The sequence below is a fragment of the Oncorhynchus tshawytscha genome, linkage group LG05, assembly GCF_018296145.1.
Source record: "Oncorhynchus tshawytscha isolate Ot180627B linkage group LG05, Otsh_v2.0, whole genome shotgun sequence".
NCBI classification, from domain to species: domain Eukaryota; kingdom Metazoa; phylum Chordata; class Actinopteri; order Salmoniformes; family Salmonidae; genus Oncorhynchus; species Oncorhynchus tshawytscha.
In genome coordinates this window covers 21,971,918-22,228,983 of record NC_056433.1, presented here as the reverse complement: position 1 = coordinate 22,228,983, position 257,066 = coordinate 21,971,918, and the positions used below count along the sequence as shown (strand labels likewise).

At 44.1% G+C, this 257,066-nt stretch overlaps 5 protein-coding genes and 1 non-coding gene across 7 annotated transcripts; 2 read left to right on the top strand and 4 right to left on the bottom strand.

Moving 5' to 3' along the window:
• Nucleotides 1-1,376: 1,376 nt before the first annotated feature.
• On the bottom strand, nucleotides 1,377-24,325 carry LOC112250159 (plasminogen). 2 transcript variants are annotated; one of them, XM_024420062.2, is made up of 19 exons: nucleotides 24,205-24,320; nucleotides 23,373-23,508; nucleotides 23,171-23,277; nucleotides 22,593-22,707; nucleotides 14,298-14,437; nucleotides 13,944-14,064; nucleotides 12,807-12,925; nucleotides 12,404-12,566; nucleotides 12,125-12,249; nucleotides 11,748-11,907; nucleotides 11,210-11,403; nucleotides 9,031-9,179; nucleotides 8,810-8,903; nucleotides 6,429-6,543; nucleotides 6,232-6,306; nucleotides 4,053-4,193; nucleotides 3,835-3,941; nucleotides 3,528-3,673; nucleotides 1,377-1,791 (listed from the first exon to the last, which is right to left on the bottom strand). In XM_024420062.2, exons 1-19 carry the CDS (start codon nucleotides 24,251-24,253, stop codon nucleotides 1,627-1,629), a joined length of 2,421 nt encoding a protein of 806 aa, XP_024275830.1. In that variant the 5' UTR covers nucleotides 24,254-24,320; the 3' UTR covers nucleotides 1,377-1,626. The 2 variants fall into 2 exon arrangements, with proteins under 2 accessions (XP_024275830.1, XP_024275831.1); XM_024420063.2 differs by lacking the exon at nucleotides 1,377-1,791 and adding an exon at nucleotides 2,995-3,193 and having other exon boundaries at nucleotides 24,205-24,325.
• A 7,039-nt stretch (nucleotides 24,326-31,364) lies between these two features.
• LOC112250158 (12-(S)-hydroxy-5,8,10,14-eicosatetraenoic acid receptor) lies at nucleotides 31,365-34,168 on the bottom strand. Its single transcript, XM_024420061.2, has one exon. It carries the CDS (start codon nucleotides 33,832-33,834, stop codon nucleotides 32,809-32,811), a length of 1,026 nt encoding a protein of 341 aa, XP_024275829.1. The 5' UTR covers nucleotides 33,835-34,168; the 3' UTR covers nucleotides 31,365-32,808.
• Nucleotides 34,169-51,777: 17,609 nt separating this feature from the next.
• Nucleotides 51,778-53,997, bottom strand: LOC112251711 (12-(S)-hydroxy-5,8,10,14-eicosatetraenoic acid receptor). The gene has a single exon (XM_024422666.2). The coding sequence runs from the start codon at nucleotides 53,809-53,811 to the stop codon at nucleotides 52,798-52,800; it is 1,014 nt and encodes a 337-aa protein (XP_024278434.1). The 5' UTR covers nucleotides 53,812-53,997; the 3' UTR covers nucleotides 51,778-52,797.
• Nucleotides 53,998-96,865: 42,868 nt separating this feature from the next.
• LOC112251710 (protein unc-93 homolog A-like) lies at nucleotides 96,866-102,762 on the bottom strand. Its single transcript, XM_024422665.1, has 8 exons — nucleotides 102,560-102,762; nucleotides 102,255-102,436; nucleotides 101,647-101,876; nucleotides 101,296-101,418; nucleotides 98,054-98,265; nucleotides 97,799-97,934; nucleotides 97,571-97,702; nucleotides 96,866-97,475 (listed from the first exon to the last, which is right to left on the bottom strand). The coding sequence occupies exons 1-8, from the start codon at nucleotides 102,647-102,649 to the stop codon at nucleotides 97,165-97,167; spliced, it is 1,416 nt and encodes a 471-aa protein (XP_024278433.1). The 5' UTR covers nucleotides 102,650-102,762; the 3' UTR covers nucleotides 96,866-97,164.
• Nucleotides 102,763-126,436: 23,674 nt separating this feature from the next.
• On the top strand, nucleotides 126,437-249,354 carry LOC112250157 (afadin-like). Its single transcript, XM_042321682.1, is given in 36 exon segments — nucleotides 126,437-126,769; nucleotides 191,233-191,428; nucleotides 192,015-192,124; nucleotides 194,053-194,207; nucleotides 194,383-194,543; nucleotides 196,126-196,283; nucleotides 199,086-199,173; nucleotides 201,538-201,696; nucleotides 203,949-203,993; nucleotides 204,796-204,890; nucleotides 205,022-205,275; nucleotides 207,958-208,027; nucleotides 208,219-208,310; nucleotides 208,790-208,851; nucleotides 210,369-210,574; nucleotides 211,815-211,835; nucleotides 212,999-213,144; nucleotides 214,637-214,731; nucleotides 216,134-216,399; nucleotides 216,667-216,810; nucleotides 217,208-217,406; nucleotides 217,710-217,813; nucleotides 219,401-219,481; nucleotides 234,982-235,047; nucleotides 235,346-235,419; nucleotides 236,250-236,368; nucleotides 236,822-237,022; nucleotides 237,350-237,441; nucleotides 238,056-238,244; nucleotides 238,441-238,764; nucleotides 238,766-238,988; nucleotides 239,096-239,604; nucleotides 242,396-242,530; nucleotides 244,642-244,951; nucleotides 248,486-248,570; nucleotides 248,746-249,354. Coding segments are annotated over 36 exon segments (5,496 nt in total). The 5' UTR covers nucleotides 126,437-126,667; the 3' UTR covers nucleotides 248,906-249,354.
• Nucleotides 249,355-255,778: 6,424 nt separating this feature from the next.
• On the top strand, nucleotides 255,779-255,861 carry trnal-cag. Its single transcript has one exon. It is a non-coding gene; the product is annotated as a tRNA-Leu (tRNA).
• Nucleotides 255,862-257,066: the final 1,205 nt, after the last annotated feature.

The following is a 257,066-nucleotide window of genomic DNA, read 5'->3' as shown; positions in this document are numbered from 1 at the left end:
AGCCTATATGGAGCAGCTAGTGCCGCCAGTCTGCCCAGCGCCGCCAGTGCCCCCAGTCTGCCCAGCGTCGCCAGTCTGCCCAGCGCCGCCAGTCTGCCCAGCGTCGCCAGTCTGCCCAGCGTCGCCAGTCTGCCCAGCGTCGCCAGTCTGCCCAGCGCCGCCAGGCTACCCAGCGTCGCCAGTCTGCCCAGCGCCGCCAGGCTGCCCAGCGCCGCCAGGCTGCCCAGCGCCGCCAGATCTGCCAGTCAGCCAGACTCTTCCAGATCCGCCAGTCAGCCAGACCCTTCCAGATCTGCTAGTCAACCAGACTCTTCCAGATCTGCCAGTCAACCAGACTCTTCCAGATCTGCCAGTCAACCAGATCTGCCAGTCAACCAGACTCTTCCAGATCTGCCAGTCAGCCAGGATCTGCCAGTCAGCCAGGATCTGCTGAAACCACCAGCCAGCCAGGAGCTGGTAGATCTATCTACCTGCCTGAGCTTCCTCTCACTCCTGAGCTTCCTCTCACTCCTGAGCTTCCTCTCACTCCTGAGCTTCCTCTCACTCCCGAGCTTCCTCTCACTCCCGAGCTTCCCCTCAGTCCCGAGCTTCCCCTCAGTCCCGAGCTGTCCTTCAGTCCCGATCTGCTCCTCAGTCCAGTGGGGTTCTGGGTGAGGACTACTAGGCCATGGTCGGCGGCGAGGGTGGACTATCCAGGGATGAAGGGAGAGGGGACTAAGACATTAAATGAGTGGGGTCCACGTCCCGCGCCGGAGCCGCCACCATGGACAGACGCCCACCCGGACCCTCCCTATTGTTTTGAGGTGCGTTCGGGAGTCCGCACCTTAGGGGGGGGGTTCTGTCACGCCCTGGTCAAAGTATTTTGTGTTTATCTTTATGTATTTGGTCAGGCCAGGGTGTGGCATGGGGTTTTTGTAATTGTGGTGTGTTTGTCTTGGGGTTTTGGTGGTGGTATTGGGATTGTAGCTTAGTGGGTTGTCTAGCAAAGTCTATGGCTGTCTGGAGTGGTTCTCAATCAGAGGCAGGTGCTTATCGTTGTCTCTGATTGGGAACCATATTTAGGCAGCCATATTCTTTGAGTTTGTCGTGGGTGATTGTCCTTAGTGTCCTATGTGTACTCTCTGTTAGTTTGCACCAGATAGGCTGTTTCGGTTTCGTTTATTGTTTTTGTAAGTTCGTGTTTCTTTGTTGTATTAAACATGGATCGCAATCGACACGCTGCAGTTTGGTCCGACTCTCCTTCATCACCACTAGAAAACCGTTACAATACCCCAGTCATGTTAAATATTATATACATTTATTTTTGACTGACCTGACCGAAATTAATAAAAAGGTTTCCCAGCAAAGAACCTAATGACACAAGCTCTTACAAAATGTCAGCCTTTGTTCCCTTTTATTAACATGTGGTCAAACACCATGGTTGTGTACCAGGCTAGAACATAATTGGATTGCTTATCAATAGAATTATTTTATTTTATAAACAAAAACAATGAACCTTGCAATTTCGGGAAGAAATCACTGACGACAGGTATTTAATTTGTACGTTCAAGTCTTACACGTCTTAATAAAACTACATTTAGGGCTCAAATGATCCATTCCTTGAGATTATGGATGTATAGTAGAGGGTTAAGAATTCATCTTTATCTGACTGTTAATCCAATCCGTAAACTTCGATACTCTGACGTACACTCCTGGCTTCATGGCGTTAGCACAGCCCAGACCCCAAGATGTCACTCCCTGGAGAACAAAGGTGTTCTGAGCATGGCACACCAAAGGGCCACCACTGTCACCCTGGAAGAAGTCAAAAACATCATCACCAACATTGTCATCATCACTCCAATGCAGTCAACTTAAACTCATTGTGGAAACTGCAGTATACAACCAATCACACAGTCCTTACTGAAATCGAATGATTACTAGTTGTTGCTGAGCATGTACACTATAGGTAAAAATAACACTTTTTTTAAGCAGTTTAAGTCCAGTGAATAACCTGAAATGGTACAAAAAGTAAGCTGTAAACTGCCAGAGGTTAAAAATAAAAGTTTCAGTTACAAAAAACTGAAAAAGAATGTACATTTCAGAATTTAAAAAAAAGGCATTTCTCAGGGAACAAGTAATGGGTTAACAACTTACAGCTGTTCTGCAGCAATGGAAGTAATTTCAGCCTTGAAAGTTGATGCTAACAATTCCTACAGGTGTCACAACTTTTGTTGATTAATTACAATCCTTCTGTCTGTATAAAAGCAGTGTTGGAACAGACTGTTACTACACCCTCTTAAGCATTATTTGGACAGTATTGTACTGCAGGAAGTAGTACAGTGGGGCAAAAAAAAGTATTTAGTCAGCCACCAATTGTGCGAGTTCTCCCACTTAAAAAGATGAGAGAGGCCTGTAATTTTCATCATAGGTAGTACACTTCAACTATGACAGACAAAACAAGATTTTTTTTCTCCAGAAAATCACATTGTGAGAGCCAGAAATCTTGCTTGTTTGTAGGTGACCAAATACTTATTTTCCACCATAATTTGCAAATAAATTTTTTAAAAATCCTACAATGTGATTTTCTGGATTTTTTTTCTCATTTTGTCTGTCATAGTTGAAGTGTACCTATGATGAAAATCAGTGAGTACAGTTTCCTACACCATCAAAAGGCACTTGGAAACTGACAGGAAGAGGTCTGGCAGACAAAGCCACAACAGAATCAGAAGACAAGTTTCTGAGAGAAAAGCTTGCATGTGAGGCGGCTCACAAGACAACAGCTTCAAGCACAGCTTAACACTGGTCGAAGCAAGTCTTAGTTTCAACTGTGAAGCGAAGACTTCGAGCTGCAGGTTTGACAGGTCGAGTGGCAGTAAGAAAGCCATTGCTAAGATGGCAAAATAAGAAAAAGAAGCTTGCCTGGGCCATGAAGCATTGCCAGTGGACTACTGAAGACTGGAAGAAGGTCTTATTGTAACTATCATGTTTTAAGGTATGACCCAGGTGCAGACAGTGTTGAAGAAACAAAAGTTTATTCCTCAATCAGGGGCAGGCAAACGACAGGTCAAAGCAAGCAGGGGTCAATAATCCAGAGAGGGTGTAAGGTACAGGACAGCAGGCAGGCTCAGGGTCAGGTCAGGCAGAGGTCGGTAATCCAGAGTAGTGGGACGAAGGTACAGGACAACAGGCAGGTAGAACGGTCAGAACCGGGAAACTAGAAAACAGGAGCAAGGAACAGGCGGGAGCAGGGAAACAAAATGCTGGTAGGTTCTACGAACAAAACGAACTGGCAACAGACAAACAGAAAACACAGGTATAAATACACAGGGGATAATGGGGAAGATGGGCGACACCTGTAGGGGGGGTGGAGACAAAAGACAGGTGAAACACAAAGACAGGTGAAACCGATCAGGGCGTAACAGTAAAGGCCTTGAGACGACAGACGCTGGGAATTGGGAAGCAAGTACAGGGTGAGGGTTTAATAAAAATAAACATGAAACTAAACAAAAACAGCATCTGGACAAGAGAAACACAACATCAATGCATACCTGGCAACTGTCTGCTCCCCCTTCAATGTTCCCAGCACACATCTCATGGTCCTTGATTCTGTTGTTCAGGTAGGCTGGACGATTACACACTTTATTTTCTATAACAGGGAAACCCGTCTCCTTGAGGAGCCCTTCTCCACCAGTTCCTACAAACACAAAGATCAATGTTTCATGTCGGAAAATATAAAAACATTATTGGTATATTTGCATCAACAAAGTCATGGAGTCCTGGACAGAAGAATAACTTAATTTTGTATCATGTTATGAGAGCAACCATGAGGGGAAAAAACATGCATGACTCTTGAACCTTGTGTCTCTCCCCATCCTGTCACATAGCACTCTGTTCCAGGTGGTACCACATAATCCTTCTCAGGTAAGCATGCTGGTAAAACCTTGTCATTTATGATTGCAGGGCTGCAAATCAATCACACAAGTCTTTTTACAGCTTCGGACCTCCAAACAGCAAGAAACATATAAAACATTCTATTGTGGGTTTTTTAAAGACAATGAAATGGCCTCACTCACCTCTCTAGCTTCAGAAGTGCAATGTCTGTTTCACCAGGTCCCAGGATCAGTTTCTCCAGTTTACGCTCCTGCTTGGACGGTTCATTTGCTCCCTCTGTATGCGTTCCCAATACCACCATGTAGGCAGATGGCCTCTTTGAGCTGATACACACACACACACACACACACACACACACACACACACACACACACACACACACACACACACACACACACACACACACACACACACACACACACACACACACACACACACACACACACACACACACACACACACACACACACACACACACACACACACACACACACACACACACACACACACACACACACACACACACACACACACACACACACACACACACACACAGATGTACTTGTATGTAATCCATAATTAGGCCTTGCAGTAAACATGACTAAACAGTAATGCTGTTTTTCTTCTGTGTAGGAGGCTAACACTCACGCAATATTGGCCACTTTCAATGTAACATACCGAAACAAAATGAACTATGCAAACAAACTGTGTAATATATTTTATGTAGGCAAAGCACATTGGCATAGGATTTTATTGCACTGAAATGCACGACTCAGAGCCAATTTATTCTTGATCCGACAATGTGGTCGGAGGCTCCATATGGATGGTGTGACGCAATAGCGGAGCCTCCTGAGGCACGCAGATGCCAAATGTATTTTTATTTATTTAACCTTTATTTAACTAGGCAAGTCTGTTAGGACAAATTCGTATTTACAATGGCGGCCTACCCCGGAAAAACCCTAACCCGGACGATGCTGGGCCCATTGTGCGCATCCCTATGGGACTCCCAATTACGTCCGGTTGTGATATAGCCTGGAATCAAACCAGGGTATGTAGTGACGCCTCTAGCACTGAGATGCAGTGCCTTAGACCGCTGCGCCACTCGGGAGCCCTTGATCTCTGTACCACATTGCAGTGGGGCTCCATATAGCTCCACATTGACATTATTGGTTGACGGTACTGTAGGTGAGGGTGGGAGGTCCTGCATAAACACAAACTCACTTCCTTGACAACTTCTTTCACAACAGCTCTGGACTGCTCGGCAAAGTGCAAGAAGTATAAATGACCTGACTTCTGCTGAGGCAATATCACCGTAAATACTGTATGGCCAATGCAGACATCGGATTGACCATGCAACACCTGTCAGACCCATACTATAGTCTACACAGACCGGTACACTATAACCAATCAGAGATGCAGGAGGCCTTTATGCAGGAGGCCTTTATGCAAATAGCCATGGCCATATATGGATCGGTGCCATTCCCTTTGAATTGGACAGCATGAGCTGTCATGAGCTGTCACTTGTTCTGAGATCAAGCGAGAGCTATATGTAGCCACCTGTACCCATTTGTTCATACTATTTGCTAGTTAGTGAGTTATTACGCCGGATAAAGCAAATTTCTTGTCAACAATGGGGGATCGGTTGCTTCCTACAAGAGCACAAAACGTGTGCATTTCTAGACATCTTTGAAAAGCAAGTCAGGTAAAGAGATTGTTTTATGTCTTAAAGGGGCAGTGTTGTATTTTCAGACAGACTTGAATAAGATAAGTAGCCAGGAGGCAGAGTGTGGCATCATTTGTCTGATTCTCTGTAATAATGGTATGGGAATAATACAAATTTAAACAATTGTAAAGTGGTTTCTTGCATCAAACAACACAACATTTTCAGTCACCTTCTTGTCTGAATGACAAGTGAATACGTTAATGTCAAGCCCTTCATGTTTTTGTTCTCCCAAAAGTCTGATGGAATGTAGGCCTACATTGAACACCACACATAGGCTGCTACTGTAGGCTGAACGATAGAACAACTATTTCCATCTTAAAACGTTATGTGATGCATTTTTCGCCATTGTTTTTGATGGTAGGCTACTCTGGTAGGTCTACATTATATTCAAATAGCCACAGTAGCCTACTTGGCCACAGTTAAAACTGTAACTTAAAGCAGTTACAGCGTCAGTGTCAGCACAGGATTTTCACAATGTTCATGTTTGCACTCAGCAGACATGAAATTTGCTTAGAGCCAAAAATAATTTGAGGAAACATTGGGCACTACTACACAGTATGTATAACTGCCCTTCTGGTTGGTATAGGTTTAGTGAGTAGTAAGCCTCATACGGGCACTGATGAGGGCTGCTCTCTCACCTCTCCAGGCAGTGGACAGCAGTGAGGACCCACTGAGGGGCAATCAGAGTTCCTCCACAGAAATGGACGCCAGTGCTGCAGAGGGACAGACAGAAGGGTAAGTGAGTAAGTTCTCTGTGAGATATTGTTTTGTCTTATTGTATGTAATTATCAATATGTTAATGAGATTCAAGGGAATGGGATGCTATCCTCCATACTTAGTCCTGAGGCTGATCTGCCAGGGCCATGAGTGGGGTTTGGATACACAACCTCCAACGATGCGACCGAAACACCTCCTGGGCTTTGTAACAGGCTGCCCACATGTCAAGCCAGCTGGAGACCAAAAATACACTTTTATTTGTGAATTCTACAAATGTAGACCAGATAGAATGCAGGCAGATATACATACAGTGACCACATACAGTACATCTGGTTAAAGCAACTGTGTTAAAACAACAGCCATTTGTATAATTATTAACAGAAACTGTCACTCACAATCAGAGTGCGAATTACACCGTTGTCACGTTCTGACCATCGTTCGTATGTGTTTTCCTTGTTTTAGTGTTGGTCAGGACGTGAGCTGGGTGGGCATTCTATGTTGTGTGTCTGGTTTGTCTATTTCTATGTTTGGCCTGATATGGTTCTCAATCAGAGGCAGGTGTTAGTCATTGTCTCTGATTGGGAACCATATTTAGGTAGCCTGTTTTGTGTTGGGTTTTGTGGGTGATTGTTCCTGTCTCTGTGTTTGCACCAGATAGGACTGTTTAGGTTTTCACTTTTCTTGTTTTGTTTAGTCTGTTCATGTATAGTCGTCTTTCTAAATTAAACATGAATAACCACCACGCCGCATTTTGGTCCGCCTCTCTTTCACCACAGGAAAACCTTTACAACCGTGACATTCGGGGTGGGGGGTAGGGGGGTTATTAGGTGCACAATATTTTTTTATGGCTCTATAATAAAGAAGTAATTTAAGGTAAAAAATGTATTAGCTTTTAATGTGGCATGAACACAACCATTAATGATGCTTTAATCTGATTGTCAAACAAATCACTTCAAAAAGATGGCTACCTGTGCATGTTCCTCCACTCCAAAATAATAGAAACACAAACATCTGTTTACAAAACACCAAAAGTTGTGCCTAATGACATTCAGTGATTGCCATTGAGTAGGCCTACATTAATTGAACGGCTTGCTGGCAAATGCACTTTTTTGGTAGCCTGAAAAGTCGGGACTCCTGAAATGGGGCTGAAACTGTCCCAGGAAAAACTGGATGGTCACCCTAACACACAGGGTCAATTTACTAGAGGCTACAATGTGTAGGCCTAGTACTATGCACTTCAAATAGGCCTTTCTGTAGCCAGTGATGTAGTGGTAAAAAAAATACTTGGTGGGTAAACTCTGATTTCCAGTCACGTGAAAAAAATAACGCTCCCTATACTTTCACTGCATTTTTCTGAAAAAGGTGGTTAAACTGCATTTAGCTGCATATACATTCCACTAGGCCTACACCACTGCTGGCAGCCTGCCCTCTCAGCCGAGGCAATTTTACACACATGAACACGAGTTAAATCAAAACATGATTACGTCTTAGTTCATGAGCTGGTCATAATTCACGAGTTGAATGCTTGGAGTCTTCATAGACCGTGTGACATAAAACACTACATTTCTTTCCTTTCATGAATGACATTTATGACAGTGTTATTTGTAACTATTAAGCATTTAACAATTGAATTAGAACATTGAACTTAAATCCAGTACGATTCCTGGATCTTGGAGATCTCAGAAAATGCACTGTAAGTATAACTATGCCTACGTAAAATGTAATTATGTTTTGCCATGAAAACCGTTCTCATGGGCACACAAATCCAAAATAATGCAGGCCTATGCCATTGCAAAATGTAATGCTTCTAACCAAAAGAATCAACTATAGGTCTACTGTCATTAATGTTGGTTGGGTTGGATGCAGATTGGTGTCTAGCTGTAGGCTAGTTGTCCAGTAATATTGGCAACCATCATCAGCTGATCCAGGAAAGAAAACAAATATTGATAGAAAAGAATAAAGCTAAATAAATGGTCTACTTCTTCTGGCCAGGACGGCTCAGAGAACACCGCAATGAGTGCTCTAAACAGCTGACTGACAAAACCAAACGATAAATCAATGGATAAATCTAATGCATTGGAATAAAGGCATATGCTCTTTTTTATCAAGGGCGCATGGCAAACAAATGGCGAAAATGAGCAAGTGCAAAGGAAAATCTATGCTTTTAAAAGGAGCTCAGCAATGGCCACAATTCAGCACTACTGAGTGAACAGTGCTGTAGACAGGGAGGTTTGTGCAGCCAAGTAGAAATAAATGGTTTAAACCATGACAGAGAGGTGGGGGTGTTTGTTTCATTTGAAAGCTTTTATTTTCATATTTACCACTGTAAAACATATTTACCACTGCATTTAAAAAAGGAGAATGGTTAAATTAGCCTTATTTAGACACCCCCCAAATGTTGACTTTTGTTGTATTTAGTAGAGCTAATGTCTCAATCAGGGGAGCTGAGCCCCCCTGGCCCCCCCACAATTTGCACCCTGGTCACAGTAGTCCACATACCGCAATCTGGGATTTGGCAGTAGTCCCATTTCTGGTTTCTGTCTGTGGTGTAGCACCATGGTCCATTCACATCATTGTCAGGGTTTCTACAATTCTAAAAATGAAAAGGGGCGCTGAATAAATGTAAGTACATCTTCCCAAATGTCTGTCATATGCAATCCTTTTGCAGTATCATCTGACATGATTTAAACATGTCTTATAAGAAGACTCCTTGAACTTACATTGGACTCCATGCCTTTGTCAGGGTGGGATTCAGGGGTGAAGCTGGCGTGCTGATGGGGGCTCTGGGCGCTCCAACTCTGACAGGTGACACCCAACATGGTCATGGAAGTAGGACCCCTGTATGTCCCCCCGTTGCCCACCTTGCAATCTGAAAGCCAGTCAACAGAAAACATTTCTTCCCTCAACATTGACAATGTAGGGTGAATGAATGAATGTTGAACTGAATTCTATTCTAGGTAGTGTTTTCAGTAATTAATTACTATATTTTTATGTAGAGGTGTAGCTAACTACTGGAACTACACACACGTATTTTTTGTCTAAAATAAAATGTGGCTAATGTAAGCAATACTTTCCTTTCTTTTTCGGCATCAGCCCTGCCTAATTCTCACTTGAAACATAGTTTTTGTGTTAAATAAGCTAAATTACACATTCTGGTAGCAAATGAACCTAAAGTGAATTGTAGTCTATGGCATTTCAGATTTGCAATGCCTTCATAAAGTATTCCACAATTTGTTGTGTTACAGCCTGTATTCAAAATGAATATGTTTTTAGACATTGAAAATACGTTTTTAGACATTTTAGACATTTTTGCAAATGTATTGAAAATTAAATACAGAAATATCTCATCTCCATAAGTATTCACACACCTGAGTCAATACATGTTAGAATCACCTTTGCCAGCAATTACAGCTGTGAGTCTTTCGGGGTAAATTTCTAAGAGCTTTGTACCCCTGGGTTGTGCAATATTTGCTCATTATTATTTTCAAAATTATCTGTCAAATTGGTTGTTGATCATTGCTAGACAACCATTTTCAAGTCTTACCATAGATTTTCAAGCAGCTTTAAGTCTAAACTGTAACTTGGCCACTCAGGAACATTTACTGTCTTTTTGGTTACCAACTCCAGTGTAGATTTGTCCTCCTGTTTTAGGTTATTGTCCTGCTGAAAGGTTAATTCATCTCCCAGTGTCTGGTAAAAAGCAGACTGAACCAAGTTTTCCACTAGGATTTTGCCTGTGCTTAGCTCCATTCTGTATTTTTTTTTATCCCCAGTCCCCAAGTATAGTGTAAATAATCATTGTACCATCTAAACTGCTGTGAAATATATTTTCCAAAAGCAAACACATTATATTGTTCAGCTGTTTGAAGCTGGTGTACAAAACCGAAAGTAAAAGAAGCAAAAACGAAATGTAAGAACGGGAAGCATAGAAATAGCGCACATAGAACATATATACATACCGCTTCTTAGACTTGCTTTCAATGACAATGACAGATCTATAACTCATATTTGTTTTGAATTTGTTTGGATCGCCCAAAAAGTGACATATTGCAGCTTTAAGCACATTGTTACTTCTGAACTGATTTAGGATTGCCATAACAAAGGGGTTGAATACTTATTGACTCAAGACGTTTCAACTTTTTCTTGTTAATTAATTAATGTGGATGCTACTATGATTATGGATAATGCTGAATGAATCGTGAATAATGATGAGTGAGAAGGTTACAGAGGTATAAATATCATACCCCCCCCCCAAAAAAATGCTTACCTCTTCTGTTATCGTAATGGTGAGAGGTTAGCATGTCTTGGTGGCATGATTCTTGTCTAACTTTCTCGCTCATCATTATTCATGATTCATTCAGGATTATCTTTTATAATGGTAGCATCCACATTAATGTAGAAGTGTTTAGAAATATATTCTATTCATATTTACAATAAAAGTGACTTCAAAATGACACAATATATTTTTTACCATTAATTAATATTGGGCACAAAATAATCGTAAACACAACCAAAATAAACAGCAAATGCATCTAACAAGTTTGTATAGTCACAAGCTTAATGTAGTCATTGCATGCTAGGAATACGGGACCAAATACTTGACATTGTACTACTTTAATACACACATAAGTGAATACTTTTGGTCCCCAAAAATGGGGGGACGATGTACAAAAAGTGCTGTAATTTCTAAACGGTTCACCAGATATGGATGAAAATGCTCTCAAAATAAAGCTGACAGTCTGCACTTTAACCTCGTAATCGTTGTATCATTTCAAATCCAAATTGCTGGAGTACAGAGGCAAAACAACAAAATATGTGTCACCGACGCAATACTTTTGGAGATCACTGTATATTTTCAAAATAGCTTCCCAAGCACTGATGAAAGGATGGATAGATTACCTCTGCTGTCTTCTGATGGTGCCTGGGAGGGTTTTGGTTCGGGCTGGTCATGTTTGTCAGGTTTAGGAGTAGGCTTGGGAGCAGTTGGGCATCTATTCACACTGCAGAACTCCCAACGAACAGAGGGGTCAGTGGTGTAGCACCATGGTGCACGGTCGCCATCAGGGTTCCTACACAGGTTTCTTCTCAAATCGCTGTGAAGCACATAAAAAAGACACAATGTCCTCAGACACTGAAGATGACATATTACATTGTTTGGCTTTTAATGATTAGATAGTAGAAGACAGAGATAAAGCTAGAGATATACATTACCCACTTGACACAGACATCAGTTCAACATCTAGTTTTGATTTACATTTGATTTACACAAGTTCTAAATGCCCTGACGTTGATGACTTTTTGCAAATCTAATCAGTTTTCCACATTGATTCAGTGTCATCACATAGATTTTGTAGTTTGAAATTACGTGGAAACAACGTAGATTCAACCAGTTTTTGCCCAGTGGTTAGAGATTATTTGACTATGCTCTAGACCTCACGCTTTAGGGAAGACCTGCGGTGTCTTATTGTGACTGTGAGGTGTCATCGAGCTCCAGGACTGGCATCTCTTCCCACTGATGGTCTCTGTCACCATACCACGATAGTCTGTCCCGTCGCCCACATAGCAGTCTTCCTCAGCTGGAGGGGGAGCTGCGTAATCTGAGGTTTAAAAACAATATGAGCCACATCAACCAAATTAAATATGAATTTTGGTGAAAAATGTAGGCTGTATGGATTGCTAGTGGATGACATGAGTTTCGCTATGTAGTTAGTATATAGCGATTTTAGCATTTGGGAAATCTATATAAATCCAATGCATTAACATCATCAATGTAATCTTCATTATCATCATCATCATGATGCAGTGTCAAGTGACCTGGTCCTGGAACATCTCCACAGCTAGGCACCTTGCAGTACTCCCAGCGCGTCTCTGGGTCTGTAGTAAAGCACCAGGGCATCTTCTCATGGTCTGGGTTCCTGCAGTAGTTCAGTTCCAGGCCTCTGACAGGAACACAAACAACCACACATATTGGTTAAATCACAGTCAGCCTGTATCTATAAGACATTAAAACACTGATCTACTACACTGACAAACGCAAAGTTTGGTTCTTGCTTGAGTAAAAACAAGTTGCCCAATCTTGTGGGTCTATCTTACTTGCATGGGTAGTTGTCTGGAGTTCTGTTGTGCTGTTGGGGCGTCTGAGTTGCCCAGACCTGACAGGCTTTCCCAGATGCTGTCACTCCGATGGTTCCCCTGTAGGCACTGCCGTCGCCTGTGGCACAGGTGAGCTCCTCCACCACCCTGGGAGGCTCAGAGGCTAGGGGAGAGGGAACGAGTGAGGAAAACTCCCTGGGAGTTAGTAAACTCATGTTTTAATTAAATTGTTTATATTTATGTGAAAGAGCAGGGGAAACAGGGGTCATGGGAGACAAAAGAGATACAAGATGAAAATAATAAATGGGGTGACAGAGTCACTAGTAGGGAGTAGAAAGGGTCCAGGTTACAAAAGCCATAGACAATATACTAGTAATAGTGTTGTATATCTATGATAGCTCACTGCAGCGAGGGATAGAGCAGAAGTCCCAGCGTTTGGAGGGGCTGGTGGTGAAACACCAGGGTCTGGGGTCTCCGTCTGGGTTCCTACAGTAATTTTCCTCCAGGTACTTCTCAAGAAGACTGGAGAGACAGGGAGAGTGGGGGGTGGGGGAGAGAACGAGATGAAGGAGCACATGGTTAGACATATACAGTGAGCCCAAAAGTATTGGGACAGTGACACATTTTTAGTTTTTTGTACTCCGGCACTTTGGATTTGAAATTATGAGGTTCAAGTGCAGATTATAAACTTAAATTTGAGGGTATTTTCATCCTTAACGGGTGTAATTAAAGCAGTTTAGAAATTAAATCAGTTTTTGTACATTTTTATTTAACTAGGCAAGTCAGTTAAGAACAAATTCTTATTTTCAATGACGGCCTAGGAGAAAGTTACACCCGCACAAATATCATACCCCCAAGACATGCTAATATTTATGCATCTGTAACTTTGCTCACTTATCATTATTCACAATTAATTCAAGATTATCCATAATTATAATAGCATCCACATGAATGAATAAGTGTTTAGAAACATTCTATTCTTATTTACAATACAAGTGACTCCAAAATGACACAATACATTATTTAGTAATAATGATTTCATTATTATTTTATTTTCAATTGGACACAAAATAATCTGAAACACAACCAAAACAAACGGCAAATGCATCCAACAAATTTGTAAAGTCACAAGATTGATTTAGTCATTGCATGGTATGAATATAGGACCAAAGACTTTTGACTACTTTAATACACAATACTTTTGGTCCCCTAAAATGGGGGACTAAGTACAAAAAGTGCTGTAATTTCTAAACGGTTCACCCGATATGGATGGAAATACCCTCAAATTAAACGTTAACCTCATAGTCGTTGTATAATTTCAAAATCGATAGAGCTGGAGTACAAAACAATACAAAATGTGTCACTGTCCCAATACGTTTGGAGCTCACAGTCAGAGTTATTACACAGATATTACTGAGAGAGAGAGAGAGAGAGAGAGAGAGAGAGAGAGAGAGAGAGAGAGAGAGAGAGAGAGAGAGAGAGAGAGAGAGAGAGAGAGAGAGAGAGAGAGAGAGAGAGAGAGAGAGAGAAAGCCTATTACGCGCTGGGAATGTAGCCATGGTTGTGAGGTTTCTGGGCGTTCCAGTGCTGGCAGGTGTAGCCATTCTCAGTGGTGGAGATCTTTCCCCTGTAGTTCTTACCACTGCAGTGCATGCATTCCTCTATGGACCAAACCACAGCACTTTAGAAATAAAACACGTCCAAATTACATTACCAAATTACCCACTGCATTTTTAAAATTGAACTGTCATGATGAGCGAGTGACTAAAAAAAGTAGTCAACTCTTTGTTAAATATAGATAGTAATTTAGTGGTTTTGAAATCTTAACTTTTGTGCCAACATGACAACAGCTGTTTCATTAGCTTATTGGGACATAACAAGATATTGAGGGTACCGCTGCAGTTCTGGACATTGCAGGTCTCCCATCTGGTGTCAGGGTCTGTTGTGTAGCACCATGGACCTTTGCTGTCCCCATCAGGGTTTCTGCAGAAGTTGGACTCCAGGTCGGCTTTGGGGTGTGTTGATGGAGTCATGCTGTAAGAGACATTCACAAAGATAACGTGGATTTAATTTAGGTGTTAAGAAATCTAGCCTCACAAGTTACTTAAGAGATTGAACAGGATCTTAAGCACTTACAAATTCATAACATATTGTATGAATTAGATTTTTTTGTTGTTGCAGGATGTGGGTGATTTTATTTGGCACTGCAAGTTTTCTGAGCAAAATATTTTTTTCTATTGTTGGACATAACAGACTAAAAACACCAGCAAATCAGCTCCAAGTGATTTTAATTTTGGAAATCTGTTCTACAGTATTCTCGTGGATAGTAGAGCGATATATGTAGGCTTGCAAGGCTATCGGTAATTTACCAAAGTTAACTGGAATCTTCAGTCGTTTTGGTATTAACAGAAAATAAAAGGCAAACTATCATAACTTTGGTAATTTATACTTGAGTAACTTCAAAAATGTGTATTTATATAGAGTATTCATTTTTTACATCTGTGTATATCTGTCTACGAGTTTCTAGTAGATAGCCCATATGGTTCAAGAGAAAATAGCATAATTAAATGGAACAAAGCATCTAATCAACAATGGCATTATTTTCAATTTTCAATTACCTCTTCCATCTATTTACTTTTTTCACAACTGCCACCAGTTTGACCTCAAAACATTGACAACAAATACATATTGACATAGTAAAATAAATCAAAGTGTGTTAAGGGTATTTAATGCTGAAACACTCATATTAAACACAAATTATATTCACTAAGTTGATGGTTTATATGTAAGATAATGTTTTACAGCTTTGTCATTCTATATACAATAAAAGTTTGGACACAGCTACTAATTGAAGGGTTTTTCTTCATTTTTACTTCAAAGTAACCACCCTTGCCTTGATGAAAGCTTTGCACACTCTTGGCATTCTCTCAACCAGCTTCACCTGGAATGCTTTTTCAACAGTCTTCAAGGAGTTCCCACATATGCTGAGCACTTGTTGGCTGCATTTCCTTCACTTTGCGGTCCAACTCATCCCAAACCATCTCAATTGGGTTGAGGTTGAGTTATTGTGGAGGCCAGGTCATCTGAAGCAGCACTCCATCACTCTCTGTCTTGGTCAAATAGCCCTTACACAGCCTGGGGGTGTGTTGGGTCATTGTCCTGTTGAAAAACAAATGATTGTCCCAAACCAGATGGGAAGGCGTATCGCTGCAGAATGCTGTGGTAGCCATGCTCGTTAAGTGTGCCTTTAATTCTAAATAAATCACTGACACTTTCACCAGCAAAGCACCCCCACACCATCACACCTCCTCCTTCATCCTTCACGGTGGAAACCACACATGTGGAGATCATCCATTCACCTATTCTGCATCTCATAAAGACACTTCAGTTGGAACCAAAAATCGCAAATTTGGAATCATCAGACCAAAGGACAGACTTCAACCAGTCTAATGTACATTGCTCGTGTTTCTTTGCCCAAGTAAGTCTCTTCTTATTATTGGTCTCCTTTAGTAGTGGTTTCTTTGCAGCAATTTGACCATGAAGGCCTTATTCATGCAGTCTCCTCTGAATAGTTGATGTTGAGATGTGTATATTACTTGAACTCTGTGAAGCATTTATTTGGGCTGCAATTTCTTAGGCTGGTAACTATAATGAACTTATCCTCTGCAGCAGAGGTAACTCTGGGTCCTCCTTTCTTGTGGCAGTCCTCATGAGAGCCAGTTTCATCATAACTCTTGATGGTTTTTGAGACTGCACTTGATGAAACATTCAAAGTTCTTGTAATATTCAGGATTGACTGACCTTTATGTCTTCAAGTAACGTTGTACTGTTGTTTCTCTTTGCTTATTTGAGCTGTTCTTGCAATAATATGGATTTGGTATTTTACCAAATAGGGATATCTTCTGTATACCACCCCTACCTTGTCACAACATAACTGATTGGCTCAAACGCATTAAGAAGGAAAGAAATTCCACAAATTAACTTTTAACAAGGCACACCTGTTAATTGAAATGCATTCCAGGTGACTACCTCATGAAGCTGGTTGAGAGAATGCCAAGAGTGTGTAAAGCTGCCATCAAGGCAAAGGTGGCAACATTGAAGAATCTCAAATCTCAAATATATTTTGATTTGTTTAACACTTTTTTGGCTAGTACATGATTCCATAAATGTTATTTGATAGTGTTGATGTCTTCACTATTATTCTACAATGTAGGAAATAGTAAAAATAAAGAAAAACCCTTGAATGAGTAGGTATGTCCAAACTTTTGACTGGTACTGTATATATATTTTTTGTATGTTATTTAATTATTTCATATATTTTTCATGTGATAAGGCCACAAGATGTCTTGTGACAGATTACACAAAATCCTTGAAAGACATGAAAATTATGGTAGTTTACTGGTAAACTCGAAGTTTCCAGTAATATATCCTCCCTTCCCAACCCTAGATACAGTGCCTTCGGAAAGTATTCAGACCCCTTTACTTTTTCCAAATATTGTTACGTAACAGTCTTATTCTAAAATGGATTCAATAAATAAAACATCCTCAGCAATCTACGCACAATACTACCCAATAATGACAAAGTGAAAACAGTTTTTTTTTGTGTGTGCAAATGTATTAAAAATAAAAACAGAAATACCTTATTTACATAAGTATTCACACCCTTTGATATGAGACTCGAAATTGAGCTCAGGTGCATCCTGTTTCCATTGATCATCCTTGAGATGTTTCAACAACTTGATTGGATCAACCTGTGAAAGATTCAAATGATTGGACATGATTTGGAAAGTCACACACCCGTCTGTATAAGGTCCTACAGTTGACAGTACATGTCAGAGCAAAAACCAAGCCATGAGGTCAAAGGAATTGTCCGTAGAGCTCTCAGACAGGATTGTGTCGAGGCTAATATCTGGGGAAGGGTACCAAAACATTTCTTCAGCACTGAAGGTCCCCAAGAACAGGGTGGCCTCCATCATTCTTAAATGGAAGAAGTTTGGAACCACCAAGACTCTTCCTAGAACTGCCCCCCAACTGAGCAATTAGGGAGAAGGGTCTTGGTCAGGCTGGTGACCAAGAACCCGATGGTCACTCTGACAGAGCTCTAGAGTTCCTTTTTGGAGATGGGATAATCTTACAGAAGGACAACCATCTCTGCAGCACTCCAACAATCAGGCCTTTTTAGCGGCAGTGACTGAGATACTAGTCAGAATCGAGGCAAAGATGAACGGAGAAAAGTACAGATAGATCCTTGATGAAAACCTGCTCCAGAGCGCTCAGGACCTCAGACTGGGGCGAAGGTTCACTTTCCAACGACCCTAAGCACACAGCCAAGACAATGCAGGATTGGTTTCAGGATAGGTCTCTGAGTGTCCTTGAGTGGCCCAGCCAGAGCCCAGACTTAAACCCGATCTCTGAAGAGACCTGAAAATAGCTGTGCAGTAATTCTCCCCATCCAACCGGACAGAGCTTGAGGGGATCTGCAGAGAAGAATGGGGGAAGCTCACCAAATACAGGTGTGCCAAACTTGTAGTGTCATACCCAAGAAGACTCAAGAATGTAATCGCTGCTAAAGGTGCTTCAACAAATTACTGAGTAAAGGGTCTGAATATGTATGTAAATGTGATATTTCCGTTTTTTATAAACTTGCAAAAATGTAATTTGTTATTATGGGGTATTCTGTGTAGATTGATGAGGAATAAATACAATTTAATCAATTTTAGAATAAGGCTGTATCCTAACAAAATTTTGAAAAAGTCAAGGAGTCTGAATACTTTCCGAAGGTATACAAATGTAAGCAAGGTTTGATAGCAAGGTTTGAAATGATTTAGTTAAGTATTATATCTGTTTGGGGTTCTTGTGGCCAAGTTGAAGTCTAAAAATTATTTGTAATTATGTTCCACTACTTTCAAAACTGTAGGCAAAAAATTATACAAAACGTTTACAACTCATTTTTGTTTTAATCTTCAGGTTGTCCATATTATGGATATAAAATACTTCATAGGAATATGAGAAATATTGTACAAGTCAGGGACAGCTATTGATGGCCTGGCCCAATCTAACGTACCCCCTTGCCCGTCCAAATAAAAATATTAAATAAACATTTTGAAATATTGATCATTTATTTGACCGAAACACGCGCCAACAGGAAGACTCATCAATCTCAGTTAAAGCGAAGTATGTGTATTCATCCGATGCTGTCTGGATTATGGCAGCCCCCCGCACCTCTCTGATTCAGAGGGGTTGGGTTAAATACGGAAGACGAATGCAATTCAGTAGTACAACTGACTAGGTATCTCCCTTTCCCATTGTTAGGGTGGAGACATGATTATCTCGTCATTATATAGAGCTCTCTGGTTTCAGTATTTTGTGACTTGGAAACAGTGTTGCCATGTTCGCGGTTTTCTACCTAATTGGGCTACTTTGAAAACGATGTTGCAGGTTTTTGGGCTATTTCTAAATTGCACCGCGCCCGCCAAGGCATTTCTCTTAAATATATATATATTTCGACCGCGACCGGGAGACCCCTGAGGCTGCGCACAATTAGCCCAGCGTCGTCCGTGTAGGGGAGGGTTTGGCCGGCAGTGCTTTATGCATGCTCAGTCTTTGGTCTCGGGGGCTCCCCGATTGGAAATTTGAAATGGAAGTTATGGAACTCTCTCTCGTGGTTATTTTTTATATGAAAAATACCTCATTGAAACTGACATTAGGCCAAATGTGGAGAATTATACATTTGCCTCTGTTGCCCATCAAGTAGCCTATTAATGTATATGTCACTGTAGGCTACCATTTGATACAATATATATGTTGAAATTATGATAATCACTGGAGTCATTGCAAATCAATGTGTGCCACTTATGTAGCCTACCTGGAGCTGACAAACCAATTTATTAAATAGCCTATACCTTCAGTTTATTGTTGTTGTAGCCTTGTGTTATTATCAACGCATTAGATTGACGGTAAACCAATTCAAAAATAAACACTGGCTGTTGTTAACAAACAAATTCAGTTCATATACATATTATACATTTTTAATTCAGAAATTGAAATTATGACCCCATCCTCAGTATCCTTTTCCAGCAGGCTACTAGGGAAACAAGCACTTCTTATTGCGAAATCGTCTCGCTATTTATGTTGAATAAATTAGTCTGTTAATTTGAACTAAGCAAGCGGCTAAATTGTTCAGTTTACATCTTGTCTACATCTTGTCTAGGCTACTGAAGACTATCTGAAATTAGATATAGGTCTATCAGGGGCTATAGGCTACCTGCCTTTATTTTAGCAAACTATGGCAAAAAAAATATTCGATTTTAGTCTGTAGCTCATACCCATGGGCGCTGCCAGGGATTTTGTGCCCTATGAAAATATATCACATTAGGCCCCACCAACCCTGCAGCTACACCAATTGCTGCTGTAAGCACACACTTCCAGAACCCAATCAACCCATTCAAAGCCTTATTAAATAACTCTACCTTTGCAGGCTTGGAACTCTCTTGTAGTCCAATATTTACTGTATGATATTTACTGACAGTGAACTGTGAAAATATAACACTGTGCAGACATGCATGCAACATTCTGCATACAGTGGAATTCACTATTTGATGCAAAACTGATACCCTCTATAAGAAATGTGCTAAAGGTCATCTTTTACAGTCTAAATGTGATTTTAATGGTCAAATTCTTGAATAGAAAATTATCTTAACATTAATGAATAACTTAAAATAAATATAACTTAAATGTACCTCTTCAATTAAAATGAATTAACATTATCATCTATAGAATGATATAACAAACAATATAATAAAATCAGCAGCAGATTTTTGAACTAAGTATACGTACATACCAAATAGAAAATAAGCAGCTGTAAAAGTGGAAATGGAAAACAAAATGGAAATGGAAACGAAAAGGCCTGATAGTGGCGCTAGAGGAAAGGTCAAGGCTCTCTGGATGTTTAATTTTGCCAACAAATGTTTTTTATTTTTTTATTTAAATAAACCGTTCGTTTTATTAGTACATTGTAAATCAAATATTATATTAACGATGATAGGTTGATAATTTAATATTGATTTTTTTTTTACATACGGTGCCCCTGCCTATACCTATTGAAATGACAAGTCATTCTTGCAAATGGGCCATTTATAAGAGCCAGAAAATAGCCTAACATTTAGTTTTTTTTTATTCATCCAAGATTTTCTTGATCAGAGATAACGAGAGCCTCTGTCCAACTTTCATCACTCAAACTCTCCTGTCAGATTTATCTATAATCATGCACATGCGCAAAGGGATTTATTTACTATTATAAACCTGGTTCAAGCCCTGAATGCTGATTAGTTGAAGGCCGTGGTATATCAGACCATATACCACGTGTATGAAAATACATTACTTTTTACTGTTCTAATTACATTGGTAACCAGTTTATAATAGCAATATGTCACCCTGGGGGTTTGTGGTATATGGCCAATATATCCAGGCACTCTGTGTTGCGTCGTGTTAAGATCCGCCCTTAGCCGTGGTGTATTGGCCATACAGTATACTCCCTTCCCTTTAAATCGACATCCATTGATGGAAAATGATCTGGCGAGTTTATTAAGGGCGAATCATCTTTTCTCTTGTCACATATTAAAATTCCTAAATGAAGTCATGTCATAGCTTGCAATAATTATTATTTTGAGGAAACCGGAATTTTGCTTCTAACATTACACGTTACTATGATATTCCTTCTTAATTGTCTCGATAACGTTATGTAAAATGGGTTTATTGTGTAGATATGGCAACTACTCTCTTGCTGTAAAATGTTTTCAGGCGTTTTTAGCAAGTTATGAGTTGTCATTGTTTTAGAAATTTGAACTTGACCTGGCAACCCTGGTTGGAAACCAAAGTCGACGGGTGCACAGTGCACTGTTAGGATCCTAGGTTGCAGGGTTGCCCGAAAGTAAATGGATGTTTCGCCTAAATTATATAATTACTCATCTCTAAATAAAATAACTCAAAATACTTCACCAGGGAGCCAGAGTTTCGTTATCTTATTTAAATGGCAATAGGTCTAGGTGATTGAATTGCGGCAGTCAGTGAAAAGCGTCTAAAATATGTTTTAACATAATTTGCTTTGAGTATAATTTAAAATGTTGCATCAAGAAAAGGAGAAGGGGGTGTGGCGAAGATATGTTGCGTCTCTCTCCAGAATGCATGAATATGTAGGAGAGTGCCCATTTGACAATGTCTGATTTCTGATTGCCTTAACTCACCACATACACCACCATTTTTTTCTTCGCCTCACGCAACTCAACGAAGTCTGTTTTTTCTATACATGCATTGCATCTGATAGTTCCCCAGTATTTGAAAAATCTTTCCAACACGCCCAATCACCAAGCCTTGGTGTGAAAGAGCAAAATATATCCCATGTATCCAGAGTAAACGTCATTAAAAACATCTTTCTGTCCGGAACTCACTGGCCCAAGAAACTCCGAGGGCCCGGAATTAGGCTGGTTGATATATACAATGTTGCAAGTTCGCTAGCGAAAGCTCCGGGACGGACCAAGTGATGGTTTAATACATTGTTGCACTTCACTAGCAATAGCTCAAGACAGATAGAAAGGGAGGTAGGCAGGCAGATTAGAGAGATTAATATGATTGAAAGAACCGGAATTTTTATCAGGATATTTTCTACTGTTTTTATCTGTTGGCTTTAGGCCTATTTATTTTACTTGGTTGACGATGGAAGTTCTAGGCCTACTGCGGCATCTCTGAGTTCTATGCTCTTGTTTCTTTAGCCGCCAATGGATCACAGAGTATCAATGTGTCGAAATGGCAGAGGCTAGTGCTCTCGCCATAATTGAATTTTAACTTTTAGATGTTTATGATTTTACGTCATATTTTTATGATAACCACGTGACAATGATTTTGAGAAAGTAAAACGTTATTATTGAAATGAAACGGTTCCACGAAAATGCGCATATATACATATATACATTACTGGCACGCAGATTGGTAGAAAGATTGGTAGAAATGGTAGTTGTAAGTTTCCCCAAACTTGAAACTCACGAGTTGCCTATGGTCGTTACTATTACAGCAATTAAAAACAATTGTGAACGCGCAAGTCCCGTTTAAAAACGTGCCAGTTTATTGAAATCAAAGGCCTGTCCAACTGATTCGTTCTGGCGCCGGATCTGGTGCAAGTTGTGGCAGAGCATACTTAGGCTTGTGTGGATATTTCGATGCCCATCTCTGGCAAGTCTTCCCTGAGTTTGTTTTGGACTTTGTTCCTCTGTAGTCCATACCGATTCCATTTACACACTCCATCAAGTACTCTGTAAAGACAGAGAATAAGATGTCTCAACAGTAGTAGGTGGGTTGATTGGTTAGTAATCTTTGACTTTTTATTGAGCAAGTTCAGCAGTGTACCAAATGCCCCCCTTGGGTAATTAAAAAGCATCATCAGGCTTTTACTATCTGAGATGTTGTCATATATGGTCAGTATGGAATTTGATATACCATATGTGCCTCCCACTGAAGGACTGATTGGACTCTCTTGTTTAGATAATCTGCTTCAACTCTTAGGTTTGTTTACTGACACAGTCCAAAACTCTTTCTGGACATTCCACAAAAGTTAGCTAAATATTAACCAAAAATAATGTTGACCAATACAGTCGCATGAAACTCATTTGTATTCTAATATTTGTAATACATGAATTGACATTTTTGTATGGGTTGATACATTTTTAACATCTGTAGCTACTTATCAAGAAAAATCAGAAAAACATTAGGACTTGCCTTTCTTTTCATATAGAGAAGTGCTGGTTCTTCTCAGAACAGACTCTATTTTGCCATTTGCTGGTATTGTCAAACATTCTTGATCCTTTTCAATGTACATGAAGGACCTACCAAGAAACATTTCAGAATTCATTTTGACTATGAAATAATTTCCCCAAAATTAATTCATTATTACTATTAATGACCATAAGCATAATGATACCTGCAAGTGAAAGCTGTTTCAATGTTACACTTGATAGCACATTCTAGGACTGTGCCTACTGAATACTCCCTCTTCACCAAAGAGAGAATCCAGGCGCCCTCTGTTTTTGCATATTCGTCCAGGACAACCGCACTGACTAAAAGGACAAACAGATAACAAACACTGAGTATGACTGAAAAAATGACCGGGCCCTGTTTGCCTACACTTTCTCTGTGATGCAATGCTTAAACCCAATGGTTCCAGGTATAAACTGCTGTTACAGACCACTAACATAGAGGTTACATCATGAAGGTCTATTGACAGATGAGTCATTTCTGGAGTGGACATACACTACAGACAAAAAAACAAGTTATTTCCAAACAATATACAAGTAAGAAAAATACATAGAAGCGTTAATGTGATAAACAGTGTTACAACACTTTACATTGTTCTTATTACTGTGTACCGTGTAACAAGTATTGTAGTTACTCATTCTTCCACTGTAGGGTACATCCACTACAGCAGTAAATCTAGCCCTAAATAAAGGCTAATAGATAAGTAATTGCAATACACTGTAATACATTGTAACTAAGAACAATACATCCAATGTAATTAAACTAACTGCTTCAGTTATAAGGTTTGACAGAAGATAATCTTACAAAATGATTATGTTGAAGAACTAAGCACACGTGAAGTAACTTCGTAGACACAGGTACCTAGCAAAGAACTTAAGGGAACAGATAGAAGGACTAATTTGTGAATAAATGTTTAATTTGCAAGTATAAACACTGTGTGGGAATCCTTCAGTTCACTTCAACTTCCAACACGTAAAATGATGCCAGCTATATCTTACCTGCAGATAAAAGAGTGCCTAGCAAGAACGTTGTTTTGTACAGGTCCATGATGAGCACTGTCAAGCAGCGTATACAAACTCACCAGTTCGATAGGTTTTGTGTCTTTTTAGCCATATCAGTAAGACAAATAGATTTCACTCGTCAGTCAATCATTGGCCTAACAAGGACATGGAGCAGAGGTCAGGCTGTGTATGTCAATGGGATATTAGTACATTCACATACATAGTTCTTTCTTGATGTATTGTACAGTAGGCTACAGCTCCTCCCCACCGCACTCATCAGGTGGTAGAATTTTTCTTCCATAACTCCTTTTTATACTGTATGAGGCATTTGTATTCTAATCAATAATGTTTTGTGATGTCACATCACTCTGTATGCATAAACAGACACATCTCAAAAACCTTACTAGAAATTAAAGGCAGAGACAGAAGTGTTGAGTAACATGTTTATGCAATAAATAAAAGTAGATGAAAATGTTTCAGATTTTTTGTTTCAGTGCATTTTTATGACAAATGATCTGTGCAATGTAGCGCTGTCTAAAATCGATATTAGTGGTTAATTATCAGCTAATAGAGACACATGTCTTCTTTTGCAAACTTTACAAAACGACCTACTTTTGTTGGAGAGCAATTCACTAAATCATCTCTTTTCAGTTACTTACAATTTACTTTTGCAATAATTACAGAAATGGCTCCTTCACTCATTCATTTTGCCTCAGATATGATTGACAGGTAAGGTGTTCTGAGAGGGGAAATTACAAGATTAGGTTACCTAGTGCATGACAGATAAACTCGGCAAAAGTTTAGTTTCAGCAAACTTTACATGTGTAAACATGTGTATGAACAAAACAAGATTCAACAACTGAGACAGAAACTAAACAAGTTCCACAGACATGTGACTAACAGAAATTGAATAATGTGTCCCTGAACAAAGGGGGGGGTCAAAATCAAAAGTAACAGTCAGTATCTGGTGTGGCCACCAGCTCCATTAAGTACTGCAGTGCATCTCCTCCTCATGGACTGCACAAGATTAGCCAGTTCTTGCTGTGAGATGTTACCCCACTCTTCCACCAAGGCACCTGCAAGTTCCTGGAAATTTCTGGTGGGAATAGCCCTAGCCCTAGCCCTTACCCTCCGATCCAACAGGTCCTAGACGTACTCAATGGGATTGAGATCCGGGTTCTTCTCTGGTCATGGCAGAACACTGACATTCCTGTCTTGCAGGAAATCACGCACAGAACGAGCAGTATGGCTGGTGGCATTGTCATGCTGGAGGGTCATGTCAGGATGATCCTACAGGATGGGTAACACATGAGGGAGGAGGAAGTCTTCCCTGTAACGCACCAGCGTTGAGATTGCCTGCAATGACAACAAGCTCTGTCCGATGATGCTGTGACACACTGCCCCAGACCATGACGGACCCTCCACTTCCAAATCGATCCCGCTCCAGAGTACAGGCATCGGTGTAACGCTCATTCCTTCGACGATAAACGCGAATCCGACCATCACCCCTGGTGAGACAAAACCATGACTCGTCAGTGAAGAGCACTTTTTGCTAGCCCTGTCTGGTCCAGCGACGGTTGGTTTGTGCCCATAGGCGACGTCGTTGCCGGTGATGTCTGGTGAGGACCTGCCTTACTACAACAGGCCTACAAGCCCTCAGTCCAGCCTCTCTCAGCCTATTGCGGACAATCTGAGCACTGATGGAGTGATTATGCGTTCCTGGTGTAACTCGGGCAGTTGTTGTGGCCATCCTGTACTTGTCCCGAAGGTGTGATGTTCGGTCTCCCTGTAGCACTGTTTTAGGCGTCTCACAGTACAGACATTGCAATATATTGCAGTCCTCATGCCTCCTTGCAGCATGCCTAAGGCACGTTCATGCAGATCAAATCAAATCAAATTTGATTTGCCACATACACATGGTTAGCAGATGTTAATGCGAGTGTAGCGAAATGCTTGTGCTTCTAGTTCCGACAATGCAGTAATATCCAACGAGTAATCTAACCTAACAATTTCACAACAATTACCTTATTCACACAAGTGTAAAGGAATGACTGTACATAAAAAAATATATGAATGAGTGATGGCCAAATGGCATAGGCAAGATGCAGTAGATGGTATAGAGTACAGTGTATCCATATGAGATGAGTAATGTAGGGTATGTAAACATATAAAAGTGGCATCGTTAAAAGTGGCTAGTGATACATGTATTACATAAAGATGGCAAGATGCAGTAGATGGTATAGAGTACAGTATATACATATGAGATGAGTAATGTAGGCTATGTAAACATTATATGAAGTGGCATTGTTTAAAGTGCCAAGTGATACATTTATTACATCAATTTTTCCATTATTAAAGTGTCTGGAGTTGAGTCAGTATGTTGGCAGCAGCCACTCAATGTTATTGATGGCTGTTTAACAGTCTGATGGCCTTGAGATAGAAGCTGTTTTTCAGTCTCTCGGTCCCAGCATTGATGCACCTGTACTGACCTCGCCTTCTGGATGATAGGGGGGTGAACAGGCAGTGGCTCGGGTGGTTGTTGTCCTTGATGATCGTTTTGGCCTTCCTGTGACATCGAGTGGTGTAGGTGTCCTGGAGGGCAGGTAGTTTGCCCCCGGTGATGCGTTGTGCAGACCTTACTACCCTCTGGAGAGTCTTGCGGTTATGGGCGGAACAGTTGCCGTACCATGCGGTGATATAGCCCGACAGGATACTCTCGATTGTGCACCTGTAAAAGCTTGTGAGTGTTTATGGTGACAAGCCAAATTTCTTCCGCCTCCTGAGGTTGAAGAGGCGCCATCTTCACCATGGTGGCTGTGTGGTTGGATCATTTAAGTTTGTTCGTGATGTGTACGCAGAGGAACTTAACTTTCTACCCTCTCCACTAGTGTCCCGTTGATGTGGATAGGGTGGTGCTCCCTCTGCTGTTTCCTGAAGTCCACGATCATCTCCTTTGTATTGTTGACGTTGAGTGTGAGGTTATTTTCCTGACACCACACTCCGAGGGCCCTCACCTCCTCCCTGTAGGCCGTCTCGTTGTTGTTGGTAATCAAGCCTACCACTGTAGTGTCTGCAAACTTGATGATTGAGTTGGAGGGGTGTCACGCAATCGTGGGTGAACAGGGAGCAGGAGAGGGCTGAGAATGCACCCTTGTGGGGCCCCAGTGTTGAGGATCAGCAGGGTGGAGATGTTGTTACCTACCCTCACCACCTGGGGGCAGCCCGTCAGGAAGTCCAGGACCCAGTTGCACAGGGCGGGGTCGAGACCCAGGGTGGATGACGAGTTTGGAGGGTACTATGGTGTTAAATGCTGAGCTGTAGTCGATGAACAGCATTCTCACATAGGTATTCCTCTTGTCCAGATGGGTTAGGGCAGTGTTCAGTGTGATTGTGATTGCGTCATCTGTGGACCTATTGGGGCGGTAGACTACGCAATCGCAATCACACTGAGCAGGAACCCTGGGCATCATTCTTTTGGTGTTTTTCAGAGTCAGTAGAAAGGCCTCTTTAGTGTCCTAAGTTTTCATAACTGTGACCTTAATTGCCTACCATCTGTAAGCTGTTAGTGTCTTAACGACCGTTCCACAGGTGTATGTTCTTTAATTGTTTATGGTTCATTGAACAAGCATGGGAAACAGTGTTTAAACCCTTTACAGTGAAAATCAGTTACAGTTATTTGGATTTTTAGGAATGATCTTTGAATGACAGGGTCCTGAAACAGGAATGTTTCTTTTTTTGCTGAGTTTAGATAGACTACATCAGGGTTCCCCAACTGGCGGCATGTGAGACAAATTTGGTCCTCTGGTGATTTTATTTGCCCCCCCCTCCCACCAAGTTTTCTGAGCAAAAAAAACAACAAATATATTATATATATACTCTGAGTGAACCTGAGTGAACCTGGCACCTACTACCGTACCCCGTTCAAAGGCACTTAAAACTTTTGTTTTGCCCATTCACCCTCTGAATGGCACACATACACAATCCATGCCCCAATTGTCTGAAGGCTGAAAAATCCTTCTTTAACCTGTCTCCTCCCAGTCATCTACAGTAATTGAAGTGGATTTAACAAGTGACATCAATACATCACCTGGATTTAGTTGGTCAGTCTGTCATGGAAAGAGCAGGTGTTCTTAATATTTTGTACACTCAGTGTATATATGTGCAAATACTTTTCATTGTTGTACATAATAGACTGTAAAAACACCAGAAAATGATTGTATTTTTGGACATCTTTTCCCATTTATTCCCACGCATAATACTGTAGCCTAGGCAGCCGCTAGTGATGCACTTGATCTCCCCTATCATCTAGGCTTAATGTGCTCAGCCGATGTCCACTCCTGTCCCCGGCCGACCGATTTGTACATTTGGCATTAACACATGTCACACATCAGTTTGCAAAAAATGTTTAAAAAATATATCATTAAGTTAATAAAGCCACGTACAAACATGGTCTCTTTTTTGCTTGAGTAAGGCAGCTCCAAAATGCAGGTGTTTTAGCCTAGCCCAATGTTTTCTGTGGTGGTGGGGCATGCAGTGGAAAATACAGAGCATAGGAGTTGGAAATGTTCTCTAGTTGCGCCGTGATTGGCTCAGTGTTCTGTCACTCATGGGGACACTATGTCACTGCAAAATCTACGGGCAGAGCTTGACAATTCAAGCCCCTTGGATGCTGCCATAGAGTTACATTAGAAGTGCCCATTCAAGAAGGCTCAATGTCATTGGCCACAGATAAAATTATGTCAAATTACATTATATCTACCGTAGGTTTGATTGGAGTGATCATGTCAACATCATACTTTCAAAATCTCATCATTAATCAAGTCAACAATCTACTGGCAAATCCTTTTCAATCTTTGTCATATGAAGAGAAATTATAGATAAAACATATAGGCGCTCATCGTCCATAGGACATAAACATTTCACAACAAGTTGGAAATCGCAAATTCAACAATGAGTGGTTTGGAAAGAATCAGTGGCTAACTGCAAGCGTTGCAAAGCAATCACTAACCTGCTATTCAGTGGAGTGGGTGTGTGGTCCAAGCTTAAAAGGATAAACATTTAAATGCCATGGGCCAGAAAAGGTGGAATACATTGGCTATGCTGTCAATCCAGCATGACTTCTGCCACGTTCAAAACTTGGAAATTTCAGACTTCACTGAGTTCAAGACAACTGGGATCGCTTAAAAAACGAGCTCCAACTGGGAAAACACGTTGTGAACGGTAATCCAAATCGGAATTCCAAGTCAGGAACTCGGGCCTCTTTCTAGAGCTCCGACCTGAAGATCACTGACGTCATGATTCAATCTTGTTTTTTTCAGAGTTCTCAGTTGTCTTGAAAGCACCATAAATCCAGAGAATGCCAGACTTTGATGACAATTTGATGACAATTTTTTGCCCACAAAAAGTACCGGGCCACCTTCCAGAGTCCAAAAATGTCTTGTATGCTGCTGCATAAATTATACGATATGCCAGGGAGATATGTAAACTAAGCAAATAAAGAAACGGCCCTTTTTCAGGATCCTGTCTTTCAAAGATAATTTGAAAAATCCCAACCCAACAGATCTTCATTGTAAAGGGTTTAAACACTGTTTCCCATGCTTGTTCAATGAAAGATAAACAATTAAAGAACATGCACCTGTGGAACGGTCGTTAAGACACTAACAGCTTACAGATGGTAGGCAATTAAGGTCATAGTTATGAAAATTTAGGACACTAAAGAGGCCTTTCTACAGACTCTGAAAAACACCAAAAGAAAGAGGCCAGGGTCCCTGCTCATCTACGTGAACATGCCTTAGGCGTGCTGCAAGGAGGCATGAGGACAGGATAATAAATTGCCATGTCCGTACTGTGAGACGCCTAAGACAGGGAGACCGGATGAACAGCTGATCGTCCTCGCAGTGGCAGACCACGTGTAACAACAACTGGACCGGATTGGTACATCCGAACACCACACCTTCGGGACAGGTAGAGGATGGCCACAACAACTGCCCGAGTTACACCAGGAATGCACAATCCCTCCATCAGTGCTCAGACTGTCCGCAATAGGCTGAGAGAGGCTGGACTGAGGGCTTGTAGGCCTCTTGTAAGGCAGATCCTCACCAGACATCACCGGCAACAACGTCGCCTATGGGCACAAACCAACCGTCTCTGGACCAGACAGGACTGGCAAAAGTGCCATTCACTGGTGAGTTGCGGTTTTGTCTCACCAGGGGTGATGGTCGGATTTGCGTTTATCGTCACCAAGGCCTGTACTCTGGAGCGGGATCGATTTTGGGATGCAGGGTATGCGTCATGGTATGTCACAGCATCATCGGACTGAGCTTGATGTCATTGCAGGCAATCTCAACGCTGTGCGTTACAGGGAAGAGATCCTCCTCCCTCATGTGTTTATCATCCTTCAGGCTCATCCTGACATGACCCTCCAGCATGACAATGCCACCAGCCATACTGCTTGTTCTGTGCGTGATTTCCTGCAAGACAGGAATGTCAGTGTTCTGCCATGGCCAGCAAAGAGCCCGGATCTCAATTTCATTGAGCACGTCTGGGACCTGTTGGATCGGAGGGTGAGGGCTTGGGCCATTCCCACCAGAAATGTCCGGGAACTTGCAGGTGCCTTGGTGGAAGACTGGGGTAACATCTCACAGCAAGAACTGGCAAATCTTGTGCAGTCCATGAGGAGGAGATGCACTGCAGTACTTAATGCAGCTGGTGGCCACACCAGATACGGACTGTTACTGTTACTTTTGATTTTGGCCCCCCCTTTGTTCAGGGACACATTATTCAATTTCTGTTAGTCACATGTCTGTGGAACTTGTTCAGTTTCTGTCTCAGTTGTTGAATCTTGTTATGTTCATACAAATATTTACACATGTTAAGTTTGCTGAAAATAAACACAGTTGATAGTGATAGGACGTTTCTTTTTTACTGCAGCTAAGAAAGTAATACCAAGTGTATGTTGTGTAGTAAGCTAGGTGTATGTTGTGTAGGTCGCTCATGGAAAACCAGCCATGTCCTGGACACCAACGTCTCGCTACCCGGACAAGTTAACCACCTTCTTCTCCCGCTTTGAGGATAACCCAGTGCCACTGACACGGCCCACTCCCAAGGACTGTGGGCAAGTAGTGGTAGTAGAACTAATAACAACAATAGCAACACACTTTTTATGGATCATAAGAGTAACATTTATTTGACCCAGACAATTAGTAACAACAGAGTCATTATGAGCTTTTTAACATGAAGGATGACATCACAGGTAAAAGAAACCAGATGACTGATGATAACAGAAACAAGTAGTGAATCACAGTCTGGCTTGGCAAACTAACATGAATGTCTCATCATGAGAACAAATAGTCATAATGCAGTAATAAAACATGTCCTCTATTTGAGAAAAGCAGTCTACTATGCTACACTGTCATAGAAAACGGTACATTTCCCTTTAACATATATGTCACAGTGTGTTAAACACTTGGTAACTGTCTGTAGTACTCAATCAATAAATAACATGAAACCACTACCTTCAAGAAGATTTCCTAATAAACCCTTTTGACTCTGTCTGGTGGCCGATCTTTGTAATTACACTATCGGAGATTGGCGCTGAAAATAGTGGTTAACACGGAAGGTTTGCTCCCCCCGGAGTCCAGAAACGCCTGAGTAAATGTTCTAAAAATAATATACATTTTGGCCGTAAGTTTAGTAACTTGAAATGTTCTAGTGATATGCGACATCGGGCATTAAAAGTGATGTAAACCACACATTTTATAATGCTTTTTATATAAATGTATTGTTTTATTTATTTTTTGAAATAGTTCATTTGGGGTCTCTCGGGGCAGTCCTAATCACGGCTTAATTTTCATGCAAGGAAAACTGGGTCCGGGTATTACTGCAGCATACTGTAAATTATGGTGCATTGTTGGAAAGTGTTCTGGGCAGGGAAAGAATTGCTGTATTTCAAATGGTACTGTAATTACACCCCACAGAACACAGTACCATACCATATCTTTGGAGTGCCAAAAACCTTTTGACCACTAGTTGGTGCATGGTATTGTTGTTAAATAAAAACATTTAATTAAGAAAAACATGTTTTGAGGCTGCCTTGTAAGAGGCTATATTTGTTGCACCCGTGAGTGAGAACGCTGTATCAATTTAACTCCTATGTGGTTATGTTGCCCCATCACATTTAAAACAGATTGGAGTGGCAGCAGGCATTTTGCCATGTCCTTTTTGGTCTGTTTTGTCCTGTAGTCACTGCCAGTTTGGAAGCCTTTGTTAAGTGTAAGTGATATAAAGCACCAAATATTCATTAAAATGCTGCAATGTGTAAACAATTTTTGCCTAGCAGCCAGCCTGCTTGCACCAATCCCTTGTAAATACAGTACAATCCTGTGAAATACAAACCCATCCCCTCATTGAATTTCATGAATTAATTCTGATTACGGTAGCATTTACTTTTTTACAGTAGAATACAGTCATTTTTACGGTATTGTACTGTGTGTCATAACACAGTACTTGCTTTGATACCACATTTATATAGCATTAGGTTAACTGTATTATGAAATACAGAATTGTACTTTCCACTGAGCTTCCTCTAAGTTACTGTCAAATTCAGGGCAACCCCTTTACAGTGTACAGTGCATTGTTATTGCATTTTTTATTTGAGTTGTTTCCTGTCAAGTTAGGGCTTTCAGCTGATTCTGCATCTTTGTTCAGTAGACTGGGGCAATACGTTGTCAGGTAGAGGCTTTTGAACTTAGTGCTGCTTAAGCAGTACACAATTGGGTCCACTAAACAATCCATGTAGGACAAAACCATGAGTCCGTCATAGAGCTGAACAGCTACATTCTCAGCATCCTGTAGATCCTTGATTCTGAAAATCAACAGAACCATTCTAGCTATGGTACAAGGCAAGAAAAAGAAAGAAAAGACCAGCATTACTGAGGTGACCAGAAACACTGCTCGACGCAGCTTGGTACTATCCCCTACGGTCTTCTTTTTTAGTCTGTTAACAATGCGGGCCGTGCAGTAGACCAACACAAAGAAAGGGATGAGAATCTGGGTGAAAAACACAACCTCTCTCAGAGTGTCAGTGACGTCCTCGACTAGAGTGTCATCTTCACGCCCATAACTATTACAGCACTCAAAGGACTTGAGCATGGTGGGGATAGTCAGGGGGAGCAGCAGTAGCCAGATGAGGAAAGAGATATGAGGAGACCTTTTAAAAGCCTTGGCAAAGTTCTTTTTCCCAGGATGAACCACATTGAAATAGCGATCAACTGAAATCACAGTCAGGAAGGCGATACTGGCACCTCGGTTCAGAAACAGCATGAAGAGCATGGCTTTGCAGGTCGCTCCCTCTGTACTCCTCCGATTCCCATTAAGAAAATGATATGCCTTTACTGGCAAACATATAAGCAGAAGAATGTCAGCCAAGACGAGATTGAACAGGAAAATGTTGTTGGTTTTAGATTTCCAGAACTTCAGCTTGAAGATGAATAGATAAAGCACTGAGAGGTTGAGCGGCAGAGCTAGGGTGAATTCCATGATCATCACAGAGGCGTAAAATTTGTACAGTGGCAGATTCTCTGCTGTGCAGTTATCACTTGGATGGCCGTTCTCCATTGTTTTCATCATCGAAAGCTGTCCCCTTTACAGTCAGAAAAAGTCAGCCAGATCTTGTCAGAATCCTTAACAAGAAGTAAAAACAGTCCTCTAAAGTACTCAACTCCAAAATAGTTCCTCACTTTACAAAACAAGTGAGTCTGTTTAAGGGAAGCGAAGCAAGCTCCTAATCCGTGTCTAGACTTGGTGAAACTGAAGGACTGCACTTCAGTCTCTGGAAGTAATTCTCCCCAGCACGCAGGCAGCATACAGTACCCCTCAGTTGTAAATTGTTCAGACTTGTTGGTTGAGCAACACCTCCCAAGCCTGATTAGGCAAGTCACCACAGAACGAATGGATAAGCAGCTGGTCACACGAGAGAATGAGGACATAGTGGAAAACATTGCATTGACTCAGACAATAACAACCTTTCCCATATTTGTCAACTGTTTATGAGAAGTGACCTCTTTTCTTTGCTAAACACGTCCTTGTATCTCCTTGTGGAATTCCTATATGGAGCAAGTAAGTGCATAGTCATGCTTCCAGTTGCACAACATCCATGGGAATGAAAATGTAGTTGAGGTTGTCATAAAAAACACATTTGACTGATTTAACAGACAAAGAGCAACATTGTGAAGCAACAGGCAGTTAGTTCCTAGCTGAAAATATCTCAGATGAGCAGGAATGTTAACAATGCTACAAAATGGTTGTGATGTTTTCAAGAAGAGGAGTGTATCCTAGGGAATTGGATAGATTTACTAGCAGATTAACTTGCTTTTACCACATGGAAATTGGTGTCCTGAGGGACACCAGTTTTTAGGGGTGTATACCCAACATGATTTAAACCCATGGCAGTTAGTAGCCAGTTCAGAGAAGTCTGAGATAACGGACACATTTTTCAGGGTATTTTTTTCAAAACCATATGAAGAAGGTTAAGTGTACCTACCTATTAAGCCCACATACCCATTAAGCCCACATACCTATTAAGCCCACATACCTATTAAGACCACTTTCATCTTTGGGTTCAAATAAAAAATAAAAATATAAAACATTTCTGCTATTTTATGTTTAAACCAGTTACTGTGGTTGTTGGTATCTATACCATTTTTTATGGATACAAGCAAAACAGATGTTTTATTCATGTTATTGACAGCTTTGTGTAAATTCCTGCTAGTGGACAATTTCAAAGCTGCAAAAAAACTTTGGTGTGGAGGCGACGCTCAGATAAACACCTTTTTCAGATATTTTTTAATGCCTTGTCAGATAAGTGAACACACGTCATGTAAAATGAAGAGATTAATGTGTCTATATATGTCCATGATAGTAGGCTACATGTGTGTTAATAAATATTTTTTAATTCTAGCAGTTGTACCACATGTCACAGTCAATACAGTAACAACATACCTTGTTGCACCACAACAATTTTGTCTTATTTTACTGATAAATGAACCTTGTATTGTTATACAGTACATAGATGCCTTTTTGTAGATTTGACATTTATCTCAGGTGGGCGTAAAAGGTACAATAGCACAAAAAGCACCCGCTCTATGCAGAATGTAAATGGCAATAAATACATTTTGTTCAATATGATCACTACTAACTTTTGGCAGTCTCGACCGATTTCTCCTCGGTTGAGACTGCCCTCTCTTCCAGGCACTGTGGAGGAAGGACCTGGGGAGGCGCGCATGGGAGGTAGGAAGAAAAGGAAAAAGGATGGTGGCCTGTGCAACCCAACCCCCACCATGAGAGGTGTCCATTGGACCCGAGTCGGACCGGAGGAGGGAGACGACCCCACTCCTGCAAGCGAGCCACCATGCGAGGAAGACCTCAGGCTCCCCTTTATGGCGGTGGAGGCCTAGACGGCCCTCCCGACACGGGAATCCTCACGGGTCAGTTCGGGATGGCTCAGTTAGAACACCCCAATCTCCAGAATAATAGGGGCCAGGTGATTGTGGTGGATGGCGTACTGGAGTAAGTAATTGGCGCTACCCCCACTTCGCAACCAAGCATCATTTATTGTATCAGGTAGTAAAGCATAATGGGGAGACCAAAGACTTGTTACTCATACCCAGCCAGTATGTTAGGACTGTGTCGCAGCTTGCCCACATACACCTGCTTGTGGCACACCTGGGGAAAACCAGGGAGCGGATCGAGAACCGGTTCCACTGGTCCGGAGTCTAGCGCGCTAGACGTAGAAGGCTATACTGGAAAAGGCTATACTGGAAAACAGAAGGCTATACTGGAAAACCTAACCTCTATCAAAATAAAAAAAGATGGCGGAGCCGCAAAAGTTCTTCTGTGCAAGGGTGCTTTTTTACAAAGTGATTCCGGAACAAAACCAGCAGTACTGCCATCAAATGTATACCTTATGGGACAGCTAAAAACAATACTGCCCCATTCACAGCTCAATCCAAAATGCCTCTCCATGAACTAAAAGAGAGGCTCCTTTTGTAGGGCTAGCCCCTCCCCTCAGAACAATTAAAAGCAATTACCTCGTCAAACCTACATTTTCCATTAAGTAAACATACTAAAGGATATACATTGCAACACGTTTTTAAAACAATATCACAACATAACATTTACAAAATTACATTACTACTGACAGTGTCTTTCAATATGCACATTTACATTAATTAATGAGCCTTTTGGGACAGGCAATACAAAGTCAGCCCAATTCCCTTTGCTGGGGTCCTTATCCAGCATACAGCATACCCGGAAGCTACAGAGATGGAGAGAGAGAGGAACAGAACAAACAAACGCGCTCATCCATAACATCGATAAGTAAAGTACATATTGCTTATATTACAGTACCTTGCGAAAGTATTCGGCCCCCTTGAACTTTTGCGACCTTTTGCCACATTTCAGGCTTCAAACATAAAGATATAAAACTGTATTTTTTTGTGAAGAATCAACAACAAGTGGGACACAATCATGAAGTGGAACGACATTTATTGGATATTTCAAACTTTTTTAACAAATCAAAAACTGAAAAATTGGGCGTGCAAAATTATTCAGCCACTTTACTTTCAGTGCAGCAAACTCTCTCCAGAAGTTCAGTGAGGATCTCTGAATGATCCAATGTTGACCTAAATGACTAATGATGATAAATACAATCCACCTGTGTGTAATCAAGTCTCCGTATAAATGCACCTGCACTGTGATAGTCTCAGAGGTCCGTTAAAAGCGCAGAGAGCATCATGAAGAACAAGGAACACACCAGGCAGGTCCGAGATACTGTTGTGAAGAAGTTTAAAGCCGGATTTGGATACAAAAAGATTTCCCAAGCTTTAAACATCCCAAGGAGCACTGTGCAAGCGATAATATTGAAATGGAAGGAGTATCAGACCACTGCAAATCTACCAAGACCTGGCCGTCCCTCTAAACTTTCAGCTCATACAAGGAGAAGACTGATCAGAGATGCAGCCAAGAGGCCCATGATCACTCTGGATGAACTGCAGAGATCTACAGCTGAGGTGGGAGACTCTGTCCATAGGACAACAATCAGTCGTATATTGCACAAATCTGGCCTTTATGGAAGAGTGGCAAGAAGAAAACCATTTCTTAAAAATATCCATAAAAAGTGTTGTTTAAAGTTTGCCACAAGCCACCTGGGAGACACACCAAACATGTGGAAGAAGGTGCTCTGGCCAGATGAAACCAAAATTGAACTTTTTGGCAACAATGCAAAATGTTATGTTTGGCGTAAAAGCAACACAGCTCATCACCCTGCCCATACCATCCCCACTGTCAAACATGGTGGTGGCAGCATCATGGTTTGGGCCTGCTTTTCTTCGGCAGGGACAGGGAAGATGGTTCAAATTGATGGGAAGATGGATGGAGCCAAATACAGGACCATTCTGGAAGAAAACCTGATGGAGTCTGCAAAAGACCTGAGACTGGGACGGAGATTTGTCTTCCAACAAGACAATGATCCAAAACATAAAGCAAAATCTACAATGGAATGGTTCAAAAATAAACATATCCAGGTGTTAGAATGGCCAAGTCAAAGTCCAGACCTGAATCCAATCGAGAATCTGTGGAAAGAACTGAAAACTGCTGTTCACAAATGCTCTCCATCCAACCTCACTGAGCTCGAGCTGTTTTGCAAGGAGGAATGGGAAAAAATTTCAGTCTCTCGATGTGCAAAACTGATAGAGACATACCCCAAGCGACTTACAGCTGTAATCGCAGCAAAAGGTGGCGCTACAAAGTATTAACTTAAGGGGGCTGAATAATTTTGCACGCCAATTTTTCAGTTTTTGATTTGTTAAAAAAGTTTGAAATATCCAATAAATGTCGTTCCACTTCATGATTGTGTCCCACTTGTTGTTGATTCTTCACAAAAAAATACAGTTTTATATCTTTATGTTTGAAGCCTGAAATGTGGCAAAAGGTCGCAAAGTTCAAGGGGGCCGAATACTTTCGCAAGGCACTGTAAATATGAACATTGACACAAGTGTGAAATGTATGTACTAAGACAGAGAAGTTAACTTGTGTGTCGACCCACATTTTTACCTTATCTGATAATGGAGCAGGGAGGAGTGACGAATGTGTGCGTGCGTTAAAGAACCAAATACTGCCCGCAGCCAGCCAGCTAGACTTCTACGTCACACATGCCGTGGAGGGCTACTGCCGTAGTTGCCCGGAATGCCAGATCACAGCTCTGAGGGTGCACTATAGAAACCCTTTGGTTCCCTTGCCCATTATAGGAGTGCCATTTGAGCGGGTGGCAATGGATCTGGTGGATCCGTTGTTGAAGACCGCGAGGGGACACCAATACATCCTGGTAATCGTGGTTTAGTATCCTGAGGCAATCCCGCTACGCACGGCGGCAGCAAAAGGTATTGCATGGGAGCTCTTCATTTATTTAGCCGGGTGGTTATTCCGCAGGAAATCCTGACGGACCAGGGCACCGCGTTCATGTCTTGTGTGATGAAAGATGTCTGCAATCTGTTGCGAATAAAACAAGTGAGGACCAGTGTGTACCATCCAGAAATGGACGGGCTGGTGGAACGCTTTAATAAGACCCTAAAACAGATGCTGAAGAAGGTCATTGAGAGAGACGGGAGGAACTAGGACAAGCTGCTGCCCCATCTGATGTTTTGTGGTAAGAGAGCACATGGCCCCAGGCGTAACGTGCCCAGGAGCGTGTCTACAACCGAGGGGCCCAACCACAAGAGTTCCAACCAGGGGAGAAGGTGTTGGTGCTGATCTCTACAACAGAGAGTAAATTCCTGGCTATGTGGCATGGGCCCTATAACATTATTGAGCGGGTAGGCGACGTCAACTATAAGGTCCGCCAACTGGGGCGGAGAAAACCCCTACAGCTTTACCATGTGAACTTACTGAAGAAATGACACGCACGCGAGGCGCTGTGTGTAACGTGGACCCGGCCACAGCAGGGCCCGCCCTCGGTCCAAGTTTCAATGAGGGAAGACCTCAGCCCGACCCAACGACAAGAGCTCAGAGAGTTGGTCCAGCGGAATACGGCTGTGTTCTCCGAGGTGCCGGGGCGCACGGATCTCGTGGAACATCATATCCACAAATGTCCGGGAGAAAAAGTGCGCAAATGGCCATAGCGGGTACCAGAAGCCCGAAGGGTGGCGGTCCAGCGGGAAGTGACGACAATACTAGAAATGGGGGTACTGGAGGAGTCACACAGTGAGTGGTCTAGCCCCGTAGTACTGGTTCCGAAACTGGGCGGAACCGTGTGCTTCTGTAATGACTTCCGGGGCCTGAACGAGGTCTGTAAGTTTGATGCCTACCCCATGCCCCGGGTGGACGAACTGATCGACCGCTTGGGGATGGCAAGATACGGCAGCACCTTGGACCTGACAAAGGGGTACTGGCAGGTGCCACTGATAGCGGCCTCCCGGGAGAAGACTGCCTTCTCCACCCCGGGGGGGGCTATACCACTACCGGGTTCTGCCTTTCAGGCTCCACGGGGCACCAGCGACCTTTCAGCGGCTCATGGAGCGCGTCCTGCGGCTTCACAGTGAGTACGCAGCTGCTTATCTGGATATGACATAATTGTGGACAGTGATAGTTGGGAGTCACATCTTTGTAGGTTACAGGCAGTGGTTGATGCACTAAGGGATGCAGGTCTGACCGCGAACCCCCACAAGTGCAAGCTGGGCTACACCGAGGTGGAGTACCTGGGATATCAGATCGGGAGGGGAAATGTGAAACCCCAAGAAAAATAACGCTGCCATTAGGGGATGGCCGGTCCCCGAACCAAGAGGCAGGTGAAGTCATTCCTGGGGTTTGCAGGGTACTACAGTAGATTGTACCTAACTTTGCTGCAATAGCAGCGGGAGAACGGGGAGAGACCGACACCAAGCAAAAGTAGAGGAGAAGGACTGCGCCAAACCTAAGTGATTTTCTTTGTTATGTTTATTTTCTGTCCTAGTAAAGTTGTTTTTGCCATCTAAAACCTCCTTGTCTCTGTGTCAATCTCTGCAAACTCAACCCACCACCCCACGGTTTACCACACTGTCTACACTCTTAGTCATAAAGCTGCTAACTAGAACCTAAAAGGGTTCTTCGGCTGTCCCCATAATATAACCCGTTGAAGAACCCTTTTGAGTTCTATGTAGAACCATTTCCACAGAGGGTTCTACATGGAACCCAAAATAGTTCTACCTGGAACCAAACAGAGTTCTACCTGGACCAAAAAGGGTTCTCCTATGGGGACAGCTGAATAAATCATTTTTTTCTGAGAGTGTACGTAGCCTGTAATGTTTTTGAAAAGGGAAATGTTTTAATGTTTTTAAATAGGTAGTGAATTTAAATTCCTTTTATTTACTGTTCGGAGATATGAAGCTATCAATTAGTTGATGCTGTGATCTATTCATTCTACAATGTGTTTTTGAAGTACTCAGTTATGCAATATTATCATGTACATTTTTGTGAAACTTTTCAATGTTTGTACTTAACATTTTTGTGTGCTTGAAATGCTAAATTTATGTAGATTTGAAATGAATAACTGACTTACAGTATGTTGGGTCTGTCTTCACATGCTTCACAGCATACAGTATCCCCCTTAGTGTAAGGTTCATTTTACATTATGGCATTCAGTCACAACACAGTGCTTTTTCCGGCATGCTGGTAAGTAGCTTGCTAGCGAACAGTCACACCACAGATGAACCACAGATGAAAGGTTACCAGTATCTTTGGTCATACATTCTGCTTGAGCTAGCTACAAACTAAAACCATTCCTCTTAACTCCCAGGCGTTTTCCGGGGTCCAGATTCAGCTATGATGATATGTTTGTTCAGGACATTCAGTAGTGAATATTTTTCTAATTTATACTGAACAAAAATATAAACGCGACATGCAACAGTTTCAACGATTTTACTGAGTTACAGTTCATATTTGGAAATCAGTCAATCTATGGATTTCAAATGACTGGAAATATAGATATGCATCTGTTGTTAACAGATACTGTACCTTAACAAAAGGTAGGGCCGTGGATCATAAAGCCAGCCAGTATCTGGTGTGACCACCATTTTCTCCATGCAGCACAACACATCTTCTTTGCATACAGTTGATCAGACAGTTTATTGTGGCCTGTGGAATGTTGTCCCATTCCTGGATATTGGCGGGAACTGTAACACACTGTCGTACACGTCGATCCAGAGAATCCTAAACATGCTCAATGGGTGACATGTCTGGTGAGTATGCAGGCCATGGAAAAACAGAGCCATTTTCAACTTCCCGGAATTGTGTACAGATCCTTGTGACATGGGACCGTGCATAATCATGCTGAAACATGAGATGATGGCAGTGGATGAATGGCACGGCAATGGGCCTAAGGATCTCGTTATGATATCTCTGTGCATTCAAATTGCCATCAATATAATGCAATTGTGTTTGTTGTCCATACCTTATGCCTGCCCATACCATAACCCCACGGCCTCCATGGGGCACTCTGTTCACAATGTTGACATCAGAAAACCGCTCTCCCACACAACACCATACACGCTGTTTGCCATCTGCCCGGTACAGTTGAAACCGGGATTAATCTGTGAAGATCACACTTCTCCTGTGTCCCATTTGCCATCGAAGGTGAGTGTTTTCCCACTGAAGTCGGTTACGACACTAAACTGCAGTCAGGTCAAGACCCCAGTGAGGGCGATGAACACATAAATGACCTTTCCCTTAGACGGTTTTTGACAGTTTGTGCAGAGATTTTGAGGTTGTGTAACCCACAGTTTCATCAGCTGTCCGGGTGGCTGGTCATAGATGATACCGGAGGTGAAGAAGTAGGATGTGGAGGTCCTGGGCTGGCATGGTTACACGTGGTCTGCGGTTGTGAGGTGGTATGCAACGTCACATGAAGCCGGAAATGTAATATACCAATGGTAGCGTCTTATCATCTTAACTAATTTAAATATGCACCGCCTTAACCATCATCACCTGCTAACCCTAACCCTGAACAAAAATATTAACGTAACATGTCAAGTGTTGGCTCAGCACAGGTAGGCATCCACACTATAGCTATATAACTTAGCAATATTTAAAGACATTTTGCCAGCAAGATTCATCTGTTAGAATGTCTCATTTTAATTCGGGAAGATAGACAAGCGATACGTGGAAATGCATTATAACAAAGGCAGGTAGGCTACTTGTAGGGATTAAGGATGCAGGCAGACGATGAAGTAGGCTTACAGCAAGAAGTTAAAAAAAGTTGGGTAGGTAATCAAACTAGGCAATCATTAATGATTTTCATGATCTCAATTATCATTGTGTCACTGCATTACAATTTGTTATAGCCTACAATTTTTATTGTCTTTGAAGCCAAAAACAGGACATGTAGGAAATACATTGGCAAGAAAAAGTATGTGAACCCTTTGGAATTACCTGGATTTCTGCATAAATTGGTCATAAAATTTGATCTGATCTTCATCTAAGTCACAGCAATAGACAAACATAGTGTGCTTGAACTAATAACACACAAATTATTGTATTTTTATTGTTTATACTGAATACAGCATTTAAACGTTTACATTGTAGGTTGGAAAATGCATGTGAACCCCTAGGCTAATGCGAGTCAAGAGTCAGCTAACCTAGAGTCAAATCAATGAGACAAGATTGGAGATGTTGGTAAGAGCTGCCCTGCCCTATAAAAAACAAACACAATTTGACTATGCTATTCACAAGAAGCGTTGCCTGATGAGAACCATGCCTCAAGCAAAAGAGATCTCAGAAGAATTGTTGACTTGCATAAAGCTGGAAAGGGTTACAAAGGTATCTCTAAAAGCCTTGATGTTCATCAGTCCATGGTAAGACAAATTGTCTATAAATGGAGAAAGTTCAGCACTGTTGCTACTCTCCCTAGGAGTGGGCGTCCTGCAAAGATGACTGCAAGGGTACGAAGCAGAATGCTCAATGAGGTTAAGAAGAATCTTAGAATGTCAGCTAAAGACATACATAAATCTCTGGAACATTCTAACATCTCTGTTGACGTGTCTACGATGCGTAAAACACTAAACAAGAATGATGTTTGTGGGAGGACACCATGGAAGAAGCCACTGCTGTCCAACAAAAACATTGCTGCATATCTGATGTTCATAAAAGAGCACCTGGATGTTCCACAGCACTACTGGAAAAATATTCTGTGGACAGATTAAACTAACGTTGAGATGTTTGGAAGGAACACACAAAAATATGTGGAGAAAAGAAAACACAGCACACCAACATCAAAACCTCATCCCAATTGGAAAGTATGGTGGAGGGAGCATCATGGTTTGGGGCTGCTTTATTGCCTTAGGGCCTGGACAGCTTGCTATCATCGACAGAAAAATGAATTCCCAAGTTTATCAAGATACTTTGCAGTTGAATGTAAGGCTATCTGTCCGCCATTTGAAGCTCAACAGAAGTTGGGTGATAAAACAGGAAAACGACCCAAAACACAGAAGTAAATCAACAACAAAATGGCTTCAACAGAAGAAAATATGCCTTCTGGAGTGGCCCGGTCAAAGTCCTGACCTCAATCCGATTGAGATGCTGTGGCATGACCTCGAGAGCGGTTCACAGCAGACATCCCTAGAATATTGCTGATCTGAAAGTTTTGTAAAGAGAAATTGTCCAAAATTCCTCCTGACCATTGTGCAGGTCTGATCCGCAACTACAGAAAACATTTGGTTGAGGTTATTGCTGCCAAAGGAGGGTCAACCAGTTATTAAATCCAGGGTTCACATACTTTTTTGACCCTGAACTGTGAATGTTTACACGGTGTGTTCAATTAAGACATGAAAACTTATAATTGTTGGTGTGTTATTAGTATAAGCAGAAGTTCCCCAAGTACACAGTGGCCTTCATCATTCTTAAATGGAAGAGGTTTGGATCCACCAAGAAGCAAGATTTCGGAAGCAAGATCCACCTTCCTAGAGCTGGCTGCCTGGCCAAACTGAGCAATTGGGGAAGAAGGGCCTTGGTCAGGGAGGTGACCAAGAACCAGATGGTCACTCTGACTGAGCTCCAGAGTTCCTCTGTGGAAATTATGGAACCTTCCAGAAGAACAACCATCACTGCAGCACTTCACCAATCAGGCCTTTATGGTAGAGTAGTCAGGCGGAAGCTACTCCTCAGTAAAAGGTTCATGACAGCCTGCTTGGAGTTTGCCAAAAGGCACCTAAAGCCTCTCAGACCATGAGCAAATAAGTTATCTGGTCTGATGAACCCAAGATTGAACTCTTTGGCCTGAATGCCAAGCGCCACGTCTGGAGGAAACCTGGCACCATCCTACGGTGAAGCATGGTGGTGGCAGCATATTGGTCGGGAGCTTCATGAAATGGGTTTCCATGGCCAAGCAGCCACACACTAGCCTAAGATCACCACAAGCAATGACAAGTGGCGGCTGGAGTGGTGTAAAGCTCGCCGCCATTGGACTCTGGAGCAGTGGAAATGCATTCTCTGGATTGATGAATCACACTTCACCATCTGGCAGTCCAATGGAATAATCTGGGTTTGGCTGATGCCAGGAGAACTCTACCTGCCCGAATGCATAGTGCCAACTGTAAAGTTTGGTAGAGGAGGAATAATGGTCTTGGGCTGTTTTTCATGGTGCGGGCTATGCCCCATAGTTCCAGTGAAGGGAAATCAACATGACAATGCTCCTGTGCACAAAGCGAGGTCCATACAGAAATGGTTTGTCGAGATTGGTGTGGAAGAACATGACTGGCCTGCACAGAGCCCTGACCTCAACCCGATCGAACATCTTTGGGATGAATTGGAACACTGACTGCGAGCCAGGCCTAATCACCCAATATCAGTGCTCGACCTCACTAACGTTCTTGTGGCTGAATGGAAGCAAGTCCCCGCAGCAATGTTACAACATCTAGTGGAAAGCCTTCCCAAAAGAGGGGACAATTGACAATTGATACCGGAGCTCAGATGCAGTTTTCAAAGCACTACTGATCCGATACAACGTACCAATGCTCATTTCAAAATTGCAATATCAGTGATCAATGATGTTCGATTGATAAGGTGCTTTTTCAAACCGTGTGTTGCAAAATGAGAGATCCCACTGATTTCACCATGGTTCCGGTGCTTTCTTCGATTCCAAGTTGCTTTTAAACATCGTCCTCTACTGTACACCTTACTTAGAAATCTTAGAAATCTTTTTTTTAAATTACTGCTCTTGAATGGTAGCGCAGCAGGTAGATTTGGGAACCATGGAACTCTCATAGCTGAAAGGGTATGTGTCACGTTCTGACCATAGTTCTGTTATTTTATTCTTTGTTTTAGCATGGTCAGGGCGTGAGTTGGGGTGGGCAGTCTATGTTTGTCTTTCTATGTTGGTTTTTGTGTTCAGCCAAGTATGGTTCTCAATCAGAGGCAGGTGTCGTTAGTTGTCTCTGATTGAGAATCATACTTAGGTAGCCTGGGTTTCACTGTTGGTTTGTGGGTGTTTGTTTTCCATGTGTGTGTTTGTTGCCACACGGTACTGTTTCGGTTTTGTAAATTCACGTCATCGTTTATTGTTTTTGTTCTAGTGTTCATTTGTCTTTATTAAAATACATTATGGACACTAACCACGCTGCACCTTGGTCCGATCCTTACTCCTCTTCAGACGAAGAGGAAATCTGACGTTACAGAAACACCCACCACAAAAGAACCAAGCGGCGTGGTAACGGGCAGCAGCAGCGAACACAAGACTCCTGGACTTGGGAGGAGATTATGGACGGTAAAGGACCCTGGGCACAGCCAGGGGTATATCGCCATCCCAAGGCGTTTATTGTTTTTGTTCTAGTGTTCATTTGTCTTTATTAAAATACATTATGGACACTTACCACGCTGCGCTTTGGTCCTCCTCTCCTTCACCAGAAGAAAGCCGTTACAGTATGGGTCGAATCCAAGCTAAGGCACTCTATTCAAAATGGTTGTATGTGAAATCACACTTTTTAAGCTTCTGTCTTAAAGGTAGACTCAGAAATATGACACAAATGCAGAAAGTAAACAGCACAGTGGCTGAAGCGCGATTGCTCAACTTCTCCGCTGTTTTGGTCTCGTGTCTATCATTTCTCAGAGTCTACCTTTAAGCAACCTAAATAATGCCATAGATTTACCGTTATTTAAAAATAGTAAACTTGAAGGCAAAAACTGGAAGCATGATGTAAAATGCCATCCTGTTCTAACTGATTGTAGGCTACAGGCAGCCCGATTCGGGTCCTTTTTTTCACTGATTGGTCTTTTGACCAATCAGATCAGCTCTGGAAAAGATCTGATGTGAAAATCACTAATGTGATTATTTTGTATTATTATTGGTCAAAGACCAATTTAGTGGAAAAAAAAGAGAGGCTTTGTTTACACAGGCAGCCCAATTCTTAAGGCACACGACTAACCACTGCCACTGAGTTTGATTAATATTATGGGTAAAAAAAACATGTGAACATCAAATTCTGATATTTATTGCTGACCAGCAGATGTTACTACTCTGCATTGTGTTAAAAGCTCAGAGTAATGAACCATTTTTCAGCACAATTAGGTGAAGCCCAAAGAAAGCCTGAGTTTCCGATCACTACGTTTAACAATAAATGAGTTGCTGAATCTTCTCTTCGCTTTAATAAGGTAACGTCAGTGGCCGTTGGCCTATGGTGGTCACAGTGTTAAGCCCAGTCCGGACTATTTGTTTTTATCTCACATAGAAAAATTGGTGTAAGTAAAGCCATACAACATCCCATGAGAGATTAATCTTACATTTTGTCTCCAAAATTGGGTCTGTAAACAATATAAATGCCTACTTAGATTTTGGGTTTAATACAGTACATTCAGAAAGTATTCACACTGCTTGCCTTTTACCAGATTTTGTTGTGTTACAGCCTGATTTTAAAATGGATTCAATTGAGATTTTTGGTCACAGGCCTACACACAATACCCCATAATGTCAAAGTGGAATTATGTTTTTAGACAAGTTTACAAATTAATAAAAAATGAAAATCTGAAACAGCTTGAGTCAATAAGTATTCATCCCCTTTGTTATGGCAAGACAAAATAAGTTCAGGTGCAAAATTGTGCTTAACAAGTGACATAAGATGCATGGACTCACTCTGTTTGCAATAGTAGTGTTTAACTTGATTTTTGAATGACTACCTCATCGCTGTACCCCACACATACAACTAACTCTAAGGTCCCTCAGTCGAGTAGTGAATTTCAAATACAGATTTAACCACAAAGACCAGGGAGGTTTTCCAATGCCTCGCAAAGAAGAGCACCGATTGGTAGATCTGTAAAAAGCAGACACTGAATAATCCTTTGAGCAAGGTGAAGTTATTAATTGCACTTTGGATAGTGTATCAATATACCCAGTCACTACAAAGATACATGCGTTCTTCCTAATTCAGTTGCCAGAGAGGAAGGAAACCGCTCAGGGAGGAGTTGAATGGTTGTGATAGGAGAAAACTGAGGCTTCTGTCTGGCCCCTCTGACATAAAGGCCTGATTGGTGGAGTGCTGCAGAGCTTCTTCCATTTTAGAAGGATGGAGGCCACTGTGTTCTTGGGGACCTTCAATGCTGCAGACATTTTTTGGTACACTTCCCCAGATCTGTACCTCGACACAATCCTGTCGAGGCAGGATTGGTTTTTGCTCTGACAACTGTGTGACCATATATATGTGTGTGCCTTTCCAAATCATGTTCAATCAATTTAATTTACCACAGGTGGACTCCAATCAAGTTGTAGAAACATCTAAAGGATGATCAATGGAAACAGCTGCACCTGAGCTCAGTTCCGAGTCTCATAGCAAAGGTTCTGAAAAGTTATGTAAATAAGGTATTTCTGTGTTTTTTTATTCATACATTTGCAAAAATGTCAAATGTGTTTTTGCTTTGTCCTTATGGAGTATTGTGTGTAGATTGTTGATGATTATTTTTAAAATCCATTTCAGAATAAGGCTGTAAAGTAACAAAATGTGGAAAAAGGGAAGGGGTCTGAATACTTTCCGAATGCACTATATAGGCTATAGGCTATATGAAATGCATGCTCGGAGAAGCACAGAGCATACATTTCTAAGAAAATGTACTTCCTTCCAGAGTCTTTAGCGCTGCTGGGATGGTGTAAATAAAACTAGGCTGCATTATACACTACAATGGATATTCCAACCCTGAGCCCCACCCTGTTCTGCTCAAAACCTTTTGTGCTGCATAATCAGTGGCTTCTTCCACAAAATAATTTTAGATTGGGTCTAGTCCCAAAACAGTCTATGGTGTGCATGCGGACTAGCCTATGTGTTTTATTCAGTTTGAGAAGGAGAGCGTGAAGATGAGAAGGAGGACCAGAGGTCAACTTTCATAGCTTGCTATTACTATAATTGATTTTAAATAAAAAACAATATGTTTCTTTCCCATTATGTATTTATCAGAGTTATTGACCTCACAATAAGACAGATTATAGTAATTCACATTGTGGTGCTGAAACTTGAAGTGGCAGCACAATCACTCGGAAATGGACAGCTCATGGTGCTGAAAGCAGGCAACTTCGAGTATCCATAATTAATTTCATCTGTCTTCATTTTAATTCGACTTTACAAACAGACTTTGTGTTGGAGCCTATTTCTTAGTATTTAAGAAAAAAGAGGTAGGCCTACCTGTTTGACAGACGAACGTAGACTATAGACTGCTATCCATAGATTTGTCGGCCAATTCCTCAACCCACCAAGCACTCTAAATAAATCAAATCAAATCAAATCAAATTTTATTTGTCACATACACATGGTTAGCAGATGTTAGTGCGAGTGTAGCGAAATGCTTGTGCTTCTAGTTCCGAAATAGCCTGGCTCTGTGTCAATGAAGGGTTGTTTAGTTAAAACCAGGACTTGAATTGAAGGGGTATGAGAAGGTATGCCATAGGCCTACTCTTTATTAACAGAAAATGGCAAAAAAGCATAGGCTTACCCCTTGCTATCTTAAGATTTTTAAGAAAATAAAACGAATCTGATTACAGTGCCTTCAGAATGTATTCACACCCCTTGACTTTTTCCATATTTTGTTGTGTTACAGCCTGAATTTCAAATTGATTACATTTATATTTTTTGTCACTTGTCTACACACAATACCCCATAATGTCAAAGTGGGATTCTGTTTTTCAAATGTTTTTCAAATTAATAAAAAATTAAAAGCTGAACTGTTTAACACCTTACCATGTCATAACAGCTGACATATCTTGTCATAACCGGTCATAATACAGTCATAACACTGTCATGACCCATATATTTACACCTGTTGTCACATGTATTACATTATTTTATGGCTGGTTATGAGACCTACATAAGGGTGTCAAAACCCACAAAACCTACCACACAAGGCAAAACATTCCATTACACCATAGCCTACTTGTCAACAGTATGGTTATGTTATATAACATTTTCAGAAGTTGACCATGTTATATTATCTTTGTAATTATGCACACATTGATGTCACACATGCAGCCCCCCCAACTCCCCCGGCAGCTACTCGCCCAAGCCTCCCCAGCCTCTTCTTTACCCACATCCAGATAGCAGATGTTCTGAAAGAGCTGCAAAAGCTGGACCCGTACAAATCAGCTGGTCTTGACAATCTGGACCCTCTATTTCTGAAACTATCCGCCGCCATTGTCGCAACCCCTATTACCAGCCTGCCCTGCCTATCTAAGGTCTTCGAAAGCCTAGTCAACAAACAGATCACTTACCATCTCGAATCCCACCGTACCTTCTCCGCTGTGCAATCTGGTTTCCGAGCCGGTCACGGGTGCACCTCAGCCACGCTCAAGGTACTAAACGATATTATATCCGCCATCGATAAAAGACAGTACTGTGCAGCCGTCTTCATCGACCTGGCCAAGGCTTTCGACTCTGTCAATCACCATATTCTTATCGGCAGACTCAGTAGCCTCGGTTTTTCTAATGACTGCCTTGCCTGGTTCACCAACTACTTTGCAGACAGAGTTCAGTTTGTCAAATCGGAGGGCATGTTGTCTGGTCCTCTGACAGTCTCTATGGGGGTGCCACAGGGTTCAATTCTCGGGCCGACTCCTTTCTCTGTATATATCAATGATGTTGCTCTTGCTGCGGGCGATTCCCTGATCCACCTCTACGCAGACGACACCATTCTGTATACTTCTGGCCCGTCCTTGGACACTGTGCTATCTAACCTCCAAACGAGCTTCAATGCCATACAACACTCCTGCCGTGGCCTCCAACTGCTCTTAAACGCTAGTAAAACCAAATGCATGCTTTTCAACCGTTCGCTGCCTGCACCCGCACGCCCGACTAGCATCACCACCCTGGATGGTTCCGACCTAGAATATGTGGACATCTATAAGTACCTAGGTATCTGGCTAGACTATAAACTCTCCTTCCAGACTCATATCAAACATCTCCAATCTAAAATCAAATCTCGAGTCGGCTTTCTATTCCGCAACAAAGCCTCCTTCACTCATGCCGCCAAACTTACCCTAGTAAAACTGACTATCCTACCGATCCTCGACTTCGGCGATGTCATCTACAAAATAGCTTCCAATACTCTGCTCAGCAAACTGGATGAAGTTTATCACAGTGCCATCCGTTTTGTTACTAAAGCACCTTATACCACCCACCACTTCGACCTGTATGCTCTAGTCGGCTGGTCCTTGCTACATATTCGTCGCCAGACCCACTGGCTCCAGGTCATCTACAAGTCCATGCTAGGTAAAGCTCCGCCTTATCTCAGTTCACTGGTCACGATGGCAACACCCACCCGTAGCACACGCTCCAGCAGGTGTATCTCACTGACCATCCCTAAAGCCAACACCTCATTTGGCCGCCTTTCCTTCCAGTTCTCTGCTGCCTGTGACTGGAACAAATTGCAAAAAATTAACATGACAGATAAGGCTCTACCTGTGCCCCTTTTCCTTTTCCAGACTCCAAAGTGCCCTTTTCAGAAAGTTGTGTGTCTTGATTGTTGACCATCAGCATTGGCGAGCAAAGGTGGGCCCACATATTCAGATTAGTGACTTGTTTCAGTTCCTTCAGTTTGGCCTGGCAAAAAGTTTATCATCCATATAAAATATAATTTTGCAATCTACTGAATCATCTTTGCCAGAACATTAGGCTACCTGGCGATTTGATGATTTTCATATTTCAGATAGGTCTAGTTTGGGTGGCTACTGGCTATATGTCTAAAATAGGCAGATGTAATATTATGGGATGAAGATGTAACATATTCTGGGGAATTTATTATGATGTTTGTGAGGAAGAACAGGGCTACTTGGCTGGCAATGAGCACTCTAGAGGCCGGCTGCCCTCCAATGTGATGACGCGGTGCAGACATAACATGGTTTCCATCCGCTCCTTCAACTTCTGCTACAAGTAGGCTGTATGATTTTGCTTGCTCTGGGCAACAGAGAAGTGACATGATCAAATCAAATTTTATTTTTCACATGCACAGAATACAACAGGTGTAGACATTACTGTGAATGCTTACTTACAAGCTCTTAACCAACAATGCAGTTCAAGAAGTGGAGTTAATAAAATATTTACTAAATAAACAAACGTTTTTTTAAATCAAATCAATCAAAAGAATTACAAGAAATGTACATAACAATAACATACATAGCAAGAAATGTACATAACAATAAATGTACATAGCTATATACAGATATATCCATAGTTGATATTGGCCACTAACATGAAAGTCTTTCAGCTCCAAATGCAGGTGTAAAACGTAGTTTATTTCTGTAGCACATCTTGAGTTTTAAAAATGCATCACCGTGTGCACATGCGCATTTGCGTGAACAGAGTTTCCTGTTTTCTACCACTCTGTTTTGGAGATTGCAGGTCAAAAAGTTTGAAAACCACTTGGATACATGATAATGGCAACAAATGGATTTGGGTTGGGTATAGTAATGGTAGGCTACAGAATGTCTTACAATCTATTTTGACTGGAATTGTGTTGGTCATTGTTCATAAGTGCAGCATTTATTCCAGTATAAAATAGTTTTGCCAAATACTCATCAGATTGGTCGGTTTTCTTCTGCTCTTGTAATAATTGCTCAATGAGTCTTGTGGGTGCCCTTTTTTTTACCGTGGTAGGTTTTGTGCATTTTGACACCCTCATATAGGTTTCATAACCAGCCATAAAATAACGCAATATATGTGACAACAGGTGTAAATATATTGGTCATGACAGTGTTATGAACCTATTAGGACAGTTTATGACATGGTTAAGACTGTGCCATTACGTGTTATGACGCTGGGTGTCAAGTAAAGTGTTAACCTGAAATGTCTTGAGTCAATAAGTATTCAACCCCTGACATAATAAGATAAATGGATGAATGGCCAGAGAGACAGCTATAAAAACAACAGCAACGACACATCTTTGTTATTTGACCCAGACAATTAGTAACAACACAGTCATTATGAGCTGTTTAACATGCTGATGGTAACATAAACACGTCTGGTTTGGCAAACTAACATGAGTGTCTTACCATGAGAACAGTCATGAAGTCAGTAATAAAACAGTCATTTTCATGTCCTCTTTTTACCTACTATGCAACAATATATTGTTGTTGCGTTTTGGGCTTGAGTTGTTTCCTTTTGAGATTGTGCTCTCAGTTATTTCTGCATTTTCGCTCAGTAGACAGTGGCAATATGTTGTCAGGTAGAGGCTTTTGAACTTAGTGCTGCTTAAGCAGTACACAATTGGGTCCACTAAACAATCCATGTAGGACAAAACCATGAGACCGTCAAAGGCTTGAACAACTATAGCTTCTGCTCCGGGTAAATTCTCAACTCTCACAATCAACAGAACCATTCTAGCTATGGTACAAGGCAGGAAACAGAAAGAAAAGACCAACATTACTGAGGTGACCAGAAACACTGCTCGACGCAGCTTGGTACTATCCCCTACGGTCTTCTTTTTTAGTCTGTTAACAATGCGGACCGTGCAGTAGACCAACACAAAGAAAGGGATGAGAATCTGGGTGAAAAACACAACCTCTCTCAGAGTGTCAGTGACGTCCTTGACTAGAGTGTCATCTTCACGCCCATAACTATTACAGCACTCAAAGGACTTCAGCATGGTGGGGATAGTCAGGGGGAGCAGCAGTAGCCAGATGAGGAAAGAGATATGAGGAGACCTTTTAAAAGCCTTGGCAAAGTTCTTTTTCCCAGGATGAACCACATTGAAATAGCGATCAACTGAAATCACAGTCAGGAAGGCGATACTGGCACCTCGGTTCAGAAACAGCATGAAGAGCATGGCTTTGCAGGTCGCTCCCTCTGTACTCCTCCGATTCCCATTAAGAAAATGATATGCCTTTACTGGCAAACATATAAGCAGAAGAACGTCAGCCAAGACGAGATTGAACAGGAAAATGTTGTTGGTTTTAGATTTCCAGAACTTCAGCTTGAAGATGAATAGATAAAGCACTGAGAGGTTGAGCGGCAGACCTAGGGTGAATTCCATGATCATCACAGAGGCGTAAAATTTGTACAGTGGCAGATTCTCTGCTGTGCAGTTATCACTTGGATGGCCGTTCTCCATTGTTTTCATTATCGAAAGCTTTCCTCTATACAGTCAGACAAACAGTCCTCGAAAGTACTCAGCTCCTAAGATTTCCTTATTTTACTTGAAAAGCAGGTCTGTTTGATGGTAGTCAAGCAAGGTCCTAGTCCGTATGCAGACTTGGTGAAACTGAAGGACTGCATTTCAGTCTGGAAGTAATTCCCCCCAGCACGCAGACAGCATAGCACTCAGTTCAGACTTGTCGGTTAAGCACCTCCCATGCCTGAGTAGACGAGTCACCACGGGTCAAATAAATAAGCAGCTAAATCCCACGAGAGATTCTGTACATAGTCGAAAACATTGCATTGTGAAGAAGCTTCTCACATTCAATCTTCTTCTTGAAAAGGCAGGAGATTTCATGAAAACATTGTTTTTTATTATAATAAATAGAGCAAGTTAAACAGGCACATAATGAACGGAGTAAAAGAGGATCAAGTTAAACACGAGGAGCAAGCCAATGTGCAAACTGCTCCTAGTTACCTCTTCCTCTGATCAACTAACACTAGACTTTAAAGTAACTGTCCAGTGTTTCCAGAAGTCTATGAAATGTGACCTATAATTAAGTACTATCTGAGTGGAATAGTTTTCCTTCCAAAAAAAATGGTAATTTAGTATGTTAAAAAGCAGCTTTTCTGTGGTTTGAATGGTGTGTGTAACGTGTACGCTGGGAGTAGGGAAGCAAGTTCAGGAAGTGTACTTAATAAATAAATGAACATAGAAGAAAACAATAAACACGAGTAGCGTACAGACATGAAACAATGGAACAGAAACAATAACACCTAGGGAGAGAACTAAAGGGAGCGATATATATTGGGAAGGTAATCAGGCAGTTGATGGAGTCCAGGTGAGTTTGATGAGGCGCTGCTGCGCGTAACGATGGTGACAGGTGTGCGTAATAATGTGCAGCCTGGTGACCTCCAGCGCCGGAGAGGGACTCTACGTGACAGTGTGGGAGTACCCCAAAAACAGAATGGTGTGGGCGTATACCCGTCATTAAAAATATTAATTTAAGTAGACCACTGATTGGCCAGCTCAGGCAATGAGCCAACATGACATCATGTTCTATGATGAAATGACAAGCAATTTTGAAAAGGTCTTTTTGAGATAGTTTTGAGGTTTTTTTTTTCTCTCAAATGTATGCTTTGGCCACAAATACGAGTATGGGATGAGTCAACAACGTTATTTGGGTGTGAGTTAACAGAATATTAACTTTTAAATGTGAGATTTAGGACTTAATGAGGGGTGTGGCCTATTACCACCTACAACATCCTATTGCCTCTTCTAAACCCAAACATACATACTGTAGCTAGAAACAATTCATACATTGTAGAGATGTAGATTATGAAATAAGCTTTGGATATTGTAGGGAATATGTTATGAAAAATAAAAACAAAAATATATGTTTTACGTGAGATGTATTGGTCTGAAGTAAATAAATTCACGAGCACCATAATGCCTACTTCAACCATGTTCTACCAAGGTTTTCCAGCACACAGCTTTGTCCTACTACAGTAGCTATGTTGGTCTATTGTATTTCAAACAATGTGTATGCAGTTGCTTAGGGTTCAAACCTTCTCAAACAGCCTAATTCATACTCGTAGAGGAGGTGCTCCCACAATAATGTGATTTGTTAAAGTATTGGATCCCATGCCACTAACATTTCAAGCTTTTATAAATGATATGTAAGCAAGCTTTGCTATTATGTTTACAAGGCCATCATTCTTGATTGAGCGAGTGGTTTTGTCTTGTAGTAATGTGGTGCCCGCCCGTATTTCCTTAAACCTTAGCAATATATGTCATTGAGAAAATATATATATTTCATAGCATATTCTTTGGGGGTCAGTAGATGCCCAACATAACAACAGGTGGTGGTGTGTTGGACACAGTCACTCATATATTAAGGTCTATAGAGCCTGTCTCCATTCCTGATTTCTGGAACCATTAACTTATCTGTGTAATGTTGACATAAGCTCAGAAACACTTGTTTTGCAAACATGGTCCTGTTTTATCAATTGATGTGCTGATCAATAGGTAGTTCATTACCCCTGTCAAATGACTGTGTAGCTTAAAGTTGTGTGTATTTGTATTTAGTTTTGCAATAAAGATGGTGATGCTACAATAATACACATTTACAATAGGCCTACATTTAAAAACACATACAGCCTATATACTGTACATATACATCATTTTAAAGCATGACACTGTACAGTCCATTATTCCTCTGAAGAGTATGAATTAGGCTGTTTGAGATGTTTTGAACCCTAAGCAACCTGCATTGTTGGAAGTACAATAGACCAACATAGCTACTGTATTATCCATGGTTTTTACACCAGAAGGTGATTTTCTGTGCATTAACATTAAGGAGCATTATACAACATTTCCACATGCAAAGCCAGATTTTCTTTTAGCAACCAAGTCTGCCATTGGCAGTGCTATTGTAACCTTTAATTTGGCCTCTGCCAAAAGATCTGGGCCTCACAGGGATCCTTTGGGATTTTGGCAATGCCCTTGATCTACTTCCTCAGAGTTGCTCGACCCAGTTAGATAGAACTCTGAGATTCGGTTGAAAGGATGTTAGCCTTGTCAGAAATGTTACAGAAAGGTAGCACATCATTGGTTTTTAATGGACAGAAATGTGCATGTGACTGCAATAAATTATACATTTAATAAAAACTGTTGCATCTCCAAATTTAGTCAATCTGAAATGTTTTCATTCCAATGGTCACTTTATGGATGCTATAGTCTGATTTGAATCCGACATCTAGAATTTGAGCTAGGTAGGCGCAGAAAATACTTGGAAAACTAAATTGCTAACCAGTCTGTTTAACGTGTTCATCGACATTGGTGTCATATTGGCTTAGATTTGATGGTAGGGAGATTTGAATTTAACATTGTTTTAAGCGATGCATACTAGAGAGGCACCAACCAACTTTAGGGACCTTGAAACAAACAATGCAGTCAAACATAAAGTAATACATTTGAGAAGTGAATGTTTGAAGATCTGCATCAACACATGCATCAACTCACACATTGAAAAAACTGCCCCCTATTTGTCATCTGTGTATGAGACGTGACCTTTTTCTATGCTACATATTTCCTTGTAGCTCCCTGCAGAATTCATATAAAGGAAAAGTAAACAGGTGAGCTGGAATTTGGCATCCTAAGGGATATTTCTGTTTGTGTATACCGAATGCTTAAACTCATTCGGCAGTTCCCTTTCAGTCGGTCACTCGGTGTAACATACTATGGGGAGTTAACGACCAATCCTACTCACCTGAAACAAACTGAAATCCTGCCAAACGAGCCAATGGATGCCGAGCCCCCCCCGGAAGCCCCATTTCCTCAATTCTTCAGTCTTCAGCTCACCTGAAGTAAGAACGTGTTTCACACAATTTACAAACTTTTCAAGCACACGAAGGCTACGAGATTTGGCTCCGACTTAGATGTCTGTTAGTGGGGAGAGAGTACTCGTCCTCCTAGGTGTTGCAAGTTTTGGGTCTTGGTATCATTTTTATGTGTTTGCTAAAAACCCACTTCATCTCTGCTCTGCTTGTGTAGCCAGTGCTCCTTGTTTGAGTCAGATGGCCAGAGGTAAGAGTCAGTTCAGAACGACTAACCAGCCAAGTTTGAACCACTGACCGTCCCCTAGGCCATGTGGTTTCACAATGAAAAATATACTCATGGGTGCTGTCCTGTTGCCTCGGGTGGAAACACGTTTAGGAGGCCTTGGCTCTGACCAGTTCGTGGGACCATTGTCTCCATTGTTTCCGGCTGGGTTCAACGTCCATTGAGAGTTGTGCTGACTTTGTGGGGAGTTAATAGGGGTGTCATCCCAGCCAAGTGAGGCTCATTCTGATTTCTCTGGCAGTGTTCAGAGCAATGTTCCCTGAAAATATTTTTGCCACTGAGAAAATTTCAGGTCTGCTGAGTGCAAACTTTAATGTTTTGAAAATTCTGTGCAACTTCCAGCGCAAGTTTACTATGAACACTGAGGTTGTACCCGCTGTTAGTTACAGTTTTAACAGTGGCCAGGTAGGTTACAGTGGCTATTTGATCATAATGTAGGCCTACCAAAGTGGCCTACCATCAAAAACAATGGAGAAAACGAATCCCATAACATTTTAACATAGAAATATCTGTTCTATCATTTAGCCTACAGTAGTAGCCAATATATACCTACATTCCATCAGACTTTTGAAAAAAATATGTAGGGCTTGGCATTAACCGGTTTATCCACTTGTCCTTCAGACAAGGAGGTGACTGAAAATGTTGTTGTGTTATTTGATGCAAGAAGCCACTTTACAAAATAAAATGCATTATTATTCCCATACCATATTACAGAGAATCAGACAAATGATGTTACCCTCTTCCTATTGGCTACTTAGCTTATTCAAGACTGTCTCAAAATGCAACACTGCCCCTTTAAGACAAAAAAAAGCTCTTTACAAGACTTGCTTTTCAAAGATGTCTAGGAATGTACACATTTTGTGCTCTTGTAGGAAGCAATCACTCCCCTAAAGGGGATTACAAATGATCTATAACTGGGCTAATAACTCACTAACTAAAAGGGAAACGTTGATAGTGTTAACAGGGAAAACTCTAGAACAGTGGTCACCAACCTTTTCAAGATCACTTTTTGAGTCAAAATGCAAGCTGAGATCTATCACAGATTTTTATATAAAGTCGGTGTGTGCACCCTCTACGAGAAGGTTGTAATCATATAAGCGGCACGCATCTGAGGGTTGGTGTCAGGTTGAGGGAGTTTATCCTTTTCAGAGCTCTTTGTTGGACATTTTGATGTTTTTGCTAGAGCTTTTTTCACAGGGCCTTTCTGTTTCCACATTGAAGGTTTATATGGCAGCCATTTGGCGTGTCATGTAGGGATGGACGGCTCTACCTCAGGGTCTCTTCCTCTGGTGGTGCGGTTCCTGAAAGGCATGCGTCGGCTCGGACCAGGGTCTTGGCCTATGGCACTGACCTGGGACCTGGCATTGGTCCTGGACGCTCTGTGTGAGCCTCCATTTGAACCATTGGAGTCTGTGGAACTGAAGGTCCTTTCCTACAAGACTGCCTTGCTCATGGCCTTTCCGTCGGCCAAGCGCGTTAGATCTCCACGAGCTATCAGTAAACCCTTTCTGTTTGGAGTTCGAAGACTTGCGACTCCAAAGTGAGGTTACATCTTAATGCAGTTGCTCCCAAGGTTATGCCTATGTCTTACAGGTCTCTGGCTTTCCAGCTTTCCTTTACTCACCTCCTCTGTTTGCTTCCAGTGAACAACGGCGGTTGCATGGCCTGTGTTTGTGAGAAAGGTGTGGTTGCTTCTTTAGCATTATTCAGGGGCATGAAGATTGGTGAAATCCGTGCTGCAGTGAGTTGAGGTTCCCCACATACCTTTGTGAGGTTTTATCGCTTGGATGTAATTGCTCCCAGATTGCGCATTTATCCAAGTTACCACAGTTTCCCTGTGGGTTAGAGCCTTCGGCTGCCATGGTTCGTCGATGAGGTGGCGTGCAAAAGTGCATTATCAAGTCATTATCAATTCGATGTTAGGCAGCGTTTTGTCTGGGTTATCACAGTTCCCCTGTGGGTTTGAGCTTTGGCTACCCTGTTGGGCGGAAGTGCACAGAGTGCGCATTATCAGGGTTATCAGTTTCCTGTAGGTTTGAGCCTTGGGCTGCCGTGGCAGTGAGTGAGTACATAGTTTCCAGGTTGCTTAAGGTGAGTTTGCACCTCTGGCTGCCTTGGTTCATCAACTCTGGTAAATGCGATGCAGCGCGCCTATGAGCTTTACCATGTCATGACAGGTGTTCTGTTGTTTTGGACTTGCAGTTTCTTGTACTGTTCTGACATTTCAGGCTCGTAAGGTAAGTGTTGTTATTGGAACTGTGGGGTCTATGGATTGCAGTGGCAGCATGTCAGTGCGCATATGGGGCTCTGCTGTGTATGGGGCTCTGATCGTCGTGTGTGATAGAAGAATTGAAATCATTTGAGTCAATTGGAGGTGTACCGGTGGATGTATTCCAAGGCCTACCTTCAAACTCAGTGCCTCTTTGCTTGACATCATGGGAAATCAAAAGAAATCAGCCAAGACCTCAGAAAAAAAATGTAGACCTCCACAAGTCTGGTTCATCCTTGGGAGCAATTTCCAAACACCTGAAGGTACCACCTCATCTGTACAAAAAATAGTGCACAAGTATAAACACCATGGAACCATGCAGCCATCATACCGCTCAGGAAGGAGACGCGTTCTGTCTCCTAGAGATGAACGTACTTTGGTGCAAAAAGTGCAAATCAATCCCAGATCAACAGCAAAGGAACCTGTGAAGATGCTGGATGCAACTGGTACAAAAGTATTAATATCCATAGTAAAACTAGTCCTATATCAATATAACCTGAAAGGCCGCTCAGCAAGGAAGAAGCCACAAAAAGCCAGACTACAGTTTGCAACTGCACATGGGGACAAAGATCGTACTTTTTGGAGAAATCTCCTCTGGTCTGATGATACAAAAAGAGAACTGAAAATTACCATTTTTATGTTTGGAGGAAAAAAGGGGAGGCTTGCAAGCCGAAGAACATCATCCCAACCGTGAAGCACGTGGGTGGCAGCATCATGTTGTGGGGGTGCTTTGCTGCAGGACGGACCGGTGCACTTCACAAAATAGATGACATAAGGAGGTAGGAAAAGGATGTGGATATATTGAAGCAACATCTCAAGACATCAGTCAGGAAGTTAAAGCTTGGTCGCAAATGGGTCTTCCAAATGGACAATGACCCCAAGCATACTTCGAAAGTTGTGGCAAAAAGGCTTAAGGACAACAAAGTCAAGGTATTGGAGTGACCATCACAAAGCCCTGACCTCAATCCCATAGGGATTGTTGCGGGCAGATCTGAAAAAGCATGTGCGAGTAAGGAGGCCTACAAACCTGACTCAGGTACACCAGCTATGTCAGGAGGAATGGGCCAAAATTCACCCAACTTATTGTGGGAAGCTTGTGGAAGGCTACCCGAAACGTTTGACCCAAGTTAAACAATTTAAAGGCAATGCTACCAAATACTAATTGAGTGGATGTAAACTTCTGACCCACTGGGAATGTGATGAAAGAAATAAAAGCTGAAATAAATAATTCTGACATTTCACATTCTTAAAATAAAGTGGTGATCCTGACGGACCTAAGACAGGGAATTTTACTTTAATTTTGTGAAAAAACTGAGTTTAAATGTAGTTGGCTAAGGTGTATGTAAAACTTCCTACTTGAACTGTAGGTTTCACAAGATTATTAAAAGGAAATTTCAAACAATTTCAACCTCTTATTTATCATCTCGAACAACAACATACTGTATGTGAAAACTGCGCGTTTCTATGTTTTGTAGTAAAAAAAGATAGAGGAAGATAAATATTTCCAATGTAATCAACCAATCAGTAGACACTTAGTATGCAATGCCTACTCATAAATGGTTAAAATCACACAATGCACACCTGTGATGTAATTGGAAACATTTATCTTCCTCTATATTTTTTACTACAAAACATGGAAACACACAATTTTCACATATGTTGATGTTGCGGTGGTGCTCAAGAATATGAATATGAAGTTGAAACGTTTTGACATTTCTCTTTAAGAGTTTGAATTGCAATATCAGAAGTGTATCACGTTCTTTTCTTTTTTTTCTTTAATTTCCACTGAAATGTGAGTTTCACACAGAAAGAGAATGGACCAAATGTAGTGTGGTGACAGAGATTGGCCACCACAGCAGTCCCGGATCCCCATTTGCCCATACGGAAGACCAGGTGTTGAAGAATCAACCATTTCTTCCTAACCTAGACGTTGGTGAGGCTCAGGTAAAGTCATTATGTCAATCTGATCTTCATAGCCCTTCGTAAATATGTCCTTCAAATCTCATTAAACCTTGAGGCCTAAAACAAATTACATATTTAGCAGACACTATCCAGAGCGACTTACAGTAGTGAGTGCATACATTTTCGTACTGGTCCTCCTTGGGAATGGAATCCACAACCCTGGCTTTGCATGTGCCATGCTCTACCAACTGAGCCACACAGGACCTCTACTGTATGTCGCCCAACTGGTATTAATATGTCATACTTGGTAAGTGTGAAACAGTCAGACGTGTACCCATTTATGGATGAAATTAAATGCATCTTCTTTGCTTATTGTGAACTGATGATAACAGTTTATAGCATTACAGAAACTTCCCTACAGCTGTATAAACAAACCCCCACTCATCCCACTCAAACTGTGAACATGAGTCAAATATGCACTGTCTCACTTGGTCTCATCCTGTGTGTGTGTGTGTGTGTGTGTGTGTGTGTGTGTGTGTGTGTGTATGAAGGATCTCAGGAAGCAGATTCAAACTCTTCAGGAGCAGTTCTCTAAGAGGGAGTCCCACTTGTCCCAGGTTCATGGCCTGCTGCAGACCCAGGTGGAAGCCCTGACCAGAGAGAATGTGGAGCTTTGTGACAAGCTTGGTGCTCCTGCACAACACTACCAAATGGCAGGGAGCAGTGATTGTGTCAGAAGACACAATCACTGCATCTTACAGAGGCAGAGAGCACTGTAAGAAGACACATACTCTACCTGAGTAATAACCCAATCAAATCCAGCTTTATTTATACAGCACATTTCAGATATGGAATGCAACGCAATGTGCTTTACAGGGAAAAACTATGAAAATAAAAGCTGAACTACTTCTACACTACATACACAACGTAAAAAAAATAAGAATGACAAACTGAACGACTGAAAAGCACCCTAAGGAAAAGCAAAGCAAAAAAGAATCTTAAAATGAATTCTAAAAATCAGGCTACTAGTGCAGAGACCTTAAAACCGGTGTAATGTGTGCTCTGTCTGATCTTGGTCAATACCGGTGCTGCAGCATTCTGTATGTTTTGCAGTTGACCAATGGCTTTCTTGGGTAGACCAGACAGGAGAGCATTACAGTAGTCGAGCCTGCTCGTAATAAAGGCATGGATGAGTCTCTCTGTATCAGCCTTAGAGAGAAACAGCAGCACCTTGGCAATGTTTCTCAGGTGGTAAAAAGCTATTTTGTTTGTATTTCTAATTTGTGATTCGAAATTTTGTTCGGAATCTAAGTTAACACCTAGGTTTTTTACCTGGTGTTTAATCTGTATTGCCTGTGGATTCAAATGTGCGGCTAGATTCTCTCTCTAGAGAGAATAGAGTTGGCACAAAAAATAAAGCTGTTGAAAAACAATTTCTCAAGAAATTTGCTTAACAATGGAAGGTTGGAGATAATTGGCCAATAATTGCTAAGAGCTGAAGAATCTAGAAAACTTTTCTTCAGAAGGGGTTTCACCACAGGAGTTTTTAGTGCAGTGGGGAAAGTGCCTGTGAACAGGGAGTTATAAACAATAGCTTGCACTTCTTCAGATATGCAATTAAAAACTGTTTTGAAGAAGGTGGTAGGGATAGGATCGAGAAGGCAGATAGAAGGCTTAAGTTGTGATATCATTTTCCTGAGCATTTCCAGGGGAAATCAATCCATAGTGCCTTTGAGTGGTAGGCTAGGGCACTGTCATGACGCTAGCCCGTTCAGTGAATTGGCTAGCAGAGATGTGAACAAACCCCCCCCACCCCCCCTCCTAACAGGAGGGGGCATTTTTACAAACTTACAACCACTTCCTAAATACCACAGAGACTCCTCTCTCCATAACCATGCGGTATAGAGAGAGAGTTTCACAATAAGGCAAAAGGATTCTCCCGCCCAATTCTACTACATCCCAGAATTTGATAATTGAACAATATTCCTCTTTTGGAGAATGTGCAAACAGTCGGTGGAGAAGCCAGCTACGACCCGGTCCATTTTGTTTCATGTTTGTGACCTCATGAAAGACAATACAGCCACATTACCCCAAGTCTTCATACGTGTCCCTCAGTTATGAGGCTTGTATCTAATTCTTGTATAACATGAATGCGTAAAAATTTTACTATTTGCGAAATAATATAATGTGATATTATGATTTGTCCTCGTGTTTAAAAGGGCTGATTCTAATGTCAACCATACAGGCCAGGAAATGTGGGAGCTTGCTCTACACGTGAAATGGTCTGAACTCTGAACTATTGATCACCCAAGAAGAAGTAAGTCCTAACATACTGCAGCTGGAAAGGTAGCACTAACCGACGTGGACAAATCTCCAGAGTGAGATGAACCTCTCAGACCACGTGAACTTCTCACACGACGACCCAGAAGATTCCACAAAGGACAGGGCAACATCGACTGGGCAAACCAGAGCCTCACATCACCAGCTTCACGTAAATACAATGCATTGCTTTTCCGAATGAGCGATCGTTAGTGGCATTTGTATTTATGTGAGAATAGCTTCCCAGGTCCGATAAAAACCAATGTTCCTTAGTCTTCCTTCCAAAACCCCTTCTCTTCTCTCTGAATCTATTGTGTTATAACCAAACTGATTCTGTTTAGTCCACTAGGGACGGTATAACGTTATTATGTATTGTATATTCTGTAATTGTTCAATTAGTTAGTAAGTAAATAATTAAGCCAATTGGTGTATGGATGATTTATAGTAAAGGCCGGGTTCGTGCAGATAACCAACAATTTACAATGTTCAGATGAGACTGATGAAGGTAATAATAATTCATTAATAGAAGGCTAATTGATCAGATATTAAAAAATTATAACTTTGTACTCTGAACATTTTCCGTGGTGCCCTGACTTCCTAGTTAATTAAATTGACATGATTAGTTTAATCAGGTAATGATAATTACAGAGAATTGATTTGATAAAATAACAGTCTTCACCTTTAATGATACTAAAGACATGACAGCACCTATCATCAAACTTCTCATCAGGTCTTGCTTGACTGATAACCAACATTAGGCTGGGTATCTTTTCTCTGAAATATAATGAAAACTCATCACATTTAGATGTGGAGGAAAGTTCACAAAGGTTTGCAGGGGTAGAATTTATAAGGGCATCAATTGTCGAGAAACACACTCTTGAATTATACTGATTATTAGTGATCAAGTTAGAAACATTAGCCCGTCTAGCATTTCAAATGTCTTTGTTATATATTTGCACTCTGAGAATATTTCTCCAGTTTCGCTCTGCCTTTCTGCAATTTCTCTTTAAATGATTCATTTCCTCACTCTGTTTGGGTGTGGCCTTTTTCAACTTTACTGGCACCATGGCATCAATGGTTACCCTTCATTTACTATTAAAGTTATCAACTAAATCATCACAAGTGGAAGGCACAATTGGTGGTGGAGAATTGTTCATACACTCAATAAAATATGTTTCTTAATAATCTGTATTACCCTGTTCTATGGGAAACAAGGTAGTAAAAAATACAGTGTTGATCAGAAAAAGCAACTTCAACAATAGAGGATATGTCAGTTGAAAGCCCCAGGGTAATAACTAGGTCCAGAGTATGGCCGTGGTTATGTGGGGGCCCAGTAACATGTTGGATAAAGTCCATAGAGCACAAAATATTAATACATTCTTTGTCAACAGGAATATTAAAATCACCCAACACAATGATGTATATGTATACAGTTGAAGTCGGAAGTTTACATACACCTTAGACAAATACATTTAAACTCAGTTTTTCACAATTCCTGACATTTAATCCTAGTAAAATTCCCCGTCTTTAGTCAGTTAGGATCACCACTTTATTTTAATAATGTGAAATGTCATAAAAATACTAGAGAGAATGATTTATTTCTGCTTCTGACCCACATTCCCAGTGGGTCAGAAGTTTACATACACTCTAGTATTTGGTAGCATTGCCTTTAAATTGTTTAACTTAGGTCAAAAGTTTTGGGTAGTTTTCCACAAGCTTCCCAAAATAAGTTGGGTGAATTTTGGCCCATTCCTCCAGATAGAGCTGGTGTAACTGAGTCAGGTTTGTAGGCCTCCTTGCTCGCACATGCTTTTTCAGTTCTGCCCACAAATTTTCTATGGGATTGAGGTCAGGGCTTTGTGATGGTCACTCCAATACCTTGACTTTGTGTCCTTAATCCATTTTGCCACAACTTTGGAAATATGCTTGGGGTCATTGTCGATTTGGAAGACCCATTTGTGACCAAGCTTTAACTTCCTGACTGATGTCTTGAGCTGTTGCTTCATGATATCCACATAATTTTCCTACCTCATGATGCCATCTATTTTGTGAAGTGCACCAGTCCCTCTTGCAGCAAAGCACCCCCACAACATGATGCTGTCACTCCCGTGCTTCACGGTCGGAATGGTGTTCTTCGCCTTGCAAGCCTCCCCTTTTTTCCTCCAAACATAACGATGGTCATTATGGCCAAACAGTTCTATTTTTGTTTCATCGGACCAGAGGACATTTCTCCAAAAAGTACGGTCTTTGCCCCCATGTGCATTTGCAAACCGTAGTCTGGCTTTTTTATGGCGGTTTTGGAGCAGTGGCTTCTTCCTTGCTGAGAGGCCTTTCAGGTTATGTCGATTATAGTACTCATTATACTGTGGATATAGATACTACTGTACCTGTTTCCTCCAGCATCTTCACAAGGTCCTTTGCTGTTGTTCTGGGATTTATTTGTACTTCTCACACCAAAGTATGTTCAACTCTAGGAGATAGAACGCGTCTTCTTCCTGGGCGGTATGATGGCTGCGTGGTCCCATGGTGTTTATACTTGTGTACCATTGTTTGTACAGATGAACGTGGTTCCTTAAGGTGTTTGGAAATTGCTCCCAAGGATGACCCAGACTTGTGGAGGTCTACAATTTTTTCAGAGGTCTTGGTTGATTTCATTTGATTTTCCCATGATGTCAATCAAAGAGGCACTGAGTTTGACGGTAGACCTTGAAATACATCCACAGGTACACCTCCAAGTGACTTAAATGATGTCAATTAGACTATCAGAAGCTTCTAAAGCCATTACATCTTTTTCTGGAATTTTCCAAGCTGTTTAAAGGCACAGTCAACTTAGTGTATGTTAACTTCTGACCCACTGGAATTGTGATACAGTGAATTCTAAGTGAAATAATCTGTCTGTCAACAATTGTTGGAAAAATTACTTGTGTCATGCACAAAGTAGATGTCCTAACCAACTTGCCAAAACTATAGTTTGTTAACAAGAAATGTGTGGAGTGGTTGAGAAACAAGTTTTAATGACTCCAACCTAAGTGTATGTAAACTTCCGACTTCACCTGTATATCCGGCGGAGTGGTAGGAAGGCCAAGAAAAATGTTAAAGACTCCAACCATCCAAGCCATAGACTATTCTCTCTGCTTTCGCACGGCAAGTGGTACCAGTGCATGATGTCTGGCACCAACTGGTACCATCAGTAAGGCCGCTCCAAAATGCAGGTGTTTCAGCCTAGCTCAAAGCTTTCTGTGGTGGGGGAGGGCAGCCTGCGAAAATACAGAGCTTAGGCATTGGTAATCTTCTTTAGTTCTGTGGTGATTGGCTCAGTTCTGTCACTCATGGGGACACTAGCCTAGTGGTTGGAGTGTTGGGCCAGTAACCAAAAGGTTGCTGGATCGAATCCCTGAGCTAACAAGGTAAAAATGTGGCGTTCTCCCCTGAGCAAGGCAGTTAACTCACTGTTCCCTGGGCACCAAAGACATGGATGTTGATTAAGGCAGCCCACCGCAAGTCTCTGATTCAGAGGGGTTGGGTTAAATACAGAAGACACATTTCAGTTGTACAACTGGCCAGGTATCCCCCTTTCCTTTCCTCACCGCCAAATCTACAGCGAGAGCTAAGCAGTTCAAGACCGCTTGGGTGCTGCCATAAATTTACATTAGAAGTGGCGTCCAAGAAGGCTCAAGGTCATAGGCCACAGATAAAATGATGTCAAATCACATTATATCTACCATAGCTTTGATTGGACTGATCATGTCAACATCATACTTTCACAATCTTAGCTAGCAAGCTATACAAGCAGTCATCATCACGAATCATGATGACAATCTACTGGCAAATCCTTTTCAATCCTTGTCATATGAAGATAAATTGTAAATAAAACGTGTCGGTGCTCATCGGCAATAAACAATGAGTGGTTTGGAAGTAATCAATGGCTAACTGCAAGCATCACGAAGCAATCACTATTTTGCTTCCCCTGCGGTGGTGAGGGTGTGTGGTCCAAGTCTGGATTCTAGGATTTAAAACATCTGTCAGCAAGGATAAACAAGCTTAAAAGGATAAACATCCACACACAACACCATGGGCCAGAAAAGGTTACATACATTGGCCATGCTATCAATCCAGCCAACAAAATCTCACACTCAATTTGTGCAAACATGTTCAAAAAGTATTTAAACAGATTTTGTGCGTTTTTGTGTGGCTTAGTTTGTAGAAAAATACACACATTTTTGTGCATCTTACATTTTTGGGGGGCAAACTTCAGAACAATCTTTTGAAATGTATTGGAGCAATGCATTTTGGGTAATGGTGTTCTACACTGGCTTTTTTTATGTCCAACATTTTTTTATGTCAAAAAATGAATGTGTTAATCAACCAGGTTGTCACCGAAATAATGCTAATATAATAGTAGCCTTACGTTGTTGTTTTTTAAATTAATGCTAATACTGTTTTCTATGCTAATAATAGTAGCCTTACATTTTTTGGGAGTAAATAGCTGTATTTGTCCATTTTTTTGTGGTATCGATGAAAGTATTTGATTGGGGAATTGGAATACATTTTCATGATTGGAAATGAATTAATCAGTAACTGTGGGGAAACAGAAGACCTTCAAAAATTATGTTTGGTTTAAATGTGCAACTATAACGAGTCTGGACTAGAATCAATTAAGCCATATCAATGCAGTTAAACCAGTTAATGTAAAATAATGAATAATTTTGTCTTACACATGTCACTTCCAAGGTTGTTTCATGATGATTAATATGGTTGTGTCAATCATGTTATATACTTTGGCTATTGTCACAAGGCATATGCCAGCATTGTAGGGCTACTACGGCCTCTGCCCAATGGCAAAGGCCGTTAGAGCTCACTGTACCACGTATGATCCCTGGTTAGTGTCCCTGTTACAGCTTTCACTTTCTACCATTACATTGGATGCAGCATTGGGCCCACGTCTAGTTATGCAATCTAGTGGTGGGACGCATTCTGTTTTTCAACATTGTGTTGGGTGTAATTACATTGATATAACTAGTGAATAATGGATAAGCAACAATGGACGTGACGGATATAATTAGTCACTACAGGTGTGATCAAACCTTAGCCCCATAGGTTGTAATTAAACCCTTTTTAAGGAGATATAACTTGTATCATTATTATAGGGCTGTGAAACCCACAGCCGAATGGCTTCAGATTGATAATTTCTCACTGGAAATTGCTGCTGACATCGAACATAGCTTGGGGATAGGGTATTTAATTCATTTCAGACTCTCCTATACAACAACCTCTCCCTCAACATGAGAAAGACAAAGGAGATGATCGTGGACTGCAGGAAAAGGAGGGCCAAACACGCCCCCATTTACATCGACGGGGCTGTAGTGGAGCGGGTCGAGAGTTTTATGTTCCTTGGTGTCCACATCACAAACAAACTATCATGGGCCAAACACACCAAGAAAGTCATGAAGAGGGCACGATAATGCCTTTTCGCCCTCAGGAGACTGAAAAGATCCTCAAAAAGTTCTACAGTTGCACCATCGAGAGCATCCTGACCATCCTGACCGGCTTCCTGCCATCCAGGACCTTAACAGCTTCGACCCCCAAGCCATAAGACTGCTGAACAATTAATCAAATGGCCACCCAGACTATTTACATTGACACCCTTTGTTTTTCCACTGCTGCTACTTGCTGTTTATTATCTATGTCACTTTACCCCTACCTATATGTACAAATTACCTCACTTAGCCTGTAACCCTGCACATTGACTCAGTATCGGTACCCCCTGTATATAGCCTATATTCTTTTATTGTGTTTTTTGACTCTAATTTATTTAGTAAATATTTTCTTAACTATTTCTTTAAAACTGCATTGTTGGTTAAGGGCTTGTAAATAAGCATTTGACTGTAAGGTCTACTACACCTGTTGTATTCGGCGCATGTGACAAATACAATTTGATTTGATTTATACCACTCTTCCCAACATCTTATACCCCATAGATTGTAAATAAACAATTTTTAAACTGCTTTAACTTCTATTATTATAGGGCTGTGAAACCCTGAGCCATATGGCATCAGACGGAGCATTTCTCAACATTTATTTACGGACAGCTGTAAGGGATTTCCTCCTCTTCTTCCGAAGAGGAGAGGCGAGAAGGATCGGAGGACCAATATGCGGCGTGGTAAGTGTCCACGGTTCTTTTAATAAGAAATAGTACACATGAACAACTGAATACAAAAACAATAAACGTGGAATGAACGAAACCCAAAACAGTACCGTGTGGTGAACAGCGTGAAAAGGAGGAGCAGCGTTTAATGGGGAAATGGACCTGGAAGGAGATACTAGACGGAGCAGGACCCTGGACGCAGCCGGGGGAGTATCGCCTTTCTAAGGAGGAAATAGAGGCAGCGAAAACGGAACGGCAATACTACGAGGAGAAACACCGGAGAAGAGAGGAACGGCGACGAGATGAGGGTACACGGCTAGCACGGAAGCCCGAGAGGCAGCCCCAAGAACATTTTTTGGGGGGTCACACGAGGAGATTGCATGAGTCAGGTCAGAGACCTGAGCCAACTCCTCGTGCTTACTGTGGGGAGCGTGTTACTGGTCAGGCACCGTGTTATGCGGTGGAGCGCACGGTGACTCCAGTGCTCTATTCTAGCCCGGTGCGCTATATTCCAACTCCTCGCATTGGCCGGGCTAGAATGGGCATCCAGCCAGGAAGGAGGGTGCTGGCTCAGCGCTCCTGGTCTCCAGTATACCTTCTTGGACCAGGATATCCTGCGCTGGCTCTGCGTACTGTGTCTCCGGTGAGTCTGCACAGACCAGTGCGTCCCGTGCCAGCACCCTGCATTTGCAGGGCGAAAATAAACATCCAGCCAAGACGGGTTGTGTCAGCCCTACACTCCAGACCTCCAGTGCCCCTCCACAGTCCAGTACATCCTGTTCCTCCTCCCCGCACTCGCCCTGAGGTGCGTGTCACCAGCCCGATACCACCAGTGCCGGCACCACGCACCAGGCCTACAGTGCACCTCGGGAGTCCAGAGTGTCCCGCGATGGTCCCCAGCCCGGGGTCTCCTGCGACAGTCCCCAGCCCGGGGTCTCCAGCGACGGTCCCCAGTTCAGAACCTCCGGCAATGATCCACGCAGCAAGGGTCCCCAGCCCGGGGCCTACGACGAGGATCCGCAGTCCAGAGCCTCCGGCGATGATCTACAAGGGCGGGGGGCTCAGTGTAAAGAAGGGGGGGTGACAAGGGTGGTTTGTTCAGTTTTTGTATTGTCTATGGTTTTTTGTATGTCGAGGGTTTTTGTAGTCTAGGTGTTTATATGCCTATGGTTGCCTAGATTGAGAACCAATCAGAGGCAGCTGTTTATCGTTGTCTCTGATTGGGGACCATATTTAGGTAGCTATATTCCTTGGGTAGCTTGTGCACTAGCCATAATAGCTTCACGGTTCGTTTTGTATAGTTTTGTTCAGTGTTCGTTCTTTCATTAAATGAAGTATGTACGCTTACCACGCTGCACCTTGGTCTCCTCTATACGACGAATGTGACAAAGCCATATCTCAGACTGGCCAATAAAAAGAAAAGATTAAGATGGGCAAAAGAACACAGACACTGGACAGAGGAACTCTGCCTAGAAGGCCAGCATCCCGGAGTCGCCTCTTCACTGTTGACATTGAGACTGGTGTTTTGCAGGTACTATTTAATGAAGCTGCCAGTTGAGGACTTGTGAAGCATCTGTTTCTCAAACTAGACACTCTAATGTACTTGTCCTCTTGCTCAATTGTGTACAGGGGCCTCCCACTCCTCTTTCAATTCTGGTTAGAGCCAGTTTGCACTGTTCTGTGAAGGGAGTAGTACACAGTGTTGTACCAGATCTTCAGTTTCTTGGCAATTTCTTGCATGGAATAGCCTTCCTTTGTCAGAACAAGAATAGATTGACGAGTTTCAGAAGAAAGTTATTTGTTTCTGGACATTTTGAGCCTGTAATCAAACCCACAAATGCTGAGGCTCCAGATACTCAACTAGTCTAAAGAAGGCCAGCTTAGTTGCTTCTTTAATCAGGACAACCGTTTTCAGCTGTGCTAACATAATTGCAAAAGGGTTTCCTAATGATCAATTAGCCTTTTAAAATTATAAACTTGGATTAGCTAACACAACGTGCCATTGGAACACAGAAGTGATGGTTGCTGGTAATGGGCCTCTATGCCTATGTAGATATTCTATAACAAATCTGCCGTTTCCAGCTACAATACTCATTTACAACATTAACAATGTCTACACTGTATTTCTGATCAATTTGATGGTATTTTAATGGACAAAAAATGTGCTTTTCTTTCAAAAACCAAGACATTTCCAAGTGACCCCAAACTTTTGAACGGTAGTTTTTTTTTTTTTTTTAGTAAATGAGGCTGAATGAACTGTTTGGCTGCCAGACAAGGCTCTGCTGATAACCAGGTATAGCAGTGGTAAGGTGTTGGGACTCTGCTGTTGGGAGGGCTTTATGTAGTTTGTGGGCACCGTTTGTCGCAGTTATAGTGCAATTAATGTATTTAATGTTGTGTTGTGCCTTTGCTGGCATGCATCTAAATAAAATTGGGGAATTTGCCCCACAAAGATTTACATGCTAAAATCGCCACTGCATACATTTAAACTGACTCTACACACACGCACACCCACTGACATATAAGCAGAGTAGCAGCAACTTGTCTTATATCCTGTTGCCTAGTCACCTTACTCCTATACATACAGTATCTACCACCATCACTCCAGTATCTCTGCACATTGTAAATATGGTATTGGAGCTAACCCTATATATCCTCTCTAGGCTAGATGGGACGCAACCGTCCCACCTGACCAACATCCAGGAAAGTGCAGGGCGCCAAATTCAAACTACAGAATTGTAAATATTTAACATTCTTGAAAATACACATGCAATATGTCAAAATAAAGCTTAACTTCTTGTTAATCCTGCCACTGTGTCAGACTTCAAAGGCTTTACGGCGAAAGCAAACCATGCGATTATCTAAGGACAGTACCCCATCAAAGACAGACAATCATATTTCATCCCACCAGGCGCGACACAAATCTCTGAAATAATTATAATTCATAAGATATATAAGATATAATTCATGCCATACCTTTGAAGAGCTTCTTCTGTTGGCACTCCAATATGTCCCATAAACATCACAAATGGTCCTTTTGTTTGATTCATTCCGTCGTTATATCTCCAAAATGTCAATTTATTTGGCACGTTTGATCCAGAAAAACACCGGTTCCAACTCGCGTAACACGACTACAAAATATCTAATAAGTTACCTGTAATCTTAGTCCAAACATTTCAAACAAATTTCCTAATACAACTTTAGGTCTTTTACGTAAATAATTGATAAAAATTTAAGACGGGATAAACTGCGTTCAATAAAAACAAAGTGGAGCGAGCTTTCAGGTCGGGCACCCCAACTACAACTGTACACTAGAATTTACTCTCGTTCTGAACAGGCCTACTTCTTCATTTCTCAAAGGAAAAACATCAACCAATTTCTAAAGACTGTTGACATCCAGTGGAAGCCATAGGAACTGCAAGCAAGTGCCTTAATCTAGATCCACATAGAAACCCCATTGAAAAGAGAGTGACCTCAAAATAAATAATTCCTGGATGGTTTGTCCTCGGGGTTTCGCCTGCCTATCACAGACATCATTCAAACCGTTTTAGAAACTTCAGAGTGTTTTCTATCCAAATCTATTAATAATATGCATATCCTAGCTTCTGGGCCTGAGTAGCAGGCAGTTTACTTTGGGCACACTTTTCATCCGGACGTGAAAATACCACCCCCTAGCCAAGAGAGGATACTGGATGCTTACTTACTTATGGTGGTGTTCATATTTTTTCTTCTTTCTCGTGTGTTATTGATTATTGCATTGTTGGGTTTTGAGATTGCAAGAAAAGCATTTCACTGTACTTGTGCATGTGACATAACTTGAAACTATTAGTGTCAATGATTGTATCAATCATCAGTTGTATCAAGGTGTCAGTAGCGCTCTTTATCAGCATATAATTCATAGAGCTACAAGTCAGAGGATGAGGGAGAGGATATCTTAAGGTTGATCCAGTATCAGTGGAAATCCAGCCAGAAGGAGGTCAACAGTTGACCGTTTTCCAGTTGCAAATTCAGAGGGGCCGTGAACTGTAATAATATAGCTACAGACCATATGAAAGCCTTGAGGCTCACAGTTTTCTCCTAACAGGAAATAGCTTTTTGGCTGTATTTCTAAGAGATTTAACTGTATACTTGGGTTTTATTTTTTTATTTTTTTTATTTACAGAGGGACCTAACAAAAGCTTCCATCTGTGGCCATTGATCATTTTCAGCTGGTTTACTTCCTTCTCAGCTCATCTTATGTCAGCCTTTTCTACCTTAGTCCTAACCTTTGCCATTATGAAACAACAGTGCACAACGTTCCCTGAAGTAACAACACTTATACAGTAGGTAGAAGGGCATCAACCAGAATAGTGGATGCTATAACATGTCTACAATATGGATATTTGTTCCTCAGATTCCTGAACAACAGAAGTGCCAATCCTGCATTCAACAAACCACCTGTCTGTCCAGTAAGGTGGGCACAGTCAGTATGCATCTTATATCAGTCTGGTAAACAATCAAGTAATACATTCTGTTTAAAACACCCATAGAAACCTGAAGACCATTTATTTAAGTACGGTACTATATATTCCATACTGTGATTCAGATCAACCTGACATTGTATTGTCAGCTCACTGCACCATTGACAATTTTAGAGGTCTATGTTGTATTTTATCTCAAGTTTTGTCTGAGACAGACATTTGTCTGCATGCAGTCAACTTGTTAGGCTAAATGTAATTAGTATCAAGTTATTCAAGTAAAAAAATGTGTTCTGAAGTGGTCTTTAAGCACCCCACTAATAATGCATATCGACTTACAATGGGCTGTGTCAGATTAGTGACTCTGCCCATTTTTAAGTATTTATACATGTAATGAATATAGTCATTGCCAATTCTTAGAAACTTAAGCGTTACAACCCTGATTTTACTTTTCAATAATTACTTCATAATGTATGAACACTTTTGAACCCAAGTTCAATAATGGATGGACACAATATGAAACCAGATCTAATTCAATTGAGTAATCTCATAAAGCTTAAAGGTAGAATGTTCTCTCATCTTCAGAATGGCTAGTTTTTGTATTTATTTTCGATAATACCAAAGACATTCTTTTAAAAAGTATACTCGGTTATAACAGACTTTATGTGGGCAAATGAAATTAATAAAATAAAAAGGAAAGTTTTACATCTTCCTAAGTCTGAGGGTGGTTTTAACCTTCCAGATATATAGTTAAATCACTAAAGAGGAACAATGGGTACATATTGAAGATGCACATGCTCATCCACGGAATCTTTTTAAGGTCATTTTTCTGTTTGTTGGGTAATTGGAGATGGGAGTTCCATGCAATCATGGCTCTGTATAATACTGTGCATTGCCGTGAATTTGTTTTGGACTTGGGGACTGTGAAGTGACCCCTGGTGTTTTTTTTTAACACAATGAGTTCAATAGGAACTGGGTATGACTTGTCTGCCTCCACCTTTTCACCTGATGGAAGGGTATTCCAGGTGGAATATGCCATGAAGGCAGTAGAAAACAGCAGCACAGCAATTGGGATCCGATGCAAGGATGGGGTTGTGTTCGGTGTTGAGAAATTGGTTCTCTCCAAACTTTATTTGGATAAAGCTAAGAACATTAAGAACTTCATGGTTAAGAACACTATAACAACATGGAATAAAATTAAACGTATTCTACAAGAACCAATATCACTCCCTAAAAGCACAACCTTATGGAACAATCCTTAGATAGCTTTTCAGAATTCACAGATAAATTGGTCCACATGGAAAACTAAAGGCATAGAAACCATAAATTACTTGGTATCAGGAAATACACTTATTTCCATGACAGAATTAAAAAGTAACTTTGGACTGACCAATGAACGTATATAGTTTCAAATACATAACAAAAATTACATATCATGACATTTCGTTTTGAAGTCTTTTGGACATCAGACCAAATCTGAGGGAATCTTATTTGAGTTAGAAAATGATGTTCATATGATAGAGAAGACATACAAAACCTTGCAGAGAGCATATCCAACTGACAATCTCAGTATGTCCAACCAGCCTCACGACCGCAGACCGCGTGGATGGCGCCAAGTGGGCGAGCGGTTTTCTGATGTCAACATTGTGAATAGAGTGCCCCATGGTGGTGGTGGGGTTATGTTACCTGTAGGCATAAGTTACGGACAATAAACACAATAGAATTTTGTTAATTAGAATGCACAGAGATACAGTGACGAAATCCTGAGGCCCATTGTCGTGCCATTCCTCCACCACCGTCACCTCATGTTTTGGCATGATAATGCACGGCCCCATGTGGCAAGGATCTGTTCCTGGAAGCAGAAAATGTCCCAGTTCTTCCATGGCCAGACATGTCACTCATGTTGAGCGTAAGATTGAGAGGGCAAACAGTGGATTTGTTCAAATGTATCTTATATCCTGAAAACTTGCCGTACTGAGAAATTGTGTCTAAAATGGGAGGGAGGGACTTCTCAGGGTTGGATATGTAGAGCAAGACATCATCTGCGTAGAGCGAAATCTTGTGCTGAAGACCGCCTGCAGAAACACCCATAATACTTGGATTGCTCCTTATCACCTCTGCCAAAGGCTCCGCCCCCAACAAGTAAAGCAGGGGGGACAGCGAGCATCCCTGTCTTGTGCCACGTCCCAAAGGGAATATGTCAGAATTCAGACCATTAGTAGTCACCATGGCATTTGGATGACCGTATAGGGACTTAATCCATTTAATAAAATTTGGGTCCATATTGAACTTTTCTAAGACCGAGAACAGAAAGCTCCACTCCTTCCTGTCGAACACATTCTCAGCATCCAGTGAAGCCAGCAGGACAGGGGTGTGGAACACCTTCTCAACATCCAGGGAAGCCAGCAGGACAGGGGTCTTCTGTGCATTTACTTGATCAATAATATCAAAAAGACGGCAAATGTTATCAGAAGAGTTCCTGTCTCTAATAAATCCAGTTTGGTCCGCTTTTATTATTTTGGGATGAAGAGTATTTAGTCTTTTGGCAAGCAATTTGGTAATTACTGTATTTTCAAGTCGAAATCAGCACTGGAATGCGGGCTGTGTACATACAGTCTGGGAGAGCTCAGTTTTTGCAAAAATCATCCAGCATGTGCATGAAAATAGGGCTAAACTTGGGCCAAAAAGCTTTGTGGAACTCTCTGGGAAATCCGTCTTGGCCTGGGGACTTGTTAGGTGGCATCCTCTCAGGGGTGAAGGGGGAGTTGAGATCTTCTTTGTTGGTCTCTGATAGTTTTGGTATTGAGATTCCCTCTAGGAAGGAATGGAGTTCAGCATCCCTATGTTTTCTCTCCGAAGTATGTAGTTTGCAGTAAAAACCACAAAGTGCAATTTCATGCAATTGTTTGTTTGATAACATGGAGGTGTTGCATTTCCAGCACTTTGACCATGGGATGTTTTTGCAGAGGTCAAAGCGGAGGTAGACAAAGGCGTGATCTGAAAGTGCTATGGGTCCGATTGTACACATGGCAGAATTTATTAAAATCTTTGGGATAAAAATGTAATCTATACGAGAGTAGGTGTTATGGACATTAGAGTAGTATGTCTAGTCCATAGATGAGCTATTAGTCTCTTTCCAGATATCTATCAGTCCCATCTCTTTAGTAAGATAGTTCAAAATATTTGCAGATCTAGGGTTTGTGTTAGGGACTTGAGATGATTTGTACAGGGTTGTGTTGAGGGTACAATTAAAATCTCCAGCCAGCACTCCAAAGGAAGCACAATGCTCATTGAACAGGGTTATCATTTTTAACATGAAAGCAGGAGTATCAGTGATAGGGGTGTATATATTTAAGATAGTAATTGGTTGCCTATACAGTGACCCAGTTATAGGAATAAATCTCCCCTCTGGATCGGATATGTTTTTGTCAATTATGAATGGAACATGTTTATAGATAAGTATGGATGTGCCTCTACTATTTGATTTGAAATATGAGAAACACACCTGTCCCACCCAAGCTCTGCAGAGTATATCATGTTCAGTATCACAGAGGTGTGTCTCTTGTAATAGCACAATGTCTGCTTTTTCCTTACAAGCACACAGTATCTTTTTTCGTTTTATTGCATGACCTAGACCATGGCAGTTCCATGTCAGTAGATTTAAGGTACTAGTCAATGTGAACCTGCTGCCATCTTCTGGTTGATCTGGCACTCAGAACATAATTTCACTTTGTTTTCTACGACATGATCCATTTTAGACAACCATAAGTAAGATCTGGCTAAACTTTTCATCCGGGAGGCACCCGGGTGAGCCTCATGGACCTCATCCATGACTTGTGCACAGGCAGGGGGCAGAATAACCACTCTGGACCCCCAGAGTATGCAGCCATCCTGTGCACTCAGCTCAGTTTTGCGCTTTGTATAAGGTCTCAGTCCCTCATCCTCTATGGCGGGAGGCCAGCCCTGCATGAGGAATCTTTCACTTGGGCCAGGATAGGATCCCGGTCTGTCCACTGTTTGATCTGTTTGGCATTAATAGGTGAGTTTGACAATCTTTCCATTAGGAAAATTGTCTCGGGAGGCACCACAGTTATTGCGGGCATCTCTGGTAGCGGGAGACGGCTGAGCGTGTCTGCGTTTGCATTGTCCTTCCCCGCTCTGTACACTATAGTGTACTGGTAAGCTGACAGTGTGAGAGCCAATCGCTGTATCCTTGCTGAAGCCATGGGAGGAACGCATCTTGATTCACTGAAAAGGCTCATCAGTGATTTGTGGTCAGTGCATATGGTGAAATGATGACCGTAGAGGTGCTGATGAAAGCGTTTCACAGAAAAAACTATGGCCAGACCTTCCTTGTCTAACTGTGAATAACCCTTCTCAGCCCTCGTCAGTGTGCATGATACGAATCCAATGGGTTTCTCTGACCCATCTTCCGTCTGATGACCGAGTACTGCCCCGACGCCATGGGCGAGGCGTCACATGACAGAATGATCTCTATGTCTTGGTCAAAATGAACCAGTCGTTGTGCTGATTGGAGTAGTGCTTTCACTTCCTTGAAAGCTTTCTCTTGAGCTGGCCCCCACTTCCATTTACAGTCTTTGTGGAGCAGCTGATAAAGTGGAGTCAACACTGTTGACAGCTCAGGGAGGAACTTACCATAGTAGTTGACCATGCCCAGGAACGACCTGAGCTAGGACACGTTCTTGGGATTTGGAGCATCCTTGATTGCCCTGACTTTGTCCTCCACAGCACACAGATGCTGAACTGTGATCTTGTGACCTAGGTATGTCACGCTCTGTGCTTGGAATGTGCACTTGCTACGCTTCAGGCACAGCCCTGCCTTGGAAGATCTCTCTAACACCTGATCCAGATGGTGAAGGTGCTCCTCCTCCGTCTCCCCTGTAACCAGGATGTCGTCCAGGTACACTGCTACATGAGGGATCCCCCGCAGCAGATTGGAGCTGCCCAGTGGGAGAACTGAATGGGAGTAATGATGTTTGTTTCCTGCAGCCGCTCCAACTCATCCTCAACTTTATTTTTCATGGAGTAAGGCACTGTCCTGTTCTTGAAAAAGCAAGGCTCGGCCTGAGGATCCACAAACCGCTTAACTGCAGTGCCCTGCAGTGTGCCCAGTTCATCTTTGAAAATCTCAGGGTACTTTTGAATTACATCCTCAGTCACTCGTGTGTGTTATCTCACCCTAGTTCCGTTGTATTTTGTTGAGCCAGTCATGCCCTAGTAAACTAGGCCCATTCCCTTTTACCACCAGGAGCCGTGCTCTCGCTTACCACCTCCAGAGCCTCCAGTAATAGTATGGTCTCCCCGGTGTACGTAGCAGTCTGATTCCTGTGTGAGGGTGGAGCCTGTTTTGAGCCCCACATTTGTTTTGTAGGTCTCCTCACTGACAACAGAGACAGAGGCCCCCGTGTCAACCTCCATCCTCATCTACTTTCCATCTACCTCCACTTTTGCATAGATAGGCTCTGCGCACAGCTCACTCACATTAAACATGTTGTAGGAACAATGCTCTTCCATCTCCTCTGTGCTCTCTAGGTGGTGCGCTCCTGACTGTGGCTTCGTTGCTGTGAACTTGCCCTGCCCAGTCTGCCCACCCTCTGGTTTGCTCCTAGGACACCTGCATTTTTTAAAAGCTAAATGTCCCTTTTTGTTGCATTTGTGACAGACAGTAACCTTGAACTTGAAGTTGTTTGCATTATGTGTTCCCCCACATCTGAAACATTCCACTGCTTTTCCTCTTTTTCCTGCTGCCTCTTTTGTCCCCTGACGTACTGCACAACTTACACTGTTGGCCTTTTGAATATTTTTTACATTACTAGCGGCCATCTCCATCCCTTGAGATAGATCCAATGCTCTCTTGAAAATCAGTGTGGCTTCCCCCAGCAAACGGAACTGTATGCTGTCCTCATTAATGCCACAGACTAATCTGTCACGCAGCATGTCCTCTAACATAGCCCCAAACTCACAATGTTCAGAGAGCTCAAGTAATTCAGTAGCAAAGTTAGCAACATATTGACCTGTTTTCCAAATATGGCAGTTAAATTTGAACCTCTGGACAATCACTGGAGGCTTTGGATTGTGGTGAGTCTGAAAGAGAGCAACTAGATCCACAAAATGAATTTCTCCCGGTCTCCGTGGTGTATCCAAATTCCTCATTAGCTTGTAGGCTTTAGCCTCAAACACACTCAAGGGAATAGAGCGCTGTTTAGCCTCATCTGTGATTTCATTTCCAACCTTTGCACATATTCAGTCCAGTCCTCGTTTTCTTCCACAATCTCAGTAATAGTCCCAAACATTGCCATTATAACACCAACTTGTCCTTGATCCTTGTTAGCGATTTCCACTTGCTGCTGATTGTCACCATCGGCGTTGCCCTCAGTGGCGACTGCTCTCTGTCGCTCACTATGCTAGCTAGCTAACTGACTACCTCAACTGTTTCTTAGCTAGCTAGCACATCGCCCTGTACATGCTGATCGAGGCTGTAGTCCAAACACTTAAGACACATCCTCGTCCACTTACCCTCGCCTTATGCCCTTGGGGGAATCGCTGTCGCCATCTTGGAGTGTGGTCCAAATGATTTGCCAAGCAAGGAAAGTTTGCAACTTAAGCCCCTCAGCCCTCGTTTTTAGTGGGCTTTGCAAGTGTACAATTATGTTCACTCCAGGGCCTGAAACTCCACATAATTAAATTTGCGATGATTGTACAACCTCTGACGATTGTACAACCTCTAAGAAAAGTCAGCGAAAACATATAGACAACATCAATGTAGAAGTCAACATGCAAGTGTAAGTAAAAATAATGCAAATAAGTTAGAAATTGTGCACATGACGGCACAAACACGTTTCGTAAAAAGTAAATGTTTTTGTTTCGTTATCTTTTGGAAATTGTAGAAATAAAACATGTTCCTTCTTTAGAAGTTCCAGCGAGGCAGGCTAACGTTAGTTAGCTAATTCATTTGCTAGCTATAATACAGTAGGCGTATAATAATATATTTAATATAAGTAGACATACACTCATAATTGACTGTAGCGCACATAAAGCAACCACAAGCTAACGGTGGCTGAAAACACAATCATCGCGGGATGAATGAGTGACGAATTTCCGGCCAATGGTGGTCCATTTAAAAAATAATTCCTTCCTCCCTCGCCCCTTTTTATTTTTTATTATTCATAATACAAAAATCAACTTACATTGCTACATCAAACATGTCTAGCAAACCAAACACAGGTATTAACAATGCTCAAACATACAAAAAAGAAACAATTTAAGTGCAATCCTCCCTCGCCCCTTGACCTGCAAGTGTATGCTCGTCAGACGTCATGGTACGTCATCAGATACGTCCACTTAATTTGAGGGCTGAGGGGATATGGTGTGTCTTAAGTGTTTGGACTGCATCCCAAGTTTTGTCCTCGTCGACAAAAGATGTAGCAACTTGACAAGGAATATCCACACGCTATTCAATACTACTTTCCTTTACTTTCAACCTAATAAATAAAAGGTGTACAAACAGTACAAATACAGCAAAGCGATACAGCCTACTCAACCTGTGGTAGAGTCGCATTTATTTGTATTGTTACTGTAGCTTCTTAATATACCATGTCAAATTACATGTATATATTTTCTGAATAAACATAAAATAGCTTTAAAAGTAAAAACAAATTAAAATCACGAGGATTGACTTTCAAAAGTTAAAGTTCTTAAAAGAAAATAACAAAACAAAAAAAGGATTAAAAAAACAGGGGTTACAGTTGTATAAACTTATGATAGAGTTGTAAGAATACAGTTTTTTGTGCGTTATTGACTAATTCTAGAGATTTTATTGGATTTCAAGCAAAAATATATTGCATTCAGGGACAGATTTCAAATATTTGTTTTTGTGTATAGAAAATTTACCAGAGAATGAAGAAATTAACGACTAATGCAGTGGTTTAGTTTTCATTTGAATAATATCATATTACATCTTGCATTGTAAATACATGAGTCTTATTGATGAAATTAAAAATGTAAATACTTACCTCGCTACAAAATAACTTCACAGAGTCACTCTCATTAAAATGTGTTTAATAGTTTCTCCTTCTTTATCACAGAAACGGCATGTCCTCTAAAACCATGAATTTAGACAAGTTATTGCACGGATATATTTTGTGCAAGATTTGAAAGTGAATTTCTTTTACTTTATTTGATATACAAAATTTGTGAGGGAGCAACCAAGCTTTCTTCCATTCAATTTCAGTAATATGTGCGTTCCAGAAGAATTTCCCTCAAGGAGAGATCTTGTTCTTGGAGTGAAAAAGTATTACATTTCTTATCCAGCAGGGGGAAACCTTCTAACATAAGTTGTGCATCTATCATGAAATTTTTACCAAAACACAAATGAGATTTCATTAATTGAGTCCTGGAGGTATTGCTTTGCATATAGAATGAAATTATTTATAATGTATTGGGAAGTTATATGTTTGTAAGAACTTTCTATAAGAGAGTATATGTCCTTCTTTATCAAATAAATCAAGCACAAATATATTATTTATTTCGAACCACTTAGGAAAGAGCAAAGACTTGTTTTTAACAACAATATCTTTGTTGTTCCACAGAAGTGCCTTGTGTGGGGAGAAGTTGTGGACATAACAGTTTCCAAGCTAAAAGGGCTTGTTCATGAAATGTGGACAGTTTGATGGGTAATTTTGCTGGAGAATAATTCCACTTCCACAAAAATTGAAGACCACACAATTTCATAAAAATATGACAGGGAATGAAGTACCATATAGATTCCAAGCTAAGCATACATCTTTTTATCCAGTTTACATTAAAGGTATTGTTGATACCAATGAAATCTAGTACATCAAGCCCACCATCAGTTCTTTGGTTTGATATTACAGACTTCTTTGTGTATATTTTTCCATATAAAGGCTTGGAAAGTTTTTATGATATCCTTGCTTGTTTGATCAGCTACAAATAGGAATAGAGCAGGGTAGACAACGTGACAGACCCTCTGCTTTGGACAATAAAACCCTTCCAATAATGGAGAGGTCACGTTGGAGCCAGTTATTAAAGATGGATTTTGTTTTCTTTAATCTGAGAGAAATTAGGATGTTGACAGACAATATGGTTTTTTACCATGTACAAATATTTACCATGTAAATATTCCACATTATTTTTCACTGGGATATTCTCAACAGATTGGTCATTTGAGTAATGCAGGGACAATATTTCACATTTATTTAATTAATTTTTCAGACCAGAAGCAGAAGAGAATGATTTGATAATATAAGTGCAATAAGCAAATTGATCCTTGTCTTTTAGAAACAGAGCTGTATCGTCTGCTAATTGAGATATTTAATTATTTATTTTCCAAATATTGAAATACATTTTAACTCAGGGTTGTTTAAAATGTTAATAGATAGTAATTCTACAACTAAAAGGAATAAGAAAGCTGAAATAGGGCAACCCTGGCGTACACCACGGTGAATATGAAATATTTTAGATGTGTTACGATGAATCATAATAGAAATATTAATATCTTTATAAAACATATTGTTAACAGAGACAAAGTTAGTCCCGAAACCAAAAGTGTACAACGAATGTATTAGGAAATTGTGTTCAATTGTATAAAATGCTTTATAAAAGTTGAGGAATAAAATAATAGCCTCTGAGTCAACTGAATCAGCATAATAAATCAAGTCTAAAACTAACCTAATGTTACAGCTGATGTGGCAATCTTTCATGAAACCAGTTTGGGTTTCATTAATAAGGTGATTTAGGCCCATTTTAAGTCTATTAGAATATGCTAAAGTTATCAATTTATAATTTGTATTTAATAATGTAATTGGTCTCCAATTATCAATGAAAAGAGGATCTTCATCAGGTTTTCGTACTAAGGAAATAACATGTTGTTTCATGGTAGTAATGATCTCACCCTTAGCTAGGCATTCTTGGAACATGTTAAATATTGGTCCCTCTAAATGTTCCGAAAAGTGTAAATAAAACTCCACAGAAAGAAAATCTGTTCCAGGTGCTTTTCCCTTCTTCATAGATTTAAGAGCATCTCTAATATTTACTATAGAAAACTCCTCTTCACATATGGACTTGAACTCATCAGAAATCATTGGAACATGACCATGGACATGTTTTATAAAACTTTCACATTCAATCCCATTAAAATAAGATTTATACAGATTTTAATAGAAAGAATACACAAAGTTAGAGATGATCTTTGGGTCTTTACACGAGGTATTGTCAATATTTAAGGCAGAAAGACATTTTCTCTTATAGTTCCTTTTTTCAAGAGCAAAAAAATAGTTTCTGTTTTTCTCACCCTCCTCAACCCATTTTGGTCTAGATCCAATAAAGGCCTCTTTAGCTAAATCAATGAACATGTGATCTAGTTCTATTCCAGATTAATTCTGGATCTGGCCGTCATTGCCCTATTACATTAATCGTATTAAGAAGTGCCATGTATCGATCACTGTCAGTTTACTGCAAAATTGGGTAATGATGTCACTATTCTGAGATCTTTGAGCTATTCTAGGTGGAAATCTATCTAAATAGTTATCAGGTGTTTCATTAAAGTATCCAGCTATTATAAGCCATCAATCAATCAATCAATCAAATATATTTCTAAAGCCCTTCTTACATCAGCTGATGTCACAAAGTGCTGTACAGAAACCCAGCCTAAAACCCCAAACAGCAAGCAATGCAGGTGTAGAAGAACGGTGGCTAGGAAAAACTCCCTCAAAAGGCCAGAACCTAGGAAGAAACCTAGAGAGGAACCAGGCTATGAGGGTTGACCAGTCCTCTTCTGGCTGTGCCGGGTGGAGATTATAACAGAACATGGCCAAGATGTTCATAGATGACCAGCAGGGTCAAATAATAATACTCACAGTGGTTGTAGAGGGTGCAACAGGTCAGCACCTCAGGAGTAAATGTCAGTTGGCTTTTCATAGCCGATCATTCAGAGTATCTCTACCGCTCCTGCTGTCTCTAGAGTTAAAAACAGTAGGTCTGGGACAGGTAGCATGGTGAACAGGTCAGGGTTCCAGGCAGAACAGTTGAAACTGGAGCAGCAGCACGACCAGGTGGACTGGGGACAGCAAGGAGTCATCATGCCAGGTAGTCCTGAGGCATGGTCCTAGGGCTCAGGTCCTCCGAGAGAGAGAAAGAAAGAGAGAATTAGAGAGAACATATTTCAATTCACACAGGACACCGCATAAGACAGGATAAGTACTCCAGATATAACAAACTGACCCTAGCACCCCAACACAAACTATTGCAGCATAAATACTGGAGGCTGAGACAGGAGGGGTCGGGAGACACTGTGGCCCAGTCCGACAATACCCCCCGGACACGGCCAAACAGGCAGGATATAACCCAAACCACTTTGCCAAAGCACAGCCCCCACACCACTAGAGGGATATATCCAACCACCAACTTACCTGCATTTGTATACTTGTTTTGCAGCTCAGTAAGCTTATCAGCAAGATCCAAAAATAGTCTTATTTGAGGAGTAAGAGTTGTACCAATATACATTCCATATAATAAAACAAGCATTATCTAGTTTTGAGATCAATATAACCCATCTCCCATCTTCGGACATACAAGACTCTAAAATATCACCTCTAAAAGTATGAAGCCGTTTCATTGTACCAGCTGAGTGGTTAGACCCGTGACTAAACTCCGCAAAAAAAGAAATGTCCTCTCACTGTCAACTGCTTTTATTTTCAGCAGACAACATGTGTAAATGTTTGTATGAACTTAACAAGATTCAACAACTGAGACATAAACTGAACAAGTTCCACAGACATGTGAAAAACATAAATGGAATGTGTCCCTGAACAAGGGGGGGGGGCCTGACATTTAGAGATAGTGTTTACTGCATTGAATTCAAAACGTTGCATAACTTGACAAAAATTAAATTAAGACAAATACAGTGTAGTGATATGAATAACTGGTTAACTACTTGAACTAGTAAGATAGGTAGTTAATAAGGAATCCTGAGCTTGGAGAAAGAACTGGACTACCCTAAACCGAGGTAGTTATGATGAACCCATATTCACATTTAATAACCTGGTGATATAAAACAGGGTGAATGTACAAATGTCAATCAACTTATTAACTCAAAGAGTCATTTAGTTAACTCTTAACGCTCATTTGACTTAGAAAGAATAGGACATCAATTGTCAGTTAGTGTAGCTATATACCTGAGCACAGAGTTTTCAAAACATTCAGTACTCTCATGACATTCACTTAACGTAAAGACAATCGATCTTCTTTCCATCGATAAATGCAAAAGGGCCACTGAAAGATGATCTCTTCCCTTCTTCTCTAGCCTTTTTTACCATTGGCCAACGTTTTCCCCTTGCAGCAGCATCTTCTGGAGTGAGAGCCTCTTTGTTGAGTAGTTTATTCTCCACAAGAAACCTGGAGTCTTTGGCTTCTTTCCATCCGACATCTCAGTAGATTCTCATTGTGAACCGCATGATGGTTGTCCTCGGAGATCCGTCATCCCTTCGCTTTCACAGGCGGTTGACCACGTCGACGACATCCTGGAGGTTGTCTCGAATCCTGGGTGCTACTTTCCCGAGGATGTCAATGGTAACGCTCCGTATGTTCTCCCCGTCCTCTTCTCGCACCCCATGCAGTTTCAGGTTCCATCTCCGGCTGTGACGCTGGACTTCGATGATATTCTGTCGCATTTGGCTATTCACCTGTTGCAGTTTCTGTATTTCAGCTTCCGCGGTAAAAAAAAAAAAAAAAAAAGAAGAAAAAGTTCGCTCTGGGTTGACACCTGGTTGAGAAGTTGCTGCACAGTGGCTGAGAGAGACTAATGATTTGGAGGTAGTCTCTGTTGTTTTTTCAATGATGGCCAGTTTCTCAAAGATGGCTTTGAGAATGTCAGGGTTGGTAGAACACTTTTCGACTGCTCTGTATTTGGTAGAGGGGTTCTTACTCGGCGTAGATGGCAGTGGTGAGAATAAGGAGTCTTTTTCCTCGAGTTCTGGAAAGGCTTCACGTAGGCTGCGTGCTTCTGTCTCGCTGTTAGCATCTGAGGTGATAAGCGTCTGTTCAGCCATGCCTTGCACTTTTCGGTTTCTTTTGCCCATGTAGTCGTGTGATCACCGTGTTTTCCAATTACCTTCTGTTACTTCGTATAGGTATGGGTCAGTTTACCCCCCCCCCAAAAAATATATTAATAATAATATTAATATGAAATCCTCGAGTATTGATCATAATCTACCTGGTCTTTTCAATTACAACCTCTCAAAGTGGCGCCCTCTGGTAGAGTTGCATTGAACAAGTACAACTCTGGGTGATGACATCATCAAAGGGGAAAAGTCACCGTCAAGGCCAATGCCAATAATAACCATGAACACATGAATAGTAATCATACTATACTGCAGGTAAGTACAATAACATATTAAATGTAGTTATTTATATAGTGGCCACACTATAACAACTCTGTTCCATCTGACTGTGCAATCCACTGTTTCATCAGCCCAACCAGAACAGTTATAAACTTGATCTCCACTATAATAAGCATCTAGACATTAGTTCACATTTATTTTAGACTAACATTTAGTTTTCAACAGCAGAGATTTGTATAAACCTTGCTGTCTGTCCGATATTTGGAACATTGTTTCAATATTCAAATTCGATCTCCAGCTGTCCATAGTAATGGATGTGTCGGGAGTCGGGACGAGACAGACCGGCAGCGTTTCCCAGTCAGTCTAAAATCATAAATCAGCTGGCATCATTTTTAATGATACAAAGAAATGTAAATTAAAAAATATAAATGCATAAATAAAGGTTAGTGTGGCCACGCAATGGACACTGGGGCATTTCAGGTGAATCTTAACATATGGACCATGAACATTTCCATTACTATGTGGACATTAGTGATATATTTTATGGTTTGGCAATAACCATTTATTACCATAGCATTTCTCAATATATCTAAGCACTCTGTCTAAATTACTGCTGAGCTTAGTTGTGTTGTCATAACTCGTGTTATCAGGTTTTATCATAAACCAAGAGCCTATGTTTGAACAAGCTAGGACTGTATACAGTAGGTGCAGTATGGATATTTTTTTCACAAAGCAAAGCCACATCATACATAACATATTATAACATATATTTCAGTAATAGCTTTACCATCCTGGAGATACGTTTCCAACTGTGTACACCACATTGCATCCCATAGCAGCAACAATAGTTAATTAGTACAAAATGTAGACCTATCTTTGCCAAATACGTTAACTTGAACCCATTTGCAATCCACATTGTTTCAATAGCATTCACACTGATATAGGGATTAGGCCTACTGTAAATTGCATAATGGATAATGCATAATTCGAATCAAAACAACAACTTGTTTTAAATAGACTATGTCACACTTATGGGCACCATCATTTCTCCCCGTGGGCATACAATATTAAAACAACGCAGACTATGAAGGATTTTTACGCACATCCAAACTTTGCACAATAGCTGGACAAAGATCCAATATAAATAGAAAGGGAGAATGTCCACGCACAGTTATACTGCTCCCAAATAGCCCTATATTTTATTAACATAATCGGAAATCTTTTTACAGATCAGATCGCATTCACACACCTCCAGAAGTTGCATTACAAGCGCGCTACGGACTTTGTGAATAATATATAATAATATGAATAATTCTTATGTTTGGTTAAAATACAATTTTACGAAAAGAAAGCAATCAATTGGTTTTTAAAACAATAATAAATCAATGTAAAATGTAATGATATAATAAAATCGCCAGAATAAAAAACACGTGCATTAATGTTGAACCAGCCTTCGTTATAGTAGGCCTAAGCGAAAGCTTGGGGTTTGAACATATGAAACGTAAATAAGCACTTTTTACATGTTACAGCTAACTTCTAAAAAAGAGTTTCACCTGTAACTCATCTCTCGTTTCATGATGGGCATGGACACCTAGATTACATCACGGAGGGTGTTTTACACACGTCCAAAACGGCTAAAATAATATGGGCCTGCCTACAACGCATAGATAAAAAAGGAATGTCAGCTCACTGTTTTACTCTCAAATTTGACATTTTCATAAAGTTTAAGATTTTTTCCAAGCGGTCTCGGGAGCCAAACCCTTTATTAACGGTCTTAACTACTTCGCAATTGCATTGAGCAGACAAAAAATATACTTAATTGAGAGGAGGGAAGACTATGCTTGGTTTTTAATAAAATAAAATATAATGGGGAAAAAAACATGTTTTATTATGTTTCTAAATGCAAAGTATACAGGCACCAAAAGCACGTTGGGCTCCTCTTGTTCCATGTGCATATGGGCAGTGTGCGTCGCGGCTGGGTAGGCTGCGACATTCATGCCATGACCAACTGCGTTACTGCTAAAACCAGGTTTTGGTTGATCTTAAATATCCCTATCAGCGCTCCTTGAAATTAGCACTTGTAATCATGTTTTTAACCATAAGAGGTTCTACTAAGCTATATGGACTTGTTTTTAAGGTCATACCAAGGATCCGTTTGCTATTGGATTTTGAATCTAAAGACCTTTTGAAGTATCAAGTATTAGATTAATGCGGAGGCGCAGACATCGACTTTTTACGGACACACCTCAAATGTTTACACCCAGTCCATCTGAGCCGCAAGCGAGCTGATTTACACGTTAAGCTTTGAACACACCGACTGTGATTTTGCGCAAAATAGGACGCAGCATCATCTGGCTACATATGCAACAAAAGTTCAACATTCAAGCACCAGCTTTAAGCACCAGCTGTCAGAGCAGTTTACAGATCACTGCACCTGTACTTAGCCTATCTATAAACAGCCCATCTATCCACCTACCTAATCCCCATACTGGTATTTATTTATTTATTTAGCTCCTTTGCACCCCAGTATCTCTACCTGCACATTCATCTTCTGCCGATCTACCATTCCAGTGTTTAATTGCTATATTGTAATTACTTCGCCACCATGGCCTATTTTATTTAACTTACCTCATTTGCACTCACTGTATATAGACTTTTTGTTTTATTTTGTTCTACTGTATTATTGACTGTATGTTTTGTTTATTCCATGTTTAACTGTGTTGTTGTATGTGTCGAATTGCTACGCTTTATCTTGGCCAGGTCAAATGAGAACTTGTTCTCAACTAAATAAATAAATAAAAATAAATGCGTTGACGACTTGACAGAAACTTTTGTTGCATACATATGTAACAGTATAGCTTTAGACCGTCCCCTCGCCCATACCCGGGCGCGAACCAGGGACCCTCTGCACACATCAACAACAGTCACCCACGAAGCATCGTTACCCATCGCTCCACAGAAGCCACTGCCCTTGCAGAGCAAGTGACGTCACTGATTGAAACGCTATTTAGCGCGCACCGCTAACTAAGTTAGCCGTTTCACATCCGTTACACATAGGCTGCATACTATTTTGCGAAATACACTGTCAGTGTGTTCGAAGCGTTAGGCCCGGAAAATGGCCATTTCACAAGATGAAATTGCAAACTGAAGTGCATTTGACACTAGGGCCGCTGAAGATAGAGCCCCAGAAGTCTTTCACTGAAAGGTAAATCATTTGTTTTTATTGAACATTAGTGGTTGAAGAAACACAGTGCCACCCTGAGTAAACTCATGATAAGCCCAAAACAATGATGTGATGCCAACAGCGTTTGTGTTTTGTTACACCAGAAGTACATTAATTTCCATTGGAATGCTGCGTTTGCGTTGTAGTTGCATTGCGTTCTGTGTGGTGCATATGTTGGATTTATCCAACATATGCATCAATTTGTATGCATCAAATTGTATGAGTAGACAGCTTGACCGAAATAGTAGCAGAAGGTGAATGTTGAACTTTCGTTGCACACATATCCAGATGTGGTATGATGGAGGCTTGAGGAGCAGTTTCATGATGCGTGATGACCCTGCTGTGATCCTTCTACTCCTGTTGTTGGCACAAAGACTTGGGACTGCAGAATAACTGGTCATTAAATAGTTTTAACTATGGTAGATTGAAGTTTCATCTACTTCATTAGTGACGTTCAGTGGGGTATTTCACTCTGTTACAGTTCAGCATAACATAATGTAATGTGAATTCAACATAGCAGCCATGGCATAAAAATACATTTATCACACTTAAATCTGAATTGTATAGAAATTCTGCATAAAAAGTTCAACCATAGAAAATTATTAGACATAATTGATGGTCAAGATAGTTATCCATACATTTATAGTGTCATGCATACTCCTGCTCCCTCTCTCCAGCACTAGACGTTGCCGGTCTACTAACCACCGGTCCTGGCAAACCACATTACGGCACACCTGACAACCATAATTGCGCACACCTGCTCCCCATCATTACGCACACCTGGGACTTCATCATCACCCTGATTACTCTCCCTTTATTTAGCCACTAAGTAGTATTAGTCAGTAGGTAGTATTATTTCCTTTCACGTTCAGTACGCAACTCGTTTTTTTTCATTATTATTGTTTCATTATTAAACTCACCTTCTGCACCTGCTTCCTGACTCTTGGCATATACATTACAGAATACTACCTCAACAAATGGAAGCAGCAGAAAATCCAGACATCACCCAGAGGGTTGGCGAACAGGGACACTTAATCCGCCAACACCACGACCAACTGGTGCAACTAGGTACAGCTATGGATGAGGTCCTCCACGTTCTCCAACGCGGAGGACCCTCTACAACGAATCGTCTCAGCGAGCCAGTCCCTCAGCCCATCCAGCAGTCCACCCAGGTCAGCGATGCCCGATTGTCCCTCTCATACAAATATGACAGGATCCTTACCACTAAGAGGCCAAATGTTGCCACAGTCATTTCCGTTGGAGTGGGCCACAGCCATGGAGGAGCTGAGTTCCAATGAGAGGTTCAGGGTCGGTCTTCGATCATCCACCAGATGGCAGAGAGGGAAGTGAGCGCCTACTCCAACTCCGGCAGGGTGCCCAGACCACTGCGGAGTACACCCTCACCTTCCGGACCATGGCAGTCTCCAGTGGATGGATTTAGCAGCCTCCAGACGGAGCTGGCATGTTGCAATAACAACCCCTCCTTGGACACACTCATAGCGATGACCATCCATTTGAATAACCTTCTTCAGGAGTGTTAGCACCTCTCGCCCTCCTCCTATGGCCATCCTGAGACAGAGCCTGAACCCATGGAGGTAGGGTCCACACCTCGCGGCAGAGCGACGCCGTTGGAAACAGTTGGGGCTCTGTCCCTATTGTGGTCAGAAGGGGCCCCAGCTTCAGCAGTGTCCAGTGCGTCATAACCAGGGGTCCACGAGGGCAGAGGGATAGCCCCATGATCATTTGTCTCCCGGGGTTGGGTGAGTGTTCCATCATCTCTTTCCGCCAAACACTTTCTGGTTTCAATTTCACTGGCTGGCTGTCCCTTGTGTTGTATCTACAGCTCTATTGGACAAGGCCCTTGCCTCCGCCCATACCCGCTCTCCTCTCCTTTTCCGGTCCAAGCCCTGGATAAACAACCATTGGGATCCGACACAATCACGCACATCACAGCACCCTCAACCTCATCATGGGACCCATGCACCAGCAAAGCCTTCCCTTCCTCATCACCACCGCACCAGTACACAAAGTAATCGTCGGCCTCCCGTGGCTCCAACATCACAACCCCACCATTTCCTGGTCGAGGATGAAAATCACAGCCTGGGGACCAGGATACTGGAGGACCTGCTTTCCCGTACCCTGTGGTTCCACGCTAGTTGAGAGTCCTGTAAGTGCCCACCAGCCCATCAATCGGTCCTCCCGTATCGTAGGTCCCATGTTTTGGGACTTAGATGTGGACCTTTCCCAGGCTCTGGAGAGGGAACGCGTTCCTGATACCTGCCCTCCAGAACGAATCTACGTGACCACGGGGGTAAGAGATTGGCTGTTGACCTGGGCACACACATCCCTCGCCACTGGACCCCCAGGTATCACCCACACCATCCATTCCCTCTATGAGAAGTACTGATGGCCCACCTTGGCGCAGGATGTCACCCACTATGTCAATTCATGCTCCATATTTCCCCTGCACACTCCAGCAGGGAAACTACTTCCCTTCCCGTGCCTCAGCGGTCAGGATCACATCTGTCCATAGACTTTGTAACTGATCTCCCCCTTTCCGATGGTTTTACCACTATGGTTGTTGACAGATTCTCTCAATTCTGTTTATCCCTCTCTCTGGACAACCTACCACTCTCCAGGTCACCGAGGCACTACTCAAGAAGGTCTTCCTGTAATATGGCCTTCCGTAGGGCATTGTTTCCGACCGTGGTCCCCAGTTCGCGTAGCAGGTCTGGAAAGCCTTTATGGAGATGCTGGGGGTCACGGTCAGCCTCGCATCTGGGAACCGGGCTCAGTCCAATGGGCAGGAGGAGAGGACCTACCAGGAGCTGGAGAGGTTTCTAAGGAGTCCCTGCCAGGACCAGCAGGGGGAGTGGGCTCGGTTCGTTCCCTGGGCAGTAAACGCCCAGAACTCACTTTGACACTCCCTTCCGGTGCATGCTGGGATATCAGCCGGGCCTGGCTCCGTGGACTCCGAGCCAGACCGAGGCTCCTGCAGTGGACAAGTGGTTCCGGGGGCACAGAGGTGGTATGGACCGCTACCACAGTGAGGCTCCTGTGTTCCATCCTGGTAATCGCGTCTGGCTCTCCACCAGGAAACTCCTGCCCTGACAGAAGCTGAGCTCCAGGTTTGTGGGGCCCTTCAAGGTCCTCCGGAGGGTCAATGAGTTAACCTATCGTCTCAAACTCACCACCAACTACCAGAACTTCCTCCTCAGGCCGGGGCATCCAGGTCCCTGATGCCGTCCCCCACGACACCCCTCCACCTCCCCTGGACATCAAGGGGACCCTCATCTATGCTGTTACGTCCCTCCTGGACTCCCAACGTCATGTGGGCCGACTCCAGTACCTAGTGGACTGGGAGGGGTACGGTCCTGAGGAGTGCTCTTGGGTCCCAGTGGCGGACATCATCCGAGATTTCCGTCTCAGCCGCCTGGACCGGCCCTCTCCACACCCTCAGGGCTGTCCTCCTGGCCGGCATCATCCTGCGGCTGGAGCCGCGTGACGGGGGGTATTGTCTCGCCTTATCCTGCTCCCTCCCTCCGGTGCTTGACGTCGCCAGTCTACTAACCACTGGTCCACTTCTGCACCTGTTTCCTGACTCCTGGCGTATACGTTACATATAGAGATCCACAAAACCTCTCATTTTGTCATACGAAGAAAAGTGTCCCATTGGGGTAGGCACATGACTGTGTCAGAATCATGATATCCATATTTCCTCTTACTGGATGTCATTCCCCCACATAATTAAGTGATAACGCCCAAGAAGCCTGTGTTTGGAGGATATATGGGCACGGGTGTTGTTAGGCCTGAGATGAAGTCGAAGGCCGGCAAACCGTACCAATATATCCTCCAAACACCGGCTTCAAGGGCCTTATCACTTTTATACAACAGGTTGCCAACATATTCATATAATGATTGACATACAGTACCAGTCCAAAGTTTGGACACACCTACTAATTCAAGGTAAACGTTTTTTTAAAAAACTATTTTCTACATTGTAGAATAATAGTGAAGATGACAAAACTATGAAAATAACACATAGGAATCATGTAGTAATCAAATAGCCACCATTTGCCTTGACGACAGCTTTACACACTCTTGGCATTCTCTCAACCAACTTCATGAGGTTGTCACCTGGAATGTATTTCAATTAACAGGTGTGCCTAGTTGATTTGTGGAATTACTTTCCTTCTTAATGCCTTTGGGCCAATCAGTTTTGTTGTGACAAGATAGGGGTGGTATACAGAAGATAGCCCTATTTGGTAAAAGACCATGTCCATATTATGGCAAGACCAGCTCAAATAAGCAAAGAGAAACAACAGTCCATTATTTTATGACACGAAGGTCAGTCAATCCGGAAAATGTAAAGAACTTTGAATATTTTTTTCCATTGTAGTCGCAAAAACCATCAATGGTGAAACTGGTTCTCATGAGGACCGCCAGAAATTGCAGCCAAATAAATGCTTCACAGAGTTCACAAGTAACAGACACATCTCAACAACTGCTCAGAGGAGACTGTGTGAATCAGGCCTTCATGGTTGAATTGCTGCAAAGAAACCACTACTACAGGATATCAATAAGAAGAAGAGACTTGCTTGGGCCAAGAAACATGAGCAATGGACATTAGATTGATGGAAATCTGTCCTTTGGTCTGATGAGTCCAAATTTGAGATTTTTAGTTCCAACCACAGTGTCTTTGTTAGATGCAGAGTAGGTGAACGGATGATCTCTGCATGTGTGGTTTCCACTGTGAAGCATGGAGGAGGAGGTGTGATGGTGTGGGGGTGCTTTGCTGGTGAAACTGTCTGTGATTTATTTAGAATTCACTGCACACTTAACCAGCATGTCTGCCACAGCATTCTGCAGCAATACTATATCCCATCTGGTTTGCGCTTAGTGGGACAAATCATTCGTTCTTCAACAGGACAATGACCCAACACACTTCTAGGCTGTGTAGGGGCTATTTAACCAAGAAGGAGAGTGATGGAGAGCTGCATCAGATGACCTGGCCTCCACAATCACTCAACCTCAACCCAATTGAGATGAGTTGGACTGCAGAGTGAAGGAAAAGCAGCCAGAAAGTGCTCAACATATGTGGGAACTCCTTCAAGACTGTTGGAAAAGCTGGTTAAAAGAATGCCAAGAGTGTGTAAAGCTGTCATCAAGGCAAAGGGTGGCTACTTTGAAGAATCTAAAATCTAAATATATTTGGATTTTTTAAACATTTTTTGTTACTACATGATTCCATATGTGTTATTTCATAGTTTTGATGTCTTCACTATTATTCTACAATGTAGAAAATAATAAAAAATAAAGAAAAGCCCTTGAATGAGTAGGTGTGTCCCAACTTTCGACTGGCACTGTATTTTCATGAAATGTTATTTTGATTAATTCATAGTATTTCATCCTTGCACAAGATATAGCCCCGGCACAAATCTAGGGTTGCTACCCAAGCTGGCTGGTTGTTCATTCTATCGGTTCGGTAGCCATAGACATGACCCAGTCATTCAGTCTTTTTGTTCTGTATCTATGGACGCAACACACGCGTTCGTTCTAAATGTTCCATTGCCATACTGACTGGCAACGTTCTTATCCCAAGCTTGCTAGCTAACTTAGTCACGTCAACAGTGCAGCCAGAATAACAACAGAACCTGTGTTCATTACTATGGGACAGCTGGAGATCGAATTTGGATATTGAAACAATGTTGCAAATGTCAAAGATACAGTCAGCAAGGTTTATTCAAATCTCCTCTGTTGAAAACTAAATGTTAGTCTAAAAAATGTGAGATAATGTCTAGATGCTTTTCATAGTGGAGATGAAGTTTAAATTGCCTGACTGGGCTGATGAGACAGTGGATTGCACAGTCAGATGAAACAGAGTAAAAAGGTATTTTAACGTCATAGATTTAGCTGGTGGTAACTTGTGGAATAGACACCGGCTGGAATGCGGTTTTAACCAATCAGCGTTCAGGATTAGACTCACCTGTTGCATAAGTCTACATATCAAATCCACATATTGTCTACAAGCTGGTCTGAGCAATGATGTGATGTATGTTTTTTGAGTAGTCTGTGTATTGGTCTGTGTCCTTTTTATAGTCTTTGTCATATACTCCCTCCTCCACCGGAAGTGTAGGATTGTTGTGTTCTTGGTACTCTGCCCACAAACAGGTAACCATGGAGAGGATCAGAACTCCAAGGAGGATGTAGATCTTGGTGTCTAGACAGATGAAGGTACTGTAGGCAAAAGCTATCACGAACCCCAGGGACTCCCACATACAGCAGTTAGCAAATGCTGCCTCTTTTTGTCTGGGGAAGAGAACCCCATACAGCGCTGCAAATGAAAACAACCACTGTTACCTTTGTTCTGTACAAAATGTTTGATGTACCTAGCATGTCACGGTAATACATTTCAATAACTCAACTCACAGTTGGTTTGTGCCTGCCATACCGCATCTGCCATGCCCCAGAGAGCAGGAAACACAAAGAACACCGGCAGCTGGTCTGGGTGAGGCCTCCAGAACAACAGGGCCATGATACAGGCAAAGTTGTTCGCCGCAGCTGTAAGAGCGGTGAGTAGTAAGTGATTTGATTTTAAGTGTGTCGTATAGGATACCAATGAAAATGTTAATGTCTTTATTGGAAAGCTCTTCTTACCCAAGCAAAACAGTGGGGCTCTTCCAGTGTATTCTGCCAACCTCCCAAACATAAAGGAACATAACGAATTTGTGGCTCCAAAACATATCATCGCATATCCAACGTAATGGATTCCTAATGAACAGGTCACATAGTTCTGCAAAAGAAACAACAAAAGAAGTTCACAAACAACTTTTAGCCATTCTTCCGTTGGTAAAGAATTCTTGAACGTTGGATTCCTCGAGGCAGGGTAAGAACCATGTATCGTCTCCTCACCTTTGTGTATTCACCGGAGAGGAAACTCTGCTCAAAGCCACTGTACATGGACAAAGGGATGAGAATGATGAGTCTCTTGTCTTTCAGGAGTGTAAACGTGGCCAGGAAGGTGCTCCAGAATGGTTCTCTGTTCCCTCGGAACTCCTGGGCCTGATCTCTGTCTATGTTATCCAGAAATACTGCCACTATGGTCATGGCCAGCACACCCACCCCTAGTACACAACAGAAACAAACATTAGAACATTTCAATAGCATCAACCTGCAGGGCTGGATTACCAAACGGTCATGCAGAGCTCATGCCCCAGGCCCCCGATGATGTAGTTTGTGGACACCTGCTCTTCGAGCATGTCATTCCAAAATCATGGGCATTAATATGTAGTTGGTCCCCCTTTGCTGCTATAACAGCCTCCACTCTTCTGGGAAGGCTTTCCGTCCATCATTCCTTCAATTCTGACCAGTTTCCCAGTCCCTGACGATGAAAAACATCCCCACAGCATGATGCTGCCACCACCGTGCTTCACTGTGGGGATGTTTTTCATCGGCAGGGACTGGGAAACTGGTCAGAATTGAAGGAATGATGGATGGCGCTAAATACAGGGAAATTCTTGAGGGAAACCTGTTTCAGTCTTCCAGAGATTTGAGACTGGGATGGAGGTTCACCTTCCAGCAGGACAATGACCCTAAGCATACTTCTAAAGAATACTTGAGTGGTTTAAGGGGAAATATTTAAATGTCTTGGAATGGCCTAGTCAAAGCCCAGACCTCAATCCAATTGAGAATCTGTGGTATGATTTAAAGATTGCTGTACACCAGCAAAACCCATCCAACTTGAAGGAGGTGCAGCAGTTTTGCTTTGAAGAATGGGAAAAAATCCCAGTGGGTAGATGTGCCAAGCTTATAGAGACGTTCAACTGTAAGGAAGAAAAGGGAGGGAAATATACAGGGCAGGGACTCAAAGAGGTGATGGAGTCCAGGTGAGCATCAATGTGCTGATGCGCGTAACGATGGTGACAGGTGTGCACCATAACGCGCAGCCTGGTGACCTAGAGACCGGAGAGGGAGCACACGTGACACTGCCACAGGAAAGGAAGACGCAGAGTTACCTCTGCTGCAGAGGATACATTCATTGGAGTTACCAGCCTCAGAAATTGCAGCCCAAATAAATGCCTCACAGAGTTCACATAACAGACACATTTCAAAATCAACTGTTCAGAGGAGACTGCATGAATCAGTCCTTCATGGATTAATTTCTGAAAAGAAACCACGACTAAATGACACCAATAAGAAGAAGAGACTTGCTTTGGGCCAAGAAACACGAGCAATGGACATTAGACCAGTGGAAATCTGTCCTTTGGTTTGAGTCCAAATGTGAGATTTTTGGTTCCAACCGCCTTGTCTTTGTGAGATGCAGAGTAGGTGAACGGATGATCTCCACATGTATGGTTCCCACTGTGAAGCATGGAGGAGTAGGTGTGATGGTATGGTGGTGCTTTGCTGGTGACACTGTCAGTGATTTATTTTAAAATTCAAGGCACACTGAACCAGTATTTCTACCACAGAATTCTGCAGCGATTCACCATCCCATCTGATTTGCGCTTAGAGGGACTATCATTTGTTTTTCAATAGGACAATGACCCAACACACCTCTCGGCTGTGTAAGGGCTATTTTACCAAGACGGAGAGTGATGGAGTGTTGCATCAGATGACCTGGCCTCCACAATCACCCAACCTCAATCCAATTGAGATGGTTTGGGATGAGTTGGACCGCTGAGTGAAGGAAAAGCAGCCAGCAAGTGCTCAGCATATTTGGGAACCCCTTTAAGACTGTTGGAAAAGCATTCCAGGTGAAGTTGGTTGAAAGAATGCCAAGAGTTTGCAACGCTGTCATCAAAGCAAAGGGTGGCTACACTGAAGAATCTAAAATCTAAAATATGTTTTGATTTGTTTAACACCCTTTTGGTTACTACATGATTCCATATGTGTTATTTCATAGTTTTGATGTCTTCACTATTATTCTACAATGTAGAAAATAGTAAAAATAAAGAAAAACCCTTGAATGAGTAGGCGTGTCCAAACTTTTGACTGGTACTGTATATATATATGGAGATCGGTGGGCCCCCAAGTGGTATATGATAGCAAAATGTGTAGAATTTCAGGAAATTTGCTTTAAACAGCACATTTTATTCTCTGTCCCATGGCAAAATGTGTAGAATTGCAGGGAATTAGCATTAAAATTGCAACATTTCCTCTTAGCCTTGTTGGATTCTAGCTTGAAATATACTTATTAATGTTACCATACTAGAACTTATTGATTACTTTAAATATAAGGAATGTATATGTTGGGGTCAATGAAGGGTGAATAGGAAGGTGGTGTATGGAAATTTACTGAGTGAGACAAGGGGAAGAGCAGAACGTTATTTTTCTGCTCAAACATGTTATTGTTGAATATCAACGCTACTAAGGAGGGAGGCGAAAGGAAACAGCTAGTCTCTGCTGAGGCAGGTCAGCTGCGGAACTAGGAAGGAGAGAGGAATTCGACTCCAGGTCAAGTCAACAGATGAAGTGAAAAGAAACCTTTGGGAGGGGGGCCAGAGAAGCCCATCACAACGACCCTCCTACTACAGTTCTATCTCAAACACATACATTTCCACACCCACGAAGGTTCTAGCATCAGGCAGGGCCATGACTACACCAGTGAGAGGAATCAACTAAGTTCCTGCCTAGCAACATAGATGACCCAACATAGATGGCTATCTATATGGGTAAGGAGTTGACCCCACCTAGTAGGAGGTTATAAATATATGTGCTTGTGTAATCATACCTTGTCTTTCAGCTGTATGACCCAGTGGGTGGATAAACTTGTTTTGAACTTTTCCTAGTTGTCTGTTTGTGTTTTTACTCTGTTTGTTCAGAACCTAACAGCCTCATGACAAAATGTGTAGAATAGCATTATAAAACTGTAGCATTTCAGGAAATGTGCTTTGAAACTGCAGAATTTTCTCTCAGCCTCATGGCAAAATGTGAACAAAAGCATGAGATGAGCTATAAAACACCACATATTTTTTTCTCTGCCCCATGGCAAAAAGTGTAGAGTTGAGGGAAGTTAGCTTTAAAACTGCAACATCCTCTCTCTGGACCATGTCAAAATGGTGTGTGTGTGCGGAGGGAGGGGGGGAGGGGGGTAAATGCACTATTATGTCTGTGTCAAAGTGTAACACTGACAAACAATAGTAGGTTCTTACCAATATAGCAGCCGACTAGTGTCCAGACTAATTCTTGTGCTGGTCTTTTGGTCGTGGAGTTTACATTGATATCAATGCAGACACCTGCACCACAATATTGTAGATCTTCCTCAGAGATGTCAGCTAGGAGAACATAAAGATATCATCATGACAGATGGTACCATAGAGGATGGTTGGGCAAGAACACCTCTCATAATGTACACTGCACATGATGCATCTCATTCACTTTATCCTACAGTCACCCTTTAACTTAGAAATGTTACTACTTTCACAAACAAGTTGCATTTGTTCTGTGTGTGCGTGTGTGCATACTTGTGTGTGTGTGTGTGTATGTGTGCACTTGCTACTTACGTATATCTGTATCTGAACCAAATATCAATGACGACATGAGGTTTCCCCATACAGCCGAAGACTGGAATATCAAGAAAAATATGCCAAAGTACTTATTGATAACATCCGCTGCTGCCTTGTTTTCTTTAGGGGCCTGCAGGTTGCCACAGATGGTGAGAAGGGTACACTTGGCTGACCATAGTGGAGAACCTCCCATACCCAGGATCACAGAGGTGGGGATCAGAGTGTACCTAGAAGAGGACAGATGAATATGGTTAGCATCAGACACTGCCTACAGTTTGTAAACTAACACAGCTACTGACAGGCCAGTCCAGGAAGCATGGCAGAGAGGGATAGGATTCATACCATGTGTGTAAACAACTTTGTTGATGGACACTACTTTCACATAATTAGTTTAAGTTACCCACAGAGTACTGAAATAATCCCAACTCTACTTGGTAACAACAAGTTAATATATGTGTACTATGCCAAATGTTTTACTCATTGAGGTAGGGAGGTACATGATTAGTTGTATTGTAATTTTGCTCTTAAATCCCGAAGAAGAAACACAGCTTGTTGAAAGTTGTAAACAATGAAGGTCTGAACAGGTTTTAGCCAGTTTGCTTTACCATCCTGGATAGAGGTTCCCAATTGAATAGGTCACATAGCAGCCCATGCCGACAACAATAGTCCATTTGCAGCCCAGGTTTTTGATGAGAGTGGGTGTTAGGAACATAGATGACAGGATGATGGAGGCATAGATAACACTGAGAGATGTCACCCCCATCCCATCCTCGGCATTCAGACTGCTCTGTAACACAGGAGAGGGATGGTGCCATCAATTATCAACAACCAGAAATTGCAGTGTTGAATTGTACCTTAATATTCAAACAGTCATCTATTTAATGATCGACACGACAGTATCTTGAGTTACCTGTAAACTCTGAAGTCCTCCATACGCTGTGAACAGAGATAAAAATCCAATGGATACCACCAGAACATTTTTCATATTTCGGTCTATCATTTCTGCAACGTGAATATCTATAAGAAAAGTATATTCCAGATTACAACTCCACTGGACGGTTTTCAAAGCAAAGTCTTAGGTAAAACCACTGAGCCTTTATGTAGTGAAGCTGGTTAAATTGGGGACAAAGTTCATTCCGTTCTACTGTTAGATATGTGTCCTCTGCTGAAGAGCTCTTACAGGGTTAATACTGTCATAAAAATCCTGGAAAATAAATGTCATTTTAAAATGTTTTCCAGGCCTGGAAAAGCAGTGGTGGAAAAATGACCCAATTGTCATAGTTGAGTAAAAGTAAAGATACCATAATAGAAAATAACTCAGGTAAAAGTGAAAGTCACCCAGTAAAATACAACTTGAATAAAAGTCTAAAAGTATTTGGCAAAATGTACAGACACCCCAAAAAACTACTTATGTAGTACTTTAAAGTATGTTTACTTAACTAGCCTACTTAACACCACTGTGGAAACGTTTTGGGAAATGATCCAACCTGAAAAATGTTGAAAAAGTAATGGAAATGAATCATTTCTGATAATTGAAATTATTTAGGCAAAATACAAAATATTTTATCAATCAAATCAAAATCAACATATAAACCAGGCTCAGAATGGACTTTAGTGCGTCTGTTGTGTTTGCGCACATCACTTGCATCTGTGCAAGAGGAGTGGGCCGTTGCTCAAAGAGAGGGAGAAAGTCGGACATTGCAGTGGCAGGCAGGTAGGTAGGCCTAGTCTATAACATATGATAGAGAACAGACTTATAGCTAGGTAGCCAATTCAAAACAAATATTGTACCCTATAGTTAACTGTTTAGCTATTATTACCATGATTCATGTTTTCGTCATGTCCCCAAAAAACCTCCAACGACACTCGAGAATAAGGTAATTCAAAGTTGATTACATTTTTTGAACGATTCCGATTATTCATTTAACACTTTTTTGTTGTTGACGAAATTAACAATTCACTTGGTCATTGTATTCGGGTTCAATCGCGGTGAATAGAGTTATGTGAATCAAAATAATAATTTCTTAATTGCGAACAGTAATTTTACGAAAAAATATCAGATGTATAATCGCCTTTCTTTTCAGATGCCTTTCTTTTTGGATTATGTGGCTTCAAAACTTGTTTTGTAGATACTTCCAGTTGATTTGGTTCATCCAATGTATGGGGCAATGCAACTCAATTGCTGCTAGTCAACATGCAAAGTAAACACTTCTAAGGTAGCTAATATAAATATGACTAAACTAGAAAAGGTACATTTCCCGAAGAAAATGTGTGTTCTTGTTTCTGCTGAATAGAAAGATTTGCAGCCTACCATAGCCAATAGAGCTTTGACATATTGAATGGGCAAATTATTTCAAAAGGCAGGAAACGTATTTGATGGTAATGTTGCAACGTTCTACATCAACCATCCTCCAGGAAAGCTAATGGGTGTGCAGACTTCTATTCCTAAAGGGCGTGCAGACTTTTATTCCTAATGGGTGTGCAGACTTCTATTCCTAAAGGGCGTGCAGACTTTTATTCCTAATGGGTGTGCAGACTTCTATTCCTAAAGGGCGTGCAGACTTTTATTCCTAATGGGTGTGCAGACTTCTATTCCTAAAGGGCGTGCAGACTTTTATTCCTAATGGGTGTGCAGACTTTTATTCCTAATGGGTGTGCAGACTTTTATTCCTAATGGGTGTGCAGACGACTTCTATTCATAAAGGGCGTGCAGACTTTTATTCCTAATGGGTGTGCAGACTTTTATTCCTAATGGGTGTGCAGACTTCTATTCCTAAAGGGCGTGCAGATTTTTATTCCTAATGGGTGTGCAGACTTCTATTCCTAAAGGGTGTGCAGACTTTTATTCCTAATGGGTGTGCAGACTTCTATATTCTAATGGGTGTGCAGACTTCTATTCCTAAAGGGCGTGCAGACTTCTATTCCTAAAGGGCGTGCAGACTTTTATTCCTAATGGGTGTGCAGACTTTTATTCCTAATGGGTGTGCAGACTTTTATTCCCAAAGAGCGTGCAGACTTTTATTCCTAATGGGTGTGCAGACTTTTATTCCTAATGGGTGTGCAGACTTCTATTCCTAATGGGTGTGCAGACTTCTATTCCTAATGGGTGTGCAGACTTATATTCCTAATGGGTGTGCAGACTTCTATTCCTAATGGGTGTGCAGACTTCTATTCTAATGGGTGTGCAGACCTAATGGGTGTGCAGACTTCTATTCCTAATGGGTGTGCAGACTTCTATTCCTAATGGTGTGCAGACTTCTATTCCTAATGGGTGTGCAGACTTCTATTCCTAATGGGTGTGCAGACTTTTATTCCTAATGGGTGTGCAGACTTCTATTCCTAATGGGTGTGCAGACTTCTATTCCTAATGGGTGTGCAGACTTCTATTCCTAATGGGTGTGCAGACTTCTATTCCTAAAGGGCGTGCAGACTTCTATTCCTTATGGGTGTGCAGACTTCTATTCCTAATGGGTGTGCAGACTTCTATTCCTAATGGATGTGCAGACTTCTATTCCTAATGGGCGTGCAGACTTTTATTCCTAATGGGTGTGCAGACTTTTATTCCTAATGGGTGTGCAGACTTCTATTCCTAATGGGTGTGCAGACTTCTATTCCTAATGGGTGTGCAGACTTCTATTCCTAATGGGTGTGCAGACTTCTATTCCTAAAGGGCGTGCAGACTTCTATTCCTAATGGGTGTGCAGACTTCTATTCCTAAAGGGCGTGCAGACTTCTATTCCTAATGGGTGTGCAGACTTATATTTCGAATGGGTGTGCAGACTTCTATTCCTAAAGGGCGTGCAGACTTCTGTTCCTAATGGGTGTGCAGACTCCTATTCCTAATGGGTGTGCAGACTTCTATTCCTAATGGGTGTGCAGACTTCTATTCCTAAAGGGCGTGCAGACTTCTATTCCTAATGGGTGTGCAGACTTCTATTCCTAATGGGTGTGCATACTTCTATTCCTAATGAGTGTGCAGACTTCTATTCCTAATGGGTGTGCAGACTCCTATTCCTAATGGGCGTGCAGACTTTTATTCCTAATGGGTGTGCAGACTTTTATTCCTAATGGGTGTGCAGACTTCTATTCCTAAAGGGCGTGCAGACTTCTATTCCTTATGGGTGTGCAGATTTCTATTCCTAAAGGGCGTGCAGACTTCTATTCCTTATGGGTGTGCAGACTTCTATTCCTAATGGGTGTGCAGACTTCTATTCCTAATGGATGTGCAGACTTCTATTCCTAATGGGCGTGCAGACTTTTATTCCTAATGGGTGTGCAGACTTTTATTCCTAATGGGTGTGCAGACTTCTATTCCTAATGGGTGTGCAGACTTCTATTCCTAATGGGTGTGCAGACTTCTATTCCTAAAGGGCGTGCAGACTTCTATTCCTAATGGGTGTGCAGACTTCTATTCCTTATGGGCGTGCAGACTTCTATTCCTAAAGGGCGTGCAGACTTCTATTCCTAATGGGTGTGCAGACTTCTATTCCTAATGGGCGTGCAGACTTCTATTCCTAAAGGGTGTGCAGACTTCTATTCCTAAAGGGTGTGCAGGCATTTATTCCCCTCTAACAAACCACATTGTAGAAATGAGCTGCTCAACTGGACCTTGATATACTGTCTCTGATGTGCTTGAGCAGGGCTTTATCAAGAGCTTGCACACCCAGTAGCTCTACAGACTGAGAGTTGACCACATTTTTTGATACAGTTGCCTAACAGTTATTCTACTTTGTGGGGGGTTGAGTGCCTTGCACAACGACAGGAGATGGTACTTGGGATCACACAGCAGCCTCCCAGTGTCGACACCACATACGCTTACTTTTCGATATGTAAATAGAGACGCTGACAATTGTTGGTCAAGTAAATTTGGTTAAAACTCATGGAGAAGTCATGAAATTCCATCTGTCAAAATGTGTATGAACCCTGTCTTATAAATAAACATTGTTATCAATATTATAGGAAAAAGCATCCCTGCGCTGTTTGCTTAACTCCTACAATTTCCTGGACCAGAGGCTTAGTGACTTTAGATACTGTGTGTTTTTTTAATTGAACCTTTATTTAACTAGGCAAGTCAGTTAAGAACAAGTTCTTATTTACAGTGACGGCCTAGGAACAGTGGGTTAACTGCCTTGTTCAAGGGCAGAAGGACAGATTTTTACCTTGTCAGCTCAGGGGTTTCAATCTACCAACCTTGTGGTTACTGGCCCACGCTCTAACCACTAGGCTACCTGCCGCCCCACTGTTACCAGTATTACTGTTAACAGGGTTGGGGTCAGTTGAATTGAACATTGTACTTGAGTGCACATTTTTGGGTTTGACCCCAACCCCAAGATTTAAGCCATTAAATATGAATTGTGAAGTTGTCAGTATTTTTAGATTTACATTGCTCTGATTCCCTTTCAGGCACATAATAATCACAGTTTAGTTCAGCTGTGCACGAGGAATGCATTCCACTCAAACGAGATACCAGGGTGCAAAGGTTAACTGATAGTTATGGAAAAGCCAAAAATGTAAAACATCATTTGTTTTCTTCCTTATTGTTTTTGTAAAACTTACTTTTCAGGGCTCAAAAAGAACTATGGCAATAGGTAGATAATTAAAATATTTGTTTATCCTACTAATATCACATATTGCCCACTACAGTACAACTGACTGTGTCCCACTTAATGTCAACAAGATATGTAATGCGTGATTGATAGTTCATCAAGTTCATCAGCCTATGTGATGTGTGCGTGCCACCCTTTATCAGGAGTATTGATATGTTTCACCATAAATTAACTTGTAAACGTGGCCAATTTTATAGGACCAGGTACATCGACTACTACTACTGCTAAGACTACTACTCGCAGTAGGTGAAGGCCAATGCTGTTGGTTATACACTGAGTATACAAAACATTGAGGACACCTGCTTTTTCCTGACAGACTGACCAGGTGAAAGCTATGATCCCTTATTGATGTCACTTGTTAAATCCACTTCAATCAACGTAGATTGAGTTTTAAGCCTTGAGACAATTGAGACAAGGATTGTGTATGTGTGCATTCAGAGGGTAAACGGGCAAGACAAAATATTGAAGTGCCTTTGAACAGGATGTGGTAGTAGGTGCCAAGCGCACCGGTTTGTGTCAAGAATTGCAATGCTGCTGGGCTTTTCATGCTCAACAGTTTCCCGTGTGTATCAAGTATGGTCCACCACCCAAAGGACATCCCGCCAACAAGACACAACTGTGGGAAGCATCGGGGTCAACATGGGCCAGCTGCCCTGTGGAATGCTTTCGACACCTTGTAGAGTCCATGCCCCAACGAATTGAGGCTGTTCTGAGGGCAAGGGGGGTATCTCAATATTAGGAAAGTGTTCCTAATGTTAGGTATACTCAGTGTATAATGCTAACTGACTGATGTATAGATGCCTGATGTATAGTTCCCTCTGTTTATCCTCTTTACCAGGTTGTATACAGTAATGGTACTGTTATTATAGTAGTGGATTTTACATTTCAAAAAGCACAGATACAACTCAGCCTGTTATGGTGTACGGAGAGGACTGTTCAATAATCATTTTCTCCCAGGAGGCAGCATTATGGATCATAGACAGCTTGGACTCTGACTCACTCGCCACTGGGCACAGACGTCGATTCAACGTCTATTCCATGTTGGTTCCATTTCATTTAATTGAAATTATGTGGAAACAACGTTAATTCAACCAGTGTCTGCCCAGTGCTTCTGCTCTGTTGCGCTCTGGCCAGATGTGCTCTGCTATGCAGTGCAGTCGGCCTCTTCCTCTCCTCTCCCCTCTTTTTCTTCTCTGTCCTCAGTATGACAGAGGAAAAAGTATTCTGTGGCACACGCCAGGGGACCAAGGCTCTCCCAGTACAGCCGGGCCTTCCAGCCCTAGCAAAGCCTCAACACAGCACAAGCGAAGGGCTCTCCTAACGTAGAGTTACTCAGAGGTCATTAGATCCTAGCCTTTCCCTGCACTTCCTGTTGTTTCGGCCCCCTCAGAGACAGGCAGTCTGGCAGGCTGTGTTTATTCAGTCCACCGTGTGTTTATTGGCTGGCTGAGAGGACCCTGGGGACTGTCTGTCTCCCCACTGGGTGCTTCATTAAAGTAGCCTAAACCGGACCTGCTAAAGAGCTTCTAGCTCATTCCAGTGGACCTCCAGATCAGACACATACCTTTCTGCAATGTTAATGCATCATCTCATTGGCAGGATGTGTGCTACTCATGACTGCCATCAGGGGGCTCTGTTGGACATTAAAACTTGAGCCAGCGGTTCTGTACTGTACAGTATGTGTTGCTTATAGAGCCAGTATCCGTACAGAAATCTCTATCTACGTTATGTGTGATTACCTATGGCTTTAAATCAGTCCAGGCCTTATGTATATAAGATAGTCCTCGGGGTATTGATTTACTGATTTACACACACATAGGAAAGGAACAGTGTTTCAGTGAAGCTAGCTTATCTTCAGGCACCTACCTGTCTGTGTGTTATTCTCACCAGCAGAGTCAGTCAGGCTGACCTTTCATGGGAAACAAACCCTGTTTTCCCCTTTCATTCCCTTCTCTCCTACCTCCTGCACTCTACCCAAATCTCCTGTGGAATCCCAGACATGCATGCACTGAACTGGAGGTCTAATCTCCCTTGGGAAGCTGAAACACCTTCGCCGAACTCAACAAACTTAGTGACTACTGTACTCTAAAAGAGTACACTAGTACACATCTAAGTGTTGGCCCATTGTTATACAATTTGAGTATTTATTAATCTATGACTGAATTGAACACCCCCTTTAACAGTGACCTCATGCCTGAGGGATTTATATTTTCAGTCAAACACTTCAGACCTGGTATGAGTCAGTCTATCAATGCACTCACTACTTTTTGACTCTCTTTTTGAGTGTTACAAAGGCTTTGGCTAAAATAGAAATGTTGCCTATTGGGTTTTCTCTCTGAATTTGACTTCACTTATAGAGGTTTTGTAGTGTCATATGAGTTACAATTTCATTTTTTAAAATTCCTTCTCATCACTGTTCTTGTCATGGTTATGACATAGTTACTTATGAGTCATTCTAGTATTGTCTTGACACGTTTACACAGCGGTGGAAAAGCACCCTATTGTCATACTTGAGTAAAAGTAAAGATAACTTAATAGAAAATGACTCAAGTAAAAGGGAAAGTCACCCAGTAAAATACTACTTCAGCAAAAGTCTAAAAGTAGTTGGTTTTAAATATACTTAAGTATCAAAAGTAAAAGTATAAATCATTTCAAATTCCTTATATTAAGCAAAACAGAAGGCATGATTTTCTTATTTTAACATTTACAGATAGCCAGGGGCACACTCCAACACAGAAATAATTTACAAATGAAGCATTTGTGTTTATTGAGTCCACCAGATCAGAGGCAGTAGAGATGACCAGGGACAATCTCTTGATAAGTTTGTGAATTGGACCATTTTCATGTCCTGCTATTCATTCAAAATACAATGAGTACTTTTGGGTGTCAGGGAAAATGTATGGAGTAAAAAGTACATCATTTTCTTTAGGAATGTAGTGAAGTAAAAGTTGTCCAAAATATAAATAGTAAAGTAAAGTACAGATACCCCAAAAAACTACTGCAGCCAGCATTGGCACCCAGAGCTGGGCCGAGCTGGTTAGGGCAGGCCCGCTACACCCTGGCCCCCGTTAGTGGGTGAGTGGAGGTAGAGAGCGAGGCTGAGAGAGGTGAGGCCTTACCCTGCTGGGCCAGAGGGTCTTCAGGCTGAAAGGCCTCTGGAGCCGAGGAGCAGGAGTCTCCCAGCTCAGAGAGGTTTACAGAGAGGTCAGCAGAGGCAGGGGGAGCTGTGGAAGGAGAAGGGACAACAGCAGGCTGGGATGAGGGAGAGGACACAAGGGGAGCGATGGGGGAGACAACAGGCGACTGCTGGCAGGACAGGGACAGGGAGAGAGGGGGCAGCGGTGGAGGGGGCGGCGGGGTAGGAGGGGCGGCAGGGTGGGGTTGCTGCTGTTGCCAATGGTGACCGGTGAAGTAGTACTTTTACTTAAGTAACTTACACCACTGCTGGGCCTGTATCACTAGGATGTAGGTCACACTGTATCACTAGGATGTAGGTCACACCCTATATGACTGTCGCACTATAGGGGTCTTTCCTGAATCTCAGCCATATGAATGGAGTAGACTGAGACCACCTATTTAAGCTACCAGAGTGTATCAGAGAGGGTGGTCATCCCTGCAGTGCAGTGTGACATGCAACTACTTGACATGTTAAGAGACGTTTAGTGTATTTAAAAACCTGCATGCTTAGCCTAGCTCCCCCAGGCACCACATGACCTTACGTGAGCTCATTAGTTTTTCCTGACTGTGTGTGTGTGTGTGTGTTAGAGGTCGACCGATTAATCGGAATGGCCGATTAATTAGGGCCGAGTTCAAGTTTTCATAACAATCAGGAAATCGGTATTTTTGGACACCGATTTTGCCAATTTTTTAAATTATTATTATTTATTTTTTTACACCTTTATTTTAATCTTCATTTAACTAGGCAAGTCAGTTAAGAACACATTCTTATTTTCAATGACGGCCTAGGAACGGTGGGTTAACTGCCTCGTTCAGGGGCAGAACGACAGATTTTCACCTTGTCAGCTCGGGGGATCTAATCTTGCAACCTTACAGTTAACTAGTCCTTGTGCACTCCACAAGGAGACTGCCTGTTACGCGAATGCAGTAAGCCAAGGTAAGTTGCTAGCTAGCATTAAACTTATCTTATAAAAGCAATCAATCAATCATAATCACTAGTTAACTACACATGGTTGATGATATTACTAGATATTATCTAGCGTGTCCTGCGTGGCGTATAATCTGACTGAGCATACAAGTATCTAAGTATCTGACTGAGCGGTGGCAGGCAGAAGCAGGCGTGTAAACATTAATTCAAACAGCACTTTCGTGCGTTTTGCCAGCAGCTCTTCGTTGTGCGTCAAGCATTGCGCTGTTTATGACTACAAGCCTATCAACTCCCGAGATGAGGCTGGTGTAACCAATGTGAAATGGCTGGCTAGTTAGCGCACGCTAATAGCGTTTCAAACGTCACTCGCTCTGAGCCTATGGTTGTTTCCCTTGCTCTGCATGGGTAACGCTGCTTCGAGGGTGGCTGTTGTCGTTGTGTTCCTGGTTCGAGCCCAGGGAGGAGTGAGGAGAGGGACGGAAGCTATACTGTTACACTGGCAGTACTAAAGTGCCTATAAGAACATCCAATAGTCAAAGGTCAATGAAATACAAATGGTATAGAGAGAGAAATAGTCCTATAATTCCTATAATAACTACAACCTAAAACTTCTTACCTGGGAATACTGAAGACACATGTTAAAAGGAACCACCAGCTTTCATATGTTCTCATGTTCTGAGCAAGGAACTTAAACGTTAGCTTTCTTACATGGCACTTTTACACTTTGTTTTTGCATTATTTAAACCAAATTGAACATGTTTCATTATTTATTTGAGGCTAAATTGATTTTAATGATGTATTATATTAAGTTAAAATAAGTGTTAATTCAGTATTGTTGTAATTGTCAGTATTACAAATAATATTGGCTTTTGGGGGGGTCCCCCAGTGTGTGTGTGTTTGTGTGCTGAAAAATCATAATCGGTCGACCTCTAGTGTGTGTGTGTTTGTGTGTGCCAGGTGTGTGCCAGGTGTGTGTGTGCCATGTGTGTGCCATGTGTGTGCCATGTGTGTGCCAGGTGTGTGCCAGGTGTGTGCCAGGTGTGTGTGCCGTGTAGTGGAGCAGGCGAGACCTGTTTTTCCTGCTGATAGCCGCTGGTGACAGTGACAGGTGTGAGTCACTTTCAGACTGCCCATTGTTAACCGTTTGCTGATGTAAATGCAGGATCTGTGGGGCATTTTCTGTTGCTGCCCCCAGCACAATGCACAATGGCAGACAGACGCTGACACCACCACAAAATGTATTTATTTAGCAAAAGCGACATTGGGCCTCTGACATGTGTTTGTGCCCCACAACAACAGAAATGGGAGGGAAGAGAGAATGAAAGAAAGGGAGGGTGGGTGCACAAAAAACAAATAGTCTGTAGAATAGTCTAGTATGATTGGCTGAGTTTGACCCTGATACCCTTGATACAGGTTTCCATGGGGACATACTTCTGAATCTACTTCACTAGATCTGCAACACTCAAACATATGCAAATTGGTTGTGTTATTGCATCAGAAAAAAGACTATAAAACCAAGGGGCACAAAGACTTTGAGGAGCCAGCCTGGACACCCAACCCCTCCCTTTACCCCTTTGGCCAACTGGTGCCAAGACAGATATAGTGCCATCTTGCCAATCTGGAGACCCTGGTTCACCCCCCACCACCCTAAATAAACAGACCAGACACCATCGACTAAGCTTTGGCCGAAGGATGTCTCTGTCTGTGTGCTTGTGGGTTCTATTTTTGCGCAATGAAACACTTGCACAGTCAGCGTGGAACAGTAACCACTGGTTCTAATGGAGATGAAAAGAGGCTTGTGACAGCAGTTTGTAGAGAGAGGGGAAGCATGAGGCGAATGGGGGGGGGGCATATGGGCGTTACGTAGGGGGTGTTAATGATAGGATTGCCTGGCTGATGCCTGGAATAATAAGGAACGTCAAGGTCGGACGTAGAGAGAGAGCGGGAGAGTTCCCTTCTGCAAAATAAATTATTCAGCTCCTCTTTTGTCTCCCACTCCTCTTCTCAGGGCTTTGTTGGAATGGCACTGACAGGTTTATTCTAACTCTGCCTCTGTCTTTGGAGTGGGATGTGTTGCCTGCTTGCCTACGTCGCCTTCACAAGGCTTCAGACTGCTCAAAATGCCCCGTTAATTAGACTGCCAAATTACAGCCTTGACGCTTCCTTGCAGGTGACTGTGGGAAATGCATGTTCTTCAAGTGCTCTTTTATTCCAAGGACCAGGAGAAGAAACAGCAGCTACAGGGAAGGGGTTTTGTTGTTAAGATGCATCTCTTGAGATGGTCTTAGATAAGCTGATGAAATGGGGTAAATTATTCATGTGAATAATCAGTTAATATGAGTAGGGGCTGGATTTTCTCCCTGGCCATGTGAGATGACCAGGACTAACTGGGCTATAGTTCTATAATTCTAATGTGTGTATATATAAGATGGAGAAATATCTAACTTCCTCCCTATACAGTTGAAGTCGGAAGTTTACATACACTTAGGTTGGAGTCATTAAAACTTGTTTTTCAACTACTCCACAAATGTATTGTTAACAAATGATAGTTTTGGCAAGTCGGTTAGGACATTTTCTTTGTGCATGACACAAGTCATTTTTCCAACAATTGTTTACAGACAGATTATTTCACTTATAATTCATTGTATCACAATTCCAGTGGGTCAGACATTTACATATACTAAGTTGACTGTGCCTTTAAACAGCTTGGAAAATTCCAGAAAATTATGTAATGGCTTTAGAAGCTTCTGATAGGCTAATTGACATCCTTTGAGTCAATTGGAGGTGTACCTGTGGATGTATTTCAAGGCCTACCTTCAAACTCAGTGCCTCTTTGCTTGACATCATGGGAAAATCAAATGAAATCAGCCAAGACGTCAGAAGAAAAATGTAGACCTCCACAAGTCTAGTTCATCCTTGGGAACAATTTCCAAACGCCTGAAGGTACCACGCCCATCTGTACAAACAATAGTACGCAAGTATATTCACCATGGGACCACGTAGCCGTCATACTGCTCAGGAAGGAGATGCGTTCTGTCTCTCTCCTGGAGAACGTACATCATGTTGTTGGGGTGCTTTGCTGCTGGAGGAACTGGTGCACTTCACAAAATAGACGGCATCATGAGAATTATATGGATATGTTGAAGCAACATCTCAAGACATCAAAAGCTTGGCCGTAAATGGGTCTTCCAAATGGACAATGACCCCAAGCATACTTCCAAAGTTGTGAAAAAATGGCAACAAAGGACAACAAAGTCAAGGTATTGGTGTGGCCATCACAAAGCCCTGACCTCAATCCTATAGAACATTTGTGGGCAGAACTGAAAAAGTGTGTGCGAGCAAGAAGGCCGACACACTTGACTCAGTTACACCAGTTCTGTCAGGAGGAATGTGCCAAAATTCACCCAACTTATTGTGGGAAGCTTGTGGAAGGCTACCCAAAACTATTGACCCAAGTTAAACCATTTAAAGGCAATGCTACCAAATACTAATTGAGTGTATGTAAACTTCTGACCCACTGGGAATGTGATGAAAGAAATAAAAGCTGAAATAAATCATTCTCTCTACTATTATTCTGACATTTCACATTCTTAAAATAAAGTGGTGATCCTAAATGAACTAAGACAGGGAATTTAAACTAGGATTAGATGTCAGGAATTGTGAAACACTGAGTTTAAATGTATTTGACTAAGGTGTATGTAAACTTCAGACTTCAACTCTACATAAGAGTGTCTAGTTTGAGAAACAGATGCCTCACAAGTCCTCAACTGGCAGCTTCATTAAATAGTTCCCACAAAACACCAGTCTCAACGTCTACAGTGAAGAGGCGACTCCGGGATGCTGGCCTTTTAGGCATAGTTCCTCTGTCCCGTGTCTGTGTTCTTTTGCCCATCTTAATCTTTTCTTTTTATTGGCCAGTCTGAGATAAATGCGTTTTCTTTGCAAGTCCATATTAGGGCAAGAACAGCTCAAAGAAGCAAAGAGAAACGACATTCCATCATTACTTTAAGACATGAAGGTCAGTCAGTACGGAACATTTCAAGAACTTTGAAAATTTCTTCAAGTGCAGTCGCAAAAACCATCAAGCGCTCATGAGGAATGCCACAGGAAAGGAGAGTTACCGCTACTGCAGAAGATAAAGAAGACCAATAAAAAGAAGAGACTTGCTTGGGCCAAGAAACCCGAGCAATGGACATTAGACCGGTGAAAATCTGTCCTTTGGTCTGATGAGTCTAAATAGGTGATGGAGAGTGATGAAGCGCTGCATCAGATGACCATCAGATGACCTGCCCTTCATAATCACCCGACCTCAACCCAACTGAGATGGTTTGGGATGAGTTGGACCGCAGAGTGAAGGAAAAGCAGCCAACAAGTGCTCAGTATATGTAGGAACTCCTTCAAGACTGTTGGAAAAGCATTCCATGTGAAGCTGGTTGCCAAGAGAATGCCAAGAGTGTTGAAAGCTGTCATCAAGGCAAAGGGTGCCTATTTTGAAGAATCTAAAATCTAAAATATATTGTGATTTGTTTAATACTTTTTTGCTCACTACATGATTCCATGTGTTATTTCATTTGATGTCTTCACTTTTATTCTACAATGTAGAGAAAAAAAGAAAAACCCTTGAATGAGTAGGTGTGTCCAAACTTTCAACTGTACATTTGGTTGATTGATTGATTGATTGAACTGACAAAATAACTTTATCAGGAGTAAGAGGGAGAATGAGACACATCTAATTTGTTGTTGACTCATGTTCTTATATGACACTGTCACTTCCCCTTTATTGGGACATCATCAGCCACCTTAACCTACAGTACATGATTGTCACTTGATGCCAGCACAAGCAGGTACGACAGCTTTTTGACACGTTGTCTAGCATTTTAATTTCCTTCAGCTTTGAAAATGTATTTGTAGCTCGGCATTACAAGGAGATGTCACATCGTGAATTACGCCCACACTCAATCTTCAGGGCTGCCAGTATCAGACTGATCTGTTGTCTCTCTGTATGGGTAAACATCTGGAAACTAGCCTGGATAGTCACACACCTACTGAAAGCTGTGTTCAATCACACTCAAAACACAATGTTAGCACTTTACAATGTTACCGCACAGTGTCGCAGCAATGCTGATGCCAATGCTTTGATTTAATTGGGAGTCAGTTGTCTAGATGCTTTTGTCTTTGTGGCTGTTATGTTTTCCATGACATTGTCTGGTGATAACAAAAGCCTACTTTATAAAGTGGCGCTGAGGGATGGGAAGATTGAGGCTACACACTCGTGAAACAGTGCATTAGCATGAAAAGCAGCGCTCGCTCAAGCACAACGTCCTTTCAAATAGGGCTGGCCTGGCTGGCTGACACAGTGTGGAATGCACTAACCACAAGCAGGAGCCCAGTTTGTAGGGCTGCTCGCTGTAGAGTGCAGGGGGGACGTGGGCCCCATGCTGGACATAAAAGGCTGGGATGGTACATTCCTCGCCGGCTGGACAATGCCAGAGAGGAATGACACTTTTTCAAGGGCAGGCAGCTCAGTTAATCTAGCTAGCAACCCCCCTGTACCTCCCAGTTAAGGCCTAGCTGGGCAGGGCTTTGTGAAGCTGGGACAAGTAGGCTGCTGTGTGGGCATCCTTCGACAGCCAGTCTGTATACCTCTCTCATTATGAGACTAATAGTGCTGTATATAGTGCCTTCGGAAAGTATTCACACCCCTGGACTTTTTCCACATTTTGTTACAGCCTTATTCTAAAATTGATTAAATAAATACAAATCCTCAGCAATCAACACACAATACCCAATAATGAAAAAGCGAAAACAGGTTTTTAGACATTTTTGCAAATGTATAATATTTTTAAAAACACATTCCTTATCTACGTAAGTATTCAGACCCTTTGCTATGCAACTCAAAATTGAGCTTAGGTGCATACCTGTTTCCATTGATCATACTTGAGATGTTTCTACAACTTGATTGGAGTCCACCTGTGGTATTTTCAATTGATTAGACATGATTTGGAAAGGCACACACATGTCTATTTAAGATCCCACAGTTGACAGTGCATGTCAGAACAAAAACCAAGCCATGAGGTTAAAGGAATTGTCCGTAGAGCTTTGAGACAGGATTGTGTTGAGGCACAGATCTGGGGAAGTGTACCAAAAAATCTCTGCAGCATTGAAATCCCCAAGAAGTGGGGATTGGCCTCCATCATTCTTAAATGGAAGAAGTTTGGAACCACCAAGACTCTTCCTAGAGCTGGCTGCCCAGACAAACTGAGCAATGGGGGAGAAGGGCCTTGGTCAGGAAGGTGACCAAGAACCTGATGGTCACCAGAGCTCCAGAGTTCCTCTGTGGAGATGGGAGAAACTTCCAGAAGGACAACCATCTCTGCAGAACTCCACCAATCAGGCTTTTATGGTAGAGTGGCCAGACAGAAGGCACATGACATCCCGCTTGGAGTTTGCCATAAGGCACCTGAAGACTCTCACACCATGAGAAACAAGATTCTCTGATCTGATGAAACCAAGATTAAACTCTTGAATCCTGAATGCCAAGCATTTACATCTGGAGGAAACATGGCACCATCCCTACAGTGAAGCATGGTGGTGGCAGAATCATGCTGTGGGGATGATTTTCAGCGGCAGGGACTGGGAGACTAGTTGGGAAAGATGAGCGGAGCAAAGTTCCGGGAGATCCTTTTATTTATTTGTATTAAAATTGTACTCCCATTTTCTCCCCTATTTCGTCATTTCCAATTGGTAGTTACAGTTTTGTCCCATCGCTGCAACTCGGGAAAGGCGGCGGTCGAGAGCTGTGGGTCCTCTGAAATACAACCCCGCCAAGCCGCTTAACCCGGAAGCCGCACCAATGGGTGGCCTCATGGGTCTCCTGTTCGCGACCGGCTGCGACACAGACATGTACCGAACCAGAATCTGTAGTAACGCAGCTAGCACTGCGACGCAGTGCCTTAGACCGCTGCACCACTCGGGAAGCAGTACTGAGAATTTCTTGATGAAAACCTGCTCCAGAGCGCTCAGAACCTCAGACTGGGTTGAAAGTTCACCTTCCAACAGGACAACAACCCTAAGCACACAGCCAAGCAGGAGTGGCTTTGGGACAAGTCTGAATGTCCTTGAGTGGCCCAGCCAGAGCCCGGACTTGAACCTGATCAAACATTTCTGGAGGAACCTGATCGAACATCTCTGGAGGGACTTGAAAATAGCTGTTCAGCAATGTTCCCCATCCAACTTGACAGAGCTTGAGAGGATCTGCAGAGAAGAAAGGGAGAAACTCCCCAAATGCAGGTGTGCCAAGCTTGTAGCGTCATACCTAAGAAGACTCAAGGTTGTAATCGCTACCAAAGGTGTTTCAACAAAGTACTGAGTAAAGGGTATGAATATTTATGTAAATCTTGTGTTTAGATTGATGAGGGGAATTTTTTTTTAAATCAATTTTAGAATAAGTCTGTAACCCGCCTGAAAATAAGGGAGTGGTCATATAAATCACAGTGCTAAAATGTAATATTAGCTTTTCTTCTGGTCAAGTCAGTGGGCACTGGGTCGATAGTTATGGCTGCTCTTTGATAGGCTCTGGGGCTTAATGAGGTGAGGCTTCCTCCATGCCAAGCCATCTCCACGGAAACTGCGTTCCGTGCCAGAGAGGCTCCTCAGGGAGGAGAGGCGGGCGGGCACTGTCTGCCCACAGCCCACCATCTCCATTTAATCAGCAGGGAGAAAGGAGCTCTTGAGAGAAGACACTTTCTCCAAGTCGTCCTGTGGGTCAGTGAGTAAGAGAGAGAGAGAGAGCTGCATGACGCATTGCCTGCCTGTAAAACCACACTAATATCAAGCCCAGCTGTGAGGGAGGAGGGTTACGAGGAGCCAAGTGCCTGCAATTTTTCGAGGTTAGGGGAGCACTGTTCCCATTCAGGGCCCATTTGTTTGCTAACTTAAGGGAGAATACATAGTTTTACTGCTGTGGTGTGTTCAATCATTGAGTGAGTGGGAAAGGTTTTCGAATGAAGCCTGCAGTATGTTGAGTCATTATGGGAGAAACGGTGTGAGAAGAAAGTCTCACAAACTGCTTTATTTGGCTAATAAAACATGTTGTACACCAAGGAGGTGGGGGTTACTAATTGTCTCTTTAGTGGGGCAGTGAACAACATTAAGCAATGCTGAGGGCCTATAATAAAAAATGAACTGAGTAGAAATGCAAAGGTGCACTGCACACATACAGTATCAAAACATCTGTTTGTCCTTATTATAACCCTCCACCATTTCATAAAGAATTTATCACTCCTACTCTGTACTAGTGTTTCACCTTTTTAAGCCATGTTCCTTCCAAATGTCACAGTGTATGGTTGCACTACCTACCGTTCAACGCCTTGTCTGCTGCAGTCAGGCCTTTTAGAACAATGGAATGAACTTCAGATTAGTGTTTGGGGCTGTGACTCTCCCCACATCTTACCACTGTGTCCTTCTCACGGCGTCCCTGGGTAATGGAACCAGGCAGCTTTGCTGCATCTGTTCTCTCAGGTTTGTCAGTTGAGAAGAGGCCACTGGAGAATTTTTAAAAGTCTCACCAATTTTAGAACATCCAATCCCTCAATGTCCTTTCAGCTGTCCGACTAAGACTTCTTTGTCTTTCTTGATAACATAGTGCACATTTAAGTAGACTATTTTTCATACTATCATAATAGGTAATTGCCCTCTTTGCCTTATCAGTCCTTATTGTTTCCCATCCTATTTTATAATATCAAATTTATGGTGCTAAACGGCTCACATTTAGCTACTGATCATTGCGAGCACTAATCCCATCCATTTGCAATTTGAGGAGAGTAAGAAGTGAAGGTCAGATAATGCTTTACTACACAAATTGACCCGAGATACCCATTCCTCACCTCTGGTCTTAGTGCCAACTGTACTCTACCTCCTCTCTAATACCAGGCACTCTTCCAGATTACTGCCCTCCCTTACTCCACAAATTGACCCGAGATACCCATTCCTCACCTCTGGTCTTAGTGCCAACTGTACACTACCTCCTCTCTAATACCAGGCATTCTGGGTAGTAACGTCTCTTCCAGATTACTGCCCTCCCTTACTCCACAAATTGACCCGAGATACCCATTCCTCACCTCTGGTCTTAGTGCCAACTGTACTCTACCTCCTCTCTAATACCAGGCACTCTTCCAGATTACTGCCCTCCCTTACTCCACAAATTGACCCGAGATACCCATTCCTCACCTCTGGTCTTAGTGCCAACTGTACACTACCTCCTCTCTAATACCAGGCATTCTGGGTAGTAACGTCTCTTCCAGATTACTGCCCTCCCTTACTCCACAAATTGACCCGAGATACCCATTCCTCACCTCTGGTCTTAGTGCCAACTGTACTCTACCTCCTCTCTAATACCAGGCACTCTTCCAGATTACTGCCCTCCCTTACTCCACAAATGGAACTGGACACCACAAACCATATGTGATATTTAGCCCCTCTCTCCTCCTCCTCCTCCTTCTGTAAAGAATGTTAAATGTGTGGGTGGCACTGGCAGACACAGGTAAAAACGACTCACTGGTAATGAGTCTCTTTCGGTTTCTGTTCTATGGCTTATACAGATGGTAAGGGTAGCTCAGCAAGACAAAAAAAAGATGTTCCACATTGTTTCTCGTTTTGTTTCCCATTCTACAGCTGTCTGCTCCAAATGGAAATTCCAGCCAACACAGTCTCCTATATTATCTGTCTTCATAATCCCGTATGACAGCCCACATGGAAACACATTACAGTTTACTATAGAATACTACAGTATTTACTATAGAATTCAATAGTAAACTTTAGTATACTGTAGAATACTATACTACACACTGTAGTATCCCTCGATCATGTGTACTTATTATAGAATTTTGTAGTATACTGTAGAATACTATAGTGATGTCTGCAAAACCACTACAGTCAGCAAAATCCCTACACTTTTTTTTAAACAATAGTAAATACTACAGTATTTAATTTGTATATACCCTTCCCATTCCCCTCCCCCATATCTCAACTGGTGTCACCCATAACTGTGAAAATTAGATGCCATGTATAGGCCATATATTGTGTTCCCTACAGGTTATAGAAAAGAGCAGAAGTTCTGAGCTATCCGTTCAGACCCCAGTATTTCTCCAGTAGGTTTCCTGAATGAGAAAGTCTCCGCTTCTATATCAAAGATAATAAAGCAAAAACACTATAGTAAATATGACAGTAATGTTTGCAAAAACTATACTACAGTATTGTACACGCTGCAAAAACACTACAGTAAATACTACAATATACTACAATCCGCAAAAACACTATAGTATACTACAGTAAATACTACAATATTTTTTTCAAGTGGGAGCAATCATGAGTGATGTAATTGTGTGCGTGTCCGTGTGTGCCTGTGTGTACTTCATTCTCCCTATGACCTCTCCTTGTGAGTTATGGTTTCACATGGTTGTTTCATCTTATTTTATCCAATCTAATGAATTCCATTCTTCCTCTCCCATGACAGACTGATGTTTAGTACACTGACCAGGAACAGAGACATTGTTCTCAGCCTTAATCAGCTAGCTAGCTACTTCAAAACAAACAGTAGTACAGTAGTCATTACTGTAGTTTTATGTTTCTGCTCACAAAAACACAGACTACTGCGGAGAGCCACATTTTCCATGAATGGATTCTCTGTTGAAGCTAATTTGTAAAGCTCTCGTAACAAATTGCTGGGGGGTTATATTCATATGATGTCACCATGGAAATGAAGATGAGAGCGTAGCCTCAGTCTGCTATTCTAAAGGACATATGCAAGAGCTGGCTATATGAATGACTGTCCTTAGGGCCTTCAAGGGGATTTTTATCTAAATGTTATAAAGCTTCGGTTTTGTACCAGCAGTAATTTAACTGAGATGTCCTGGTTGTGTCAAAGAGAAGCTGCAAAACACTCACAGAAGAAAGACAACATTGATTTAGAAAATGAATAACCAAATAATCAATTTTACTAATTACTTTACCATTTTAGATTAAAATGTAATCTGTCATATTCAAATGATTTAATCTGGAACAATAGTACTGTATAATGTTGTATATCTGTCTACACAATGGAACTGGAACGGAACTGCAGAGCAAGATGGCCTCTCATTGGTTGCCTCCCCTACTGGACCAATAAGAGCAATAAGACAGGAGGGCCATTGCTCTGTGAACCAGAAACACTACCCATGATGCCCTCATCAATATGCACTGTCTAGTCTACTGTATCTTTATTAGCAGCTTGGCTCCACCACAGATTCCTTTTTGTGCTCCTTGATTGATGTCCTATTGTCCAGTGTGGTGCCAAGGAGACAATTCATCTATATGTAGCAGTTGTGGAGGCAGCACCTTCCTGTGGGCTCAAAGTCTTCTATTATGGCAAGGCTGACTTCCTGTAACTTTAAACTGGCTTTGAATGGGGTCAGTCTTTCAAAGCACAAGCCTCATATCTAAAGCCTCATATCTAAAACTTTTTGAATTAATTTAGGTTTAACTTTTTAAATATAAATTCCTGAGCAATTCATATTGTGAAAGTATTAACCAAAAGTAGGCTATTAACCATTGAGTTGTTGATAACCTACTGTAAACCTATTCAGAATGACTAAATATGTGTGGAAGTATATACTGAACTGAAAAAGTTCTGTCTGACACAGTAGAAGTTAAAACCACAGCAGGAAACCATATTAGCAGATAACTTCCGGTCTGGGGTTATACAGTATATCTCCACCTCAGTGGCCACAGAATACAGCACAGAGTGTTAATACAGTAGTGTTTCAGCATCCTTAAAATGATGACAGTGGGAATAGGTACACCTTTCCCCTAAATATTTATATGTTTTAAAGAGATAATATTTCATAAGTAATGTGATGTTTTACTGTACCTTTGCTTAAATGCAAATGTTTCTCCAAACTCCTCTCCACTCTCTTAGGTTCTTATTAGTGTAAACAAATGTGAATGATTTGTATTTCTCACTGCCTGAAGGCTATGACATAATTACCCGACTCCTCCGCACAACACCTGCGCCATGGCAACAATAACAAACTTCAACTGCATGCCCATGCTTACAGCAGGTTGATGAGGGAGTTTTGGTTGACTTTTTTCTTAAAATAGCTATGTACTTTATTAATTTTTTCTTTATCAAAATAACGATTCATGGGCATCTATATTGACCTGACTGACCTATTATTGCTCAGGTGTTACATTCAGTATTTTGAGTATACTGTGCCTTCACTGTCAACAGTTGCCATTTTGACCATCAAATCCAAACTCTGCCAGAGCAAATATTTATACAGCCCTGTCTGCCTCAACACCTTGGCTGGAGCTGTTCCAACTAAGCCTCTTTGGTGTGACACGTAACAGGATGGCACAGGGTTGAGAGAGAGGTCTCAAAGGACACTGTCACTGTAAAAAACACCATTATATTGCTGGTGCTGCAGCTGATTAATGTATTGGCCACTCCAAGGTCACACCTTGATTGAGACCTTCCTCCTGACATCAAGAATATGGCTGTAATAAAGACTCTTCTGATTCTCAGGGTAAATGTGTCTTCTCCAGTGTACAGTTGAACTTGAATAGTCAAGAGAGCCTCTCTCTAACCTTGAGTGTGTTGTGTATTTGTTTGGTAGGCTGATCTCAAATGTGAAATTCATCACGTCTGTGAGAGGTTCCTTCTTCGGGGACGCAATTCAGTTGACAGTGTGTTTTCACACCCAATAACAAAATCTAGCCACAGTTACACTTTTCCAAGACATCTGCACAACCTTTGGGATGGTGGAGAAGTTAACTCAATCAGCAGAATGTGACTTGTTTAAGTTGTGATGACACATCATTGGTCATCATTGGTCATTCATTAGTACCATGGTGACATAGAAAAATATGTTATTTGCCTTTGTCAATTTTAGGTTAGCTATTCATTTGACGATATTTTGCATACATGTTGACAACATTAAATATACTGTATACAGTAACATGTCCATTGCATCTAATATCTAAACATTTCCCCAGGGATGCATTGAGTTTGGTTCAACTTTTTCTATGTTACATGATGGTTTATACTGAATTACACACGTTTCCCCTAAACGGTGTGGACCGTTCTGTTTCCTGCAGTCAAATTACCTAATGGCTTCAAGGGTCGAATGGTATTCATATTTTTCATTAATTCATAATTAATAAATCCAGTATTTCCAGTGTAATATCAGGATGCAAACTCAACATTTAATACATTTCAACTCTATATCTGAAATGTCTTATTTTTTTAAGCCCATAGCCATGTGTATGAGGTGTGTACTTTTGTTTCACAGTATATTTGTTTAAGACTACCAAGAAACACTCTGTGTGACCCTGATTTAGCCCACTGCAGTAATTAATAACCGTTGAGGTATGCTTTCTCCCATTCCATGGGTGTGGAGATGTGTGGCCTGATCAATATGGGTGTGATCATTTTAAAACACATTTATCCTGCAGCACACAGCATGCACAATCACTCTCTGGGTAAACATAATCCCACCATTCTCCAACTGGTCGTTCAGTACCATTTCCTTTGAATTAAACGTTGCACACTGTTCTGTTGAACTCAACACACTCCAGTTTTCCAACACACATATCTCCCTCTGTTGGCCAGGCTAGGGATAAGGCTAATTTAATTGTGATAATTGAAATTCCATTATGGTGTGAAATGTGTCCCCTGATATAGATATAAAATGGTGGGAGGTGAAATCACACCTCTGCAAAAAGAGCCATGCTAGCACAAGCATTCATCAGCTCAGTAAAATGGCACAAAGCAAAAATAGTCAGTTAGTCAAAAACAGAAATTAAGATGGACTAAACCAAAGTAATTTTCATTCACAATATATGTCCAACTGAATATTACTGACTGACCTTGTCTTTATTTACTTGTGTCTGATGGAATGATTGGTGCATTTCGATATCCTCTTTGATGAAGAGTAAAGTACTATTTTAGTAGACAGAAAACATCCATTTATCCTCTGATTTCTACTCTATTCCCTGGCCCTGGTATAAAAATGCTTTGTCTTGCTCTGTAGAATGGTATAGACTCTACTTAGCTGTATCGTGCCCAGCCATGTGTGCCCATATAGCCTTAGCATGCAGGCAGCCCAGTACTGACGCAATGTAATGATGTAAATTAACTCATATTGTGTCAGTGGCCACAGTAGCCCTACCTGCCTCATTGACTTGACTGCTGCCTAGGACTGCACAGCTGGGCTCGTCAGGTCTAATGTGATGCTGTCTGACTGTGCACGCCCCATGGCCCTTCCACTTTCGCATGAGCACAGGAGCGAAAGCTACGCCGGATAGGCCACACAGACATGAGCCAAAGCTCTGTTCATCCCAATTTTTATGATCCCATACAACATGACATTATCCTGTCTGACAATTACAGCACACACTAAAGCAAGAGGTTGTTGTATTCAATGCTGACCGTTCCAACGCTTTTAGTCTAGATCATTGTACCAAACTTACTTCAGAGTCAGAATGTTGCTGTAGCAATAAATTAGTATAAATTAGGAGGCTATCACCATTTGAACCTTCAATCACATGGTAGGCCTATGTCATGTAACTGTATGTTTCTTAGATCCAAAACAAACCTCTGTCTCAGTGGGTGTGGTCACGGGATGATGGCATTGCCATGGTAGCCAGTGTGACATTCAACCATATTGTTCAACCTGCTGACTCAGATCTGTTTTGGGGAGGGAGACAGGGTTCCCTTCAATGCTTGTTTACTTGATAAAACACATAGGCCAACTGTCATATTAGATTACATAGAATTAGATGACAATTTACACAATTACGTCATATTTTCCTGAAAAGATTAAATCATTAAATTACAGTAAAATACAATGACCTGTCTGTGAATTTACAAAGTTTCATTGACCATTCTCATGGTCACCCAAATGACAATTGAAATGTTTATATATTTATTGTATTGACTGGACACTGTATTGGAGTCGAACTAGTTAACGCAGGGAAAGGCACACATCACTGTTGTGCTCGTGCAGGGCAAATTGTAAGGGCGTGAGCGCGCGCTGAAATAGTCCCATTTGCTTCCCCGGGAGAGAGAACCGGGTGCGGTAAGCGAGAGAGGAGAACGCGGAAACAGCAGGAGCGGTCCGCAAGAGGTACAGCTACCGGTGACAGTGAAACACTCGAACGGCATAGAGCCCAGATCCTGGGTGCATTTTTTTCGTGAAGTTATCGGATCAGAGGCTTTTTTTTATCGCTGTAAGGGGATTTTTCTTCAGTAGAGAGTCATTCGGGATTCAGAATGTCGGGGAGCAGGGAGGAGGAGCGGCGGAAACTAGCCGATATCATTAACCACTGGAACGCCAACCGGCTTGACCTGTTCGAGATCAGCCAACCCACCGAGGTGAGTCCGTGGACCTTCCCTGAGCACAGGCCGCACCCGTCGGGAGAGAGGCAATCATTCCTAAGTGGGAAGAAGACTAGAGGATTCGCGTGCGGATTCTCTAGTCTGATAATGAATTATGAAACACTGTCAACCAAACACATTTGTTAACAAATACCTGTATAGTATTATTGAAATGGTCAAATGACCACAAAACTGTCTCAAACTCGAAAAACAAATTATCCACACCTTAATCGCAAATCAAACTAGCTACTGAGCTAACCAACCTGACAACAGGATCATTGGCGCCAGCTAACGTAATGTTTGAGAGCTAGCTAGAAAGACAGTTCGAGGCTGTTTTCTTGCTCACCACCAGCAGCAGGCTCCGGTTTATAGCTGTGGCAAGTGCATGCAATGGCGGGCGAGGTGAATACAGTAATTGATGCAATAGATTGTAAACTTGCAGTCACACTTGACTATTCGCTACCAAGCTAGCTAGCATCTAAACACACACAGATGCAATCCAACGTGGACGTTACCTGGAAAATCACGACTCCAAATCTCGCTATTTACAGACAGACAAACAATTGTATTGCATTTCTTGTGCTGGTTAATTTTTTTTTAGCTACGTTCACATTGTAAACAAGTGAAGCACACATTAGCTAACAGTAGTAAGCTCATGTCGCTAGATTGTCGTTTGGTCATTTTGTATTTCAGCACCATGATTATGGATAGCAGCAAATTTAAACACCGGCTTCTTTAGTTAGCTAGCTTAGATATCATTCTAACGTTATCGAGAGTGTTGAGTTGGGATGATGTCTAGCCCAGTCAGTAATGAACTAAAGGAACATAACGTTACTCATTAAAGCCATGTTCTTTGACACTCATCATGTAGCTATGTCACTAGGCCGTAAGGTAGCTAGTTGGTGTCAATAAGCATTACTTCTACTATATCAAATAAGTGTTTGCTAAGACAATGTTAAGTGTTTAACCTGTTGCTGGGTGTCTCAATATAGCCAGATGGCTGGCTAGCTAGCTAGGCTATCGTTAAATGGTCTGACACTGACCATTTATGATGATGGTTGGCTAGCTAGTTATCGCTTTTCTAATCTATACTAGCTACTAAAATGAGTCGTGTTCTTGCGTCTCCTGTCGTGTTTATATTTATTGCATCCAACACGCACGTGGTTGTTGTTTTTGTCTGATGGGTTTCAGATCTAGCTAATATTTGTTTGTGTGTACAATTTGCTACATGGGGTAAAGTGTTTTTTAGGCGCGCAGGCAGCAGCCAGCTAACCCCACCTCCTTGCTCCGAGTTGCAAGACAAGTCAAAGCATTGGGGGTGATGGGGGTCCCCTCTGATCCGATTAATTAGCTTTGGACAGAAGGACAGCTTCACTGTCAGCTAGGCCTAACTGTTGCTGCTGTGTTCCTGTAGTCCTGAGTCAGTATTCCCCTGCTCTTATTTAAATTGCTTAAAGATAATTTGCTTTTGTGATGGTTTGGTTAACATGTCTCACATGCAACACACATCCTCCTCCCCACTATAGTCATTGCTCTCCACAACCCTATGTCAATTTTGTATTTCCTCCATTGCTCATGAACTTGCCAACAAAATGTTAGAGATTGTTGGATGTCATTAACATAATAACATTCTGCATCAAGCCTAGAGGTTGACTGATTAATCTGAATCGCCGATTAATTAGGGCCGATTTCTAGTTTTCATAACAATCGCAAATAGGTATTTTTAGACACCGATTTGGCCAATATTTTTTTATTTATTTTTTACACCTTTATTTATAATTTTATATAACTAGGCAAGTCAGTTAAGAACACATTCTTATTTTCAATGATGGCCTAGGAACGGTGGGTTAACTGCCTTGTTCAGGGGCAGAATGAAAGATTTTTACCTTGTCAGCTCAGGGATTCAATCTTGCAACCTTACAGTTAACTAGTCCAACGCTCTGATTACATTGCACTCCACGAGGAGACTGCCTGTTACACAAATGCAGTAAGAAGCCAGGGTAAGTTGTATTTCTGTTGTATAACTTGTATTTCTGTGTGTTATGTTATAATTAAGTCTATGATTTGATAGAGCAGTCTGACTGAGCGATGGTAGGCACCAGCAGGCTCGTAAGCATTCATTCAAACAGCACTTTCGTGCATTTTGCCAGCAGCTCGTCGCTGTGCTTCAAGCATTGAGCTGTTTATGACATCAAGCCTATTAACTCCCGAGATTAGGCTGGTGTAACCGATGTGAAATGGTTAGCTAGTAAGCGGGGTGCGCACTAATAGCGTTTCAAACGTCACTTGCTCTGAGACTTGGAGTGGTTGTTCCCCTTTTGTGGTGCGATGGGTAACGCTGCTTCGAGTGTGGCTGTTGTCGATGTGTTCCTGGTTCGAGCCCAGGTAGGGGCGAGGAGAGGGACGGAAGCTATACTGTTACACTGTCAATACTAAAGTGCCTATAAGAACATCCAATAGTCAAAGGTATATGCAATACAAATTGTATAGAGAGAAATAGTCCTATAATTCATATAATAACCTCAACCTAAAACTTCTTACCTTGGAATATTAAAGGAACCACCAGCTTTCATATGTTCTCATGTTCTGAGCAAGGAACTTAAATGTTAGCTTTTTTACACGGCACATATTGCACCTTTACTTTCTTCTCCAACACTTTGTTTTTGCATTATTTAAACCAAATTGAAACTTTCATTTTATTTGAGTGCTAAATATAATATAATATAAGCAACATAATGTATATTCAAACGGAACATCTGACCCTTTGATAGATAATGTTTATTCCCAGTTTGTTTTTAACCATGCTGTTGTGTTCTGCCTTAAACAAGGACAAAGTGAAATACCTTTATCTGCTTTCAAATCAAATCAAATCAAATCAAATTTTATTTGTCACATACACATGGTTAGCAGATGTTAATGCGAGTGTAGCGAAATGCTTGTGCTTCTAGTTCCGACAATGCAGTAATAACGAACAAGTAATCTAACTAACAATTCCAAAAAAACTACTGTCTTATACACAGTGTAAGAGGATAAAGAATATGTACATAAGGATATATGAATGAGCGATGGTACAGAGCAGCATAGGCAAGATACAGTAGATGATATCGAGTACAGTATATACATATGAGATGAGTATGTAAACCAAGTGGCATAGTTAAAGTGGCTAGTGATACATGTATTACATAAGGATGCAGTCGATGATATAGAGTACAGTATCAACGTATGCATATGAGATGAATAATGTAGGGTAAGTAACATTATATAAGGTAGCATTGTTTAAAGTGGCTAGTGATATATTTACATAATTTCCCATCAATTCCCATTATTAAAGTGGCTGGAGTAGAGTCAGTGTCATTGACAGTGTGTTGGCAGTAGCCACTCAATGTTAGTGGTGGCTGTTTAACAGTCTGATGGCCTTGAGATAGAAGCTGTTTTTCAGTCTCTCGGTCCCAGCTTTGATGCACCTGTACTGACCTCGCCTTCTGGATGACAGCGGGGTGAACAGGCAGTGGCTCGGGTGGTTGATGTCCTTGATGATCTTTATGGCCTTCCTGTAGCATCGGGTGGTGTAGGTGTCCTGGAGGGCAGGTAGTTTGCCCCGGTGATGCGCTGTGCAGACCTCACTACCCTCTGGAGAGCCTTACGGTTGAGGGCGGTGCAGTTGCCATACCAGGCGGTGATACAGCCCGCCAGGATGCTCTCGATTGTGCATCTGTAGAAGTTTGTGAGTGCTTTTGGTGACAAGCCGAATTTCTTCAGCCTCCTGAGGTTGAAGAGGCGCTGCTGCGCCTTCCTCACGATGCTGTCTGTGTGAGTGGACCAATTCAGTTTGTCTGTGATGTGTATGCCGAGGAACTTAAAACTTGCTACCCTCTCCTCTCCTTTCAACATCCACTAGCAAAAGACTGATGTCAGGTGGCCTTGAGAAGGGGGGTGTTATTTCTCCAGGTCATGTATAACATGAGAGGTTCTTGTCCTGCAGCCCTCTCTAGCACGTGACTTGTTGACAGGGTTGGGTAGGTTACTTTCTAAATGTAATCCATTACTAGTTACCTATCAAATTGTAATCGGTAATGTAACTTTTCGATTACCCAAACTCAGTAACATAATCTGATTACATTCAGTTACTTTTAGATTACTTCCCCCTTAACAGCCTCTTAAGGATTGGACACCTTTTTTTTTCTCCAAGTTTTGCCTAAAATGACATACCCAAATCTGACTGCCTGTAGCTCAGGACCTGAAGCAAGGGTATGCATATTCTTGATAGCATTTGAAAGGAAACACTATGCGGAAATGTGAAATTAATGTAGGAGAAAATAACACATTAGATCCATCATCTTTGAAATTCACCGATCCCGTAGCGTTTGAGGCATTAGAAGAAGACAGAAATGTATGTTACCAATTGAACGGCATCTATTGCAGGATAAATCCATGTTAAAGTTTACATAGCTGGTCACATATGGATGTTACATTTTACTTAATGGGTTGGTTATGTAGACTTCTTCATTCTAATGATCAATTAGCCTTTTAAAATGATAACCTTGGATAAGCTAACACAACGTGCCATTGGAACACAGGAGTAATGGTTTGTGATAATGGGCCTCTGTACGCCTATGTAGATATTCCATTACAAAGTCTAAAAATGGATGTAGGAACTAGAGAGACTTAAAGGAGCAATCAAAAGTGTGCGAGTTTGAGCATGTGTCCTTTAGTATTAATTAGATTGAGCAATAAATGCCTCACTTTTATTCCATAGGCTGGGATCCGTGTTATGCAGCTGTTGCAAGAGTGCATTTTTTTACTGGCTGTTCACTGGTTTCAAAAACAATGATTGATAGGCAGCTTAGACTTCTTGAATTTAACAATTATTTGGTTCAAATACACATTTAGATTTGTGAAGAGCCATCCACAATCCGTAAGGCGCAAATAGAAAAATGACAGAGCAGCAGTGTGATTCACATCAATGTGCAATGTAGATCTCAATAATAAGTGATATCCGTATCGCCATACACTACACCACCGCTGTTATCCTTACCTCCAAGCGTTTAGTCAAGTTGGATAATCTTTTGATGCTGAAGTCTCACCATTGGAAGACATGGCTTGGGCTGTAGCCTACAAACGCATGTTCTACAAAAGCCTGTACTTGCTCTTTTCCCGCGATCCATCAAACACATTTGGTGTGTCATCATAGTAGTCTCTGATTTATGGTCAGACTTGAACAAATGTAAACTTGCACCTTTTTTCAATGCTGATTTGAATGTCATTGAGAACACAATTTTTTTCCCGCATAAACATTGTTTCTGAATTTAAAAGTAATCATCAATTTAAGCATCTGGGTTTTCAATAGTATCTGTAGTCTGATTACAATATTTTTGCTGCTAACATAACGTATTAGTTAGTTTTCTTTGTAATCCCTTACATGTAACGGATTACATGTAATCCGTTACTCCCCAACCCTGCTTGTTGCTGGCTCACTATCGCCATGGCAGCATCATACTAGTGATGAGCACAGCACCGGACATTTTTCTTTGTGCCTTCTCGGCAAAGTGGACAAAATCGATACCAACAGAACATTTATACATTAATCTCTGTGCCAATTCACCACAAACTGTTATATTAACTCATACATTGGAGGTTGTGTGAAGGATTGTGGTTTCATAGAAAGCACACACACACACACACAACTGAAGTTTTACATTTGCACTCCTTGGTTGTGTGCTTAGGGTCGTTGCCCCGTTGGAAGTTGAACCTTCGCCCCAGTCTGAGGTCCTGAGCGCTCTAGAAGTGGTTTTCATCAAGGATCTCTCTGTACTTTGCTCCGTTCATCTCTCCCTCAATCCTGACTTGTCTCCCAGTCCCCGCTGAAAAACATCCCCACAGCATGATGCTGCCACCACCATGCTTCACCGTATGGATGGTATTGGCCAGGTTATGAGCGGTGCCTGGTTTCCTTCAGACGTGACGGTTGGCATTCAGGCCAAGAGTTCAATCTTAGTTTCATCAGACCAGAGAAGGGGCTTTTGTCTGGCCACTCTACCATCAAGGCCTGATTGGTGGAGGGCTGTAGAGATGGTTGTCTTTCTGGAAGGTTCTCCCATCTCCACATAGGAGCTCTGTCAGAGTGACCATTGGGTTGTTGGTCACCTTCCTGACCAAGGCCCTTCTCCCCCGATTGCTCAGTTTGGCTGGGCGGCCAGCTCTAAGAAGAGTCTTGGTGGTTCCACATTTCTTCGATTTAAGAGTGATGGAGTCCACTGTGTTCTTGGATCTTCAATGCTGCAGAAATGTTAAAACATTTCTCAAAAGCTGTTTCTGATTTGTCATTATGGGGAAGTGTGTGTAGATTGAGGATTTTTTTTATTTAATCAATTTTTGAATAAGGCTATAACGTAATAACATTTGGAAAAATTCAAGTGGTCTGAATACCTTCTGAGTGCACTGAACATTAATGCCCTGACAGAGATGGTCGTCTCGCTTTGCATTCTTAGGAAACTATGCAGTATTTAGATTTTTTTATGTATTATTTCTTACATTGTTAGCCCAGAAAATCTCAAGTGTTATTACATACAGCCGGGAAGAACTATTGGATAGAAGAGCAACGTCAACTTACCAACATTACGACCAGGAATACGACTTTCCCGAAGTGAATCCTCTGTTTGGCCCACCACCCAGGACAATGGATCGGATCCAAGTAGGCGTCCCAAAACAGCGGCTCCACAGAAGGGGCAGACGGAGCGGTCTTCTGGTCAGGCTCCGGAGACGGGCACATCGCTCCCGAGTATACTACTCGCCAATGTCCAGTCTCTTGACAACAAGGTAGATGAAATTCGAGCAAGGGTTGCCTTCCAGAGAGACATCAGAGATGGTGACATTCTCTGTTTCACGGAAACATGGCTCACTTGGGATACGTTATCAGAGTCGGTACAGCCACCCGGATTCTTCATGCATCGCGCCGACAGAAACAAACATCTCTCTGGTAAGAAGGGACGGGGTGTATACCTTATGCCCAGACTACGCCGCTTGTGTCGCAAAATAAATTTAGGAGTCTGTTATTCAATTATTGCACCCACACTGCCTGCAAGCATCAACAAGCGTCTGTGTTGCCAAGGGCTAAAATATAAGTTATTCCTATTTCTGACGCAGATCGCGCTGCAAGTCCTGCCTCTCCCATCTCCTAATTGGTTTATAGAAGCAGGTGCCATCTCCTCATTGGTTATACCCACGGGGTGATTGAAAGATCTTTGTTGTCGGTCGTTGTGGTAATACTATGAAAGTTTAGATGCCAATCACCATATAAGTTCAAAGATGTAAAAACCTGGAAGGGGAGAGATGACTAGAAACGATTCGGTTGACCGTTTTATGTGTGGATTAATTGTCGGGGTAGAGGACCTTGTGCATTTCAGGTAAAATAACAACTCAATGTTTATATCCCAGGACAAATTAGCTAGCAACAGCAAGCTAGTAAATAGGACAAATTAGCTATCAGGTGCAAGCTAACTAGATAAATTGCCATACATGTTTAATGCTTTTCGACCTGTCCCCAAATGAATATAATTGGTTCAGAGTTTGTTTTGGTATTTTAACCTGCGTGTCGTGAACGCGTTTGGTGTAGGGGACAAAATACATTTATGCACGATGGCGCACACGTGCAGCCGGTTTGGGTTGCGTGTCATGATTAACAAGTTGTGGTGTGATCATAACAACATACAGGAACCCTAGTCCTTTTGTTCACCTGACCTAGAATTCCTTACAATCAAATGCCGACCGCATTATCTACCAAGAGAATTCTCTTCAATTATAATCACAGCCGTGTATATCCATCCCCAAGCAAACACCTCGATGGCCCTGAAAGAACTTCATTGGAATATATATATATATATATATAACTGTAAACCACATATCTTGAGGCTGCATTTATTGTAGCTGGGGATTTTAACAAAGGTAATTTGAGAATTTAGGGAGCCTTGCTTCATCAGGGTATCGAATGCGCAACCCGGGCTGGCAGTATTCTGGATCATTGCTACTCTAACTTCTGCAACGCATACAAAGCCCTCCCTCGCCCTCCTTTCTGAAAATCTGACTCTGACTCCATTTTGTTGCTCCCAGCTTATAGACGGAAACTAAAACAGGAAATGCCCGTGCTCAGGTCTGTTCAACGCTGGTCCGACCAGTCTGATTCCACGCTTCTGTTCTGGACAGCCTCAGACAACAACATTGATGTATACGCTGATTCGGTGAGCGAGTTTATTAGCAAGAGCATCTGTGATATTGTAACCACAGTGACTATTAAAACCTTCACAAACCAGAAACCGTGGATTGATTGCAGCATTCGCGCAAAACTGAAAGTGCGAACCACTGCTTTTAATCATGGCAAGACGACTGGAATCATGACCGAATACAAACAGTGTAGCTATTCCCTCCACAAGGCAATCAAACAAGCTAAGCTCCAGTATAGAGACAGTAGAGTTGCAATTCAACGGCTCAGACACGAGACGTATGTGGCAGGTTCTACAGTCAATTACAAAAATAAAACCAGCCCCGTCGCAGACACGGACGTCTGCGGCGTCTCCTTCACCGCGGCCAACAAGGGTAAAACATTTAAACGTGTTAAACCTCACAAGGCTGCCGGCCCAGACGGCATCCCTAGCCGTGTCCTCTGAGTACGCGCAGACCAGCTGGCTGGTGTGTTTACTGACATATTCAATCAATCCCTGTCCGAGGCTGCTGTTCCCACATGTTTCAAGAGGGCCACCATTATTCCTGTTCCCAAGGAAGCGAAGGTAACTGAGCTAAACGACTATCGACCCATAGCACTCACTTCTGTCATCATGAAGTGCTTTGAGAGACTAGTCAAGGATCATATCACCTCCACCCTAGACCCACTCCAATTTGCGTACCGCCCCAATAGGTCCACAGATTACTCAATCACACTGCCCTAACCCATCTGGACAAGAGGAATACCTATGTAAGAATTCTGTTAATCAATTACAGCTCAGCATTTAACACCGTAGTACCCTCCATACTCAACATTAAGCTCAAAACCCTGGGTCTCAACCCCGCCCTGTGCAACTGGGTCCTGGACTTCCTGACAGGCCGCCCACCAGGTGGTGAGGATAGGAAACAACATCTCCACCCCGCTGATCCTCAACACTGGGGGCCCACAATGGTGCGTTCTCAGCCCTCTCCTGTACTCCCTGTTCCCCCATGACTGCATGGCCATGCGTGCCTCCAACTAAGTCTTCAAGTCTGCAGACGATACTATAGTGGTAGGCTTGATTACCAACAACGACGAGATGGCCTACAGGGAGGAGGTGAGGGCCCTCGGAGTGTGGTGTCAGGAAAATAACCTCCCACTCAATGTCAAGAAAACAAAGGAGATGATCGGGGACTTCAGGAAACAGCAGAGGGAGCACTCCTCTGTCCACATTGACGGGACATTAGTGGAGAAGGTGGAAAGTTTAAGTTCCTAGGCGTACACATCACGGACAAACTGAAATGGTCAACCCACACAGACAGTGTGGTGAAGAAGGTGCAGCAGTGCCTCTTCAACCTCAGAAGGCTGAAGGTATTTGGCATGTCACCGAAAACACTCACAAGCTTTTACAGATGCACAATCGAGAGCGTCCTGTCGTGCTGTATCACCGCCTGGTACGGCAACTGCTCCACCCACAACCGTAAGGCTCTCCAGAGGGTAGTGAGGTATGCACAACGCATCACCGGGGGCAAATTACCTGCCCTCCAGGACACCTACACCACCCAATGTCACAGGAAGGCCATAAAGATCATCAAGGACAACAACCACCCGAGCCACTGCCTGTTCACCCCGCTATCATCCAGAAGGTGAAGTCATTACAGGTGCATCAAAGCTGGGACCGAGAGACTGGAAAAACAGCTTCTCTCAAGGCCATCGGACTGTTAAACAGCCATTAAACAGCCAAATCAGCCACTTTAATAATTAACATTGAGTAATAAATGGCTTTAACAAATAATGTTTACATACTACATTACATCTCATACCATCTATACCATCTACTGCATCTTGTCTATGCTGCACAACCATCATTCATCTATATATTTATATGTACATATTACTTATACACACACACACAAGTGTAAAGGAATGAATAAGGTAGTTGTGAAATTGTTAGATTACTTGTTATTACTGCACGGTCGGAACTAGAAGCACAAGCATTTTGCTACACTTGCATTAACATCTGCTAACCATGTGTATGTGACCAATAACATGTGATTTTAATGTAGTTTTGAGGTAAAGAACCTATAAATACACAAGCAGAATCTCAACCAATGGTGCCTGTCTTGCTTCATCAAGTCTTAAGATTTAAATTGATCAAAGCCATTGTGTTAGATTTGTCACACCTATTTTCTTTACACTTTCATTTCAGGTTTACCATCTCCATGGAGATTTTTCCCCTGCATTGAAATACACTGAACAAAAATATAAATGCAGCATGCAACAATTTCAAAGATTTTATTAACCTATTTTTAACTAGGCAAGTCATATTACTGAGTTACAGTTCATATAAGGAAATTAAAATAAACAAATTAGGCCCTAATCTATGAATTTCATATGACTGGGAATACAGTTAGGCATCTGTTGGTCACAGATACATAAAAATATATAGGCGCGTAGATCAGAAAACCTGTCCGTATCAACATTCTGTTGTGTGACAAAACTGAACATTTTAGAGTGGTCTTTTATTGTCCCCAGCATAATGTTGACCTGTGTAATGATCATGCTGTTTAATCAGCTTCTTGATATGCCACACCCACACCTGTCAGGTGGATGGATTATCTTGACAAAGGAGAAATGTTCACAATCAGGGATGTAACACATTTGAGCACAAATTGAGAGAAATAAGCTTTTTGTGCGTATGGAACATTTCTGGGATCTCTTATTTCAGCTCATGAAACATGGAACCAACACTTGTAGCGTTTAAAAATATATATTTTTGTTCAGGAAATGTACACACACACTGAAGCATCCTTGTGTGTGTGCTCGCTGGGTACTGTAGTTATACTTTACACAGAATAGACACAGTTACCCACAGGTCCAACAGCTGTAATTTGTGAGTTTATAATCCAGAGAGTGGTTATATGTGGGAACCTGGGAGTGGGCTGTCTGGGATTAGCACATCCTGACTGTGTATTTGGATCAGTCATTCCCTCTGTGACTGTATGTTGCGGCTCATACTGGGGCGACAGGTAGCCTAGTGGTTAGAGTGTTGCACTAATAACCGAAAGGTTGCAGGATCGAATCCCCCAGCTGACAAGGTAAAAATCTGTCGTTCTGGCCCTGAACAAGGTAGTTAACCCACTGTTCCAAGGCCGTCATTGAAAATGCCTAGTTAAATAAAGGTAAAATAACTCAAATACTGGCCAACACTTGGCTACTCTTCAATGGGCCAAATTATTACCTGCTTAAAGTTTGAGGCATTCATTGTAAAATATGATTACTGCTTCTGGTGTTGTACAGTTCACAAGATGACTCGCCTAGTATTGGCAGAACTATTGGAGGGCACTGCATTTGACTTGAAGGGGATGCTGAGAGTTGGGCTGGCTCGCCTCATACATCCTACTGAGCGTGTGTCTACCTGTGTCTCCTCCCCTCTTCTCTTAATAAATCTGTACATCCCGCTCTCCTCCGTCTCCTCTACTGGGAGATAAAGCTGTAAATGAGTTCTATGTCACTGTCAAGGCTGGCTGCTTGTGTGTGACTGTATTTAGCTGAGAAATCTCTGTTAGCGTAATGGCTCTCAGTTCATTAGGAAGTGGCCCAAAGATCACGAACACAACTTGTCTTACTGGCTTCAAGTGGAATTATGGCCCTTATCTCATGGCCAGACTGGCTATTACACGTCCTGTCTAATCTATGCCTGATGCTGTATTATGTTGAGTGATCCAACGCAGAACACATTTCCATTAACAAATGTTGCACTTTGGCTAATTGGTCACATGATATGGTAAGGACGGTGACTTTATTTTTCCTATGCCGTTACCACAGGTGCTTTCATGTGAATGCGTCTCTGCCTCTCCCTGATCCTGTTATTCTGATGTGGATCTCGCACACACACACACACACGTACAATCTTAAACAGAGTAGCAGCAGCATAAATGATCATACATCCTGTTGCCTAGTCACCTTATCCCTTTACATATCTACCTCCATCACTCGTGTCCCTGCACATTGTAAATAGGGTATTGGAACTGATCCTGTATATAGCTTCTTTCTTTCTCCTGTTCTTATTTTTAGTTCTTTTTTTTTCTTTTTTTTGTACTGCATTGTTGGGTTTAGAGCTTGTAAGAAAGGCATTTCACTGTACTTGTGCACGTGACATATGAAACTTGAATAAATGTGTTGCACTTAGTAGAAAATCAACTAAATGTATTGAACTTATTGGGAAGTTCATGAATTTACCCATGTTAATCATAAGACATGAATAAAATGCATCTGATTATTTTTTCCGGAACGTTTCTGAAACGGCACTGGAATTCCCGTCTCTGTGCGTTGTGTGGTGCCCTCGTGTGTCGGATCTACAATTTGTGTAGCCGTTAGCAATAATGCTAATTATAACGGTCTGCTGGTAGATGGAAAGGCTTCCCAAAAAACCTTCTCAATGAAATGCTAAGTACAAAGTAGCCTACCTGACAGAAGGCTGTTATGATTATTTGCATCAATCCATTGGCCATTTTTTTGCAAACCTTGCAATCGCATGAGCGTTAGAGAAACACCACTAACCAAACATCTCTGGCTGGTGCCTGGTGCACATTGCATTAAACGGTAACACCCCAAATTCAAAATGGCTTCGATTAGAAGTGGTCTCCTGATTGTTCAACAAAAATGTTATGTTCTATTCCCTGGCCTTGGCTTGTCAGACCCCATTCAACCTCGGAGGCCTGACAGTCACTCCAGTCAGCCCTTGCCCCCTCCTTACTGGTCCACACAACACACCCGGTCCACACAACACACCCAGTCCTCTGCTTGGCTGTTCCTTCTGTCATTCAGAGCCAGACACTCTGTCACTCAGTGTGACCTCACAGGATCAGACGGGCATTGTGGGCTGATGACTTGTCTGTCACCCTCCTCTCAGCTCCCATGTTGCCTATATGACAAACCAATAGAGATCACACAACCCAATATTATATTCCACTCCTTATTCTGACTGGAGGAAATTTGATATTTGCAGGCCCAATGTCTGATATTGGGCTTATTGTTACAGGACTTTCCTCATGTGGAAAAAAAACATTGTGTTGAGTCTGCTTAGCCAGGGGAAATTCAAACCTCTCTCAGCCACCCTTTGTGCTTTAGTTGCTGGAAATGTCTCCTTCCATTTGCAAAAAAAATTTAACAAATGTTTTTGTCTGTTAAATAGTTTGTGGTCGTCCTTCACATTACGGAATGGTGTCTTTTTTATTTAGTACAGTCTGTCAGTGGGCGGGGTGGTGTGTGGAATGTCTCTGGGTTTGTGCTGAGAGGGCTGTGACTGAGTGTCACGCATGTTTATGCACAACAAGAAGTCTCAAGAGGCTAGACTGGTATGGGAGTTGGCTTAGCTCTAGAATGATGCTGGCCTGAACGTGTAGTCTGAATTGAAATCTGAGATGGTAAGACTCGTGCCTCGCCTACTTCCTTTATGGTGTCTGGTGATTGTTGCGTATTTGAGTGAACATCACATACAAATCCCTTATACAGGATTCCCCTTTAATACTTCTGGAGAATAATGTAACTATTAGAACAATGTTTAATCTTCAGGGCTAGATCTAATACTCCAGTCCACATTGTCCAGATGACTACTGTTTTATGGGGACAGTTGGCAGCCCTCCCATTAGTTTGAGTGATGGCCACATTTGGGACCAGCCTAAAGTTTGAAAGCACATCTAAATCTCTAGAACTGTGAAAGGTAAAGACACATTAAACCTCAATTTTCTCTTATGATGAGGAACAGAATGCAGTAGGAGAGAGAGAGATTAGAGACGGCAGGACATCCTCTTCTCATTTTCGACCTGCTGAGAGAGCGCCTCCTGGCAGATCCAGTCTAATGGACCTACTGCTGGCTTCCTGATGTCCAATTGGAGTTTGCTCATTAAACTAGAGTTGAATGGCCCTTGTGCATACAGTACTATGTAGCCTATACATTGGCCTTGTTGTGCTTGTGTACCAGAGAACCATTTTCTCTCTGTATGACAACCAATGAGTCAATGTTCTCATGGTGGTGTGCGGTCTTTGTCCTCATCCTCTTTCCTGAATAGCTTTTCTCTTGAACAATGTTCTATTGCATGTCAGGTTGTTTCACTTACATTAGGACTGCAATATGCCTGTATTTCAGAACCCCGCTTTGTGTATGACATATCTCTTTTGTAAGCCTGATGGTACTGTTTGTCCTGCTCAAACTCCTTGATGCTGCTTTCGGCAGTGCTGGCGACTCATCTTTGACCCTGTGAGATCAAGCCAGCCCCCCTCAAATGCCTCTACTCAAGTTAATGAATGATGGTGCGTGGCATCATATCCCAGTAGATGGAACGGTGAAGGCCCTAATCCAGGCACTTGTCCTCTTCTGTCTGGACTACTGCAACTCGCTGTTGGCTGGGCTCCCCGCTTGTGCGTTCAAACCCCTGCAACATATCCAGAATGCTGCAGCCCGTCTGGTGTTCAACCTTCCCAGGTTCTCATGTCACCCTGCTCCTCAACACACTCCACTGGCTTCTAGTCGAAGCTCGCATCCACTACAAGATCATGGTGCTTGCCTACAGAGCAGCAAGAGGAACTGCCCCTCCCTACCTTCAGGCTATGCTCAAACCCTACACCCCAACCTTGGCCCTCCCACCCCTATGGGAGGGCAGCTCCTGCTCAGCCCAGTCCAAGCTCTTCTTTGTCCTAGCACTCCAATGGTGAAACTAGCTTCTCCCTGAAAACAGCAGAGTCCCTGCCCCCCCCACACACACACACACCTTTCGTAAACTAACACTCGCGCTTGACACTCTTACCATTTACCAGCTCTGATTTAGCTGATTGCTACTTTGAGGAAAAATGTACTTAATATGACTGGTTGTCCCACCCAGCCATCTTGAGTTGAATGCCCTACTGTAAGTCACTCTGGACAAGAGTGTCTACTAAATGACTAAAATGTAATAACATAAATGTAGAGATTTGTATAAATAATGTTTGGCCAGCCCAGGGTAGTGAGCATCTTTACTGTTGTATGTAGGAAATACCTGAGAATGGCCCCCGACCCTACAAGCCTAATCTCTTTACACAGGAAAGGCACTGTTCTGTCACACTGTTGGAGGGGGGTTGGGGTGTGCTGAGTCGGCCCTCTTTGGTTTGAGCAGGAAAGATAAGCGTAGCCATCCGGTGGGAGGGGGTTGTGGTAGGTCAGAGAGGGGAATGGGGGCGGCGTTTGTGGGTGGACAGGGAGCTAGGTTGGAGATAATGCTGGAATGAGAGCCCCTCTCTCCCCTGTAGTCCCGGGGGACCAGACCAGCCTCCCTCCCTGCTCAGATGACTGGGGATTGGTCAGCTCCTCTGTGGCTGATAAATGCCTGTTAGATCACAGGCCGGGGTTGAGGGGGAGTCGCGGTTGAATGATCGGGTAGGAGCAAGCACTGTAGGATCCTTTAGACAAGTCAGGTTTGTCTTGTAAAAGTTAGGTGAGCCCTTTAAAGTACAGTATGTATGTGTGTAATATATGATTGACAAGGATAGTATGGACGCAATAACTCAAAGGCTTATGTCCTTTTCAGTAGAATTGGCCAGTTTGTATTTGTATTCTTTGTGTGTGTGTGGGGAATACCGTGCCTGAGGCAGCCTCGTCTGAAATGCCAAAAGTTAGACTGGGAACATCTGCTGCTTCTCATATGGGTCTCCTTTTTATTTGTGTTTTAATTCCAGGACTGAACCTGACCCCACCTTGATGTGTGGTGGGGCTGAGGGAGGCCTTTTAGGGTCTCCTTCCACAGCTCTTTCACTTTGGCCCACCTACCCAACCCACACCCATGTAGACCTGGGGCAGTAGAACACCGCCGGCGGGGCCTGTCCACACAAATAATATTGTTGCCAAGCAGACAATGGCTGTCTGAAAGATGACCGCTGTGACCGAGGCTTCCCTAAACACAGCTCCACACTCACATGTTTGTTCATCTTAACTGTCAGAAAAATCCCTTCAAACGAGTTGGTTTCTCCTTTGCACTCATGTTTTTCTTTTTCCGTTGGTTGACTTGCTGGGTTCATTCTAAACAGTGGAACTGGAACGTCCTAGCTAGCAGTAGTCTGGTGCTGGGCTGTACATGGTGTTGATGGCGTTGAGTGACCGAGTGCTCTGACTCAGGTTGGGCCCAGATGTGTGGTCTAGCTGATGTGGGTTGGGGTGGGTATGAGGACCCTGTGTGGGAACAGTTTTGTGTAAGGATGTGGTCAGCTCCCAGAAGTCTCCCCTCAGGCCCATGTGTTTAGTGGTGGGCTCCTGTGTGGTGTCTGCCCCCCCCTCCCCCCACACACACACCACACACACCACACACAGTAATCTGACAGAAGATGTGTTCCATATGAGGCAGGCAGTCTGGCTCACACTTGGAGAGGAGAGGCAGTTGACTGGATTGATAGCATTTGGCAGAGTGTGTGATGTGCTTTCATTGCTATGTTGAATGTGATTTGAAACCTGGGAATGGGCCTGCAAATGATTTAGGTGGGAGGAAAGAAGGCAATTATCTGTTTTGTCAAATCCCAATATGTCTTTGTTGGAATAATGGGCGCAGTTTCACGGAACAGTTATTCTTAATGTTAGGTTCATTTCTGGCCCATTTCAGTCTTCTGCAGTTATCAGGCATCAGTTCCTGAAGACAAAATACATAAGTACTTAGCAACATCATGAATCGGTAATATTTAGAACAGCTGCCATACCTGTGGTGTGAAGTCTTCCTTCCAGGGTAAAAACAACACAGGCCTGTCATGGCTTGTCTCATCTGCAGACACCATTGTAACCTGACAAGTGGTTGGCATCAGTGTCCCGGGCAGGGTTCTATGGTTACACTACACCTGGTTATTGTTGCTAACACAGGTGTCCTAAGGTGACCAGACTTACTAAGGACTGACCGGCCTTTGACTCGACAGTGCGAGGTTGCGGTCAATTTTGTAGAGCTTTGCTGCCTCCCAGTCTCCGATAATTGGCTAATGTTCGTCAGCACTTTTTTTTTCTTTCTTCTTTGTACCAAAGTCACCTCTCCAAGCTGCTAGAAGTGGACGGTGCGGGTGCCCTGTTGCATAATTCAGTGTGTGCTTGTGTGTCACATCTCTTCTCCACACAAAGTAGGACCATACAGATCACACTAAGGTCACACACAGGCTGTGTGGACAGCGCACTGACATGCAACCTGCGTGTGTGAGAAAATCTATACGTTGTAATCACACATTACCGTGTTGCACCACAACCCAATATTTCACAGCGAGGGCTTACGTAAAGCCATTAACCAGCTTTAAACATCGATGGATTCCTCAAACGGAACAAAGTTCTTTGGTTTGTCTGGAGACAGAGTGACAGTAGTGCAGAAATGCAGTTATTGTTAAAACAACAGTGCTGTGTGGAGTCAGCCCGACAGCAGTACAGCACACAGCAGTCCCTCTTACTGACGCAACCAGGAGAATACTGACTGGTTCTTCTAGAACAAGACTCTCCTCTCTCTTATTGTCATTCCTGTGATACTGGCAGGCAGTGGGGGGGAAAAAGCAACAGTAAATGGAAGCTTCCATTTATAGGGAAGCATGGGGCTGCATGTGTAGAACCGCAGTTAAAAATACATAAAAACAAAAACATTGTGTGCTCTGGCTGCCCACAGTTTGGTCAAAAGGGAGTTTGTGTGCTCTGGCTGCCCACAGTTTGGTCAAAAGGGAGTTTGTGTGCTCTGGCTGCCCACAGTTTGGTCAAAAGGGAGTTTGTGTGCTCTGGCTGCCCACAGTTTGGTCAAAAGGGAGTTTGTGTGCTCTGGCTGCCCACAGTTTGGTCAAAGGGAGTTTGTGTGCTCTGGCTGCCCACAGTTTGGTCAAAAGGGAACAGTTTGGTCAAAGGGAGTTTGTGTTTGGCTCAGTTTGGTCAAAGGGAGTTTGTGTGCTCTGGCTGCCCACAGTTTGGTCAAAAGGGAGTTTGTGTGCTCTGGCTGCCCACAGTTTGGTCAAAGGGAGTTTGTGTGCTCTGGCTGCCCACAGTTTGGTCAAAAGGGAGTTTGTGTGCTCTGGCTGCCCACAGTTTGGTCAAAGGGAGTTTGTGTGCTCTGGCTGCCCACAGTTTGGTCAAAGGGAGTTTGTGTGCTCTGGCTGCCCACAGTTTGGTCAAAAGGGAGTTTGTGTGCTCTGGCTGCCCACAGTTTGGTCAAAAGGGAGTTTTGTGCTCTGGCTGCCCACAGTTTGGTCAAAGGGAGTTTGTGTGCTCTGGCTGCCCACAGTTTGGTCAAAGGGAAAAGTTTGGAGTTTGTGTGCTCTGGCTGCCCAGTTTGGTCAAAGGGAGTTTGGCTCAAAAGGGAGTTTGTGTGCTCTGGCTGCCCACAGTTTGGTCAAAAGGGAGTTTTGTGCTCTGGCTGCCCACAGTTTGGTCAAAGGGAGTTTGTGTGCTCTGGCTGCCCACAGTTTGGTCAAAAGGGAGTTTGTGTGCTCTGGCTGCCCACAGTTTGGTCAAAAGGGAGTTTTGTGCTCTGGCTGCCCACAGTTTGGTCAAAAGGGAGTTTGTGTGCTCTGGCTGCCCACAGTTTGGTCAAAGGGAGTTTGTGTGCTCTGGCTGCCCACAGTTTGGTCAAAGGGAACAGTTTGGTCAAAAGGGAGTTTGTGTGCTCTGGCTGCCCACAGTTTGGTCAAAAGGGAGTTTGTGTGCTCTGGCTGCCCACAGTTTGGTCAAAGGGAGTTTGTGTGCTCTGGCTGCCCACAGTTTGGTCAAAAGGGAGTTTGTGTGCTCTGGCTGCCCACAGTTTGGTCAAAAGGGAGTTTGTGTGCTCTGGCTGCCCACAGTTTGGTCAAAAGGGAGTTTGTGTGCTCTAGCCTGTCAGTGCGTGAGCTGTCGAGTAAGACTGAATAACGTCCCAATGAAGAACAATAGGAGGCCTGTGCTGGGACTGGGATTGCAATTCTCACTGGGCTCCATTAGGAGAGACAGGAACTTTTCTTTGGCAGAAACAACGCTATTTATCAAGGGAGAAAAAAAAGAACCAACTTCAGCTCATCCTTTGTTTGTTTTCCCTGTGCTGTAATGGTTCATGACCTGGTCTGAGCTCCCAGTGATGGGATAACCCACATACCCACTCAGCCAACCATGTGACCTGCCAGGTTCAGCTCAGAACTATGTCCCCATTCAGCTATTTTATATCCAGCTTTATATCCAGCTATTTTATCCATAAAACCTAATCAATGGATATTATTGGCAAGTACACAGTGTATAGGGGTCTCTTTCACCACCCATACTTTCCAGCTCTGCTTAAACAGTGATGCCTTCAGAGAGGCTGTTGCTGTGTAACAGAGGGAATGCTGTTCTCCTGTCTGCTCAGCCAGGACCATGTCGAACAACGGCAGTATGTCAAGTGTCAGCCAGGCAAACGGCCTGAGTTGAAGGGTAATTTAAGACGCTGTACCTCCCCTAAATGGTCTGTGTTACTGAAGCGGCAGGCAGACCGGCCCATCTCCCATTTCCCCCTGGGATTTACTGCTGTCTCTGTACACAGCGGAGCTTCTCATCATGCCGGGCCTTGTGTAAAGACCTCCGAACCAGGAAGGAAGTTACCCCTCCTCCTTGTGGGCACAGTAAATACTGCGCCATCCCCTGGTAACAATCGGCCACTGTTGGTTTATCGAGTAACCTTGATCTGTCTGTTTATCAAGGCCCAGCCTGGTCGGCAGGCAGGCACAGTGAAGTGTTTGCCACAGTTAATTTGCAGTGTTGCATGGCATCAGCTAATTTAGAACACACCCCTGGTCCTCACTCACTCCATCCTATACCACAATGCTCAACACAACAGACTGGGCACAACTCACACCTGGGACACAGGAGATGCACTCATGTGGAGCACTTTGGAGAGATTTGCTATAGAGCAGTGTTCTTCAGGCCTGGGGCGCTTCGGGATGTGCAGCAGACATTTGTTCCATTCCAGCACTAACACAGGATACTGCTGCTGTATGTACTGAGGGAGGGCCAACCAACAAGAGACTCTCCATAGAGGGAGGTAGACTTGCAGGTTATGACACACCACATGCTTAGCAGATGAGAAGATGGAAATATAGACTGGCGTAGGAGGAGGTTTGTTTTGAGTGTAATGAAAGCTATTAAAGCTCTGATTATCAGTGTATTGATAGACCTTGAGGGGTTGTCTGGGTGTGACATTAGTTTCTACTGAGGAGAATGTGAAGAAGCCCACAAACATTAACTGGGAGTAGCGAGAGGTCCCCCCTCCCCCCATTCCTCTGAAGTCTTGCTTAAGTCAAAAAATATTTACTTAGAAAGTAGAGGACCCCCCTCGGCTGAGCTGTTCCCATAAGGCGGTCACGCCTCACAGCATGTTTAAGGAAGGTCAGATTAATAACCCAGATTCCTGGGGAGATGACTACATGCAGCTGGAATTCATTTTGAACAACGACCTGGAACAGGCTCTGTTATCAGATGGGCTGTCATCTAGTCATGGGAAGTTCTGATCTTTTTGACTCGTTCAGTAAAAATAACATCTTTCGACTAATTTCGGTCAGTAATGCTCGCGGGACCCCCTACTGGTGAACGATGAACTGACAACTCGAAAGAGTCATAATTCTATATGCCTCTCGTTCACATTGTTCACCTTAAGGGGCTTATTGGAGCTGTCATTTGTGACAGACTTGTAAAACTTAAACAATGTTAATTTGTTGATTGCTATACATAGAATACGATTTTCTTGGTACATTTGAAACGAGGTGTAGTTGTGGCTGCAACAGACTAGATTTTTATTTAACTAGGCAAGTCTGTTGAACAAATTCTTATTTACAATGAATGCCTCTTGGTGAAATGCATTTGACTGCCGTGAGGGTGATAAGCACAATATCGTTCGAACTGCAGAAGCCCAAACTATCCGTTCTCGAGTTAGTTGAACAGAATTTAATAATCAATTCATTGCGTTCATTCTTGCACCATGTGATCAATTACTAGTTCCAAACATGTATTTTCCTTCTCTAAGCTGTTATTTCTGCCAGCAGCATGATTCATTTTAGTTGTTGGTCGAAGAGCATCTCCAGAGCCGATGACCTGGAGGAGTGCCTATTAATCCTGCTGTAGTCATTGCGGCCAGCAGGTCAAACGAACGCCAAAATGTCACTCAGAAAAACAAATCATTACTCGTTCTTGAACTGCACATCACTACTGTCATCAGCCACAAAGCACCTTTAAATACCTCCAGCTCCTAGTCGCCTATCCTACTGAACCGTCCCCTCTGACTTTCGACTGACAGGGTGACTGACGTTGGTGACACCTGCCAAGTTTGTTTCATGGGGCCAGCAAAGATACAGATCCAGGTCTCCTTTGAGTCGTGTCCCAGAACAGGGCTTCATTCCTGGGGGAAGGTCTCCTGCAGAGACTCCCCTGTGGTGGAGGTCTGAGACTAATGTCATCCCTGCCAGAGCTCCATATCCTCAGGCTGAGTCTGCTATACAGAGCTGTTGTTGACCTTTTCCCTCTTCAGAAGATGCAGTGTTTAATGCCGGTCCTCTCATGACCTTGAGAGAACGTGTGGTTTTTAACTTTAAAATTGAGACGATAGAACTGTCAACATTGACTTTGAGGTGTAAGCATTAAAAATAATTTCAAGTTTAGTCTTTCCTTTATTCAATTAAAATTAAACGAAAGCCATTTAAAAAAAAAAAATACATTTTAGGCTTCTCACACTTGTATCCAGGTTTTCTAATGGGAATACGGTACTAGTGTGAATTCCTCTCTGTAGTAAGAATGTTGGTGTTTTTGCTGTTGGAACATGTCTATAATGTCAGTCTAGCTCCATGGGTCTCTAGCTGTGTATCTAGCTGTTTAGCTAATTGGAGAGAGTTTGTGCAGATGTGCATGTAATCAGCTGACCCCACTCAGTGCACTTTGAGACTTTTCTTAGAAATGTGCCATGTAGCTAATTTAACATGCTTACCATGGTTTTATTAGCCATGCTGGACTGTCTGGATGTTTACTCAATGTTGCGCCACACACAGCTCTAGAGATGGAATCAGGGAGAAGTGATAAAGGCTGTTTTCACTGACTCTCTCTTCTCTCACTCTTTCTGGTATGACCCTCCAGCTGTAGAGGAGGATGTGGCTGGATTCTGGCCTCTCTCGCCCCGCCTTGTGTCTTCTCCCTAAGGCCCTTCAGGGGCAGTGGTCCAGCGGAGGCTGCAGCTGTACATCTGTCTTTTATTACTGGAGAGGGAGAGCCTCTTTGTTGAACTAAGCACTGCGAGGGACCTAATGGCATTTCAGCGATGTGCCGCTCTCCCCATAATGGGACGACTCGCTCTTAACGCCGGCGGAAGTATGTCCCCTTCAGACTTCACGGTGCGTGGAGAGAGCGATGGAATGGAGGGAGTGAAGGTTAAGGAGGGATAGATTGTAATGCTGCGTCTTAACATAAACCGGGTGATGGACTGACTGGTTGGGTGACTTTCAGCTCTCCACTCTTGGCTTTTCACAACCACCACCACCACAGTAGCTGCTATGGTTACGACGGGTCCTAGTGTGTGTCTCACCACCACTAGCCTCCCAGAGGAGATGTTGTTTAGTAGGACCCCTCCTGTCTGGCTGCGTATGAAGCTGGAAATCCACCAGTCACTTCCAAATCAAGGCCCTATATGTGGGAAGGCCTTTAGAGAGAACCTGACAAGCCAATCAGTCCTCCATTACAATATATTATCTTTGCCTAGGCAAAGTGTGAGTTGGGCTCTTTGAGTTGTATAGGAGAGGGGCTGCTTTCAGGAGACCTGGTTGTCCATAGAGCTGGTAGTGGAGGGTGATGTAAGGGCTGTCTGGAGGAAAGTGTCTGTTCTCAGACTGATAAAATCTACCCCGAGGTCTTGGCCCCTGTGTTGATAGTATCTCCATTGAATGTTGTAGTCGTAGCCTCCCCCCCCGACCTGCACTAATAGCCTTGTCTGTCCCCAAGCTGCCTGGAAGTTTTGTTAGATACGTTAGTGTTTATTAGATTGGACGTTTCAAATTTGTTTTAACTCCCTTTTAGAAATCTAATCTAGCTCTCCTGATTGTGATTCTCCTGACCATGATTTGGAGCGGTTGGTGCTTTTCACTGTTCTGCTTCGGTTCTCTCAGAACTGCGCAAGCTCCGATATGTGACTGAACCCTTTGAGTGATATTAACGCAATGTTTTGTCAGACGTCGTTGTGCAAGACTGTTCTCAAACACGTGGTGACATGTTGTTGTATCTGGCGTGTTGTCAGCACCCTCTTCTTTCTGACTGACCCTGCAGTTCTTGAGTTGTTCTGACTGTCTGCAAAGAAGACAACAGAATGGTCAGAGTTGTTCTGACTGTCTGCAAAGAAGTCAACAGAATGGTCAGAGTTGTTCTGACTGTCTGCAAAGAAGTCAACAGAATGGGCTTTCAAGCATAAATTATCTTTAAAATACATTTGACATAGAGGGGACCTCACAATACAATATTGTCATGATATGTATTGTGATTCGATACTGTGATTTTATTACGATTCGATGTTCCAGTCATATTGCTCTCCATATGTCTGCTGCAGAGGGACGTTGACCTTGAGAGAACACATTTTTTGATCAGTCATGTAATTGAAAGTGCTGAAAAACAATTGTCTCTCTATTAAAATTTAAAAAAAAAACATGTAGAACAAGTTAAGAAGACAATACTGGAGTTTTGGTGCAGGTACAGCCAACGAGCACAAAAATATTACAATATTGTCAAAACGATACCATAAACAGTGAGAATAATTTCCCTATATTTAACCATTGATTTTTCCACCCCCGCCCCCTATCACTACTTTGCTGTGTCTGTCAGACCCTGTCTAATAGTTCCCATATAAACTACACTGTATGTCTGGGGGAGGTGGCTGCCTGCTCACTAGGCAGTTAAAAGCCCTGCACAACACTAATTACTGTTCTCAGATCAGTTTGTCGTGGGAGGACGGCTTGTCAAACACCAGAATTGCAGGGTTGACCTACCCTCCAGGATTTATAGGGCCCATTTGTGTGAACTTATGCTTTTCACACACTTGGTGGAAATGCACTAGAGCAAAAGGCCACAGAAATTGGCCCATTTGCTGTACTTTAGGATTGAGGCCTGGCATTTTGGAGCCATTGCTTCAGGCATTTTGGAGCCATTGCTTCAGGCATTTTGGAGCCATTGCTTCAGGCATTTTGGAGCCATTGCTTCAGGCATTTTGGAGCCATTGCTTCAGGCATTTTGGAGCCATTGCTTCAGGCATTTTGGAGCCATTGCTTGAATGTTGTTGAATATGCCCAACTTCAGTATTTTAGTGTATTCTTTTCTTGTTAAAGTCAAGATTTTCTTCGAACCAAGCCCTGTGAGACCGAGAAAAGTGCAGTAAATCCTGAGATGGTGTTCATGTGAAATTCCCTGTAAATGTATTTCCCAATCCCCTTTGTACTGTGCTGCAGAGAGAGAGATCAGTGCATCAAACAGACTGGGCGGACTTCATAAGGTGCTGCACCAAGAGAGAGAGCATCCTCCAACCAGGGATAACACAGATGGAGGAGAGCGGGACCGGAGTAGTGGGAAGGAGACCGGAAAGTAGAGTTGGATATAGGGAGAGAATTAGCAAGAGTAGGAGGTGGGACTGAGGTGACGTCATCCCAACCATCAGGCTTGTCGACTGTCCTGGACTCCTGATCAACCAGTAACCTCTCCCTCTCCTCCTCCCTATGACTGACATGTGGCCTGGGGGAGGGCTTTACTCAGCCATCCACCTCCCCTCTCTCTAACCATAGGCCTTAATCATCCACCCCACTGGCCCTGTTTGCTGGATTAAGACCATGGCTGTAAGGGAGGATATAAGTGATGTCAGAGACCGGCAGGCTTCATTTATCTTGCTCTTCATGTGATTAGACGTTTCAAGTTTTATTAGTCGTATATACGGGATACACATGATATACACCGTCCCAATGAAATGATTACTTGCACGTTCCTTCTCGACAATGTAACAACAATAAGATATAATACAAGTTAAGAATACCACCTTAAAGTATATGGCTCAGCAGAATAAACATTTGGTGGGCCAGTGTTTAAATTGTCAGTCCATTTCAAGTGTTCAGCTGTCTGATGGCTCTTCGATAGAAACTGTCTCTGAGCCTGTTGGTATCAGGCGTCGTGCTCCGTTATCGTCCGCCCAACGGTAAGGGAGAGAACAGCTCGTGTCTGGGGTGTGTCGGGTCCTTGATGCTGAGGTCCTTGCTCCGGCACTGTTTTGATTTAGATGTCCTGGATGGCTGGGTGCACAGTCCCATTGATGTACTGGGCTGTCTTCACCACCCGCTGGATGGAGCAATTCCCGTGATTCAACCGGTCAGGATGCTCTTGATGATGCAGCAGTAGGAACATAAAACCTCTTCTCTCTACTGCAGTCCTGTTGATGTGGATCGGGCAAGTTCCCTCCTCTGCTTCCTGAAGTCAACAATCAACTCTTTTGTTTTGCTGATGTTGAGGGAGAGGTTGTTGTCCTGGCACTACAATGACAGTTCACGTACCTCCTCCCTATAGGCTGACTTGTCTTTGTTGTTTATCAGGCCTACAATTGTGGTGTCGTCAGCAAACTTGGAGTTTGTCGTGCCAAGCCATGCAGTCGTGGGTGAACAGAGAGTACAGCTGAGGACACACCCCTCGGGGACCGCTGTGTTAAGACTCAGTGTGGAGAGTGGGCCTGATATACCTGATCTGTTATCTTGAATGATTAGAATTAAGTTCACTTCAATGACGTTGAGCATAGATCAGTGGTATTCAGTTATTTTCTGTGGGGACCCCTTCTTGTTCTGTCAGAATTTCTGCTGACCCCACCCCAAATCTAATGTCAACCTTCAAATCAGTACATTTCTATTTTTACATTAACAAATCAACTTAAATTCATTACATTTTCATCTCTTATCAAAAGGAAAAGAAACCAATAAATAGATTTACTCAATAAAATAGTATTATTCAAATGATCTTTCGCAAAAATGTTTGTATAATGTTCCGTACAATGATCGGTACTTGTATTATTATTTGAAATGCCGACCGCACTGCAATTCCCCCGCAACCCCAGTAGGGCTCGTGACCCCGACTTTGAATACCACTGCCCTAGATGCTGATTTTAGGGCAGCTTACAGTTACCCCCCTTATGGTTAAAGGTGGTAAAGTCTTAACAATGATCATCTTTAATGCTTTGATTACACTTACTGTGAGGCATATTAGGGCCTAAAATTAGACAGCAACAAAACCAGATCAACGATAGTGATTCACCTGACTCATTACTTTTCAAATCCCTTTGTCACAACCCCTAAGATGGCGCCATGTTTGAATGTCCACAGGTAGTTGGTTAAACCGTTAGTTCATCTTGGCAGCTCTTATCCGCTGGGTGTAAATAAGCAGATAAAGCCTTTGTAGAGTGGGATTAGTTCAACCACTGATTTATATTGTTGTAGTAGGAGCGTAACTGGGTCAAAGTCCATCATAGCCACTTAGTTTTGTGAAGTGTTGCAGAGTGAGAGTGCCTTGCCATGCCAGTCAACAGTGCCTTTTATGGTGCTGACTGTGAGGTGGGGGGGGACTGACTGGCTGTGAATGGGTGGACCCTGTACTGATTGCCTTTAGCCTAACCTTGGGCCCTGAATGAGTGTGTGCTCTTATCACTAGGCCCTGCCTGGGGAGATGTTGACTGGATGCCCTCTGGGCTGCCTTGTCCTGGTGTAGGGCATGCTATGGAGATGCTGATGGGCCTCGTTCAGTCTCCACACAAATGTTGTGGAAGGTTGCAGATAGAAAGATCACTAATGGAACTGATATACTGATTTCCTTATTCTACAGAAAAGACTTATCTGATCGTTGCCCAACATACCACCCTGCTGAACATGGGGTGTAATCATTAGTCGGATTATGTTGTAAATTGTTTTGTCTGTTGCAAAATGTTTAAATGTAAATGACTACAAATTCCGTTTTTAAGAGCACAATGGCTTTTACATCACGTTGAAGAGCGGTTGGAGTTAACATTTTTTGTTGCAAAATCTTTTGCAACAGGCAACTTTTGCAATGGAATCCGACTAATGAATACACCCCATGTCTGGCCCCAGCTTGACTTCAGCAGACAGGTGTTGATGGGAAAAGGCCCATTGTGTTGATTGGGGTCAGGCTGGGAACCTGTCTGACTTCCTGCTGTGCTCCCCTGTTGGAACGCTGTTATGTGAATTGCAGCAGCAGCCTCAAATGAACTAGAAGACTCTCTCTCTCTGTGCTGATTGTTCACTCATATAATACAGTAAGTTACTCCCTTGATGTTTCCTCTTGTCAAAAAATCTGGTTGGCCTATTTCTGTTTTGATTGAGAACACTCACATACACAGACAACACTGTAGCTTGAATGTCTAGTCACAGGTGTTGGTACTGCATAACGTAAGTTCTGGCTGTGGCCCAGCAATCTCCATCTCTCCCTCCCTTCTGTACTGTGTGTACAGTATGTCCTCAGCTGTTTACCTGTGTGGGACCGTGTGTGTGTGTGTGTGTGTGTGTAGTTTGCTGCCGCACTATTTAGTTTAAGTGTGCGGATATAGGCTGCCGTGAACAGATGGGGAGGAAGTTCTGTACACACACTCCATGTATCAGGTCGTGTCTACACTTGACACTTACATGCGACGTCTGCTATCAGAATACGAAGATCATATTGAAAAGGCGCTTTGTGGTCTGATTGTGTTCAGATCTGTCTGACTACTTCAGGAGGTGGTCAGGGATGTGTTGTGCGGATTTCTCCTCAGTCTGGACACGATCAGGCTACCGAAAGCGCATACAGTGAGCGACTTAATCAGCACTCCTCCCACAAGTCTCCAGAAACCTTGTGTTTTGGGACCGTGCGCCCCCTTTTCATTATAATGCTGGAGGAATCAGGCTGTATCAGGCTGATGTGAAAAGGGCTTTATAAATACATTTGATTGATGGGCCTTACTGACTTGCCTAGTTACATAAAACTAGTGACGGGAACATACACATGGACATAGCTTGTGCTTTATGGCCGGCTGGCGTAGTGGAGAAACGGGATGAGTATTGATCTAAATGTCATGATGCTGTGCAGAGGGCCGAGGGGGACATTATCCTAGATATACTTTGCGCTGTAAAGATGGCCTTGCTTTTTAGGAGCTTTGCTCAGTACTTCATTAAACAGTTAGTTCTGCTGAAATCCATCGTCTTTCCACAGCTGGGTCCATTCATCCACCCATGGTGCTGCATCTGACCCAGACTGCCTGTCAGCCAGAGCTCTATTAAAACATGTTGGCCCCTCTGCCCTCCCCTAATCCTCTCATCTCCTGTCATCATGGGGCTCTACCTACCTGTAGGGGGTGTGATAATATTTCTGGGCTGGCATGGGTGAGGCGGGGGTGAGAATGCTGAGGGTGAGGGTGGGTAGCTCCTCATTAAAAGCATTAGTGCTGGGAGAATGTTAAATCTGACGGAGCGCATTAGCATCAGCCTGCACCCCTGCAGCCCACACGGGGAGAAGGCATTACTGTCAGCCTGTCTGCCTGCCTGCATGTCTGTCTGCCTAGGAACAGGCTCCGCAGATGGCCGGCACTATGGCTGCCTGCATGCAGGATTATTAGTTATCTGGCTACCCCCCGCCTCAAACAACAGGCTCACAATGGCTTTGTCAGGCGGTTCTAACACCGCCACTCCCAAGGATTTAAATAGAACTGTCTCGCCTTGTAAATGTGGTGGTGTTTCTTTCTGTCAACTTCCAAATTGGGACTTATCATTGCCTCAGAGTGTGTTCCGTTTCAAAGTGTAACATGGATAGTGCTGGCTGTGACTGGAGAGGATTTTTGATGGGTTGAAGTGAGGTGAAGTGGAAACAAGGTCAAGGCTGTTATTAGATAGCCATTGGACTAAAGACCAGCCTACTGAGCCTAGACAGAGATGGCATTGATATTTTTGACTTAAAACATCTAAACGTTAACTATCTTTTGAGTAGTTGAAGTTCTCAGAGAGCCAAATCCTAACTTGAGATCTGTGAACAAAATCACCATACAAATATTCCATTGAGATCAATTCATGGTTTCGGTGTCTGGCTTATTCTTGCATATTTGATGTGATGATTCTCCCAAGACTGTGCTTCTCGCTAGCTGACTTTCTGGGGGTTGACCAATCCCACCCTTCCCCAAAACACAGGTAAATATTGGACTATAAATTGTGCTCTCCTGTATTATACTTACACTATAAATATTTTACTGGGCCATTTACTTTGTTAGTATCTTATTATTTCTTATTGCGGTTGCATTGTTGAGGAAGAACCTGCAAGTAAGTGTTTCGTTGGCCGGTACATACGACTAATAGAACCTAACTTGACCTTGTGTGAGTTCCCACGGGACACCCGAAGGCCTTGGGTCAGAGGTGACCCCAGCAGAGACCAAGCCTTGGAATGTGCTGTCACTTTCACTCCCACACTGCAGACAGCCTGTATAGTCCCCACCTGTCCCTGTCTGTTACACTGATTGATAAGAGGTGTGTGTGTGTGTGTGTGTGTGTGTGTGTGTGTGTGTTGTAAATCACCTGGTTCTGTCAGTGTGTTTGTCACAGAGATCCCCCTTCCTCTCTCTACCGGACACTCTCTCCCTGCTGCCCTCTGGGAAAGGCTAACTGAGAAAGAATTATTTGGGCCATCAAAGGGCCAACAGACCCAGCAGTAGGTAGACGTTACCCCCTAATCTCAGATCTAGGATCAGGTTACCATAACCATTTTGGGTTATGACAATCTGACCCTGTATCTGTGGTTAGGGGCTACCAGATCCTGTGAAGATAGATGGAAGCTTTTTATTGTGGTCTGCATTGTAGGTTATCTGGTGGGTCTTCTCTCAACACAGTATCCACCCAGCAACAGTAGTGAAGTGAAGTGATGATTTGTGCATATGTGGTCATATTTTTACGCCTCTAAGCCTCAGAAATGCTGGCCTGTCAAACTGGGGAGATGAAAGCACTGCTGGTGTGAAAGGGAATTTGGGATGCTTTAAAGAACCTGTTTTGACATCTCATCTGTCGGGAGATTTGGAGAAGGGAAGGAGAACTCTGATGCCGTAGACACTGTCAGGGGGAGTCTCCCTGCCTCCCCATCTCCCTGCTTGTGCTGCTACACATCACAAAAGCCCTCTTCAAAGGAGCATGGGCATAGTGCCTGTTGTTATTAGCAAAAGTTGCAAGCGGTGTTTGGTCTCTTAGAACACTTGTACAGGCTTGAGCAACTTGCGCTCTCACAACCTCCCAGTGCTCCTGCAGAAAGACCATGAGAGGGAGAGACCAAGCCCACTAGCTAAAAGGCCCAGTTCCAGCAGCCAATGTTTTAGTTGAACTGTGCTATTCCATCATGAAGAGATTCCAGTGGGTTCAAACGGCTGCTACCATTAATCGGAGGATGATGGTGTGTGTGCAGTTCCAGCTCTAGTAGATGTAAGCCAGGGCTTTCTCCTCCACCTCTCGCTCTCTCTCTCTCCCCGCTCTCCTCCCCGCTCTCTCTCCCGTTCGCCCCCCCCGCTCTCTCTCTCCCGTTCGCCCCCCCGCTCTCTCTCTCCCCCTGCTCTCTCTCTCCTCCCCGCTCTCTCTCTCCTCCCCGCTCTCTCTCCTCCCCGCTCTCTTTCTCCCCCGTGTTCCGCTCTCTCTCCCTCCCCCCGTGTTCCGCTCTCTCTCCCCTGCTCTCCGCTCTTTCTCCCCGCTCTTTCTCCCCTGCTCTCCGCTCTTTCCCCCATCTCTCCGCTCTTTCTTCTCCGCTCTCTCCCCCGCTCTTTCTCCTCCCCTCTCTCCCCGCTCTCCCCCGCTCTCCGCTCTCTCTCCCCCGCTCTCCGCTCTCTCTCCCCCGCTCTCCGCTCTCTCTCCCCCGCTCTCCGCTCTCTCTCCCCCCGCTCTCTCTCCCCCTCTCTCCCCCTCTCTCCGCTCTCTCCGCTCTCTCTCTCCCCGCTCTCCGCTCTCTCTCCTCCGCTCTCTCTCCCCCGCTCTCCGCCCTCTCTCTTCCGCTCTTCTCCCCCCGCTCTCCGCTCTTTCTCCCCTGCTCTCCGCTCTTTCCCCCATCTCTCCGCTCTTTCTTCTCCGCTCTCTCCCCCGCTCTTTCTCCCCGCTCTCCACTCTCTCTCCCCGCTCTTTCTCCCCCCGCTCTCCGCTCTCTCTCTCTCCCGCTCTCTCTCCCCGCTCTCCTCTCCCCCGCTCTCTCTCCCCGCCCCCGCTCTCTCTCCTCCGCTCTCTCTCTCTCCCCGCTCTCCGCTCTCTCTCTTCCGCTCTTCTCCCCTGCTCTCCCCCGCTCTCTCTCTCTCTTCCGCTCTCTCTCCCCCCCCCGCTCTCTCTCTCCGCTCTTTCTCCCCTGCTCTCCGCTCTCTCTCTTCCGCTCTCTCCCCCGCTCTCTGCTCTCTCTCCTCCGCTCTCTCTCTTCCGCTCTCTCTCCCCCGCTCTCCCCTGCTCTCCGCTCTCTCTTCCGCTCTCTCTCCCCCCGCTCTCCGCTCTCTCTCCTCCGCTCTCTCTCCCCCCCCCCGCTCTCTCTCTCTCCCCCGCTCTCCCCCGCTCTCCGCTCTTTCTCCCCTGCTCTCCGCTCTCCGCTCTCTTCCCCCTCTCCCCGCTCTCCCCCGCTCTCCGCTCTCTCCCCGCTCTCCGCTCTCTCTCCCCCCTCTCCCCGCTCTCCCTTTCTCCCCTGCTCCGCTCTCTTCTCTCCCGCTCTCCGCTCTCTCTCTCCCCGCTCTCCGCTCTCTCTCCCCGCTCTCTCTCCCCGCTCTCCGCTCTTTCTCCCCTGCTCTCCGCTCTCTCTCTTCCGCTCTCTCTCCCCGCTCTCCGCTCTTTCTCCCCTGCTCTCCGCTCTCTCTCTTCCGCTCTCTCTCCCCTCTCTCCGCTCTTTCCCCCTGCTCTCCGCTCTCTCCCCTTCCGCTCTTTCTCCCCGCTCTCCGCTCTCTCTCCCCCTCTCTCCCCGCTCTCCGCTCTCCCCCCCCGCTCTCCCCGCTCTCCGCTCTTTCTCCCCTGCTCTCCGCTCTCTCTCTTCCGCTCTCTCTCCCCCGCTCTCCGCTCTCACTCTGCTATAGTAATTAGGGTTGGCGTTTTCATGTTTTCAGTGGGCAGGCCTGTGCATTCCTGTTCTGCTGTCTCGGCCTGGTACGAATTGAGCAGAGGGATTAGCTCAGCCTATCACTCACACACTCACACACCAGGGTTTCCATTAGCCAGCAAATGGGCTTTTGGATGAAAAATGTATAAATGGAAGTCAGCCAAAATGACCAGGAGGAAAAAACATCCTATTGCAAATTTGCAAATTCATGCTTTTTATTAATTTCATTGCTTATTGGTCTATAGGTTAATTTGCATCATTTATTGGAATTAAATTGCCCTGTATGTATATTTTCATTAGTCATCATGCATCTTATTTATCCAGCATACAGAGCCTGTTGTGTGCGGGTTTCTCCTGTAGCTACTCGGCTCGCTGCAAATTTAAAACCTGCTTTTAGAAGCCCATTCATTGCGCAACAATTCTAAATGCAATCAAATGTTACGTTTTTTGCTGCACGATTAAGAAGTTACACATTTCCTCCCATTCACTATTCAACTGCAGGCAACAGGCTGTCAGTGTGTCACCCACCACTTTACAATGTGAGCTGAAGGCAGTATGCATTTTGAAAATATACTTAATGGTTTGAATTCTGAATGTTTTATTTCATATTATGAGGCATGTCTTACCTCGCTTCAGGCAAAATCTGACCATGGAAATGTGGAGGGAATTATTTGATGAAGTCTTCATAGGTGGAGCGTGAGTTTGAAGTTTTTGGAAGTTTACAATATATGCTACCATTCTGCGTGCCAGTTATGATTTTCAAATGCGTATTTTCGTGGAACAGTTTCATTTCAATAATGTTTTCGTTCTCAGAATCATTGTCACGTGGTCAATCATACACATTTGAATTAAAATGATAATGATCTCAAAGTGAACTAATACGAGAGCAGCATCCTCTGCCATATGGACTCGTTGTTACACCGTGATCCAATGGCGGCTAAGAAATGAGCACATGGAAGTTGTAGGCTAATATAACTTCCATCTTTCACACCGAGGATTACTGAGAGAGAGATTGTTGGAAAGGTTGTAAATACTTTACTGTGAGAAGCTATAGTTGTAATATATTATAATTCGCAATGGGATGTAAAAGAAATACTTCTACGTTTCTGCGCAACTGGCCAGGTACTTCTGTGTGTACGCTCCCTCAACATCATCAGGACAGAGACCAGACACTTGCTCACACGGCGCACTCCAAACAAAAGAAAATGAAAACATTTACAAATCTCATAGATGATGGTTATGAAATAAACCCTTTTTTTTTTTAGCAGGTTGTGAACTTTGCAAATAACTTTTCAACTGTTAATAACTGCAATACATGCATTAACAGAAATGAATGTAACCAAATTATGGCCTCTAACTACTTGTGACATATGTAATGGGGAATTTATTTTAATTTTAAATCAAAGGAAAAAGTATTCCTACAATGAATGCTCAATAATTAGAGGGAGACAGCTGAGCCGTTTTGGAGAGAGACTCTCCTAAATCTTCGCCAAACACCCCTCCCCTTGTCTCAACATTTTAAATTGTACTCGAGACCCGTTATCTTCAGACATATTTTAGATGCTTTTCACTGATGGCCGCAACTCAATAATCAGCTAGGCCTATTGCGACGCAGGCTTCCTGAATAGACATAGGCCTACAAGCTTGTGATTTGAAATTAAATGATTCCTCTGTGGCTAACTCATGCTTTCTGGTAAAGTGTGTTTAATGATGTTATTTCTGTTTAGACAGGATTAATTCTATAATTTTGGTAAATGTACTTCCCTATTGGACACAGCCATGCCATTTCTCTCCTGTTGGCAAACCATCCTTGTTGTTGCATCTTTTAGAGTCTTTCAAAATTTCTAACAGAGATTTTCAACTCTGTCACATATGGAACCACTCAGGTGGGCTGTTCAGAATGGTGGTTTCCCAGGTGGGCTGTTCAGAATGGTGGTTTCCCAGGTGGGCTGTTCAGAATGGTGGTTTCCCAGGTGGGCTGTTCAGAATGGTGGTTTCCCAGGTGGGCTGTTCAGAATGGTGGTTTCCCAGGTGGGCTGTTCAGAATGGTGGTTTCCCAGGTGGGCTGTTCAGAATGGTGGTTTCCCAGGTGGGCTGTTCAGAATGGTGGTTTCCCAGGTGGGCTGTTTAGAATGGTGGTTTCCCAGGTGGGCTGTTTAGAATGGTGGTTTCCCAGGTGGGCTGTTTAGAATGGTGGTTTCCCAGGTGGGCTGTTTAGAATGGTGGTTTCCCAGGTGGGCTGTTCAGAATGGTGGTTTCCCAGGTGGGCTGTTTAGAATGGTGGTTTCCCAGGTGGGCTGTTCAGAATGGTGGTTTCCCAGGTGGGCTGTTCAGAATGGTGGTTTCCCAGGTGGGCTGTTTAGAATGGTGGTTTCCCAGGTGGGCTGTTTAGAATGGTGGTTTCCCAGGTGGGCTGTTTAGAATGGTGGTTTCCCAGGTGGGCTGTTTAGAATGGTGGTTTCCCAGGTGGGCTGTTTAGAATGGTGGTTTCCCAGGTGGGCTGTTTAGAATGGTGGTTTCCCAGGTGGGCTGTTCAGAATGGTGGTTTCCCAGGTGGGCTGTTCAGAATGGTGGTTTCCCAGGTGGGCTGTTTAGAATGGTGGTTTCCCAGGTGGGCTGTTCAGAATGGTGGTTTCCCAGGTGGGCTGTTCAGAATGGTGGTTTCCCAGGTGGGCTGTTTAGAATGGTGGTTTACCAGGTGGGCTGTTTAGAATGGTGGTTTACCAGGTGGGCTGTTCAGAATGGTGGTTTACCAGGTGGGCTGTTTAGAATGCTGGTTTACCAGGTGGGCTGTTTAGAATGCTGGTTTCCCGCAAATTGCATTTTGGCAAATATTTGAAAATTACATGAGGTACATGTTCTGTTAAGATGCATTACCATAATCAAAATGGTAATGTAAAATGTCTGTCATTCTGAGCACCGTGGGTGGACGCCTTAATAGTACACACACACTGAAGGAGAACATTCCTTCCTTCCTCACCACCCTCCAGCCTTAGGCTCCCAGGCTCTGCTCAGAGACTAATCTATACCCCACTACGCCTTTCTCAGCCCCTCTGTTTAACCTGAGCCACTGGAAATCAGCACACCAGCATTGAGTGTCACTTAATCCCTGTGTTTATCCAGTGACAAATTATACACTCAATAATCTCAATACCCATCAACAATGACTAATCCAGATCAGTGTTTCCACAGGGTGAGAAATAGTTGGCTGGCAGATGACTGAAACCCGTTCTCCACTGGATCTCCCTGAACAGCATGCCAGCCATTGATCCTCTGGGTGGTACGACTCTGACCCAGCTGCTATTGCTGTGGAGAGACTGGCTTTACTTCCAGAGAAATCTACACAAGCCTTCTCTGTACTACGGCTGTAGTCATCTAGCATTTGGCACTGATGTCATTACAGCCTGGCTGAGCTAAGAACTTAGTCATCTACCAGTGGTTTCATTGAGTTAACTGTAGCCTGATGTGTTTCTACGTTCTTTGGAGCCAACACCTCTGGCTACCAGGCTAAGTTGACACCACTGCCAGCCCTGTGGATGTGCCCTGTGTAAATCTAATGTGCATAGCCTCATCTGGTGTATCAATGGCCCTCATTTGTTGCTGCTGCGTGTATCAAAGGTTGCAGTAGATGGATAGAGCTAGTCTAGGATTGTCCAGGGCCACAGCTGAGGCTCAGCACTGGGGTTCACCCAGGTAAAGGTGAGATGAGGTCAAAACCCTTGATGCTCTGCTGGGGCCTTATTTCATGAGCAAGTGGTTCTTGGGGGCCAGAGTACATTGCCACAGTCCAACAACTCTCACTGTTACAAAAGAGTGTAAGGAGAACAGGGTTCTGTAGTTGAGGCCTTGGTTAGCGTGTTCTGCTCTCTTATGGCTGCCTGGTTTTCCAGTAAGAAGCGTGGTTAGCAGTTACCATTGGCAGCATGGCGTTATGTATTGCCACATAACTGTCATGCCATTGGTGAAGAGCTAACGGTGAGGTCAGAATCCATAGTGGGATCAGAGCTGACACACTGTTCTCTGTCCCTAACAACACACTGAACAGGGCAAGGGTTTGGGTGTGTGTTCTCTTTTTCCAGTGTACCGATTCGACGTGCTAGGGTTCGAGGTAATTGAGGTAGCTATGTACATATAGTAGGATAGATAATAGACAGTAGCAGCGGCGTATGTGGTGAAAGTGTGTGTGCGATGTCAGTGTGTGTGTTTAGTCAGTGCAAGAGGTTCAGAAAAGGGTAAATGCAGGACATCCGGGTATCCATTTGATTAGCTATTTAGCAGTTTTATGTCTTGGGTGTAAAATCTGTTCAGGGTTCTGTTGGTACCGCTTGCTGTGCTATAGCAGAGAACAGTCTACGGCTTGGGTGGCTGGAGTCTTTGACAATTTTGAGGGCCTTCCTCTGACACCGCCTCGCTTACAGATCCTGGCAGCTCGGCCCCAGTGATGTGATGTGGACACCAGGAACTTGAAGCTCCACTACAGCCCCGTCAATGTGGGTGGGGGCGTGCTCACCCCTCCGTTTCCTTTTGTCCACGATCAGCCCCTTTGTCTTGCTGATGTTGAGGGGGAGGTTGTTTTCCTCGCACCACACTGCCAGGTCTCTGATCTCCCTATAGAAGGAAGTGTTTGTGTGTTGCTCTCTCTCTCTGTGTGTGTGTGTGTGTGTGTGTGTGTGTGTGTGTGTGTGTGTGTGTCAAGTTCGAGCCTAAAATGTGTTAATCACGTTTGACTGCTTTATTACATCATTCATTATTGTGATTGAGGGAAGCCAAATTGTTTTCTGCTTTGATGGTTTGCTGATTTAGCCGAGCTCTGGTGATTGGAGTCATGTGCTTACCTTCACTACACTCTACTACGTGCTCACTGTCAGACACACAGCCTGAGCTGCCTCAATTCTCTGAAATCTATTTCCCCCTTCTCAGTCTCCCTCACTTTACCCCTGTCTCTAGTCTCCACCTCTCTTCCACATCCCCTCTCCTCCATCTTCCTCCACCTTCCCCTTTCCTCCACCTTCCCCTTTCCTCCACTTCCTCCCTCTCCCCTTTCCTCTACCTTCCCCTTTCCTCCACTTCCTCCATCTCCCCTCTCCCCTTTCCTCCACCTTCCCCTTTCCTCCACCTTCCCCTTTCCTCCACTTCCTCCACCTTCCCCTTTCCTCCACTTCCTCCACCTTCCCCTTCCTCCACCTCCCCTCTCCTCCACTTCCTCCACCTTCCCCTTCCTCCACCTCCCCTCTCCTCCACTTCCTCCACCTCCCCTCTCCTCCACCTTCCCTCTCCTCCACTTCCTCCACCTTCCCTCTCCTCCACTTCCTCCACCTCCCCTCTCCTCCACTTCCTCCACCTCCCCTCTCCTCCACTTCCTCTCCTCCACTTCCTCCACCTCCCCTCTCCTCTCTCCAGTAGCCTGATTTGAAAGTGTGGTCAGTCTTAACTCTACTTATTTCCATCTTCATTCTATAGGAACACCTTGGCCCGTTATCCCTGATAATTGTGCATTTATCCCAGATGACTTAATGCTTGCTTGGTCTCCAGAGGTTTCTGGAAGGGTCAGGTGTTTTGGGGGAATTGGAAGCAGGAAATGAAATGATTTTGTTTTCCTAGCATAGCCGCTGTTGCTAGCTGTTTGAAGCTAATGTTTCCAGGTGCTAACTAGCCGGCTAGTGGGTCTGAGAATTGCGAGGGACGTCACAATACCATATTATCACGATACTTAGCAGGGTTCTCCCAATATAATGTATATGGGGCGCTGCGCCACCTTGTGTACTGGCTGTGTGTACTGGCTGTGCCACTGTGAAAAATGTGTTATCCCGCCGTATTCGGCAGTACCATTTTGTTAAATATCATGGGGAGAACACTGCTTTGGTGCTGATATGAAATGTGTTGCAATTCTCACGATTCTGGATGTATTGTGATTCGCTACTGCAATTTTATTTAGATTTGATATAAAAATATGTTGGCTCACTATTTATAAAGAAGGTTTAGGATGAAAAATACCAGAGTTTTGATGCAGGTACAGACAACCAGCACTAGCTAATGCTGCCTAGCAACAAATAAAAACTGCTCTGCAGTGTATTAAAAGTCAAAGGCAGGCCTACGGGTGTATGGGGGTTTCAAAATCAAAAAAAAAAAACATTTTATTCCTGAGAGAGAACCCCATTGCTCTGTGAAACTGGTGATTCATAGTGCGCGTGTCTCTGTGTGTCGGAGAGAGGGAGTGAATGAAAGAGTTCCTCTCTTTGATGCTCTGTGGTTCATAACACAAGGCACACTGTGCCTCCTCCAGGCCCAGCAGCTCCTGTGATAGACTATTGATGGGCAGGGCAGGACAGCTTCTCATGGTGCTGCTGCTGACTCAGTCAGGCAACATCTCAGGCCTTTTGCCTAGCTCTCGCTTTCTAGCTCTCTCTTGGTTATATTCTTTCTCTCCATCTCTGATTAATGAGCTAGCCTGCAGCTGACTGACAGACAGCCATCACCCAGCCGTCCATCTCTTCCTGTAACTTGGGTGGATGCACAGCATCTCTTCCCACTAATGACCTTTTTGAGGACTCTGCAGTTGCTGTGGTGCTGTTGCTGTGGTGCTGTTGCTGAACTAAAAGGCCTATTTATTTATTTTTGCTCACATTTGGTCATGTAGATGGGAATATCACACGCAGAGGCACAAAGGTGCCTGCAGACTTGTTTTACCAATGTGATACAGCTCTGTGTGTGCGTGCATGGGAAAGCAGTTGGGGAGGGGGGTGTGTGGTCCTAGAATAAATAATTAAATTCAATGGCCTGGCTGGTCGACTCAGTTTATCAGGTGACAGTTTCTTCACAGTAAGGTAAGGTATTACAGGGTGAGCTATGGACTTGGTGTAATTGTAATTAAGCTGATTTGACTAGCTTATGGCAGGACACTTCAAGCAATCAGGATACAATACTAGAGTTTTGGGTATAAAAAAAAGATTGATGTTGGATTCCATGTCAGCTGTTGCTAGATTGCTTCTCTCAGCTCTGCTCTGTGGGAGTAGTAATTTCCTGTTGTCTGTGACCTGGGCAGTTCGGCCAGCCTGGGGATCTGAAGGCCTGTCGACTCGTTTTAGCTTAACGGTCCTCACTGTGTTACGTCTGTATGTATGACAGACTAGCTACTTACTGCACAGTGCTTGAGTGGTCCGTCCGTCTGCCTTTTTGCATTGCAAGGGGAAACCCGAACACAACACACACACACACTTGCAACGCAGTCATCCGCATTCACACTGCCCTTCCTGTAGTCTCTCACAGACTAGACTGACCATATTGTTGTTGATCGTCTTTGTCGGCAGAATTCTGCAGTCCCAGCTATTTCATGTGAATGCTGCCTGCGTGTTTTGACTGCTCTGTTCTGTGGCTTGTGTCCAGCAGCACAATACCCATCCACTTAGCAGTGGCCTGAGTCTGACACGGTCTGTCTCTGAGAAGCCCACATCAACTATTCATGTCTGTCTTCGTGGAACTCCCTCAGTGACAGTCTAATTAGCCCTTTTCCCTACAGTGCTCAGACAGCTGAGTTTCTCACTCCATTTCTCTCCTTTGTTTTTTTCTTCTCTCTTTCTTTGACCCTCTCCCTCTCTCACAATTTCAGTTCAATCCATGTGTAACCTGTTGCGTGGTCGGTACAGCAGGAAGACTCGCAGGCACTCCAGCCAGAACCAGCCTAACCAGACTGACCGTTACCTCAAAGGACAGGGCCTTACTCGCTCGCTCTTCCTCGCTGTCGCTCTCCCATCTTTGTATCCTAACAAAACCTGGCCTTGTGTCCTAACCCACTGGCTCTATCTCAGTCAGTATGGAGTTCTGGGCAGGAAATGAAAGACAGGGCAGTAGGACTCTGGATGAGATGAGTGCTATCCAGGTGTGCGTGTTTTTATTTGATTGTTCTTATGTGTGTGTGTGTGCGTGCTCATGATGCACTCATAAGGCCTGGTGTCTGTAGGGTCAGGAGGAAATGCACACTGCAGCTGTAAGAGGAGAGGGTCTGTGGTCACTAGTTAATAGTAACGTCACTGTATGGGCTGTCTATTCCCTCTAGATATCCACTCACTAATTGCCACAGAATAACTCCTTCCTTTTTTTGTTTTTTTTCAGCACACTCTGTGTGTTTGAGAGAGTATTGGATAGAGTGCCGTTGTGTACGTTGGCTTGTAGTGACAACAACGCTGGTTTGCAGCGATCTGTCTCGGCCTGACCCACATCAACATTTGCCAATAGCAGTTCTGTGTCAGTGTTCTGAAGCCACATGTGGTCCGCTGAGTTTGGCCTTTTCCTCATTTCATTAGGGACATTTAGATATGGACGTTTTCTAATCAATGTGCTATGATGTGATATTACATATGTGAAGCAGGTTTAACCATTCTAACCAGTGAGGTAGACTGACAGCTTTTATAATGAAACAGCACAGCCACATTCCCCATGGCGGTGTTGCCCTTCTCACTGGGTGGGAAAATACCACAGGCCATGTCTGACTGACAACTCTGGGCCACAGTGAGACTCAGGCCAGCAGCTAACTCAATGTACCTCCCTGTTCCTTCCTGCAGTATCTACACACACACACACACACATGCCAAAACACCCACAACACTCTCCCCATTACTACCAGGCCTGGCTCCTGTTCCAATCTGTTGTTTACACAGGGTTAGTTTCTGACAGATCAAGGTTTGATAAAACTGGTGCACTTGAGCAGTTTTCGTTGGCTGACTGGGGCGGAAATGGAATCTGATGTTGTTCCTCTGGCTAACCAACTGTGTATTTGTGTTGTAAATGAATGTTTGCTGTGATGTTTTAAGGGGCTGGTTTCCCTCAGGTTAGGTCTGTCTCTATGGGCTGGGTGTATATTAACATTGGCTGTGTGAGGGTCTCTTTGTGGGGCTGTGGGCTGGGTGTATATTAACATTGGCTGTGTGAGGGTTTCTGTGTGGGGCTGTGGGCTGGGGGTATATTAACTTTGGCTGTGTGAGGGTCTCTCTGTGGGGCTGTGGGCAGGGTGTATATTCACTTTGGCTGTGTGGGGCTGTGGGCTGGGTGTATGTTAACTTTGGCTGTGTGGGGCTGTAGGCTGGGTGTAGCAGGGCTAGCAGGCTGTGTGTGGGGCTGTGGGCTGGGTGTAGCAGGGCTAGCAGGCTGTGTGAGGGTCTCTCTGTGGGGCTGTGGGCAGGGTGTATATTCACTTTGGCTGTGTGGGGCTGTAGGCTGAGTGTAGCAGGGCTAGCAGGCTGTGTGTGGGGCTGTGGGCTGGGTGTAGCAGGGCTAGCAGGCTGTGTGAGGGTCTCTGTGTGGGGCTGTGGGCTGGGTGTAGCAGGGCTAGCAGGCTGTGTGAGGGTCTCTGTGTGGGGCTGTGGGCTGGGTGTAGCAGGGCTAGCAGGCTGTGTGTGGGGCTGTGGGCTGGGTGTAGCAGGGCTAGCAGGCTGTGTGAGGGTCTCTGTGTGGGGCTGTGGGCTGGGTGTAGCAGGGCTAGCAGGGTGTGGCTCTGTACCCAGACTCCTCTGAGGTGGTGAGTTAGGTCAATGTTTTCTCAACCTCAGGAAGGCTGGCCCTCGGGGAGCTCTTGGGGATAGGAGGGGGGGTATGTAGTGTGAGGTGAGGGTGGTTTCTCATTCCCATACTCCCCTTTAACGAGCTGCAGTGGAAGTGGATGTTTCCTGTCAGGTAATCATTTAGGTCAAAAGGCCTTTCCTCCTGGACCTTCTACAGGCCTAGACGTGTCCACCTCTCCCTCCCTCTCTACCACACCTTTTACTGAGGCCAGCAGAGCTGAATCTCTGAGACGCTGCACCATAATAAAACTCAACATCCAATGACTCCATACAGACTGTACCTACATTGGAACACATGTCAGTTGGTTTTCTATGACTATGTTCTGTGGAAAAAAATTGTGTCCAATGGCCAAGGCATCAAATCAAGTATGTCAAGTAAAGGTGTATGTTCAAAGACATAGGCCGACATATCTGACACACACTGACTGTGCTTCCCAGGGGCCTGACTCATTGTAATTCCCCTCCAGTAGTGGTGCTGACGGACAACAGGCCAGTGAGGAAGGGTTACTGTCCCCTCTCCCCCTTCTCTACTAGGGTCCGCCTGGGGCACAGAGGGGCTTAGCAGGCCCTAGAACTGCCCTCCTGGAAGAACGCCTACGCCAGCGACAACACACACCACATCCGGAGGCGTTCATCTCTGTGGGATGGAGAGACCCTCCCCTCCCACTTCCCTGTCTGATGGATGGTGGAGGAAGGTCCTTCCAATCTAAAAACAGGGCTGTGGTTGATGGGGCTATCTAGAAGGCCTTTCTCTCCGTGACAGTGGGATGGGGTGATGAGGTTGTGAGATGATTAGAGGGGGGAGGAGACTGGTCACGTTGCACCCCTCACCAGACAAGGACATCATGGGTTTGGTTGTGCGGGAGGGCACCCATCTATCATGATGTCAGCTCTAGGGGGATGGGACAGGGACAGGGGTGCAACATGTTTCCATGACAACGCAGCACACTGACCAGAACTCCCATGTAGATGAAGACAATGCTAGCCTATAGTGTGTGGTCTCTCAATTAGAGATCGACCGATTTATGATTTTAACACCGGTACCGATTATTGGAGGGCCCAAAAAAAAGCCGGTACCGATTAATCGGCCGATTAAAAATATATATATATATTTTTTTTTTAATGTATTTGTAATAATGACAATTACAACAATACTGAATGAACACTTTTAACGTAATATAATACATCAATAAAATCAATTTGGCCTCAAATAAATAATGAAATGTTCAATCATGTTCAATTTGGTTTAAATAATGTAAAAACAAAGTGTTGGAGAAGAAAGTAAAAGTGCAATATGTGCCATGTAAGAAAGCTAACGTTTAAGTTCCTTGCTCAGAACATGAGAACATATGAAAGCTGGTTCCTTCTAACATGAGTCTTCAATATTCCCAGGTAAGAAGTTTTAGGTTGTAGTTATTATAGGAATTATAGTACTATTTCTCTCTATACCATTTGTATTTCATTAACCTTTGACTGTTGGATGTTCTTATAGGCACTTTAGTATTGCCAATGTAACAGTGTAGCTTCCGTCCCTCTCCTCGCTCCTTCCTGGGCTCGAACCAGGAACACAACAGCCACCCTCGAAGCAGCGTTACCCATGCAGAGCAAGGGGAACAACTACTCCAAGTCTCAGAGCGATTGACTTTTGAAAAGCTATTAGCTCGCACCCCGCTAACTAGCTAGCCATTTCACATCGGTTACACCAGCCTAATCTCGGGAGTTGATAGGCTTGAAGTCATAAACAGCTGCTGGCAAAACGCACGAAAATGCTGTTTGAATGAATGTTTACGAGCCTGCTGGTGCCTACCATCGCTCAGTCAGCCTGCTCTATCAAATCATAGACTTAGTTATAACATAATAACACACACAAATACGAGCCTTAGGTCATTAATATGGTCGAATCTGGAAACTATCATCTCGAAAACAAGACGTTTATTCTTTCAGTGACAATACGGAACCGGTCCGTATTTTTTCTAACGGGTGGCATCCATTAGTCTAAATATTCCTGTTACATTGCACAACCTTCAATGTTATATGTCATAATTACGTAAAATTCTGGCAAATTAGGCATCCCAAACTGTTGCATATACACTGACTCTGCGTGCAATGAACGCAAGAGAAGTGACACTATTTCACCTGGTTAATATTGCCTGCTAACCTGGATTTCTTTTAGCTTTTAACCTGTAAATATACAGGTTTGAAAAATGTATACTTCTGTGTATTGATTTTAAGAAAGGCATTGATGTTCATGGTTAGGTACACATTGGAGCAACGATACGCACCGCATCGATTATATGCAACGCAGGACACGCTCGATAAACTAGTAATATCATCAGCCATGTGTAGTTAACTAGTGATTATGATTGATTGTTTTTTATAAGATAAGTTTAATGCTAGCTAGCAACTTAACCTGGCTTCTTACTGCATTCGTGTAACAGGCAGTCTCCTATTGGAGTGCAATGTAATCAGGTGGTTAGAGCGTTGGACTAGTTGACTGTAAGGTTGCAAGATTGAATCCCTTGAGCTGACAAAGTGAAAATCTGTCGTTCTGCCCCTGAACGAGGCAGTTAACCCACCGTCCCTAGGCCGTCTTTGAAAATAAGAATGTGTTCTTAACTGACTTGCCTAGTTAAATAAAGATGTAATTTTTATTTATTTTTTTACGGCCAAATCGGTGTTTAAAAATACCTATTTCCGATTGTTATGAAAACTTGAAATCGGCCCCAATTAATCGGCCATTCCGATTAATCGGTCGACCTCTAGCCTTGATACACAGCATGTGTGAATGGAATGAGTTTTCACTTTGTTAGCGCACTGTGGTTTAGCTGCCCCTCCAGCTCTGCATTGTATGCAGTGGGCAGGTTTACCATTGTTTAGGTGGGGTTGAATGAGGGGAAGTGGGAGTGTGAGTACTACAGGAAGTGTGTTCTCTGCCTACTGGGGAGGACTGGCATACAGTTAGGTTATGCTGTTGACTGTTCTGCTTTCTCTCTGACACACGTACACAAACACCATCCAGAATGAAATGGAGCTATATATATATAAATCCCCTGAACCTGCGTTGAAAGGTTTGAGGGTCCCCCCAAGGCTAGTGAACATTTCAAAACAACCCGTTGTGTGTGAGAGCGGGAGCTGGGAGGCAGGCCTTATCTGAAGCACTACTCTGTGTGTGGGAATTGGGAGACGCTGCTATTAGCATATTTATCACAGCCTATGGAGCTGAAGTCTCTGTGTGTTAACCCTGGCCAGGTATGAAAGGGGGGCTTTGGAGAAGGAAAACAACCTTAGTCTTCTGCCTTAGGGGATTATAGCAACAGTAAAGAGACTGGAGAATGTAGCACTGGGCTGTGAGGGGAGGGGGTGGGGATAAGGAGGTGGGGGGGAATGCTCTCCCCGCTTGTCTTTCAGTCTCTCTTTGCTGCTTTTCCAAATGGATTCTGATATCTGGTTTAAATAGACACTTTGAAGAACTCGAGACGTCATGGAATGGACAGGAAATGGAGGAGAGGAGAAGAGGAAATGAGATCTTGGAGGGAGTGATTTCCAGTCTGCAGTGCAGACCGAGGCCCTGCTGTGTGTGGGTGCGTGTGCGGTTACGTGGGTGGTTGTGTGTGTGTGTGTGTGTGTGTGTGTGTGTGTGTACAGTCACTCAGAAAGAGAGCAGGTTGGAGAGAGTGTAGCCCCTCCAACCAAGAAACAACCATGTGGTGAGCTGTCATCTCCATTTCCTCTCCCCTCCGCGCTCCCTCTGTCACGGATGAGGAATGAACTGCGGTACTCTCTCCTCACTGACATGTTTCAGTCCTGTTCGCCTGCAGGAATCTGTTGGTTTGATGAAAAGGTCAACAGGGTGAGTTCAACACAGTGTTGTATGTATCCGTTGTTTGCTCCCCCTCACCGTGTACTGTCCCATCCGTGATGGTTTGGATGTTTTCATTCGCCGTAGCTGCGTTCGTCACCTAGGAGACAGTTACTGCCGTGATCAGACAGGCCTGACGGCCCTTGGTCACCCACATTCCAGCAAATAAATCAGCCTGCACTGCTGTAACTCCTCCCTTTGTAGCACTACAGTGTACAACTCACCGATAATAACACTCCGCTGTGTGTCCCCCTCAGGTCAGTCTGTGTGTGTCCCCCTCAGGTCAGTCTGTGTGTGTCCCCCTCAGGTCAGTCTGTGTGTGTCCCCCTCAGGTCAGTCTGTGTGTGTCCCCCTCAGGTCAGTCTGTGTGTGTCCCCCTCAGGTCAGTCTGTGTGTGTCCCTCGGGTTAGTCTGTGTGTGTGCAAACTGTACGTGCAGCCTGATCATTCTTCCAGAGAGAAGCTACCGAAACTGCTCTAAACCTCTTTCGTGAGTCAGAGAGGGGGAGATTTGCCGAGGGGGAGGCAACAAGTGTTCAGTGAAAAGGGTCTTTGTTCTCTTCCCCCCCCAGGTCTGCTCCCTCCATGGCAGGACCCAGGTCAGATCCAGTCAGCTCAGTGTGCCAGCGGCTGTCTCTATTCACGGCCACACACTGATTCCCAGTCAGTCTGACACACAGCTGATAATGACGGGCAAGTGGGGATGTAGCCGGGGGTCTTTGGTGTGTCTCTGGTAGCTGTGCCATGCTTTGGGCTGACTAAGCATGTCTTACTGCTGTTGACTGTAACGAAGCATGTTGTTCTCCCTGGAGCGAGGGAGAGGGTCAGTTTTACATGTTAGCTTCTAAATGTTAGCTGTGTGTGTGTGTGTGTGTGTGTGTGTGATAAATAAAAATATATAGCAGTTTCATTTAAGGATCAAAAAATGTATAGCTGTGCCATTTATAAATTGCAAAATAGTTGTGAAGAGATTTTCGATATACCTATTCCGTGGCACATGGTTTATGAACTGACTCAACGCCGGATTCAAAACTTCACATTTTTCAATTTAAATGATTATACAAAATTCTTGCTACCAATAGTATATATTTGTATATAGTATATAGTATATAGTATATAATTTATTTTGGTATTGTCCATATATAGCTTGTTTTTGTTCACAGGTCCAGGAATGGCTGAAGAATTGCAACATTTACCTAGAACTAATGCTGCAGACAGCAGTACTGGGTGATTTGGAAAGTCATAGTCAATCGATCAATAATATAATCATTATTTTAGCAAAAAATGTTTGTCTTTAATTTACAATCTGTAGAAACTGAGAATAGAAAGGTTCAGTACATTTATGAAGCATCACAGCACAGTTAAAATATATATATGGCAAATAGAAATCCAAAATGGATGATGTTGAGAGAGAGATGGGAGAGGTTGAATGGAGCTGAAGGGTGGGACTAATAACAAGATAACCAATGTAAAACATACAGGGTCTGTAAAATGTATATAGGTTCAGACATTTTCTGAAATAGCACAGTTACAAATAGAAATCAAACTGGATGGACATCAGAAATAGAGGAAGGACTAAAAACAAACTAAATATAACTATTGTAAATGAGATTGTGTGTAGTATGTATAAACTGAAGGTAGAAGCCTAAGTGTATATATGTTTATTTATTTTACCCCCCAAAACAAACAAACATATAAACCCCAAATATATATGGGGGATTGGAAATAATGCAGGCAATTACATTGATGGAAGCAACAATCTATCTGCAATATTAAAGCTGATCTACCACCTAATAAAAAAGGGTGTGTGTTTGCGGTGGGTGGGGGGGGGTGTGTGTGTGTGTGTGTGTGTTAGCAGTAGCAGTGTATGTTCTCAGTGGTCACCGGGCCTAGCCTGTTGAGAACATTGGCCTCTCTTTCTGGGGCCTGTTTCACCTTAGCCTTAATAGCAGTGTGTGTAATAAACCACAGTCTAGGACAGCCTTGTTAGATGTAGGGTTGGAAGAGAAGGGTCTGCTGTGCTATCTTTCTCTGATTCACCCTTTCTCTGATTCACCCTTTCTCTGCTAGTGTCTTTCTGTCCCCACCACTTCTCCCCTACCATCTCTTTCCCACATACCTGTTTGTGTTTCCTCTCCAGGCCTTGTTAATGAGTCCTGGGGTCAGGGCAAGCAGCTCCTGTTGGATAGGTTCTGTGTTATTGCTGTGCAAGTGCTGCTCTTGTATCTAACACGAGGGCACAGGGCCATTATTGGATTCTTGTCACCCTCCACGACGTATCGCCCCCTTAAAGTGAATGTCTTCCTAAAGCCACTGATTAAAGATGCTGCCCTGGGGGCTTCTCTCTACTTCCCTCCTCCACTCTCTTTCTCTCGCTTTCCCCTTTTGCTCTGTCTCGCTCGCGCTCTCTCTCGCTCTCTCGCTTTCTCCGGACAATAAAATGTAACTATTGGTTATTTTGTGTGCAGAGATGAGTGTGCAGTAGTGCATGATGGGAGAGTTTTGTCCTAACGAGCAATGAGCAGCACAGTGGAGAGCGTGCAAGAGAGAGAGGAATGCCTCTCCTACTTACTGCACACAACCCTTCGCCTGGCCCCTTCACTGAGAGAGAGATGGAGAATGAGGAAGAAAAGAGACTGAAGGAGAGTGAGATGGGAAGAGAAAAACAGAGGAATAGGTGGTTGGACACATGCCAGGCCAGCAACCAGTAGTAACAGGGCTGTGTTTCCCAGGGAATGATTATTCTGGTTATTAACCCTAGGTGCTGGACGGCCGACCGTCATGTCATGTGTTTTTCCCCCTGGGCCGGGTGGTGAGCCAGCAGCACCTTCTGCCACGTCAGACCCAGAGTCAGCCAGCCACAGCAGAGCACAGGCCAAGCCAGACTCCAGGGACTCTAATCTGCGCAGGTACACAAACAGGGCTTCTAATCAGATTTAGTGATTTCCAATAACCAGGGCCCTGCACACTACAGGCCTCAGCTGCAGAAGGAAGAATCACTGTCTGTTTTGTGTTATTCCTTTTAATGCTTAGGTTAGGGGGTGTGGAGGTTGAGCCTAGATGTTTCTGGCAGTCCCTCCGCTCTGCTGAGAGCAGGGGCGTTAATAGCGCCACACCCAACCCTATGACCTGATTGGAGGGTTAACAGGACGAGGGGGAAGTGTGCTCTGTGCTCTGCTGTACACACGGTAACCTCCCAGGTCATGTGTGTGATAAGCCCAGGGCTTATGGAGGTAAGGGGGGGTCACTGCACTGAACACACTACTGTAGTTTCTTCAGGTCACGCTAGTAGGACAACAGTCGGCTCAAAGCTGGCTTAGTTCCAATGTTCCCCATCCTGAGACCAGCTAGTAGCAAGCTACTCCTCAAACGCTTGACCCCTGATTTAAGCAACACTTTGGGATTGGTCCTCTTGCTTGTGGTTGTACTGTATTTGATTAGCTGCTCCCTCCTATGATGAAGTTACAAGGCCAAGCTGCACGTGATGACTGTGGTTCTGACAGATGGGGACCCCAGATGTGGTAGCCATACAGCTGCACATGCCTCTTCTGCCCAGACAAAATTGAGACAAATAGCCAAACAAACACACAGTCTGAGCAATGTTTTTAGATGGATCTTATGAGAATAGCAGGTGGTCCAGAGTATTGTCAGGCTGGGGGGGCTCTAAGATTAAGTAAGTAAAATGAATTAAGCCACCAGCCTAACATACACACGGCTGGAGAAAACGAGCTTGTTTATTACGTAGCTAGTGCGTTTGAGCTGGGGCCCAGCCTGGGTCTTTGTACTACAGAGAGAGAAGGAAAGAGTGGGGGCTAACTCCTTCCTCCTCTCATGCAGACTGCAGCTCAGACATGAGGATTAGCCTTCCCGCCTCTCCTCAGGCCCGTCCCAGTGTGACTCTGACGCTAGGCTAGACTGCTACGCTAAGGCCATGCCAGGCAGACACCTCCCCCTCCCACGTGACTCCTCCTCAGCTACCTCAGCTCTGGCCTGTTTACTACTACTACTACTACTACTACTACTACTACTACTACTACTACTACTACTACTACCCACGGCCGGCTTCATTGAATGAACGGATACAGATTCTGATGAAGTAGGGGTGTAAAAGTTTATTGGTACATGCAGTTTCCAACTGCTCATTCTAAATTGAGCAGAGTATAAGGCAGGAGGCAGTACATAATGCAAAATGACTACGCCTGAAGAAGATGGCTTCATGTTACCCTGCACCAATATTCCCTAAAAAAAAATGCCACTGAGATAATTTCTAGTCTGCTGAGTGCAAACTTGAATGTTATGAAAATTCTGTGCAACTTCCAGCGCGTGCTTACTGTGAACACTGAGGCTGTACCCGCTGTTGTTCTCCAAGCTAAGTAGACTACTGTGGCTATTTGATCATAGACCTACCACAGTGGCCTACCATTAAAAACAAGGGAGAAAATGCATCCAATAGTATTTTAACATGGATCATTCAGCCTACAGTAGCAGCCAATGTGTGGTGTTCAATGTAGGGCTACATTCCATGAGATGCTCAGATTTGTTTTTTAAACATTACGTAGAACTTAAGCCTATGCAACATTAACCAATTAAAAACACTCCTGTAGCAACAATGTTTGCAGTAAGCTATAGGCCCAATACATTATCACCCCATATGGGCTTTGCTTGCATATCAGGTATTTGTTTTAAATGACAACATTTTGCGGTATGCTATACGATCACGCTGGTAATAAATACGTTGTTGTATTACTTATGAGGCACAACTGAGTGTGCATACGTTTAAATAATTAGCTTTTTATTTTACTGGGCTGATGGTGCCTGCATCTGATGGACCCCTCAGTCTGCTGATCTCTCCCTCCGCTGAGGCTGACCGTCTCTCAACATCCCTCCTCTCTCCCTTCCCTCCACTGACACTGACCAAAAAGGACACTGTCTTCCAGCTGATGGTGAAACTCGAGTCGCACCGCATTATTGCACAAGTTCATGTTGTTACTCCTATAAACAAAGTGGAATATTCCTCGACATTAAAAAAGACCCAAGCCGCTAACAACAACAACGCCAGCCTATAGATGCTTTTCATTCATTACTGCTGCACTGCTTGTTGTAGCACTGAGTGGAAATAGGAAAAACATGCATTTTATGGCTTATAAACATGTTGAATACAAAGTGTTGACAGTGCTGAGTAAGAACACAAGGCCTTATCTTTGACTATTTTACAGAAATGTTGGCCGATCGACTAGGAATGCCGGTTGGTGACCATTTCTAGAATGTTGAGTTAAGTTTAATCTCGTGCTTCTCTCCGTGGGCTGAGCTCTAGTCCCGGGGCAGCTTCTCAGGACTTGCGCTCCCTCGCACAGCTTAGAGGGAAGATTGACCTGCACCCCGTTACTCACCTGCTACTGTCCTCCGTGTCAAAGTGCAGTGTTTGGTGACAAGGCTAGTGACATCAGCTGAGCCCAGAGATGTGCTACCAAGTGGTGTGAATGGGTGTGTGGTAGACTTGTCTTTGCAGAAGTCTCCCACGCTGTGCTGACAGCTGCCAACAGGCCAGGGCTACAGATTCTGGGTTGGGTCTGCCGTGTTATTCTGGTCCGCTGTCTGTGAGGGAGATGGACTAATCTGACTGGGCTGTCTGTTTCCATCACCACACCAGTCCATCATCAAGAGCGTCAGGGCGGTTTGACTTCTATTGACTACCTTCGCTGTCCTATGCTCTGCCTTCTCAATTGTAATGACAAGTTTGTTCCTCACCGCTGTTGATATGCTGGTTAAGACTAGTTCCTTCCTGTCCAAATGACAGTTGGTGTTGAAGTGGGATCCAGTGGGATCTTAACAGCTGCTGTGTCAGCATGCAGCAGCAGCAGCTGTGTAGGGTGTTAAATCACTGGTCCTATAGCTCCTTCTGGCCCAGAGAACTGACTTTTCATCCATGCCTGGTCCAGTGGCCCCACGGCCACAGTCCCCCTGGGGCCTCTTCATCCTATCCCCTAGCCCTCCTCCCCTTCACGGGCATGGGACTGTGTCCGAGTGTCACACTGGGAATTCTGCTCCGGGTGAATTAGGTGCTACTACTGCCCCGAGCATAATGTGCTGCTCTCCTTGGGCCCAGTGGACACATTAGGGAAAATGCAGACTTGTGGTTTCATAACAGATTAAGCTATTTAGAATCTATAGAAGTCAGTGAAGCCTAATTGATTGGAACTTAGTGATTTACCTGGCCCCAAATTACATTGCATGAAGGAAGTTACATTGAGCTGGCTGTAATGGATTATGAGCAAGACTGTTATTTTGGGCACTGGAAATAGGCAACGTTAGAATGACGTAATTTCGCTCCACCTGTCCAGCAGTGTGTTGTCAACAAGCAGAACTGAAGCGTTTTCAACAACTGACTGCTATTTTATCTCAGTGGAGGGAGATGGAGCAGAAAAGGCCTCCACTCCTGGAGAATTGGGTTCACCCAGAGTTGAGCATAAATCAGAACAATCCTAATGGCCAAGTAGCGACACAGGAGAATGTGTGGAGAATGTTTGGGGGATTGACAGCATGCTAGCTAAGAGGTTCATGCAGAGGTGCTCTGACTGCACTGCTGATGGACTGACTGGAAAGGCTGTGAGTCTCTCCACTCCACCACACTGTCCGTTCTGCGGCCTGTCCTGTCACGTTTAATGTAGGTCTGCGATAAACACTCGCTCACTCTCCGCTCTGTGTGCGTGTTCAGGCCACTCCCGCCGACACACACTTCTGTCTCCACAGCTAGAAAGAAGAGGAGGAGGGTTGACCGTAGTGCTTTGCCCCTGCATCAGCTGTGATCTCCTTCTCTTCCTCTCCTTCTCTGGAAAAGAGAACACTGTCTATACTTTAGCCAACACAGGACAATAGACAGTATTAGCCTTGTTTTCCCTCTTCAAAACACTGTTCTACATAAAGGACAAGTCCAGTGATTAGAGACAAATATAGGGATGATCCTCTGCAATTTTACTACTTTTCAGTGCTGTTCTGGAATTAAGAGTTGAAGGGTTGTTGTAGGGACTCTATTGAGGGTTTATAACGTTCTGTCTGAGGCCCCAGGCCTGTTTTCATCAGGAATTCTTTCCCCCTCACCTGTCTGTGCCATATGAGATGATATGTTTTGGATGTTTCTCCCCATGGCATCATCTGCCTGGCAACTACTATGACAGGTCACATCTATCTCTTTGTGGGCAAAACCAAAACCAAGGCGTTGTTAATAAACAAATACAGTGGGGGTGGGAAATGTAGTTCCTGATAATCATTTACATGTTTTATAGGTGAGTTGATAATTGATATGTAAGTTGCCTTAAATCAGACTACTCAAAAAGAAGTTGCTATGAACTATAGAAATCATTAGATATCCTATAGGTCTGTCCCTGGCAGGATCACTGCCCCATGTTGTATCTCTCCTCTATATCTCAGCCTGTGTTTACTGGTTGTTAGTGTGTTGATACAGGGCATTTCTCTGGCCCTCTATGTAAACTGACCCAATTACATTTCACAGGCACTTCTCTCCCCTCAGTCACTATCTGATAAAGAACACCTGGGAAATGCCTAATCTGGCCTCGCTGTAGAGAAGCGATAACAGAGAGGAATCTTCATTCTCTCCTTTAAACCTCAGCCAGCTCACTGACTGACTGAGCCTCTGCCCTTTCATGTGCTGGGCTCAGTTAAGACCCAATCTAGCCTCTCATTGCCGGAGTCAAATCTGCTGCTGCATATTGCTCTCATTCTCAGCCACGTCACAGCAGGACTCAAAATGCATTAATACCATGATGCCTGTTAGTTAAGCAGCACTGTCACTGTGTTGTATGCAAAGTAGCTTATTTCTCCACGTGTGTCCCTGTCCCTACAGCAGGTGTGTAGATTCTCCAGTCTGTCCCTGTCCCTACAGCAGGTGTGTAGATTCTCCAGTCTGTCCCTGTCCCTACAGCAGGTGTGTAGATTCTCCAGTCTGTCCCTGTCCCTACAGTAGCTGTGTAGATTCTCCAGTCTGTCCCTGTCCCTACAGCAGGTGTGTAGATTCTCCAGTCTGTCCCTGTCCCTACAGCAGGTGTGTAGATTCTCCAGTCTGTCCCTGTCCCTACAGCAGGTGTGTAGATTCTCCAGTCTGTCCCTGTCCCTACAGCAGGTGTGTAGATTCTCCAGTCTGTCCCTGTCCCTACAGCAGGTGTGTAGATTCTCCAGTCTGTCCCTGTCCCTACAGCAGGTGTGTAGATTCTCCAGTCTGTCCCTGTCCCTACAGCAGGTGTGTAGATTCTCCAGGTCTGTCCCTGTCCCTACAGCAGGTGTGTAGATTCTCCAGTCTGTCCCTGTCCCTACAGTAGCTGTGTAGATTCTCCAGCCTGTCCCTGTCCCTACAGCAGGTGTGTAGATTCTCCAGTCTGTCCCTGTCCCTACAGCAGCTGTGTAGATTCTCCAGTCTGTCCCTGTCCCTACAGCAGTGTGTAGATTCTCCAGTCTGTCCCTGTCCCTACAGCAGGTGTGTAGATTCTCCAGTCTGTCCCTGTCCCTACAGCAGGTGTGTAGATTCTCCAGTCTGTCCCTGTCCCTACAGCAGGTGTGTAGATTCTCCAGTCTGTCCCTGTCCCTACAGCAGGTGTGTAGATTCTCCAGTCTGTCCCTGTCCCTACAGCAGGTGTGTAGATTCTCCAGTCTGTCCCTGTCCCTACAGCAGGTGTGTAGATTCTCCAGTCTGTCCCTGTCCCTACAGCAGGTGTGTAGATTCTCCAGCCTGTCCCTGTCCCTACAGCAGGTGTGTAGATTCTCCAGCCTGTCCCTGTCCCTACAGTAGCTGTGTAGATTCTCCAGTCTGTCCCTGTCCCTACAGCAGCTGTGTAGATTCTCCAGTCTGTCCCTGTCCCTACAGTAGCTGTGTAGATTCTCCAGTCTGTCCCTGTCCCTACAGCAGCTGTGTAGATTCTCCAGTCTGTCCCTGTCCCTACAGCAGGTGTGTAGATTCTCCAGTCTGTCCCTGTCCCTACAGCAGGTGTGTAGATTCTCTAGTCTGTCCCTGTCCCTACAGTAGCTGTGTAGATTCTCCAGTCTGTCCCTGTCCCTACAGCAGGTGTGTAGATTCTCCAGTCTGTCCCTGTCCCTACAGTAGCTGTGTAGATTCTCCAGTCTGTCCCTGTCCCTACAGTAGCTGTGTAGATTCTCCAGTCTTCCCTGTCCCTACAGCAGGTGTGTAGATTCTCCAGTCTGTCCCTGTCCCTACAGTAGCTGTGTAGATTCTCCAGTCTGTCCCTGTCCCTACAGCAGGTGTGTAGATTCTCCAGTCTGTCCCTGTCCCTACAGCAGCTGTGTAGATTCTCCAGTCTGTCCCTGTCCCTACAGCAGCCAGATTCTCCAGTCTGTCCCTGTCCCTACAGTAGCTGTGTAGATTCTCCAGTCTGTCCCTGTCCCTACAGCAGCTGTGTAGATTCTCCAGCCTGTCCCTGTCCCTACAGCAGCTGTGTAGATTCTCCAGCCTGTCCCTGTCCCTACAGTAGCTGTGTAGATTCTCCAGCCTGTCCCTGTCCCTACAGCAGGTGTGTAGATTCTCCAGCCTGTCCCTGTCCCTACAGCAGCTGTGTAGATTCTCCAGTCTGTCCCTGTCCCTACAGCAGCTGTGTAGATTCTCCAGTCTGTCCCTGTCCCTACAGTAGCTGTGTAGATTCTCCAGTCTGTCCCTGTCCCTACAGCAGCTGTGTAGATTCTCCAGCCTGTCCCTGTCCCTACAGCAGCTGTGTAGATTCTCCAGCCTGTCCCTGTCCCTACAGTAGCTGTGTAGATTCTCCAGGTCTGTCCCTGTCCCTACAGTAGCTGTGTAGATTCTCCAGGTCTGTCCCTGTCCCTACAGTAGCTGTGTAGATTCTCCAGGTTGGTCCCTGTCCCTACAGTAGCTGTGTAGATTCTCCAGTCTGTCCCTGTCCCTACAGTAGCTGTGTAGATTCTCCAGTCTGTCCCTGTCCCTACAGTAGCTGTGTAGATTCTCCAGTCTGTCCAGTCAGAGCCTTGGGGAGGATGATGTAATGCTTTATTTCCCTTTCATGCAAAGCAGAGAGAGAACGCTGTGATACGTTTCCCCCAATCCCCCCTCCACCCAGCCAATACCCTACCTGCCCCCACACACACACACACACACACACACACACACACACACACACACCACACACACAGCCAATAACCTGCCTGTTCTCCTCCCACCCAGCCAATAACCTGTCTGCTCCCCCCACCCAGCCATTAACCTGGCTGCTCTCCTCCCACCCAGCCAATAACCTGCCCCCCCCCACCTAGCCAATCACCTGCCTGCTAAGTGCTCTCCTTCCAGCCAGCTGCTTGGCAGACATGGTCTTGCATGAGAAAGGGAGATGAGTGGAGGAGAGGAAGCGAGAGAGGAAGAGGGACAGCATCCATGCTATGTGTGCAGGGAGCTGGATGAGGCTGGGTTGATGTTGCTGTGGTGATGGTGGATGATTAACAGCAGTAGATGCATCAGGTTGCCTCAGCTGATTCTAGGTCTGTGGTAATGTGGCTTTCTCGAACCCCTCCATTTCTCTGCTGACAAGGTCAGTGTGTGTTTGTGTGTGTGAGGTTTGAGACACACACACACACACACACTCAGTCCTGTTAATCCAGGACACTGACATAACTCTGCTGGATGAGGAAAGACAGTGATTTCCCCTGGCATACTTCATGCTGAGGAGGAAAGACAGTGATTTCTCCTGGCATACTTCATGCTGAGGAGGAAGGTGCTACTGAGAACAGATGACTGTGTCTCTCTTCAGGCCCTGAATATTGGTCTTGACAAAGGTTGACCTGACCGCTGGCTGTTACTATGCCAAATACAGGTTTAGCAGGGGCATTGGTTTAACCCTGTTACCATGTCAACCACTCCCTCCTCTGTAGTCCTTTGAGCTCTGGTCACGTGACCGGGGCCAGTGCTTTGCCTGGCAGTGGTTAGCGATGGCCTAGGCAGGTTGTTGTTTTGTTTGTTCATCAGTTAGCCTGACAGACGTGATAGGCTGGTCGTTAGGGGTGTGAACGTCATTTTTTTTCTCCCGTCCTCAAAGTTAAAATCACAGTGCAGTTATCATAACATTATTTTCCTTCTTATAGACGATCTAGACGATTGGATATAAAGGCCTCGGGAAAAGTGTGACATTTAAATAAAACCAGAGGCGAACTTTAGGCTACTTTTAGTGAATTTGCGAGGCGCTCAAAAAGGATACAGATTACCAAGACATGTGCACCACGGTTCTCTCTCTCTCTCTCTGCCTGCCCCATCCCCTCTCTCCCTTGTACTGGCAGCGTTGCATTAGTGGAAACCAAGACAGTTCTCAGGGCAGGCCTGGTTGTCGTGTAATCTGGGACAATTTTAGCTAACCCTTCCCTTACATTAACCTCTAATTCTCCTAACCTGCTACGAAAAGTCACTTCTGCTAGTCAAAACGGGCATACCTGCCCTGAGAACAGTCTTGGTTTCCACTAATGCAATACAGCCTCGCGCTGGCTCGACTGCTCTTTATCTTCGCTAATGATGCCAGCGTGTGTTCAGTCTTTGGTCAGTTGCGTGTAGAATATCGTAGCCTATTCATTGATGATAGGTCCTGCTTTAATGAAGTTGCGAGACATTGCAAGCCAAGAAATTGTGAGATACAACATTCCATTGTGATATACAACTTTTGATTGCATATAGTCCTAGTGCACGGTTCTGACTGGCTGTCTGGCGGCGGACCTGCCTATGATGTGAGCCTCCCCTCTCCCCGTCCATCACTAGCTCGCTATGAAAGATGTGAGTGTTTGTGTTCTCGAAAGTACGGCAACTAATCAGTCAATTCAATTTAAGGGGCTTTATTGGCAATGGAACCATACATGTATACATTGCCACAGCAAGTGAAGTAATATAGCCTTTATAAAGCTGGTCTCTGTCTACACTGTTTATAACTAGAGATGATCATATAGCCTTTATAAAGCTGGTCTCTGTCTACACTGTTTATAACTAGAGATGATCATATAGCCTTTATAAAGCTGGTCTCTGTCTACACTGTTTATAACTAGAGATGATCATATAGCCTTTATAAAGCTGGTCTCTGTCTACACTGTTTAACTAGAGATGATCATATAGCCTTTATAAAGCTGGTCTCTGTCTACACTGTTTAACTAGAGATAAAACCCCAGATGTACATTCATTGGCCCACTAGTGAGCCTGCATCTGGTCCAGAGGTAGACAGAGGGAGAGATTTTTTTACTTGAACCAGTGCTGATGGAAGTGCCTTTACTCCTCTGCTCTCGTCTCAGGTGTACTGAATGGTATAGGCAGGTGGAGTCAGGGTGGACTGAATTCGTTATGGGATTGTTTACATCGCGATATCATCATGGAGTGATGAGCATTAGAGTACTGCTTTGTTACAGTTAGTGTACTGTGACATGGCAGTGCCACCTGCTGGGCTGATGGGCAACTGCATGTTGTATACTTGAATTGGAAAGAAAACTGTGACGTTGTGAAAAGTTATTTACTATTACAAAAATAGTAATGTATCTTTTGCTTGTTGGAATTCTCATACTACTATTCAAAAGACTTCCAATTATTTATTTAAAGAGGCTTTACTGAGGTGAATGGAGCTTTTCATTCAAGCTCTAGCATATTGACTGCATTGATGCTAGTAGATTGATGTCAGTCAGACTGTATGTGAAGTAGACTGGCCCATCACTATCATAACTTCAGCACGGTCTCTCAAACCCATCAGCCTGTTCTGCTGTCCGTCCATGTTTTCCTGGACTATAGACAAGGCTCTGATTTTACCACCATCCATGTCCAGAGAGCCTCCCTGGCCATATCAGCTATGGTTTAAGTTCCCCTCTAATATCCCCCATTCCACTCTTTAATAATATCTCTCTGCTCCACATGAATTTTCATACGGCTGGGTGGGGATGACAGCAGCAATATTTCTGCCCCAGGACAGAGGGGTGTGGGGGATATATATCATCAGACTGACGCTGTGCCTGAGGAGGCAGGGAGGAATTTTGGAATGTGAAGCGGGTATAGGGATGAAAGGAGCTGTATTGGAGTGAAGCTGATTTATCACCTCTAAGCGGCTCAGGCCAGGCCTCTGTCAGAGGGAGACTAGTCAGATGAGCAAAGAGTGGGAGGCAGTTCTGGGGTGGATGTGCGCTAGCTGGGTCTCTCATAGTTCCGAGGTCCTGTCCATAGCTGTACACGGTAACCATGCAGACTACAGACACACACACAGAGTAGTGTCTTACCTCATCTGTCTTCTCACCCTTCTCTTTGTCAAGTCCACTACCTTCAAAGAAATAGCCTCTGGGTACATGTGTTTTTCTGCATGGTTAGTGTGTGTGTGGATGGGATTCTTCATGACTCAGGAGGCAGGTTTAGGAGGATGTGTGTGTGTGTGTGTGTGTGTGTGAGCTGAGCTCTCCCAGGTGTCTAGTTGGACTGGTCTGGTTCTGTAAATTAACCATAGATGACCCCCCCAGTTACAGGTTAGGATTGAGGTCACCTGGCACCATCCCTACGGTGAAGCATGGTGGTGGCAGCATCATGCTGTGGGGATGTTATTCAGCGGCAGGGACTGGGAGACTAGTCAGGATCGAGGGAAAGATGAACAGAGAAAAGTACAGAGAGATCCATTATGAAACCCTGGTCCAGAGCACTCAGGACCTCCAACTGGGGTGAAGGTTCAACTTCTGACATTACAACGTCCCTAAGCAAACAGCCAAGACAACACAAGAGTGGCTTCGAGACAAGTGTTCAAGCTTGTAGCGTCATACCCAAAAAGACTCGAGGCTGTAATCGCTGTCAAAGGTGCTTCAACAAAGTGCTGACACCCCCTGTATATAGCCTCGCTATTCTTATTTTACTGCTGCTCTTTAATTATTTGTTCTTTTAAAAAAAAATATTTCCTACACATTGTTAAAACAAATTGCATTGTTTATGGGGCTTGTAAGTAAGCATTTCATTAAGGTCACCTGTTGTTCTCCCCACTGTACAAGTATTTGATACACTGCCGATTTTGCAGGTTTTCCTACTTACAAAGCATGTAGAGGTCTGTATTTTTTTATCATAGGTACACTTCAACTGTGAAAGACGGAATCCAAAACAAAAATCCAGAAAATCACTGTGTGATTTGTAAGTAATAAATTTGCATTTTATTGCATGACATAAGTATTTGATCACCTACCAACCAGTAAGAATTCCGGCTCTCACAGACCTGTTTTTCTTTAAGAAGCCCTCCTGTTCTCCACTCAATACCTGTATTAACTGCACCTGTTTGAACTCGTTGTCTGTATAAAAGACACCTGTCCACACGCTCAATCAAACAGACTCTAACCTCTCCACAATGGCCAAGACCAGAGAGCTGTGTAAGGACATCAGGGTTAAAATTGTAGACCTGCACAAGGCTGGGATGGGCTACAGGACAATATCCAAGCAGCTTGGTGAGAAGGCAGCAACTGTTGGTGCAATTATTAGAAAACTACATGGCAGGACCTGGTCAATGACCTGAAGAGAGCTGGGACCACAGTCTCAAAGAAAACCATTAGTAACACACTTCGCCGTCATGGATTAAAATCCTGCAGAGCACGCAAGGTCCCCCTGCTCAAGCCAGCGCATGTCCAGGCGTCTGAAGTTTGCTAATGACCATCTGGATGATCCAGAGGAGGAATGGGAGAAGGTCATGTTGTCTGATGAGACAAAAATAGAGCTTTTTGGTCTAAACTCCACTCGCCTTGTTTGGAGGAAGAAGGATGAGTACAACCCCAAGAACACCATCCCAACAGTGAAGCATGGAGGTGGAAACATCATTCTTTGGGGATGCTTTTCTGCAAAGGGGACAGGACGACTGTACCGTATTGAGGGGAGGATGGATGGGGCCATGTATCGCGAGATCTTGGCCAACAACCTCCTTCCCTCAGTAAGAGCATTGAAGATGGGTCGTGGCTGGGTTTTCCAGCATGACAACGACCTGAAACACACAGCCAGGGCAACTAAGGAGTGACTCCGTAAGAAGTATCTCAAGGTCCTGGAGTGGCCTAGCCAGTCTCCAGACCTGAACCCAATAGAACATCTTTGGAGGGAGCTGAAAGTCCGTATTGCCCAGCGACAGCCCCGAAACCTGTAGGATCTCAAATCAAATCAAATTTTATTTGTCACATACACATGGTTAGCAGATGTTAATGCGAGTGTAGCGAAATGCTTGTGCTTCTAGTTCCGACAATGCAGTAATAACGAGCAAGTAATCTAACTAACAATTCCAAAAAAAACTACTGTCATACACAGTGTAAGGGGGTAAAGAATATGTACATAAGGATATATGAATGAGTGATGGTACAGAGCAGCATAGGCAAGATACAGTAGATGATATCGAGTACAGTATATACATATGAGATAAGTATGTAAACCAAGTGGCATAGTTAAAGTGGCTAGTGATACATGTATTACATAAGGATGCAGTCGATGATATAGAGTACAGTATCAACGTATGAATATGAGATGAACAATGTAGGGTAAGTAACATTATATAAGGTAGCATTGTTTAAAGTGGCTAGCGATACATTTACATCATTTCCCATCAATTCCCATGATTAAAGTGGCTGGAGTAGAGTCAGTGTCATTGACAGTGTGTTGGCAGTAGCCACTCAATGTTAGTGGTGGCTGTTTAACAGTCTGATGGCCTTGAGATAGAAGCTGTTTTTCAGTCTCTCGGTCCCAGCTTTGATGCACCTGTACTGACCTCGCCTTCTGGATGGCAGCGGGGTGAACAGGCAGTGGCTCGGGTGGTTGATGTCCTTGATGATCTTTATGGCCTTCCTGTAGCATCGGGTGGTGTAGGTGTCCTGGAGGGCAGGTAGTTTGCCCCGGTGATGCGTTGTGCAGACCTCACTACCCTCTGGAGAGCCTTACGGTTGAGGGCGGTGCAGTTGCCATACCAGGCGGTGATACATCCCGCCAGGATGCTCTCGATTGTGCATCTGTAGAAGTTTGTGAGTGCTTTTGGTGACAAGCCGAATTTCTTCAGCCTCCTGAGGTTGAAGAGGCGCTGCTGCGCCTTCCTCATGATGCTGTCTGTGTGAGTGGACCAATTCAGTTTGTCTGTGATGTGTATGCCGAGGAACTTAAAACTTGCTACCCTCTCCACTACTGTTCCATCGATGTGGATGGGGGTGTTCCCTCTGCTGTTTCCTGAAGTCCACAATCATCTCCTTAGTTTTGTTGACGTTGAGTGTGAGGTTATTTTCCTGACACCACACTCCGAGGGCCCTCACCTCCTCCCTGTAGGCCGTCTCGTCGTTGTTGGTAATCAAGCCTACCACTGTTGTGTCGTCCGCAAACTTGATGATTGAGTTGGAGGCGTGCATGGCCACGCAGTCGTGGGTGAACAGGGAGTACAGGAGAGGGCTCAGAACGCACCCTTGTGGGGCCCCAGTGTTGAGGATCAGCGGGGAGGAGATGTTGTTGCCTACCCTCACCACCTGGGGGCGGCCCGTCAGGAAGTCCAGTACCCAGTTGCACAGGGCGGGGTCGAGACCCAGGGTCTCGAGCTTGATGACGAGCTTGGAGGGTACTATGGTGTTGAATGCCGAGCTGTAGTCGATGAACAGCATTCTCACATAGGTATTCCTCTTGTCCAGATGGGTTAGGGCAGTGTGCAGTGTGGTTGAGATTGCATCGTCTGTGGACCTATTTGGGCGGTAAGCAAATTGGAGTGGGTCAAGGGGTGGGTCTGGAGAAGGTCTGTATGGAGGTGTGGGCCAAAATCCCTGCTGCAGTGTGTGCAAACCTGGTCAAGAACTACAGGAAACGTATGATCTCTGTAATTGCAAAGAAAGGTTTCTGTACCAAATATTAAGTTCTGTTTTTCTGATGTATCAAATACTTATGTCATGCAATAAAATGCAAATAAATTACTTAATCATATTGTATGATTTTTTTTCTTCTGGATTTTTGTTTTAGATTCCGTCTCTCACAGTTGAAGTGTACCTATGATAAAAAATGACAGACCTCTATATGCTTTGTAAGTAGGAAACACTGCCGATTTTGTAGGTTATCAAATACTTGTTCTCTCCACTGTATTTGACACGTGACAAAACATTTGATGTGATGAAATGGTCTGAATACTTATGTAACTGTGATATTTCAGTTGTACATTTTTTATACATTTGCAAAAAAAAATCTGTTTTTGCTTTGTCACTATGAGGTATTGTGTGTAGATTGAAGGGAATTTCTTTTATTTTATACATTTCATAATACGGCTGTAACGTAACTATGTGGAATCAGTGAATGGGGTCTGAATACTTTCCTAACGCACTGTAGCGGTCTTTGTGGGACTCTTTCTCTATATCCCTCTCTTACACACACCTGTCTTTTTCTCTCTTTCTCACACACACACACACACACCCTATTGAGCAGTCATTTTAGGAAGACGTTTTCTCGGAGGTAAGGAAACGCACGGTGACACTACTGAATCCATCGTTCTGGTTGGTGCGACTTCATTCATTCCTCCCGCTGTCATTGGCCGAGAATGAGTGATTCTGGTCCATGAGTCCCTGGGGTTAGGCTGATGTCACTCTGAGGGAATGGAGACAGAGGACATGTAATACTGGACTGCCCAGGGGAAGACTATCATATGGGTTTTATTGTTTAGGGATAAATATCATGTGGTTGTGTGTTGCCCCTGGCATCACCTGTAGTGTGCAGTACTCACAACAAGGTCCTGTGTGGTCAAGCAGGCTATTTCTATCTCTAGCTGAACAGACTGAGATGAGCGCTGGAGTGTATAGTCTGCTTTGTCATCTACCTGCTGGGCCTGCACCTGAGCTGGCTGTTACACACACACACACACACACACATACAGTCCTGACCCTGAATCCCTTCTAAGCCCCTTTTTATAATTAACTCACTGGAGGTACCACCAGCTTACATCCTCTAAACTCTCTACAGAAGGCTGGTTTAGCTGGAAATGACAGGCACACCGTTGATAGTTGCAACTCACATAGTTACCTGTGGGAGACAATGGGCAGTCTGTCTGAGACATGATCAGGGTCAGGAGTAGTGTCTGGGTGTGGTTGGTAATGAGCTCTGTATGATATGATTATTGAAGAGTGCTCTGGTGTTACAGACTTGACCGTTATCGCTTTCCTGGCTAAGCTCGTATTCCTCAGACACAATCACTCTAGCTTGGCGGAGCTACAGTATGAAGCGCCTGCCTGTCTATTGTACTGAAACGAAGGAGAGCAGGTTCCTCCAGGCTCTTCTTCCCTTAGCTCCCCGTGGGGTTAGGAACAGTTATCCCTGGGCTACTGTCCTCTTTTCCCTGGGATACTTGTCCTCTTTTCTCTTGTCCCAGAGAAATGTATTCTCCTCGCTCAAATATCATCCACAGCTTACTGCTGTCAAAGTAAGGCTATGTTAAAACAAGACTGCTGCTCCAGACTTCACAGTGCAAGGAGAAGATGAGAGCAGGGGTTTAGGCTTACTCTCCTAACCAGGAAGTTGAGTTGATGCCTTCTACAGTTGCTGCAGTGTTGTTTGTTCATACTTTTCTGTCAGACAGCGAGTGAGAGCGAAGTAGCCTGTACATTTGACTAGCTTTGTGATTGGCTAAACCTGGGGGGGTTCAAGATGCGAAGGCAGTGTTGCATGGAGTGTTTGAGAGAAGGAAAGGAAAATGCCAAACTTGACCCTTAGGTCGTCACCAGTTCTGAAGTAAAGGACAGACCCTCACCTCGCCCTCTCTCTCCTCTTCCCTCTCTCCAGGACTTGGAGTTCCACGGTGTGATGCGTTTCTACTTCCAGGACCGCGTAGCAGGGAACTTTGCCACCAAGTGTATCCGCGTGTCCTCCACGGCCACCACTCAGGATGTCATCGAGACGCTGGCCGAGAAGTTCCGGCCCGACATGAGGATGCTCTCCTCGCCCAAATACTCCCTCTACGAGGTCCATGTCAGCGGGGGTGAGTGTGTGTGTGTGGGGGGGTCGATGGTTGGATATGTGGATGGATGGGTGTGGATTTTGTAGGGTGGGTCTCTAGTAAGTAGCTTAGACCAAGGGTATTGAAGAGGGTTGTTTGGGTATGTGGTTTGACAATCTGCTTTGAGTTAGCTACTCTGTTGGGGTTACTAGACAAACACTGTTAGCCTGCAGTAGGGTAAAAACAGGAGAGCGGTATCCAACTCCCATGGTGCTTAATGTGAACTTGAGATCAACAGCCCGCAGTTCAGGCTTTGAACACTCTTCATAACGAGAGATAGGCAGAGCATGTACGTGTGTGCCTGCTTAGCACAGTCGTGTGGTTTTCCACTAGCAGCGGTCATGAAAGCTAATTTAGACCAGCTTCTTATATAGTAATATTTATAAACTGCAGTCCTACCACATTGTTTATGTAAATCATGAACACTTTATCTTAAGCTTATCCTAATCCATGTTTATCTATGTTAATATATAGCCCAGAGCTAGCTAGCTGGCTGTATAGGGGTATAGGTAAACTGGTGTGGGTTAACAGTGTGTTAAGTGGTAGACTCCACCCTCTCTGGCAGAAGAACGGAAGCTGGACCTGGATGAGAAGCCACTGGTTGTGCAGCTCAACTGGAACAAAGACGACCGCGAGGGACGTTTCGTCCTCAAGAATGAGAACGACATCATCCCCAAGGTGAGTGTCAACAACAACATCAAGAGGCAGATCAGCCTTAGGCTAGCCTGGCTTCCAGTCTGTTTCTGCTTCAGCTAAACCAAGTAGTGCGCTAGATGCCGAGGTTTGTGGATTCCTGTGAATTTGCGTAACACTGTTGAAAAAGAGTGGATCCAGGCAAGTCTTAGATGTGGCCCTCAGTAAAACTACTCCAACTGCTGCACAGCAGGACCTCTGTCATGATAACACTATCACGTTACTCTGTAGCACTGTAACTAAATACCCAACCATCAAGTTCACCGCTATGATCTTGTTAGTCTATATTTCATTAGAGGCTGTTCAATGGGACTGACTGTTCAGTGTGTTTATGTCCATCTTGGCTCTGATGCAATGAAGTGCCTCCTGCTCCGAGACCTCTTTAGTGCTCTTTAGCACCCCAGAGAGATACAAATGTTTTTTTTTAATAGTGGAGCACTTGACTTCAAGTACCTCAGTGCCCCAAGCCTCGCTTCCATTTCCTCAGACAAATAAATGCTTCTCCCCTCTGGCTCTAGTTAAAAGGCAGTAGTGTCTGGATGTGTTTTGAGATGTGTGTTAAAAGGCAGTAGTGTCTAGATGTGTTTTGAGATGTGTGTTAAAAGGCAGTAGTGTCTGGGTGTGTTTTGAGATGTGTGTTAAATGCAGTAGTGTCTGGGTGTGTTTTGAGATGTGTGTTAAATGCAGTAGTGTCTGGGTGTGTTTTGAGATGTGTGTTAAATGCAGTAGTGTCTGGGTGTGTTTTGAGATGTGTGTTAAAATGCAGTAGTGTCTGGATGTGTTTTGAGATGTGTGTTAAAAGGCAGTAGTGTCTGGGTGTGTTTTGAGATTTATGATTGCGTTATGTGTGTAATCTTCTGGTACAGGTGGCTACACTGACCAGTGAGAGTTTAACCTCCCCTGCCCAGGAGAGCAGTAAAGAGCTCTAAAATATACACATGTTTGTGTACACATACTGTCTCTCTCTCTCTCACACACACAAGCTCGATTATCTTACCCAGACTGAAATGGTGTGTAAGTCCAGTCATAGCAGGAGGACCAGATCTGAAACCACACCCTCTCCTAAAAGTATCTGCTACTAGGAGGACTCTCTAAAGTGTTGTTAGGCTGGAGTGTTTTAACCACACTAGGACATCAGAAGTGTCTGGAGTGTTTTAACCACACTAGGACATCAGAAGTGTATGGAGTGTTTTAACCACACTAGGACATCTGGAGTGTTTTAACCACACTAGGACATCTGGAGTGCTTGTGGGAAGAGAGGCAGTCCTATCAGAAGAGTCCCCTGCTCAGCCGTTTGACAGGGCAGGCCTGGAACACTGGATTGCTTTAACACATCTAATGCTTTATGGGGATTTAGACTCTGACTGATCCCTTCTGAAAAGGCCCACTCTCTCTCTCTGCTTTCTATGGCCAAGTCTATGCCTCTGTCAGTTCACATTAGGCTTTGACTTTTCAGCCTGCTTTTTGTGAAATGGCCAAACGAAACTACTGCCGCCAAAGCAATGAAATCCTTTGTCAGCTGGTTATTATTCTGTTTACATATGCAGCATTATAATCGCCAGTCTTAAGTATGTGTGGGACTGCCAGTTTGATTGAACTCTGGCCATGTTATTTTCTGTCTGTCAGCTGAATCGACTAGCTGGCAGTGGTGCCCAGGCCTCAGACTCCAGGTGTTAGGTAGGCCCCAGTACTTCCCTCTGTGTGGAGGCCCTGTGTCACTGAATCCTACATAGCCCTCAGCCAACCTTCCAGCCAGCCAGCCAGTTCCTAATACCACAGATCACCTAAATGACACACTTAGACTAAGTGAACTGCCTTAATAACAAACCTCACACCCTCTCCCATCGTAACTGCTTGCGCTCTCTTGCTCTCACCCTTTCTCTTTCTTTCTTTCGTGCCCTTTCTCACCACAGAAGGCGCAGAGCAACGGGCCGGAGAGGGAGAAGGAGGGAGTCATCCAGAACTTCAAACGGACACTGTCCAAGAAAGAGAAGAAGAAGGAGAAGAAGAGAGAGAAGGAGGCTCACATTTCTGACGGAGATGAGCAAGCACTGAGCAGAGAAGATGGGTAGGGAGGGCAATGTCACACGCTTTATATAATGTTTACTTACTTAGTCTTGCTGGTTGAAAATGATATAATTGATGAAGAACGTCCCCACATCCACCTGATAGTATATTAACATGCATGGTAAAGCAAATGGAGCCAAGGAGCACTTCTGAATGTATTTCTCCTGCTCCTCCAGTGAGAACTCCAGACTGGCGGCGGAGGTGTACAAGGACATGCCGGAGAACAGCTTCACCCGGACCATCTCCAACCCTGAGGTGGTGATGAAGAGGAGGCGGCAGCAGAAACTGGAGAAGAGGATGCAGGAGTTCCGCAGCAGCGACGGCAGGCCAGACTCGGGTACACTCACCCTGGGACTGTCTGTCAATTAAAAACTTACAATGTGTTATTCATCTTTTTTTTGAACAGACTAGCGGTGTGAGGACACGAGTGTGAGAGCCGAGCGAGGGTGTGAGAGCCGAGCGAGGGTGTGAGAGCCGAGCGAGGGTGTGAGAGCCGAGCGAGGGTGTGAGAGCCGAGCGAGGGTGTGAGAGCCGAGCGAGGGTGTGAGAGCCGAGCGAGGGTGTGAGAGCCGAGCGAGGGTGTGAGAGCCGAGCGAGGGTGTGAGAGCCGAGCGTGGGTGTGAGAGCCGAGCGTGGGTGTGAGAGCCGAGCGTGGGTGTGAGAGCCGAGCGTGGGTGTGAGAGCCGAGCGTGGGTGTGAGAGCCGAGCGTGAGTGTGAGAGCCGAGCGTGTGTGTCAAAGTGAAGTCCAAAAGCCATTGTCTCTGGTTCGTGTCCCGTCTATGACCAGTAGAGAACACCCTGTCACCATACTGTAATTACATAAGTCCTGGATCAGTCAGAGCAGAGGTCCACTCTAACCCGCTTTAGCCAATGTCCTCTGTGAACACCACACACTGTCTGGTACTGCCAGTCCTCACATCTTGTTCCCTGTGGCTTACAGCCCTCTGCCAACCAATGCAGGAACAGCAAGCTGCAACACCAAAAATGGCCGCAGAAGGTTTTTTTCTTCTCCCATAGTTAGTGACGTGTAAAAAAAAAGAATTGGTCCGCCTGACCTCTGCATCCCAAAACCTTTTGGGTCAAGTGGTTATGGTGGCATAACTGTTGTTAAAAAGGCATTCATCTCGTAGTGTTTAGAATAAGTAAAAACATTGTCTTGAATCTAGGATAATCTAATCCTAGATCTGTGGTTCGGGCAACTTTCTACCTCCTGACACTTCTTTACCCTGACCTCCGAGGTTATGTTGCCCAGACCTCCGAGGTTATGTTGCCCAGACCTCCGAGGTTATGTTGCCCAGACCTCCGAGGTTATGTTGCCCAGACCTCCGAGGTTATGTTGCCCTGACCTCCGAGGTTATGTTGCCCTGAGCTCCGAGGTTATGTTGCCCTGAGCTCCGAGGTTATGTTGCCCTGAGCTCCGAGGTTATGTTGCCCTGAGCTCCGAGGTTATGTTGCCCTGAGCTCCGAGGTTATGTTGCCCTGAGCTCCGAGGTTATGTTGCCCAGACCGCCGAGGTTATGTTGCCCAGACCGCCGAGGTTATGTAATCTGGAGGCCTTAGCCCTCTGGTCTGGTCAGCCTCTTCACTCCCAGCTAAATACCCCTCTCTGGCACAGATATAAACCTTTATCCCAGTTCCTTCTCATATTTCCTCTCTATCTCGTCCCAGTCCAGAGGAGTAAAGCCCTGTGTAAAATAGTCCAGCAGTTTAGGCCTACAGCCCAGTCTTTTAACTCAACTCAGAGCCAGTGCTTAGTCTGAGAGAGAAAGATAAAAAATAAAGTGTGTGTGTCAGAGTGCTGATTGTGAGAAATACTGCTATATGGAATATTCCCACAATGGAAAGTAAAATCTCTAATAGATAAGCATAATCCAAGGAATATGCTCACACGTGTGAGTGTCCTGTCTCTGTCTCTTAGGGGGGACGTTGAGGATCTATGCAGACAGTCTGAAACCCAATATCCCCTATAAGACCATCTTGCTGTCCACGACAGACATGGCAGACTTTGCTGTGGTGGAGGCCCTGGAGAAGTACGGCCTGGAGAAGGAGAACCCCCGGGAGTACTGCATCGCCAGGGTAAGAGTCGGCACACCACTCCATTCCAAACACAACTAGACGTTACTCTGCCCCATTAGAAGCCAACCTTGGGCCTGGAGAGTTATAGCGGGTTTGGGCCTTTATTCCAACCCAGCACCAACCTGATTCAGCTCGTCACACCCTAGATGAAAAGTTTATTAGTTAAATCAGGGTTGTTAGTGTTGGGACAAAATCCTTGCACACCATGTAGCTCACCAGGACCAGGGTTGGTGATCACTCCTCCATATTAGCCTCACCTACCAAGCTTCTAGATCCCTCAAACAGTTCCACTGTATTTTTGTTCATTGTTTCCCTCTAATCAGGGGCTGATTTAGACCTGGGACACTAGGTGTGGGCAATTAATTACTAGGTAGAACAGAAAACCAGCAGGCTCCGGACCTCGTTGGGTAAGAGGTCAATACCCTGCTCTAGATATTACTGTACACCAGAGGTATTCAAAGTCGGGGTCGTTGGGGGGTCGTCAAAATAAACAATAATAAAGACATTGAACAGAACAGTGAGTACACATTATTGTATAGGACAATATACAAATCTTTTTGAGTAAGATAATGTGAAAAATACAATTTTATTCAATGTATTTTTTGGTGTTTCTTTTCATTTTGATAGGAGATTTAAATGTCATGAAGGTTATTTGTTGACTTAAAATGGAAATATAGTGATTTTTAAGGTTGTGTTGTTAGCTTTGGGGTGGGATGGGGTCCTCAGAAATTCTGAAAGAAAAAATGGTGTACCAGCTTAAATTGGAATACAACTGCTGTACACAGTTATACAATATGACAGACTCGCCTTTCTCACCTTGTATCTCTAGTTTAATAGCGTCATCAAATCACGCACCCACTTGTGGCCAGAGTTTTACAGGGAACACTCTTAGTTTGGGAGCACAGTTCACAAAAGTGAAAAGTTTGTATAGTGTCTTCAGAAAGTGTTAGATCTGAATTTAAAATGGATTAAATGGGGTTGTTTGTCACTGGCCTACAAACTAAACCCCATAATGTCAATGTGTAATTATGTTTTTTACAAATGAATAAAAAATGAAAAGCTAAAATATCATCAGTCAATTAGTATTCAACCCCTTTGTCATGGCGAGCCAGTTCAGGAGTGACAACGTGGTGAAGTCCCATAATATGTTGCATGAATGACTACCTCATCTCTGTACCCCACACATACAATTATCTGTAAGGTGCCTCAGTCGAGCAGTGAATTTCAAACACAGATTCAACCACGAAGACCAAGGAGGTTTTCCAATGCCTTGCAAAGAAGGGCACCTATTGGTAGATGGGTAAAAATGGGAAAAAAGCTGACATTCAATATCCCTTTTGAGCATGGTGAAGTTATTAATTACACTTTGGATGGTGTATCAATACACCCTGTCACTACAAAGATACAGGTGTCCTTCCATCTCAGTTGCCAGAAAGGAAGGAAACCACTCAGGGATTTCCCCATGAAGCCAATGGTGACTTTAAAACCGTTACAGAATTGAATGGCTGTGATAGGAGAAAACTGAGGATTGATAAACAAAATTGTAGTTACTCCACAATACTAACCTAATTTGACAGTAAAAAGAAGGAAGCCTGTACAGAATAAAAAATAAAAATATGCATTCTATTTGCAGCAAGGCACTAAAGTAATACTGCAAAGCAATTAACTTTTTGTCCTGAATACAAAGTGGTGTGTTTGGGGCAAATCCAATACAACACATTAGAGTACCACTCTCCATAATTTCAAGCATAGTCATGGCTGCATCATGTTATGGGTAGGCTTGTGAGGCACTGTATATATGCCTCACAAGAGAAGCTTAGGTCACCCTTGTGTAATACACACCCCCGAGCCGCCATGCTGTCCTATTTAGAAAATGGAGGTGTGAGTAAGGAATGAATGTTTGCTCGATTTCCCCTCCATTTGTCTCCGGGGTGAACTAGAGGACAGGGTGGGTGTTGCCGGGCCACATTTTAAGCTGATTTAATGTTTCAGCGGTAACTGGCCTAGGTCCTATTTAAACCCTACATACACAGTGCAGCCGGCTGATGAAATACTGTATGTGTGTGTGTGTGTCATTCCCTCTCTCCTTCCCTTCATCCGTCTCTCTCTCCGTATCTCCCATCTGGCCGGCCACACTCCTCCCTGTGGTCTGACAGATTAAAGCATGAAGGGGTCTGTTGGCACAGGCCTTTGTTTGATAGTAATTGAATTGCATTTCTCCAAAGTGCCAGGCCAGCAGATGTGATGCTGTGTGTGTGTAGGGATAGCAGAGCAGCAGCACCATGGCTGGCCAAATATCGCCTGTCATCGTGTGACTAACATCTCCATGCTTCAGCGCCAACCTTCGCCACCTCACATCCCTGCTGCCTGACCGCCTCGGTCACAGCCAATCACATTAAAGCAGTCCCTCCACCATCCGCCTCTCATTTATACATCCGAGTCATTAAAAAAGGAAACATTTCAAATGCTCCAATCAGACATGGACATTTGCCTCGCCAGCGTCTTGTGTTGGAAAGGTCATCACTACAGCCAGAGTGAGTGGAGAGTAGGAGGGAGAGAGGTTATGTCTGGAGCATGAGGAACTGGAGCATTCTTAGGTAAAGGGAGAGCAGCCAGCTATTGACGAACATGCTAATGTGCAGTAATCATGTTATAAAGGCTGTTTTGGTACACATCTTTTATGACCCCTATATACATTATAATTGAGCATTGAGGTATTCTATGTGAATTATTGTTTGGTTGATTTTGAATTTGCTGTGGAATGTGTGGTTGTTTCATGGGTGTGGTTTTGTGGTTCTGCAGCACACAGATGACAAGTCTGGGAAGGAGATCATCCTGGATGATACAGAGTGTCCTCTTCAGATCTTCAGAGACTGGCCCAACGACAGAGGTAGGACACCATAGCACTACGGGCCCAATCATACATTCAGATCCGGCTTGTATCTAAAGTTTTATAGCACCTCTTCCATTGACAGCATTGCATGATTTATACACAGCCAAAAGCGCATTTTAACTAATAGTGAATCTACACTGAACAAAAATAAACACAGCATGTAAAGTGTTGGTTCCATGTTTCATGAGCTGAAATAAAAGATCCCAGAAATTTTCCATAAGCAAAAACTTTCTTTTTGTTACATTTTGTGTACAAATTTGTTTACATTCCTGTTAGTGAGCATTTTTCCTTTGACAAGCTAATCCATCCACCTGACACGTGTGGCATATCAAGAGGCTGATTAAACAGCATGATTGTTACACAGTTGCACCTTGTGCTGGGGACAATAGAAGGTCATAAGCTACGGACAACGACATTGCATTTGATTGATTGACAATTTGGATGCACAAAAATAACATTGAGATCCTGAGGCCCGTTGTGACGCCCTTTTAAAAAACAAACGTTATCTCAAATCAAATTTATTTATATAGCCCTTCTTAGATCAGCTGCTATCTCAAAGTGCTGTACAGAAACACAGCCTAAAACTCCAAACCGCAAGCAATGCAGGTGTAGAAGCACGGTGGCTAGGAAAAACTCCCTAGGAAGAAACCGAGAGAGCAACCAGGCTATGAGGGGTGGCCAGTCCTCTTCTGGCTGTGCCGGGTGGAGATTATGTTCAAATGTTCATAAATGACCAGCATGGTCAAATAATAATTATCACAGTAGTTGTCGAGGGTGCAACAGGTCAGCACCTCTACTGCTCCTGCTGTCTCTAGAGAGTTGAAAACAGCAGTTCTGTGACAGGTAGTACGTCCGGTGAACAGGTCAGGGTTCCATAGCTGCAGGAAGAACAGTTGAAACTGGAGCAGCAGCACGGCCAGGTGGACTGGGGACAGCAAGGAGTCATCATGCCATGTAGTCCTGAGGCATGGTCCTAGGGCTTCAGGTCCTCAGAGAGAGCAAGAAAGAAAGAATTAGAGAGAGCATACTTAAATTCACACAGGACACTGGATAAGACAGGAGAAATCCTCCAGATATAACAGACTGACCCTAGCACCCCGACACAAACTATTGCAGCATAAATACTGGAGGCTGAGACAGGAGGGATCAGGAGACACTGTGGCCCCATCTGATGATACCCCCGGACAGTTCCAAACAGGCAGGATACAACCCCACCCACTTTGCCAAAGCACAGCCCCCACACCACTAGAGGGATATCTTCAACCACCAACTTACCATCCTGAGACAAGGCCGAGTATAGCCCACAAAGATCTCTGCCACGGCACAACCCAAGGGGGGCGCCAACCCAGACAGGAAGACTACGTCAGTGACTCAACCCACTCAAGTGTCGCACCCCGCCTAGGGACGGCATGGAAGAGCACCATTAAGCCAGTGACTCAGCCCCTGTAATAGGGTTAGAGGCAGAGAATCCCAGTGGAGAGAGGGGAACCGGCCAGGCAGAGACAGCAAGGGTGGTTTGTTGCTCCAGTGCCTTTCCGTTCACCTTCACACTCCTGGGCCAGACTACACTCATACTCATACACTTATACTCTCTACACTCGCCAGTTTTAGCTTTAGCCAGTACTATCTTCAGATGAGCCTTAACGTCAGTAGCCCTGCCCCCTTTTAAACAGTGTATGATCACTGGATGATTTGTTTTAAGTCTAATACTGCGGGTAATGGAGTCGCCAATGACTAGGGTTTTCAATTTGCCAGAGCTAATGGTGGGAAGCTTCGGCGTCTCAGACCCCGTCCTCTGACTCTGACTTGCTGCTTAATGGGGAGAGCCAGTTGAAAGTTTGTCGGCTGAATGAGCGACACCGGTTGAGCATTCCTACAGCATTTCCCTCCAGAAGCCATGAGAAGGTTGTCCGGCTGCGGGGACCGTGCAAGGGAATTTATACTACTATCTGTACTTACTGGTGGCACACATGCTGTTTCATCCTTTCCTACACTGAAAAAACTAAAAAATATAAATGGTAATTTAAAAAGTAAAAACCGTTAAGTTGTCAGGTAGCAAAGTAAGGTTAGCAACAAAACGCGCAGCAGCACGTAAACATGTCTGCTAGTTGTGACCGTTGTGACCGGAAATGACACCTGTGCCCAGCAGATGTGCCCAGCAGATGTGCCCAGCAGATGCGCCCAGCAGATGCATATCTGTATTTCCAGTCATGTGAAATCCATAGATTTGGGCCTAATGAATTGCATGTTGCGTTGAGGATAGTCTGTTGTCTGTAAGGATTGTATTGTTTTTATCTGAAATCCCCTGTCTATACTGCCCTCTCCTGGTAGCTCTGGGTCATAATGCATGTGTTGTTTCAGGAGACCTAGTATTCCAGCTGAAGAAGAGACCTCCAGACTACGTGCCAAAGAAGGGCCGCAAGCCAGAGGACAAGGGCCCCAGGGGGAAGGGCATGGACGTGCCCCTGCATGGGTCTCTACCCCCAGAGAAACTGCCTTACCTGGTGGAGCTCAGCCCAGGTGCGTCATACACACACGCACTGCAGATCACATATATATGACACATATACACACTCTTGAACAAGAACACACACACACACACATTCCCAGCCGACGCCAAATGCTGGCGTGTACAGAACTGCAGGATGTAAGACGACAGTTAATTCTACTCGCATAGCTACAGAACAGTATAATCACTGTAATTGAGCAATGACATTCACACACCAGTAGAGGCATGGTAGGCAACATGGACCAAACCTGATGCCCTGAACTTTCTAGTCTTCTGACAAGGTGAGTGAGGTGGGCCCTAGAAGCATCTCCTGCCAAGTCGACTGTACCTAGGCTTGGGCGGTATCCAGATTGTCATATTGTCATACCGTCCTTCTCTCATCCCGGGATTTACAGTATTACCGGCACACAAGGGGCGCAAGAAAATCCCTTTTGGGCCTACCAGAATGCTAACAAAATTAGCCCCAACTTATAGTGAACTCACAAAAGCTGTTAGCTAAATGCTAATGAGCGAAAACGAACTTAAATGAATTGCAAGGTGGGCAAATCCAGCTCATAAAGTTTTACAAGCATAGCTAGTGTAGCTACCACTTTCGGTGAGTGTGGACATTTACAAGCAAAAGTGAACGAGGCAAATTGTGCAAAAGAACAAAGTCCAGGTAGGGGCGAGGAGAGGGACGGAAGCTATACTGTTACACTGGCAATACTAAAGTGCCTATAAGAACATCCAATAGTCAAAGGTATATGAAATACAAATGGTATAGAGAGAAATAGTCCTATAATAACTACAACCTAAAACTTCTTACCTGGGAATATTGAAGACTCATGTTAAAAGGAACCACCAGCTTTCATATGTTCTGAGCAAGGAACTTAAACGTTAGCTTTTTTACAGGGCACTTTTACTTTCTTCTCCAACACTTTGTTTTTGCATTATTTAAACTAAATTGAACATGTTTCATTTTAGTTGAGGCTAAATTGATTTTATTGATGTATAATATGAAGTTAAAATTAGTGTTAATTCAGTATTGTTGTAATTGTCATTATTACAAATACATTTTTTTGTAAATCGGTATCTGTATCAGCTTTTTTTGGTACTCCAATAATCGGTATCGGCGTTGAAAAATCATAATCGTTCGACCTCTACTTCAAATAAATAGTTTTGATAGTATTGAAAAACCATCCCGTTGCTTTTTCCAAATGCTCCAGTATGCGGTATTCTTCCCAAGCCTAACTGTACCCTCTCTCTCCCACTCGCTGAAGACACATTTCAGTTGAATGCACTGTTGTACAACTGACTAGGTATCTTCCCTTCCCCACCAAGAGAATGCTTTCAGGACTACAGTAGCTGCTGCTCGTGTTTTTCCTTGGTCAGGAATGGGGGTGGTTTGATGGGGGTGGGGGCCACAAAAAATATGGAACTCATCATTAGGAGTCACTGTGGCCCCCCCCGAATTAGGGTGGAGGTGAATGTTAGCAGTTTTTAATATAACTAATGATCAAGAGGCATGGGTAATTTAACCATGCTTACTACAAGTTTAGATAGCTGGACGATAGACTAATTTACTAATCACCCCCCAAAAATAGCTGACATTGGCTAATTGACTGACTGCTGATGCACAACCAAATGTCAAAGTTGCACCAGTGTTGAGACCCTGGCTGAGTCCCCCTCCCCCTACAAAAGGCGCAGGCAACCAGTTGCCCATCCCTGGCCTAGGTGTTGGGTCCAGTACGATGGTCAGTCCTCACTAATGGGCTGGCCCTAACAGCTGCCTGTTTCCACTGACCCTCTCTTTCTCTCTCACTCTCTCTCTCTGCTCCCCTGACCAACCATGCAGTGCACTAACCCTGTCTCTCAGAACCATTTTTAACCTCAGGGATTTGATTAGTACTTAAAAGATTAGAAATTTTGCAACCTGTTTGCTTACATTGCCACAAAAGTGTGTCTCCCAGGCAAGGGTTATCTGCTCTTTTTGCAGGATAGTGATTCAAGGTGTGTGGAGGGTTTAGGTGAAGGCTGTGTGTGTTAGTGTGGATTCTGCAATTTTTTAATGTATTTTTATTGGTGATTATTACTGTGAGTGTGTGAGGCGAAGAAGGGCTCTGCGTTTTCTCCTTGGTGCAACATTTACACCCCATGCTGTGTCTTCTCTCTCCTGGCTTCCTGTGGTGTGTTCTGTCTGTCGCTACTACCTACTGCTGTGTCTTACTGCTGTGTCTTACTGCTGTGTCTTACTGCTGCCGCCTCTGCATGTCTGCTCACCTAGGGAGGGGGAATCACTATGGCTACTACACCTATCGGCACCACGAAGGTAAACCTACCACCCACGCCTCTCCTCCTCTCCACCACCACACCCATCTGCTGCTGTGTTTCTCTGGATAGAAGTTGACTTGTGGTTGAACCTGCCCTTAAGTACAGATCTAGGATCAGACTATCCTGAAGATTATTGGTTATTTTAGTTTTGACCATTATTGTGATGGCAAAAGATCTATCTGACCTTGTATCAGTGGTCAGTTGTTAGGGTCAACTCCTACCTGATCTCCTAAGTTTCCCTTCGGCATTGATCTAGGATCAGGTTCTCCACCCCAAATGCTCGCCATAACAATTCTGTGAAAGGAAACCTTAGATCAGTGTCTGTGGGCAACTGAATGCTACTGGCCTGAATGCCTTGTTGATCAGTGGCTCAGCCAATCAGAGAAGGGCCTCACTATCTAGGACGGGACCTTAAGTCAACTCCACTGCACTAAGCCACGTTTAGGGCCCCTGCCAGACATTGAGCTTAGCAATAGCAAGTGCTTTTTGCAAATGAGGATTTTAACAAAACCCATAGGATTTTCAGAAGATACATGTTTTTCCCACCCTTGTTAACTAATTTGCTGCTTTGCTTTTACTAAAAATCTGTTTTTACTAATCAAAATACACAGATTATCTGGTCTACTGGAAGTTGTTATGACAACAGGGTTTTGTATGTCTATTTCCCCTCTTATGTATTTTGTGTGTGAAGTGTATGACTCTGTCATGTGTTGGTAAGAATCTCCCTCTGTGATGTAGTGAGTGAGTGAGTGTGTCCCTCCATATTGTGAGTACTGACTGTCTCCTGGTCTCCACCATAGACGGCTCAGACTCCAGGGACAAACCGAAACTCTACCGCCTACAGCACAGTGTTACTGAGGTGGGCTCAGACACTACAGACGACGGCTCCATCCAGGTAAGGACCTGCCCTTTGTCTGTCTGTCTGTCTCATGCTACATTGATGTAGCTGTAAATTACGATGGCAGACTGGACAGCTAGTTATCTGAGCTAAAGGTCTAGTAATACTGAGTGTCTCCTCTCCTCCAGCTGTTTGGTCCAGGTATCCTGCCCCACCACTGTAAACTGATGCATACGGAGGGTTTGGTGACAGTGACACCACACAGTCTGGAGGCTGAGACTTACGTGGACGGCCAGCGTGTCACCGAGACCACCGTGCTGCGAAGCGGAGCCACACTGCAGTTCGGCGCCTCCCACGTGTTCAAGTTTGTGGACCCCAGCTACGACCACAGCATGGGCAAGGGAGGGCCCGGACCGATGATGAGAGGCAGGCACAAGTCAGGGTAGGTGGGGTGAGGGGTGTTGGCGCCAGCATATACACTCACCGGCGCACGCGCCCACACACGCACACACGGCGTGGCCGCGAGAATAATTGTTATTTATTTATAAAGATCCCCGTTAGCCGACGCCTATGGCGACAGTCTTTCCTCAACTCTTAGCCAAGACAGACTGGCATGTATAGTATTAATATTAGCCGTCTGATTTACAATGAATAGTAAGTCGTGCCGCTCTGTTCTGGGCCGGATGCAGCTTAACTAGGTATTTCTTTGCAGCACTTGACCATATGACTGGACAAGAATCAAGATAAGATAAAACTAGAGCCTGTAGGACCTGCTTTGTGGAGTGTGGGTTCAAAACATCAGAGCATCTCTTTATTACGTACAGACCTCTCCCCATCTTTACAACCAAGATGGGTCTGGGGGGGGTTATTTATTTTTAGGGGGTGCTGCGGCACCCTCAACCCCCCCTTACTTCCCATGGCTTTGACACACACACACACTTGCAGTACACTACGAATGTAGACACATTTGGAAAGCTAGCTTGCTCATCCCAGTGGTGATGACAGGAATGGCTGTGAATGGGACAGGAAGCAGCGGAGACCGGCTGAAACCAGTGTCATCAGTCCCAGGATGCATCTCTCAGCTGCCTGACTGAACAGCACAATGGTGTGTTCTGAACAGGCCATGACAGCATAGCCTCCTGTTTACACATAGCTGCCAGCCACCAGAGATGACATGTGCATCCTTATTGGAGCCTTATTCCCTATATAGTGCACTACTTTTAACTAGAGCCCTCTGGGTCCTGGTGAAAACCAATTTACTTTAAAGGGAATAGAGTGCCATTTAACCCAGCCATGGCCTACCTGCTAGTCATTCTGGTCTAGAACCCTGTGTCCTTAGTACACCAAACTATCTTCTGATAGTTGAATCTTTAGTCAAAACCTAGTGCTGCTGAATTCCATTTTGCAGGATTCTGACCTTCTAAAAGGTGTATTAGTGTGTGTGTGTGTGTGTGTGTGAGAGATTCGTTCCCTGGGGTTGGGATGTGACTCTAAGCCCGTAGTTGACCACATCGCTGCCGTGGAAACAGATGCCACGTGGGCGGGAGGGGGAGGAGCCATCTGGGTGCAGCAGGTTTAGCTCTAATTTAACTCTGGCTGCAGAGAGAGGGAGCCGAAAAGAGATGCAGAGAGAGGAGGTGGGCAGAGAGAGGAGGGGGGGAAGAGAGGGAGCGGAAGTGCCAGAATGGGGAAAAAGAGGGTAAAGAGGTAGAGTTGGGTTGCCTGCCAGGCTTGGGCTGTTGTAAGGACACTCTAATCTGATCAGTCCGGGCTGGCTGGCTGGGGTGTGGCCTGCAGTGCTGTGTCATTAACGAGGCAGAGAGGACCAGGACCCTGGCGCCCCACACGCTCACACACTCAGATCACTGCTGCAGCCTCCTCTGCTCACTACAAACACTACTCCAACCAGAGAGCGAGGGGGAGAGAGAACAGGACGGGGACACTACCAGGTGAGACAGAGTAATGTCTTCCTATGGTTAGACAGTGGCAGGGTTTCTACTTCTCACAGAGGAGAATGTGTTGCATTTGTGGACTATGGCTGGATAGGACGTCTCCACCACATGGGCGAGGACGCTATAGTAGATGACTGGAGAATGACCTAGGCTCTCATTGACAGTAGATTTATGAGGATTCAAGAAGATGACTATATTAGCATGTTATCAGTCGTTAGGCTTCTAGAGTGCGTTTGGTGAGTGGAGACTGACTGTTGATGTAGATCCACTAATTAGAGAGTCATTAAGTCTGTGTATATCTGGGCTTTAGGCTAAGGACAGAATTCCCATGTTAATTTGACCAGCCACGTTGGCTTGATGTATAACATTTGGGCTGGCTGGCTGGCTGGGCTGGTTAATTTATTCATGTTTGTGGATGTAGTGATAAACCCTAATCCACCGTTAATGCTGTGGCCTGATGTTAGAGAGGATGACATCTGGGTGAGAGAGGGAACGAGGGAGTGGAAAAGAGAATAGATCAGAGGACTTTTGGGACAGTTCTGGTGCATTTCTTGCTACTTGTACATTGGGACACGTATGTTTGCTATGGGACCTCCATGCTCCATGACCTCCAAAAACTCAAATGGCTTTGAACAGCAATGGAAATCAAATGACACCAATTTAGTTCAAACTCAGACTATGGGTTTTGCTCTAAGTATGGGACTGTGTTGTGATTGGCCTGAACCAGTCCTCTCTGGTCAATTACACAGCTTTCAGTAAGAGAGGCTACAGTCACATGTTCCCCTCAGGGCAGTCTGTATGGCTGTACTGTAGAGATCAGGATGTGTGTGTCCTCTTGTCATGGGTCAGCATATGAAATAGTAAGTCCTTTTCTTTAGAACAGACAGCTCTGTCTTTGCGTCTGGTGTGTGTGTGTGTCTGCGTACGTGCGCCTGGTGGGTGTGGGTGTGCGTTTGGTGTGTGCGTACGTGCGTGTGTGCATGCGCCTAGTGTGTGTGCTCGTGTGTGTCGCCTGGTGTGTGTGTGTGGTGCTGTGGATTATATCTGAGCTCCTGTCATTCTCTCCCAGTAATGAAAGTCCCTCCTGCTCTGCCTGGGAGATGTTCTGTCCTTGAGCTTATTGTCTCTCTCTTTCTGGCCACCTCTCTCTTTCTGGCCCATCTGTCAAGCAGAAGTGTTCCTGAGACGACCTTTGACCTGCAAGGGGACCTCCACAGTGGGACGGCCCTCTCCACCAGCAAGGTACAGTAGCTCCCCCTCCATGTCAATGTGTGTCCCTTGGTGTTCTCAGCATTACGTGTGTGGTGGTTGTATGTGATTGCGGTCAGTGTGTTTCATATGTTGTGTGTGTAGTTGCTGTGTTTGAGGGATCTTAGTGCCATCGTTGGGCAGCAGAACATTCCACCATGAAGTGTATTGCTGTGTTACTGCAGAGCTCAGGGAAGCTGGAAATGGAGCGTTCAGCCAACGGCAGCGAGAGAGGCATGGTCAAACCCATGATCCGCGGGGAGCAGCAGGACAGCAGGTGAGACACACACACACACACCTGGAATCAATGAATTAATGGGGACATTAGTAGCTCAGTTGGTAGAACATGGCGCTTGCAACGCCAGGGTTGTGGGTTCGATTCCCACGGGGGACCAGTATGAAAATGAATGCACTTACTTCTGTAAATCCCTCTGGATAAGAGTGTCTGCTTAATGTAAATGAAATCTCCACTCTAGTTAACTCAGTTGAAGCAAGGTCAACTGCTACTCGAGACAGCATCTGTGTTTACAGTGGTGCTGCCTAGAGAGCAGTGATAACTCTGTCACGCTACAGTCCCCTGCTCTGTCGGACACACCATCTCCAGCCATGCCTTGTGAACCAGGGGAAACCCGAGCCTCACTGAGCTGCACTGGGGCCCCTCATCAATAATACAGATCGCAGGGCACACACATACACACGTTAATGGCGGGGTGAACAGGCGTGGTGCTGTACTGAGAGCCTCTGTCCTTCCTGCAGGTCCCAGGACAGCCTGAGCCCAGAAGTGACGCTGCCGGCCAGCATCGAGTTCAGGGACAACTGTGAGTCCTTCTCTGCTGGAGCAGAGTACTGGCTCACTCTGCCCTTCTTTCTCTCTTTCTTTCTAGCTTTTTCTCTTCTCTCACTCTATTTGAGTCTCTCTTACCATCTCCCTCTATACCTGCTGTGTAGTTTAGTAATATCTCTCTCTGTACCTGCTGTGTAGTTTAGTAATATCTCTCTGTACCTGCTGTGTAGTTTAGTAATATCTCTCTCTGTACCTGCTGTGTAGTTTAGTAATATCTCTCTGTACCTGCTGTGTAGTTTAGTAATATCTCTCTGTACCTGCTGTGTAGTTTAGTAATATCTCTCTCTATACTTGCTGTGTAGTTTAGTAATATCTCTCTCTATACTTGCTGTGTAGTTTAGTAATATCTCTCTATACCTGCTGTGTAGTTTAGTAATATCTCTCTATACCTGCTGTGTAGTTTAGTAATATCTCTCTCTATACCTGCTGTGTAGTTTAGTAATATCTCTCTATACCTGCTGTGTAGTTTAGTAATATCTCTCTATACCTGCTGTGTAGTTTAGTAATATCTCTCTCTATACCTGCTGTGTAGTTTAGTAATATCTCTCTCTATACCTGCTGTGTAGTTTAGTAATTGTGATAACTAGATAAAGGCCATCCACACCATCTTGCTACAGTGCATTTAGCTGGTGTCTGAAAGGTATTGACTCATTGTCTGCAAGCTGCCGCCAACTGGCTTTTAATGTTGTCCACTGCCCCTAGTGGTTTTATTGAACACGGTCATGTCAACATTAACTGAAATATGACTGTCGACATGAATTAGTCAGGCTGTGAAAATAGCAGGTGGTAGCATGCAGGGCTCTTTCTCTCTCTCGCTCTCTTTCTCTCTCGCTCTCTTTCTCTCTCGCTCTCTTTCTCTCTCGCTCTCTTCCTCTCTCGCTCGCTCTTTCTCTCGCTCTCTCTCTTTCTCTCTCTCCTTCTCTCTCTTGATCGAGCAATTGGTTGATTACCTTCTAATCAATAGGGAGCCAAACCCACCAGTTTGTTCTGTGAATGACATGCAATGATTCTCCAATGAACACACACTGAATGTACTGCTACTTCTGATGTGTGTGATGGGCTCTCCCGCTCCCCCTTTGGCATAGCTTTATTGGTTTAAGCCATTTTAACTTGCCTTTCAAGCCCTATTATATGCAGAACCTTGTTTGTGGACTCTAGTCTTGGGCCCGGCTGAAATCAGTCTTTGTGTATTTGGAGTTGTGTGAGCTTATGTGTTTGGCCGTGGAGCAGAGAGAGCAGAGGCCTTTGATTTCTAATATCAGGGGAGGGGTTGCTCTCTCACAACTCTCTCACAATACACTATAAACAGCCCCTGGTGGGGAACCAGGAAGCCAGGGTTGGGGACAATGTTATCACAAGGCCCTTCTGTAAACATACAAACATGCACACAGTCACTCCTGTAGCAAAATCAGGACTGACCCATCTGCCTGTGTCACGTGAACTCACACCGCACCGTTGTCACCCTCCTTGCCCCCACCATGCACCCTCCAGCCGAAGATACCTTCCTGACGGCCATCATCAACTACACCAACAGCTCCACGGTGCACTTCAAGCTGTCCCCCACCTACGTGTTGTACATGACCTGTCGCTACGTCATGTCCAGCCACTACCGGCCCGACATCGGCCCCTCGGAGCGCACCCACAAAGTCATAGCCATCGTCAACAAGATGGTGAGCATGATGGAAGGAGTCATCCAGGTGAGTGTCCATCCTGCCTCCTCGCCATATTTTTTCTCCTCCTCATTCTAATTAGGAGGACATTCAAGGTTTAAGGCCTGGGTTTGGTGTGTATATGACCACGTTATATCCTCAGCCACTTGCCTGGAAAAAGGACACTCTGACAAAAATACTTTTGTTCTCTGCACTATTATGTTTTTCTTTTGATTAGTTATTTTTACTTCCCTCTAGAGATACAGGTGACCCAGGACCGAAACAAAACCCCAAAGAAAATCCCAAACCCTGTAGCTGACTAGGTAGTCGTCCCGGTAGTCGTAGTATTTTGTAAGATTTCTCTTGGTTTATTCAACCAGGTCATTTCCACGGAATAATTTGTAGAGGCGTGAAGCCCATGTTATGTCTGTGTGTCCAGCGTCTCTGTGTCCCCCTCCCTAATGTATTCACTGAAACACACTGAAATACAGGATCATTGTGGTGTTCGAAAAGCACTCTCAGCCAGCACAAAACCCAAATGACATTTTGTACTAGTGTAGCAGTAATACCCATACTCTGGGACACCAACCCTGAGTTATGTGTGAAAAACAGAAATGGCCCAAATAGTCCAAAACAATCAAACCTAGCAGAGTTTGACTGACTCCTCACAGCACTCTAATATGGTGTGAGTTTATGACCTGTTTGTCTGGTCAGTTCTCATGGGATTCCTCATCCTGTCAATATACAACCTTAGACACTCAATTTACATACCGATTGTAGTCTGTTAATAGGTAGATGATTATCTGTCTACACACTGACAGTGTCTGTCACAGACACATACTAGACACACACAGTGCAGGAGCATTAGGGATATCTGTCTGCGTTGCTCTGTGTGTGTCTTATAGAAATCATCCTGATGATTTTGGAAATTCAAGTCTTAAACCTTCATGAGGGACATTGGTAATATAATCTGTGTTCCTTAAATAATCAATCTGCACAGCAATGTCCCTGCCTCCTACAGGGAACAGAATTGTGGGTACATTCAAAACTAGTTTCTGCCAGTAGAGTCTGTGCCTTCTCTTGCTATGTTTAAAGGAAAAGGCATTTCCCATACACTACCAAAGTGGAGTTCATGTGTATTTCACATGACCATTTGTGTGTGTGAGTGCTGTGTGTTGTGCTCTGTTGACATACCTGTGTGTGAATCTGTCCATGCCATGGCTTTTGTTGACAGTCTTTCTCTGTCCTGTGGGATGTCTGTCTGTTTCCCCCCTCACCTCTGTGACAGGAGATTCCTGAAGCGGACCAGGTAGGACACCTAACACGTTGCTCGGGGAGAGAGCGCTCTCTCTCTCATCTCTCACTCAGTCTCGCCCTCTATCGTCTCAGTCAAGCTTCGCTCAGTCCTCCATGCTTCTTTTCTCCATAACAGAAACCAAAAACCCCTCAACCAAACAATCCCTTCTCCAACAGCCAAATAATCCCTTCTCCAACAGCTGGACTCTAAAACACCAACACAATAACCCTCATTTATCCTTCAACCTGGAACATGTGGTACTAAAACCAACAACAAATCTCTGATTGTGGCAACATTGAAATAATTGTAATTTCCATGTGACCTCATGCTTTACTGCACTTCAGTGTGGATGAGAGACAAACCCCAACGTTCTTTTGCTTTTGTTGAATTTTCCCTTCTCCATTTTTTATTTTGTCTGTGGTTTGACATGGTTGTTCTTTTGGATGCGTTCTGTCCTGTGGCCGTTCTGAAGTGGGGGTGTTGTCGTTTCTTTGTGGGGATAGACGAGTGCGGAATACACACGGACCAGCGCCGGCCGAGACAAGTCGGGGAGGACCTTGTGTATCCCTTATTCCTTGTGTTAAGGGGACATTGACATTAGCTCATCACACAGACCAGACACTGGGCTCTAAAGCTTTAGCAGCCTGTTCAGTTTAATCCTGTTTATCTCTGCTACATGTTAGAGGTGTTCAAGAACCGCATCACAGGCTAAAATACATGAGAACTGAGCTGAATGTCCATCCCAGGCCAGTATTTGTTTGTATACTGGTTGATGTGGAATGTGGTCCCCTTGCAGAGATGCAGTAGCTACTGCTAGAGGAAGTAGACCGCATTTATATCAGGACATGCAGGGAACTGCTCCACACAGAAGCTAGCAAGAAAATAAAAGTGGAATTACATTTCCTGTAGGCACTGTTCTAACGTCAGTTTCCCCCCCCTCCAAAACTGACCCTCTGTAAGAGGCTATAACTGGGGGCCAGTGTCTGGTTCTGGACATCTTGGATTTGGGTGGGGTAGGGTGGCAGGTGCACGAGTCTATCCCTTGAGTGCTGCTACTGCTCATGGCTGTGAGTCTGAGAAAGTCCCCCCTTCACCCTGTGTCTGTCTATACCTCCTCTCTGACCCCCTGCTCTCTCTCTCTCGGTCTGTCCTGCTCTGTGATTGGTGTATTTCAGAAGCAGAAGAACATTGCGGGGGCCCTGGCTTTCTGGATGGCCAATGCCTCAGAGCTGCTCAACTTCATCAAGCAGGACAAGGATCTGTCGCGCATCACACTGGACGCCCAGGACGTGCTGGCACACCTTGTCCAGATGGCCTTCAAGTGAGTGCCCCGACTTCCTGCCTCCCCTCTGGCCCCGTCTCTTTCCTAACGTCTGGTCCTCTCCTCTCTGTAGTTCGATGCTCCTCCGTCTTCTTGGCCAGCCTCTTTAAATGCCCCGGTTTGTCTTCTTTCCACTCCTCTTTTCCCCATCATTCCCACTTCTTGTTCCTGTCCCTCTTCTGATCACTTCTCTGCCCCCCACTTTCTCTCACCCATGACCTGGAGACCAGGCTTTACCTTATCTTGCTCCCAGCTCTGTTTGTGTGCTAGTCACACGGTGCAGCAGCCCACACTACCCTGTCAATCCTGTGTATGTCATGTCTGCATGTACGCCATCAGGGCTAACTCAAACCACATGTGAGTAATAGTATGATTGGACAATTATTATGCTAATTCTAGATCAAAATGTGAAGTACCCTGCCATTGCTGGCATCGATTCTCCTGAGTGGAAAACAAAATATAGATGTCTGCTGCCCATGGAAAAATGGCCCTCGTTCACAATGTCGTAGCTAGTGGTTAGCGGCCCATGCTAACTTCTGCCTGAGCTGTCCCATGAGCAATAAAAATAGCCAAGGGACAGGGGGTTAAGCAAGATAATTGTGTTGCTTCAGCTCGGACCATGTAAGGATCTGGAGGAAGTAAATCTAGCCCTTGTCCGTACTGTTTCTGGAGTCTGTGTGTGGATGCAGGAACACAAAGGGGAGCTGTGAATATGTGGAATGTCTTGGGCCTGGCTTGTTGGCCAGGCTGGAGCAGGGCTGTATGGGCCTGGGGAGAGGGGAAAGGTCCCAGTAAAAACCGTTTCCACGGCTCTCCCGTTCCCCTGTTCTGCTCGCTGCTCCCTGGAATGGCTAGCTGAAACAACTGGTGCTTTGTCTTTTTCCCAGAGCAGAGCGGTGGCCGTGCCGGCCAGGCCAGACCACTGGTTTACTGTGGGATTCCAGAGGAAGTCCCGTTAGGTGTGTGTGTGTGTGTGCACGTTTCTGCATTCTTCTGTATATCTGTCTTTTATGTGTGTGTGTTGCTCTCAGGACGTGTGTTGCTCTCAGGACGTGTGTTGCTCTCAGGACGTGTGTTGCTCTCAGGACGTGTGTTGCTCTCAGGACGTGTGTTGCTCTCAGGACGTGTGTTGCTCTCAGGACGTGTGTTGCTCTCAGGACGTGTGTTGCTCTCAGGACGTGTGTTGCTCTCAGGACAAGTGTTGCTCTCAGGACAAGTGTTGCTCTCAGGACAAGTGTTGCTCTCAGGACAAGTGTTGCTCTCAGGACAAGTGTTGCTCTCAGGACAAGTGTTGCTCTCAGGACAAGTGTTGCTCTCAGGACAAGTGTTGCTCTCAGGACAAGTGTTGCTCTCAGGACAAGTGTTGCTCTCAGGACAAGGGAACGTATGTGTGTTTGACTTCATGTAGGTGGACGTATATGCATTGTATGTGTCTTTTTGTTCATCCATATCCGTGTGGACCGTACAGAACCAATGTGTTGTGTTATCTCAGGTACCTGGTCCAGTGTCTGCAGTCTGACCTGAGTAACTACATGCCTGCCTTCCTGGACGACCCAGAGGAACAGAACCCTCAAAGGCCCAAAATAGGTGACTCCCCTCTGTTCATACACGGTCTGACACTCTTACTGTGTATATATTAAACTCATCCAGGCCACAGTGGGGGGATACTGTTATATTTGGAAACTCAGCAAAAACAAAAAAAGTCCTCCTTACTGTCAACTGTTTATTTTCAGCAAACTTAACATGTAAATATTTGCATGAACATAACAAGATTCAACAACTGAGACATAAACTGAACAAGTTCCACAGACATGTGACTAACAGAAATTGAATAATGTGTCCCTGAACAAAAGGGGGGTCAAAATCAAAAGTAAGTCAGTATCTCTACCTGCAATGACAACAAGCTCAGTCCGATGATGCTGTGACACACCGCCACAGACCATGACGAACCCTCCACCTCCAAATCGATCCCACTCCAGAGTACAGGCCTCTATGTAACACTCATTCCTTCCATCACGCGAATCTGACCATCACCATTGGTGAGACAAAACCGCGACTTGTCGGTGAAGAGCACTTTTTGCCAGTCCTGTCTGGCCCAGCGACGGTGGGTTTGTGCCCATAGGCGACGTTGTTGTCAGTGATGTGTGTTGAGGACCTGCCTTACAACAGGCCTTACAAGCCCTCTGTCCAGACTCTCTCAGCCTATTGCGGACAGTCTGAGCACTGATGGAGGGATTGTGCGTTCCTGGTGTAAATCGGACAGTTGTTGCCATCTTGTACCTGTCCCGCAGGTGTGATGTTCGGATGTACCGATCCTGTGCAGGTGTTGTACACGTGGTCTGCCACTGCGAGGACGATCAGCTGTCTTTCCTGTCTCCCTGTAGCGCTGTCTTAGGCGTCTCACAGTACGGACATTGCAATTTATTGCCCTGGCCACATCTGCAGTCCTCATGCCTCCTTGCATCATGCCTAAGGCATGTTCACGCAGATGAGCAGGGACCCTGGGCATCTGTCTTTTGGTGTTTTTTAGAGTCAGTAGAAAGGCCTCTTCAGTGTCCTAAGTTTTCATAACTGTGACCTTAAATGCCTACCGGCTGTAAGCTGTTAGTGTCTTAATGACTGTTCCACAGGTGCATGTTCATTAATTGTTTATGGCTCACTGAACAAGCATGGGAAACAGTGTTTAAACACTTTACAATGAAGATCTGTGAAGTTATTTTGATTTTTACGAATTATCTTTGAAAGACAAGGTCCTGAAAAAGGTCCGTTTCTTTTTATGCAGAGTTTATTTACATTCACAGCTACACCGTATGTCACTCGGCTTGCTTTTTAAAGTGAGCCCTCTAGTGGGGACATAGTGTATAGAAATCAATTGAAACCTTGGTGGACTGGTTATTCACTAAGTACTCCAGCAGTAGTGGAAATGTAAAAAGACATTCCTCTTCCTTCCCCTCTTCCTCATCCTCCATCTCTCTCTCTCCCCACGTAGAGGATGTTTTGCACACCCTGACGGGCGCCATGTCGCTGCTGCGTCGTTGCCGTGTCAACGCGGCGCTGACCATCCAGCTGTTCTCCCAGCTCTTCCACTTCATCAACATGTGGCTGTTCAACAAGCTGGTGATGGAGGCTGACTCTGGACTGTGTTCACACTACTGGGGCGCCATCCTCCGCCAGCAGCTCAGCCACATCGAGGCCTGGGCAGAGAAACAGGGCCTGGAGCTGGCTGCTGACTGCCACCTCAGTCGCATCGTACAGGTATGATCCACCTATCTTTGTCCAGCATGGCACACCTGTTAGCTACCCACTGTTTTCCATATGGTGACTTACTGTAGGCAGGGCAGGCTCTTCCACCTCAGAAGAATGGTTGTTATTGAATACTTGTCAGCAGCTCTGGGTGATGCTTTAGGAGCCGTTGTTCCTATGGAAAGTTGTAGGGGAAGGACTTCAGCGTGGACAAAAGGTCACTATAAATCAAGTCTTTCTCTGTCATTAATTGTACTCTGTTCTGTTGTTCCTCCCCAGGCTACGACTCTCCTCACCATGGACAAGTACTCCATGCAAGATGTGCAGAACATCCACAACACCTGCTTCAAGCTGAACTCCCTGCAGCTCAACGCCCTCATGACCAACTACCACTGTGCTCCCGACGAGCCTTACATCCCCCCAGTAAGACATGACTATACGCTCCTCTATTCACGTGCGCACTCCTCTATTCACGTGCGCACTCCTCTATTCACGTGCGCACTCCTCTATTCACGTGCGCACTCACACACTAGGGATACAATGAATGACTGAAGTGGAGAAATGGGGGTTTGCGGTTTGAAGTATTGCTTAACACAAGTCTCCTCCCATAGTTGTCATGTGTTGGAGTTTGAGCTGTTATTTTGGGGTAAACATTAGCTAAGCTCACCGCTTGACTGATCTTCCTAGCTCCCTTTTCCAGTCCAGGTTGCTGTTTCTACTTTGTGGAATATTGAGGAAACAGTCAAAGGACTATTACACACATCCCTCTCCCCTGATGTAACGAAACCCCCATTGGTCCATCTGGTGTCTCCCCCTATAGGAGCTTATAGACCACGTGGTTGCCGTGGCGGAGAACACAGCAGATGAGCTGGCTCGTAGCGACGGCCGAGAGGTCCAGCTAGAGGAGGACCCTGACCTGCAGCTGCCCTTCCTGCTGCCCGAGGACGGCTACTCCTGCGACGTTGTGAGGAACATTCCCAACGGATTCCAGGAGTTCCTGGACCCCCTTTGTCAGAGAGGTACTTGTGTGGAGGAGGATACAAAAATACACTCTATTTCGGAATGTCACACCGGTTGTGTTCTGTCTAAACCTAAAGTTGTGAACCAATCAGAGGCTGGGCTGGCCTGTGTTTGTTTTGTTGACGTGTAGGCAGTGGAATGTAATAGCTATGTAAGAGGAGACTGGAGAGCTGTTTGCTCCTGTCCTCATCAGAGTGTTTGAGAGAGATTCCAAGAGCTGTTCCTGCTGCCGTGTAAATGTAGTCTCAGATCTGTACTAAGTAGAAGAAGATAACTGTGATTTCCTCTCGTGTCCTGTGCAGGATTCTGTCGGCTAACCCCTCACCCGCGCTCCCCTGGGACCTGGACCATCCACTTTGAAGGAGTCGACTGCGACAGCCACTTCTCTGCAGACAACTCAGACCTGGTAGGTGTCCCTCCAACCGTTACAGCTTAGGACTATGCAGGACACCATTACATTGAGACGCAGACATGTCCTTATACATTAGCCACCATATTACTAAGTAACAGAGAAGCACAGAGGAATGAATAGGCTGCTGATTTTAGCTGTTTAGAACACTTGAATATTTCAATTACTCAAATTCTCTGTTTGTGGCTTAATGTTTTGGCATCACTTGTTTCCAACGATCGTATGGAAAACGTTAATGTCCCATGCTTCTGTCATGCAATCACTGTTCTGCCCTACTCTACTTAACACTAACACACACACACACACACACACACACACACACACACACACACACACACACTTCCTACTGCTCGATTTCAATCAACACCAATTACACCACAGAGGCCAATAAGTGACCAGAGAGCTCTGGAAAAGCAGTAAATTATACCCTTCTCACCCTAATCACACAAAAAAAGAAATTACACTGCTTCCTGTATAATGGCCCTGTTTTTTTCCCCCCCAGCTCTCCTTTTTCATGGTTCAAACCTCAAATCAGGGTTGGCATTAGCCCCAGCCCCCACACTAGTAAAGGGACTGGGAAGAGGAGGAGGGCGCCCAAACCGCTTAAGCACCGCTGAGGTTTTGATTAATGGCCTCTTGGTCGTGTGCCAGGCAGGGCGACCCCGGCACCCCGCCTCATGTTTCCACCGCATTGCTCCAGAATCACTACTCTAGTGTTCCATAGAGTCCCGCTGTTAGCAGCCATTACAGGGTTAATAAGACACACAGAGACAGACAGGGGATCCCAGAGGACAACAACGGGTAGGTTTCCCTGATCACTAGTCCAGACAGGAGGTGTTACTATAGCTAGTCTAGTGCAGTCAGACTTTTGTCATCCTAAAAACTATTTCTCTCTGGAGATGCTCTCGCTGGCAGGTGTTTGATTTAAGAGTTAGTCTCTTACTGCAGAATATCTGTTGTCTGAATGAATGTTTTCTTTACTCATTGTAGCCAGCTGAACCCTGCATCACCATTGCCCTGCCCTCTAGCACTTGGTGAAATCACTCCAATGGCATTCAGAAAGACTTGTTCTACACCACATCACACGATGAGAACTGCCACTAGATCCCTGTTACTTAATGTGGCTTTGTATCCACTCTCTGTCTCTGAACTATGTGGATGTACAGCATAGCTCAGCAGATGAGCGAAGAGTTGTTTGTGTCTTTGGGGCTGTTGAGTCTCAATGTGTTCAGTGCCATAGGGACGAGAGGCAGTCTGTGTGGAAAGCCCTGCCCTCTCCCGCTCTCCCCACCCTGCTCCCAGGCAGCCCTCTTTTTAAACGATCCCATTGAGATCCTCTGGAGCCAAGCGCATGTGGCTTTCATTCTTGACTCCTCTCCAGCCCCCGCCATTTCTCATTGCGGTCGCCCCAACCCAGCTCTCTCTCTGTATGACGACCCTGCTCTGCGCCTATCCCTCTGCTCCCTCATCCAGCGCCTCATTCTGCCTAAGAAACGTCCAGGAGAGCGCTCCCAGCTCTGAGAGCCCTGTAGAAGCACGTTTTTCCTAAGCTAACGCTCTCTAAGCTGTGTCCTCTCGTTGCAGCAAATGCGGAAGGAACCGGAAGTTGTGACGGTCACCCTGAAGAAGCACAATGGCATGGGCCTCAGCATTGTGGCTGCCAAGGTAAGACATCTTTCAATCCTTTCCTTTCATTATTGATAAGGTTTTTGTCGATACCCACTAGTGCTCCTGGAAGAGGTTTGTGACTTCCTGGCTGGAAGGGAAGTGTTATGTGAGTGATGTGAAATACACAGATTCAATTAAGAAATAACCCAGAAACATTTGTTGCGTCCATGCTCAAGCAGACTTGATGACTACTGCCTGGTGAACACATAAATAATCCAAAATAAGCCCTTCTCTCAATCGTTGTCAAGAACCTGCCTGAAGGTGTCCTCATTTTCAGTTCAACAACATTGCCGGTGGAACATGCTGTTTCTAACAGTGTTGGTGTGGATTGATATAAGAGCCTTAGGTTGTACTGGGTTCTCTTCTGTGGTTGTTTACTGCATTAGTCTGCCGTAACTCCGGATAATGGTGTGTGTGTGTAAAAAATTTCACTGTCATGTTTCAGCTGGCACCATTATAGCCCAGGTCTGACCCGGGTTGGTCTGTGTGGGTTAATTTGAGTGTGTTTCTGGGGGCTTTATGCTGTATGTCCACCAGATGTGTATACGTTTTGCCGGATGTCTAGTCCAAATTTTCGCTACTTGATGCACATGTGCTTCGTAAGGCTGCAGAAACATTTGCAGCCTGGAGGAGAAGGTCATTTTGCCTGTCGCTGGGCTCTCTGCCCTGTTCCACCAAAGCACTGATTGCTACCGGGGCCTCCATGCAAAAAATGTTGCTGGTCAGTTGAATGTGAAATAATTAGCTGGAAAGGGGAAGCTAGGCTAACTAGCCAAGTGGTTAGCTTTGTAGTTTGTACCACCATGCGGTAAAGCACATCACAGCCTAGTGCAACATCCCCAACGCCGCGTTGCGGACTACTCCATTGGCAATGATTTTGACGCGTCTGTGGGACATGAGGCTTTAGACTGTCACTGACAGAGGAATGAGAGTCTGAGAAGAAGAGGGGGCGGATAGATGGTGTGTGGGGGGGGTGGATGGAGGACGATTGGGAGGGCGAATAGAGTGGCCTCCCTGAACTGTTTATTTTCAAAGCATAGTTTTTGTATTTGAGGAGGTGGGGGCCACACCCTCTGTTTTTACTGCTATTTTCAACCTGAGGTGGTGTGAGGAAGGGAGGGAGAAAGACCGAGAGAGGTGGGGAGAAAGAGCAGAGGGAGGGGAAAATGGGAGGGGAGGACAGGAGACAGAAGGAAGGCATGAGTCCGAGGCAGACTGGAGAAGTGAAGGAATGAGAGAGAGAGAGGGGGAGAGCGAGAGGAGTCATTTGCCCAGTGCAGAACACAGCTGGGTAGTGCTCTGAAAGTTTACCCAAACTGTTGCAGAGTAGTGAGTGGCTAACGCTGGCGGACTGTTTACCTAACTCTGTAAATGGTATTTCCTACTCTGGCTGGCTGCTGATTATTTGTCATATGGCGTCCTACAGTAGAATGTAGTGTGGACCTCTTTCTTTCTCCCACTGCGCCGCACCTAGTATCTCCTCCTTCGCTAGCTGTTTTGTTTTGGTCTCTGACTGGTCTCTGTGGTCTCTGTGATTATTACACCAGTACATCTGGGCTGTGATCTGCCCCTCCTTGTGGACTTTTAATTGAGCCTGAGCACGAGCCAGTTCTAGCCGAGCGGGAACTCTCTACCTACACCATGTGGTTCTCTGTGGTCGGAAAGAAGGACGAGTCGGTGAGGCGCTCTCTCTCTGTCTCTCTCTCTGTCTCTCTCTGTGTTAAATACAGGTGTGACTGTGTATGTGTGGTGGGTGGAGGGGGGTGTGTAGCCGTTTTGTCAGAAGAGGGGGTTGAGGATGGGAAGACACAGGTAATAGACCTCCAGTATGTGCTGCTGTTCCACTTGCTCAGTGTTCTCTACTGCTGTAAGCTTCACTGTCTTTCATATTTCACACCTGTAGAGTTTTCTCTCATCAAGTATTCTTTTGGGTTTAAATTCCATCTTTTGCAGGGTTTCTCATTCAAAATGTATGCTTTCTCTTTTGCCAGAAACTCAGACCAAATAAGCCTCCAGCTCACACCAGTTCATCATATTGCTGTGACCCACTATGTAAGGAACCTAGGACGGTTCTCTACTGAGCTATTTTGGGCTATCCAGCTGCTCTACTGCTGCTATCTCAAGACCACACAGTTAATGATTGTCAAGGTGATGCAGGCACACAGGCCAGAACTTCATCTCTGGAACAAGAGCTTGATTTGCTTAACTTTTGTCCCCTTGATTCTGCTCTGACAGGCCTAGTTTTGTTTACTCCAGGCTGTTATGCTGCAGATGTTCACCTAAAGGGTTTCGTGGGGACAGAGTGTTGGGTTCCAAATGAGGAAGAACAGGGGGATATCCTGACCCTCTCTCTCCACTCCACCTCACAGGGGAGTCCTGCTGCTCATTGTCCAGCATTTCCCCACACTGACGACAACCCAAGGCCTGGGGAAGCTATTCTGATTAATCTTTCCCCAATCTGGAGGTAGACAGACTGGCCCTCGAACTTAACAGACGTTCTCATTCCTTTCGGTGCTTTTTAAATATTATATAAGTTGGCTTGTTTGTCTGTTTGCTAGTCTGTTTGTTTTGTAGATGTTGAGACGATAGTGATGGAACAGTAGTGTAGATGCAGCTATACAATGATTAGCTGGTAGAGTACAAACTCTATGGTCTCCCTCCAGTAGAGCGCTGTAGCAGCAGTAACAATGGGAGGATGTGCTCTGAGCTCGCGGGGCTGTGTTTCCTGCTGCTGGTTAGCTCGCTGGCTGGCTGTGTGTGAGACGGAACTCTGAGCATTAGCTTACAAGTGTGTGTGTGCTTCTCAGAATGTGGTTGCACTGGTCACTCACTGCCTGCCAGTCCTGCCCTGGGACACAGCAAGAGCTACAACATGTAGCCCTACAGTAGTCTATATTTCCTGGGTGGGTTCTACAGTATGTACTCAACTGAATGACGGTGGTTACTAAGAACATGGCAAAACCCAGCTGTGGGTTCCCAGCTAATGATCACTCCCCTTTTTCCTTTGCCATTCTTTCTCTGTGACAAATGGAATGTTTAGTTCAATGCCCAGTGAGTTCACTGTTCCAATTGCCCTGCCTCGGACCCTTCTGTCAATCGCACGTTGTTTGGGGTGAAGTTGTACACAGTGACGCACACATTATCACGGGCAATTTAACACTTGGCCTTGTTGCCTCCCTAACCAAAGATCTAATCATCTAACCTCTATGGGAGGCATGCTCGTGTCGAGACAGTTTGCCACTTTGAATTCTGGCGCCTAGTAGAATTTGACAGCACTCTCATTTGCCCATATAGAACTGCCTCATACTGTCAGTTAGGATTGGGGTGGATGCTCACATTTGTGACAGCACTCATTCCATGTTTGACTGCAACTGCCTGGATTAGGAGCAGGTACTGAGAGAGGGAGGGAGTATCTAATTTAAGGCAACAGATATATGACCACCACGTAGTGTTGGAGGAATGGAAAGAAAAGCTGCTAGAGGTTTAAACATGCTGTTCTCTAGGTATTCTCCTCTCCATGCGGTTAGTAGTGTGTCCAGGGGACCAGACATCTAGTCTCCCTCTCCATAATTGTCCCTCTTCAATCTGTGGAGCGTTGGTTCCAATGATTTGTGAGTGTGTGCGCGTGCATTTGACCATGTTGGACGTGGTTCTTATCAGACTGACATATATCACATCTGGCTTGAGTTAACCCCTGAAAGGTCCCTCGTCCCCGCCGCTCTGTGAGCTGCTGTTTTTATCACTTCATTAGAGCAGTGAGCCTGCCGTGTGTGTGTCCTTGTCTACAGCCCTGCAGCTTTTAGACAGACTGTCAGACAGAGGCAGAAGTTATTAAACAACAAAATGAAAGAACAGCAGATGAGGAATGAGCGAGAGATGGATTGTACTCTCCAGGGAAATATCCAAATCCCCCCCTTCTAAACCAGAGCCCCATCTGCCTCTGTCAAGACTGAAGAGCCTGTTTAATAGAAAACCACATGAAGAGCCTAGCAGCCTCCTTTAACCATCACACACCTCAGACAGAGGGGCGAAGACACCGATCTGTGTGGTCTCCACTAAACCAAGCAAGCCCTGCCCCCCACCACACACACACACACACACACAACAGAGGGAAGCATACTGGAATTATTTAGACCGCAGGCAGATGTCAAGACGTCAGATTAGTGTGGTGCCTAAGTGTGTCTGTATTCTGTTCATCTGGAGTTGCATAGAGTTGGCCCAGTGTGACGATCGCACTGTCTGACACACTTCTTATCAGATTCAAGGACACATTCTCTTTGCTTAATTCGCTGCCATCACAGACAGAATGTTCCATCTTGAGAAATAAAGATAAGAACAGAGATGAGAGAGAAAAATAAGTCTGTTTTGTGAGATGATATTATGCTGCTAGTTCCTTTCTCCTTCTTTCTCCAGTCAAATTGTGTAGCGTAGCCTGAAATAATGAGTGTATGGATGGATGGAGCTGTTCACGTCTCACTATGGCGCTCAGCTTAAATACCAAAGAGCTGTGGACAAATTGACGTGTGTGTGTGTGTATTATAGTAAACTTCCTCAGGACTCCAGTCCACTGCACTCGACTTGGTGTGATGAACTGTTCTTTCCTGTGCTAAACCCAAAGGCAGGAAACTGCATATCATAGTATGATTTTATGTCCTCTAGGAGTCTGGTTTAAGATATGCACTCTCACACACAGTATGAATGCCTCCTCAGTGTGAAGGGACAGACAGACAGTAGTTGTGTGACAGGATGTCTTTGCTCTAATTTCCTATAAAGCAGATCTGGGTTACAGTGCAATTCCCTGGGCAGGAAGACTCATTGCAGGGCAGGTCGGGAGAGCTGTTTGTTTGTGGCACAGTACATTTGACTGAAGTAAAAAATAAACATAAAATACATTTGGACTGCTTTAGTGGGCTCCCTTCCTGAATCTACATTTTTCCGCAGTCAGCTAGTTTGTGAAAAACTTAACAGTTCTCAATTAAAGTAGTAAAACTTCATTTAGATTTTGTAAAAGCAAAAGCACACAATTGCGATAAAGCAGATCTATATTTTGTGGCTGTGCGTCCTCTCTTCTAATTGGTTAAAACAATAAATTAACTGAAGTTGAACTGTGAGTTTACAGTGAGGTGTGATATGTGTCTGGGCAGTGCTAGCTTTGTGTGAGTGTCTGGGCTGTGCTAGCTTTGTGTGTGTGTCTGGGCAGTGCTAGCTTTGTGTGTGTGTCTGGTAGAGGTCGACCGATTTTACGATAAAAAAAATAATAATAAATGTGTCTGGGCTGTGCTAGCTTGTGTGTGTCTGGGCTGTGCTAGCTTGTGTGTGTCTGGGCTGTGCTAGCTTGTGTGTCTGGTAGAGGACGACCGATTTTTACGATTAAAAAAAAAATGTGTCTGGGCTGTGCTAGCTTGTGTGTGTCTAGGCTGTGCTAGCTGTGTGTGTCTAGGCTGTGTGTGTCTGGGCTGTGCTAGCTGTATGTGTGTGTCTGGGCTGTGCTAGCTTTGTGTGTGTGTCTGGGCTGTGCTAGCTGTGTGTGTGTGTCTGGGCTGTGCTAGCTGTGTGTGTGTGTCTGGGCTGTGCTAGCTGTGTGTGTGTGTCTGGGCTGTGCTAGCTTTGTGTGTGTGCCTGGGCAGTGCTAGCTTTGTGTGTGTGCCTGGGCAGTGCTAGCTTTGTGTGTGTGCCTGGGCAGTGCTAGCTTTGTGTGTGTGTGTCTGGGCAGTGCTAGCAACAAAGTGTTGGAGAAGAAAGTAAAAGTGTAATATGTGCCATGTAAAAAAGCTAACGTTTAAGTTCCTTGCTCAGAACATGAGAACATATGAAAGGTGGTGGTTCCTTTTAACATGAGTCTTCAATATTCCCAGGTAAGAAGTTTTAGGTTGTAGTTATTATAGGAATTATTGGACAAATTCTCTCTATACGATTTGTATTTCATATACCTTTGACTATTGGATGTTCTTATAGGCACTTTAGTATTGCCAGGGTAACAGTATAGCTTCCGTCCCTCTTCTCGCCCCTACCTGGGCTAGAACCAGGAACAGAGCAAGGGGTACAACCACTACAAGTCTCAGAGCGAGTGACATTTGAAAAGCTATTAGCGCGCACCCCGCTAACTAGCTAGCCATTTCACATCGGTTACACCAGCCTAATCTCACAAATTGATAGGCTTGAAGTCATAAACAGCTCAATGCTTGAAGCACAGCGACGAGCTGCTGGAAAAACGCACGGAAGTGCTGTTTGAATGAATGCTTACGAGCCTGCTGGTGCCTACCATCGCTCAGTCAGACTGCTCTATGAAATCATAGACTTAATTATAACATAACACACAGAAATACAAGCCTTTGGTCGTTAATATGGTCGAATCCGGAAACTATCATCTCGAAAACAAAACGTTTATTCTTTCAGTGAAATATGGAACTGTGCCGTATTTTATCTAACGGGTGGCATCCCTAAGTCTAAATATTCCTGTTACATTGCAAAACCTTCAATGTTATATGTCATAATTACGTAAAATTCTGGCAAATTAGGCATCCCAAACTGTTGCATAAACCCTGACTCTGCGTGCAATGAACGCAAGAGAAGTGACACAATTTCACCTGGTTAATATTGCCTGCTAACCTGGATTTCTTTTAGCAAAATATGCAGGTTTAAAAATATATACTTCTGTGTATTGATTTTAAGTAAGGCATGGATGTTTATGGTTAGGTACACATTGGACAAGACAGTCCTTTTTCGCGAATATGCAAAGCAGGACACGCTCGATAAACTAGTAATATCATCAACCATGTGTAGTTAACTAGTGATTATGATTGATTGTTTTTTATAAGATAAGTTTAATGCTAGCTAGCAACTTACCCTGGCTTCTTACTGCATTCGTGTAACAGGCAGTCTCCTCGTGGAGTGCAATGTAATCAGGTGGTTAGAGCGTTGGACTAGTTAACTGTAAGGTTGCAAGATTGAATCCCCTGACAAGGTAAAAATCTGTCATTCTGCCCCTGAAAAGGCAGGTAACCTACCGTTCCTAGGCCATCATTGAAAATAAGAATGTGTTCTTAACTGACTTGCCTACTTAAATAAAGATTAAATAAAGGTGTTAAAAAAATATTTTTAAAAATAGGCCAAATCGCTGTCCAAAAATACTGATTTCCGATTGTTATGAAAACTTGAAATCGGCCCTAATTAATCACTCCACCTCTAGTCTCTGGGCAGTGGTAGCTTTGTGTGTGTGTCTGGGGAGTGGTAGCTTTGTGTGTGTGTGTCTGGGCAGTGGTAGCTTTGTGTGTGTGTGTGTCTGGGCAGTGGTAGCTGTGTGTGTGTGTGTGTCTGGGCAGTGGTAGCTTTGTGTGTGTGTGTGTGTCTGGGCAGTGGTAGCTTTGTGTGTGTGTGTGTGTGTGTGTCTGGGCAGTGGTAGCTTTTGTGTGTGTGTGTGTGTGTGTGTGTGTGTCTGGGCAGTGGTAGCTTTGTGTGTGTGTGTGTGTGTGTGTCTGGGCAGGGGTAGCTTTGTGTGTGTGTGTCTGGGGTAGCTTTGTGTGTGTGTGTGTGTGTCTGGGCAGGGGTAGCTTTGTGTGTGTGTGTCTGGGCAGGGGTAGCTTTGTGTGTGTGTGTGTGTGTGTGTGTCTGGGCAGGGGTAGCTTTGTGTGTGTGTCTGGGCAGGGGTAGTTTGTGTGTGTCTGGGCAGGGGTAGCTTTGTGTGTGTGTGTCTGGGCAGGGGTAGCTTTGTGTGTGTGTGTCTGGGCAGGGGTAGCTTTTTGTGTGTGTGTGTCTGGGCAGGGGTAGCTTTGTGTGTGTGTGTCTGGGCAGGGGTAGCTTTGTGTGTGTGTGTCTGGGCAGGGGTAGCTTTGTGTGTTTGTGTGTGTGTGTGTGTGTGTGTGTGTGTGTGTGTGTCTGGGCAGGGGTAGCTTTGTGTGTGTGTGTGTGTGTCTGGGCAGGGGTAGCTTTGTGTGTGTGTGTGTGTGTCTGGGCAGGGGTAGCTTTGTGTGCGTGTTGTGTCTGGGCAGGGGTAGCTTTGTGTGTGTGTGTCTGGGCAGGGGTAGCTTTGTGTGCGTGTGTGTGTCTGGGCAGGGGTAGCTTTGTGTGTGTGTGTCTGGGCAGGGGTAGCTTTGTGTGTGTGTGTCTGGGCAGGGGTAGCTTTGTGTGTGTGTGTCTGGGCAGGGGTAGCTTTGTGTGTGTGTGTGTCTGGGCAGGGGTAGTTTGTGTGTGTGTGTGTGTGTGTGTGTCTGGGCAGGGGTAGCTGTGTGTGTGTCTGTGTGTGTGTGTGTCTGGGCAGGGGTAGCTTTGTGTGTGTGTGTCTGGGCAGGGGTGTGTGTGTGTGTGTGTGTGTGTGTGTGTGTGTGTCTGGGCAGGGGTAGCTTTGTGTGTGTGTGTGTGTGTGTCTGGGCAGGGGGCTTTGTGTGTATGTGTTTGTGTGTCTATGCTGTGTGTGTGTGTCTGGGCAATGCTAGCTTTGTGTGTGTGTGTGTGTCTGGGCAGTGCTAGCTTTGTGAAAGTGTGTGGTGGCGGCTGCGCTAGGTGTGTGTGAGATGAAGTACTCTCTGTCCTTACTGGACCCTACCACAGTGTGAGCGTGCTTAGCCTCAGATCATAACACCTGGTAAACTGATCACAAACTACAAAGGAGAGGGTCATTTCCCCTGCTCACCCTGTGTTGTTGATCAGTTACTTAAGAGTGATGCGGTCACTTGTTAGTCCACACATTTAAAGGCGTCAGTGTCTGTCCGAAAAATGGCTCTTGTAGTAGGTACAATTGTGGAGTAAAAAGTTAACAGAAGCGTAACATTGAAATGGACAGCAAGGCACTTCATCCAAAAAGTGTTTGAAAACTTTGTGATACTGCAGCTCCCTATTAAAGTTCTTCATAGAAATTATCATGCACTTAATTTCTATCAGATGTTTTTGGGCATTGATCTTTCCTCTGAATATGCTGTCTACAGTGTTGTTCTGGAGCCACATGCGCCGAGGTTGAACATGCTGTCTACAGTGTTGTTCTGGAGCCACATGCGCCGACGTTGAACATGCTGTCTACAGTGTGTTCTGGAGCCACATGCGCCGAGGATGAACGTGCTGTCTACAGTGTATTCTGGAGCCACATGCGCCGAGGCTGAACGTGCTGTCTACAGTGTATTCTGGAGCCACATGCGCCGAGGCTGAACATGCTGTCTACAGTGTTGTTCTGGAGCCACATGCGCCGAGGCTGAGACTTGACTAGACATGTTACAGCTATATAATACTCTGTAATTGTCTCCTTTGGGGCATTCAGCCCCCCCAGCTGTCTGACTCCAATCACAGGTGTGATGTGTGCCACACTTAGTCCACACAGACACAAATCTCCTCTTGGCATCGGGCGAGGCGTGCAGCATGACTGCGAATCGACACGTTTAACACCCTTCTCCGACAATGTGTTCATTAAAAACAGTGTTGTAGCAGAGTAGAACACCTCGCTAGGTGAGATGCTGGCTAGCAGAGTAGAACACCTGGCTAGGCGAGGTGCTGGCTAGCAGAGTAGAACACCTGGCTAGGCGAGGTGCTGGCTAGCAGAGTAGAACACCTGGCTAGGCGAGGTGCTGGCTAGCAGAGTAGAACACCTGGCTAGGCGAGGTGCTGGCTAGCAGAGTAGAACACCTGGCTAGGCGAGGTGCTGGCTAGCAGAGTAGAACACCTGGCTAGGCGAGGTGCTGGCTAGCAGAGTAGAACACCTGGCTGGCTGGCTAGGAACACCTGGCTAGGTGCTGGCTAGCAGAGTAGAACACCTGGCTAGGCGAGGTGCTGGCTAGCAGAGTAGAACACCTGGCTAGGCGAGGTGCTGGCTAGCAGAGTAGAACACCTGGCTAGGCGAGGTGCTGGCTAGCAGAGTAGAACACCTGGCTAGGCGAGGTGCTGGCTAGCAGAGTAGAACACCTGGCTAGGCGAGGTGCTGGCTAGCAGAGTAGAACACCTGGCTAGGCGAGGTGCTGGCTAGCAGAGTAGAACACCTGGCTAGGCGAGGTGCTGGCTAGCAGAGTAGAACACCTGGCTAGGCGAGGTGCTGGCTAGCAGAGTAGAACACCTGGCTAGGCGAGGTGCTGGCTGGCAGAGTAGAACACCTGGCTAGGCGAGGTGCTGGCTGGCAGAGTAGAACACCTGGCTAGGCGAGGTGCTGGCTGGCAGAGTAGAACACCTGGCTAGAACACCTGGAGGTGCTGGCTGGCAGAGTAGAACACCTGGCTAGGCGAGGTGCTGGCTGGCAGAGTAGAACACCTGGCTAGGCGAGGTGCTGGCTGGCAGAGTAGAACATTTGAAAAAGAAATGGAGAGCCACACGCTCTAGGAGCTCAGATGAAATAATTGAATAACGCTGGTTATTAGACTATTAAATTATATCTGACCTCCTAGGGTGTGTGGCTCTCCTTTTTCAAGCTTTCTGTGAACTCAGCCATTAGTGTCAACTTCCTCTCCTTTACTAGAATAAATCATGTTAGGTCTATATGTGTTTTAGGTCCGAAGGAAGGGGTTTTAGTGACATAGGTGAGATACATGTTGGATGAATGGGGATTATACCACCTTTAGGCAGGTATGAATACTACCCTGTATTCTGCTACACTAGCCAGCCGTCATACTAAAAAACAGTAGCAATTAGAGCTCTCGTTAAAGCACTGCAGAGTTGTATTAATGGGCTTTATAGACCTTCATTTTGTTTCATGCTGTGCTAACTGAGCCTATGAACTTGGTGTGTGTGTTTTGGGCTGAGCGGCCGAGGCGGGGTACAGTAGCCCTCCTGCTGTGTCGGTCTATGACTACTACCTTACAGGGTTGTGGATTCCATGAAACACCGCCTCCCTCTCTGTCTTTGGGTTAGAGCTCCTATTTCCCTCACATCTCTCCTTGATGTAAAAGGCCTTCATCTAGAACGTTACTCATACTCTACTAGTCTACATGTTTCTGTGGTAACAGAAGCTCTGACATGTTTTGGGGAGATCGGGTAGCACCTAGTTATGGCTTTAGATTGGACACCTGAAAGAACACAAGTACCATATGGGTTTTTGGTGACTTAATGACGTCGTCGTGTCGGTAACAACAACCCATGTTGCGTTGCATCTCACACACACACGCATTTCCAGGTTTGTTTCTTCCCCGTGGCAGTATAGATGAAACTGACAGCCTGGGTTTCTCACTTGCCCAAATGTGAGCTATGATAAGATTTCTGTCTTGTAGGACAACAAACCTGAATCTGTATCAGCCCTGGTAGAGGGCCAGTAGTCCTCATGTGGGTAAGGGGACACCTTTTCCTCCTGTTCCCCCCCTAAGTGATGGGGACCATTATGTCCCCCGGGGAGGACGGGAGGCCCTCTGGAATGTCCCCCTCTGGGCTTAGGTGACACCCCTCTAAGAGGAGTCTGTCACCCAGCACCAAGTGACAGCACTGGTAAATAAGACACAGATTAGTGACTACCACAACAGTGACAGACTGAACATAGTGACTACCACAACAGTGACAGACTGAACATAGTGACTACCACAACAGTGCCAGACTGAACATAGTGACTACCACAACAGTGCCAGACTGAACATAGTGACTACCACAACAGTGCCAGACTGAACATAGTGACTACCGCAACAGTGCCAGACTGAACATAGTGACTGCAACAGTGCCAGACTGAACATAGTGCAACAGTGCCAGACTGAACATAGTGACTACCGCAACAGTGCCAGACTGAACATAGTGACTACCGCAACAGTGCCAGACTGAACATAGTGACTACCGCAACAGTGCCAGACTGAACATAGTGACTACCGCAACAGTGCCAGACTGAACATAGTGACTACCGCAACAGTGCCAGACTGAACATAGTGACTACCGCAACAGTGCCAGACTGAACATAGTGACTACCGCAACAGTGCCAGACTGAACATAGTGAGTGCCAGACTGAACATAGTGACTACCACAACAGTGCCAGACTGAACATAGTGACTACCACAACAGTGTCAGACTGAACATAGTGACTACCACAACAGTGCCAGACTGAACATAGCGACTACCACAACAGTGCCAGACTGAACAACACTACCACAACAGTGCCAGACTGAACATAGCGACTACCACAACAGTGTCAGACTGAACATAGTGACTACCACAACAGTGCCAGACTGAACATAGTGACTACCGCAACAGTGCCAGACTGAACATAGTGAGTGTCAGACTGAACATAGTGACTACCACAACAGTGCCAGACTGAACATAGTGACTACCACAACAGTGCCAGACTGAACATAGTGAGTGCCAGACTGAACATAGTGACTACCACAACAGTGCAGACTGAACATAGTGACTACCACAACAGTGCCAGACTGAACATAGTGACTACCACAACAGTGTCAGACTGAACATAGTGACTACCACAACAGTGCCAGACTGAACATAGCGACTACCACAACAGTGCCAGACTGAACATAGCGACTACCACAACAGTGCCAGACTGAACATAGCGATGTCTTCAGTGTATCTGCTGCTGGTTTAGTTGACTCTTCTCTCTATTCAAGGGTTTTAGGTCTGGTGGTTTTCATATTCTTGGCTCATTCTTGTTTATCTGATGCTCTGTGGTTATGCTATATTAGAACAATTGTATGGTGCAATAGATATAAAGTGACATGGACATCAAGGTGGGGAGGAGAGGGGGGTATAATGTAGAGTAAATGGCTCGGCTTTCTCAGGCAGATTCTGTGTCTGCCTCTCCGCTACTGTGGCTGAACCCTACTCTGGGCTCCCCCATACCCACAGATTCCCTCGGTCTCTCTGTCCATCCTCTCTCTCTGTCTCGCCCTCTTTAGTCTTCAGATCCTCTGTCTTTACATTGTTTTCGTTGGCATCAAACGTAAAGCATCACATATAAGGAGTGTGGTAGTTGACTCCTCAACGGTTTATATTTCAGTGGTTGTTTTGGCAGATCTTCACAACAGATCATCAAACACTTTGAGGAATAAAGTCAGCAGGCGACTGCCCAAACCTCTCCCGTAGCTTTAGTGTCGACCGCCAGCCTTTCTCAGCCGATCACCACACACTAGCCTTAAAACAACAGTGTGTCGCATCCACGGCAGCCCTTGCGTGAGACGTGCAATGGGCCCACACATGGGTGGCTTTTACTGGTAAAGCCGTCCAATCCCGGTTCTCGTGTTTGACTTGTATATTATTGGCACCTCCAGCTGGAGTCAGTCTCTACCCACAGCCCCCTGCTGATCTCTGTTAAGGGTCACCAGAGCCCCATACCCCTCCTTTAATGTCGCTTCCAAAGACTCGTGGCCCAGCGTCAAGAGGTATTAGTGCTCAGACTGGAATGTTGATACTGTAAATACATGGTCTTATCGTGAGTCACTACACTTGAGTAGGAGCATAAGTTGGTGTTGTGGTGAGGTGTTGAACTGGTGCTGTGGAGGAGAAGGACCACCAGGCTGGCTATGCTGTGTGGCGGTATCTATCTGCTGCACAGTGGAATGTGTTGTTGACCGTTGAGGACGAGGGCTGGGATCTCCCTCTCCTCTGGCTGCTGTCTCTCTGGCTTGTCATATTCCTCCGCTCCAAGATGCTATGGTTTGTCTAGAGGGAAACACCTGTTCTGTTTTCTCTCTCCCTTTGCTTCTCAACACACATTCTCACAAAAACATGTTATTTTTTTATTTAACCTTTATTTAACAAGACAAGTCCGTTTAGAACAAATTCTTGCTTACAATGACTGCCTACCCCGGCCACACCCTAACCTGGACGACGCTGGGCCAATTATCCGCAGCCCTATGGGACTCCCAATCACGGCTGGTTGTGACACAGCCTGCAATCGAACCAGGGTCTGTAGTGACACCTCTAGCACTGAGATGCAGTGCCTTAGACCGCTGCGCCACTCGGGAGCCCAACATGTTTCTAAAGGTTTTGTACTGTACTGGTGGCTCATCAGAAGAGGTCAGGACTGTGTGTGATAGGCCTACATGTTTCTAAAGGTTTTGTACTGTACTGGTGGCTCATCAGAAGAGGTCAGGACTGTGTGTTATAGGCCTACATGTTTCTAAAGGTTTTGTACTGTACTGGTGGCTCATCAGAAGAGGTCAGGACTGTGTGTTATAGGCCTACATGCGGATGCAAGTGACAGTGTAAAGCAGTTTCATTGCTTTAACAGAAGCTGTACTAATTCCCTTGAATTCATGAAGGAGTTCATGTTCAACTTCAGAGATGAACCATTTGTTCTCAGTAACACTAATAGTGTCTGGTGGCCAAGTTCTCTGTCAAGTTAATTTGATGCTGTTCCATGGGTTCCTTCAGGCAAGCATGATGTTGAATTGTCGATCTTGAATGGGCTAAGGAGCAATTGTTCAGTGGAGTTCTGGAGTTACAAAGTAGGAGTAAAGTCTGTGTCTACTATCTAGCCTGCTATGTTTGTACAGGTGAAAGCTCTTTTTAGAGTGGTCTGGTATTATTGGGCCATAGCTCCATGTAAACTGTTCTCTCGTGTTATTTTGAAATGGAATGATATTAAACCGAACAAGTACTATCCCAGGCAGCTCAATGTGATCTCTACCTGATCTTCCCTAAATATTACAGCTGGCTCTGGCCAGGCCATCAGCAATGGGAAAATACTTTTTCATCAAAATAAAAATGTTAGTCCACTCTTTCTAAAACGCTGACGCTCAGGGATTCTCCCACACTACTCTAGGATTGTATTTGAATAGTTTGTGGAATGATTTAAGCAGTATTAACTGGTATGGTGATTTGAGGCCTTGTTGGAGTTTTAGTTAGGCCAGAGGGATGGGGGAACCACTCATTATAGGGTTTCCCGGTCTTTCAAATGTGGTGACGTTTAAAGGGAACCTAAACTGGCTGAAGTGGCTCGTCAAAACAGCAGATGACACGTATCATGTCAAAACAGCAGATGGCACGTATCATGTCAAAACAGCAGATGGCACGTATCATGTCAAAACAGCAGATGGCACGTATCATGTCAAAACAGCAGATGGCACGTATCATGTCAAAACAGCAGATGGCACGTATCATGTCAAAACAGCAGATGGCACGTATCATGTCAAAACAGCAGATGGCACGTATCATGTCAAAACAGCAGATGGCACGTATCATGTCAAAACAGGCAGATGGCACGTATCATGTCAACCCTGCTTTGGCCTTGTCTCATGTAGCGTCATTATTAACACCATGTTTTGTTGATACTTCTGTCAACAGTGCTGATTGAATCTAAGTGGTCCTGCTCTCTAGATTCCAGATGAATAGTTTAATTTAGCTGTCAGTTCACTGCAGACAGATGACTCCAGACAGTGCTACAGTAGCTGTGTGATTTGAGTGATGTGCTATAACCCTAAATGGTCTGTGATGCTGTTAACAATGTTTCACCAGTCCAGTAGGCCAGCTGATCAGCAGCTGTGCCACAGTAGCATGTGTCACAATAGACAACTGGGGCCAAGTGTCCCAGCCAGACCTTCTTTATGTTCTGTCTGTCTCCTTGGCCTGTGTACTGAATGTTCTCCTCGGTCTTCCTCCAGGGTGCTGGGCAGGACAAGCTCGGGATCTACATCAAGTCTGTTGTGAAGGGAGGCGCGGCTGACATGGTGAGTGTTTTAGATCAACGACTACATCCTGTATTCAGAATGACCTCATCTAGTATGTCAATTGTGAAGTATTTTGGCTGTAATGTCTTTTTTTGTTATATGTTGGACCTCAGTAAGACTAGCTGTCTCCATTGGCGTTGGCTAATGGGTGTCCTAATAAATCTACTCAAATCAAAACTCTAGACTGACTCACAACAATGACTTTCAATGTGTGTACTGCTGCTATTATACAACCTGTCTCTTCTTCCCTCACCCTCTTTCTCTGTGTGTCCGTGTCTGCGTGTCTGTGTGTGTGTAGGACGGGCGTCTGGCTGCAGGGGACCAGCTGCTGAGTGTGGACGGCCGCAGCCTGGTGGGCCTCTCCCAGGAGAGGTAATGCCTCAGAAATATTTCTGGCCTGCCTTGCCCCGGGTCACTCCACAACACTACTTGGCCCTTGTGTACAGATTGGGTTTAGGATTGAAGCAAGACATGTAATGTCCTGCTGTTGTCCTGATAACGCACTGAAGAGAACCCAAGATAGAGAACATCAAGGCCAAGTTGATACAAAGAGCCATTTCAATAGAAGCCAGTCACACCATAGAACTAAATTGGCTCAATCACGTTGCACGAGCAGAGACTTATCTACAGTGCACTGACTTACAATGACCTCCATGATGTTTATGTTGGGTCTAATAGTAATGAATAGCTTATCCTTGGTCCATGCCTCTCACAGATGAATCCTTTATACACTTTCAAACACCCACAACCTTTTTGTCTGTGTGCCTTTGGTTTCCAAATGCCCAAACAGTTGAAACTCAGTGCTCAATCGCTAACATTCTGTTTTCAAAGAGTTGATTTGAACTTTTAAAATCTAATAGCCATGTTGAAATGAAAGCATTACACTCTATCTGCTCTTCAGCTGAGAATCTGTTCCAACTCTTGGATTTGTTGGTTGCTTTGAGAAGTTATTGTGTGTATGTGTTTGCCAGTGATTAACCACAAGGCCTTGAGCTCCAAACAGACAGTCTAAAACTGTGGGGAAATGAATTTCTAAATGCTATTGCGTATGGTGAATGTTTTAAAGCCATAAACATCTTACATGATGAAAAACAACAACTTTGGCATATTTGTTTTGATCTGTTACATTCAATCATCTCTCCATTCTAATCTATTCTGATTGAGTCCCAGGAATATATGTGATGTCCTCGTTCTCTTGTCAGGGCTGCGGAGTTGATGACGAGGACAGGCTCTGTAGTGACACTGGAGGTGGCCAAACAGGGAGCCATCTACCACGGCCTGGCCACGCTCCTCAACCAGCCTTCTCCTATGATGCCCAGAGGTACGGGTCTGCTCTGCTAGGGCAATGGTGGTGTCTGAAAATTCCCCTATTGTCTCCTGTATAGTGTACTACTGGCCCACAGGGTACCATTCCAGATGTAGACAATGTCCCTTCTTGTTGTCATGGTCTAGAGTCAGTGTTACCACACTAGCATAATCAGGGTTTGTGGCTTGGCTCTGGCAACCCCCCCCCAATCAGTCACACACAATTAAACATAGCAGTTGTCATTAGGGCTCAAAATTCCATTGAAATGTCAGAAGCCAAAGTCTGAGTTGTTTTGTTTTCAACATCCAGCCTATAGACTTCTGTGGTATTAGAGAGACAGTTGTAGTTTGAGGTGCTGGCTGTTAGTGTGTGCTGTGAACATGACTGCAGATAGTTAAGGATGTCCATTGTGCATGAACTGTCTGCTGTGGTTGGCTCATTAATCCTTAATCTCGCTCTCCCTCTCAGCGTCGCAAGGAGGGCGTGACAAGAATGGTAAACTGAGACCAAAGAGCGAAGGCTTTGAACTGTACAACAACTCGGTCCAGAACGGCTCTCCAGAGAGCCCCCAGGCCGACTGGCAGGCCTACCCAGAACCAAAGAAGATGAGCGGGGAGGAGAGGCTACTGAAGAACCGGGCCGACCACCGCTCCAGCCCCAACGTGGCCAGTGAGTAGATCGAAGGGGTGATAGAGGGACATTTATTAGGCTTGTTGTGACATACTGTACATGTCCGGAGGGCAGTGCTACCCAACCCTGTTCCTGGGGACTTGTGCCAGTGTGTCTTGATTAGGAGATTATTTTAGTGTTGGGCTGGAACAAAAGCCTCCAAACCCCATAGCAAGAGATGGTGAACGGTGCTCACTGAGGTGCAGTATGTGGTGTGAGCACTGGGGTACAGTATGGTGTGTGTGACCACTGGGGTACAGTATGGTGTGTGTGACCACTGAGTTTGCCTCTGCTCAGCTCTGACTCAATGGCGTTTTCCTCCTCCAGACCAGAGCCAGAGTCCGGGAGGGAAGGCCGTCTACACACGAGGACCTGGGACCAAGATCACCTCTGTCTCCACGGGCAACCTGTGTGTTGACGTGAGTAAACACAGCAGCAACAGCAGCCAGAGCAATGTCTCTCTGAGGAGAAATTTGACTCTGTCCGAGTTATGAGACCACACCAAGACATTACCAGTCACACCACAGGACAGGTCAGAGTAGGACAGGGCTGAAGTCCATCATGCAGAGACCGTACAGTATTGCGTTATTTCCTGTTTTTAAACCCGTTTTTCTCAGCACTCAAAACTGTAATGAGTCATGAGTCATTGGTGGTAAAAACCGAAAGCAGCGTTACTGAAAATAGCTTTACCTCTTGTTTTTCATGTTCCCCTTTAATGAATCCTAATCAGTTCTCTAACCACTTACTGATTAGCTACCCAGCTGTGGTGCTGTGTTCATGTGCTGCCTCACCAACAAACAATGTTCTTTCTGACTACGGCACCCCAACGCCATCTACCGTTAACAACACTGATTCCAGAAATCCAAGACCACAAGAACAATTGTCTAGTTTATCAGGTGTCTGGTAGCCAACCTTAATGTATGGTTTGAACTAACACAATTCCTTCTCTATGCGACCACAAGAACGATTATCTTGATCTCTTAGACAACCGTAATGTCTGGTTAAATAGTAGTCCCTTTTTCCTTGTCTATAGGACGAGCCCTCTCCTCCCCATCCGGAGGCCTATCCTATTCCCACTCAGACCTACCCCAGGGAATACTTCACCATCCCAGCCTCCAAGTCTACGAACCGGATGGACTCGGCCCCAGGACAGATATACGCTGACGACAGGGGTCCTCCCGGCCCCTTGGAAGACCACCACCACAACAGCATAGCTATGCAGGTGTGCACACAGTGACATCACTCCAGGAGCAAAGGAATCATACAGAAATGTTTTCTCTGAATATTCTCCCTCAGAGTATATACTATGAAAAGCGTGTTAATTTATAAAGGAATTAGGTGTATACAGTTGGGGAAAAGTGTTGTGCTGCTCTTGCACTGTGTTAATGTGTGTGTGACTGCCGTGTCTGTCCTCTCAGCGGGTGGACCACTCTCAGGAGGAGCTGTGTGACCTCCCAGGGGGCTACCCTCCAACCGGCCTGCGTCCTGAGGACTTGGTCCACCTGCAGCAGCAGAGAGAGGGTGACTACCAGCGGGGCAGTGGGGAACACTGGGTCAACCACCACCAGGTCTCCTCCTCCGTGGAGTCCTCCACCTCCAGCCAGGAGCACCTCAACTACTCCTCATCCTCCTCCAACAAGACCCAGAGCAACCACAAGAGTGGCCCGGGACGCTGGAAGACCCCCGGCCCCATCGCTCCCCACCCAGTCCCCGTGGCCCAGTCCACACGCACGGACCTCCCTCCCCTCCACCGCCCCCTCCCCCGTACACTACCAGGACTTTGAGCTCCAGCCCGACCTGCCCCTGCCCCCTCCTCCCTCGGCCACCCAGCAGCAGGCCTCAGCCGCCGCCGCCGACCGCAAGAAGCGCGAGGAGCAGCAGCGCTGGTATGAGAAGGAGAAGGCCCGGTTAGAGGAGGAGAGGGAGAGGAAGAGGAGGGAGCAGGAAAGGAAGCTGGGACAGGTCCGTAACCCAGCTGTGCCTGTAGCCCACAACAACAACCAACACGGGGGCACACTCCCCCCTCCCACACAGCACCAGCAGATGCCCCCTCCCCGGTCCCCCATGCAGCAGGTGCCCCATCCCTACCTCCCCCAGGGCCAACAGCAGGCCCAGCAGCAGCAGCCCCCAGGCCAGAGAAACTGTCCACCCTGCCCAGAGCAGGCACCCTGCCCCCTCAGGGTAACCCAATGGACACAGTGATCAGAGAGCTGCTCCCCCAGCAGCAGCCCCGCACCATCGAGCGCCGGGACCTACAGTACATCACCATCAGCAAGGAGGAGCTGTCTTCCAGCGACAGCCTGTCCCCAGACCCCTGGAAGAGGGACGCCCGGGAGAAGCTGGAGAAGCAGCAGCAGCTGCACATCGTAGACCTGCTGGACAGGGAGATCCAGGACCTGCAGGCCAAGCCGGAGCGTACGGCCGAGGAGAGCGACCGGCTCAGAAAGCTGATGCTGGAGTGGCAGTTCCAGAAGAGACTGCAGGAGTCCAAGCAGAGTGATGAGGAAGATGAGGAGGATGACGACGAGGACGTGGACACCATGATGATCATGCAGCGGCTGGAGGCAGAAAAGAGAGCAAGGGTGAGCTGCCCTGGAGAGCAGAGGTCTAGTGTGCACAGTGGAGAGCAGGAGGATGTGGAGAAGGTAGGCTACAGTATAGAGAATCATACCGGACATCAGAGGTAAGGTGTATGGAGGAAGACCAGTGGCCCAAGATCTTCATAGTGCTATTAGATGCACATGAACCTATCATTGGTTACAGTACACCCATTATAAATGTTCTGAGCTCTGAAAGGTTTTTAGCCTCTCTACTGAAGTTTCTCATGCCAAGGAAGGGCGAGCCATGGGAAGCAAAACACTGAGAAAAGAGGAAATGGAACTGGGCTTAATGGTTACAGAATAGGATATGGAATTCCCATGAGGAACCCCATGAAGTAGCTAGCTACAATGCAGGTGCACATTGCAAAACATTCAACATCCTTACGTCATTGCTTTGCCATGCTGAGCTGAGCTGCTGTACTCAACTGGCTGTGGAGGGAGGGAGGGAGGGAGGGAGGGAGGGAGGGAGGATGCCGGACACACAACAAACTTACATGGAAACATGGCAAAGTACAAATTGGTTCTTTTTAACAAATGTATTATGGCCATTTGGAAATGATTCATCTCATTTTCCTGGTCTAACAAGATGGCTAGAGTAGCATATTTTTGCCCATCAAAAAGTGTTGTACCATTGTACATGCAAAAAAACACCCTTCCTTGGACAGAATAAAATGCCATCTAACCTGGGCTAATGTTGCTAGTCCCCTCAGACGACACCACAGATCAACATAAACCCCTCTACAGTGTATTGCTTCTCATTTGTAACTGTTACAACAGTACTATCTTCAGTCTGCTGTGACCTTGTATCCAGACTGTCTAGTGAGACAATGATTCCGGGATGTAGTGAGCAGTCCCTGCCAGCAAGGCCAAGGCTCACATCCCCTTCTTGTCTGTCTCTGAGGGAGAAAGATGGTCTTAGTTTCGGCCAGGGGGTTGGTGGTGGAACGATGTGTAAATTCCTCCTGTAAACGGGGCACTTTGGAGCTCCATGCGAGGGATGGGACTGAGCGGAGCGTTGTCTATCTGAGGGGAAGTGGGCCACTCATTCGGCCGCTGGCAGTAATAAGCCCCATTCTGTGGAGAAATGTTCCTGGCACCACATCACTGCTGCCTCCAAAACCCCTAAAAATGTTTTTACTTTTATCTTCTTCTATGCCCTCCTTTTAATTTATATTTATTTACTCTATTTCTCCCTCGTTCTTCCTGTTTTCTTCCTATTTGTTTTTTTCTCTTCTCCCGCAGCAGACTGCTGTCCCAGCAATCTCTGTTCTAGACTTGGTACGTTCTCTCTTTACGCACTCCTCCTTATCTTCCTTTCTTGTCTTCGGTTCCACCTGTATTTCTCTTCTCGTTCATTCTGTCCCCTCCCTGTCATCTGGCCTGGGGGGGGCTGCTGTTCTCGTGGGGCGACGGGGGTGGGGTACGGGGAAGTCACCCTGCGATGCTGTGGAACCCTGTCTGTCTCCACTAGATAACTGCTGCTGTGGAACGGTGATCTAACAGACAGTCACACTTAGTCATTTGGTCAGGGCTCATTTAAAGACGATACCACATAATAATGCCTCATAACATAAATAATCATCCCTGAAAAAATAATATTCCCAAAAATAATAAGAAAATCAGTATGATAACTCATCTAACCTTAAAGAAAGAACTAAAGAACTACCTGAGACATGGTTAAATACTGTATTTGTTCCAGAGAACTCAGTACTATGCAGCTGTTTCAGTACAGGGAGCTGCCTGGCCTGCAGTGGGGGTCTGTCTGCATGATTTGAGACCCTCCCCCAGCAGTGGTCATCTGCATGTGGGGTGTAACCATCATTGTGTCATTGTCAGTCCACTTCATTCAACTCATCCAGCTCTGTGTGAACAACGCCGGTGCTCAGCCAATATAGCATCGCTCTCCTCCTCAACTCCCCTCTCATTGGGGAAGTTGCACCGTGTAGCAAATGTTTCTACTGTCCATCTGTAATCATGTTTCATCCGGTGATTGACTTCCAGTCTGTTGTGTTTGGTCACCATGACATCAGTGATGTAACTAAGGCTTGAACTGGACGCTCCTCTGCTCTGCCTAGCCATGCTGCTGTTTGTTCTCACTGCACGTTGCCATTCATTCTGCATGTCCAGCTGTCGCCATATGCCTGTCTGCAGTGCAGACCGTTTTACTCTCACCACAGACGACCTATCCTGTGGCAGAGAGAGAAGAACCTCTAGATTTCTACACAGCATACAGAGCATCCCATCAGCATATCTAGACCTAGAAGTTTTCAACACAACAAGCCCTTGTCTGGAAACCCGATGCCAGTGTGAGGTACCTCACAGGGGGGCCAATCTACTGAATTAGCCTTTGTGTAGATGTGTGTAGATGCAGACCTGATAGGGGTCCTTAGGGCTTTGGGGATTTACTGTGGAGCTGTGACTGAGTGAGTAAACACACCAAATATAGTGATATGAGCCCATGACAGGAGGTTCTGTGTGAACTAACCTGACCTGCACTATGCATTGAGACCACAGACAGACTAGCGCAGCAGTAGGCGCTGTTCTAGTTGCTGAGGATAGTTTGTTACTAAATTATATTTCCACCTTTTCACGCTAGGAAGTATGGCCTCACAACATTAATGTCCAATGCATTTGAATAGTAGATGAAACAGTTGATTTACAAGTATATTCCACTGATTCATCTCCAAGCACACCATTTTGAAGGACTCCTGAGATCACTAGACTGTAGGCCGTTCCTGGGCCGTGTACATGGTGCTGAAGTGTCTGTGTGTAGTTGCAGGACGAGGAGCGGCGCAGGAAGCAACAGCTGGAGGAGATCCGTAAGCGCGAAGCGGAGGACCGGGCCAAACAGGAGGAGGAGAGACGCTGGAGAGAGGAGGAGAGGGCCAGACGAGAGGTCGATGAGAAGGTACACCTCCCTGACAGGACCCACAGAACCACGTATATCGACGCTACACAGTTCTCACACAGCACATAGCTAGCTAGCTAACACACAGCTGGTTAGACAGGTGCTGTCAAAATATGATTTCTCATTTATGTTCATACAGGCAAAATATTCTATCATACATTTCTATCTGTGATTTCTGTTCAGTCAGACTTCAATACGATTATAAAATAATATGAATGCAATAGACCGCAATTAAATCCAGATGCTTGCATTGCCCACAGCTGTCTTTCAGTATTATTATTCGTTACATTTTATTAAAGCTAGTTATGTGAACGGATTGATGTCACTGCCAGCAGAGCAGATTAAAGCAGATGCCCCAGTCAGATCTATTAACAGAGGACATCAAAGTGAAAACCCAGAGAGAGTCTTACCTGCATGGTAATTATAGTATGACCCTGTGGGGATCTGCCCAGCTAATTGTAGTTTACCTCGTGAAATAGGAGTTGTGCCTCAACAAAACAGCCCAGCAGCAGAATACACAGTGAAAAACAAAGACCGAGCCGTTGGACCACTTCTCTTCAGGGGGTGGAAAGGGTCAACTGAGGTGGTCGTTTTTTTTGTGAAATCTGCTAACATGATCAGCTTTTTCAAGGTTTCTACTGTTCTGTTCCCAGTTGGTCAGTCTCACCACAGAGCTGTAAGTGATCCTGTGGGAGGAGTTGTGAACACGCCCCTCTACATTGAACCAGTCACAGAACTGTGAAGGGGACTCTTGTCTGACTGGGTTTTAGGAACATAAGAAGAAGCCAGTAGACAGTGATTAGTGATGGAAGTAGTACCCTGTGTTCAGGGGAAGTGTTATTGGGCCACAGAGCAAAGGGCGTGTGGACAGGGAGTCTGCAGACAGACAGGATGCTGACTTATCTTAATGAAACCTGGTGGTGCTTGGTCTGTCAGAGGCTAAGCATGTTTTTGGAGCACTAGTGTTTTGTGTCCTCAGTCCCAGTTAGTTACAAGGACATTGAATTACCAGTGGTCTGAGAGCAGCAGCACCCCTTCATCTTGCCTTGTGTGACATTGTTACAACATCCCAGTGCCATTTTGTTTTACTGTGTGACCATTGATTCAGCTGTTGTCTTCCTGTGAGTCATCCTCACACCACTGGTAATTGAAGCCCTGTAATAATGGCAATGATGTCCAACTGCATGGACTCATGATGGTCCCCTTCCTCTGTGTTATGTAATGTTATGTATGGATGTATGCATGTAACCCTCCTACCCCCAAAAAGCATGGTAGTCACTTTTTACGATATTTTACATTTGCTGGGAAGCCATAGTCATTCCATCAGGCACTGCTTGGAACCGCTGTTGGAATGCCCCACCCTCGCTGTGGTTTGTGGTGGTCATACCAGAGTACAATACATATCTGTTCCCCCACCATCCTCTCATCGATGACATATACCTACCCACCATACCACCCACTACGCACACACTAACCCAGGGGATCCATGTACAGAATCCAGAGCTGACCAATCTCTATTACTAGCTGGTACCTTTCCAGAGCTAAAACCATAGAATCCTTCCAAAAATCCCTGAATTGGAGTCTTCAAGCCTATCGGATCACTTGACTGTAGTCTCTCCCAAACCACTTCAAACTGTTGGCCCCAGCTGTCAGAGAAGTCTCTTTATCCATCCTCACCTCTGGTGGTTCTCAACACAGCATGGAGGGAAGGAGAGGAAAAACAGCACATTTACATTTTAGTCATTTAGCAGACAATCTGATACAGAGTGATTTACAGGAGCAATTAGGGTTAAATGCCTTGTTCAAGGGCACATCGACAGTTTTCACCTAGTCGGCTCATGGATTCAAACCAGCAACCTTTGTTACTGGCCCAACGTTCTTTACCGCTAGGCTTCTCTACTAAAGTATTACAGAACCCAGTACACACAGAGTAGTCTCCCCCACCTCACAGACATACAGACACATAGTGGACAGATAAGGTGGAGGGACTTGTCTTGGGTGTCTTGTGGCCATGGGTAGTCTCCCTCCAGCAGAGGCAGAGTGAGTCAGGTCCAGCCAGCCATGCCTTGGTGAGAGTAGGCCACACTAACAGGCTCTTCCCATTCCCTTAGAGGAGGCAGGAGGAGGAGTACTACACACGTCTGGAGGAAGGGCGGCGCCGGCAGCACGAGGAGGCCGAGCGCAAGCTGCTGACGCCTGACGAGCCTGGTCTGTACAGACCTCCCCTCCCCAGGGACTACCAGCCTCAGCCCTCCCCTCCCACTGCATCCCCCGCAACCACTGCCACTAACGCTCCACCACCCCCGCCTCAGAGAAACACTTCCTACCTCAAAACCCAGGTCGTCTCCCCTGACGCCTTGTACACTGCCAAGTTTGTCTCGTACAATGACGAGGAGGATGAGGACACTACAGGCCTAGCAGGTCAGGTTAAGCTCTCCTCCACCAGGAAGTCCTATGGCGACCTCCCGCCCGCGCACAAGCCGCAGCCGCCTGCGCGCAAGCCCCGTCCTATGTCTGATGGGATCTTTCTGTCCAGCTCATTCCAGCCGCCGGCTGTCAATGCCAACAGTACTGCAGGGCAGCCCCCTCCCCCTCCCATCAAACCCAGCCTCAGCTTCATCCCGACAGGCAACTTTAAAGGTAGACACAGAAAGGAGAGACGACACGCCTCCCGTATACCTCTCACTCCATATCTCTCATTCAGTCGTTGTTTTTTGTGTTATATTTTTGTGTTCCTGTTTTTCCAGTACAGAGGCGTTCTGGCTTCCATTTCCCCTTCTCCCTTTCTCCCACTCTATTTCTCTATCGACAATCCAATAGATCTGTATTGTAGTTGCCAATCAACTTGTAATTCGTTTTTTCTCCCATCAGTTTGTGTTATAGTTTGTTATCCTCTTTTTTTGGAATTTCCACTCAACCACTAGCAAATCAGGTTCCATTTTTGTTTAATTTTCCCAATCCTTCTGTCAGAAAATGTCCTCTATCCTCACCCATTCCTCTTCCTCCAATCATCTTTCTAGTGAGTAAAAGCAATCGGTAAACCTACCAACCCGTGATTCCGTGAAAGCACTCCAGATATCCAATCATAGTACTGTTGGTGTTGCCGCCCACCCGCCCATGTGTGTTTGTTTTTGCTGAGGGGGTGGCCTCCCGCCTGCGGGCCCCACGGCTGCTTGGTGGTGGTGTTGGCTTTAAGGAACACTGAGACACTGGCTTATCTATCACACAGACACTGTGGTGGGACCTGAGAGGAGCAGCTCTCTTTAGGCTCACCTGCACACCTGGCAAAGGGGAAAGATCTGTTGAGTCAGGCATTATCTTTGTCTGTGGCTGTTTAAAGCTCTGTCAGGGCTCCCAACCAATCACTGATTAGATTACTGAGCAGTACTAATTCACTTGAATCTAGTTCTATGGTCTTCATCTGTGGCACAATGTTTTCTATTTAAGCCTTTAGTGACCCCTACTGACAAAAGTAGAAACGTTCTGTTATTTTCATCAACAGCTGGAACCAATGATATTCTATTTTATAAGTTATTAAAACAGTATTTATGCTTTCATAAAATGTTTAAAGATTAGCTTTGTTTTACATTTTAGGAATAGTCTGTATATTTTTGCTCAACAAACCACAATATTTAAAGCCTCTTGGTGAGAACAGAATTCAAGTGTAACGTGGATGTCAATTAAGGCAGCCCCCCCCGCACCTCTCTGGTTCAGAGGCGTTGGGTTAAATGCGAAAGACACATTTCAGTTGAATACATTCAGTTGTACAACTGACTAGGTATCCCCCTTTCCCTTAATATCTCTATCTTATGTTACTCTAAACACAATACATGTTCAGTGTTCCATTGTAAGCCGTAGCATAGTCTACTGTAGTGAATAACTTAATATTCACATTGTCCGGAACCACAAGATTGTGCCTTAATTTTCCAGACAGATGAGTTTGTTGGTACATGTTCTAAAAGAAAATATGAAAGTGACCCCCCGGATATGAACACTTTAAACAGCCATGGAGAAAAGATGTCACTAATGCAACACAGTCTAACAGTGTCAAGATGTTCAGTGACTGTCACCATGCATGTAACATCTGCACACAGCACCAGTGCCCTTCCCCTACCCAGTATGAATGATGATGATGTCTGGGCCTTTTGTTATTGTGTTGCATTCCTCACTCAAATTGAGAGACCAATCACTAACCTTGCTATAACCCCACATCAACATAACCCGCCTCTCTCCGTCACACGCCTCCCTGCGCTGAATCTATACTCAATCCAATCGACCTGATATCCATTGCTATCTACTGCCTCTGCTGCTTTGCACTCCTCCTTTCAGCGCTCAAGTGTTCTGTTCACTCCTTTTTGTGTCTTCTATGACTGTTCCAGTCTCTGCCGTCTGTCTGCCATGTCTCTGTTTTTGTGAATTTCATCTGGTATGCCCTGTCTGTCTGTGCCTTCTGTGGTTCTGGCTGTCCCGTCAGTCTGTCTGTGTCAGTGACATTGTCTAATGCTGCTGCTTGCCACCACCACCTCCTCTGAGGGCCATGCCATGGTTCACGTGACACGTCTCCACCTGAATCATTGGCTCCCTCTGTTAACAATAATACATTCAGGCAGACGAATCCACTGGCAGCATCGAGAAGAAGGGCAACCCAGCTCTCTGGTAGAGAAGACGTCTAGATGTCTAGCCAAAGGTTTTGAGAAGGCTCAGATTCCACCTTCTGCTCCACTTTATCTTAAAAGAATATCAGCTAAATCTGACTAATGTGAATATTTGGAACCAGGTGTAAGGAAAGGAAAACATTATCCATGGCACACAAATGTAGAAAGACCTTTGGTTGACTTTTATGCATTTTTACAATTACATCTGAAGCCAAGTACTGTTCTGTATAAGCTTAAATTGGCTTCCGAAAGAATGAAATCAACAAACCATGAAAAACTGTGTTTCTGTGGTGACTTAGTTACTGGAGGGTTCAGAAGGTATAGTTTTATCTCAGGGGACAAACGGATCTTGGATAGGTGCCAGAAGAACTTGACCCTGCCAGTGGAGTCCTGCCTCGGTTCACACATCAATGTGTTTGTGTCTGCCCTGCTATCCCTAGTTTCATTCATTTTAAACAAAGAAAAATCCACATGCATTTGAATTATGGTTGTGCTTCCATTCAGACACAGCATGTTGGAACACAACCAGTAAGATTCTATTAGTGGGAATTCTGGGTTAGTGTGAGAGACAGCAGCAACTGCGTTTGCCTGGCCCGGGCACACACGGACACGTGAACTTACTGATTAATGCCTACTGTGGGTCAGAGATAGAGGTCACCTGGGGGTCAATGGTGTTGGGTTAGAAGTTAGAATGCCAGTTAAGATACCGAAGCAGTCCTCATTCAGCCACCTGTGGCTTTGATGAGCTCCTAGCTAACATCCAGTGGTTATTAAGTCAAGTTTTACTCATAACAGGCTTGATTACAGTTTATCTTGGGTGCTACATGACTTAGTGGTTGACCTCCACTTTTGATCCCACAAACTTGTTTTGCAGACCCTGCTGCTTCAGGCGTGCCTTGGACTGTACTAACGCTATTCCCTCAGCTAATCTAGTCCCTGTGGCTTGTTTTGGTCTGTGGAAAAGGCACCGTTGTATAATTTGAACGTGACTGAAAAGTTGCTGGGTACAGATAACGATCATATGTAGCCTGGACTGTGACTTGGCAACAATTTACAGTTGACACGGTGTTATGTCACAATAACTTTGCATTGGTGTGCGATACTCTTTGTGTACTGAAGCAGGTAAATGTTATCCCAGGGAATACATTTAGTAAAGATATGTTATACACAGAAGTTATGTACCCAGCAGCTTTTTAAAAAATATTAAAAATAAACGCTATGGGTTTAACCTCCCAACATGGTACAAAACATATTCATTAACTAATGTGCTCTGTTTCCCCAATTTAATGAATGAACATAGGATTTAATTCATACACTGGAAACACAACCGGGGTTGTAGGATCAGGAGAAGTTTACAAGGACCCACGAGAGAAGTGGACGAAAGGGTGAGGCCTGCCATGCATCTCTCTCTTCATAAACAGACAATTCAACTGGGTCAGAGGAAATACTTTTAGACCGAATGAGGACCATAAGAAACTGAGACGTATGTAGGAATTCTCAACACACAACGTTGTACAGTATATGTTTTAAGTCGTATTGTGGTTGCTTTTCTCATTGCAGTGGTCAAGAACAGGAAAACACTTTAACTGAAGGAGCCCCGGAGAGTATGACATTCAAGGAGCGCCAGCGGCTTTTTTCCCAAGGGAAGGAAGTATCCAACAAAGTCAAGGCCTCGCGAAAACTCATGGAGCTGGAAAATGAACTCAATACAAAGCAGTAGACAAGTAGCCTTAGCAAGAAAAAATAGACCGCCAGGCCCCGACTGAGCAATGGGAAAGAGAGACAGGTTTTGTTTCCCAGTGACTCTCCTTTTTTTTTTTTTTTTATTGAACAACTGGACCCATTACATTCAATTTAGATGTATCGTTGCAATAGGTGAGACATTTATTTGCTTAATTTCCCTCTTAAACTATCAGATATTATAATAAAGCACTGTAAAACATAATAATAACAAAAATTAATTATACTACTAAGACAAATTTGAAATCACATGAAGGGGAATATATTTTTGTTTGTAAAATGGTTCTTGGGTTAAGGGATGAAAAAGTTTTGTTCAGTTAAACAATTTTAATAGCTTAATGTAATGTGGAATATTTTATGATGTTATTTTAACGCCTTTTCTGCATTACATATTTTCACACTTTTAAATAAATGCCCAGGCTTACCAGACCAATCTTTTAAGTTGAACTTCTTTCTATACTCATTGATTCAAATGGAGTAATGTTGTCCATTCTGGTGTGTGATACACTGTATTCTTCATTCCTTAGAATGTGGCTTTAGTTTTGATCCAGGCATTACTGGAAGAGGATATGTCTTCACTATGACTTCCACATGTATAAACTGGTTTACTGGGGGTCCACCTGAGTGCACGCCCACACTGTAAATATCTCTCTCCTTCCAAACATAACTCTCAATTCTTAATAGTAACAGCTCTCATTTGGTTTTCATCTTCAGAAATGGACGGTTCAGAGTTTATCCAACAGGGCATTTTATACAAGTGTGACGTAGGAAATTGAGATCAGGAACTCCTACCTTTTGGTTCTCACTGTAAATTTGGGGGGGGTCTTACGTTTTCTATTCCCCCCCACTTTTTAGTATTGATTTTCTTTGTTTGAATTTAACAGTAATTTGCAGAGTTGTGAAATTTGACCAGTTATATACATTGCCAGTATGCGGAAAGTGGAAGCGTATCATGATGGAAAATTACTTACTTATTTTCAGTTCACATGATAATAAAAATCCAAAGTAAAAACCTTGTTTTGTTTAACAGGTATTTATTTGAACCTTATGTAATGTACTTGCACAGATTTTGTTTATTTAAAATGCTTGAGCATTCGGTTAAATCGATACAAACATGAAATACATTTGGGACCTATAGGCTACTGTAGGTAAATGCTGTTTTAAGGATTTGGGCAGAATGCTATTTACATGAAGTACATCTCTTCATTCACAGCTGTTTGAGAGACTCCATCTTGTGTGTAAATATGATTTATTTTTTTCGGAACATGGGCCAGATTTGACTATGTTAATGTTCATTATCCATAAAGTAACGGTATCAATATCCTGTTTCAGCTTTAAAGATGTTAACCGACATGTATACATGTTTCTCATTTTAGGTAACACATTTGAATCATTTAAATTGTTTCATGAAAGCCTTTTGTAAATCATTAATAAATACAGATTTTACAAAATGCTGGAACTCTGTACAAATTTGTATAGAAATATTACAATTGTTTTCTTTACATACTTTAGCTATAGATTCTTTGTGATAGTGATAATGCACCTCTTTGCAGTGTGTACTGGTGTATGTATCTTGTGTACATGCACATCTTGAAGACTCCTCCAAGGCACTATGGATTTGAGAGGAACATATCTGATTACTGACGTGAGTAGTAGGCCTAACCTTGGTATGTCTGTCTTTGGACTAAGGTTGTTTTTTACATTATTATAGTCTATTATGTAATGTACCCTAGAAAGACTTTCCTCTGTGACTGAAGAAACTCCATACAGTGTATGGCTTCAGGTATTAAGATCTGCAGCATCAATCCTAAACTGTGGAACTGGGCAGCCTATTTTCACATCCCCGATTATCCTTTTGTGCAACACTATTTTCCTATCAGAAGGAAAACATTGAAGTCTATGTTAGGTGTGGTATTGAACTGTTAGGGTTGATAACAATGTATAGGTCTGATCATGATGGGACCACAAAGCCTTTTGAAAATGGCACGTTCTGCTGCAGCTGGGAGCACAGAAACTGGCCAAATTCTACTCTCACTTGCAACCATTTTTTTCTAATAAACTGAAACATGGACACTGTTCTGTTTAATTAGTTACAGTAGTGATTTTAGCAGCATGCCAGCAAAGCCACTGCACAACACAACACTAAACAATACATTAATTGCACTATAAGGGTGACAAACAGTGCCCACAAACTGTTAGGGCCTACATAAAGCTGTCCCAACACCTTACCACTGCTACACCTGGCTATCAGCGGAGCCTTGTCTGGCAATGAAACAGTTCATTCAGCCTCATTTACTGCCTTTAAAAAAATATATGGCTGACTTGCTTAAACAAATGTGGGTTCTACTGACAATTGAGATGTTCAAACTATGGCACAAGGGGACAACAAGTGGATAAGAGGCGATCTGTAATTTCGATTAAGCCAAGCGAGCTCTGACAGATGTAGTCAATATAGCTTTTTGTACGGAGACTGAATTCAGAACATGGGCCATTCTTAGTGTTCTCCCTGTACACCAACTCAGAACTGTAGGATAAATAAAGGGGGCATATAAGCAGACAATGAAAGCTCTTACAATATTCAAATACATTTCTCAAAAACAGGTTATAGGCTACATGTGCACCAAATTATTAGGGTGATGCACATGGGCTACTAACAGCTTACCTCTCAACACACACTCTGTATTACTTTCTTAGCTACAGTATACAGATGAGAGAGGCCTGTAATTTTCATCATAGGTACACTTCAACTATGACAGACAAAATTAGGGGGAAAAATCCAGAAAATCACTTTGTAGGATTTTTGCAATTATGGTGGAAAATAAGTATTTGGTCACCTACAAACAAGCAAGATTTCTGTCTCTCACAGACCTGTAACTTCTTCTTTAAGAGGCTCCTCTGTCCTCCACTCGTTACCTGTATTAATGGCACCTGTTTGAACTTGTTATCAGTATAAAAGACACCTGTCCACAACCTCAAACAGTCACACTCCAAACTCCACTATGGCCAAGACCAAAGAACTGTCAAAGGACACCAGAAACAAAATTGTAGATCTGCACCAGGCTGGGAAGACTGAATCTGCAATAGGTAAGCAGCTTGGTTTAAAGAAATCAACTGTGGGAGCAATTATTAGGAAATGGAAGACATACAAGACCACTGATAATCTCCCTCGATCTGGGGCTCCACGCAAGATCTCACCCCATGGGGTCAAAATGATCACAAGAACGGTGAGCAAAAATCCCAGAACCACACTGGGGGACCTAGTGAATGACCTGCAGAGAGCTGGGACCAAAGTAACAAAGCCTACCATCAGTAACACACTACGCCGCCAGGGACTCAAATCCTGCAGTGCCAGACGTGTCCCCCTGCTTAAGCCAGTACATGTCCAGGCCCATCTGAAGTTTGCTAGAGAGCATTTGGATGATCCAGAAGAAGATTGGGAGAATGTCATATGGTCAGATGAAACCAAAATAGAACTTTTTGGTAAAAACTCAACTCGTCGTGTTTGGAGGACAAAGAATGCTGAGTTGCATCCAAAGAACACCATACCTACTGTGAAGCATGGGGGTGGAAACATCATGCTATGGGGCTGTTTTTCTGCAAAGGGACCAGGACGACTGATCCGTGTAAAGGAAAGAATGAATGGGGCCATGTATCGTGAGATTTTGAGTGAAAACCTCCTTCCATCAGCAAGGGCATTGAAAATGAAACGTGGCTGGGTCTTTCAGCATGACAATGATCCCAAACATACCGCCCGGGCAACGAAGGAGTGGCTTCGTAAGAAGCATTTCAAGGTCCTGGATTGGCCTAGCCAGTCTCCAGATCTCAACCCCATAGAAAATCTTTGGAGGGAGTTGAAAGTCCGTGTTGCCCAGCAACAGCCCCAAAACATCCCTGCTCTAGAGGAGATCTGCATGGAGGAATGGGCCAAAATACCAGCAACAGTGTGTGAAAACCTTGTGAAGACTTACAGAAAATGTTTGACCTCTGTCATTGCCAACAAAGGGTATATAACAAAGTATTGAGAAACTTTTGTTGCTGACCAAATACTTATTTTCCACCATAATTTGCAAATAAATTCATTACAAATCCTACAATGGGATTTGGGGGATTTTTTTTTCTCATTGTGTCTGTCATAGTTGAAGTGTACCTATGATGAAAATTACAGGCCTCGTCTTTTTAAAGGGAGAACTTGCACAATTGGTGGCTGACTAAATATTTTTTGCCCCACTGTACACTAAGTTGATTGTGCCTTTAAACAGCTTGGAAAATTCCAGAAAATTATGTCATGACTTTAGAAGCTTCTGATAGACTAATTGACATCATTTGAGTCAATTGGAGGTGTACCTTCAAACCCAGTGCCTCTTTGCTTGACATTATGGGAAAATCAAAGAAATCAGCCAAGCCCTCAGAAAAAAATTGCAGACCTCCACAAGTCTGGTTTATCCTTGAGAGCAATTTCCAATGGGACAAAATTCACGCAACTTGTTATGGGAAGCTTGTGGAAGGCTACCTAAATCGTTTGACTTAAGTCAAACAGTTTTAAGGCAATGCTACCAAATACTAATTGAGTGTATGTAAACTTCTGACCCACTGGGAATGTGATGAAAGAAATAAAAGCTGAAATAAATCATTATCTCTACTATTATTCTGACATTTCACATTCTTAAAATAAAGTGGTGATCCTAACTGACCTAAGACAGGGAATTTTTACTAGGATTAAATGTCAGGAATTGTGAAAAGCTGAGGTTAATTGTATTTGGCTATGGTGTATGTGAACTTCCAACTTCAACTGTACATATCTCCCTCGCTGAATGAACTGTCTCGCTGCCAGACAAGGCTCCACTGATAGCCAGGTGTAGCAATGGTAAGATGTTAGGACAGCTTTATGTAGGCCCTAACAGTTTGTGGGCACCGTTTGTCACCGTTAGTGCAATTCATGTATTGTTTAGTGTTGTGTTGTCGCTTTGCTGGCATGCATCCCGCTTTTTTTTCCTGCCCCACCAAGATTTACATGTTAAAATTGCCACTGTTTATGTCCAATGAGCACCAATACGTTTTATCTATAATTTATTTTCATATGACAAGGCTTTAAAAGGATTTGCCAGTAGATTGTTGACTTGATTCATGATGATGACTGTTAGTTAAGATTTTGAAAGTATCAAAGCTACTTCAAAAGCCTATTTTATTTAACTAGGCAAGCCTACTCCAGCCAAACCTTAACCTGGATGATGCTGGGTCAATTGTGCGCCACCCTATGGGACTCCCAATCACATCTAGTTGTAATACAGCTCAGGATTGAACCAGGGTTTGTAGTGATGTGTCTATCACTAAGATACAGTACCTTAGACTGCTGCGCCACTCGGGAGCCCCCAATGACCTTGAGCCTTCTTGGATGGGCACTTCTAATGTAACTCTATGGCAGCACCCAAGGGGCTTGAATTTTCAAGCTCTACCCTTAGACTTGGCGGTGACGTAGTATCCCCTTGAGGGACAGAACACTGAGCCAATCACGGTGCAACGTTCTGGATTTTCTGCTGGTTTCCCCCACCACAGAAAGCACCGAGCTAGGCTGAAACACATGCATTTTGGAGCTCCTTTACTCAAGAAAACAAAAAAGAGACCATGTTTGTATAAGGCTTTATTAACTCAGTGATATTTATTTTGTATTTTTTTACATTGTTTGCAAACTGATATGTGACACATATTAATGCCAAAATAACACGCAAAACAGGCACTGCAGTAGCTACTAGTGCAAGCGCAATGTTTATACCCTTTAGGCAAGTGTAGGTCAATTTGTAGAGAATGCTATACCATTAGATGGTCCAACGGCAAAGACGACGCTGTCTAACAGCAGTGAATAAACAATGTAGCAGTCTAGAATGTGTTAGCAGCCTTGCACGAGATGCTACGTTGCAACCACATAACATAATGTTCAACACTTTGGTTGAAATGAATTGGCTACAAAATGCATAGAAAACCTGCTTAAAGGAGGTTAACTGCGATGACATATACCACAACCCACTAACATGATTATCAGATTTTGTGTGCTAATGTACTATTAACAAGGAAGTGAGCACGAGAACATCTTGCAAAAGCACGTGATTTCTAGACAGCAATTTAGTGCTACATTCAATCCGCATCGCGGAAATGCAATTTTACAGCGTGAATGGAATGTAAAGGCAATGTTCCCGCTTCAATTATACCTTGTTGTCTGTGCCCAATACAGTTTGTACCATGTTGTGCTGCTACCATGCTATGTTTTGTTTTAAGTCTCTCTTTATGTAGTGTCGTGGTGTCTCTCTTGTCATGATGTGTGTTTTGTCCAATATGTTTATTTTTAATCCCAGCCCCCGACCCCACAGGATGCCTTTTTGCCTTTTGGTAGGCTGTCATTGTAAAAATAAAAAAATAAAAACAATTCTCTGACTTGCACAGTTAAATAAAGGTTCAATTTTAAAAATAAACGGAGACTGCATTCACAGTAAACGCTGCATATGTCGTCTCAATCTGAAATGACCTTTATATTTCTATCGCGGAATCTGTAGAATAAAAACTGGCGAACACCCAGACACATTATTTTGTGTGAAGGTGCTGACAAACAAGGGAATAACTATAAACTAAAAAAAAATAGAGTCGCACAATCCATATATCAACTACCGGATGATTATTGGGTCTACCCAATAAATTACTGGAAGATGATATATGGAGTGTGCGACTCTTTATTTGTATAGTTTATCACGGAATCTGTAACACTTACATTTTACAGATTGATTTGATGCCTAAACCTAAAAAAAACAGCGTATCTAGTTCAAACAACTATACTAATAGCCAACTAATGCTATAACTAACATGAGTCAGGATGGCCGAGCGGTCTAAGGCGCTGCGTTCAGGTCGCAGTCTCCCCTGGAGGCGTGGGTTCGAATCCCACTTCTGACAGTTTATTTTTCTACATAAACAGTATGGTACAGCGTTGTGACCTGAATCCACTCTCGACGGCTTTAATTGTTATTATTTTTTAAGTTTATCTTTACTTAACAAACGATTGCTACACATCGATTATTGACAATCCATTCACAACCAATCTGTAACAAATAACAGCATTATAAAAGTGGAAATGGCGTATCAATTACTGAAATGAGTCCGATTATTTTGTTAAAGGCATACTTGAGTAATTTTCTATTAAGATATCTTTACTTTTACTCAATTTGACGGTTGGGTATCAAATGTAAAAGTATAAATCCTTTCTAATTCCTTATATTAAGCAAACCAGATGGAACCATTTTCTTGTTTTAAAAAAAAATTATTTATGGAAAGCCAGAGGCACAGTCCAACATTCAGACATAATTTACAAATGAAGCATGTGTGTTTAGTGAGTCCACCAGATCAGAGGCAGTAGGGATGTCCAGGGATGTTTGGTTGATAAGTGTGTGAATTTGATTATTTTCCTGTCATGCTAAGCATTCAAAATAAGTACTTTTGGGTGTCAAGGAAAACGTATGGAGTAAAAAGTACAATATTTTCTTAAGGAATGTAGTGAAGTAAAAGAAAAGTTGTCAAAAATATATAAAGTAAAGTACAGATACCCAAAAAAACACTTAAGTAGTACTTTAAAGTAGTTTTACTTAAGTACTTAACACCACTGAAAATAGCCATAATCAATTACAGTACAGCATCAAAACCAAAGAAAAAATTAGGTCTATCAAATTACTAACTTGAATATCAGTATAGTCATAACATTTTAGCAGTTTGCCTGAATATCCCAATAGTATTTTTGTTCAATAAGCAAGAGGCACAATATCATTCAAACAAAAGGACATTCCACTTCAGTTATTTATGATACATAAATATCAAGACTAAACTGTGCCAGTCAGAAAGCAACACCATTGATCTTCTTTCAAATACACTCCAAGAAGATGTTGTCATACTGAAATCTTAATTTAGATAACTTAAGTCATGCTTAAAAGGTGATCAGGAATAGCTTTGTCCTTTGTTCCTCATCACACTCTTGTCATATTACCTTTCGGGGGGGTCTTCAGCACATTCAGAAATTGCAGCCTCCATTTGCTGGATGATGAACACTCCATTCATCAACCCATTGAGATGTCCTCTGTAGGTAAATAGATGCATGCCGTACAACTGCC

What these genes read in the sequence shown, in the direction of transcription:
- LOC112250159 (XM_024420062.2), bottom strand. Translation starts at nt 24,253, where the DNA reads ATGGACCTGTACAAAACAACGTTCTTGCTAGGCACTCTTTTATCTGCA. An exon ending in AGGCACTCTTTTATCTGCAG is followed by an intron (nt 23,509 to 24,204) that starts GTAAGATATAGC and finishes TTGTCCTTTTAG; the next exon opens with TCAGTGCGGTTGTCCTGGAC. An exon ending in GGGGAGCAGACAGTTGCCAG is followed by an intron (nt 1,792 to 3,527) that starts GTATGCATTGAT and finishes GACTTCTTCCAG; the next exon opens with GGTGACAGTGGTGGCCCTTT.
- LOC112250158 (XM_024420061.2), bottom strand. Translation starts at nt 33,834, where the DNA reads ATGATGAAAACAATGGAGAACGGCCATCCAAGTGATAACTGCACAGCA.
- LOC112251711 (XM_024422666.2), bottom strand. Translation starts at nt 53,811, where the DNA reads ATGAAAACAATGGAGAACGGCCATCCAAGTGATAACTGCACAGCAGAG.
- LOC112251710 (XM_024422665.1), bottom strand. Translation starts at nt 102,649, where the DNA reads ATGATAGACCGAAATATGAAAAATGTTCTGGTGGTATCCATTGGATTT. An exon ending in GGGAACCTCTATCCAGGATG is followed by an intron (nt 101,877 to 102,254) that starts GTAAAGCAAACT and finishes GTCCTCTTCTAG; the next exon opens with GTACACTCTGATCCCCACCT. An exon ending in AGCCCCACTGTTTTGCTTGG is followed by an intron (nt 97,703 to 97,798) that starts GTAAGAAGAGCT and finishes CCGCTCTTACAG; the next exon opens with CTGCGGCGAACAACTTTGCC.